At 47.8% G+C, this 255,687-nt stretch overlaps 1 protein-coding gene across 2 annotated transcripts; it reads left to right on the forward strand.

Moving 5' to 3' along the window:
- Nucleotides 1-9,717: 9,717 nt before the first annotated feature.
- Nucleotides 9,718-153,783, forward strand: LOC147717191 (ATP-dependent RNA helicase DHX58-like). Of its 2 annotated transcripts, XM_086924141.1 has the most exons (14): nucleotides 9,754-9,842; nucleotides 18,874-18,928; nucleotides 30,545-30,724; nucleotides 50,075-50,279; nucleotides 58,756-58,946; nucleotides 69,118-69,234; nucleotides 80,851-80,980; nucleotides 96,398-96,589; nucleotides 101,188-101,444; nucleotides 103,283-103,432; nucleotides 103,979-104,140; nucleotides 138,518-138,708; nucleotides 147,495-147,588; nucleotides 149,791-152,713. In XM_086924141.1, exons 3-14 carry the CDS (start codon nucleotides 30,557-30,559, stop codon nucleotides 149,980-149,982), a joined length of 2,049 nt encoding a protein of 682 aa, XP_086780267.1. In that variant the 5' UTR covers nucleotides 9,754-9,842; nucleotides 18,874-18,928; nucleotides 30,545-30,556; the 3' UTR covers nucleotides 149,983-152,713. The 2 variants fall into 2 exon arrangements, with proteins under 2 accessions (XP_086780268.1, XP_086780267.1); XM_086924142.1 differs by lacking the exon at nucleotides 18,874-18,928 and having other exon boundaries at nucleotides 9,718-9,842; nucleotides 149,791-153,783.
- The last annotated feature ends 101,904 nt before the right edge of the window (nucleotides 153,784-255,687 follow it).

Here is a 255,687-nt window from a genome sequence, read left to right on the forward strand (position 1 = left end):
ATGGATGTTCTTATACATACAGGTGGAAGTGGCGACACCCCCAGTGGATGGCTTCTTTTTCTATGTGTCTGTCAGCGACTGACTGGTGAAGGCCACCGGGGCCCAGGCTTCTTCCTCCCGACACCGCTGCAGTAAGAAAGCTCCAGGACCCTTCAGCCCAGCATCAACAGCAACCATGGTCAGCTTCCTCGGGTCAAAGAATGCGAGGGTCGTGTTGGCAGACAGAGCATCCTGGACTGCTTGAAAGGTTATGTTAGGTTATGCTAGATTTATACCGCACACGGATACTCTGGAGTGTCCCGGCGCGAAAAGCCAAAAATAGACGAGACAGTGGGGCGCAAGCCGGGGGTCGGAGGTTACTTGAAAAGCTAAGTTTTTAACTGCTTTTTGAACAGCCTGAGGTCGCAGAAGTTCCGGAGCTCAAAGGTAGGGGTGGGCGGAATCTGCGTAATTGCGTTACGCAAATCTCTGCGAAATGGTAAAAAATCTCCGCAAACACGCAGAAATTCCACGAACACGCAGAATTGCTTATTCGTGAGGCTTTTTTTCCTGTTCGCAATCACTGTTTGCCTGCTCGGGGATAAATATATTGCGAAACACGCATTTTGAGAACGCGAACATGCAAAAAATTCTGAGAAGTTGCGGAACGCAGAATTTTGGGCAATTTCGTGTTCTCTGCGGAACGCGAAATTACCCATATTCTGCAAATTCTGCGAGACGAACGGAATTTACCACCCTGGCCTACTCAAACGGCAAGACATTCCAGGCCTTGGCTGCTCTGACTGAAAGGGAGCAACCTTCCGTTCTAACAAGACAGTACCTGGGAATAACGGCGAAGCATTGCCCCGTGGAGCATAAATGCCTAGGCGGTACATAGAAATCAAAATATCTCCACAAATACAAAGGCCACGCTTTGTAAAGAGCACCGTGGGCAAGCTTAAGAGCCTTGAACAAAACACGCTGATCTACTGGAAGCCAATGCAAATCCCGAAGCATCTATTAGGAGCTGGAGCTGCCAGGAGTACCGAGTAGTGCTCTAGCAGTCACATTCTCAACGATCTGAAGCTTTTTCATCAGGTAGTTAGAAAGTCCGTTATAAAGAGCATTAGCATCATTAGGTCATGATTGTGACTACATGTCCAAGGAACAGAGCCTTTCGTGAGTTCCCGGAGAGGCTGGGTAAGGATGGTAAGATCTTGGATAAAGCAGCCACAGTAGTTAACCATGCAGAGGAAACACCAGACTTCTGTAACACTGGTAAGAGCAGGGGCCATTTTTATGTTGCACACCTTGTCCGTCTCCGGAGTTACACCTGAGGCTGAGAATACGTAACCAAAGAATTGGAGCTGCTGTTTGAGGAATTTGCACTTGTCTCCATGGAGGGTGAGACCAGATTCTTGGATCCTCTGAAGCAAATGTGTCACCCTGGCATTGTGTTCGGCAACTGTTTTGGCATAAATGAGAATGTCATCACTGACGTTCACCACCCTTGGAAGGTCCATCAGCAACCCATGAATCACATTCTGGAATACTTCCACTGTGCTTGATACTCCAACACTCGGGCAGGTGTACCTCCTCAACCCAACTTGGTAGGAAAAAGCTGTGATGTGGCATGACTATTTATCCAGCACCAGCTGATGGTATCCCGACCGAAGATCAAGCTTTGAGAACAAGAACGCCCCACTCAATTCCCCAATGAGATCGTCAATCGTGGGGGTGAGGTGTCTTTCCCTTTTTATTGCGGTGTTGGGTAGCCTTGGGTCAACACAGATCCGCACCTCTCCCGGTTGCTTGGACTTTCGAGTGACCACGATGGTTGATACCCATGGGTTGGGTTCGGTCACCTTCTCAGTGATCCTGGCAGATTCCAGTTTGGCTAGTTCCTTCTCAACTAATGGTCTCAGGTGAGAAGCTAAGCGGATGTGGTGTAGCGCTGTGGGCTGAACAGTGGGGTCGAGGTGTAGGTGTACTTCTTTTCCTCGTAATCTCCCAATCTTGTTAAAGACGTCTGGAAATTCGGCTGAAATGTGTTGTACCATCTCTTGGTGAATCCCAAAAGCGAATGTCACAACTCTGAGGTCTCCGGCAGCCTGGCATCCTAGCAGCGTGCCCAGTCCATCTTACGCCACGTAGATCTTGACCTTATAGAGTGAGCACCATGCGAGATTGTCGCCTTGAATTTTCCACGCCTCAGCAGGGGTTGGCCTTGTCCATACGTGAAGACTTTAATAGCCGTAGTGCCCAACACCGGAGTTGGCTTCTTAGATGTGTAGAGTTCTGCTGACATGATATTAATGGTGGCCCCGTGCCTATAACAGCTGTGATGTCCTGCTCTTCGACTCGGACCTGACATTGTGGAAGCCGGCGAGATGTCTGGGCTGCTGAGCCTATTATGGATGCTGTGTGGACCATGTGTTATTCACCATCATCATTGTCCATATCACTATTTCTGCTTTGTGCTTCCAGGATGAGATTGACTGCGACCTTGGTCTACTGCTTTTCCGCGAGAGGCACACTTGTTCAAAATGGCTAAATTTACCACATCCTGCACACTTCTTTCTTCGTGTTGGACAGTCTGCTGTGCTGTGTGGACTTCCTCCACAGTTTCCGCAGCTTGAGGGATTCCCCGATTCCTTCCGGCTTGATGTGGCTGCTGGGCATTTCCCGGCCTATAGCATTAACCGGTTCTATTTTCACTGGTGTATGTAGGGCCGCTTCAATATGGGCTGCTCTCACCCTCGACATTTCCTTGGTCCTCCCCAGGGTTAGGATGTCGGCTAGGGGCTTTCCTGAATCTTCCAGTATTCACTCTCTGAATTTTGCGGAGGCGCAGCCCTGTATGATTTGACCCCTTATTTCTTCCACCTCATCTTTGACACACAGGTGCTTGCTAAGTCCTTGAGTCAAGCGTGAAATGTGTCGATGGGCTCATTTGCTTGTTGACGTGCCTGACGGAATACAAAACGTTCATAATCTTGATTCGCCATGGGTTCAAAGTGTGCCGACAGGGCTCCCATTAGTGAGAGGTGAGTTTTGGGAGCCGGCTCATGTAGTGACTTGGTAATCCTATAAAGGGGGGCCTAAATGCAGGTGCAAGGCCCTCTTTTGGTCATTATGCTCCCTGGTGGCGTTGAAGTACAGTCTTGCCACCCATTCCTTCCATTTGGGCACCTGAGCAGAAGGTGGGCCCTTCACCAGGAAACGTTCAATAGGGGGAATTGCAGACATTATACTGTCTGTCCTTGTGAGGGAGATAGACCTGTGTCACACTCTCAGTAAAATGTGGGCTAAGCAAGGTGTTATACCTTCTTCTTCCTGATGTGTCCCTCACACTACCCTCCACTGTGCTGCTAGCAGCCTGGGTCTGGCTTCTGTGGGGAGTTTACTTTATACAATGTTTCTGGGCTCTGTGCCCCATGTGCTGGCTCACCTTGGTGCAGGCAGTCAGAACCTGTCACCAGTCCAGTGCCTCACCTTACCCCCACCAAAGTCCCTGGGGTCTCCAGTTGCGTGTGCTGTCTTACCTCTGTGTGTGGGGGGGCGGGTTCAGGAGCAGTCCTTGCAGAGCAGCTGTTACTGGGGCACTGTGCCAAAGCAGTATCCCCAATCAGGCACACACTGGCTATTTGATGTATAGCTCTTGCAAGAAAGCAATGCGCTCATGTGCACTTGCGCTCCGTGGCACGAGCACCGCGTGCGTTCCAACACCACTCCGGCACACCTCGTCGCCAATGTCTTGTTGCTCTTCTCACATGCGACACGCTAATTGAGAAACCGATATTGACCTCGCACCCGTGAAAAAAAAAATCTCTTAAATATATATAGATGTCCTAGTACATCAAGTCACAGCAAAAAACATAATATATCAATAGCTTCCCAGATAGACAAGGTAAACAGTCGCAAAACTTGATTGTAGATAATTTATTCTTCTTACTCAGAGACAATTTGTTCCTTTGAAACATCACAGAATTGCTTGCCACCAACGCGTTTCATCCCTCATGGGACTTCTTCAGGGCTTAATCAGTGTGTTTAGGCGAAGGTTCATGCCATACGTGAAAACAACAGCAATGTTGAAACCATACATTGGTCGTACAGTTATCGCAGTCCGTATTCTTAGCAATGCAATGACTCGATATTAAAACCCGATATTTTCCAAACGTCTAGAAACGGCAACTCGCCAGTGATAAAGCAATCAGATTATTTGCAAAGAAATTAAGCGTCCAGTATTGACACCGTTGTATATTATGCTGGGAATATCCCTCCGGATCGAGTCCTATTACGATCGGAGGTAGATGACTCTGGTGAGGTCTATTAGTTGTAGGCAGAGTGTTTAGTTCTCCGACTTCGAACCGACATCCGATTTCGTGCACGCTGATTGGGGGCCGGCACAAATTACTCGGAGACAGACTGTGTGTAACAACGATCGAGCTCCCGCGTATGCGCGCCTCTGGCGTCACATCCGCGAGGGCTCACCTTTATTATCTCGAACACGTCCCCTGTGACTGTACCATTTGTACACAGGGTCTTAGGGGCGCATGCGAACATTACCCTGGGCCAGGCCAACAATGGCACAATAGGTGGTCACGCCTAATGCCTCATAGGGGCAACACCACAGCGGGTATGGATGCGAAACAAGAGTTTTGGTACATATAAAGATTATCCCTGACTCCTGCACTATTTATTTCCTTGTGTGAGATTTAAGTGTGCCCTTGATCCCCAAATTTAATCCAATGTCCGGTTCACTTCCACTGTTTTATAATGTGAACGTCAGGCTAACACTGAGACCTAGGAAGCGTGGCCGCGCGTCTAACCTTCACAGACCTGCCCTGACTCCGCAGTAATGAACGGAATGCCTATTACGGCAAAATAATGTACCCCCCACCCCTACCTCCTGCGGAAACTGATAAGGGGCACTGCAGCTCCACACCTCACAGCTACTCATTGACTTTGGTCTGATTGAGGACCCCTGCGCTCCAGTGCTTTGTATTACGCCCCTGTGTTAAAATCTATAACATCTGACAAGGTTATTCGGCTACCCTGAATAAAGAAATAAAGGTGAATTGAGGAGAATTGTGTTGATAAACTTCCGTTTTTCAAAGTATAGCAACCCTGCTCCAGTACTCAGCCCGTGAGAGTCGCTCTTTACAGCTGGATTTAGCCGACAGCAGCTACTGCCTTCAGTAACGTATCAAGGATTGGATGGGACCTGTTGCTCGGAAGGAAACTGCCCCTGTACCTGCTGTTGGGGCAGTAAAAGACAGCAATTTTCAGGGTTCAAGGAGTCCCGGCGCCACTGCACCTGCTGCACCAATGAAAGCCACTGGTAAGAGCAGGGGCCATTTTTATGTTGCACACCTTGTCCGTCTCCGGAGTTACACCTGAGGCTGAGAATACGTAACCAAAGAATTGGAGCTGCTGTTTGAGGAATTTGCACTTGTCTCCATGGAGGGTGAGACCAGATTCTTGGATCCTCTGAAGCAAATGTGTCACCCTGGCATTGTGTTCGGCAACTGTTTTGGCATAAATGAGAATGTCATCACTGACGTTCACCACCCTTGGAAGGTCCATCAGCAACCCATGAATCACATTCTGGAATACTTCCACTGTGCTTGATACTCCAACACTCGGGCAGGTGTACCTCCTCAACCCAACTTGGGAGGAAAAAGCTGTGATGTGGCATGACTATTTATCCAGCACCAGCTGATGGTATCCCGACAGAAGATCAAGCTTTGAGAACAAGAACGCCCCACTCAATTCCCCAATGAGATCGTCAATCGTGGGGGTGAGGTGTCTTTCCCTTTTTATTGCGGTGTTGGGTAGCCTTGGGTCAACACAGATCCGCACCTCTCCCGGTTGCTTGGACTTTCGAGTGACCACGATGGTTGATACCCATGGGTTGGGTTCGGTCACCTTCTCAGTGATCCTGGCAGATTCCAGTTTGGCTAGTTCCTTCTCAACTAATGGTCTCAGGTGAGAAGCTAAGCGGATGTGGTGTAGCGCTGTGGGCTGAACAGTGGGGTCGAGGTGTAGGTGTACTTCTTTTCCTCGTAATCTCCCAATCTTGTTAAAGACGTCTGGAAATTCGGCTGAAATGTGTTGTACCATCTCTTGGTGAATCCCAAAAGCGAATGTCACAACTCTGAGGTCTCCGGCAGCCTGGCATCCTAGCAGCGTGCCCAGTCCATCTTACGCCACGTAGATCTTGACCTTATAGAGTGAGCACCATGCGAGATTGTCGCCTTGAATTTTCCACGCTTCAGCAGGTGTTGGCCTTGTCCATACGTGAAGACTTTAATAGCCGTAGTGCCCAACACCGGAGTTGGCTTCTTAGATGTGTAGAGTTCTGCTGACATGATATTAATGGTGGCCCCGTGCCTATAACAGCTGTGATGTCCTGCTCTTCGACTCGGACCTGACATTGTGGAAGCCGGCGAGATGTCTGGGCTGCTGAGCCTATTATGGATGCTGTGTGGACCATGTGTTATTCACCATCATCATTGTCCATATCACTATTTCTGCTTTGTGCTTCCAGGATGAGATTGACTGCGACCTTGGTCTACTGCTTTTCCGCGAGAGGCACACTTGTTCAAAATGGCTAAATTTACCACATCCTGCACACTTCTTTCTTCGTGTTGGACAGTCTGCTGTGCTGTGTGGACTTCCTCCACAGTTTCCGCAGCTTGAGGGATTCCCCGATTCCTTCCGGCTTGATGTGGCTGCTGGGCATTTCCCGGCCTATAGCATTAACCGGTTCTATTTTCACTGGTGTATGTAGGGCCGCTTCAATATGGGCTGCTCTCACCCTCGACATTTCCTTGGTCCTCCCCAGGGTTAGGATGTCGGCTAGGGGCTTTCCTGAATCTTCCAGTATTCACTCTCTGAATTTTGCGGAGGCGCAGCCCTGTATGATTTGACCCCTTATTTCTTCCACCTCATCTTTGACACACAGGTGCTTGCTAAGTCCTTGAGTCAAGCGTGAAATGTGTCGATGGGCTCATTTGCTTGTTGACGTGCCTGACGGAATACAAAACGTTCATAATCTTGATTCGCCATGGGTTCAAAGTGTGCCGACAGGGCTCCCATTAGTGAGAGGTGAGTTTTGGGAGCCGGCTCATGTAGTGACTTGGTAATCCTTAAAAGGGGGGCCTAAAAGCAGGTGCAAGGCCCTCTTTTGGTCATTATGCTCCCTGGTGGCGTTGAAGTACAGTCTTGCCACCCATTCCTTCCATTTGGGCACCTGAGCAGAAGGTGGGCCCTTCACCAGGAAACGTTCAATAGGGGGAATTGCGGACATTATACTGTCTGTCCTTGTGAGGGAGATAGACCTGTGCCACACTCTCAGTAAAATGTGGGCTAAGCAAGGTGTTATACCTTCTTCTTCCTGATGTGTCCCTCACACTACCCTCCACTGTGCTGCTAGCAGCCTGGGTCTGGCTTCTGTGGGGAGTTTACTTTATACAATGTTTCTGGGCTCTGTGCCCCATGTGCTGGCTCACCTTGGTGCAGGCAGTCAGAACCTGTCACCAGTCCAGTGCCTCACCTTACCCCCACCAAAGTCCCTGGGGTCTCCAGTTGCGTGTGCTGTCTTACCTCTGTGTGTGGGGGGGCGGGTTCAGGAGCAGTCCTTGCAGAGCAGCTGTTACTGGGGCACTGTGCCAAAGCAGTATCCCCAATCAGGCACACACTGGCTATTTGATGTATAGCTCTTGCAAGAAAGCAATGCGCTCATGTGCACTTGCGCTCCGTGGCACGAGCACCGCGTGCGTTCCAACACCACTCCGGCCCACCTCGTCGCCAATGTCTTGTTGCTCTTCTCACATGCGACACGCTAATTGAGAAACCGATATTGACCTCGCACCCGTGAAAAAAAAAATCTCTTAAATATATATAGATGTCCTAGTACATCAAGTCACAGCAAAAAACATAATATATCAATAGCTTCCCAGATAGACAAGGTAAACAGTCGCAAAACTTGATTGTAGATAATTTATTCTTCTTACTCAGAGACAATTTGTTCCTTTGAAACATCACAGAATTGCTTGCCACCAACGCGTTTCATCCCTCATGGGACTTCTTCAGGGCTTAATCAGTGTGTTTAGGCGAAGGTTCATGCCATACGTGAAAACAACAGCAATGTTGAAACCATATATTGGTCGCACAGTTATCGTAGTCCGTATTCTTAGCAATGTAATGACTCGATATTAAAACCAGATGTTTTCCAAACGTCTATAAACAGCAACTCGCCAGTGATGAAGCAATCAGATTATTTGCAAAAAATTAAGCGTCCAGTATTGACACCGTTGTATATTATGCTGGGAATATCCCTCCGGATCGAGTCCTATTACGATCGGAGGTAGATGACCCTGGTGAGGTCCATTTGTTGTAGGCAGAGTGTTTAGTTGTCCGACTTCGAACCGACATCTGATTTCGTGCACGCTAATTGGGGGCCGGCACAAATTACTCGGAGACAGACTGTGTGTAACAACTATCGAGCTCCCGCATATGCGCGCCTCTGGCGTCACATCCGCGAGGGCTCACCTTTATTAGCTCGATCACGTCCCCTGCGACTGTACCATTTGTACACAGGGTCTTAGGGGCGCATGCGAACATTACCCTGGGGCCAGGCCAACAATGGCACAATAGGTGCTCGCGCCTATTGCCTCATAGGGGCAACACCACAGCGGGTATGGATGCGAAACAAGTTGCTTTGGTACATTTAAAGATTATCCCTGACTCCTGCACTATTTATTTCCTTGTGTGAGATTTTAAGACGTGTGCCCTTGATCCCCAAAGTTAATCCAATGTCCGGTTCACTTCCACTGTCCCATATTGTGAACGTCAGGCTAACACTGAGACCTAGGAAGCGTGGCCGCGCGTCTAACCTTCACAGACCTGCCCTGACTCCGCAGTAATGAACGGAATGCCTATTACTTCAAAATAATGTAGCCCCCCTCACCCCTACCTCCTGCGGAAACTGATAAGGGGCACTGCAGCTCCATACCGCACAGCTACTCAGTGACTTTGGGCTGATTGAGGGCCCCTGCGCTCCAGTGCTTTGTATTACGCCTCTGTGTTAAAATCTATAACATCTGACAAGGTTATTCGGCTACCCTGAATAAATAAATAAAGGTGAATTGAGGAGAATTGTGTTGATAAACTTCCGTTTTACAAAGTATAGCAACCCTGCTCCAGTACTCAGAGAGTCGCTCTGTACAGGCTGGACTTAGCCGACAGCAGCCACTGCCTGCAGTAACGTAGCAAGGATTGGATGGGACCTGTTGCTCGGAAGGAAACTGCCCCTGTGCCTGCTGTTGGAGCAGTAAAAGACAGCAATTTTCAGGGTTCAATGGGTCCCGGCGCCACTGCACCTGCTGCACCAATGAAAGCCACGCCCCTAATTGCGTAGCATTATTTCTCCTATTAGTGATGAACCTGTGCGGTTTCAGTTTCCCAGGTCCGAACAGCAGATTCCCTTTCGATTTCCGAGTATGATATCAGAAGGGGGTGCTTAGAAGGGGGTTCGGGACTTCAACCACACAGTATATTTTCCAAGTCCTCCAATACTGCACTCATACAAATGCTTTTGTACATATGCCGCTTTGTAACGTATTGCCTTGTCATAGTAGAGGGGCCACGTGCTGCACGTCGAAAACCCCCTTTTCAGGGGAAACTTGGAAATACCCACTGCCTGTTTGGGTGACAAGGAAACTACCTCGTGAAAAAACACCAGAGCGAGCCTTTAAAACCGGGAGACTCCTGCTCACGCCTCAGAGTGCTGGCAGTCTTCTTACAAGAGCCCAAGGAGACTCAGGAAGAGAGACGGCGGCCTGAAGAGGTGACAGGTGAGCTACACGTTCTATAAAGCGCTCGTTTTAGAATGCTCTTCAAATGGAAGGATTCTCTTTAAATGTGACGATGCTAATAAAGTGTTAGGATTCACTTTAAATGTGTCAATGCCCTTTAAATGTGATGATTTGAAATGAGAGGAAGCAGGGTTGGCTTGGGATTGAAAATCGGCCCGGGCACGCCAAAAAAAAATCCGCCCACCTTTGCATAATATCTCCTCAAATCACTGCTTTGGCATAATTTTATTAAAAAAAATCAGGGGGGGGGGGGTGTAAAAAATGCATGCGTTAGTTTACACTGGTGAAACAAGTGAGGCCACTTCTCCTCAGGCCCCCTGCCCCCGCTCAGTATGTGCACACATTAATGGGCCGGCCAGCGAGACAAAGGGAGTGGCCACTCAGACACCCACTGGGCTGCTGGCTGAGCCTGTATTCGAGCAATAGACACAGCGCCCAAAAGGCCCCCCAGACTGCTAAAAAAAACAAGCATTTACAATGCAATGGTCTCGGCAATATTATAGGTAGAGCTATTGGAATTGCTCATTATTTTTTTTATCTTTTTTGTATCCCTAAATAAATGGCATTGTCATTTGTATTGGCATTAGCTTTGTTTTTTGCATATGTGATACCTATTGCATTAGCAGAGAGAGAGTGAGGTAGTGAGATAGAGAGAGCGAGTGAGGTATTGAAATAGAGAGAGAGTGAGGTAGTGAGAGAGAGTGAGGTAGATAGAGATTGAGGTAGTGAGATAGAGAGTGAGGTAGTAAAGAGTGAGGTAGTGAGGGAGAGGGATGTTGTGAGGTAGTGAGATATAAGCATAGAGTGATGTTGTGATGTAGTGAGATAGAGAAAGAGGTAGTGAAAGAGAGTGAAAATAAGTTAGTGAGATAGAAAGAGTGAGGTAGTGAGATTGATTGAGGTAGTGAGTTAGAGAAAGAGAGCGGCGTTGTGAGGTTGTGAGCTAGAGAGTGAGGTAGTGAGAGAGTGAGGTAGTGATGTTTTGAGAGAGAGAAGTTGTGAGATAGTGAGGTAGTGAGAGAGTGGAGTAGTGAGGTAGAGAGTTATGTAGTGAGAGATAGGTAGATAGAGAGTGAGCTCGTGAGAGACAGAGAAAGTGAGGTAGTGAAAGAGTGAGGTAGAGGGATGTTCTGAGGTAGTGAGATAGAAACAGTGAGTGAGTTTGTGAGGTAGTGAGATAGAGAGAGAGTGAGGTAGTGAAAGAGAGTGAAAGTGACTTAGTGAGATAGAAAGAGTGAGGTAGTGAGAGAAAGTGAGGTAGATAGAGTGAGGTAGTGAGACAGAGAGAGTGAGGTAGTGAAAGAGTGAGTTAGTGATGGAGAGTGATTTTTGGTGGTAGGGAGATAGAAACAATGAGTGATGTTGTGACGTAGTGAAATAGAGAAGAATTGAGGTAGTGTAAGAGAGAGTGAAAGTGACTTAGTGAGATAGAAAGAGAGAGAGTTAGTGAGATAGAGAGTGACGTAGTGAGTTGGAGAGAGAGAGTGAACTTGTGAGATAGAGAGTGAGTCAGCGAGAGAGTGTTGTAGTTATTTTTTGAGTGAGTGACTTGTGTTATAGTTAGGTAGTCAGAGTGATATCGAAATAGAGTGATGTTATGGAGAGAGTTAGTGAGAGAGAGTGAGATAGTTTTATAGATATAATTTGAGTAGTGATGTAGTTATTTTTGTTTTGTGGGAGAGTGAAGTAGATATAGAGTGAGGTAGTGAGAGATAGAGAGAGTGAGGTAGTGAAAGAATGAGCTAGTGAGGGTGAGAGTTGTTGTGCTGTATTGAGATAGAAACAGAGCGATGTTGTGAAGTAGTGAGCTAGAGAGAGAGTGAGGTAGTGTATGAGAGAGTGAAAGTGAGTTAGTGTATTTGAGAGAGAGAGAGAGTGCGGTAGTGAGATAGAGAGAGAGTGAAGTAGTGAGTTAGAGAGAGAGTGAAGTTGTGGGGTAGTGAGAGAGTGATGTAGTGAACTTTAGAGAGAGTGTGTCGTGATATAGTGAGAGAGATAGTGAGATAGAAATAGAGTGAGGTAGTATATAGAGAGAGTGTGAGGTAGTGAGATAAGAGAGTGAAGCAGTGAGTTAGAGAGAGAGAGTGAAGTTGTGAGGTAGTGAGAGAGTGTTGTAGTGAATTTTTGAGAGAGCGTGTCGTGATATAGTGAGGCAGTGAGAGTGAGATAGTGAGATAGTAATAGATAGAGTGAGGGACTGAGGTAGAGAGAGTGAGGTAGTGAGATAGAGAGAGTGAAGTTGTGAAGTAGTGAAGTAGTGTGTTAGAGAGATAGTTACTGTGGTAGTGATATTGTGATGCTGTGAGAAAGAGAGAGTTGAGTAGTGAGGTAGAGATTGAGGTAGAGAGAGAGTGAATGAGAGATAGTGTAGTAGTGTGTGAGGTAGTGAGAGAGATAGTGAGTTAGTGAAAGAGAGAGTGAGGTAGTGAGAGAGAGTGAGGTAGTGAGAGAGAGAGTTCGAAGGGACAGTATAGTGGAGCTGAGGAGAGAGTGAAGGGATGGTGCAGTGAGAGGCTGAGGAGAGTGCATCAGTGAAGGGACGGTACCGTAAGAGGCTGAGGAGAGAGTGCAGCAGTGAGTGATGGTGCAGTGGAGGAGTGGGGGCTGAAGCCTGGATGGGGGGCAGGGCTGAGCAGAGAGTGCAGCAATGAAGGGACGATGCAATGGGGGGCTGAGCAGAGAGTGCGTCAGTGAAGGGATGGTGCAGGGAGAGGCTGAGGAGAGTGCAGCAGTGAAGGGACGATGCAATGGGGTGCTGAGCAGAGAGTGCAGCAGTGAAGGGACGGTGCAGTGGGACTTAGGAGAGAGTGTAGCAGTGAAGGGATAATGCAGTGAGAGGCTGAGGAGAGTGCATCAGTGAAGGGACAGTGCAGGTAGAGGCTGTAAAAGGACGGTGCAGTGGGGGGCTGAGCAGAGAGTGCAGCAGTAAAAGGACGGTGCAGTGGGGGGCTGAGCAGAGTGCGCAGCAGTGAAGGGACGGTGCAGTGGGACTGAGGAGAGAGTGTAGCAGTGAAGGGATAATACAGTGAGAGGCTGAGGAGAGTGCAGCAGTGAAGGGACGGTGTAGTGGGGATGAGGAGTGAGTGCAGCAGTGAAGTGACGGTGCAGTGAGAGGCTGAGGAGAGTGCAGCAGTGAAGGGACGGTGCAGGGAGAGGCTGAGGAGAGAGTGCATCAGTGAAGGGCCGGTGCAGGGAGAGGCTGAGGAGAGAGTGCATCAGTGAAGGGATGGTGCAGGGAGAGGCTGGGGAGAGAGTGCAGCAGTGAAGGGATGGTGCAGTGAGAGACTGAGGAGAGTGCACCAGTGAAAGGACGGTGCAGGGAGAGGCTGAGGAGAGTGCACCAGTGAAGGGACGATGCAATGGGGGGCTGAGCAGAGAGTGCATCAGTGAATGGACGGTGCAGGGAGAGGCTGAAGAGAGTGCATCAGTGAAGGGACGGTGCAGGGAGAGGCTGAGGAGAGAGTGCAGCAGTGAAGGGATGGTACAGTGAGAGACTGAAGAGAGTGCAGCAGTGAAGGGAGGGTGCAGAGTGCAATAGTGAAGGGACGGTATAGTGGAGCTGAGGAGAGAGTGAAGGGATGGTGCAGTGAGTGGCTGAGGAGAGTGCATCAGTGAAGGGACGGTACCATAAGAGGCTGAGGAGAGAGTGCAGCAGTGAGTGATGGTTCAGTGGAGGAGTGAGGGCTGCAGCCTGGATGGTAGGAGTTGAGCAGAGAATGCAGCAATGAAGGGACGATGCAATGGGAGGCTGAGCAGAGAGTGCGTCAGTAAAGGGATGGTGCAGGGAGAGGCTGAGGAGAGTGCAGCAGTGAAGGGACGATGCAATGGGGGGCTGAGCAGAGAGTGCATCAGTGAAGGGACGGTGCAAGGAGAGGCTGAGGAGAGTGCATTAGTGAAGGGACAGTGCAGGGACAGTGCAGGGAGAGGCTGAGGAGAGAGTGCATCAGTGAAGGGACAGTGCAGGGAGAGGCTGAGCAGAGTGCAGCAGTGAAGGGACGGTGCAGGGAGAGGCTGAGGAGAGTGCAGCAGTAAAAGGACGGTGCAGTGGGGGGCTGAGCAGAGAGTGCAGCAGTAAAAGGACGGTGCAGTGGGGGGCTGAGCATAGAGTGCAGCAGTGAAGGGACGGTGCAGTGGGACTGAGGAGAGAGTGTAGCAGTAAAAGGACGGTGCAGTGGGGGGCTGAGCATAGAGTGCAGCAGTGAAGGGACGGTGCGTGGGACTGAGGAGAGAGTGTAGCAGTGAAGGGATAATGCAGTGAGAGGCTGAGGAGAGTGCAGCAGTGAAGGGACGGTGCAGTGGGGATGAGGAGTGAGTGCAGCAGTGAAGTGACGGTGCAGTGAGAGGCTGAGGAGAGTGCAGCAGTGAGGGACGGTGCAAGGAGAGGCTAAGGAGAGAGTGCAGCAATAAAGGGACGGTGCAGGGAGAGGCTGAGGAGAGAGTGCAGCAGTGAAGGGATGGTGCAGTGAGAGACTGAGGAGAGTGCACCAGTGAAGGGACGGTGCAGGGAGAGGCTGAGGAGAGTGCACCAGTGAAGGGACGATGCAATGGGGGGCTGAGCAGAGAGTGCATCAGTGAATGGACGGTGCAGGGAGAGGCTGAGGAGAGAGTGCAGCAGTGAAGGGATGGTGCAGTGAGAGACTGAAGAGAGTGCAGCAGTGAAGGGATGGTGCAGTGAGAGGCTGAGGAGAGTGCAGCAGTGAAGGGATAGTACCGTGAGAGGCTGAGAGAGAGTGCAGCAGTGAGTGATGGTGCAGTGGAGGAGTGAGGGCTGCAGCCTGGATGGTGGGCGGGGCTGAGCAGAGAGTGCAGCAATGAAGGGACGATGCAATGGGGGGCTGAGCAGAGAGTGCGTCAGTGAAGGGATGGTGCAGTGAGAGGTTGAGGAGAGTGCAGCAGTGAAGGGACAATGCAATGCGGGGCTGAGCAGAGAGTGTATCAGTGAAGGGACGGTGCAAGGAGAGGCTGAGTAGAGTGCATCAGTGAAGGGACAGTGCAGGGACAGTGCAGGGAGAGGCTGAGGTGAGAGTGCAGCAGTGAAGGGACGGTGCAGGGAGAGGCTGAGGAGAGAGTGCATCAGTGAAGGGACAGTGCAGGGAGAGGCTGAGCAGAGAGTGCAGCAGTGAAGGGACGTGCAGGGAGAGGCTGAGGAGAGTGCATCAGTGAAGGGACAGTGCAGGGAGAGGCTGAGGAGAGAGTGCATCAGTGAAGGGACAGTGCAGGGACAGGCTGAGCAGAGAGTGCAGCAGTGAAGGGACGGTGCAGGGAGAGGCTGAGGAGAGTGCATCAGTGAAGGGACAGTGCAGGGAGAGGCTGAGGAGAGAGTGCAGCAGTGAAGGGACGGTGCAAGGAGAGGCTGAGGAGAGTGCATCTGTGAAGGGACAGTGCAGGGAGAGGCTGAGGAGAGAGTGCATCAGTGAAGGGACAGTGCAGGGAGAGGCTGAGCAGAGAGTGCATCAGTGAAGGGACGGTGCAGGGAGAGACTGAGCAGAGAGTGCAGCAGTGAAGGGACGGTGCAGGGAGAGGCTGAGGAGAGTGCATCAGTGAAGGGACAGTGCAGGGAGAGGCTGAGGAGAGAGTGCAGCAGTGAAGGGACGGTGCAAGGAGAGGCTGAGGAGAGTGCATCAGTGAAGGGACAGTGCAGGGAGAGGCTGAGGAGAGAGTGCATCAGTGAAGGGACAGTGCAGGGAGAGGCTGAGCAGAGAGTGCATCAGTGAAGGGACGGTGCAGGGAGAGGCTGAGCAGAGAGTGCAGCAGTGAAGGGACGGTGCAGGGAGAGGCTGAGGAGAGAGTGCATCAGTGAAAGGATGGTGCAGGGAGAGGCTGAGGAGAGAGTGTAGCAGTAAAAGGATGGTGCAGTGAGAGACTGAGGAGAGTGCAACAGTGAAGAGACGGTATAGTGGAGCTGAGGAGAGAGTGAAGGGATGGTGCAGTAAGAGGCTGAGGAGAGTGCATCAGTGAAGCGATGGTACCGTGAGAGGCTGAGGAGAGAGTGCAGCAGTGAGTGATGGTGCAGTGGAGGAGTGAGGGCTGCAGCCTGGATGGGGGGGGGGCTGAGCAGAGAGTGCAGCAGTGAAGCGATGGCGCAGGGAGAGGCTGAGGAGAGAGTGCAGCAGTAAAAGGACAGTGCAGTGTAAAAATACAAATATGCCTTACCTCTAACATAAACTAAAATCAACATACATACCTGCCTGAACAACTTCGTGCACAGCGGTGCACATCGCTGAAGGGAATCGCCACGGGCCATGTTGAATCTAGATAAGAGAGAATAAACATCTGAGAGTAGCCCCCCACTTACCTCCTCCATCACCAGCTTCGGAGAAGCCACACGGATATCAATCCCCATGTCTGCAAGCTTGTCCAGCACATCCTGGAAGTCTAGGTTACGCCGGGACTTGGCTCGGGACAATGCGCGACCCTGAAAGATCTTTAAATGCCGAGGAGCGGGCGATTACTGCCGGATGTCGTGGCGTCACTCAGGTTAAGAAGTAACCGTCGATTCCAGTCAGCAGTTGTCTTTTGTGAATAAAATGTTCCTAAGCAGAGCTGGTTGGAGATAATGGGGGGCTGACTTCAGGTCAGGGCTTGGGGCCCTGAATATATCCGGACCACGTTCCATAGGCATGCATGCACTACACAAATAGCAATAAAACAACATAACATTTTAAACAATAAAACAAATACTGCAGATAAACCATGAATTACTCGTACAGACTGCACACTTGGATGGATAACAAAGCATAATATGGAAGTTTGCTGACAGCCATTAGCAGCTGCTAGTTCCAAGCTGCCCCCTGATGGCTGGGGCCTCTTAGTTTGATGCTGCCTCTGTGCTTCATTGCTCAATGGGTGCATTTATTCCCCATCCCTAAGAACGTACAATAAGCCACTTCATTCTCGCGCGCAGCGCAAGTGCCGGTGCTGTGTGCTGGTCCTCTGTTTGTTTTCCCTGTGGCAGGCCTAGCTTGACAGTGATTGGTTTTCTACATCCACTTGAAGTGACCCCCTTGCTCCAGGCTCCGCCCATCACATGCCTATGCACTGGGGCTGCTCCGCTCGCTTGCAGCCCGTGAGTCTGTCCGCACCGTGTTCTCTGCTGCAGATTTCGTGGCACCTCTAAGAGCTCTCGTGGTCAGCCTTTGACCGATGGCTGCCTGTGACACAAGGGCTTGGATTGTTTAACTCTGCTCAGTTCAGGGATGCGAGGCTCATGTCGTCTCATTCTGTCTGAAAGACAATCGTCCCTTTTAAAAGCCGGGGATTGACTCCGCTTTGTGAGCTCCAGATACACCTGTAACAACCGGGCATTTGAGACTCTCCGAGGTTCTCCAGTTGCATCCAGACTTGCCAAATGAGGCCCGTGGCGTTTTAAGGTGCCCCAAAGCATATCTTTAATGTGCCTGAGACGGCAGAGTTCAGACATTAGTGTTTTGTGCATGTGCACGATGCAGTAAACGGAAAACAATCCCGTTGGTTAGATAAAGATGCAAAGATGCTGTAGATTTGGGTGGTTTTGTTTTGCCTGATACTGCTCTGCCCACAGAGAGCGGGACGGCTCGAAGTGTGCTCCTGGGCACACAGAGACTGCTAGGTGGAGGAGGCTGGGTGCCAGGGTGCCCTACGCTGCCCAACGAGACTGCTGCAGCACGATGTGTGCTCCTTAGGCTGAAGGACGCGCAGGTCCAGGGCAGCGAGGGTCGGAGTCCATGGAGATCCGGTATCGGACCGAGCATCCAGCGCTGTGTGCTACGGACGCCTGTCTGCCCACTGAAAACGAAACGGCGCGATGTGTACTCTTGGGCACACAGAGACTGCTAGGTGGAGGAGGCTGCGACTTCTTGGGGAGGCTGTCGTTGTGAAATGTCCTAAGGAAAAGCGCCGCCATTTTCAGATTCGGGGGCGTGTTTTTTGCGCCCTGAGTGACAGACGATGTCACAGGGCTAAAGAAAGCAAAAAATCACTCCCCCAAATCCGAAAAAGACGGGGCTTCTTTAGAGGGACGGCTCTCTCCTCCAATGGCTGGCCTCTGTTTAGGAAGCCAGCCAATGGTGGAGAGACAGAGCAGGGAGGCGGGCTCTGAAGCCCTATTAAGTAACATTAATTCTCCGGACCGGAAGCTGCTTTGCAGCTTAACGGTCCCGAGACCTAAAAAGCAGCCCACAGCAGAACTCGGACACCGGCCCCTCGGGCATTGCCCGAATGTCCGTGTTACCAATCCGACGCTGAGAGGAAGATCTTTAAGTGTGAGGGTTCTCTTTAAATGTGACAATGCTCTTTAAATGTGAGGATTCTCTTTAAATGTGAGCGATCATTAAATGTCAGGAGGATCTTTAAATGTGAGGATGGTTTTTAAATGTGACAATGCTTTTTAAATGTTGTCGAGGGTCCTTGATACTTATCCATGTGTACACAGGCAAGGAACTATATCTAAATATGCGCGGTACCCACACACTAGGATAGTTGTGGTTCAAGGCCGTGGCGCCTCATGGAGCAACTCCTCGGGGCCGGACTGGGAACCCATAGCAGCCTTGGCAATTTTCTTAGACCAGCCCCTGGGGAAGCGCTTCCCGGAGGCTGAAAACACCTGCGTGCTGCTTTTGTTTTCTGGGGGCCGATATTTGCAGGACCGCTGCAAAACTGGCCCCCCAGTAACAAAACCCACCCCCATTGCTGCAAACCACTCCCTACCCTTCCAGGCTCCCGAGAAAATGCCCTATGCCCGGTACGGTCAGTCCGGCCCTGTCACCAGTACTCGTGATCTCTTCCGGGAGTTAAGGAAGGCTTGCATATGCTTGTGTGTCGGTACCGCGCATGTTTAGATATTGCCCCTTGCCTGTTTACACTTGGATAAGTATCAAGTCCCCTCATCAACAGGGTAAGGTACATAATAAGCAAAAACATATTTTTTTAGAAAAGAACACTTAACTATATTGAATCTGTTGTCGTTAGCAGGTAACATACAAGTATTTTATACATGAAGTCTTATATGTACCCCATCATATTCTCTCTACAGATTAAAATCAAGACGCATTACAGGAGTTGATATTTGCATCTTTACTAGTGATCAGGTAACAAACCTAAAATTTGTAATTTAATCTAATGTGCCAGTGGTCGTTAACTAAGCTAAATTTCTAAAAATAGATGCCAAACCCACTTGATTTTAAAAGATTGTCTAAAGACATCAACACTGTCTCTCCTTGCGTTAATTTTATTTTTAAAGAAAACAAAAATCTTCTCTAGGGGATTAAGGGCTTTCGTAACCAAATCTAATGTCTTCTTGAGCACGAGCACAACCCTTAAAACAACAGTCCATGAGCACTATGTTTTCTTTTTTAAGAGCACCACATTTCCATAAGAGGTGTGAAATTTGTTGTTAAGAAAGTACAACTTAACAAGGTATGTGTTTATTTTTTGCATTGAAAAAGCTCCCACCTCACAGGCTGTATATATAAGGTGAAACACGTGTTGGCTAACATGTGAAAATGTTTTATGAACTATATATTTGAGAATGATAATCTGCAAATATTAGGTTTGTGATTCACCCATGCGATAAAAGGCCTCTATTTTTTTTAATCTGTGGAATTTACTTAGAACAATGGGCTAGATGTAGGTAAATAGGTTTTACCGATTCTAAAATACCAAATTTTACCGATTCGGTATTTTAGAATCGGTAAATCCTATGTAGGCAATTAATCAGTAAAAAATACTGAATCGTTAAGATTCGGTATTGACCGAATCGGTAATTTCCGAATCGGTATTTGCCATTCATTCCTATGGGCCTGGAGGCCCATAGGAATGAATGTCAATTAACGAATCGGTAATTACCGATTCGGTAAAATTGTGAAAAAGTCAAGGGTGGCAGGGTGTCACTTTGACACCCAGTTGCACCCCTGATTAGTGCTGGTGTGCACATGTGGCATACATACATGCCCTAAGGGCATGTATGTCTGTCACATGGCACAGGTGTAAATGCACATTTATGCATTTACATAGGAATTCCTTATTTACCACCAACTATTAGTTGGTGGTAAATAACGAATTCTTAAAGCCCAGAAGCACTGTTTACAGTGCTTCCTACATCTCATTTACCGATTCGGTAAATACCGAATCTGTAAATGATGATTCGGTAAATACCTAATCGGTAAATACCGATTCGTTATTTACCGAATCAGTAAAAAAGCCTCCTTCATAGGAAAAGGCTTTTACCGGTCGATAACGGCCGATTTCAGCCGTTACCGACCGGTAAAAGCCTACCTACATCTGGCCCAAGGACTCTTGACTTTAAGAAAAATAAGGAATCAGAAATATACGACTGTTTGAAAAGGATACTAGGAAAAGAGACACTCAGCATCCTAACTACTTATGAGGCGGAGTTGTCCCAACCACTATGGGGCGTCACAGAGTTTTCAAAACAAAAAATGAATAGCACTATTGTGAGAAAGTGGCTCTGTATATACTGGATAATAATGAAGTACAGTGTGTATATAGTCCACAAACCCCAAAGGTATAACAGAGGTTAAAGTCAGGACTGACCTTACTCTCAAAAGTGGTAGCTTGGTCGAGCAGTAAGGCAGTACCTTAGGGCAGTGCAAAGCATTTGTTGTACACACTCAGTGGGGATCTGGCAGTGTGTCAGATGGTTCAGCTGACCCCCGGGGCAACACATAGAGCAGGGCACCTCTTAGATCCAATATTGTCAAATCTGGAGATTTTGGAAGTGCTAACTCCCCTCCCTATGATATGGACCGACCACTTCCTTATCTCAACGCGGTTAAAAATAAGTGGCGTCAAATCTCAGCCCAACCAGCTGCCCTCACCTAAACGACCATGGCACAAACTTAAGGAAGCAGATTTGAGTTCAGCCTTAAGAGCAAAACCTCTGCTACAATCCAACAATATGGACGAGGCTGATGCCCTCTTTCAAAAATGGATTATCCAAGCACTAGACATATGCATTCCCACCAAACTCACTTACGCCAAAAGTACTCGCGCCAACACTTGGTTCAATAAAGAACTTACGCTGACGAAAAAAAAAAAGTAAAACTCTGGAAGGATCTTGGAGGAAAACATATGGTACACAAGTGAAATTATTATATAGAACTGCTATTAACTCATACCATAAGCTGGTTCGTAAAACAAGAGCAGCTCACTACTCCAGTTTGATCTCGACCAGCACGAATCTGAGCAAAACCTTATTCTTGCTTATGAAGGACCTGACCTCTCCTCCAGCAGAATCTGGTAAAACATCACCTCTAACTCACACTGTGAAAACTTGGCTACTTTCTTCGTGAAGAAAGTTGAAGATATATACCTAAAACTGTGATATAACATTGCCCCCAATGCTTGGAATTTGAACATGAATCCTGACTCTGAATCTCCTCTTCTACCATCTTTCCTCCCTATGACCCTTAATGAGTTAGAGAAATTAGTTAATAAAATCAAATCCAAATCTGGCTCTCCGGCTGACCCCCTCAAGCCTGAAGTTTTTAGGAAAATCCAATCAGATCTTCTAACTACATGCCTAGAATTACTTAATCACTCCCTCTCCACTGCAACAGTGCCAAAAACATGGAAGCACGCTAAAGTAATACCCCTGCTTAAAAAACCCACACTTGACGTTTCCAAAGCAGAAAACTACCGTCCTATTTCATTGCTCCCGTTTATGTCGAAAATTCTGGAAGCCTATGCGAACACTGCACTTACTCAATTTTTAGACACTGATAAAATCCTTGACAACTCACAGAATGGCTTCCGTTCCTTGTATAGTACCGAGTCGGCCCTTTTAACGGTGGCTGAACACCTCAAATCTGCGCTGGATGCAGGCAGCACATCTGTCCTGGTGCTGCTTTATCTAAGCGCGGCATTTGACACAGTGTCACATGAAATATTACTCCAACGCTTGGTGGAAATTGGAATAGAAAACTCGTCACTTGCTTGGTTTGCCTCTTTCCTTTCGGAACGAACGTTCCAAGTGACAGCTCCCCCTTTTGCCTCCCAGACCCACACACTTCGATGTGGGGTCCTTCAGGGCTCCGCTCTAAGCCCCACGCTCTTTAATATTTATGTGAGCCCTTTGGCCAGATTAGCCAAAGCTAGGGGAATGTCCCTGGTGTCATATGCCGATGACACCCAACTGGTTTTCACTCTCTCCAACAACCCCACCCAAGATAAAGAAAATTTAAAGAGGATATTTCCGCTATCGCAGAATGGATGACTAATAATTGTTTGCAATTGAACTCTTCCAAGCCAGAAATCCTCTTAGTGGGCAAAGATTCCCATCAGTGGACTAATGACTGGTGGCCTCCGACACTTGGTAACCCCGGACCCTAAAACCATGGTAAAAAACTTGGGCATCCTATTAGATAAAGATCTGAACTTTGAAACGCATGCTAAAGCAGTGGCCGGAAAATGTTTTGTGGAAACTCCGTGGTCTGAGACCAGTTGTGGGTCTCTTTGATGCTCAAACACGCCAGCTGATTGTTCAGGCGTCTATCCTGGCCCGTCTGGACTATTGAAACGCTCTCCTCCTCGAGTCTAACAAATCGGTGATGAGGCGCTTGCAACGAGTCCAGAACACGGCAACACGTGCTATCTTTGCTATACCGAAGTTCAGTCACGCCTCCAACCTTCTCCATCGTCTTCACTGGCTACCGATTGAGCAGCGGATAAGCTTTAAGACACTCAGTATCATGCACAAGATACTGATAGGTATAGCCCCAGATATTCTCAACGGCCTGTGCACCTTGTATGCACCAGTCCGAGCACTGCGCTCCGCAAACCAGTGTCTTGCACACACTCCACGTATACGCAAGGCCAGATCTGGTGGTCGGTCTTTCAGATGCCTGGCACCTAAACTATGGCACTCCCTCCCTTTTTACATTCGTGTTGAACCCGATCATAACATCTTCAGACGGGTAGTAAAAACCTGACTCTTTTCTCAGATTTAGTTCCCTCCTAAATTCTCCACTCTGATCTGCTCTTAGCACTGGGACGCCTTTTTGCAGAGGCAGCCATGCGCTCTATAAATACTTTAATCTAATCAGTCAGCAAAGGATTTCATACAATCAAAGACTGAACTCCAGGCCAATGGTTTTTATATCCAAAGATATGGTTGTTTTATTTTTTAGAACCAACAGGCATAAAAATATACTTTGCTAGATATGAGAACTCTCATGTAATTACTTTGCAAGGAAGCAATAACGTTGGTGAACACAATAGGTACAAGCGTTGCTGAAGCATTGAGCTCAATGGTTTGTTACCTTAAAAGTACAGTTGATTATAGTACAGATTACTTTAGTAGTTCCAGGACTAGATCCTAGATTCAGTCCTGGGGTCTAAGCTGAAACCAGATTAGCAAAAACGGTTTAGTTACTGTGGTGAATTTTCATGAATATAAAGCTGTTTTAAAAGTCCACACTTAGAAACTTTTCAATGACAATCTGGCAATGCTATTCAATGGGAGAAAATTCAGGTTGTAGGTTAAGTATGATCGCGTTACTTTTGTAATCCAGTACTTGGGTTCTAGGGCCAGCACTGGGGTCTGAACATAAAACAGGTAGGTAATTGCGTTTCAGTATTTCGTAGGATTTTTAAAGCATATTTCAAGTTTTCAAAAGTAGACACTTAGAAGAAATTTCATAGAAAAGCAGACAATGGGTTCCTATGAAGAAAATACAGATTACTAGTAAACCCGCTCGGGATTACTTTTGCTGTTCAGTCCTGGGCTGCAAGGTACAGTTCTGGCTTCTCGCCTGCTTGCAGGTGAGTACTTCGGAATTCGTAATTCGGCTGATTTTATGTGAATATTTGCAGTTTTCAAAACTTCGCACTTAGAAAATGTTCGAGTTAAAATGGGTCAATGTTATCCAATGGCAGGTAAGTGAGTTACCAGTTTCCAGGTGAGTACTTGGCTGGTGAAGTTAAGGTTCCGGGTATAGACTCATGGGTCCACCAGGGTCAGGTAAGTCCAGTCGGTTCCACCCTAGCAAGCAGGGCCGGCCGGGTGCAGAGGTAGGTATGCCCAATGATATCCAATGGGGGAAAGGGGGCCTTCGGTTGGTGGCTGCTGGCTAGCAGGCCACGCGGCTACGGGAGCTGGGCTCCTGGTCACTTGCTCAGGGCAAGGGGGAAGTAGGGTAGGACAAAGATGGCACAGCCAGCGGCACTCGGGCAGCTGGGGGCAGCGTGCTCTTGAGCCGTCGGGCGCTCAATGTTATCCAATAGGAAAGGTCAACAAGCATTTACAATGCAATGGTTTTGCCTTTGTTAAAGTTAGAGCTATTGGCATTGCTCTTGACATTATTTTTATTTATGGTTTTTTTAACATAAATAAATGGCATTGTCATTTACAATGCCACTAGCTTTATCTCTCGCAAATGACACACACAAACACCCACAGAGAGCCCCCCCAACACACACGGCCCCCCCACACACACACAGCCACACAGAGCCCCACACACACAGCCACACAAAGCCCCCCACACACACAGCCACACAAAGCCCCCCACACACACCCACACAGAGCCCTCCACATACACCCACACTGAGCCCCCCCACACACCTTCTGGCCCGTTATCTTTTCTCCTCATTAAATAACTGCCACGCCCCTTTCTTTGTTCTGAAAATGTACCTACATGTAAGAGTGCAAGAGGCTAAAATGTGAATGCACTTGTGTTTAAGAGACCCATGGAACTTCAGTTCTAATTGATATCCTGATGCCGGTAAGCAGAAATGTCAGCAATAGATGTTGGCATTCTTTACATGCATTTCACTTGTCGCCGTAAAGCTCTACTTTCGCCTCTATTATAATGTTTCACCTTGAAAACACAGTGGCACTCTTCGAGTTGGTGGCACCCAGTAGAACACAGGAGCAAGGACTTCACACTACCTAAAATACATGGACGAGCTACAAATGATCACGTTCGCTGTCCCATGATAGCTACAGCACAACAGCGAAATAAATGGCATTGTCATTTACAATGCCAATAGCTTAATCTCTCGCAAATGCCACCCACATACACCCACACAGAGCCCCTCCACACAGAGCTCCCACCCACAGACACAGGGCCCCCCCACACAGAGCCCCCCACACACAGCTCCCCACACACAGCCACACAGAGCCCCCACACATACCCACACAGAGCCCCCACACACACTGCGAGCCCCCCCACACAGAGCCCTCCACACACCCACACAGAGCCCCCCACACACCCACACAGAGCCCCCCCCACACACCCACACAGAGCCCCTCACACAGCCCTCCACACACCCACACAGAGCCCCCCACACACCCACACAGAGCCCCCCCACACACTGCAAGCCCCCTCCAGGCAAAACCTAAAAAATGCAAGTTCCAAATATTCATGGATTTACCACAAACATAGCACCTTTACGCAGGACCAGAAGCAATTACACCATGAGGCATTTAAAAGTTTCAGTACATTAGTTATTCAGTTGCCATGAAATAATGCTTTAGGCCCTGGAACACCAATGGTAAACACACGTAGCCGCCTGTCTCAGTCCCTGTATTTTTATCTATTTATTTATGCAACTTTATATAGCGCGGACTTTACCCGAAGGTGTCACGCAGGACAAGAAGCAATTACACCATGAGGCATTTAAAAGTTTCAGTACATTATTTATTCAGTTGCCATGAAATAACGCTTTAGGCCCTGGAACACCAATGGTAAACACACGTAGCCGCCTGTCTCAGTCCCTGTGTTTTTATCTATTTATTTATGCAACTTTATATAGCGCTGACTTTACCCGAAGGTGTCGGAGCGCTTCACTGAAGTACCAATAATGAAATGAATGTGTGGTGACTTGTGGTGACATCGAGTTGCATTACTAGCCTGTGACATACGAGAAGGTCGTGTTTTTCAGCTGGCAAATGACGGAAGTAGAGTGCCCCATAGGGTCTGCTTCAGTGTTCATTGTTGGCTTTACCGGGGAATGCCCTGGCACTCTTCAAGCACTGCTCTTCATGCACACTCTCGTCCTTCAATTCCCTCCCCTAGTACTCTTCCCACACGGTCTCCTCCTCTTACACTACACTCTTCTCATCCGTCCCTCGCCCTTCGTCTGTTGTGAAGAAGATTGTCTATTGAGCAAGTGCTAGCGTGCCTCATTCACACACTTACCTCGCTGCCCGCGATGGTCCGGAACCCAGCCGGCATGGCTCCGACCTGGGTGGGACGCTGTTCAGGCCTCGACCAAGGTGAAAGGTCACAGGAGGGTGGACCCGCTGAGCGCTGCTCCTGCAAGAAGTCTCCAGGAAGCCATGGGATGGGGGCACAGGGAGGGACCCTTTAAGGATGATGGGCGCCGTGTGGGCGAGGACGTCTCCTTGGCGCTGCTTTTGGGAGCTCTGAGGAGTGAGTGGGCAAGGAGGGGTGTGGAGGGCGGGGTAGGGCTGGCACGGGTGGGTGCAGAGGGGAGGTGAGTGTGCTCGGCTTCACAGGGGCTGGAACGTCCTTCAGAGCGGAGTTCCTGCCCTCCGCCTGCCCCTCCCCGCCACACCGCCCAGATCCGCGCATCACCGCCGCGACCCCGGACTCATAACCGCTAAGAAAACACACCGCCAGCGGCCCGGGACCCGTGAGCAACATCGGAGGAGCCGCGCTGGGATTGGCTCGCTCAGGGAGGCTCGCCTGAGAAGGACACGCTGCCATTAGTCCACCGCCAGGGTCTACACGAAGGAGCCGCGCTCCTATTGGCCGAGGACCGGGGAGGCGTGCTGCGTCATCAGGGGCTCGTCCCGAGAGCCGCGCACGGATTGGACGCGCGCCTGTGCCCCTCGAGAAGAGGCGCTGCTGCCGGGGAGTCCTCCTGCCAGCCCCTGGGCCCTCGCGTGACTGCTGCCTACCCCGCGTGTGGCGAACTCGTCACCAGAGATCCCCGACTGTTGTGGGGGCATAACGAGGAGCACGGGGAAGGTGACCGGAAGCGCTGAGAGCGCAGGAGAGACGGGGAACTCGCTGTCCACTCTTCCTCCGGATGACGTGGCGGAGGCTCGGCCGGCTGGGCCAATCCCAGCGCGGCCCTGGCTGGAGACACATAGCTGCTTCTTTCGGGCCGGATCTCGCTGCGGGCAGCATCTCCGGTCTCCCTCACAACACGGGAGACCGGCAAGGCAGGAAATGGCTTCCCCAAGGAAGGGGGAAGCGGAAACCACGTCCTCCCGGCCCCGCCCACAACCAGGCGGCGGGCCGGACATCTTCTTCCGGTGTTTCCAATGCCGGCCCAGATTCGGGGGCGTTCCCGAGAACAGGCTTTCGGCTGACGTCGCCAAAAGCCAAAAATTCTCGGGAACGCCCCCGAATCTGGTCCTGCATTGACGGACAAACGTGTCTTCCAATGGCTAGCCTCCATTTATGGAGCTAGCCAATGGAAGACGGGGGCGGATTCCAATCCCTATACTATACTCATTAGGTTTTTCCTAGCACATGCGTACTTCGTACGCATTGGCTAGACAAAACCTAAAAAGGAACAAAGGCTGCAGGCTCGGGGACGGAGACTCTCCAGGGGCGACCAGCATTTCGAGAGGTAAGTTGGGATCTTGGAGCACAGGTAGGTACCCCAAAGGGAGGCACAGTGGGCTGTAGGGCGCCGGTTGCAGGGGTGTCTTTAGGTGTCGGAAAAGCTTACCCTCCGCTGGTCGCGGTTAGGGTGGCCCCTCCTCGACGAACCATCGGCTGGTTCGTCGAGGAGGGTCTTTGGGCACTGGACTTCGGGTCCCAGTCGCCAGGGGGACTTCCTTGTGGTCTTGGTTCGATTGGGCCCGGCCCTGGCTCGGCGGGTGCAGAGTGGACTTGTCCGGAGCTTCTTGGTTGGCACCAGGTGGGTTGTTGCAGCAGAGCCTCTGATGATGGGAGTCTCAGTCTTTAAGAGGGTCAAGGCAGGCAGGTCCTCTGGGTGTCCCAAGGTTGCTGTCCGCAGGAGTCGCTGGGATTAGGCAGGAGCAGGTTCCAGGATCGACAGGCCGGTAGGGTTGGGGACAAGTCAGTTGTTGTCGTCCTGTTGTTAGCAGCTGCACGGCGGGTCTTCTTCTTCTTGATCTTCTTTCTTCTTTTCATATCGGTATCTGAGGAAGGAAGGTTCAGGGAGCCTCGTCTCCCCCACCTGAGGGGTGAGGTTGGCACAGGCTGGCACACCCCCCTTCCTGACATAGTTTTTCCTGACAGTCTTCCCGCCAGAGTGGGGGTTAGAACTGGTGGGGGCTAGTTGCTGGGTACAGCAAATGGTCTGGAGAAGCTCACAGAGGCGGCATGCCTTTGAAGCTTCCCCCTGCCCATCCTGGAGGAGGAGACGTAGCACCTCGCCCAGGATGTGCATTGTTGCAGGCCCTTGGAGAGTGGGGGTCTCTCCACCCAGGAACATGTCTGCTGTGTGGCAGCCTCTGCAGCCACTCAGCCCAGATGTAGATTGTAGGTTAGGTTTTCAGAGGGTATCTCTAAGATGCCCTCTGGTGCATTGTACATTAAATCCCACACTGGCATCAGTGCGGGTTCAATGTGCTGAGAAGTTTGGTACCAATTTTGTCAGTCTTCAGTGTAGGCATTATGGTGCTGTGGAGTTCCTAATGACAACCTCCCAGCACCATATACTCTTAATGGCATCACTGCACTTACAGTGCCTAAGAATGGCCCTGGGTACTGTAGGGGCACAGGGCTCATGCACCTGTGCCCACACCTCTGGCATAGGGCACCCAGCTAAAGGGGTGACTGAAGTAAGCTAGGGCAGTGGGTTCTGTGGGCATGGCACACAGGTATAGTTCTGTACTTAGGCACTCAGCCTGCAAAGGCAGAGTGTGGGTGCCAGGGTACATGACCCCTCAGGGTGGCACAATAAGTGCTGCAGCCCTCAAGGGTCTTCTCTGGTCACCATGCCCTGGGTACCTAGGGTACCATTTACTAGGGGCTGACAGGTGGCCAGAGATGCCAATTGGGTTTTTAGTTTCAGCACAGTTTTAGGGAAGAATCACAGGCCCTGGGTACCTGGTTGGCAGGAACCCAGGGAACACTCATTCAAAGCACATCAGCAGTTCGGAAAAAAGTGGGGGCATACCAAGATCAGAAAGATGGCATTTTCTCACAACTATAACAATAGCACAAATACATTTGGCATACCAGGCTGGGAGAGAAAAGGGTCAGGCCTGCAAAACCTTGCATCAACATTGCTTCCACTTCATGCCTTTGGTATCCAACTCTTGCAGGTTTTTCTTCATCTCTGGTTTCTCCTTTCATCCATGTTATTCCAACTTTCTCTTATTCCGTTCTTCCCCCTTTTCTGCTTTTCTCTCTCCAGAGTCAAAAGTCTGATGATGTTAATCAGTCCTGGTCTCAAAGCTTTGGTAGTGGGCCCCACCCAGTGCTTATTTTGTAAACGAATGAGTGCCAGGGCTCAAAGCTCTGCTCAGAAGCCCTCATCCTGCGATGTTATAGCCTGCTGCCGAAGGCGATGCCCGTTGGTAAAGGCCCTAAATACTAGTCATATGCCCGGGCAAGGGCATATGACTAGAATGTTCTAAATTAAAAAGGGAGAAACCGAAAGACAAACATTGGAATGTTGAAGTAGAATGCTTATACCAGCCATTATAAGCTTGGAGCGACCCCATTGTTTTTAATTGAGCTCTCAACATTCCACTGTTCTTATACCAGGACGCCCAGCTCTTCTCTACTCTTCACATAATAAACTCCCCTTCTCCTGTTTATTTATAATTAAAGTCATGAAATAGACCCCACTCTTCCCACTGCCACAAAACAGTGGTTCAGGCACTGATCTCATCTTGCTTCGACTGCTGCAATGTGCTGCTGAAATGTACTTTTTGTTGGTCTCCCAGACTATTCACTGTCCAGGCCGTAACATATAGAGAATGCCACTGCACGCCTTAATCTCGGCAACAAACTGAGTTCTCCAGTCTTAGGGCATCTGACAAATCTACAGCAGATTCTACAGTATCTTTAAGCCTTTTGCGATAAGGACGTACACTCACACTCCTCCAAATATGTCAAGTCTTGTTTCACAAGCTATTTATTTCACTCCTAGATCTCTCATCTCCATTTCCTGCATTCTCTTGCCCGTTCCTTATTTTATTAACCCCTTCCCTGCTCATGACGAGCTCAGCTCGTCATGAGGCACGGTTGAGCTGTGCTTATGACGAGCTGAGCTCGTCATGTATAATGGGAACTCATTGAGTGCCGCACAGGAGAAAAATCTCCCTAGCAGCCAAGGTGTTAAAACTCAAATGTGAGGCTGTGTCTTGTCCATGGTCAACAGCAAAGCCTCAAACGACTTCCATGCTGACATTCGATCAGCCTCTAGTGCGAACTTAAGGAAAAGACGGAAGACCCACCTCTTCTCTGCCTAACTAAGCTTTTTGTTCACTGCCAGGGCACCCTTTGAGGGCTTAACACATTTCCAATCAATTAATCGAGAAGAAGTGGTCATCTTTATTTTAGTTAAAAAAGTATTGGAACTAGAACAAAAAAACAAATGGTAAATGTCTTCCGAACGATGCCCATATAAAAATAACTACAGAAATCAGGAAATGTAAATTGTTGATCATTTGGGATTGTGCTGCTGTTTAAGGGGTGTGATTACAGAATCCAATTATTCTTTTTGTTCATACAAATTACAATAGTAAGGGCATCTGTGATACAGTTTTTTTTGTAAACCATTTTCAGTCTCTGGTAACGATGGATCTGTACGATTACCAATGGGAGGTGATCCAGCCGGCGCTTGAGGGAAAAAACATCATAATTTGGCTCCCAACAGGATCCGGGAAGACCAGAGCAGCAGTGTATGTGACCAAGCGACACCTGCAGACTAAGCGCAACGCCAAGGTGGCAGTGCTGGTGAACAAGGTATCGTATTTATGGTGCTGTTGACCATGGGAGCAGTGTTTTTGGTGCTATTGTGGGACAGTGAATGGCTGGTGCCATTGACCACTTAAATAGACTGAGGGCCTGCTTATGAGTTTGGTGGTGCGGGAGCAGGGGTAGCACACCACAGCCCCGCTTCCGCACTGCAAACTCGACTGCCGGCCACACACCAGATTATGACAGTTCTTGCTGTCTGGCAAGCGGTCCTTTGGCGTTCCCACTGCGGTGCATTAAAAAAAGGCACAGCAATGGGATCACCAAAGCAAGTTCTTGCAGGGCCTGGTCTGCACCCCAATGGCCTGAGGCAGCCCAATGGCCTGAGGCAACACCTTAGTTTCCTCAACGCCAGCAGTTTCATGGCTTGAACACCGCCTTGAGACCGCTGGCAGTGAGGAAACACATAAAATGCTTGGTATGGCTGCAACTGCCCTGCCAAACATATTACGGCCTCACACCGTTGCGTCACTGACCTGCATCGCGGATCCCTGTCCTCAAAACGGTTTTATTGCCGTACTTGTAATACGGCAGTCGGGCCACTGGTTCGGTGGTCTCCGACCGCCACTGCACCTCCACGACAGGTTCGGCGGTCCAACGGACTGCCAAACTTGTGACCAGGCCCTAAATTCTTGATACATTTTACTGCCAAAGGTAAATTCAGGAAGAAGAGCAGGTAAATCTAGAACCTCATGTGCTTTTTTGCACCAAACTGTTCAGTTCATGCATATGAGTTCCTGGCCCTTAGCGGCTGGCACACACAGTTTAGCCTCCAGATCTGAAGTTCCTTCTGGAGATGTCATGGGGCCGTCAAAGTGAAGAGGGTGTTGAACCAGCCAAACCACCTTTCAGCTGTTAGTTGATACTTCTGGTAATTACTCCACAATACCCTTCCACCTCCCCCCAGGACTCTGCCAATTTGGTGGAAGACCCTGGTGCTAGCTATCTTTTGTGGTCCGTATGCTGCCGTCGTGTGTTTTCTGAGGTCAAAGTTTAGCTGACTTCTCGTTTGCTGCTGTGACTTCTGCTTTCCTGGGACAATATAGGCAGAGGAAAAAGAGATGCACTTCAGTTTTGAGAGAGACCTTGTTTTCTTTACCGGTGAAACACTTGCTGTTGGGTGCTAGAGCAGAAGCAATATCTCTCCATCTCTCTCTCTCTCTCTCTCTCGTTCCTTTTAGTTTACCCATCCTCTTTTCCCCCTTATGCTGTAGGGTTGGCTACGGCTGTTTAAACAGGCAGCGGATTCTGAGCACTAGGGGATCAGGAATGTTATTGTATAGGTGGATTAGGAAGGTTAGTGTCTAGGTGGATTAGGAAGGTTAGTGTCTAGGGAATTAGGAAGGTTAATGGCTAGGTGGATTCGGAAGGGTAGTGCCTAGGGGATTAGGAAGGTTAGGTTCTAGGTGGATTAGGAATTCTAGTGTCTAGGTGGATTAGGAAGGCTAGTGCATAGGGGATTAGGAAGGTTAGTGTCTAGGTGGATTAGGAATGCCAGTGTCTAGGTGGATTAGGAAGGCTAGTGCCTAGGGGTTAGGAAGGCTAGTGTCTAGGCGATTAGGAAGGTTGGTGTCTAGGTGGATTAGGAATGCTAGTGTCTAGGTGGATTAGGAAGGCTAGTGCCTAGGGTATTAGGAAGGCTAGTGTCTAGGGGATTAGGAAGGTTAATGTCTAGGTGGATTAGGAAGGCTAATGTCTAGGGGATTAGGAATGCTAGTGTCTCAGTGGATTAGGAAGGTTAGTGTCTAGGTGGTTTAGGAATGCTAGTGCCTAGAGGATTAGGAAGGCTAGTGCCTAGAGGATTAGGAAGGCTAGTGTCTAGGGGATTAGAAAGGTTAGTGTCGAGGTGGATTAGGAATGCTAGTCTCTAGGTGGATTAGGAAGGCTAGTGCCTAGGGGTTAAGAAGGCTAGTGTCTAGGCGATTAGGAAGGTTAGTGTCTAGGGGATTAGGAATGCTAGTGCCTAGGGGATTAGGCAGGCCAGTGTCTAGGGGATTAGGAAGGCTAGTGTCTAGGTGGATTAGGAATGCTAGTGTCTAGGTGGATTAGGAATGCTAGTGTCTAGGTGGATTAGGAATGCTAGTGTCTAGGTGGATTGGGAAGGCTAGTGCCTAGCGGATTAGGAAGGCCAGTGTCTAGGGGATTGGGAATGCTAGTGTCTAGGGGATTAGGAAGGCTAGTGTCTAGGGAATTAGGAAGGTTAGTGTCTAGAAGATTAGGAAGGCTAGTGTCTAGGTCATTAGGAAACTATGGTCTAGGGCATTAGGAAGAATAGTGGCTAGGGCATTAGGAAGGCTAGTGTCTAGGGGATTAGGTATACTAGTGTCTAGGGGGAGTAGGAAGGCTGGTGTCTAGGGGTTTAGGAAGGCTAGTCTCTAGGTAGGATTTGGAAGCTAGTGTCTAGGGGATTAGGAAGGGAAGTGTCTAGGGGATTAGGAAGACTAGTGACTAGGAGATTAGGAAGGCTAGTGTCTAGAGGATTAGGAAGGCTAGGGTCTACAGGATTAGGAAGGACACTGGTACTGGTCATCCTGTGGTGTCGGGCCCCACGCAAGGAACCCTGGATCAGAGATGGCATGCACATTAGAATTAAAGGCAGTCAGATAGTCTGTCTAGAATATGTCTTTGTTTATTCTTAGCTAAACTGGGGCAGCATAAATGACGCCCCACCGGGACAAAGTCACAGTTCAGTAGACTGCGATGGATCGACGGCCGAATGTAGGGACCAAGTTTGGTCCCATGAAGAAAGTACCTTAAATCCTTGTTGCAGAGTGTTGCAAGATCCTGCGTTGAGGGCGCGTTGTACAGCAGCGGTTCAGAAGGGTTGTGGGTGGCAAAGCAGGGTACTGTGCATGAAATGTATCTTGCGGAAGCAGTCTTGAGGAGCTGCGGGCTGCGATGAGAGGCCTTGTGGCGGAGATGAGTCACATAGCGGCAGTTCCAATGCGAAGTTGAGAGGAGCTGCATTGGTTCTGCCCAAATGACCACTGCTGGGTTTGCAAAGTACCTTCAGGCCCACTTCCAAGGGTCGAGGACTGGGGTGACCCACTTCAAGGGGGAGGGGGGTGCAAGACGCACAGCAGACTGAGTGCTGGTCCTGGGTTTAAGTTGGTTGGAGCCTTTTCCTGCCTTTTAGGCTCCTATAGGAGGCCAGCCAACTAGCCTTTGGAATAACTCTGGTAGTCGACGGTTCAAGCTGCAGGTCCAGCCCTTTTCACTCTTGTAGCATGGCGGCAGTGTAGCATCCTTCCTTGCAGCAGAGGAGCACAGTGGTCCTCCTGAGTCTTCCACAGGTCCAGAGGTGTACTGAAGAGTTAGGTCTGATTTTCAAACTTGGGTCCAGCTTTGAAGTAGGAGAAGGTTCTGGAGGTTTTTCTCAGAGGGGTCCCTGACTCTCTGCTTTGGCTGCAGCTTGTCTGGTGGCACAAGAGACTATTGTGTAAACCCTTTGTGAGTGTGATGAGGCACAGCCTTTGTGATGTGCATGTGCGGTAGGCGACAGCTATCACCTCCCATCAATTCCGAGATGCCGATTCTGTCAGCACTTATTCCCCCTTTGTTTCACTGTCTGCTAGCAACACACAAACACCATCTGCCAGCAACACCTAGTCATGTGACCCAGTATACTGGTCGCAGACACCAAGTGGTTGGGACAAGAAAGTGCCAACTTTCTAAAAGTGGAATTTTTAGAACTGGGACTTAAAATCCAACTTCACAGTTAAAGAGGGTTTTAAATTACCACTCTTTAGAGACCAAACTCAACATTCCTTTTGCTCTCAAATGAAAGTTATCACTTATTACATGTAATAAGATAACACAATGTTATCCTATGGAAGATGTAAGCGCCACTCACAGTAGTGAACAACGATGTAGGACAAGACAAGACAAGACTGTGACAAGAAAGAAGGGTGCAGCCAGGGAATAATTAATACCACTGTGGTGGGCCCTTGCTGGCAATCCTAAAAATACTTTATCACAGGTCTTGTGAGACAGGCAGGCAGCTTCATTGTATCCTTAGTTCCGCCTGTCCACTGGTATTCAAGTTCAAGGATTGGTTCTCTTTGCGTAATACTTTTCCTTGTGTAAATGTCTTTCATGTTGCAATTTGTTTTGTATGTAACATCATGTAATAAGTTGTATTTTGGTGTCGTGAATTTTGAGTATCCACTGTGAACTTCTTTACACTTGTATATATTTTGCACACAATTGTATGTTGTTGATTCAACTGTTTTGACAGGATTTCCTTTGAAGACATATAGATGAATTTATGAAACTCAATTTAAAATGAGAATACATTTTTTGTAATACAAAACGTGTGGTTCACGCAAGCACAAATTGGCTGTGTGTGTCCTAATTCATCGTAAAGCACACATGACTATCCATCTTGTTCTGTTTAACAACTGGGTACAAGTCAGGGGTGTCCACTAGCCCCCTCACTATTTTTACTGGCATTAGAACCCCTGATTTGTGACATCAAACTTAACACAAACATAAAAGGGGTTAATATTAACGGCGTAGAGACTAAGCTTACCGCATACGCTGATGACATTCTAATAGTAACGGAACAGCGGAAGACTTCAATCGACGCCCTGATAGAAACCATAGCAGAATACTCGGGGCACTCGGGATATAAACTTAACAGGGATAAATCAGAATGCAAACCATTAAACATCCACTGCACTTAGGACATTCTAGGGGAGTCAGGCCTAGCCTGGCAAACAGGATATATCAAATATCTAGGGATACACTTTGGGAGTGACTAATCAACACAATAAGCCACAACGAGAAACTACTGCTAGAAAAGATCAAGAAACTCCTGGAATCCTTTTCCCCAAAATTCATAACGTGGTGGGGCAGAGTGGAGACTATCAAAATGATGATCACCCCAATGATTAACTATCTACTCACCATGCTTCCTCTTTCACTAACCGCGGACTTTCACCGCAAAGTAGATATCCTGATCTCAAAATTTCTCTGGCGGGGGAAAAAGCACAGATCAGTATCAAAAAGCTAAGACTAGGGAAAAACCAAGGGGGAGTAAACTTGGTAGACTTCAGAACATTCCAGTTAATTTTTTTGGCGAAGCAAGGGTCTTACTGGATATCACCCCTTAATGGCTAACACCGCCGTGGCTCCAAGTAGAGAGGGCCATCGTTCACAGCCTAAGCCCCCTGACGCTGCTACAGCAAATGAGCACAACCACGCCTCCAAATCCATTTTAAAAAATACAAAAATTGCACTACTAAAGGTAGATGGGAAACTGGAGGTCAGCATCAAGGGCACTAAGATAGAGTCATTCTGGGCCAACAGTAAGATCCGATACAAAGGGAAATGCCTAGCTTTCGACACATGGATTCAGAATGGTATCCACCACGCCTACCAACTAGAAGATGGTGCATATCCCACCACTTTCACAGACCCCATGGCTAGTCATAACCTAGCAGACATCGAATTTTATAACTTCTTGAAAATCAGGACGGCCTTGACCAAAGCCAAACTATCCACAGCAAAGCAAGTCAAGTCAAGTCGGAATTTATATAGCGCACTACATACCCGGAGGGTCTCAAGGCGCTTGAGGAAGGGGGGAGGATTACTTATCGAATATCCAGATTTTAAGCTGTTTTCTGAAGGCAAGGTGGTTCTGAGTAAGGCGGAGGTGGATGGGAAGGGAATTCCAGGTTTTGGCCGCCAAGTAGGAGAAGGATCTCCCTCCCATGGTGGCTTTGTGGATGCGCGGAACAGCGGCGAGGGCTTGGTTGGACGAACGCAACTGGCGGGTGGGGGTGTAAAAGGAGAGGCGCGTGTTGAGACAATCAGGTCCAAGTTCGTAAAGGGCTTTGTGTGCGTGGGTGAGGAGACGGAACCTTATCCTCTTGTTGATGGGGAGCCAGTGAAGGTCTTTCAGGTGAACGGAAATGTGGTCTGTGCGGGGGATGTCTAGTATGAGTCTGTCTGAAGCATTTTGGATGCGTTGGAGTTTTTTCTGTAGTTTTGCGGTGGTACCGGCGTAGAGGGGGTTTCCGTAGTCCAGACGGCTTGTAACCAGTGCGTGGGTGACCGTTTTTCTTGTTTCGGTGGGGATCCAGCGAAATGTTTTTTTGAGCATGCGTAGGGTGTTGAAGCATGATGATGAGACGGCGTTGACTTGTTTGGTCATCGAGAGTGAGGAGTCCAGGATGATGCCCAGGTTCCGTTGGTATGGGGGCTTTTCCTAAGGCTGTTGGCCACCAAGAGTCGTCCCAGGCGGAAGGGGATGCACCTAAGATGAGGACTTCCGTTTTGTCCGAGTTCAGTTTCAGACAGCTGTGCTTCATCCACTCGGCTACTTCTTTCAACCCTTCATGTAGGTTGGTTTTGGCGGTGATTGGGTCTTTGGTGAGTGAGAGAATTAGCTGAGTGTCATCAGCATAGGAGATGATGTTAAGGTTGTGTTGACGTGCGATGGTTGCGAGGGGGCTCATGTAGACGTTGAAGAGGGTGGGGCTGAGTGATGATCCTTGCGGGACGCCGCAGATGACTTCGGTGGCCTCTGACTTAAAAGACACAAGACAAAACACACAAGATATTGGCAAAACATTCAACCCCAGTCACAGATCTGGGTTTAATCCATCATTATTTTGCTCACCAAGCCACCCCAGTTCAGACATGGCCATGTGCAAATCAGTCTTGACCCTGTGCCTCATGGGAACAGTCCAGCCCAAATTGCCAAGCCATGTCTTCCCTGGACCGAAATCAAGCATCCTAGGACCGGTTTCTGACTATCAGCCATCTTCAGCCAGGATAGCTTGACTCCAGTGGCACAGTGAGCACAGGACCCACGTCTGGGCATACCCTTCCCACATAGGGTGAACAGCAAAACACACAAGGTGATGAACGGAATGTTGCACAATGGCAAAACATTCAACCCCAGTCACAGATCTGGGTTTAATCCATCATTATTTTGCTCACCAAGCCACCCCAGTTCAGACATGGCCATATGCAAATCAGTCTTGACCCTGTGCCTCATGGGAACAGTCCAACCCAAACTGCCAAGCAATCTCTTCCCTGGACCGGAATCAAGCATCCTAGGGCCGGTTTCTGAATATCAGCCGTCTTCAGCCAGGATAGCTTGGCTCCAGTGGCGTAGTGAGCACGGGACCCACGTCTGGGCATACCCTTCCCACATAGGGTGAACAGCAAAACACACAAGATGATGGACAGAATGTTGCACAATGGCAAAACATTCACCCCCAGTAACAGATCTGGGTTTAATCCATCATTATTTTGCTCACCAAGCCACCCCAGTTCAGACATGGCCATGTGCAAATCAGTCTTGACCCTGTGCCTCATGGGAACAGTCCAGCCCGAATTGCCAAGCCATGTCTTCCCTGGACCAGAATCAAGCATCCTAGGACCAGTTTCTAGCTATCAGCCGTCTTCAGCCAGGATAGCTTGACTCCAGTGGCGTAGTGAGCATGAGACCCACGTCTGGGCATACCCTTCCCATATAGGGTGAACCGCAATACACACAATATGATGGACGGAATGTAGCACAATGGCAGAACATTCACCCCTAGTCACAGATCCGGGTTTAATCCATCGTTATTTTGCTCACCAAGCCACCCCAGTTCAGACATGGCCATATGCAAATCAGTCTTGACCCTGTGCCTCATAGGAACAGTCCAGCCCGAACTGCCAAGCCATGTCTTCCCTGGACCAGTATCAAACATCCTAGGACCAGTTTCTGGCTATCAGCCGTCTTCAGCCAGGATAGCTTGACTCCAGTGGCGTAGTGAGCACGGGACCCACGTCTGGGCAAACCCTTCCCACATAGGGTGAACAGCAAAACACACAAGATGATGGACGGAATGTTGCACAATGGCAAAACATTCACCCCCAGTCACAAACTATCCACAGCACAACCGCCAATCTCCCGGTACATAGCAAGCATCAATAAGCTACGACACCAGGTTTCACACCTGTACAAACTATTACGCCCAAAAGCTTCCAAACTCAATGACAAGACTGTCACCTAGTGGGAAAATCAAGCCAAAGTCACATTTAACGAACACGAACTGGCCAAACTATGGGCTTCTGCCTCATGCAATAAAATCTCCCCAGTGCTATCACAAAGAAAATTCTGGCTACTCCACAAGGCTTTTTGGACTCCTGCATGCTTATTCTCACTAGGGCTAAGGGAAGATGAACTATACTGGAACCAGGGAAAGGGGGACCTAGCACACCTGATCTACTATTGACCAACACTCAAAACATTCTGGGGGACAATCTTTGGGTTTATAAATAGGGTACTGGGCTGTAAGCTAACAAATGATTTTTCCTCCCTCGCCACCGCATTCAAGACCGCAGACCTAAGATCAGATCACGATAGAGATCTTTCAGACCTCCTTCTAACCGCGGCAGCGACAATGGTTTTGGCCAACTGGAAGGACACAAGCAAGACCTCATACAAAGGCTGGTTCAAGTGAATCACTCACCTTAGAGGGGAAACCAACATTGCACTAAAGAACCCTGGAGACCAGCGCACAGAGGAATGTCGAAATCACTTTACACGTACTTAGATTTAACAAACCCCCATGAAACCAACTCACCCCAGAGATAAACACCCTACTCCCCCTTCTATGTGTGGTAAGTTAAAGGCAACTGAGCGCAATGGCCAGGACCCCTCGGGTCAGTAGGTATTCCAACAGGTATCCCCATCTCTCCACAGAGTCTGTCTTCTTGCACTTTCCTCCCCCTTTTCTCTCCTGATTTCTATGCTTTCATCTTTCTTTCCCTTCTTGTTCTTCGCAAACGATGTCAGTTTGGGGTTGGCTACATATATGTGTCAAACATCTCAATAAGTGATTGTAAAAAGGCGATTGGCCAACCCTGAAACAGAAATGTAATGTCTTTGCTTATAAAAAATGTAATAAAATACTTTGAAATCAGAAGGCTTCCAGATAAATTTCCATATTCGACATATGCTATTAGAAGACATTGTCCTATTGCCTGAGATTGTTGCTGACAAAATGACTTCTTTTTCGCAGCAGTTGAACGCCGAAATGCGGAGCCTCTACATGGTTTTTGCAGGCCATTCGGCGTCCACTAAGCGGCATCATTATGTTAGTAGTCAACAAGGTTGCCAGGTCTAGACTAGTTTGTGGACTAGGGCTGTCGATCTCAAATCTGGGGAACCGTGTTCGAGGCTCGGCAATGGCGCTCAACATCCTATGATTCTGGGCAAATCACTTAATCTCCCCGTGCCTATCAACAATGAAGGAGGCCTTGTATAATGTAACTGGTGCTCATGTAAAGCGCTCTTATACCTTTGGGTCAAGTTCGCGCTATATAAAACTACGGGAAAAAAGAAAACAAAAGCTGTATAGGTCTTTGACAATAAATGTCTGCAGTAGATCATAGCAGTAGGAGCCACTTTTTGTCCAGATGTTTAGGCATGTGTGACTCCAAAGCAGTAGTAGGTGCTGACCTAATTTAGTGACCCTTGTTGTGAAAGCAACTATGCACTTGATAACTGGGTGGGAGATGACAAGGAAGAATGGGGAGTAGTTAGGGGCTGTGGTGGCTCCTCCAAGTGGGCGGAGGAGCGTCGCCCCACTGCTTTCTCGCAGTGCGAGAAGCAGAAACATAAAATGGTATTATGAATACCAATTTATGTTACTGCTTCTCGCACTGCGAGAAAGCAGAAGGCAGGGTTTGGTTGGGGTGGGCTTTCCTGCTCCAGGCAGGGGAGGAGTAGCTTGCAATTACAGCTTTGTGATTGGCTTTGGGGAGGAGAGGGAGGCTGCCTGCTTTATGTGAGGTGCAGGGAGAGGAGACAAGACGCGGGCCCAGAGGCGAAGGTAAGTTTATATGTATTTATTTATTTTTAGTTAACACGCGACCCCCTACCCCCCACCTGCGAGTCATGCCAGCCGGGACTGGTTAGGTGGGCTCTAAATACCACAATTTGCTTGAAGGAATCATATCAGGCCTTAGGCTCTCCCCCATGAGATGCCATCAGCATAGATACCAAGTTTTCCACATGCATATGTGTAACAATTCTATATGTGTAGTGTGTTTATATGTGATTTACGTTAGCTCATATTGTGAGTGACACTTTATCGCAAGTAAAAAGTGGTGCAACATTGTATTGCGTGGCTTTTTTCTAATTACATTCAAGGACATGTCATTCTTGGTTTAAAAGATAAACATCAAAAATGCATGTCCCAGAATGCAAAGGATAAATTCATGACTGTGTGAACTGTTCACACCTGACATGCTTCAATTGGAAGGGCTACACTGTGCTCTCTGGAGTTGTGATATGTCAGGATCCGCCTACTGCTATCTTACTTAGAGACATGTTCTTCAAGCAAAGGTACCGCCTTGTCTTTTTTTTAGAACATGTACAGCCATGAGGATTCTAGTTTCTCCATGTGATGAGTAAATTGTTAATCCAGTCACGTGTTTCCATGCATTCTCCTAGGAAATGCAGAACTGCTAATACCAGAAAACAGAGTAAAAAAACACAACAAAAACACAAGACATATGGTGGCCTCATTCAGACATTGGCAGTAACAGTACATATACCAAAAGCTGGTGGATGTCCTGTTCGCCTACCTCTTCTTCGCTTATTGACCTGATGTTGGCAGAGATGGTGTGATGTGGCTTGTCCTATCTAGGACGGCCCCATCGATGCCATGTCTGCTGGCGTGGTATTGGGTCTGACAATCCCAGACAGAAAAGTCCTTAAATTTTCACCGTGTGCAGGATGACCACTCCCTGCACATGTTAGACATTGATGAAGGTATTTCCAAAGATGGGACCCTGCTTTGAGGGTCTTTCTCCAGAGATGATATAAGTGGCCACAGGTTCGCAGCCCTGCATCAGCATGGCAGGCCTGCCAGATCTGTTTTGCCCTCCAAAGCAGCTCCTGCTATGGAGGTAGGTGAGTTTTCATGGCAAAAAAGGCCAATAGCACTGCAGTAAATGCTGTGAGGCAGCAATGGTGTCGCCTCCCCAGCCATTCGCCACCCCAGCCATTTGGCAGCGGGTCTGGCAAACTTTAAATAGCCGCTTTGTAGTCTACGTACACATAGCAAAGAGGTCTCCATTAATATAATAGAGCAGTGTCTACTTATGTTTGTAAACCTGGTATTTCTGGAAATCCACTGAAAATCTCATTTGTTATTTTAGCATATTAAATGTGCACATTAACACACCGTCCTGTTATTCTTCATTGGTCCATTAAAACATTAGTTAAAATATTATACCTCTTAAATTAAACTGTATCTTATTTTCAAAGAAGTTGTTTAATATGCACTTTAAAACGTTCAAGCTTTAAGTGTCTAAATAGTTTGAGAAGTATACACTGAGGGGTTTTCGGAAAATAAACACTCCCCAAATTTGAATTAAATTCAAAATAACTTTATTTCGGCCACCAGGACCATAAAACTCCAGATGCAAGCACAAATAAATTAACTTTATGTGTAGAAGTTAAAACATTCCAATACAGTACAGTTTGCCATAAACCTTCTCTAATGAAAACTAAAAGATGTAATATAAAACATATAAAAATATATGTTAAAATGGTACAATGCATCAGGTACATTCATTGCGAGATAAAAATCACAAGAGATTAAGTAGAAGCTCCCTACGTAGCATATGCGTAACCCTGAGGAACTTAATCAATCAATCAGAGAATTCTAAGTGCGCTACTCAACCGTGAGGGTCTCAAGGCGCTGAAGGGGGTTGGGGGGTCCGCAGGTCTGATTAGCCGAAGAGCCAGGTCTTGAGGGTCTTCCTGAAGGTGTTCAGGGAGGGGACGCGTCTGATGTCAGCCGGTAGCTCGTTCCAGGTCTTGGCCGCGATGTGAAATAAGCAAGAGGTATGACAAGTGACAGACAACAATCGGATCTCAGTATGCAGAGTGCCACTAAGGGGTTACGCTGGCATAGTTGCCTGCAGATGAGAGCTAGTCAAAACTTGCGTAAGCAGGGCAAACAAAAAACACATGTGGAACACTCTCAATCTAAGACAGACATATAGACATATACAGGACGTGTGTCACTCGCCCCAGCAGACCAGCTCTTTGTAAAAACTCACAGCTGGTGGGTGCCCGCCCTAATTGCAAGTACAACTTCCTTTCGCTAGGTTCGGTCACTTAGTCCCAATAGGGCTCATAGCCAATCCGGGGTTTGAAATCAAGAAATTCTCAGGCCAATGTGGGAAGATCAGCTCTCGATGCAGCTTTTGCCTCAATCGCTGACCAACACAGCTTTTCAAGGCATTTTTCGATAGAAAGGATGTGGTGGCTGCTTGGGCCCAAAGTTGAGGGACCCCAATATGGTATAGCATATTTTTGATAAAGATAAGCCAAGGAATTCTCACTGAGAAGCCTGCTAACATGACGTCCTGGAGGGCTAAGGTGTAATGTTTAAGTTCTGGGGTAGACCATAGCCTCCTCCAGTAAAGCAGAGCAGAAAGTCGAGCTTAATCCTGTAGGCTTCTTAGACCCATGCCTATAAAGAGCAGAACCAAGGGCGTACGGGGAGGGAGGGAGACCAGTTTACGGTTAAATGTATTTTCCGTAACTGTAAGTTTGTCGAGATTTGTGTGTCCCCATAACTCAACCCTGTAAAATGCTGACCATAATGCCCTGGCTTCCTATAGAGGAAGATCAGGCCGCATAGGATTGATGTAAGAGGCGTTGTACTCTTTGTGAATTGCTCCCGTTCTTTGCTTATGTTTTAAAGCATCTTTTATCAGGCGTGTCTCCCAAGACATGTTGTTAGTTACATTTGTTATTAGTTACATTTTAATGCGCACAGCTGCTCCAGCGAAGGAGCGTCCTGGCGCAGGGAAAGGCAAACACAACACAACACTAGGTCCGAAACAAAAGGAAACAATAAAAGCTAGAAAACAATTAAAACAAGAAGGTTTTCAAGGCCCTACGAAAAGACATTAGGTCATTCGAAAGGCGGATTTCCAGGGGGAGCGCATTCCAGAGGGTTGCGGCTTTCACGCGGAAGGAGCGACCCCCCATCCGACTGAGTCTGAAGCGGGGGACGACCACCAAGGACTGTCCAAGGGAACGTAGTGAGCGGGTAGGAACATAGGGAGAGATCAGTGTATTCAGTATTCCGGGTGCCAACTCTCTCAAAATTTTAAAAACCATGCAGAGAGCCTTAAATTGGATACGCTTGCATATCGGGAGCCAGTGCAAGGACCGCAGGGTGTTAGAGGTAGGGCAGGTACGAGGCAGACCAACCACCGCCCTAGCCGCCGCGTTCTGGACTCGTTGTAAGCGGAGAATCTCGGCTTGGTTCGCTCCTAAAAGGAGAGAACTGGCGTAATCCAACCGCGAGATGATCATTGCTTGAACGACCAGCTGTCGAGTAGGAGCATCGAAGAATCGCAGCAGGGGTCTTAGCCCGCGTAGTACTCCAAAACAGCAGGCCGCCACTCTCTTTGTATGAGTCACAAAGCTTAGCGTGTGGTCAAGCCATACTCCGAGATTCCTGAGTTCCAGGACAGGGGCCGGCGCTGATCCCAGCTCTGGAGGCCACCATTCGTCCCCCCAGTGGTCCGCTTCCCTTCCAACGATCATCACCTCTGTTTTTGACGCGTTCAGCTGGAGACAGTTGTTGTTCATCCAGCTGGCCACCTCTCTCAGTCCACTTCGGAACCTGAGGGCATCCTGCTTGGCATCCCCGCTGATCGTAACCGCCAACTGAGTGTCGTCAGCATAGGAGACCATGGTAAGGCCCCATTGCCTGACGACCTCAGCCAGCGGCTGCACGTATAGATTAAAAAGCGTGGGACTCAGCGAGGAGCCCTGAGGGACCCCCAGGTCCAAAGGATGGTACTTGGACTGAAAAGGAGGGGTGGCAACGCAGAAGGAGCGATCACTAAGGAAGGAGCGGAACCACTGCAGAGCTGACCCACAGATGCCAATGTCCTGCAGGCGGTGTAGCAAGATGCGATGGGAAACAGTGTCAAAGGCAGCGCTCAGGTCTAGTAAAATAAGCGCTGCCGTTTGACCTGCATCGAGCACACTTCGCAAATGCTCAACCATTGCCAGAAGGGCCGTCTCAGTGCTGTGGCCAGCACGAAACCCATTCTGCGTGGGATCCAGGACATTCACAAGGGTCATATGCTCCGTGAGGGCCCGATTTACATGGGCCTCCAAAACCTTGGCCGGCCAAGGGAGCAAAGATATAGGGCGGTAGTTTTCAGGTCTCGATGGATCCAAAGATGTTTTTTTTAGGATCGGGGAAACCACCGCTTGCTTCCATTTGGCAGGGACCAGGCCAGAGGTAAGGGAGAGGTTAATCAGGGAGCACACTGCTGTGCGGCCCTGAAAAGCAGCGTCCCTGAAAAGAGCAGATCTTACCGGGTCTGCAGGCGATCCAGACTTGACTCGCAGGGCCCACTTTGCGAACTCCTCATTGGAGATGGTAGGGAGGGAGTGCAGCGATGGACAGCTGCTAGAGCCGCTCCAGGGAATCACAGGAGACAGTGTGCTTGGAAATGCCAGATAGATCTTCCTGACTTTATCCAAAAAAGAAGGTGGCTAGGGCTTCACAGTGGGCAGTGGAACTATCCAACTGTGGGGGAACTCTCTTAGCCATTAAGTCTTTTATGGTTTTAAAGATGGTTTTAGTCGGGTTAAGGCTATTCCGAAATTCGGCTGCGTAAAACGCCGCCCGGGCCCTGCATATAGCTCGATGGTAAAGCTTAACTAAGGCCAGGTAGATGGATTTCTTGTCGGCATCGTACGACTTACGCCACACCCTTTCCGCCCGTCTGCAAGAGGACTTCATTGCACGCAGCGCGCTGTCATACCAAGGGCTAGCCTGCCGGGGACTGGACTTGCTGGAGATAATGGGTACCAGGACGTCCAGCGCCCTGGTAATCCAGTTACAGAACCGGTCATAGCCCGAAGTGGCATTCAGCAGGGGACCTAATGGCTCAGCACCCAAAATGCGGTGAAGGTCCTCTAACCTAAGTTTGTTCCAGTGACGCCGGGGTATCCGCAAAGGAGGCGGTATGGTGGGATTAGCAGGGAGAGGAAGCCAAGCAGACACCAGATAGTGGTCAGACCATATCACAGGATCAACCGCCACAATCCGAACATCCGAGAGAGTGGTAAAAAACGGATCGAGGGTGTGGCCGGCCACGTGTGTAGGCTGAGCAATAAGCTGGGTCAACTGCAAAGCCTCTAAATCGGCCAAAAAACCACTGATGGCCAGAGACTCTAACCTATCAAAGTGGAGATTTAGGTCGCCCAAGATAGAAAAGTTGGCACATCCACTAGCCAAGAGGCTCACAGCCTCCGGAAAGGCACCTCTAAAAGCTACATCGCTGCCTGGAGGGCGATAAACAACCATCCCTGACAGCGAGAACTGAGGGCTGATGGAAGCCTTAAAGAGCGCACTCTCACATCAAGCAATCTGCAGGACCGTCCAGGTACATGTATAGGCGGATCTGATAAATAAGGCGATCCCACCACCTCTAGAATGGCGGTTAGACCTGAAGCATGTATAACCCGGAGGACAGGCAAGATTGACTATGGCGTCATCAGTATCTTGTAGCCAGGTTTCGGTTACAGCCAACAGATCTGGTGTCTTATCCAAAATGAGGTCAGCCACAGACAGATGGTGTTTCACTAGAGATCTGGTGTTCAGATTTAGAAAACGTAGACCAGCTCCCAAGCTACCAGGCAACGGAGAGAGACCAGGAGGAGCTCGTGGGGCGAGAGAAGTGGCGAGCTCGCGAATACCTACAGGCTGGTCCAATGACCATCTGTTGCAAGCACACTGAAGCGGGCCACACAGCGGATGGTGGGGTGTGGTAGAGCAGCGTGGGAGAGTATCTCTGATGTTGCCATTGAGTGTAATGCCCAGGTAAGTAAAACTGTGAATGGTTTCGAGGGGTTCTCCCCCAATTATTAAACCCTTTTTAAAGGATTTATCAGGATTAAACATCATTCACTTTGTTTTGTCCGTGTTGTTCATCAGACCCCTTGCGGTGCAGAACTCTTTAAAGCGTACCAAGAGTTTCTGGAGGCCACTTGGGGTCTTGGAGACCATCAGGGTATCATCTGCGAATAAAAGTATTGCCGTTTTAACATGAGTCAGAGAGTCTTCATCGATTTGAGTTTTAAAAAAAAGGTACAATAATGTTTATATATAGCTAAAACAGAGCACACAACCCTGGCTTACACCTCTGCCGACTAGGACCTTGTCTGCCAGCTCATCCTGACTCCCCCATCTTATTTGTGCAAAATTCTCCTTGTGAACAAGTGACAGTAAATGAATGGCATTTTAATGTCGCTTTGTGTTTGCCAAAGAGTGGGACACAGAACTAAGTCAAATGCCGAGCATAAGTCGATGAAAAAGACATACGAGTTGTCCATACCTACAAGCACTGTGTGCCACTAAATCAAACACCGAAAAGTCTTGTTCTATTGTGGAGACATTAGCTCGATATCACGCCTGAAAAGGGCTAAGTATGAGCATATCTGACATCAAATCTTGGATCTTGGATCTTGGCAAGAACACATCGACAAAAGATGTTCTGAATACAGACGATGAGACTTAACGGCCTATAGTTTGGTGGGACAGACCCGTCCCCTTTCTTGTGCACAGGAATCACAGTGGCACCTTTCGAAGACTCTGGGATAGGACCCCCCACAGCAATAGCATTAGCAATAGACTGAATGTATTGTGCCCTTGCTTCCTTCTCTGATAGGAAAACATCAGTTGGGATGCCATCCAGGCCAGCAACTTTACCCTTAGCAGTGGCCCTTAAAGATTGTGCAACACCAGCAAGGGCGAACAAAGCTTCTGAGTGAAATTGACAGGGCGAAGGGAAATTAAACTGAGAACGCATATTTGGCTGAATATTTAGCCTGGTAGCTGCATATAGGTCCCCAAAGTGCCCAACCCACATTGAGGGAGTTAGTTGTTTACTGGGCTGGGTGCGGCTGGAGCGCCCCTACGAGCAACGAACTCCCAGAATAGGGTAAGATATCTTAATCCGCTTTTCACCTAAAATATGGTGCTGTCAGCGTGAATATTTCCATCTGCGCTCTCACTTTCAAACCAACATGTATTACATTCTTGCATCCAGCAGTGTCTGCCAGCAGTATTATTTGTACCCATCTTAATGGCGAGTTTTAAGCTGAGACCAGTAGCTGTAACTCGATCTTTGAGCCTCTTTGTTTCTACCAACACTTTTAATATTGATTAAAAACAAAAGAAGACTACAATCCCAGGAAGAGCAAATTGGGAACATCACTGTCTAGAAAAACACAGCCCTGTGGTAGAAAAGTTGCTCCCAGCGCACCTCAAGCTGGGACTCTAGGGCAGACAAGGCAGAGTCACCTGCAAAATTCTGTAGTATTACTCGTGATCTATGATACCTGACAAGCCTGCATCACAGAAGATCATTGCAACGTCACCATTCCTCTCAGATCATCGGTTGTCCCATAGGATGGTCATTCAGCAACAGGCGGTCACAGCAGAGCTGGATGCCGGCATCAAACCAGTACGCGTCTGAGATGGCCCGTAGTTCGAGAGAGTGGTCATAGGTGTGGTGATATTTGTAAACCCTACGGTGTTCTTTGAGGTTAAAGTCACCCCCTATTTTTAAAAAATCTCAACGTCCCAACACGTGGGAAACCTAGGGTTAGACAACTTCCTCTACATGTGGACCTCATATTCATGAGTCATTGTGTTTTCATCCATCAGAGCTCCCATCATGGGACTGAATTAGTAGAGAAAGTTTTTTGAGAGGAGAAGTATTATATAGAGAGTTGCGTTACCAGTGAAACTGACTTCTTTTCCGTTCATTCTGATATCACATCCTGCCAAGCAGCAAAGTTGAGCAGCAGCTCTGCCCACTGCTAGGTCAGCCATTTTGAAAGGCGGAGTACTGCCAAAATAGTGGTATATACTGCAAATGTAGCTGCCCGCAGCGCTCGCAGAAGGGCCCCAGTATGAGGGCGGCCACCTAAGCGCTGCATTTAGGCACATCTCTGCGCACCATTAGTTGGGATCCCTTCCCACGGGCATGCCCAATGATGGGTGCCTACACTGCGTCATTTCCGGCATGAATAGGGCTTGGACCAGGTACTTATACCTTCCCCACCCACTGTCCGTCCTCTTTGTTCCCCGCTGGACACATTGTTGGTTGTGTCACGTCGTGTCCCCTGGGTCCAGAGGTACCGCAGGCGTCGGTTTTGTTGGGGTGAGTGCCGGGCTAGGACCCATGAACCCCCATGATGTGCCACATAGCCTGATAGGTACATAGGGGTACCCTCTTCAGGAGCACAGCAGGGGTGACCTATCCCAAACCCTAGGAGTCTTTACGGCAGGACCCTGGATGAAAACGTTGGTGCCCCGCTAGTCCTTCGTCCAGTTGTAAGCCTGAGCAACCGGGGGCTTGCCTTGCAACGCTCCGCCCCTAAAAAGGCTTGAGTAAAGTCATGGACTGATGGACCCCGTTAATTAAGGGTGAAATCCCCTGAAAAGGGTAGCACCGATTGGGTTGGCCAAGGTGCTCTTTGGCTTTGCAGGTGGGCGGGCAGCTTCAGTTACTCACTGCTGCCTGCCCCTGGATCACCCTTTGGCATACTTCATGTATGAAATAAACCTGCAGCAAACTGTTTCCCCAAAAACTGGTGTGGATTGATTTTTTATTGCAGCGCAACCAATTACTTTGCTATGCTGGGGGAGGGTTGCCGATATCGGCACTAAGTGGTAGGACCATCTGTATGTGGAAACACCACATGAAGTACTATGAGACAGTATTTAGCGCACCTGTTGTTGCTACCCAAATGTCACATTTATTTAAATACTGCAGGAGTTTGTGTTTTTAAAATGAATATGCAATAAGATGTATTTTACAACTGGTCTATATTTTAGGTGTGAATTGTTTGTTTTTATACTTGTACATCACAAAGATAAATATCTTGCGATTTATATTTTTATTTACTGCATAGTAAGCCTGTTTGTAAATGTTTGTCCAGAATAATAGTATTTGCGCGAGCGGAGGGAGCGGACTGGATTTAAACTTTTGTATTTTGGTTTAGGGCGATTGATTTAACCAGCTGCACACAGCCCTCCACCGTCTTGTTGTGTAGAACAGTAGTGCACTGATTCGAACTGCAAAAGAACTGAATGAAAAAACAACCCACAAAATATAACAATGTTATTTATTTTGTATGTTTCATGTAGGACTTGCGCTTTCAGTATTTCTGGAAACAAAAATGCAAAATCCTGACTGCCACAATTAACCTATGATTTGCCCCTGAATAAAAAAAAATGAAATGAAGAAAGTTTTTCCTTTTTCCAGGTTCATTTGGTGGACCAGCTCTACACAAAGGAGTTCTATCCGCACCTCAAGGACGACTACCGCCTCATCGCCATTAGTGGGGATAGCGACGAGAAGTGCTTCTTCGCTGAGGCAGTGAAGGCGCATGACGTCGTTGTATGCACTGCACAGATCCTGCAGAATGCTCTGGAAGCCAAGGACGCATTGAAGCATGTGGAGCTAACCGGTGAGCAGGGCCAGGGCCGGTTCTAGGATTTGCGAGGCCCTGGGCTAAAAGGGAATGTGCGAGGCCCCTCTAATTTAGATAAGTGGCCCCTTGCAATGAGACCAATCACAGACAGTGCGGGAGGCCCATTGTCCAGCATTTTTGCGCCCCCACACTTTTAAATTTTAGCCCACAAGCAGTTCTCACACCTTCAGTCCGATAGGTGTGAGAATTGCTTGTGGGCTAAAAGTTGAAACTGTGGGGGCGCAAAAATGCTGGACAATGGGCCTCCCTCAGTGTCTGTGAATGGGTCTCCTTGCAATTGGGCCAATAGGAAGCGTCTCCCTCCCCTAAGAGTCCAGACACCATCCCTGAGAGGCCTGGGGAGGGGGGCCCTCCCATGGCCCTAATTGCAAGGCAACACCTTTCTATAAAATAGATCGCATGGGTAACAACAGGGCACTCCACCAGTGCGGGCCCCATGCTGGTGGGCTGAGTGCGAAGCCCTGGGCAGCTTCCCATACTGCCCATGCCTAGCGCCGGCCCTGAGCAGGGCTTGCTTCTCTGTATTTTGGAGCTCTCCTGTCTGCTGCACATGCATTAATTTGTAGATATTCTCAGTTAATGTAGACGCTGTTCACAGCACAATTTTCACAATAACTGACGTACTGACCTCTTTTGTTTCCGCACGTGTCTGATGAGATTGTTACTTATATGGCCTAGAGATACTGGTCCAACCCAGCCAGGTATAACTGTTTAGTGGGCTGATGCACCCAATAAAGGGATGAGTTTTCAACATCATAGACGCAGATTCACATCCCAGCGGGTCGGCTCAGCCTTTCATCCTTTGGCGGCTGTTAAAATAAGTACCATTGAGCTGGGTAGCAAAAACATCCGTTATCTGTCGATAGTGTCAAGAGACTGCCCAGTAGTGAATGTGCGTTCTACAAACACAGCTGCTATCTTGTGCCCTATCATCTGAGGAGTGACAAAATTGTCAATAGCACATCAGAGTGAAAAGCATTGCACCCAAGAATAGTCTGTTTACACCTTAGTGCTTGTTTACTAAAGGAAACTATGCTGCATTTCATCAGCTGAATTACAGAATAGTGAGCACTCTCTCTCTGCACAACCATGGCAAAAAAAGGGGAGGGGGTGACACATGAACCAGAAGTAGTAGAAATAGTGGTAGAGGGAGTAGTGTCAGGATACCTTTATAAAATGAAGGCAACAGTAAGGAATGGGGAGGGAGCTGGCGTGGTCCGATAGGTATTGTGGACACCCCCCATAAGAAAATATATTGGGAGTTTAAATCCACTCCTCCCTAAAACTAAATCCAATAGTTCATATTGTTGTAGAAAGACTGATGGGAGCACATCATTGTTTTACATGTAATATTTAGAAGTGAAACTAGCTGAGGGCCAGCAGACCTAGCCATGGCTTGTCTCTAGTGCCAGTTGTAGGTAGGCCAGGGAACACTAACAATAACATGCAGCTCTCTGTAATGTTATTGCTAGCTGTTATTTGTATGGTGCACAACTGCCATCAGTTTGGCATCTCAACACTTTTGCCTTATTGTATGGATTGCACAGATGTGCTTAGATCGTGTTGCGGTGAACTTAACAGTAATGTTCTGTGAACCTTCAAAATTTAAGCATGATAACTAATTAAAAGATAGATGAATTTCGGAAGGAACCGAAGAAGGTCATGAAAATATTAGAGGTGAGTAGAAACAGAACAACCAAGTAGAAGTTCGGTATTGAGTTTTGCATCTCATCCATCGTATGAAGGCAATAGACAATACTGTGCCTTGTTGAGCAGGCCAAAAGTCATTAGTATTAATGACAAATGACTGGGCAGGTTTCTTCCCTTGCCCTCCATGCCTGCAGAAGTACTTTCACTTCTCTCCTTGCTAGTGCTTGGGGTCGGTATCTGTTCCAAGAAATTAAATTCAATTCCATACCCGCAGCTACAGACTACATTCTGTGGAATATATTCGTTCGAGGCATATGAGCAGCAGATTGTACACCTTAGCATTAGACCGCCACCTGGTGTTGGGCTCGGATGATTGCAGGTTGTTGTTGTCTTGGAAGAAGTCTTTGTAGTCATGATATAGGTGACTCCTCCCTTGGACAACAGTGTGCATGGGCATCGACTCCATACTTAGATTGTTTTTTTCCACCACTAGGTTCGGATGAAAGTTTCTCCGCTCCGGCCAGAAAAACATTTTTCAGCAACTTCGAAGCGCAGAACTTCCACAAACTTCAACAAACTACCATCGACATCGAAGACAAGGCTTTTCGACAACATAACTTCCATTCCCGTCATCGAAGTGGGCCGTTAGGCCTATCGACGCCGTGCGGCCTACACCACATGGAAAGAACTCCGTTCAAGAAATGCCCGAAATGCCAGGCAAAATTCCCACATAGCGATCACCACGAGGTCTGTAACCTCTGCCCATAGCCGGAACACGACGAGTCGACCTGCACAGCATGTGCGTCCTTCCAATCGAAGAAAACCATCCAGGATTGGAGGGCCCGTCGACACGAGATTAGGAGATCAGCCCTAGCACCGGAGGATATCTTCGACGAAGAGGTTCCCCTCGTTCCCGAAGAAGACTCTCCGGAGCCCCAGATTGTATCGGAGACAGATGACTCAGATGACTCCATTCCATCGGGTCAGCGCGTGAGTACTACTGCCCCTGCACCACATACTCTGCCCAAACCGAAGGCAAAAGTCAGCACTCCGCCCAAGGGGCCCAGTCGAGACCGAAAATCCACTTCGACAGCCCCGCCATTGAGCCCAGCTCAGAAGAAACCAACAAAGCCGTCTAGTGCCTCGACACCGAGTAAACATCTCCTGTCGGCACCGAAACATAAAGACACCTTGGCACCGAAGCCAAAAGACCCTGTGGTACCGAAGCCAAAAATCGTACCGGCACCGAAACATAAAGACGTATCGATACCGAAACCGAAAGAAGCACCGGCTCCAAAGCCGTCCACTTCCACATCTTCGGTGCCGAAGACAAAGAAGCCTGATTCTGAGGTGACCAAACCCTCGAACATGCCTAAGAAGCCGAAAACAACACCTTCGGCACCGTAAACTTTGCCACGGGACGTTACAACACCTCCCAATGCTAAAGAAAAACCTCAACCTCCACCGGAGCCAAAAAAATCGAAGCCCAGGAAGGTTGTAGAAGGGGAGGAACTTTTTACCCCAGATCCTCAACTAAAGAAGATCTATATAGAACCAAAGACAGGTCATGTGGGCACTACACTTCAAAAGAAGAGACCAGCAGATGCACTACCCACTCATGTGGTGCCTGCCAAGAAGAGGGACTGTGCAACATCTCCTATGCACCCTTCCTCTCCTATACCTCTTGTTTCTCCTTCTCCTATACCTCCTAACATATCACCTCATATATCTCCTGCACATTCTCCATTATCATCACATTCCTCAATGCAAAATGATGATGAATATAACTTGGAGGGAGGAGAGGATGAGGAAGAGCCTAGCTCATACCACATAGATGAGGGTAGATGGGATTATTCAAACCCAACAGAGGTACCCATATATGATTTTCCAAATCCACAGAATATGCCTGACATTCCAGAACCGCATTCATACCCATCAAAGCCTTCCCCTCCAGAATACCCAATTACTTTTAGTAATTTGTTAAACAGAGCTGCTGTTTACCATTTAGTGTCTATGCATTCTGACGATATTGAAGAGGATTTTCTCTTAGACACCTTTGAGCACTCTCAGAGGACTGCTCAAATTCTTCCAATGATTAAGGGAGTAGTCAAGCATGCTCCAGACATATTTAAAGATCCTGTACGCACTAGAATTTTAAACCCTAGATTTGAAAAGAAATATAGACCAGCACCTACAGACCCAGTCTATATTAAGGGACACCTTCAACTAGATTCATTAGTGGTGTCCAATGCTAGAAAAAGGGCTAATTCTCAAACATCAGGAGAAGCACCGCACCTGATAAAGAATCGAAGGTAATTGATGCATCAGGGAAAAGAGTAGTTGCACAAGCGGCAAACAATCGGCGTATAGCAAATACACAAGCCCTCCTCTCTCGTTATGATAGGGCTCATTATGATCAACTAGAAAAACGACTTCAACATCTATCAGATCAGTACAAGGATCAAGCAACTGACCTTATGCAAGAAGGCAAGCTAATATCTAATGCCTCAATAAAATGTGCACTAGATGCCGCTGACACAGCATCTAGAGCCATTAACACCAGTGTCATACTTAGGAGACATGCGTGGCTATGCATTTTAGGGTTTAAACAAGAGGTGCAAACTACCATTTTAAACCAGCCTTTCAATCAAAACCAATAATTTGGTCCTGAAGTAGACAACATACTAGAAAAGATGAAAAAAGACACCAACACGGCTAAGTCTATGGGAGCTTTACAGTCTACACCAAATAGAGGTTCCTTTCGTCGCTCCTCCTACAGAGGAGGCTCCAAGCAGACTGGAGCAGACACTGCATCATTTTTTAAATCACAAACCTCCTCCAATAAAGGATACTTTAGAGGAGGATATAGAGGAAACAATAACAAAGGAAGAGGTTGCGGTAACAATAACAATCAATCCTCTTCCAACACCAAGCAATGACTTCCCTCTGCTCCCCCCACAACATACCACTCCTGTAGGGGGCAGATTAACACAGTTCCTACCTGTCTGGAACTCCATTACAACAGACAAGTGGGTAAGACAGATTATCCAACATGGTTACTGCCTAGAACTTACAGCAACACCTCCAAACATACCTCCGAGACAGCGTCCAATGTCTACAGACCATCTAACTCTGCTTTGACAAGAAGTGTTATCACTTCTACAGAAGGGTGCTATTCAAATAGTTCCTTTACAAGAACAGGGAATGGGGGTTTACTCGCTGTATTTTCTAATTCCCATAAAAGACGGGACACTAAGACCAATACTCGACCTTAGGCCCCTCAATCGCTACATACAATCAGATAATTTCCATATGATCACTTCACAACAGGTGCTTCCACTACTACAACAGGGCGACTTCCTTACAACACTAGATCTAAAGGACGCCTACTTCCATATCCCCATACATCCTGCTCACAGAAAGTATCTAAGGTTTGTACTAGAAGGACAACATTATCAATTCAAAGTCCTTCCATTTGGGGTAACCACGGCACCAAGAGTATTCACAAAGTGCCTAGCAGTAGTACCAGCACATCTCAGAAGACAACAGATACATGTCTTCCGTTACCTAGACGACTGGCTAATAAAAGCAAAATCGTTCAATCAGTGTGTCCAGCACACACAGCAAACGATTCAAACATTGCACGACTTAGGATTCACAAGAAACTACACCAAGTTGCTCAGACAGCCTTTGCATGTACATCAGTATCTAGGAGCTACACTAAATACGTCCACAGCTCTAGAGTATCCCAGCACAGCCAGGATACAGAGGATTCAAGCCTTAGTCACCAAGTTTCAACACCAGCAATCTCTGCAAGCCAGGGTGTTCATGAGACTAATAGGCATGATGGCATCTTGCATCTTCATAGTACCACATGCAAGACTGCAGATGCGTCCCCCACAAGAGTGCCTAGCACAACAGTGGAACCATGCTCAAGGTCAACTAAAAGACCTGGTGTTGGTGGACAGCCGCACATATCATTCTCTGCAATGGTGGAACACCAAAAACCTGACAAAGGGGCGGCCGTTCCTAGAGCCTGTTCCACAAGTAGTGCTTACAACAGACGGGCTCCCTCACAGGGTGGGGAGCCCATCTCTTACATCACACAACTCAAGGACAATGGACCATTCAACTGAAAAGGTTCCATATCAACCACCTAGAGCTGCTAGCAATATTCCTAGCACTCAAGACTTTTCAACCTCAAGTACAAAACAAAACTGTCTTAATCCGGACGCACAATATGACAGCCATGTACTATATACAAAAACAGGGGGGACACACTCTCTGCAACTGTCCCAACTTGCACAGAACATTTGGAGATGGGCCATTCCTCAAAACATACATCTGCTAGCGGAGCACCTTCCAGGAGTCCGCAATCAGATAGCAGATCTGTTAAGTCGGCAGGCACAACAAATTCACGAATGGGAACTACATCCACAAGTTCTTCAGCCATTCTTCCAGAGGTGGGGGCCTCCAAACATAGATCTGTTTACCACCCACGAAAATGCAAAATGCCCAGCCTTCGCCTCCAGGTTCCCACACCCACAGTCTGAAGGCAATGCGATATGGATGATCTGGTCAGGCAGATTTGCGTACGCTTTTCTGCCTCTCCCACTCATTCCATTAGTATTGCGCAAGCTCAGACAACAGTCTCTCACAATGATACTGGTAGCTCCCACATGGGCATGCCAACTGTGGTTCACCACACTACTAGAACGGTCTCTAGCTCCGCATCAAAAGCTACGCCTCACACCATCCCTGCTAACACAGAACCATGGAGAAATCAGACACCCAGATCCCAGCCAACTAAATTTGGTGATCTGGCTCCTGAAGTCTTAGAGTTTGGTTATCTAAACCTACCACCAGACTGTATGAATATCATTAAAGATGCTAGAAAACCCACTACTAGAACGTGTTACGCAGCTAAATGGAGAAGATTCGCAATTTATTTAAAAAATAATCACATTGATCCACTGGATGCTTCCATCCAAAATATCATCTGTTACCTTTTACATTTACAAAGGTCTAACTTGGCATATTCTTCCATACGCCTGCACCTTGCAGCAATTGCAGCATTTCTACAAAACAGACAACACCTGTCTCTCTTTAGAGTACCAGCAATAAAAGCATTCATGGAGGGATTGAAAAGAATAATCCCACCAAGGTTACCACCTTCCCCTGTGTGGAACCTAAATTTAGTACTCACAAGGCTCATGGGACCCCCGTTCGAGCCTTTACATAAATGTGAACTGCAATTTCTAACATGGAAAACAGCTTTCCTTGTTGCCATTACCTCTCATAGAAGAGTAAGTGAAATACAAGCTTTAACAATACAAGAACCATTTTTTCAAATACATCCTAACAAAGTGGTTCTTAGATCCAATCCAAAATTTCTTCCAAAGGTCATGACTTCCTTTCACCTAAACCAATCCGTAGAGTTACCTGTGTTTTTCCAAAACCCAGACTCTGTGGCAGAAAGAGCATTACACACATTAGATGTTAAAAGAGCTCTTTTATACTACATAGATAGAACAAAATCCTTTAGGAAGACAAAACAACTGTTTGTAGCTTTCTCTCCTCCTCATAAAGGCAACCCCATCTCCAAAGGTGGGATTGCGAGGTGGACTGTAAAATGTATACAAATATGCGATGCTAAAGCTAAACGTACACTATCAGTCCCTCCTAGAGCGCATTCTACTCGCAAACTAGGAGCCTCTATGGCTTTCTTAGGAAACATACCATTAGAGGATATATGCAAGGCAGCTACATGGTCTACACCACATACCTTCACTAAACACTATTGTGTTGACGTGTAAGCCAAGCAGCAAGCTGCAGTAGGCCAAGCTGTCCTTAAAACTTTATTTCAAATAACTGCAACGGATACAGGTGACCACCGCTAAGGGGAGACACTGCTGCACGATCGATGCTAAGGTGTACAATCCGCAGCTCATATGCCTCGAACGGAAAATGCTACTTACCAGTATGCATCTCTTCTTGGCATGTAGAGCTGCAGAGTTGTACACGCCCTCCCGCCTCCCCGGGACTCGTATCCGTTCCAGTTTTCATCTTATTTAGATGCACACGCATGGACATCCTTTTTTCTTACTATATCTCTACTAACTCCATCATTTCCCATCATGGCGAAAAACAATCTAAGGATGGAGTCGATGCCCATGCGCACTGTTGTCCAAGGGAGGAGTCACCTATATCATGACTACAAAGACTTCTTCCAAGACAACAACAACCTGCAATCATCCGAGCCCAACACCAGGTGGCGGTCTAATGCTAAGGTGTACAACTCTGCAGCTCTACATGCCAAGAACAGATGCATACTGGTAAGTAGCATTTTCCATCTGTGCTGCACCCAGCATTCCAAATCTTGAGTTAGTAAAATATAATGTATTAGCCTAACACTGGGCGATGGACCGTCTGCTAGAGCCAAGATCCATCACATCCAACATAAGGATCCTCGTGCTGTACACAACCCACAAAATCAGTACACACTCAGAAATTCATATTTAAACATACCTGTTTTGTAAGGGATCCTTGCTACCCCCCAGTGGAATTGGGATTTACAACACTACCTAAAAGATAGACAGTTCTGGGCAACACCATTCACCCATTTCCTGAGGCGCTGTCTTATGTGGGTACCGGAAGCATGCAGGCATATACAGTCCAGATAGTCCACTGCGCCGAGAGGGGACACTGACGTCAGGGATGCAGTATACGCATTGCGTCTGTGGCTGAGATCTTAGTACAGTCTTGGTCCTCTAAAGCTGTCTCCCGTTTGACTGGTTTTTAGATTTCACCCTACTGGTAATTGATGAGTGCCACCACACACACAAGGATGGCGTCTACAATAAGCTCATGGAGTCGTACGTACAGAAAAAGCTTCGGCAAGAGGAGAGACTTCCGCAGATTCTGGGACTCACAGCCTCTCCTGGCACCGGCAAAGCCACCAATATTGACAACGCCAAAGCGCATATATTACAGGTGAGCCATTGGTAATTGTGTTCCCTCTATTCCTTGATGAAGGTCCATTTGTATACACTACAGATGGGGACAAGTACATTTGGAATCTGAGCACATATAGCACATCAGTGGTCTCCCATCATCCTACTGCTTCATCCTTTCTGAGAAACAATTTCACAGATGTCAGGTTTGCCCATTGATATAAAAGGAGACCCGGCTGCACCTGGCATATAATGGTGGCACTTTCTCATTTGGTGGCTACGCCTGCGCACTTGATCACTACCTTCGGGTACATGACGGCTATTGCTGGACACAAGATGGTGGCATATAGCAATGCAAGTTTGAAGTGGGAAAGGGTAACTGTGGTTGGCATATATTCAGAAGTACCGGGGCATGAGTGATTACACTGGACATGTAAGGTGGATCAAATAAGGCTGTATTATCCCAAAACTTTTTAAAAATGAAATGAATGCCTGATGTCTCAAGGTATGCAATCACAAATCCACACGACTTGAGGCAGACAAAGCTCCCACTTGTGAGCACACTTAACATACAGATGTGTGTTCTCGTTCAGCGTAGTTCATCATGGACAAAAAGGGTCAGAATCTAAATAGTTTTTGTAGGCGTAAGTGTAAACATTCAGCACCAAAACAAATCATGTTTGCCTAGTAGAAGATAGTTATCTAAAATAAATACAAATATCCTTATTTACGCAGTTGGCATCTGAGTAGTGTCTAGAAATCCTCAAAGTCTCGGTGTTTAGACCGACTATCCCACCTGAGGGTCACATGCAGGAAAAACAGGAAGGACAGAGGTGTGTCAAATGGGTGGGTTATGGAAAATATGTTGAGCACACACCGTGACAACTTTGTGGGAATGGACATACATTTCTAGCCAATCACATCAGATGAGCACTCCTCAGTTTTTAATTTTCCTTTTCAGTAATTTCAATACATATTTGTGCTCATTTGAACTGTCCTCCCGAGTGCAGCAGGCGAGACCTAAAAACTGACATACAATAAAAAAACAACTTAAAACTATGGTACCAAAAACAAAAGCACACTACAAAATAATTAAACATATTTAACATTAAAATATTAACTTATTACACAAAAACGAATAAAACTAACTTTAAAAAGAATATTAAGTACGGTTATACTCTAAAATTATATTCTTACCTTCTATTTTCTTCTGTCTTCTATTTTGTGTCCTTAATATGCTGACATCATAATATTTTTGATACAATAATTGTGTATCACAATATTTTTTAATCCATCTTTTGGCAAAATACCATAAAGTATACACTATGAAAACATGTGCCAGGCATGAATTATGGGGATTGTAATAGGGAAAATGTACAAAACTCACAGATTTCCAGGCTCCTGGCTCGTTTTTGATTAACTGAGAACAAGTTTGAGCTACAAGAAGGAGTAAGCATACACCTGCTCCAGTTTGGATTACGACCCCTTAATAAATCAGTCCCTATATTCACAGGGCTTATGTAATCAGTCACATTCTTGAGTGCCCATCATGGAATTGAAAAGTAAAAGAAATATCTGCTGCCATGCGGTACTTTCTCGCAGACTGGAATTCAGGAATCTGTTGTATTTTCTCTTGCTTTTTCTTTTCTTCTGTCCTATAAATGTTCTTCTTGAATGAATCACATACTTTGCTCGGTTATACTGTTGTTATGATTGTGAGAGCGGTAAAATGCTCACCCGAAATTCTGTGCTCACTGTATACACTGTTCTAAAATCAACATCAAATCAAATCAAATCAAGCTTTATTCGGTTGTATATAAAACATCCATAAAAGCACATATTTAAAACAATTTAAAAGCTACGTTTAAGAACAGTGTGTATTATTTTTAAAAATAATAAAAGAATATCATCAAAGTGACATTTTCATGCAAGACCGTCAATTCCATATATAGACACTAGTTACTCTTTATGTGGGAGTAGCGACCATACAAATGTGAAATACTAAGACGTAAGCATGGAGTGAAACAATACAATCGAAGAATAAAAAGCTTGCAGATTCAGAAAAGTGAAAAACCGTACGTCATATACGTACTAACGGAGGAAGGGGAAAAAAAGAAAAAAAGAAAGATGAGACTAAACCATTTTTAAAAAAAAAGGAGGAACTCAATGCATTTCAATGTTGCTATAGGTTCTGCCTATGTTTAATTGTCAATTTCAGGATGTTTACAATTGACTTGGCAAAAGGTTCAACTTCCAGAAATTGCAGGGCGAGAAATGAAATGCTGGACGACACCTGCGTAAACCCATAGTTTTTAAGACGGGGTGAGCCACAGTTTTCTCAAATCCTGAAAGAATTTACAGAAAAGTACCGTGTGGATTGTGGATTTGGTGGAGCAATCATCACAGGGGCATGGCTGTAGGTTTTTGTCCCAAGTGTTGATATTAGGGAAAGTTACTAAATGGTGGAAAGTATCGAGCCTGAACCTCGTTAGCAACAGCCTTTCATAACCCGAAAGTTCAAAAGTTAAATAAGGCTGGATCGACAATGTAGTCTGAATCTGGAGTGAGTGTTGCACAGTTGTTTTGGGTACCTCACTCGACAAGCGTAAAGATTCCAGATGAGTCAAGCATGCCTTTTTAAACTGTTTCCTTGGTATTACAGCAATGGTAGAAGGTAAGTTAAAAAACTGCTGCATACCAAGGTCACACAGGGATTTCCTGACGTAAGCTAACCAGGGAATATGGAGTCCCTTGTCTAAGGAGATACAGTCCTCGATAATCTCCCTACAAAGGGAGGTTTCCCTAGTGGACCAGATGCGGTGCCACAGGAGCAAGGTTTGGATCTTTATCAGATCTGTTATGAACGTTAGGCCTAACTCCATGTGGCATGCATAATTAGAAGTCCCTTTCGGGACGGCCAGAATAAATTTAAAAAAGCTATTTCCACCCTTTGGAGCTCCTCGACCTTAATGAAGCCCCAAATCCCAGCCCCGTAAATTGCACTTGAGATACATTTGGCGTTGTAAATTTCTAAAAGTTCAACCGGGGGACGCCTGCCTAATTTATTTGCGAAATTGACCAAGGCAGCTGTAGTATTATTAAAAATAAGCTTCCTCGATTCAATGGCAGATTTCCAAGAGCATTTACTGTCAATTAAAACTCCCAGATAGGGATAGGTAGCTTTTGAATCCAGTTTCTGATTTTCAATAAAGATTGGCTTAATATTCTTCAACCTTGGACCTGCAGACATGACGAACGTTTTTTTAATGTTTATCTTTAGGTCCAGATTGGCCATAAAGTCGCGATATTTTACTAGGGCACTGTGAAGCTCTCGCGGAGTACGCGGTAATATAACAGCGTCATCCGCATAGAGTAAAATTGGTATAGGGCGCTTGTTAATGATAGGGAGGTCCTTTGAGCACGCAACCATGACCTTTTCCAGGCCATTGGTATACAGAATAAATAAAAATGGGGCTAGGACACAACCTTGCCTTATGCCACAAACTACTTTAAAAGATTTTGTTAGTTCGCCCCCGACTCAAATCTAACTCTAGCTGTGGCATTGGAATAAAGTTCACGTAAGTAACTTAAGAGGAACATGTCCATTCCCATATCAGCTAGGATGGTCCACAGCTTATTATGAATGACACAATCGAATGCCGATGAGAGGTCTACATATGCCATGTAGATAGCCCCCCCCGTTCGCCTTGACATATTTATTCGGGACAGGTTAAGGGCTTGCTCCACGGTGCCCAATCCCTCACGGAAGCTGAACTGAAGGTCGGACAGAATCTTATTATCCTGGGCCCATTGCTGCAAGCGTTCTAATATAATCCGGGCCAGCGACTTTCCCTAAAGAATCCAACAGGGAAATAGGTCGGTAGCACGAAGGTGCTTGACTAATATAGACTGTGACCATGAATCAATGGGACCCATCTCGCACGTTGGCTGAAGGACCCTAGTTAAAATGGGTAGACATAAATCCGTTTTGAATTTAAAAAGGTCGATGGGAACGCCGTCAGGGTCCGGAGCTTTACCATTTTTACTAGCCATTAAGGCTGCCTCCACCTCCTCGTAGGTTATGGCGATAGGCATTGGAAAAGGGGGGGAGACCTGGCTAGAAATAGTTAAGTCAGTTGCAGATGAGGGTGAGCTGAATATCCGCTCAAAATAATCAACCCACGATTGCTCATCAATAGCAACGTCTATTCTAGGGGTCATCACCGAGCTGGCTAGAAAAGGGGAGTTCAAGATCTTCCAAAACGTGGCACCATCTCTAAGGACACATGACGAATGTAGTTGAGAACAGACCTCCTTTTTCAACGAATTCTTCCTGGATCTTAGGGCCTGTTTGTAAATAGTTCTATAGACGGCTATTTCCTTGGGGCTTCTATCCTTTTTGTGTAGCGCATGTTTTAAGTTCTGATAAGCTTTCAAACAGGCGCTATCAAACCAGCCCTTCTTGATCTTATTCCCAGTAAGCTTTTTTTTTGACAGAAAGAGATTCTCTGATTATTAACCTATCTGGCAAAAATTAAGATATATCATAAGGCGATTTGCTCTGCGCGTGCGGCTTTCTATGTAGAAGAAATAAAAGCCAGCTCGAATCCCACTAAATGCATCTTTAAAATTGTGCAAGAGTTAAAGAACTCCAGATGTAGGATATCTAAGATATCCTCTGCACAGCAATGTGAAGAACTAGCCATCTTTTTTGTCGAAAAGGTGAAAAATATCTATAAGACCTTCTCGCTGCACCCTCCTGGTCTGCATAATTTTGGTGACATCAGGGCTGGTGGTACCACTTTAACATCTATCCCAGAGATCTCTGGAGAAGAGCTAGTCAAACTTTGCAGGAAAGTGAAAGCGGGCTCGCCAGCGGACCCTATGAGGCCGGCGCAATTTATGGAATCCCTGGCGCACCTTCAACAGCCAATCGGTGCAATACTTAACCTGTCCTTCTCTACAGCCATAGTTCCTAGGACCTGGAAACAGGCACAGGTTACCCCCATTATTAAGAAACCTTCACTAGATCCCTCCAAACCTGAAAACTTTAGGCTAATCTCCCTTCTTCTGTGGATGGCCAAGATTGCTGAGGCTCATGTTAATAATGTCCTCTCTCAGTACATGAGCCAAAATGATATTCTGGATCCGTCGCAAAACGGATTCAGGCCTGGCCATAGTACTGCGTCCGCCCTTCTCGCCTCTACTGAACACTTAAGGTTGATCCTCGATGCCGGTCAGAGTGCAGCGCTGATTCTGTTGGATCTCAGCGCTGCCTTTGATACGGTCTTGCATGAGATCCTTTTGCACCGACTGGAGGCGGTAGGGATCTCGGGATCTGCCTTACAGTGGTTTCGATCTTTCCTAGAGGAGAGATCTTTTCAGGTCTTGGCACTGCCATACATCTCTCAGTCCCACTCTATCGGCCAGGGAGTCCCACAAGGCTCTGCACTTAGTCCATCTTTGTTCAATCTGTATGTGCAACCCCTGGCTGTCGTGGCTAAAGAGTGGGACCTTGCGCTGGTATCATATGCGGATAATACCCAGCTTGTTATCACTCTAGCTGAAGGGCCATCTACGACTGCTACAAGGTTTAGAGATGGTATGGCTGCAGTCGGCCAGTGGATGGCTGAGAACTGCTTACAGCTAGCAAAACAGAGGTTCTGCTGGCAGGGAAAATCACCGCCCTCTGGAACGAACATTGGTGGCCGGCATCGCTGGGCACCATACCAACGTCCAAGCCCCTAGTGAAGAACTTGGGAGTATGGATGGATTCCTCGCTCAGCGTTCAGTCCCACACAAAGAGAGTGGCAGCTACTTGTGTGGGCTTGCTGAGAGGTCTAAAACCTAGCCTGAAGTACTTTGAGCCAACAGTTCGACAGCTTATTGTTCAAGCCACGATCCTCTCTCACTTGGACTATGCCAGCGTGCTGCTCCTGGGTGCGAATAAAGCCGAGATCCTGCGACTACAACGGGTCCAAAATCTGGCAGCGAGAACTCTGGTCTGCCTCCCTCGCAGATGCTCTGCCAGAGCAACGATTGGAAGACTACATTGGCTCCCGATTGCTTCTCGGATCAAATTCAAAGCCCTTGTCACGGCATTCAAAATCCTTAAAACCGGGAGACCAGTTCTACTGCGCCCACTGCTGACTTGGTACCTGCCCCCCCGGAGCTTGCGCTCGTTGGGGCAACACCTGGTGAAGGTACCACATACCAAACTATGCCGTATGGGTGGTCGCTGCTTCCAGTTGTTAGCGACCAAATTATGGAACTCTCTACCGGCCCATATTTGTGGAATAGAGAATTTGTTGGCTTTTCGGAAAGCCATTAAAACCATCCTTTTCTCACTTCCATAGGCTTCTGTATTTGCCTGACTGTCCTTGAGTATCTGTTTTCTCTGATCTAGCAACGCCGGGACGCCTCTTTGCTGGGGCAGCTGTTGCGCTTTACCAAATCCCTAACATTAACATTAACGTTAATGACGAAAAACTAGCCAAGATCTCCTCGCTAGTAGGGGTTAAGTCAAAGAATTTCTCAAAGACTGGGGTTAACTTAGAGACCAGTTTTATGGTCATATCCTCAGGGACTACCAATTCCCACTTAAGAGAATATCCATTAAGTCTGTCCAAGAGAAGGTTGTTTTGTGTTAGGATCGACTTAATGGTAAACCCTTCTGTTTTTTTGGCCAGATGAATGGTTATGCTATTTGGGAAGTGGTCACTAAGAATTAAATCATGTGTTTTACAATTGATCAGGTCCCTGGAAGCTTTTGCTGAAATAAATATGAAAGCAATTGTACTCGAACAACCCCTACCATTAAACGTTGGCAGAACAGTGGTGGGTGGATTCGTCAGGTCGTTGGCCAAATCCATTTCTAAGCCACATAAGATTTCGTTCAGACATTGGCCGACAGCAGTATGGGGAAAATGGGTTACAGGGTTCCTGCCTTCATCCACTATCCCACATACCACACCCGTGCTTTGTTTACAAAGGGTCTGATTAAAGTCTCCGCCCCAGATTATAGTCAAATCCCTACATGCCTCCACTGGCAATTCATGGAGAATTTCACTTATCACCTTTAGGGAATGAATTAAATCAGCTGTGGGGAGATTGTTATAGAAGTTGACAACAACAAGGGCTTTAGACTGGGTGGGATATAGGATAAGGATTTGGAAGTTAGAGTCCAGTCTTAGGGGAACTATGCTTTCAAATTGGAAGAGATTAGAAACAAAAATGGACAATCCTCCCTTTGCTCTTACTGATGGAGAAGGTGTAGCTGGAGAAAAGTATGTTCTATACCCCTCCAAATGAATCTCCGCAGGGGCCATGTTTCTTGTAGGCATAGAATACTAAATCTGGTAATGAAGTCCGTCCAAAGACCAATCCCAACCTTTTGGCGAAGCCCCGCAGCGTTCCATAATAAGATGCCAATAGTAGGAACGACTTTGCCTTCTCAGGTGAGCCCTCCAATCCCCCTTGAAGATGCTGGTTGTTAATGGTTACAGCTAAAGTTGAAGTTGAATCCGTACTCTGTTTGAAATTCCCTTCGATATTCCTACTTGCGTTACAAGTATTAACCTCAATGTATACGGGAAATACTACAGGGTTGGATACTAACTGTGAATTCCCTCGATTGTCACTCAGTTGCGTCGGTTCAATTTGTTGGATCTTTTGTCCGCCCTCACTTGTCGTGTCAACAGTGCCATTCAAATGTTTAGCTTGCCTTATAACTCCGACATATGCCCTTACTCTTGCTTTGTGAGCTTAGTCTTGGACTACCCGTACCTAAAGATTGAGGTGGAATTCCTTTATTATCTATAGGCTATGATACTACATATATAGAGTCATTACAAGCAGGGAAGTCCCCCGAAGGCTGACGCTGGAGTCAGTCAACTCCGTCCATTCCCTCAAATATAGAGTAACGATTGTATGTGGGAATGTTAAAGCTCGGGTAATTGACATTATAGGGACGTGAGATAGGCGGGCGAGAGAATCTCTCCAGCAGGGACTGGGGGTAAAAGTAAGTTAAACCCCTTGTTGTTATTCCTTCCCCACCACTGTCATCAAACCATTCCCCGATGTGTTTAGATACTCTTGGGTCCTTAAAATGTATAATGATTATGTCCCCTGTTAAGTCCTTCGGTCTGTTGCCCAGCCATCCTACTCTTCGGACATGTAGAATTTCCCCGTTTATATGTGAGGGTAATGGCCTATTGTTCGCCAACCAGTATATCACCTTATTTTTCAGGGTTCCAAAATCCTCAATTCTACCACCCACTAATTCTGGAACTCCTGTTAAAATCACTACATAAGGTGCGGCCTGTGGGTGGAGATCTACATTCCTTCTATGCTCCCTTCAGGGATTGGGACGGGATTCGATCCTACTATCCTCCATCCCAGATGTTTTTGATTGGACGTTTCCTGGCTTTTGGTTCTGTCCTTCCCCTATCTTCCCCTCGGATCTATTTTGTGCCTTGTCCGTGTTGTTAGTAGGCTTATTTTCCTTAGATAGTGGGGGCTGCACATTCTTTCTTTGGATTTTACCTGGTATGGAGGCGGATACAGGTGGTTTACAGGAGTGGGTTTTAAAGGTGTTTACTATTAGCTCCCTTGTGTGGTCTGTATTTCTCTGTAACGCCGTTTCCAGGTCCCCTATTTTTTCTGAAATTATTCTTACCCTATGCACTATAGGTAATATTAGTGATTTAAGTAGTTGCTCTATGCTCTCCAACAGATATTTTGTGAGGTTAGAGTGTGGGGGTTGTGGCTCCAATCCAGGTTTCTCAATTTGGATACTAGGCTTTGTGAGTGTTCCTGTCACCCTTGGGGAAGGATGTACAGTTTTTAGAGTATTAGCACTTCTACCCTGTATTTTACCCTCCATGCGTTTTCTCTTTTTCTGCCGGGTGTTCTGGGCCTGTCTCTCTTTTGGGGGAGAAGATGTTAGCGGTTCGACCCGGAGTAGCTGCTCGGATGAAATTTCCAGAGGTGAATCTACGTGTAACTGATTTTGTTCAGTTGCCATGTCATTTCATTTTCCCTTAGCTGGAGTGGAATGCGGATATCACACTCCCTAGTTTCCCCCCTGTCCTGGTGTGGTGGAGTGTTAGCTACTTGAATCGTCCCCAAAGAGGAGCGTTTGTTATGCGTGGTGTAAGACAGGGATTGTCTGCTAGGCGGGAGCTGTGTCTCCAAGAGGATACTATGATCGATAGGATCTCTGTCATGCCTAGTTGTGTTTTGATAAATGCCTGGGAGGGATATAAACGATTGGGCAAGAAATGAATCCTGTGAAACATTAGTATTAACCGATGTATTAGTTTGTAACAAAGGGGGAAGAGAGCCTACGGGAAGAGAAAGACGTCTCTCCGTGTGTTCTATAGCATTTACCACCACCCCAATAGTCTTTTGCAGCATGCGATCAATCGCCGTCAAGGTGGGTAGAGTTGATTTCGGCTGCTTCTTAGGGACAGGGGCTGGCATTTTGATCAGCTAGGCTGTGAGCAAAGTATTGCCCTTTATCAAAAAGAAGGGAAAAAAAAGGGTCGATGGAATATGTACACAACAGAATATATAGCCCAAGTTAAGGAAGTTTTAAGGTTAACAATCACAAGTTGATAAAGTGATAGCCAGTTGGAGTCCTTACTTTTCGAGGCGTAAAGTCCCCCGATTGAAGTATTGGAGAAACGTAAACGCAAGAGGGAGGGCCCAGCCCGGCCCCCTTCGGTCTCCTAACGGTCTCAAAACGGTCCCGCCCTTGTCCCGGGCTTCTCCCAGGACGCTCCCGTGCAGCGGGCGCCGGATTTGATGATATAGTAAGAGAGGTGACCATGGGCGGGGCTACCCGCCGAACGCGGGACCAGCTGGACTAGGTCGGGCAGGGACTCCTGGTACTCGGAGTCCCTGCTATCGTTCGGCGAGATTCTCACTAAGCCCACACGCCCACACGCAGGTCCCATGCTGGATGGGGCACTCTCTCCAATGTCTTAGACCGCAAAGCGGCACCCGCTGAGCGGGTGCTGCGAGGTGTGGAGTCCCGAACAAGTGTCCCGAACAAGTGCCACCTTCCGTGAGCAACAAAGAATGGCAGGTAATGGCAGGTAATGGCGAGCCCAACAATCCAAAAGCGATAAAATCAACATAAAAAACAATTGACGTGTGAAAAAAATACTTTGACAGTGGTAGTCAGTGAACATTTCTTACTTTTGCAGATCTGTGCTAACCTCGACACTTGGAAGATTATGTCGCCAAAGGTGCATCGCCTTCAGCTGGAGGAAAAGGCACAGCAACCTCAAAAAGAGTACAACCTGACCGAACAAAGGCCCCAGGTGAGGATGTTCTTACTAATATATATCATTGAAATGCTAGACATGTATCTTGTCTTGGGCCCATGGGGTTTTGGACTGTAGGATGTAGCAGGTCAGCGGTCCTGCTGCCAGAGGAGATCACCTAATGTACATGCACGTCATCCTCTGGGCAGCCATGGCCCGAGGGGTATTATTAAAAGGGGAGTAGATCGCTCGAGGGCTAACTCCGAGACAAGAACACTTGAGTCCGGGTGTCCGTCATTTACTGCTGCAATTTATACAGGCATGTTATCCCCGAAACCCAAGCAAAGACTCACACACACAGCACCACATTGGCGACGAGGGCGGGATGAGTCCTGGGCACCAACGAGACAGCGGAATGCTACATACACTGCTCTCGAGGAGCAGAGCGCATGCCTCTCCTACCAATTGCGTCTCCGCTGTGGGCGTTCCTTGTGCCCTGCAGACCAGCGTCACTGCGAGAACAAGGAGCACGGCACCGGCTGCCGCTGCTCTCGTCCGCTGAGCTGAGGGAACAGACCACAGTGAGTAGTGAGCGGGGACAAGCCCTGCCACACAACGACGAGAGTGCACATGATGTCTCTCTGCCCGCTGAGAAGCCTGCGTTAGGCTCAGAGAGCCGTGGAATGATCCTAGCTGCTGCTCCAGACTCCAGAAGACAGAGGGGGAGGCAGAAAGGAAAAAAATTAAAAATAAATAATTATGAAAGCACAATAAATCAAAATAACAAAAGAAAGGACAGGGGCCCAGAACAAAGCCCAGACAGCCACAAAATGACCCAGGCTGTCACCCCAGGCCCAGAAGCGCCTCCAGAAGACAAAACGGGCAGAAGAGAGGAAAAACAAAATATATATAGATACAATAAAACAATGCAACAGAAGAAAGAAAAGAGCCCCTGGGCAAATGGGAAGGAGAAAAGGAAAAGAAAAAATAAACAAATACCAATACAGGCAACAAAGCAAGGAAAGCAAGTCAAATAACAGACAATCAGTGAAGCCCCAAGATTGAGCGTGAGGACCACCTCAACAACAAGCCTCAATAGCAAGCACCACCATTCAGCAAGCTAGCTGACCCAGAGACCGCCTCCCCACGATGGAAGAATTGGATTGAGCGACTTGAAAATGACTTTGTCACTACAAGAGAGACCGATGGAGCCGTCAAGAGGTCATTGCTCCTCCACTATGCCGGTGAAGAAATATACAAATTATGCAAACACCTGCCAAACACTGGCCCTGCCACAGACTATGATGTAGCCGTGAGGGCACTCAATGCCAATTTGAGCTGCAGCTAAACCCGGACCTCGAGAGTTTCAAACCACGCCAAGCAAGGGGGAGTCCATCAATGCTGTCTATGCCAGGCTATATGAACTAGCAAGTACCTGAACAGCAGATGACCAACCCAAGGAAATCTGGGCACAGGTCACCCAAGGATGCAAAGACCAAATCTGAGAGACCTAATTCTGCACCAACCCAACATCAGCCTTGAAGGCATTCTGATCCTGGTGCGAACACATGACCTATCTGCTGCATGAGCCAACAAAATGGACCAGGCCCTTACATGGGCCCCAGAGAAACTAGAAAACGCCAAAATAGAGCATGCTGATCCTGTCCGGACAAAGAAACGCAATGTCTCTGCCTGGATACCAATATTTCCGACAACCAAGTCAAAGTGTGGGCACTGCGGCAGAGATGAACACCCCATCAATGAGTACCCAGCACAAAGCCGCAACTGCACCAGCTGTAGAATCCCCAACCATTTTGCATCAGTCTGCAGGAAAAAGATCCGAGGCAAAGGAGTCAAAGATAACAGATCACTAATGAAGATGGTGCGCCAACTGTCCCTCACGAACCAGGTACACCAAGATGACTCTGGGGGGGAGGGAACTGACCCGCCATCTTGAAGACTCCTCCCCAGAGGAAGATGAGGAGGAGACCATCCTCATTTACTTCCCTTGGTAACTGAAGCGTCGTGTAAGACTGCAATCGACATGTGTTGTCCAAATTGCTGGATCGGAAGTGAAAGCCATTATCGACATCGGAGCCTCCGTCAACATAATGGGAATCCAACAGTACAACCGCCTTTGGCCCAAGTCCCAACTGAAACCATCTCGCACCAAGATCTTTGCCTACAGGAGCCACTCCTCGCTATCACTCAGAGGGTGGATATCCGTACCCATACAATCCGATGATCAAGAAGTCATGACAAAGATTCACGTCATATACCAGGAGGCTAACTCGCTGATTGGCAGCCACACAGCGGAAGACATTGGCCTGGTGTCCTTCGCCAAGAATGTATGGTCACACCGAATCGATGATCTGCTGGACCAGTTTCCTGAGCTATTCAAAGTATTAGGCTGCCTCAAGTGCTCCCCGATAAGGCTTCACATTGACCCTTTGGTCGCACCAGTGGCGCTCAGACACTGCTGTGTCCCGTTCCACCTCAGGCCGCTGGTTGTGAAAGAACTTGAGAAGCTAGAGCAACAGGGTGTAATCGAAAAGGTATTGAGGCCAACCCCGTGGGTCTTCCAGATGGTGATTGCAGAGACACCTAATTAACCTGGGAAAACTCCCCAACCATGCCAACAAGCAGGAAGGGCATATCACACCCACCATGGATGATATCATAGCAGATGTCAATAGCTCCCAGTGGTTCTCGAAGCTGGACCTCAACAACGGATACCAACAGCTGTCACTAGTGGAAGAAAGCTGATATATTACTACATTTCAGCACTCGCCTGGGGCTGCACCAATACAAATGCTTGAATTTTCCACTACCTCATAGCAGCGGAGCACCACAAGCACCTGAAGGACACTCTTAAATGCCTTAGCGAACACTTAGTGACATTAAATTGTAACAAATGTTCAGTCTTTCAGCTTCCTATTGAATTCTTCGGGTACGTCTTCAACCAAGATGGAATCCAAGTAGACCCCCCGCAAGTCACAGGCAATCATGTGAGCGCCCACACCCAGCACACCTGTGGAAGTGAGGAGTTTCCTCGGGATGGCCATGTATTGCGGGAGTTTCATCCATGACCTTGCAACTCTGGTTGAACCACTCCAGGACCTTACAAAAACTGACACAAAATGGACCTGAGGTCAGCGTGACGAGGGAGCTTTTCAAAAGATCAAAGACTCCCTCCTCGACAAACTATGCTTAACCACTTGGCTGCTAGGCGTTTCCCCCCCCCCTGTGCTGGAAAATGCCATTTTAGTGGCACCATGACGAGCTCAGCTCGTCATCAGCACACGACACCCGTGGGTGATGACGAGCTGAGCTCGTCATCAGCATCGAAGGGGTTAAATACTTCAACCCTAAAAAACACATCGAACTGTTGGTAGACGCCAGCCTAGTAGGTCTAGGAGCCTTACTTGCTCAAGAACAAGTTGCAGGGCGATAGGCAGCTCTAGCATTTGCGAGTAAAGCACTGATGTCAACTGAGGCACGGTATGCACAAATTGAACGGGAAGCCCTGGTGATCAAGTGGGCTTGCAGGCACTTTCAGCTGTACTTGAGCGGCCAGCCCTTTAAGGTAGTCACTGGCCATCTGTCTCTAGTCCCACTCTTCAGAGGGTCAGCTCCCCACTCACCTCCGCTGATTGAGAGATGGGCCATCCAATTGCAACACTATCAAAGGGAGGTAGTCTACAGACCAGGATCTAAAAACCCTGCTGACTTTCTGTTGCGCCACCCCAAACCCTCCGAAAAGCAATATGGCCCGACGAAGTGTAAGACTACATCCAGATAGTCTTGAGTGCTGCTTGCTCCCGAGCCTTAACTTTGGAGGACATTAAAGAAGCGGCCAATAGACCCCATCATTGCCCGAGTGCTTAATGCTGTACAGAGTGGCACATGGAGCGACCTCCTCGGGATGCCAACGATTGGGCGCCTGAGGACAAGGAGAGTCTAACGAAGATGAAGAATATGCAAGATGAATTCAGCAACAGCCAGGCTGGAATTCTATTGCGAGGGTCTCGTATTGTAACCCCAAAGGCTCTAAGACACCATGTCATGCAATTGGTGCACAGAGGACGAAGATGAAATCAAGAATGCTGGAAAATGTGTGGTTCTCTGGGCTAGAAGAAATGGCTGAAGACCACGTGCAAGGGTTCCCAGCATGCTTGATAACAAGCACGCCTGAAAGGCCGGCACCAGTGATCACAGAAGAACTGTGTATCGATCCTTCGGCCAAACTGAGCATGGAATTTGGAAGTTTCCCTGATGGAAAGACCACTCTTGTAGATACTTACTCCAAGTATCCCGTCGTAGAAGTAATTCCCTCCCTGGCGTTTGTCCACATGACTCTTGTTCTGGAGGTATTTGCAATCTTCGATCTCCCGACAGAGATTAGAAGTGGCAATGGACCCCCGTTCCACGGAGCAGAGTTCGCTGATTTTTTCAAACAGCGAGGAATCCATCACCATCATATAACTCCACAGTAATCGCAAGCTAACGGCTACGTGGATAGGTTTATGCGCACGCTAAAGAAAGTGCTTCACAGTCCAACAGGCTGATCCAGAACGACACCTACACTTATTCCTCAGAGTATATCTGAGCACTCCCCACTGCACAACTCAATAAATCCCTTGGGCCCTGATGTTCGATGGTCCACGGAGGGACTTCATCCCCACATGCCTAGGGTGGTCGGCGCCATCCTTATGATGCACAGAGAACACAGACACGCTGCAAGCAAGATCATTTCGATCCGGCGATTCAGTCATCATCATAGACCGCCGACCTGGATAGAAATTCAGGACACCCTATGAGCCTGGGATCTGGATGGTCATTGCCAGTGATGGTACCTTGGTGACAGCCAGGAAAGGGCAGGAACAGATTTCAAGAAGCATTTCATGGTTCAAGGAAGTTATACCATCACCCCTCTCCCCGTTCGTTCAACAGCGAAGACAAAGTTGGCCGGCTGGAATATAAGGATGGAAACACCTGTGAGGACAGTCTTGGAAGTCAAAGCCAAGGGAGGCCCAATGAAGGCCAACATTCGCAGTCAGTCCCATCAATACAGCCTTCAGGCGAATCCTCAACGAGCCGATGGCTTAAAGACTTTGTATGTTGAGCAGACTGAATTTTAATCTTTAAAACCAAGTTGGGGAGGGATGTAGCAGGTCAGCAGTCCTGCTGTCAGAGTGGACCACCGGATGTACATGCACGTCATCCTTTAGCCTGGCTTGGTCAGAGGGGTATTAATAAAAGGGGGCGTATACCGCTCGAGGGCAGACTCCGAGACGAGCACACTTGAGTCATTGGCTGCTGCAGTTTATACAGGCCTGTGATACCCGAAATCCAAGCAAGACCTGACACACACAGCACCACATAGGTAATGAGTGCACCGTAGGACAGGCAAGTAAGGAGATCTCTGAACCGAGACAGAACTAGGTTGAACTTCTGCAGGTTGGAGAAGTTTTGCTGTTCTAAGAGAAAGAGAAAATTCCAAGTATGCTTACAACCTTTTTAAGAACAGCACCAACGAGTGCATTGTTCTCACTATAAGCAAATTAATTAAAACTTGGTTGAGGTCTGTCTTATGATGCTAACCTATCACTGATTTCCCCAAATACCATACTATTTCCCAAAACTGCACTCCAACTCCATCCAAAGCTCTGTTCTGCCTCCACCTTCTGTAAGTGATGGAGGATACATTCAATAGACTCTGTAAAAGGCAAGGGCCTAGTTTTCATTGGCGCCACAGGTGCAGTGTCCATTGCATCCGGGGAACAGCGTTTACGACGCAACCTTTACCATGCAGTACCCTTACCACGCAACTTTTTCAACGCAAGTCGTTACAACGACTTGCGCTGGGGGCGCTGTAGGATAGGGAATAGTTTAATTTACTATCCAAAACCTTCCCTACTATCCACGGGGACTGGAGTTGGAATAGTAAATTAAACTATTCACTATCCAGCGCCCCCCAACGCAAGTCATTGTAACGACTTGCATTGTAAAACTTGCGTGGTAAAGGCATGCGTTGTAAAAGCATGCGTAGTAACGACATACATCCATTGCATCCAAGTTAATGCAGTCTTTTAACCCCTTCACTGCGGTGGCTATTCCGCCGCAGTGATAAGGGGGCGCATGCTGGTGACGGAACCGCTCCGTCATCAGCCGCGGTTGCGCTGTGCTCATGACGGAGCGGTTCCGTCACGGCCCCGCCCGCTCAATAGAGCGTTCAGCGCAGGTGCGGAATCCGCGCTGCGCAGGCGTTCCGAGCGGGCCGTGACGGAACCGCTCCGTCATCAGCAGAGTGCGACCGCGGCTGATGATGGAGGGGTTCCTTCACCAGCAGGGGAGGGGTTAATATCCAGCTTATTGCATTATGAGGCCACTATTACAGTAAAAATGGTGTTCTTGATCCTTTTTTGTTGTGGGACACCGCCCAATCCCTCCAAAGGAGCAATAGCCATACAAGAGACCAGATTTGGAACGTACATTATTCTGAACTGCCATGTTCTTTGAGCCAGCCATTGATACTTTATAAAAACATTTACAAATTCATCTGATTATATAATACATTCTGGGATACATTCAAATGTAGGTATAGAATTGGGGTGAACAAATGTTACCTGACCACCACTGGGAACGGGTATGCTGCAGCGTGTTACTAATACTTGGGCTCTCATAACAAACAGGCCAGTATTCGCGATTCAAACAGTACTAGAGTTTGGGGGGCTGAAAAGCGATTCCAAGTGGTACAGTAATACCACGCTTTTTCCCACCTCAAATTTCATGAGTCCTACATCAGTAGCGGGCCGTGGTGGGAGTGCTGCTGGGCGCTGAAGTGTGGTGGAGGAGGGGCTGAGTATGGGTAGTAAACTACGGATTACGGCCGATTAGAGGTTCAAGTTCAAGTTCTGAAATTTGTATAGCGCACTACTCACCCAGAGGGTCTCAAGGCGCTTGAGGGATGGTGGGTGCGTTATTTATCGAATAGCCAGGTTTTTAGCTGCTTTCTGAAGGAGGGGTGGTTCTGGGTAAGGTAGAGGTGGGTGGGGAGGGAGTTCCAGGTTTTGGCCGCTAAGTAGGAGAAGGATCTTCCTACCATGGTGGCTCTGTGGATGCGCGGAATTGCAGCGAGGGCTTGATTGGATGATCGTAGTTGGCGGGCGGGTTTGTAGAAGGATAGTCGTGTGTTGAGGCATTCGGGTCCTGGGTCGTATAGGGCTTTGTGTGCGTGGGTGAGGAGACGGAACGTTATTCTCTTGTTAACGGGGAGCCAGTGGAGTTCCTTCAGGTGACCGGAAATGTGAGCTTGACGGGGGATGTCCAGTATGAGTCTGGCTGAGGCGTTTTGGATGCGTTGGAGTTTATTCTGTAATTTGGCTGTGGTTCCGGCGTAAAGGGTATTTCCATAGTCCAATCGGCTGGTGACTAGTGCGTGGGTGACTGTCTTTCTTGTTTCGGTGGGGATCCAACGGAAGATTTTTTTGAGCATGCGAAGGATGTTGAAGCATGACGATGAGACGGCATTGACTTGTTTGGTCATTGAGAGGGAGGAGTCTAGGATGAAGCCCAGGTTACGTGCGTGATCTGTAGGTATGGGTGCGTTGCCCAAGAGTCGTCCCAGGCAGAGGGGGATGATCCTAAGATGAGGACTTCCGTTTTGTCTGAGTTTAGTTTTAATCGGCTGTTCTTCATCCATTCGGCTACATCTTTCATTCCTCTCTGTTGATTGGTTTTGGCGATGTTTGGGTCTTTGGTGAGGGAGAGGATCAGCTGGGTGTCGTCTGCGTAGGAGATGATGTTGAGGTTGTGTTGTCGTGCGATGGATGCGAGGGGACTCATGTATACATTGAAGAGGGTGGGACTGAGGGAAGATCCTTGTGGTACGCCGCAGATGACTTCGTGGCCTCTGATTTGAATGGGGGGAGGCGGACTCTCTGGGTTCTTCCGGCGAGGAATGAGATGATCCAGTCCAGAGCTTTTCCTTGTATTCCGACGTTGCTGAGGCATTGTATGAGGGTGCTATGGCAGACTGTGTCGAAGGGGGCGGAGAGGTCAAGTAGGATGAGGGCAACTGTTTCCCCGTTGTCCAGTAGCGTTCGGATTTCGTCTGTAGCTGCGATGAGGGCAGTTTCGGTGCTGTGTTTATCTCGGAAGCCTGACTGTGAGGGGTCGAGGGAGTTGTTGGATTCGAGGAAGGCAGCGAGCTGACTGTTGACGGCTTTCTCAATTACTTTGGCTGGGAATGGGAGGAGTGAGATGGGGCGGTAGTTCTTAAGTTCAGAGGGGTCTGCTGTGGGTTTCTTCAGAACGGCGCTGAGTTCGGCATGTTTCCAACTTTCCGGGAAGGTAGCGGAGTTGAGGGAGCAGTTGATGACGTCTCGGAGATGGGGTGCGATAATGGAGTCTGCTTTGTTGAAAATGTGGTGGGACATGGGTCGGTTGGCGATCCTGAGTGGATGGAGTTCATCAGGCGGATGGTGTCTTCAGTGATGGAAGAATGAGGCTAGGGAGTCGCAGAGGTCTTGGGAGTGAGTGATGTCGTTGGTGCCGGCGGTGGGGTTGGTAAATTCTTTGACGATGTTGAAAAGTTCCTTGCTGTTGTAGGCGTTGTTGTCGAGTCGATCCTTGAATGCTGATTTCTTGGTGGATCGGATCAGTTGGTGGTGTTTGCGGGTGGCGTTCTTGAGGGTGGCCAGGTTGTCAGTGGTTGGGTTTTTTCTCCAGACTTTCTCGAGGGTGCGACAGAACTTCTTGTTGAAGGAGCAGTTGATGACATCGCGGAGATGGGGTGCAATGATGGAGTCTGCTTTGTTGAAGATGTGGTGGGGACATGGGTCGGTTGGAGAGCCTGAGTGGATGGAGTTCATCAGGCGGATGGTGTCTTCAGTGGTGATTGGGTTCCAGGTGCAAAGGTTGTGAGTGCTGTTTTGGTTCGGATGTGGGTGGAGTGGGCTGTTCTTCGGACTGGTTTTCAAAGCTGTTATCTATGTCGGCGATTTTGTTGTGGAAGAAAGAGGATAAAGAGTCGCAGAGGTCTTGGGAGAGAGTAATGTCGTTGTTGCTGGCGGTGGGGTTGGTAAATTCTTTGACGATGTTGAAAAGATCCTTGCTGTTGTGGGCGTTGTTGTCGAGTCGATCCTTGAGAGCTGATTTCTTGGTGGATCGGATCAATTGGTGGTGTTTGCGGGTGGCGTCCTTGAAGGTGGTTAGGTTGTCAGTGGTTCGGTTTTTTCTCCAGGTTTTCTCGAGGGTGCGACACAACTTCTTGGAATTTTTAAGGTCATCGTTGAACCAGGGGGCCTTTTTGTTACCTTGTTTAATCTGGTGGATTTTCAAGGGTGCTAGTTCGTCAGCGCAGAGGGTGATCAATTGTGTGAGTTTGGTGGCGGCTTGGTTTGAGTCCGATGAAATGGCGGGAGGGTTTTGGTTAAGCGATGTGGTGAGTTGGTCGGTGGTGATTTTATTCCAGTTTCTTCGAGGGATAGGTTGTGGGGGTTTGTGAGTCGGGGTTTTCTTGTAGCTGAAGTGGACGCAGCTGTGGTCCGTCCAATGAAGAGCTGAGGTGTGATCGAAGGAGATGTGTTTGCTGGAGGTGAAGATAGGGTCGAGCGTGTGACCGGCTAAGTGGGTGGGGGTGTCAACAAGTTGTTTGAGTCCGAGATTGGCCAGGTTGTCCAGAAGGGTGGTGGTGTTGCTGTCACTTTTCTTTTCCAGGTGGAAGTTGAGGTCTCCCAGTAGGATGTAGTTCTCGGAGGTGAGGGCATGTGGGCTGATGAAGTCAGTGATGTCTTTGTTGAATTGTGTGCGGGTTCCTGGTGGTCTGTAGATGAGGGTGCCTCTAAGTGTGGTCTTGGGGTCGGTGTGAATCTGGAAGTGAAGTTGTTCAGCGGTTGCGAGGTTGTCGTCGGAGCTGGTCGTGATTCGGATGGTGTTCTTATGGACGATGGTGATGCCTCCTGTTTGGACGGTGCAGTCTTTTTGGATGATCTTGTAATTGTCCGGAATGGCTATGGCGATGTTGGGTGCTGATGAGGCGTTCATCCATGTTTCATTAAGGAAGTCGACGTCCGGTGATGTAGTGTCGAGTAGATCCCAGAGTTCAGTGGCGTGTCTGTGCACCGAGCGGGTGTTCAGCAGGATGCACTTCAGGTGGTTAGAGTCGGTGCTGTGTTTGGGGGAAGTGGAATTGGTGTGGGTTCTGATGCATGAGAACTTGCAGGAGTGGCAGGTGAATGGTCCATGGGTGTATCCTGGGGTGGCTATGCAGCATTGTGGTATGCGTCCGGGGTTGAGGGTCAGGAGGGAAGCGGCGTTGTACGTTATGCGGGAGGAGAGTGTACTGCGAGGACCAGGGGGTCTGGAGCTGGGCGCGGTCCAGGCATGGACGGGCGTAGACGGGCTTACCTTTGGCGCACCTTCGACGCGCATGGGGGCGCAACCGCTGCGCGTGAACGCTGCACGCAAAGGCGTCTGTCATATATGGGTAGTGGGAGGGGAGGGGCGAGGGAGGGTGAGCTGGGAGGCGGGAGCGGGGCGGAGACCCGGGCAGAGAGTCACACAACAACAACAACAAAAACAAAATGGCAGGCAGCCTAAAGACGAGATACTAAGCAAATGCGAAGCAAATGGTAGTGGCTCCGGTAAATGACAGGCACCCCTTTAAATTAACAAGCAGGCAAATGAAACGTTATTAACAGCGCACTCTGACAATCTAGCGCTACGAAGTCTCAATGGATACAAGGATAAAGCAGTCAAGGCAGTCTAGCGCTACGATGTCCAAATGAATTAAAATGCAAAACAATTAAGGCAGTCTAGCGCGCTCCTATGTCTAGCAATACAGATGAGTAGATTAATTTCGCAATATCCGCAGCGAAGCGCTACGATACCAGGCTGCAAGGCAGGCAGGGCGGGGGACAGCGTGGGGAGCGACCTCGTCTGCAGGAAGCAGGATCGGTCACAGCTCTAACGCGAGAGTGTGGGCCTAATGGTATCAGTGGGAGGGAGGGTCAGCTGGGAGGCGGGAGCGGGGCGGAGACCCGGGCCGGGAGACACACAACAACAACAACAAAAACAAAATGGCAGGCAGCCTAAAGACGAGATACTAAGCCAATGCGAAGCAAATGGTAGTGGCTCCGGTACAGACAGGCACCCCTTTAAATTAACAAGCAGGCAAATGAAACGTTATTAACAGCGCACTATGACAATCTAGCACTACGAAGTCTCAATGGATACAAGGATAAAACGAATTTCCTTGCGCACGCTGCATCGCCACAAAATTTGTTTTATTTATTTATATTTATGTTCACTTACCTCTAATCGGCCGTAATCCATAGTTTACTACCCCCGACCCTGCCCCTCCCCCGCCGCATGTGAGCACTACCACCATGGGCTGCCACTGCCTTGCATAAAGTATGTGGGCGCGTACCATACATTCTGAGTTTTTGAGCTGGAAATGGGGGAAAGCAAATGGTAATATTACGCTACACCCTACTCTGAGGGGAGGAGCTTTCACTGGTCTCAGTGGTATTGGTACTTACTGGAAGAGGTAATGTTACTCCAGTCCGTGTAATGAAGCCCCTTGTATAGTGTAATTTGAAGAATACGTTACATTCTAGAACGTCTGTACGTGAAATACTTCTAAATATTTTACGCCTTTGCCCACAGGATCCATTTGGTGACCGACTGAAGCGCATCATGAATGCAATACATGTCCATCTGGATGATGACGAACTGCAGGGCACAAAGCTGGGTACCCAGATCTATGAGCAGAGAATTGTGGAGCTAGAAAAAGAAGGTAAGTACAAGTGATGACGTGTAAGGGTAGGTCAAACCTTGGGGTTGGATGTGTTTTTACTACACCTTTATTGCTTACTGTTTGCATAATACATAGCATTTCTGATAACTCCTTACTTCCCTGGAAAATTAAAGCATACTTTGTGCCTGCTAACTTTCTCTTAATACAATGATTTGTTATGTTTCACTTTCTGACTATTGATTAGCAGTAAGAAACACACTTCCGCAGTTACCTTTTGGCCCTATGTGATAAACACAGGTCTGCAGTAACATTTTCTGGTACTAACTTTTAGACATGGAATATGAGCAAATTTTTATGCATTTATTTTTATATAATGATATTAGGTTTGAGGCTTCCGTTTTGTCCGAGTTCAGTTTTAAACGCCTGTTCTTCATCCACTCGGCTACTTCTTTCATCCCTTCGTGTAGGTTGGTTTTGGCGGTGTTTGGGTCTTTGGTGAGGGAGAGGATCAGCTGGGTGTCGTCTGCGTAGGAGATGATGTTGAGGTTGTGTTGGCGTGCGATGGATGCGAGGGGACTAATGTATACGTTGAAGAGGGTGGGACTGAGTGATGATCCTTGTGGTACGCCGCAGATGACTTCGGTGGCCTCAAATCTAAAAGGGTGGAGGCGGACACTCTGGGTTCTACCTGCAAGGAACGAGATGATGCAGTCCAATGCTTTTCCTTGTATTCCGACGTTGTTGAGGCATTGTATAAGGGTGCTATGTCAGACTGTGTCGAAGGCTGCGGAGAGGTCAAGTAGGATGAGGGCAGCTGTTTCTCCGTTGTCCAGTAGTGTTCGAATGTCGTCTGTTGCTGCGATGAGGGCGGTCTCGGTGCTGTGTTTGGCTCTGAAGCCGGACTGTGAAGGGTCGAGGGATTTGTTGGATTCGAGGAAGGCGGCGAGCTGACTGTTGACGGCTTTCTCAATGACTTTGGCAGGGAATGGGAGGAGCGAGATGGGGCGGTAGTTCTTAAGTTCAGTGGGGTCTGCTGTGGGTTTCTTCAGAAGGGTGCTGAGTTCGGCATGTTTCCAGCTTTCCGGGAACGTAGCGGAGTTGAGGGAGCAGTTGATGACGTCTCGGAGATGGGGTGCGATAATGGAGTCTGCTTTGTTGAAAATGTGGTGGGGACATGGGTCGGTTGGCGATCCTGAGTGGATGGAGTTCATCAGGCGGATGGTGTCTTCAGTGATGATTGGGTTCCAGACGCAAAGGTTGTTGGGGGGGGGGGTTTAGTTCGGAGGTGGGTGGGGTGGGCTGGTCTCCGGACTGGTTTTCAAAGCTGTTATGTATGTCAGCGATTTTGTTGTGGAAGAATGAGGCTAGGGAGTCGCAGTGGTCTTGGGAGGGAGTGATGTCGTTGGTGCCGGCGGTGGGGTTGGTAAATTCTTTGACAATGTTGAAAAGTTCCTTGCTGTTGTGGGCGTTGTTGTCGAGTCGATCCTTGAATGCTGATTTCTTGGTGGATCGGATCAGTTGGTGGTGTTTGCGGGTGGCGTTCTTGAGGGTGGCCAGGGTGTCAGTGGTTGGGTTTTTTCTCCAGACTTTCTCGAGGGTGCGACAGAACTTCTTGGATTTCTTAAGGTCATCGTTGAACCAGGGGGCTTTTTTGCTACCTTGCTTAATTTGATGTTTTTTCAAGGGTGCTAGTTCGTTAACGCTGGGGGTGATCCATTGTGTGAGGTTGGTGGCTGCAAGGTTTGGGTCCGATGATTTTGCAGGAGGGTTTTGGTGGAGCGATGTGAAGAGTTGGTCGGTGGTGAATTTGTTCCAGTTTCTGCTGGGAATTGGTTGTGGGTGGTTGTGGGTCGTATATACTAACAGGAGGGGGGAGAGAGAGAGTCAGTGGATTCAGTCTCCCGAGTCATATGCATAAACAAAGTGGAATCCACTTAGGTGATAGTGATCCCTAAAGTGATGGGGAACACACAGTGTTGTTTAAATGCCCCTCACACACCAACAGGCCCCTTGGTGTCATGCTTCATCATCGGGGCCTTCGCACCCCTCTACGGGATGCGGCGTGCTACGACTCGCGAATACGCAGGAGCACTTGACGTGAACTATGTGTGGGGGTGTGTGTCTTATATAAGAATGTGAGTGAGGTGAGGTGAAAAAGTGAGAGGTTAAAAAATACCTGGCACGTGGGAAGAAAAAAACTTTATTAAATCCCCGGCTGGTATTATTAAAATTTAAAGTGCAGGGCGTGGTTATAAAAAGATACGTATTAGGGTATCAAACCACTGTATTAAAAGTCAACATGTTTCGGAGGTCAAAGCCCCCTTCTTCAGGACAAGGGTGTATGCACTTACCCTCCCCTTACTCACATGTAAAATGTAAAAGTGAAAAAAATAAAATTACCACAATGTGTAATGTTCCTCACAATGTTATATATAAGAGTGAGTGTCGTTGCGCCCAGTTGGCGTAATAACCTGTGGAGACAAAACCATATATAAACAAACAATTTATCACAGGTTTAGGGGAGAAGGATAAATCTTCTCTGAAAAAAACATCAGGTGAAACCAAAAAATAATTGGAATCCTGGGAAGAGAAAAAGGAAAAAAGACACTACACACACATACACACGCATACCAACACAAATTGCTGCTCAGTTGGAGCAGAACACAGAGAACAAAAGATCTTACTTAAATTTCACAAATAGAGGACTTCATGAGCCTTTAACGTGTATTGGGGAATCCTTCCTAATCAGAAGCCTAGAAAATCAAAGGTTCAGTAATTCAATGGGAGAACTCAGTCAACTGAGCGCCACAAGAACAAAGTAAAAATGCTACTCTCGAAGGTCTTATAACTCACGGTTACAGCAACAGCAAATCGCCTGCCATCCCTCAACGTGGCTCCGATGAAGTGAGCAGCAGAGGGATTCGGGCCTTTAAATACACTTGTCTGGGGGTAATTAGTGAGGGTTAATTGATTAACGCAAACCGGTATAAGCCCAAATACGGAGAGAAATCTCCAAATGCCCGGTGTTGCGCTAACATCCTACACTGATTCCTCGCGCATGCGCACACGGGAGTCAAGCAGGCGCATGCGCGGTAGACTAATGCGATGCGCATGCGCACAAGTGAACGCTTCGTGCAAGATGCGAAGCTAGCGATGTTTGGAAATGGCAGGTTCTAGAGCGCATGCGCACCTGCAAATGCTTCGTGAAAGGACGCGAAGCTGGTGATATTATGTTGAAATGCTCGGTGATGGCCTAGTTAATCCCAAACGCCACAAAGAAAAATACCCTATTTAAGGGGTGTGCCTACCATTCTTAAAGAGATAGTTTTAAGAAAGACTGTGGTCAGGGGGTGAGGGGTTGAGGCCAGGTCCAGAAAGGGTTCAACATCCATCTAAAAAACGATGGTATCAAGTTGTGCTGATATAATTAACCCTTCTGGTCCACAACAAAAATAATATGCAACCATATGAGTATATTGACCAAAGATCTTTGTAAAGAGTGGGCAGATCTAGTGATTATCTGAGAAGGTTCCATGGAATGGAATCGTTCAGTCCAGTGGTGTCGGTCCCCAACCGAAACACCCACCGTTGTTCTTTTTCCAGCAGACCTGTCTCAGAGGGCAGTTGTTCAATAACTGTCCACTGTAGCTCATTAACACAGTGTTGATTTTCAATAAAGTGGGTTGACATTTTGGTAGTTTGTTTTTTGCACCTGATGTTACTCTTGTGTTCATTCAACCTGACCCTGACCGGTCTGGTGGTCATTCCCACATATTCCTTTCCACAAGGGCAGGTGATTAAGTAAACTACATTTTTGCTGTTACAGTTAGTAAATGCACGCTGTTCCCATGTGGTGCCATTGGAAAAGGTTAGGCTCTGCGATTTTTTTGTGAGGTGGCAGTTATTACAGTTGCCACATGGGTGATGCCCATGTATGCCTTGCAGCCTAGTCTGATCTTGGACAGGGGGGGACGGTCGAGTGTGGACCAGTATGTCCCTCAAGTTCCTACCTCTCCTGTGTGCAAAGAGGGGTTTCTCCAAAGTCAAGCCACCACTCGTTAAAGTGCGCCAATGTTTGTGGACCAGTTTAGTAACTTGGTTGCTGACCGGGCTGTACGTGGTAACACAGACCGTCCTGTTAGCGGCTTCCTCCCTTGGTGGATTGTCCTCCAAAAGGGCATCCCGGTTGTTGTTACGTGCTCTGATACATGCTTTTTGGATTACCCTTTCCGGGTATTTTCTCTGTCTCAATTTAGCACTCAGATCTTTCGCTTGAGTTTTGTATCTGGCCACATCGGTGCAGTTGCGCCGGAGGCGGAGGAACTGCCCATATGGAAGGTTCTCTCTCAGATGACGGGGGTGAAAACTGTCAAATCTGAGGAGACAGTTCTTAGCCGTGGGTTTGAAATGTGTTTCAGTTTTTAACATGCCGGCTTCGTGGTAGATATTCAAATCTAAGAAAACCATGTTGGTATTGGATGCCTGGTAAGTGAATTTTTGACTTTATGTCCACCATTTGGAAACCACCAAAATCCTGCACCAGGACAATCCGCACAGGACAAGGATTCGTTCATGGCGTAGGTATATTGATGATGTCCTGGTAATCTGGGATGGGGATGCAACCATGATAACTGATTTCATCACCTGGCTCAACAATCAGAATGCCTTTTTAAAATTCACTTACCAGGCATCCAATACCAACATGGTTTTCTTAGATTTGAATATCTACCACGAAGCCGGCATGTTAAAAACTGAAACACATTTCAAACCCACGGCTAAGAACTGTCTCCTCAGATTTGACAGTTTTCACCCCCGTCATCTGAGAGAGAACCTTCCATATGGGCAGTTCCTCCGCCTCCGGCGCAACTGCACCGATGTGGCCAGATACAAAACTCAAGCGAAAGATCTGAGTGCTAAATTGAGACAGAGAAAATACCCGGAAAGGGTAATCCAAAAAGCATGTATCAGAGCACGTAACAACAACCGGGATGCCCTTTTGGAGGACAATCCACCAAGGGAGGAAGCCGCTAACAGGACGGTCTGTGTTACCACGTACAGCCCGGTCAGCAACCAAGTTACTAAACTGGTCCACAAACATTGGCGCACTTTAACGAGTGGTGGCTTGACTTTGGAGAAACCCCTCTTTGCACACAGGAGAGGTAGGAACTTGAGGGACATACTGGTCCACACTCGACCGTCCCCCCCTGTCCAAGATCAGACTAGGCTGCAAGGCATACATGGGCATCACCCATGTGGCAACTGTAATAACTGCCACCTCACAAAAAAATCGCAGAGCCTAACCTTTTCCAATGGCACCACATGGGAACAGCGTGCATTTACTAACTGTAACAGCAAAAATGTAGTTTACTTAATCACCTGCCCTTGTGGAAAGGAATATGTGGGAATGACCACCAGACCGGTCAGGGTCAGGTTGAATGAACACAAGAGTAACATCAGGTGCAAAAAACAAACTACCAAAATGTCAACCCACTTTATTGAAAATCAACACTGTGTTAATGAGCTACAGTGGACAGTTATTGAACAACTGCCCTCTGAGACAGGTCTGCTGGAAAAAGAACAACGGTGGGTGTTTCGGTTGGGGACCGACACCACTGGACTGAACGATTCCATTCCATGGAACCTTCTCAGATAATCACTAGATCTGCCCACTCTTTACAAAGATCTTTGGTCAATATACTCATATGGTTGCATATTATTTTTGTTGTGGACCAGAAGGGTTAATTATATCAGCACAACTTGATACCATCGTTTTTTAGATGGATGTTGAACCCTTTCTGGACCTGGCCTCAACCCCTCACCCCCTGACCACAGTCTTTCTTAAAACTATCTCTTTAAGAATGGTAGGCACACCCCTTAAATAGGGTATTTTTCTTTGTGGCGTTTGGGATTAACTAGGCCATCACCGAGCATTTCAACATAATATCACCAGCTTCGCGTCCTTTCACGAAGCATTTGCAGGTGCGCATGCGCTCTAGAACCTGCCATTTCCAAACATCGCTAGCTTCGCATCTTGCACGAAGCGTTCACTTGTGCGCATGCGCATCGCATTAGTCTACCGCGCATGCGCCTGCTTGACTCCCGTGTGCGCATGCGCGAGGAATCAGTGTAGGATGTTAGCGCAACACCGGGCATTTGGAGATTTCTCTCCGTATTTGGGCTTATACCGGTTTGCGTTAATCAATTAACCCTCACTAATTACCCCCAGACAAGTGTATTTAAAGGCCCGAATCCCTCTGCTGCTCACTTCATCGGAGCCGCGTTGAGGGATGGCAGGCGATTTGCTGTTGCTGTAACCGTGAGTTATAAGACCTTCGAGAGTAGCATTTTTACTTTGTTCTTGTGGCGCTCAGTTGACTGAGTTCTCCCATTGAATTACTGAACCTTTGATTTTCTAGGCTTCTGATTAGGAAGGATTCCCCAATACACGTTAAAGGCTCATGAAGTCCTCTATTTGTGAAATTTAAGTAAGATCTTTTGTTCTCTGTGTTCTGCTCCAACTGAGCAGCAATTTGTGTTGGTATGCGTGTGTATGTGTGTGTAGTGTCTTTTTTCCTTTTTCTCTTCCCAGGATTCCAATTATTTTTTGGTTTCACCTGATGTTTTTTTCAGAGAAGATTTATCCTTCTCCCCTAAACCTGTGATAAATTGTTTGTTTATATATGGTTTTGTCTCCACAGGTTATTACGCCAACTGGGCGCAACGACACTCACTCTTATATATAACATTGTGAGGAACATTACACATTGTGGTAATTTTATTTTTTTCACTTTTACATTTTACATGTGAGTAAGGGGAGGGTAAGTGCATACACCCTTGTCCTGAAGAAGGGGGCTTTGACCTCCGAAACATGTTGACTTTTAATACAGTGGTTTGATACCCTAATACGTATCTTTTTATAACCACGCCCTGCACTTTAAATTTTAATAATACCAGCCGGGGATTTAATAAAGTTTTTTTCTTCCCACGTGCCAGGTATTTTTTAACCTCTCACTTTTTCACCTCACCTCACTCACATTCTTATATAAGACACACACCCCCACACATAGTTCACGTCAAGTGCTCCTGCGTATTCGCGAGTCGTAGCACGCCGCATCCCGTAGAGGGGTGCGAAGGCCCCGATGATGAAGCATGACACCAAGGGGCCTGTTGGTGTGTGAGGGGCATTTAAACAACACTGTGTGTTCCCCATCACTTTAGGGATCACTATCACCTAAGCGGTTGTGGGTCGTAGTCTTTTTGTAGTTGAAGTGAACGCAACTGTGGTCTGTCCAACGGAGAGCTGTGGTGTGATTGAAGGAGATGTGCTTGCTGGAGGTGAAGATTGGGTCGAGCGTGTGCCCGGCATAGTGGGTGGGGGTGTTAACAAGTTGTTTGAGTCCGAGATTGGCGAGGTTGTCAAGAAGGGTGGTGGTGTTGCTGTCGTTGTTCTTTTCCAGGTGGAAGTTGAGGTCTCCCAGTAGAATATAGTCCTTGGAGGGGAGGGCGTGTGGGCTAATGAAGTCAGCGATGTCTTCGCTGAATTGTGTGCGGGGTCCTGGTGGCCTGTAAATGAGGGTGCCTCTGAGTGTGGTCTTGGGGTCGGTGTGGATCTGGAAGTGAAGGTGTTCATCGGCTGCGAGGTTATCGTCGGAACTGGTCGTGATGCGGATGGTGTTCATTATGAACGATGGCGATTCATCCTCCTGTTTGGTTGATGCGGTCCTTTCGGATGATCTTGTAACCGTCCGGGATGGCTATGGCGATGTCGAGCGCTGATGAGGCGTTCATCCGGGTTTCTGTAAGAAAGGCGATGTCCGGCGATGTGATGTCGAGTAGGTTCCAAAATTCAATGGTGTGTCTGTGGACCGAGCGGGTGTTGAGCAGGATGCACTTCATGTGTTCAGTGTCGGAGCTCTGTTTAGAGTATGTGGATTTGGTGTGGGTCCTTATGCAGTCGAACTTGCAGGAGTGGCAGATGAAGGAACCATGGGTGTGTCCTGGGGCGACTTGATAGCAGTTTGGGAATCTGCCGGGGTTAAGTGCTGAGAGGGTAGCGGTGTCTTACGTTATGCGGGTGGAGTGGATTTTGCGGGGGCCAGGGGGTTTGGTGCTGGACGCGGTCCAGGCGTGGACGGGCGTAGACGGGCTTACCTTTGGCGCGCATGGGGCGCGTCCGCTGCGCGTGGACGCTGCGCGTCTGTTGCTCTGACATATGTGGATAGTGGAGGGGCGCGGGCGAGGGAGGAGCAGCTGGGAGGCGGGAGTGGGGTGGAGAGACGGGCTATGAGGCACAACAACAACAAAATGGCAGCAAGAAGAGAAAGCGAAACAGGGCGAGACTGGGGCACAATCTGTGGTGACTCCTAGATATGGGCAGAGGCGCAATCGGGCACAAATAAGTTTAAAAGCAATGCGAGCAGTGCAATATAATGTAGGTTCACGCTACCAGGCAGCTACAAATAACAATGCAGGCAATGAGAGCAATGCAAAGGCACTATAGCGCTACGAAATCACAAAGAATAACAATGAAATAGCGCAAATGATAATGGCAGCAAAGCGAGCGAAGCGCAGACCAACTTTCAGCAGCGGTGATCAGAATGAGCTTGAAAGCGCTACGATACCAAAAGCCTTGGGAGCGTGGGGAGCGACCGCTTCTGAGCGAGTCAGGAGGGTCACAGCGCAGGAATAGACGGAACGGTCTACAGCTTTCTGTGGGAGGGAGGAGCAGCTGGGAGGCGGGAGCGGGGTGGAGAGACGGGCTATGAGGCACAACAACAACAAAATGGCAGCAAGAAGAGAAAGCGAAACAGGGCGAGACTGGGGCACAATCTGTGGTGACTCCTAGATATGGGCAGAGGCGCAATCGGGCACAAATAAGTTTAAAAGCAATGCGAGCAGTGCAATATAATGTAGGTTCACGCTACCAGGCAGCTACAAATAACAATGCAGGCAATGAGAGCAATGCAAAGGCACTATAGTGCTACGAAATCACAAACAATAACAATGAAATAGCGCAAATGATAATGGCAGCAAGGCGAGCGAAGCGCAGACCAACTGAAGATTAAAATACAGTGGTGTAGTGTTAGTAGGTACATTTCAGTTAAGCATAAGGTGATCCTACGGTGTATATAGAGTTTGGGCCACTGAAAGTTATATACATACTCTCAACTCGCCTCCTTTGCTCATAATAGTTTGGGAAAAGAAGTTGGTGAGAGGCGGTCGTCCTCCGGTCCCTGTGTGCAGTCTGGAGTAAAAGACGCATATGAAGAGGATACACATTCCCTGCATTTCAGCTTCTCAATCAGGAAGAGGCTTATTTGAGGAGTTTGGTCCTGCTCAAAGAGATTGGCTGTACGTTGTCCAAAATTTGCATCCATGCACTCTTAGTGTGTTTTCAGCTTGTGTATTTGTAACCCATACCAGAGGGTTGGAGCACACTCTAGGCACCATTTAAAGTTTGACGAATAGGATACTCCATCACAAACTTGATGTAGAATCCTGTCCGCTGTATCATAAATACATTATATCCTACGGCATTTATAATACAGTAGATGGGATATCCACCATGGTTGTGACTGTGTATCCAATCCACCAGAATTCTGGTCCTAATTCTGTTTTCTCTTGTCCACATTAGGGGACTGATTGTGAGTTTTCCCCTGCAGTGTCGGGTTACTCTTCCTGGTCCTTCTTCTCTGTTGGTCTCTAGTGTCTCAGCAGAGAAGGGGGGTCTCTGTGGGAGGGCTCAGAGCCATTTGAGCACACCCATGGGGTGATCTTGGGTGTTTTGGGATTTTAACACAGTTATGGGATGTTCTGTGACCTCCATCAGGCCCCCTTTGTCTGGTCCGCTACTATGTTGGTGGATTTGATGAGAGCTGACTATGTTGAGAGTTGACACAAGATGCAGGGATGTTCTAAAGGTAGCACAGTCCTTTATTCTGTCCATGACAAATGTCTTCGAATTTTACTCGCGTTGACTTGATTAAAATTATCATTTGACAGGAATTTCCACCCTGGCATTCAGTGGCAAATGTGCTAAAACCACAAGCTCTCCATATAAGAAGATGAAAACCTCTGGTTTCTGTAGGAAGCAGGAAACACTACGGAGAATCCACTGTTGGAACTACTTAAACCATAATTTCCCTACTTTAGAGGAACTTTCACTGGTGGATTCTCCTCTATATTTAATTCTCCATCCAGAAATGAGAGGATTTTCCTTTACTGCCCACTTCTAAACCTTGCTTGACGTCTATTTTCTGCTGCTGTTTGATCAAAAATACACTTCCGGGTGACAGCAGAGCATGCTGCCTCGTCTTGCTGGCCATGCACATTCTCCACAACCTCTCTGATGCTAGAACTGGAACCAGCCCATCCTAAGCCTTTCATGTACACGGACCAATATGGGGCAATGGTTGGAATTCACTGTGCAGTTTATACGCTTATGTAAGTTAGTGTATAAAGCTTTTTACCGACATATGCTTTTTAAACTGTCAGGGAAGCCCATGTCTAACATTTTATATGTGAAAACAAACGTGAGGAGGGTCAAGAGGGGATATATTTAATGACCTGTCAACTTATGCCCCAATAATAGATCCAAAACACGAAAAGGAGACCAGGTCAATTGATGGTGTACTGTCCTAAATGGTGGATCTGAATCACAAGGACACCCATTTGGATAGATATATTGGGTTACACTAGGCTGAAAAAGTCCCATCAGACCACCCTCTTGGCGGTATATCATCATTTGGGGATGGCAATTATTCCATGACCCGCCTATGTGACAGTGCGGGAAAGGAAATCAACGTATTCTGCCACCATAGTGTCCAAAATGAAATGTGCAAAAGAAAAGAGCAGTGCTATGAAAGAAGTGATACTTAAAAATGACTACCTAGACTAAGGAAATAACTTGACAGCAAAAGTGTAGGTGTCATGGTTAAAAACACGCCTAGTAGCGAGAAAGTAGAGCTACATTATGGCGCTGCGTGGAATGGTCGACTAGTTTCAGCTGTGTAGAGAAGTGCTCCAGCTTTCATTAGGACCTTAAATAGAGTACGCTACTGCAAGATAAACTAAAGGGTGTACAAGTATACGGAAGCACAGATTGCATCAGAATACTATATAAATAGAAAAGTATCACCCAAGACTTGGAACCTCTGTGTCCTCTGCAGACAGGAAAGACATGTTCTACCTGTCGAGTAAGCAAAAGATACCATATATGTATCACCCCACAGGTGACCACATAACTCCACATACACCATCAAGACAAGAATACACCTGCATGAACAATTTGCGTCCTGCATTTCAAATAAGCATCTTAGCTTTATCACAAGGAGGTATTTCCTCACAGTGATACTTACCCAGCTTTGTGTGGGTGATAACCTCACCTTACCCGGCAACTGCTCGGGAAATTGAGGCCCCGCTCTAATGTGTAAAAAAAGGAAAGAGGGGGGACACAATTAGCAACAATCCAGAAGTGTCCAGCCCTCTAGCTATATACACAAACCCAAAATAACGTGTAATCGACTCTTGACTGCCCAAACATTACCAAACCCTGTCAAAGAGCCCGCACCAATTGTTCATTAATGCATAGGAAACTAACCCTCAACAAATGGGGTAGTAGTTATACCAATGGTGACCATATATCACATTTTTAACTCATGGTGTCGATAGCACTATAGTATTGCTGTGAGGGAATGCTGCCAAACCGAAGAGTGTCCAAACCTCAAGTGCAAGACCCAGGTATAATTGCTAGTATACAAATGAACTAACCGTAAAAGCAGTCATTAACATTCATGCATAAGTTGCAGATATTGATTCAACAAAGTAATCAGACCTGTCCACTCCCAGCATAACCTCCGCACATATAGGGTGTTAGAAACTTAACCTAGACCTCTAACAACATAACTATTCAGTCAGTTCTCTCTGAACTCACCTGTCCGTCGGTGCCTCTGCTCAAAGTCGAGCGGAAGTGAAGGCACCGAAGGAACTGCCTGTTAGGTTTTAAAACATTGAGGCTTCCTGTTTGGTCAGCCAATTACGGCCGGTGTAAGGACCAAATTCTAGGTGTGGCTAGAACCGAAGGAAAACCTCTCCCGCGTATATCGGGAAGGGAGCCAGATCTAGCGCGACCAGCACTGATCAAGCCGAGCATGCGCAGAGGTTCTCAACTTCAATTCTGGGAGCGCTATACTCATGCGCATGCGTGGAGCTGTTCCAGAACGGCCGGAGTAACGTAATAAAAGATGGAATGAATTCCAACCAGCGTGTATGCTGTAATATATTGGCTCAATGGACCATTTTTCTTTTTACCTCAGGAAAATATATCCCGACGGATTGGAAATTAGAAGGAGCTCGCTGGTCTCTAGGTAGGCGGTGACAGGTTAGTGTGCTGCACACACCATGTATAGTGAAGCAGGTAGATGGAAATAGCATTTCAAGTGATCCGGGGCAAGGAAAATGCCCGGTTCTTCTACAAAACAAGGTATAGCCAGGGAGGCTGTCCAAGTGTAATCACTGATAAGTTCAAAAACCACGGTTCTGCACAATAATCCAAGTGCCTGGACTGGAGGGTTCCAGCAAGACAGGGGTCAGGCTGAAGACAAGGGTGGCAAAAGGGCAGGACGAGTCACACACAATTTAATTTAGGTGAGCTTAAATGATGCAAACAACGAGTACGTTTACATCTGAAAAAACGACCCGCAACTAAAAGTTGCTCTAGATACTTGAAAACAAACGTGAGGAGGGTCAAGAGGGGATATATTTAATGACCTGTCAACTTATGCCCCAATAATAGATCCAAAACACGAAAAGGAGACCAGGTCAATTGATGGTGTACTGTCCTAAATGGTGGATCTGAATCACAAGGACACCCATTTGGATAGATATATTGGGTTACACTAGGCTGAAAAAGTCCCATCAGACCACCCTCTTGGCGGTATATCATCATTTGGGGATGGCAATTATTCCATGACCCGCCTATGTGACAGTGCGGGAAAGGAAATCAACGTATTCTGCCACCATAGTGTCCAAAATGAAATGTGCAAAAGAAAAGAGCAGTGCTATGAAAGAAGTGATACTTAAAAATGACTACCTAGACTAAGGAAATAACTTGACAGCAAAAGTGTAGGTGTCATGGTTAAAAACACGCCTAGTAGCGAGAAAGTAGAGCTACATTATGGCGCTGCGTGGAATGGTCGACTAGTTTCAGCTGTGTAGAGAAGGGCTCCAGCTTTCATCAGGACCTTAAATAGAGTACGCTACTGCAAGATAAACTAAAGGGTGTACAAGTATACGGAAGCACAGATTGCATCAGAATACTATATAAATAGAAAAGTATCACCCAAGACTTGGAACCTCTGTGTCCTATGCAGACAGGAAAGACATGTTCTACCTGCCGAGTAAGCAAAAGATACCATATATGTATTACCCCACAGGTGACCACATAACTCCACATACACCATCAAGACAAGAATACACCTGCATGAACAATTTGCGTCCTGCATTTCAAATAAGCATATTAGCTTTATCACAAGGAGGTATTTCCTCACAGTGATACTTACCCAGCTTTGTGTGGGTGATAACCTCACCTTACCCGGCAACCGCTCGGGAAATTGAGGCCCCGCTCTAATGTGTAAAAAAAGGAAAGAGGGGGGACACAATTAGCAACAATCCAGAAGTGTCCAGCCCTCTAGCAATATACACAAACCCAAAAAAACGTGTAATCGACTCTTGACTGCCCAAACATTACCAAACCCTGTCAAAGAGCCCGCACCAATTGTTCATTAATGCATAGGAAACTAACCCTCAACAAATGGGGTAGTAGTTATACCAATGGTGACCATATATCACATTTTTAACTCATGGTGTCGATAGCACTATAGTATTGCTGTGAGGGAATGCTGCCAAACCGAAGAGTGTCCAAACCTCAAGTGCAAGACCCAGGTATAATTGCTAGTATACAAATGAACTAACCGTAAAAGCAGTCATTAACATTCATGCATAAGTTGCAGATATTGATTCAACAAAGTAATCAGACCTGTCCACTCCCAGCATAACCTCCGCACATATAGGGTGTTAGAAACTTAACCTAAACCTCTAACAACATAACTATTCAGTCAGTTCTCTCTGAACTCACCTGTCCGTCGGTGCCTCTGCTCAAAGTCGAGCGGAAGTGAAGGCACCGAAGGAACTGCCTGTTAGGTTTTAAAACATTGAGGCTTCCTGTTTGGTCAGCCAATTACGGCCGGTGTAAGGACCAAATTCTAGGTGTGGCTAGAACCGAAGGAAAACCTCTCCCGCGTATATCGGGAAGGGAGCCAGATCTAGCGCGACCGGCACTGATCAAGCCGAGCATGCGCAGAGGTTCTCAACTTCAATTCTGGGAGCGCTATACTCATGCGCATGCGTGGAGCTGTTCCAGAACGGCCGGAGTAACGTAATAAAAGATGGAATGAATTCCAACCAGCGTGTATGCTGTAATATATTGGCTCAATGGACCATTTTTCTTTTAACCTCAGGAAAATATATCTACACGGATTGGAAATTAGAAGGAGCTCGCTGGTATCTAGGTAGGCGGTGACAGGTTAGTGTGCTGCACACACCATGTATAGTGAAGCAGGTAGCTGGAAATAGCATTTCAAGTGATCCAGGGCAAGGAAAATGCCTTCATGGTGTATGTGGAGTTATGTGGTCACCTGTGGGGTAATACATATATGGTATCTTTTGCTTACTCGACAGGTAGAACATGTCTTTCCTGTCTGCAGAGGACACAGAGGTTCCAAGTCTTGGGTGATACTTTTCTATTTATATAGTATTCTGATGCAATCTGTGCTTCCGTATACTTGTACACCCTTTAGTTTATCTTGCAGTAGCGTACTCTATTTAAGGTCCTGATGAAAGCTGGAGCACTTCTCTACACAGCTGAAACTAGTCGACCATTCCACGCAGCGCCATAATGTAGCTCTACTTTCTCGCTACTAGGCGTGTTTTTAACCATGACACCTACACTTTTGCTGTCAAGTTATTTCCTTAGTCTAGGTAGTCATTTTTAAGTATCACTTCTTTCATAGCACTGCTCTTTTCTTTTGCACATTTCATTTTGGACACTATGGTGGCAGAATACGTTGATTTCCTTTCCCGCACTGTCAAATAGGCGGGTCATGGAATAATTGCCATCCCCAAATGATGATATACCGCCAAGAGGGTGGTCTGATGGGACTTTTTCAGCCTAGTGTAACCCAATATATCTATCCAAATGGGTGTCCTTGTGATTCAGATCTAACATTTTATATGTACATATATGGAAATCATGGACCAGCTGTCATGTCAGAGTGGCAGTCCCTTTGAAGACCCTCTGCCATGGTTTGGTGATCTGGAACCTGTTTTTACTCATTCTAAAATGGCCTCCCTGTGTAAATCCATTGTTGTGACGCGTTGCCTTGTACTTTTATTCCCCAGGAGCAGTGGAGGCCTGCAGAAAGAAGAGGGTCTGTGCGTTGCACCTACGAAAATACAACGACGCACTCCTGATCCATGACACCGTCCAAATGATTGATGCTTTTAACGCCCTGGAGACATTCTACATGAGTGAGAAACTCAGAAAAACACAGGATGACCCCACAGAACAGTTCCTGTTCCGGATATTCGACGGTAAAGGAAGTATTTAAACGGGAGACCACAAGTTCTCCTTTCCTAAAACCCCATAATACAGAATCTCTTCCAGCCCTCTATTCAACCCACCAGTCATCTACATTATGTGGAAAACCCCTTTCTAATGATGTCATCTAACTCCTATACTTGAATTTATTGCAAAAAATATATAAAACTGATGTTAATTCATGGAATGTTTTTCCTGACAACATAAGACTAAACCTAATGAAATAAATAAAAAAAAAACACTGGATTTAACCACTGATCCTGGGTTCTGGAGTAACATGCTACTTACAGTCCGTAAAGCATTTCAACGCCTGTAAGTGGTAGGACGCTCTCTATAAATTACATTATAGCACAATCCTTTTGCTGCAACATTATATTCCAGCAGATCTTACAGTAACAAGTAAATGCTGTAGATCTGCTGAACATGCAAGATATTTTTTCCTAGCAGCTGGTGCCCGTTTGCTGGATGCTGCCAGAGTAGACGAACAATTGCCGTAGTGTCCAGATGGAGATCCCACTATTGAAAACACACATATGATACTGCGTAAAGTGCTTAAGTGAAAACGGGAGCACTTTGAAGAATTAAGGGTCTGATTTAGAATTGTAAAATTATCCAATTTCAGGAGTAAATGGTAACACTGGAGGAGGATTGCCAGGGGACATTCTTCTGTTGGTAGGCTAGTATACCACCTGGCATGTGGCATTGTTACCTCTGCCATGTCCTTTTTAGGTCGCGCCTGTCAATGCGCATGCGCATTGAGCTTGCGAGACTATAGGGGCTTAAACAGAGTTTAACTATACTGGCGATTTGATGCAGTGCATGTGCGCTTTTAGCTCAATGCACAAGCACAATGAGTTAAAATGCGCGTGCACAGCATCAAATCGCCAGCCATCTGTTGCCCAGCTTGTTGTGTTGGCAAGCACTGAGGTGAAGACGATACTCTCGTCAGGCTGGTATGAGGACTAAAAAGGAAATTATTTGAAGGCAAACTTTGGTGAATTCTCCTCAGTTTGTATTTCCTTCAGAAATCAAAATGTCTTTCCATTCCCAGCCAACATTAAATCTGGCACTACGTGTTAAAATCGTGGCACAAGAACAGTCATTCTTATTGTTTAACCCGTTTCCCGTGGCAAACATTCCGCGTGGTGCGGGCGTTCTGAATGGTGGGCGGGGCTGGGCCAGCCAACGGTCGTGCGCAGCACCAGGGAGGGAGTGCTCCTCTCGGGAACGGGTTAAACTGCTAAAATCCATAATGTTTTTTCAACTTATTTACAGCAACCTGAGTTTCAGTTGAGGCAATCGCTCACCCATTTGACATCTGTACAATTTCAAATCTTAAAAAAAAACATTTTATTTGTAGGTTTTTCAAATCAACAACAAACTGTTAATTATCTCACTCACACCTGTACGTGCGGCCGCTGGCTGATGTCGCCAGGCAGTGGGGCCTAACCATGATCTCATATGCCGACGACACGCAGCTAGCGGTCACGATCAGCGGGGATGCCGAACAGGATGCCCCCAGGTTCCGATATGGGCTGAGAGAGGTGGCCAGCTGGATGAATAACAACTGTCTCCAGCTGAACGCGAAAAAAACTGAGGTGATGATCTTTGTGAGTGGAGCGGATTGCTGGGGGGACGTTTGGTGGCCTCTGGAGTTAGGGCCGGCCGCTACACCAGTGATGGAACTAAGAAACCTGGGAGTGTGGCTACATCACACCCTTTGCTTCACTACCCACACCAAGAGAGTGGCGGCTTGCTGTTTCGGTGTCCTGCGTGGGCTAAGGCCGGTGCTCAAATTTTTTGACGCCTCGACGAGGCAGTTGATCATCCAAGCGACGATTATCTCCCGGTTGGACTATGCCAGCTCGCTCCTGCTGGGAGTTAATCAATCTGAGATCGTCCGCTTACAGCGAGTACAGAACGCGGCTGCGAGAGCAGTGGTGGGTCTGCCGAGGTCCTGTCCTACTTCTAACACCCTGCGGTCCCTACACTGGTTACCGATTAAAAGTCGGATCCACTTTAAGGCCCTTAGCCTTGCTTTTAAAATTCTAAAAGGATCGGCACCTGAGATCCTCAATAACCTTTTATCCGCCTATGTCCCAAAGTTCTTCTGTTGGTAGGCTAGTATACCACCTGGCATGTGGCATTGTTACCTCTGCCATGTCCTTTTTAGGTCGCGCCTGTCAATGCGCATGCACATTGAGCTTGCGAGACTATAGGGGCTTGAACAGAGTTTAACTATACTGGCGATTTGATGCAGTGCATGTGCGCTTTTAGCTCAATGCACAAGCACAATGAGTTAAAATGCGCGTGCACAGCATCAAATCGCCAGCCATCTGTTGCCCAGCTTGTTGTGTTGGCAAGCACTGAGGTAAAGACGATACTCTCGTCAGGCTGGTATGAGGACTAAAAAGGAAATTATTTGAAGGCAAACTTTGGTGAATTCTCCTCAGTTAGTATTTCCTTCAGAAATCAAAATGTCTTTCCATTCCCAGCCAACATTAAATCTGGCACTACGTGTTAAAATCGTGGCACAAGAACAATCATTCTTATTGTTTAACCCGTTTCCTGCGGCAAACATTCCGCGTGGTGTGGGCGTTCTGAATGGTGGGCGGTGCTGGGCCAGCCAACGGTCGTGCGCAGCACCAGGGAGGGAGTGCTCCTCTCGGGAACGGGTTAAACTGCTAAAATCCATAATGTTTTTTCAACTTATTTACAGCAACCTGAGTTTCAGTTGAGGCAATCGCTTACCCATTTGACATCTGTAGAATTTCAAATCTTAAAAAAAAAACATTTTATTTGTAGGTTTTCCAAATCAACAACAAACTGTTAATTATCTCACTCACACCTGTACGTGCGGCCGCTGGCTGATGTCGCCAAGCAGTGGGGCCTAACCATGATCTCATATGCCGACGACATGCAGCTAGCGGTCACGTTCAGCGGGGATGCCGAACAGGATGCCCCCAGGTTCCGAGATTGGCTGAGAGAGGTGGCCAGCTGGATGAATAACAACTGTCTCCAGCTGAACGCGAAAAAAACTGAGGTGATGATCGTTGGGAGGGGAGCGGATTGCTGCGGGGATGTTTGGTGGCCTCTGGAGTTAGGGCCGGCCCCTACACCAGTGATGGAACTAAGAAACCTGGGAGTGTGGCTACATCACACCCTTTGCTTCACTACCCACACCAAGAGAGTGGCGGCTTGCTGTTTCGGTGTCCTGCGTGGGCTAAGGCCGGTGCTCAAATTTTTTGACTCCCCGACGAGGCAGTTGATCATCCAAGCGACGATTATCTCCCGGTTGGACTATGCCAGCTCGCTCCTGCTGGGAGTTAATCAATCTGAGATCGTCCGCTTACAGCGAGTACAGAACGTGGCTGCGAGAGCAGTGGTGGGTCTGCAGAGGTCCTGTCCTACTTCTAACACCCTGCGGTCCCTACACTGGTTACTGATTAAAAGTCGGATCCACTTTAAGGCCCTTAGCCTTGCTTTTAAAATTCTAAAAGGATCGGCACCTGAGATCCTCAATAACCTTTTATCCGCCTATGTCCCGACGCGCTCTCTTAGATCACTTGGGCAATCTCTTGCGGTTGTTCCACGTTTTAGGCTTAGCCGGATGGGCGGTCGTTCCTTTCGTGTGAGAGCTGCGACTCTCTGGAACTCCCTCCCTTTGGAAATCCGCCTGTTAGAGGATCTATTGGCTTTCCGTAGGGCTGTGAAAACTCACATGTTTTAATTTCCCTCACACTGATCTCTGCACTTTTTGTTTCCTCCTGCGTTGTGTTATGTTCACCTTTTCCATGCGCCAGGACGCTCCTTAGCTGGAGCATCTGTGCGCAAAATAAATGATAATAACATAACATAACATAACATAACAGATAGTGACAGCAAGCACAGGTTATAACATCAAGGTGCCATCCTCAAGGACATATATCCGGTTAGTGTGTATCATGAACAGAACAGCGATAAGCACATCTTCCCCACAGCCAAACGTATACATCTCAGGCAAGAGGCTATGCTTCCAATCATGATGCATGCTAAGATTCTGAACCATTCTGTGCAATAGTTTCCTTTGACCTCTAGTATGCTCTTTTAGGTTCCCAAATGTCTCAGGGTCATGCCTAGGGTGCATCAGGTCACTGTACTCCTCTATAGCCGTGCAGCAGTGGCGACGTTTTTAACTATGCAGCTTCCGTGGGGAGCACGGGTGACATTCAGTGCACTGCCACCTGTCACTTAGGAAGCAGCAGAACAATGTCAGCTTTGAGCAGAGAGCCAGTGCTGAGGACACTGTTGGGGCCTATCAGAAGTGGAAGTATTTCAGCTAAGACTACTCAGAAGAGTCTTCAGGAAAGAAGGCTAAAACAAAAACTGAAACGTGGTGGGGGAGGTGTTTTTTTCTTGATCTTTTTTGGGCAAGTTGAATGTATGTGCCACTTTTAACATCATGCATTTTTTTGCAGGCAGAAAGTATTGTGGAGAGGTCAAATGTGAGCTTCAAAGATGTATCATATAAAACTATAGCTCCAATAAAACCATTGAAATATGTACAAAGTTAACATGCAAATGTATTTAACCCCTTCATCTTATTCCTCAGAAAACAAACAAGAACTGTCACAGTTGGCTAACGACACCAGATACCAGAACCCCAAACTGCAAATGCTGGAGAAAATTCTACTGGAACACTTTGCCTATTCTGCAGAGTCATGCGGCATTATATTCACCAAGACGCGACTGTCCACGCACTCGCTGCACGAGTGGATCCGTACATCTGATGTGCTAGAAGGACTGGCCAAGATCACCGCTGCTTTGACCGGGACAGGATCAAACAGCCAAACCAAGCACATGACACCAGTAAACTGATTTTAATAATGCTTAGCCTTATTTATTAATTTAATTTGTAAATCAATGATTTAAACCAAATTACTGGTTAATAATTCAGAAACAGGAATAGACAATCACCTATGCATTTGTTGCATGTCCACAAAAAGATGTATTCATTCACAGTAGGTGGAGCATTCTTAATACAGCTCACAAATAGCTGTTACTGGTAAATGCCTTTATACATCTTAGTGCGATATTCTTTTTTGGCAATAGAGGTATTCAGCCATCTAAATTAATATATTGCCTATGGCACCCCACGACATTTAGGCTTAAGTTCTTATCCAAAATGGGCACAAACTGTACGTAATCCCTGATTTTGTAGGATTTCCGATAACGTCCTGAGCAATAAATTGCCTTCCCTTGTTTAACTGACTGTCATCACCAGATGTTTGTTGGTGGTTATAACAAGCACAAAACTATTGAAATTCAGGTAATAAAATACACAGAATTGAGCATTATTTGCCCCAGTCAATAAACTGGGTGCAAAAAGAGCAGGAGCACCTGGTGCAAATGTTATTGTATCACGGTCTTTGTCAACCCACTGATTAGTAAGATCCAGTCAGGGGTTAGCATATCCATGCTGAGCATCCTTTGGCAAATTTACCAGTACTGAGTTTCAATGGAGATTGTTGGTAAATGTGTTGTTTAATCAGAATCCCTCGACTAGGTGGAACATGCCAGATCAATAATGCTGGCCCTACTTGAAGCCTGGTGGCGAGAACAGTTTTGTTTCACTTACAGTAGTCTCCTTCCGATGAAAAGTGAGTGGCAGCCATTCTGCCCATAGACAGCAAGAAAACACACACGACATATGTGAAGGGTATGGATTTTGCATGCTTGCTCTAGACTTTCTTACAGGCCAAGGTTTGCTTGGCCTGTATTGACGAATCCTTTTCCATTAAGCAGGTCCAAGGTATATTATAGACCCGTGATGTCCCTTGGATCCCTGAGGTGGACAACTCCTAGATTATCACACCTACTACATATGCAGTATTAATTTTGTATGTGCCCCCCTCTCTCGTGAGCACTTTCCCATGAGCAGCATGTAGATCCTGTGTGGCTCAGATGTGCAAAGAGAAACGATATGCGAGAAGCCATGGACAAGGTTTTCCGCCTGCTCCCCCACTTGCCTCTGGCCTACCTCATCCCATATAAAAACAAAACCTGATGTCCTGCCACCCTCTTTCCTTTTGCTGGCATGCCCTCCTAATTTCCTAAATGATGAACAAAAGAACTGAGTACCCAGCGGTGTTCTAACCTCTCTTGTCTCCAGGCTTCCTGCACCCCTTCTTTTCACTAGGGCCTTCACTCTCAGTAAGAGCGAGGAGTAGTCTGATTTGCTGTCAGCGGCCCTACTGGAGCAGCCGTCACCTTACAGAGAAATCACCAGTCTCACGCAAGCCTCCTTGACTTGCAGGAGGCAAGCTATTTCTTGGAGACACCAGAGTGTCACTAGCATTTCTCCCATCTCCTTACGGCCAAGGAAGACCCACCTCCTACGGGCCTCTGGAGAAGGCGGTGATGGATCAGGGCCATCCATCCACCTCCTGAGAGTTCATGGTTTCACTGCTCTGATGTTGAGTTGAATATCATGTTATTGATAACTGCTTCCAAATTAAGCTGCTCCTATGTACATACTGAACAGGGATCTATATACTGCATTGGTGGGTTATGGAGTCACATCCATTAGTGACTGCACTGTAGGACTCTTTGTAAGGTACTTATAGCTGGATAGATATTGACCCGTCAGTAGTAAATGCTTGAGTGTAAATCAAGACAGTAATTTGTTGTGGTTTGTTCTCTCCTAGTATGAACAGCAAGCAGTCATCCAGAGGTTCCGTGAGGGAAAACTGAAACTCCTGGTCTCTACCAGCGTTGCTGAAGAGGGTCTGGATATACCAGCGTGCAATATTGTCATCCGCTACGGGCTGATGACCAATGAGACTGCCATGATACAGGTGCTTCTCTCGCTACCTCTTTGTCCTCATCACCCTGTATGATTCCCTTACTCACTTCACATTCTGCGTCTGAATAGATGCACGCTGCATTGCGTAACTTTGTAGCTGTTGTACAAGTTGTAGGCCATTCATGGACTCATACGGTGTAGAAGAGTTAAAATAAGAATGCTTTGTTACTCCATTGCATGTTTTTGGTTCTGAAAGGTGGATATCTTCATCTGCCCGCAAAGTTTTGCGCAAAGCATGGTATTCCTTCTAAAAAGCCCCAATTTCTATTTCACAAGAGGAGTGCTCTATGTGTTGGATTATATTGCTCATCTTTAAGGAAAACATAGCGGCAAATCAGGCAATTGAGCTATAGATTACCAGGTACAATCTGGCCATTTATTTTCTTTAATTTATTTTCTTATTATTTCCATAATTTGTAATTATTAGCTATTTCTTCATTATTTTTTACATTACCTTGTCTTTTTATCTTGCCTTTTTCTACAAAGTGCATTATAACATATTTGTTTGAAAGTACTATTTTTTCTCTTCTTGCCATAGGCTCGAGGGCGTGCCCGAGCACCTGACAGCACATACTCCATCCTAGCTGCTAGAGGGGGCAAAGAGGAACGTCGAGAGTGCATCAATGAATGCCTGGAGGAGCTTATGAAGCGTGCCATTGAGGCTGTACAAGCCATGCCAGAGGCTGAGTATCTGCTAGAGGTACAAGTGTAAATGCAAATACCTTCTAAGGCTTCGTTTTTTATTTTTTCTCTTTGGTTATCTGTTAGTGGCCTCAGTGAGACCTTATTGCAGGGTTAGGGATTTGTACACTCCCTCTTTTTAGGTGCATTAACTTTTCATCCCAATCTTTCTTTTTCTTCTTTGTTATATATAGCCATGCACTATGTGGGGCTCTATACCACTGCAGCTGTGGCCCGTCCTTATGGGTGAAGGGGCCATGCGCTCACAAGGTTTTAAGAAAGTAAGAGTTACTGTCAGGCTGAGCAAAAGTCAGCCTGACAGACACTCTTCTTGTTCAGGTCAGACAGCCAGGAGCTAGACATGCACTAAATGCGCAGGCTCCTGGCTGCCTGAGCTCACCTTTGCCAGGCTGACGGTTTTACAGCCCTGTGGGCGTGATCTCCTCAGCCTGGCAAAAGTACACAAGGCCCTCCCTCCTCCCAGAGAGTCCGCCTCCCCCCTTTCAGATCAGAGGCCACCAAAGTCCTCCGCGGCGTACCACAAGGATCATCGCTCAGCCCCACCCTCTTCAACGTCTACATTAGCCCCCTTGCATCCATTGCACGCCAACACACCCTCAACATCATCTCCTACGCTGACGACACACAGCTGATCCTCTCCCTCACGAAAGACCCAAACACCGCCAAAACCAACCTACATGAAGGGATGAAAGACGTAGCTGAATGGATGAAGAACAGCCGTTTAAAACTGAACTCAGACAAGACGGAAGTCCTCATCCTAGGATCATCCCCCTCTGCATGGGACGACTCATGGTGGCCACCGGCCCTAGGAAGCGCGCCCAAACCAACGAACCATGCTCGCAACCTGGGATTCATTCTAGACTCTTCCCTCTCGATGACCAGACAAGTCAACGCCATCTCATCATCATGCTTTAACATCTTACGTTAACATCTTACGTATGCACAATAAGATCTTCTGATGGAAACAAGAAAGACGGTCACCCAAGCACTTGTCACAAGCCGACTGGACTACGGAAACACCCTCTACGCCGGAACCACAGCCAAATTACAGAAAAAACTCCAACGCATTCAGAACGCCTCTGCCAGACTCATCCTAGACTTATCCCGCCACAATCACATATCTGGTCACCTGAGAGACCTTCATTGGCTCCCCGTCAACAAGAGAATAACGTTCCGTCTCCTCACCCACGCGCACAAAGCCCTCTACAACCTAGGACCCAAATACCTCAACACGCGCCTAACCTTTTACACCCCCACCCGCCAACTACGATCGCCCAATCAAGCCCTCGCCGCGATTCCAGGCATCCGAAGAACCATCATGGGAGGAAGATCTTTCTCCTACTTAGTGGCCAAAACCTGGAACTCTCTCCCCACTCACCTCCGCCTTACACAGAACCACCTCTCCTTCAGAAAACAACTAAAAACTTGGCTATTTGATAAGTAACGAACCCCCCCCCCCCCCTCAAGCGCCTTGAGACCCTCCGGGTGAGTAGTGCGCTATACAAATCTTGACTTGACTTGACTTGAGCATCACTGATTGCCTCCAGCCTGGTCGCTTCAGTTTTAAGCCATGAAGTCCCTAGGACCGAGTATCAATCTCTGACACCTTGTCACAGAGTGGGGCAGGGTCAGCAGTCTCATTGACGCCATCCCACTCTGTGACAAGTGAAGGAGTGCTGCTTTCCCTCATTGGCTGTCCAAGGGTTAGTCCAGTGGTTCCCAAACTTTTTCAACCCACGGCTCCCTTGCCTTATTGGCCGTTGGCTGCGGCTCCCTAATATGTTACTTTCTTTTGGCGGTGAGGAGATGTAAACCCAGCCTTCCATTTTTCTCCCTGAAAATAATTGGGATGAAGCCGACAAAGGTATTATAATGATTGATGTGGGGCTCACTCTTGGGAACCAAATGTGGGGAGATGGGCGGGGGATGAAAAAACGTATTCTCATGGGCACCTTTTGCATGATCGCTAGGTGTAGCTCCTGCACGAGAGAGGGGTCCCCAGCACTGTGAATCATTATTTTTCAAGGTGCGTTGTGTGTAAAAGCAGCTTGTCTGCAAATGTTTAGTTTCGCTTTGAGGGCTGCAGGACATTTTATTTCCTTCTTAAGCAGTGCCTAATTTGTGCTACTGGTTTCTGGTGCTCAGCACAGGCACTTAATTTATAGGACCGGAACTATGCATTTTTTCTACTCACTCCAGCAAGCTCAGCATCACCCCGGTGCCAGCTGCTGCATATGTTCCAGTACTGGCTCCCAGTCGGATGACGGTTACCAGGAGCAGGTGGGGGATTCCATCAGACTGGTGGCTGCACTAGACTGCCTGCTCGCACCAAGAGGCCTGTCTGCATGAAAGCGCCAGCGCATGGCCCCCTCGTGCAACTAAAGTGTGCCCCTTCTGCTTCCCATTGTCTGCACAGGGCCTGAGGATATGTGAGGTGCCTCTTATAACCCCACAGACCTCCACTCCGCGGTGTACAGTCGTGATTCCTCCCACGTCCCTGCTAAGAGAAGATTCCTGATACTGAAGCTGTGTCAAACTACATGCTCCTGCTGTCTTGGCACTGCAGTCAGTGATCAAGTTTGACATCATAGTGAACTTATAGTGCAGAGGATGTCCACTCTAGCATGGTCAGTGACTAGCTGCCGCCCCCTCCCTATGACCACACCAACCCCAGAACACATGAACATGAAACATGGTTATCTTTGGAAGGCGGGGGGTCGCAAGACCCACCGGCCGTATTTATTAAGATATAAACCAATACATTTTTATTGCACGATAATCAGTTTATACAAAAAATTAGCAGGACATTATATACAATGTTGTCAACAGGTGTGAGAGACTATCCTTAACAAAACTCTAATACAGATTGTTTCCTAACCGAATCTAACATCCTCATCTGAATTTTTTGTATACTAACATTTCTGGCCATATGGCAAGGTCGCTAACCGGTGTCAGGTCCTACTAGCTGCGCCTCACCTAAAGATGTGCGCATGCGCAGCCGGGCCCGGTAATTACCCGGTCCACGCCGTGAACTTCATTTAGCCACTAAAGGAGGGCCCTTACTCTGCGCCATCCGTTGACGTCATAACTATGCTCGCGCGGGGTGGCTACCAGCCTATGGAAAGCGTGACTACTCCCCAACCCGCGCCCATTTGAAGCACCAGTTACCTTGCCCATGAAGTTCTAGGAGGAGCCAATGGCCCCTCCCCCTGGGCGGGAACCTCCATAGGATGATGCCCGCCCCCTCAGACCTTAAAATAGCTGCTCACCGGTCATGACCTTACCGCCACAGGCCAGCATTGTTAACCGACGATCTGGCCTCCCCCATTCTAGACCTAAACCAGGAGCGTGCTCACATAGCAAATCCCTCCAACCAGGCCCAGAGATTATCAGACCACAGGACGTTCCCTGCCTCAGTCAAGTGTACCCCATCCCCCAGGTAGAACTGCTCGCCCCAGATACACCCATGTGGAATCATCTGCAACCGGGGGGCTCGAAATAGTTTGTCCAACTGTGTGTTGATCCTCTTTACCGAGTGATTCAACGCCCTGACCGAGTCCCCCCCTCGCCACTGCCACCGAGGGATAAGTTGCGACCATACTACTGTGCAGCCCGGGCAAGTCCTGGCCACCCACCCTGCAGTGGAGATGATCTCCTCGATAAGGATGTGCCTCCCTAGTTTGGCCAGATCATTCTCCCCTAGGTGAAGTATCACCACTGACGGGGAGGCGGGCTGCTGAGCTAAGAGTCCCTGGAAGAAGTTCCTAAACTGGCTGAGGCATAAACCCCCTCTCCCAAAGAATGAGATATTCATTTATTTATTTTTAATATTTATAAAGCGCTACATTTACCCGTAGGCGTCTTGGCGCTGATAAACCAGTTATTTGAGACGAACTGTAAGCGTTGAAGTGATCACTGAGTCAACAGCCAAGTTTTCAAAAGTTTACGGAATTGAAGAAGAGTGGGGCTTTGTCTGATGTTGAGTGGCAGGGTGTTCCATAGCTTGGGGGCAGCCACCAAAAAACGCCGATCGCCCCAGGTGACAGTTTTAGAGCGGGGAATGACTAGTTGATTGAGAGTAGCCGATCTTAAGGCTCTGGAGGGTTTGTGTTGTTGTAATTGATCTTTTAAAAAGTGAGGTCCTTGATTGTTAAGTGCTTTGAATACAATACAGAGGGATTTGAAGTGGATTCTTTTTTGCACAGTGAGCCAGTGAAAGTCCTTTATGTTATTGGAGATAGATTCAAACTTAGTTTTGCCAGCGAGCAGACGAGCTGCCGCGTTTTGGATAGTCTGCAGTTTGGTGATAACTCTGGATTGAGCGTTAAGGAAAAGACCATTACAATAATCCAGGGAGGACAGGACAAGAGAGGTGACCAGTGTCTTGATGGCTGAATCAGGAAGAAAAGGGCGTATTTTCCTGATCATTTTTAGTTTCAGGCGTGCTGTGGACACCGTCTTGTTGGCATGGTCCATGAAATTTAGGCCATCGTCAAAGATGATACCAAGGTTCCTGACTTTGGCAGTTGGGGTAGGAGGGGTACCGAAGGTCTCTGGCCACCAGCTTGGGGGCCAGGCTGGAAAGAGTGTTCCAAAAATGAGTACCTCGGTTTTTTCAGAATTCAACTTTAGACAGTTGGTGGACATCCATTCTCCTATGTCTAGGAGCCCTTTCTTGAATTTTTCGGCCACTTGATCTCCATCCCCTTTGATTGCCAACACTAGTTGGGTGTCATCGGCGTAGGAAGTTAGGCTCATCCCGTGTGCTTTGATGGTTTTAGCAAGGTCCGACACATAGATATTAAACAGTGTCGGACTCAGGGATTAGCCTTGAGGTACGTCACTTGGAGCCGAGAGTTGGGCCGATTGAAAGGGTCCTAGGATGACAGCCTGCGTTCTTTTGGCAAGGAAGGACGCAATTAGGTCTTTGGCAGTATGGCAAATGCCAAATCCCTCGACACGGTCGACCAAGATGGTGTGGTCGACCGTGTCGCAAGCTGCTGATAAGTCCAGCAAAACTAGAATGGCTGTGCCTCCTTGGTCCCTAATTACCCTGATGTCATCAGCAGCCTTAATCAAGGCTGTCTCTGTCCCATGGAATTTCCTAAATCCGAATTGCGTGTTGTCCAGGAGATGATGTTTTTCTATGAATTCGGAAATCTGGGTATTCATGGTTTTTTCAATCACCTTCGCCATGAAAGGGAGGCTCGCGATGGGTCGATAGTTTTTTAGCTCGCTTTTATCAAGGGATGGTTTTTTTAACAAGGGTTTTAGTAACGTGTTTTTAAGGGGGTCTGGGTAGTTACCTGATAGGAGAATTGAATTGCAGACCTGGGTGAGTACTGGTATGATAGAGTCCATTACCGGCAGGAGTACTGAGAGTGGGCAAGGGTCCAGAGGTGATCCTGATTTGATGGAGGACAGTGTGGTTTTTATTTGGTCAGGGGTGACTGGTTGGAAGCTGGGGAGCATGTTAGCTGGGGGTAGGGTGGGGGGATTGACTGTACTCAAGAGTGGATTGGCAGCAAAAGCCTGGTAGATATCGTCTACTTTGGTGTAAAAAAAGGAAGCAAGAGAATCACATAAAAGTTGCGATGGAGGGGGGGTAAGGTCAGGCGAGTTGCCTGATAGTACTTTGGTGATTTGGAACAGTTGTCTGCTGGAATTTTTGGCTTTGTCGATTTGATCACTGTAATAGTCTTTTTTTGCTTTCGCTATCATAGCTTTGTAAAGTGCCAGGGCTTCCTTGTAAGTTGTTTTACTGGCTGTGTCATAGTCTTTTCTCCATAGTCTTTCCTTATTACGATTAATTTGTTTTTGTGCCCTTAGTTTCTCATTGTACCAGGGGGCAGTTGGTTTAGATCTATTTCTGGAAAGTTCTTTGGTAGGAGCTGACTGGTTTGTAGCCTGGCCCACCCAGGTGTAAAATTGCTGAAGAGCTAAGTTGGGTTCTGTAGACAGTGTTGGACGGGTGTGTTCCAGTATTAGTTTCAGGTCATCATGGTTAATATTTTTCCAATCTTTGAAGGATTGTTTGGGCGTGGGATGCGGTTTGATACAGCAATGATTGTTGGTGGTTATATTTGCGAAAATCGCGTAGTGGTCTGTCCAAGGCATAGGCAAGATGTTAGTTATTTGCATGCCTTCTAAATTAGAAAAAATGGGGTCCAGGATGTGGCCCGCTTGGTGGGTGGGGGACATGACACTTTGTTTTAGCCCTAGGGTTTCTAGATCAGAAATGAGGGTGGCGGAGTCAGTTAAATGAGTTAGGTCTAAGTGAAAATTTAGGTCGCCTAGAACCGTAAAGGCACTTTCTGTGGCTACCGATTCCATCATGGTATTAATACTGGATAGGAATGCCGCTTTGGATCCCGGGGGTCGGTATATCAGTATTCCCTTGAAGTTAAACAAGGGGGAAGAGTTAATGTCAAATTGCATGGCTTCACATGAGTTTGACGGAATAGGGGTTGTTCTGACGGGATATGAGTCTCTGGCTATTATGATATCAAACCCTCACATAAGAGTGGCCCACAATCCAAGTCACCACTGTCCTGCGTTCTTCATGTCGCTTGTGCTGTGATAATGTAGATCGTTGCCGCCCGGTGGCGAGTTCCTCCCCCGCGTCACAGGTTTGAGAAACTGCAAAAAACCAGAAACACACCAGGCGTGAGCACCATCCTGTCACAACATGTCAATTCGTACATATCGTTTGTAACACTCAGATGACCATCTCCCAATTTTCTTCACGTTCTCAGCTGGGAGGCCCCTTAACGCTGCTTCAGTTGCTGCCCCTATCCTAAAGGAGTGAGTGCCTAATTCCTTGGGATCTAAACCTGCCTGTCTGACCGTCAGCTCCAGGACTCGCCTAAACTGGTACCTGGTCAATGGTGTACCATCGGCGTGACACAACAGTGCCCCCCCGCCGTGCCCTCCCGCTGCCTGTGGAAAACCTCCACGTGAGAGACCGGGCAGCAAGGGTTGGCCCGGGCCCGGTGGAGCACTATGGTGTGACCCCGAGATTCCTGGTCAGTTTTCAATCTCTGAATCGTCACCCACATAGTATCATCTCTGATCTTAACACTAGTCAACTGCAGGCCGCCCAACTTATCTCCTTTTGACCCTGCCACCAATTCACCAATTCTCAGAGCCCCGTAGAAGGCCAGGGAAAATGCAGCTTTGAACAGAAGTACCTCCCATTCTGAGCTACAGACATCGTGAAGTGCCACCAATAAGGCTGCCAGCCACGCCAGTCCTATGGGCCTTCTCGTATCCGCAGAGTGACCCTGTAAACGGCGCCATCCCCTCAAAGCCTTGCGCACCATAAAGGTGTTAGTGGGGTCTCGCATGCCCTTAACCTGCGCAAAGAAGGAGACCGCCACCCTATGCCTGCTTGCGGCTGCCACTGAGCGCCCTTCCCTGTGGATCCATTCTAAATAGGCCGCAAAGCTGTCCTCCTGTGCCCACCTAACCTCCCATTCCTGCCCCAAGAAAGCACGGTAAGACAAAAACGCCCCTTCGTAAGCTGTCTTGGTCCTGGGGGCTAAGCTAGCAACCACGAGGTCCTGGAATCTGGGGCACCAATCTGCCAAAGTACTGCCGGGAAGTGAGCTGACAAGGGGTCTGCTGCAGGAAGATGTTCACTGAAAACCTGCATTTTAAAGCGAGAAAGGGAGTCAGCTGCATTGTTGAGGATGCCTGGAACATGCTTGGCTCTGAAAACCACATTCCATTTCAAGCACTGCAACACAATCTCTTTTATCAGGCGCAATATGAACGGACAGCGTGCCCCCTGTTGGTTTATACATTCCACAACTGTCATGTTATCTGACCAGAACACCACTGATTGATTACATAGGTGTTCCGGCCAGACCTTCAATGCCATCCACACTGGGAAAAGTTCCAGGAAGCCAATGTTAGCGGTCAGACCCCATGCTCTCCATTCTTCCGGCCACCGCTGGGCGACTCACTTAGTCCCTAGGAATGGCGCTAAAGCCTACACTACCAGCAGCGTCTGTCCATAAACCCAACTCTGCTGATGTGGCGGGAGGACCAGACCACACTACCCTGCCATTAAAGTCCTCCAGGAATGCCATCCATATATGCATATCCTGGCGAACCTCAGATGACAGCCTAGTGCGGTGGTGTTTCTCCCGTAGTCCTTTCATAGCCTGGGCAATAGAGCGTGAGAATGGACGTGCCATTGGGATGACCCGCAGTGCAAAGTTCAGTTGCCCCACCACTTCCTGCAGCTGCTGCAAGGAGACCTTGTCTTTACGTAGGCATTGACGCAGAGCTGCCCTAAACCTAGACACTTTGTCTTTGGGCAACCTGAAGCATCCCTCCACTGAGTCAATTTCGATACCAAGGAATTCCAGGCAGGTAGACGGGCCGACCGTCTTCCCCGGCGCCAGCGGGACTCCAAAAGCCCGCATGAGCACGCAAAATTCCTGCAATGCCCAAGCACACTCCTGAGAGCCCGCCGCACCTAAGAAAAGGAAATCGTCCAAGTAATGCATGACCTGCTGGTGGCCCGTCGCCTGTCTCATGGCCCATTCTAGAAATGAGCTAAATGTCTCAAAGTAGGCACATGATATGGAACAGCCCATGAGCATGCATTTGTCCATGTAAAACTTGCCCTCGAAAGTGAAACCTAGAAGGTGGTGGTCCAAAGGATGGACTGGGAGGAGACGGAACGCAGATTCAATATCTGATTTTGCCATCAGTGCTCCTTGCCCCAGGGCACGCAATAAGTCAACAGCCTGGTCGAATGAGGCATACTTTACACTACAAATCCCTTCATCAATTGCATCGTTTAAGGATGCCCCTCTCGGGGCCGACAGGTTGTGGATCAGTCTAAACTCGCCTTTCTCTTTCTTGGGTACTACTCCTAGCGGTGAACACACAAAATTGGGGACAGGCACATTCTGGAAAGGGCCAGCTATCCTGCCTAGTGATAGTTCTTTGCTAATCTTAGCAGCCACCACTGCTGGATTGTGTTTTACAGATAATTGGTTCCCACAATGAGCGCTACCTGTGTACCCCCCCGCCGGGATCCTAAAACCTTGGGAGAAACCTTCCTGAAGTAGAGTGGCCGCTGTGTGGTCCGGGTATCTGTTCAACCATGGAATCATTGCTAGAATGTCTATTGGTGTGGGGACACCCAACTGATGCCCACTACTCTGGCTTCCCTCTCCCCCTCTGACCGTGATTTCCTTTCTTGGACCTGCAGGTTGACTCGGGGTGGGAAGGGTGACCACAGAATGCACAGTCATGTCTAAATCTGCAGGTGCCAGGCGCCCTTGTGCAGGAGCGCTTATTGAAGTCCCAGCATACTCCCTTCCTCTCTGACCCTCCCCCCCCCCCCTATTCTTCCCCGGGACCTCGCTCCCCTGGGCTGACCGAAAGGGCTGTTGGGGTCTAGCAGAGAACACCCTGACTGCACTGGGGGACTGGGAAGGGGCTGTGTTTCCTGAGAACTGCTTATGCCAAGACATAGAGTCAACCTTATCCCATGTCAGTGATGTATCAAACTCCTTGGCTTTCCTGAAATTGACGATGATTCAGAAAAGGGGGTGGTGATGAACAGAGTGTCTGAATTAAGCAGACCACTCTTACCCAGTCCAAGGATCAGGGCTTAATCCATCACCGTTTTTTAGCTCACTGCACCATCCCAGCTCAGAACTTGGCTATATTCCTGAAATTGACATCATATTCCTTCCATGCATCCCCAGAGTACTGTTCGCTCCAACCCACAATCCTGCTCTGGTAGCAAGCCATTGATGCCAGCACATTCGGGGGGCGTTCGGCCGTGATAGCCGTAAGGACGGAAAAGGCCCTGACCCAGTTATTTAATGTCTCCTCTACCCTGAACTTTGAGCACTCTGCCCTCCATTCACTCGGATGCATCCATTCCTTTAGTAGCTTGGCATGCTCCATTTCCCTATTGTCCAGTAACAAGGAAAAAATGTAGACATACTTTCCCGCCCAAATCAACTCTTTCACTGCCTGTGACACGTGTTGTGCTAAATTCTCGCTCTTGGATGGCACTGAGCCGTCCCCCAAGAGAGGCAGCGCTACCTCCTTACCATTTCCGGGCACCTGGGCCGGTAGACCACCATCTCCATTCTGTGGGGCGGGACTGGAACCTGTAAGTGAAGAAGATGAGGGCACTGCCACACTATCGGCTGCCGTAGCAGCTTTAATCTTTTCTATCAACTTTGCCGCTTCTGCAGCATGATCTGATGAAGCCGGTAACACACCCCCCTTTTGCAGCCAAGGCACTAAGGCCGCTATCTGAGACAGCAACTCGACAGGGACCGGGTCCGAGTTACCGACTGGCGTGACAGGCACCCCTGGGGGCCCCGATGGCCCTGGTGTGGTAGGCAGGGGATCGGCCGTCGGCTGCAGACCGGGGACCGGAGTCGGTAGAGTGGGCGGGGGGACAGTTCCTGCAGGAGGGGGTGCCGCCGGCATGGCAGGAGCCGGTGCGGCGGGCGCCGGACCGATAGGCACCGGTGTAACAGGAGGCGGCACCGCAGGTACGGGTGCAAGAGGGACCGAAACTACCGACACAGGGGCAGGGCATTGTACCTGGGCTTTTTGGCCTTAGACCTCTTTGGTGGGGTCGCAAAGTCCCCCCTTGGCAAGGGGGCTGTCCTCTGCCGGGTGGGCCTACCAGATGAGCCTGGAGGGTCCGCAAACCTCTCATTCATGCGGGCCTCTAATTCATCCATCTTCCCCAACCTCTTATTAATGTCGCTCATCTCATGCATCATGGCGCGCATCATAACCTCCATGCTGGACCCTCCTTTACCACCCTTTGGCCCCGGCATGATCACCCACCACTGCCCTACACTCGTAGTGTCACCACGTGCGCTTTGTACCTTCACCAGATGGAGGATGCACAGGGGGCTATAAGCACCATGCGACCGTAACCGCAATGCCCAGGCTTTTCCGGTTTGTCAGGGGTGAGTAAACCTAACGTAGATCCACCAGGCGGCTACCAGAAGCGATGAAATGCAAGCCCCCCGCTCTCCTCTTACCGATCCAATCCTGCGCTGTTCCTCAGCCGGTATCGGGTTTGTGACGACGTCCGCTGTTCACCACTCTGGGCTCACCGTACGCGATATGCTGAGACACTGTATTGTATTGCCTGCAATAGAAAAGGTATTAGTAACTGAGAATGGCAAGCTACAGCAGCTCCAAAAAATTGGAGTTAAAATACCCCTTGATAATGTGCCGAAAAGGAAATACAGTTTCAGATGCTGTGGAGTAGTGGCAACAAAACAACACACAATGCAATTTATTTAAAATTTCTTTCCTCCTCAAACCACCCCAGCCTCTGAAGCCCAGTGCAGCACCCCAAGTAAATTCCCAGCAGCCCAATACAGCACGAATTGCAATTAAAATGAATTGCTCAACATTGTTTTCTGCATCCGGTCTCCCATGCAAGCGCTGCCCTAGTCGACCCTGCTTCACCCCCCCCACACGCAAAACACCGATCCCAATCACTGTCTGGCCAGATCCGATCGTCCGCTCGTTTGCGCGATCCCCCTGAGGCCTGGAAAGTGCCCGATTACTGCCTGAGACCTCCTAGGATGCTGCTGATGTTTTTGGCCTGCCGACTAGTTTTAAAATAACGCGGGCGGCAGTAGCAGGCAAACCACTTCGATGCCGCCGGCACCCGCCCCGACAAATACCTTGTTTCCCGCACTCGCTTTAACAAAATTCCTCTCTCCTGCCACGAATGCTCCACGTGGCGCCGGCTCCAGAGGAGATCGCCGAGAGGGTCGTAAACCGCCGCCACACACCGCTTGCTCCGTGCTTGCTCCTCCCGCCCGTTTTCGCAGCAGCGCCTGTAAAACAAAGACAAAAGTTAAAGAAAACAAGAAGCCCCGAGCGCGGGGCACGACCGGTGTGGGGGAGCGTCCAGGCAACAAGGGGGTCACCTGATTCTTGTCTTCTCCTGTCAGATACCTTCTGATAGTGGTGAGTTTTTGGATACCGAGGCAATAGCCTCATTACTCCATATTCGTTTGGAATTTTGTAGTCGCTGTTTAGGTTGTCTTATTGGTATGTGACGCTTTGTCACAGTTGAGGTTGCATCACATGGTCAGCTCAGTGATGGGCCGCGGGTAGCGGTCAGTATTGTTTGCAGAATTGTCAGCATGTTTCCTTCGAGAGTCTCGTCTTTGTCTGTGTAGATCCTTCTGATAGTGTTGAGGTTTGGGTGCCTGCCGCGGCTATAATGCCATCGGGCAGTGAGCGGGTTTTAGGTGCTTGCCGAGGCTATTATGCCATCAGGGCAGCGGTGAGTTTTGCGTATCTGCCGGCGTTTGCCTTCAGGCAGTAATGAGTTTTTGGATGCTGCGTTGCTGTTTCAGGTTCGCAGGGTTAGCGCTTCAATGGGACGCGGGTAGCGGTCAAATGGGTTTGTAGAGATATCTGCAAGTTTTCTGATCAGTGGGTTTTCTTTTTGATCCAGTCCATTGTAGAATGTTCTGTTGAGTTTGAGGAGATGGTCGTCCAAAATCTCGATGCCTAGGTCTCTGTGGAGGTCTGCTGTTCGTGTGAACATGGGAGCACCTGCTGCAATCCGTAGGGCCTTACTCTGTAGTTTTTGTAGGTCCTTCCGAAGATGTGGGCGGCAGCCACTCCAAACTGGTGAAGCGTATGTCATAGTTGGTCGAATTATTGCAGTGATTACTCGTACCTTGCTCTGCATGGGCATCGACTTAGTCTTCAGGAGTGGGTATAATGCAGCCAGTTTGGATGCTGCTTTCTGGCAGGTCTTCTCTATGTGGTTTCTCCAGCTGAGTTTAGAGTCCAGAGTCACCCCCAGGTAGGAGCTGCTGTTTTCCCATTTGACCGCGTCCCCATTGAGGAGGATCTGTGGGTGGTTCCTGTTCTGCTTCCTGGTAAATAATGTTGCCCCCCACCCAGCCCCTCCTGCAGCCCGCCCCCCCACACCCCATTAACCCGGATGTCATTTAATGCCTTCCGGGTCAGGGAGGGCGCCAGCCAATCGGTGGTAGGGCGCGCCCCAGAGGGCACGCCCCACCACCGAGAGGCACAGGGGAGGGAGCGGTCGCCGCACCGCCATGCGGGCGGGCGGGCCAAGAGCCCCCTCTTTTCATTTTCACAAGTGCACATTCATATTCCACAGGCTTCTCTCGCAGAAGTTAACAAATGTGCATTCCTGTTGCCTGCCTCAGCGATAGAATACAAATGGGCACAAAACAGTAATGGTAGTGCCTGTGAGCTGGGCGCAAATTGTGTCTGCTTTGATATTGCAGCTTTTAGCTTTTAGGTGTTGGTGATCGCTCCCAGTACACTTATAAGGGTAAAATCAAGGGCGCCACTAATGCCGTTTTTGAGCACCGGGACTTAATGTTTTACATATTAAGCACTGTTCTTAAGTAACAACTCTAACCTAATTGCTGACCTTGTGTGCCCCTCGTAGGCCCCGTCCTCCTCCCCAGAAAGGCTCTGCCTGAACTCTTAATCACGCTGCTGCAGTGCTTACACGTTTCCGTCCAGGATTTCTTAACTTTCTCCTGAACTCCAGTTTCCCAGCTCCTGAACTGCATTACTGAAAGAATAAACAAAACTGCCACCGAACACAAATCAGTGTCTCAAGCATCCTGCCCTTTACGCAGGTATTACTTTTATTGTGTCTCAGTTAGTGGTTCCCAAACTGTTTGCGGCGCCCCTGGATACCTTTGATGGCGCACCTGGGTGCCGCGGCGCACAGATTGGGAACCACTGGGTTAGTCAATAAGGGAAGGCAGCAGTCCCAACCCTCCTGGCACCTCTGAGGCTTTTCGCTTCAGGAGCTACAGGACATAATGTTTTGAATGTTTGATGCGTATGTGTATATATCAATGTATACATTTATTGTCAGTGTTGTGAAGGGTACGTGTGTGAATGCATAGGTGTGAGTGAGTGTGTGTAAAGGTATGCGTGGGTGGCTCACCCCATCCCTGCCAAAATTACCTGCCGCCACTGTACTACTGTCTGCTCCTCTGGGCTCCTGTAATTGTAACTGGGGTTTAAAATCCATGCAACACGGAAGTAATCTTAACACTGTAGACGATCAATAAATGTCAGCCAACACTTTTTGAAGAAGGACAAAGTTATAACAAAGATAGAGTCAGATTGTAGATTTTCAGACTTTTCCTGAACTTGATTAGTTTTGGCTCCCTGTGAATAGTAATTGATATGTCATTTGACGATGAATAAAAAGGCTATTCTACTGTGAGTCACCACTAGCCTTTAGAATCCATTACAGACAGTGGTTAGAGAGTCTGCTGTCCAGTGTAGGCTGGTACCAGTAAACCATCTGGTTGGTGGGGACAGCGCTTGAGTGTGGTGCATTGTCAACCAACATGGCGCATTAACCCCTTAAGTGCTGCTGACGGCCAATGGTCGTCAGCAGCGCTACCTCCCCAGTGCTGCGCACGACCATTGAACGTCCATTCAGCACTAGTTCTAATGGACAGCGCAGCACAGGGGAGAAATGTTTACACGCAGCTAAGGTGTTAAATGTAGTCAGTCAGCTAATAAGTAACCAGTCCGTTGGTTTCAATGCTGCAGTGATGTGATCAAGATGAATAAAGTACAATAAAAGCTGACAGATGTAATTTGCATGAGTTGGAGCCTGTCTGTGGTTGCTTCAGGAAGTCTGCTTTGCACTCTTAACTATAGCGTGCATTCAATGATTAACACCGATTCCAAACTCCTTTCAAAGATGCTGGCTAATTGGTTGTGGCACGTAACGGTCTTGTTGGTGCATGAGTATCAGTGTGGTTTTATACCAGAATGCAGCACAATGTTGAATATTCAGAGACTAGCACATGCACTGTTAGAGGGTGTTTTTTACCCACTGGCAGGAACACTAAATGTGTTACCTGAAATAACAAGATACACCTCTGAAAAGCAGGAATCGAGTCAGGAGAGGCACTTAATTTAAACGAGCAAAAAAAAGTGTCAAAGACATATCATTAATCAAAAACAAAACCATGCAATCTAACAACTATTAAATCATGGCAATTCAAAGAGAGAGTGAGAGATAGAGAAATTGAATATCAAAGTACATTGTTCTAGAAAGCACAAGCTGCTCCATAGAGGAAGCAGTTGTAGATAGAGACGTTCTACGCAAGCCCAATAGAAATCCATGGCTGGAGGTGCCATATTGCATGTCCAAATTATTAGAGGGTGCTGTTGCAGCCAGAGTTGCGCCCAAAATGTACCGTGCTATTTTCTAGAAAACAACAGAGAAGAGGTGACTTTAGTTTCAAAGCTTTTTTAGGTTTGGACATTTTCTCCCACCCCAAGTGTACCTCCCACTCTATCCCATCTTCAAAATTTGAGTCTACCCAAAGTGCCCCTAAGGATGCTGCTCTACACCTCAAGTAACCTTGGGCACTCCAGTTGTAAAGGATGCAAATTCTAGCAAATAAGTGTAGAACAGTTCTATTTTGGCATGGCAAGGTAGGGTGTGGGGTATAAACCCATTACAGTCTGCTGAGGATGATCTTACTGTCATAAACCCATTCTTCCTAGTGAAGGCTGCCCTAAGGTCTATATCAGGCACTCCTATCTTGAGCATCTTTGTTACCTTCCCCTCTATTCTGGCATCTTCAGTGATAACCATGTACATTGTTGTAGTATTTACGAAACCTTCAGAGATTTTGGCCTCAATAATCTGAACTTTGCCCCGTATTCTGCAGAATAACAGATGTAGGAGACATTTTACAGTGTGTGGTGGTACCTCTCTAGGGAAAATTAGTCTATCTGCACATACTGAATGGGAAATGCATGAGTACACATAACAGTATTCATTCGTCTTCTGCCTCCCTGCTATTTCCATCTGGCTGTACCACATATTATCCTGGAGATAGTCATGGACCCTATGCTGCCTGGCTAATGGGGCATCCCTAAGATGATGGGACAACTTAGAGGGACACATTGTAACAGTGGTGGTACCATAACAGGCAATGAGGTATTGGAATACATTGCGTTAATAAAGGTTCTACTACTACTGCTACAGGTGTCAGCAGGTGAAGGGGAAAAAAGGATGCACAGTAGTGTGGACATTTCAACCTTTTGAGCAATACAAGTCTTTTGAGCCAATGTAGGAAGCTGGCTCTCTATATACTATACCTAAATGGGGTATAGTGTGCACAGAGTCCAATGAACCCCCAAAGGTAGGCAGAGGTAAGTAGATAGCACCTTACTCTCTATTTGTGGTAGTTTGGGCGAGCAGTAATGCTTTAACAGAGGGTAGTGTTAAGCATTTTTTGAACACCCTCAGGCAGCAAATGATGTCACATGCTCAAAGACTGAACTCAGACCAATTTGTTTGTATCAAAAAATATTATTTAGTTATTTTATTTCTAGAACCAAGCCTGGTGCAGGTAAGTGAAATAAATGCTTTGCAAAATCTATGCAATGTTTTACAGTTAAATGCAGGTTCAAATGCCCTTGATTGAATGACAGGTAAGTCAATGTTTCGAAATTACTTTTCATTTACTTGACAGATTATTTTGGACTTTACTTTTCAGATTACTTTTCAAGTTACTTTTTCTACTGTGATATGCCTAATTTTACACAATTCCTGATTTCTGCCTTTCCGTCCTCCAGAACTATTTCTTAATTTTCCAACTTTCACCCTTATGTTTATTGCCAATTTTTTGCAGTCCTAAAGTTATAGGAACGTTAAATGTCCCGCTGACTTTCATTTTTGGTGACATTTTCTATTTCTACAACGCCGCACACCTGTGTCAGTTACACACTGGCCCTCACTCACGGGTGACCTGCTATCTGTTGGAACTGCGGTAAGAAACTAGCTAGTAGACAGCCCTCGCTTTTGTTTGAATGCCTGTTTACTTGCACTGCTGTTACCTCGTTCTGTCAGAACAGCAATATTAACTACATTTGTCCCACACAGAATGACCGCATTCCTTGCATGCCTATCTACTTTCCCTTCACCGATGTAAGAACTGGGGTCTCCAATCCCACAGGGGGTAGCTTGGTGCGAGCAGGTAGGCACCCTAAAGCTTAGGTGTAAAGTGACCATACAGCACACGGATCCACTGAGCCAGTAAGCGCACACAAGAACTGACACCACACCAGTGAGGTTGATTAAAAATCAATGAGCTTTTATCTAGAATCAAAATCACGGTTGGTAAATCATTCAAGGCAATTTCAATAGTCAAGGTAGCAAGAACTCAGTAGTGCATTTCATCAGGGGAGCAAAAAGAACATTTCAATCATCAATGCAGCATGTTTCAATAACCATTTTATTAAAGGAATAACGTTGCATTGCTCAGCAGTAAACATTTCAATGAGTAACTAAAGGCATTCAGGAAACACTGCATTAGGCTGGAGTATAAAACACTTAACAATGCAGGAGTAAAGCCTTTCATGGAAGATCAGGCAACATCTCCTTATGCAAGAGCAAGAACATCTCATTAGGCAAAGCCAACATTTCATTAAGATAGCAATTCAGGAGGTAACTGTGGGCATATCTTCAACAGGTCAGTAATCAGAATAAACATTTCCATAATTACACTAAGCAGGCATAACCATTTCATTTGCCAGGAGGGACCAGGTCATTATGCAGACTCAATGAGCAGGGATGAATGTTCCAATAATCATGAATAACCCTGCTGTTATACCCAATACTTGGCTTCCTGCGTAAAGTCCGGCTGTGGAAGTCAGTCCCTTTACCAGGGGGGCCTTGCACAAGGGTTGGGGGCCAACGGGGCCCAACGGGGCCCAACTACAGTTTCCCCAGGGGAGGGGCGAACTCGGGGCCTCCTCCGGTCTTCCGCCCTCCTCCCCGGGGGTTTACCTCTTTCTTCGGGCCTCCTCGGCCCCTTGCAGCGGTTCGATTGGCAGGGGGGAGGGCCCGGGCTTCTTTCAGGGCCCTCCGGTGAGTGGCGGGCCGGTCGGGGAAAGGCCCTTGCTGAGGCACTCCCGCAGCCGCCAATGGCAGCGCGGCCTGCGGGGCGCGGCGGCAGGGCCCAATCACAGCGCGGCGGGGGCGGAGTCTCTTCCGACGCCCCGTCACGTGAGGCAGGCAGGGTGACTTCGGGCCTAGCGCGGCCCCCTCTGGAGCAGCGGCGGCCCTCTCCTGGCTCCGAGGGCCGCCGGGGGAATACCGATGCCCGCAGAGATCTCCACAAGCGGCGCTGGGGCCATGGCTGTGAGTGTAGCCCCGCAACCGCGCTTCTCCGCCTCGGCGCTTCTGGGGTGGGGAGGCGCCACGAGGCCGGTCAGCGCAGCTTCTCTCTCTGGGCAAAGCGCGATGCAGCAGGATGGCGCTGGGTGATGTTAGCGCCCCGGGGGCCACAACAGACCAGGGGCACAGCGCAATAGCAGGCAGGGGGTGCTGGAAGCTCACAGAGCCTCGAGGCACAGGAGACACGGGCACAGCGCTAGAATGTGCAACAACAGTTCTTGGGGCCACAGTGCTGGGAAGGGCGAGCGCTTGAAGGGCAGCTCAGTTCACTCCAGCTTTAGGCAGTTTACAGTTCAGGCAAGGCAGGACAACAAAGGGGGTGAGGCCGGACAGCGCAGGGGCCCAGGTTAAGACAAAGGGGGCAGAGATGGCACAGCCCAGTACCTGGTTGATCCCCAGTAGTCCTTGTTAGCTCAGGTAGGTAATTTCACTCGGCGCTAGATGGCTCCTGCGCCCTTGGTAGGTAGTTTCTTCAAAGGGGGGGGGGGGCAGTTGAGTTGGAGGCTGGTGGCAGGATAGTCTCAGCAGGTCACTGCAGGTGGTCCATGGGTTCCCCTCCCACCGGGCCAGATCAGTGGGCTAGATCAGGGTCCCTCACTCAGCTTGGTGGGCAGCGCCTAAGCCCTGTCACCCCAGTGGCATAAGTCCCCCTCTAGGCCCTACCGCCTAAGTCTCCTGCGTAGGTTCCCCCAGGTCAGTGATGCCCCAACTAACTGAAAAGTTTCCCTCCTTCCCTTAAGTATGCCCAGGTCAGGTGACCACTCTCTAAGGCGGCAAAAGCAGACCCCTCCCCTGTTCTGGAAGGTTTCAGGAGCCTCCCTACTCTAGCTATGGGAGAAAAAGGCGGGCTGGTGTTGCAACAATGTTTAATGGCCCCAGCCAGCTCCTGGCAACTAGGGTGCTATTAAAAAGACCACTCTGCAGTAGCAGGGGACTGTGGCAGCCATGTTGGAGGAAAAGAGCACCTGCACCTTAGCATCGATTAGCAATGGGAAGGTGCTCGGAGACCTAAGGCCGATGAAAAAGAGGGTGGAAAAAATAAGGCAAGGGCGGAAAAGACAGGGAAAGACCACCATAGGGCTGACGGGTCTAATATGCGTCCCCCCCAGCCGAAAGTGGGGAGAGCTAACAACCTCTAGGGAGTTCTCGTCACTAAGGCGGAAAAACCGGGAGAGACCGTCAGCATTGGCGTGGTCAACTCCGGGCCGATGTTCCACCCGAAAGTCTATCCCCTGTAGCCACCTTAGCAACTTGGGATTCTCGCCTCTCATTTGCATGAGCCACCGAAGGGGTCGGTGGTCTGTCTGAATAAGGAAGTGAGAGCCAAAAAGGTATGGCACAAATTCTTAAGGGCCCATACCACAGCGAAAGTTTCTCGCTCGATCGTACTCCACCGTTGTTCCCTGGGGAGGTGCCTTTGGAAGATAAAGGCCACAGGTTGGTCTTGGCCGTCATTGTTCAGTTGCGAAAGCACAGCGCCTATGCCGTGCTCAGAGGTGTCCTTCTGCACGATGAATTCCTTCGAGAAGTCAGGTGTTGCAAGCACCGGAGCGCTTTCCTCCTCCTCGCTCCCATCCTTCACCATGAGCAAGCTCAGATCGCTCATGGTGCGGCTTTAGGCGGTTGACGTGGAGCACCCGATGGGGCTGACGAGGGGAGGGGGGTCTTCAAATCAACGACATAGGTGGTCTGGCCTATTCGCTCCACAATTTCATATGGACTAGTCCACCGGTCCTGGAGGGCACTAAGCTCTCCAGGCTCCATGACCCACACCTTCTGTCCAGCGTCCAACTCCACCGTCCGAGCATTGCGGTCATACCACTCCTTCATGACGGCTTGGTTATCCTCCAGGTTGTCTGAGGCTTCCTTCCACAGCTTGGCCAACTGGCTGCGGAATGCCAGTATGTAGCTGATGACATCACGGAGAAGGTTCTTCGAAGTCTTCTCCCACCCCTCCTTCACAAGGCTGAGGGGCCCCCTAACGGGGTGGCCATAGAGCAGCTCAAAGGGGCTGAACCCGACTCCCTTCTGTGGCACCTCGTGGTACAAAAACAGCAGGCAAGGGTGGAGGACGTCCCACTTCCGCCTCAAGTCCTCTGGCAGGCTCTGGATCATCCCCTTCAGAGTCTTGTTAAAACGCTTCACGAGCCCCTTAGTCTGGGGGTGCTAAGGAGTGGAGAACCGGTAGGCCACTCGGCACTCCTTCTACATGGCCTGCATGTAGGCCAACATGAAGTTTGTGCCCCTATCTGACACCACGACCTTGGGGAATCCCACTCGGGTAAAAATCTCCATCAGGGCCCGCGCCACAACAGGTGCAGTAATGGTCCTCAGGAGGAATAGCCTCTGGGTATCGAGTGGCTTGGTCCACTAACACCAAAATGAACCGGTGTCCCGAAGAGGTCGGAGGGTCCAACGGCCCAACAATGTCAATTCCGACCCGCTCAAAAGGGGTCCCAACAACCGGGAGCAGTTCCAAAGGGACCTTCACCTTATTCACAGTCTTGCCACTCGCCTGGCAAGTCTTGCAGGTCTTGCAATAGGTGTCAGAGGCAACTCTCATCCTGGGCCAATAAAAATGCGGGACCAACCGCACACAGGTCTTGTCCTGACCCAGGTGTCCAGCTAATGGTATTTCATGCGCAATTCCAACAGGAAGACCCGGTAGCATTGGGGGACCACTAAGGCCCTCGAGGATCCATGCACCGGAACCTTAGGTTCACTGTAAAGGAGGCCATCCTCCCAGTACACATGATGACTGCCGGTCTCTTGGTTGGTCGCTTGGGCTTTAGTCTGCCGCCGCATGCCTTCAAGTGTGGGGCACTCTCTCTGCACCCGACAGAATTCCTCCCGGGTAGGCCCTCCTTCCACATGCCACTCGGCAAGGGTCGGCAAGTCCCCCACGGGAACAACATCCACCTCCGCGGACTCCGGGGATACCTCCGCAGGCTCCCCATCCATCTCACGGGGCGTGTCCTCCACAACATTCTCCTCTTCACGACCAGCATTGGGTTGGGCCGTAGTTGCAGGCTCCAACCTGGGTTGAGTTCCTTGCCGGGCAGCCATGGACCTCGTGACCACGCAAGTCCATCCTGGTAACTCCAGCATCTCAGTGTGGGCTCGGAACTCACTTCCTTCCAGGCGGTATGTTCCAGGTCGTTCCTGACCAGACACTCCACTGGCAAGGCAGGGCTTACAGTAACTCTCAACTGGCCTTCAACTCCTCCCCACTCAAAGGGAACGTGAGCCACAGGATAGTGACTCAGACTGCCGTCAGCCAACACAGCCGGATGGAATACGTCAAGGATCACTTGCTCGGGGGACACCAGCCGCCTCACTACTGTGGTCATTCTGGCAGCTGAGTCCCTAAGAGCCTCCACCTCCTGTCTGTTAACCTGCACCCTCTGCTGGTATTTAGCAGTGTTTGATGGTAAGGGTGTCACTGGGACCATCTCCCTATCCCCAAGTGAAACCAGGGTCAGGCCTGTCCACTCCCCTTCCCTATCTAGGGGCAACTCCGTCCCAAGCGCTACACTAGCCACCCCGGGACTCTTACCTCCTGTGGGGGCTGGGGGGTCTCTTGCGACACTGAAGATCCCCCTTGTAGTGTCCAACCTCCCCACATTCGTAGCACCGGACAGTTCTTGGCTGCTGACTCTTGTCAGGGTAAGTGGGCTTTGGGGAACTGGACTGAGGTGGGGTACCTACTCCTTTCCCAAACAGTCTATTTTGTGGGCCTCGTGAGAACTCCTTCTTTTTATCTCCCCCCCTCTCTCTTCTGGGGGAAACACTGTCCGCCTTTCGGGCCATCTCCCCCGGGGCTCTTGAGACAACAGGTTGCTAACCCAAGTATCCTCCTCCTCCGCAAGTTCACGGGGATCGATCAGCTTGCGGTCCACCAGATGTTGGCACAGCTCCAGAAAACACTTATCCAAGAGGTGCTCTCTCAAAAATAAGTTGTATAGGCCCTCATAATCATACTCCTCACTGCCACGCACCCAACCATCCAGAGCCTTACGGGCATAATCAAAACAATCCACCCAGTTTTGCGTGGGCAGCTTATGGCTGCCACGGAACCTCTTGCGATACCTTTCGGGGTTGAGGCCAAACTTCTTAAGTAGCGCCCCCTTCATGGGGTGATATCTGACTTGATCTAGGTACAGGAGGGTGTCCCTTACTGTGGGAGGTATGTATCGATACAGGCCACCTCCCCAGTAGCTCTTAGGCACCCCATGGGCTGTCAAGGCCACCTCATACGCCTCCAACCACTTGGCGATGTCATCCCCCATCCCCTCTCCCCTCTGGGTGGGCCCTTACCCGTGCCCTCAAGGCTTTACGGAGCTCCTCTCCTTTGGCTCTCCGCCCAACAGGCACCCCCATCCCCTGACAAAATTCCCTCAGCTGCACCACTGTATACTCTTCCTGGTTGGCCAGCTGGAACTTCATTTTGACAGGTGGGGACCCAGATAACTCGCAGGGAAAGATACTAGGACGTAGGTAACAGTATCAGGTCAAAACAGGACTCTGCACACTCGGTTTAGACAGTGGGGGGGTCAATTGATTAGGCTTGCATACACAATAGGTGTCTAATTGCGGCGCACACTGACTCACAGGAGGGTCTGTATAGCCACAGGTCCTTATCCCACTGCTCCTCATTTCATCAGTTGAGCTGCCATTTTTTACGCGTGTTCACTTCTTAATAGGGTATCACGCTATGCGAGATACCACCATATATCGGTATTAAGATATGGGATACGTCACATCCCCGCCTGCACAGAATGACTGCATTCTTGGCATGTTTGTTTACTTTCCTATCACGGTACCGCAAGTGAGGTATTTATAATTCGGTTCACTTAGTCCCATTTTCTCACACTATCCCTTGCACGCCTGTTCATTATCCCTTCACGTTACGGAAACTTATTTTATCAGTTGATCTGCCATTTCCCACCGTGCTTATTTACTAATAATATGGTATTACTCCATGCAAGATACCTAACATATGTACCACACAGAATGACTGCATTCTGTGCTCGTTCACTTCCTGATTACGGCATTGCATGTGAGCTATTCATTATTCATCATTCTGTTCACTTCAGTCGCATTTCCTCATGCCACAGCCTTTCACCGACGGTCTGCTTGCACAAGACTTAAATTACACTTCTGATTTTCCAATTACCTCACTGGGGTACTCAAGGCTTACTTTGCATTTCTGAGACTATCATGATGTTAGTACTCTTTACGTTCGCCATCTCCGTTTCATTGTTTTTGATGAACCATTGGGTTTAAACCGTATTTCTTCGGAAGGATCTACTGGAAATGTTATATTAATGTGGAACAAAAATTCACTTCCATGTTGATCTGTTCCTTATTCATTATACAGAAGTGGATTAAACTCCTTGTTGGTGACCGGCTGGGGGACGTTACCCAGCTGAGCAACGCTTCTCATTCATTGTACTGTCACGCTGATTGATCAGACAGTGATACCCTGGTCGCACGCAAAACACAGAGTCAATTGTCGAACTTCAAAACTACAGTATGGGTGTGCAAGTACCTCCCATTGATCTGCCTAGATATCACACTGGGACATTTCCTAGAGGAAAGGTAAGTAAATCAGTTTTCATACATTTGCAGTTGTTCAGCGTTTCATACAAACCAACTCCACACACACAACAATTTTCAAGGAAAAACAGTCAATGTATTCTTATGGATAAAAATTAAGTTAACGGTTTGAAGGGAAGTACACGTTTATGGGAGTTGGTATTCTGGGGTTAGAACCAGGGTTCCCCAGGGTTGAGGATGCACTCTCAAAACACCCTCAGCTGCACTGGGGCAGCTAGGTCCAGAGTGCTGAAGCCCAATATTATCCAATGGGGGATAGTGGGCCTCCGGTTGGTGGCTGCTCACGAGCAGGCCACAAGGTTGTGGGAGCAAAGCTCCTGGTGTTGGGCTCAGGGCAAAGGGGAATTCGAGTTAGCACCCAAAGTACACCTGCAGCGGCGCAGGGTGCTGTTTTGGCCTTGGGTGCCCTGTTGTTTTTCAATGGGGATTGACAGTTTTGTTTTTTGGCTGCAGTCTCAGTCCAGGAAGACTTCCGGCAAGAACCAACAGCTGGGCTGGTAAGTTAGAGGGCTCGGGACGTAGAGGCACCTCAGGTTTTTTTTCTCCAGGGTGCAGGGGGCTGGATACAGGGATGTCTTTTGAGTTGGGATTTCACCTTACTGGGCCACTCGCGGTTGGGGGGTCTCCATGCAGAGGTTGCAGGCGACGTTGGGATGGCCCGGAGGGGCAACCCATGGTGGACTCGGACTTCTGGAGCACTAGGGGACCTTGCAGGGACCGGTGGACCACCCAAATTCAGACCGTAGGCGTTTAGTTTCTTGTCCTGAGCAGGCTCAGATCAGAGTCTGCCTTGGGAGTTTCTTTTGAACAGAGCTGCTGTTCACAGGAGATCCGGTCTTTGTTGAAGGCAGTCAGTCCTTCCAGGGGTTCTGGGGGTTTCTGGCTGCAGAACAAGAGGACTTTTGGCTCAGGAACTCTGGAAAAAGCAGACAGGCCTGTAGGGCTGGGGCCAAGTCAGTTCTTCTCTGCAGTCTCTTCTGCTGGGCGTCTTCTTTCGTCCTTCTTCTTCATAGGTTGTGGGAATCTGTCTTCTTGGTTTAGGGCTGCCCCCCTATATACTGTATTTAGGGAGTGTTTTAGAGGTTTCAAGGTCAGGAGCCAATGGGCTTTTGACCATAGACTGACTCCACCCTTGATGTGCTTGCCTCACATGGGGAGTAGGCCCAATCCCTAATCCTGATTGGAAACTGTCTGCCATCTGCAAGATGGTTGGCACTGAAGAGTGGGCTTCACCTTGCTTCCCCATCTGAACAGTGGGGTTAGCAGAGGTGGGCACACCTTTGGGGCTGTACAAATTTTCTCCACCTTTCTTCCTGACGAAAAGGTGGGGAGACAGGGAGGGAGCCTGCTGCTGATAGCAGGAGAGGCTAGGGGATGTGTTCCAAAGGCGGCATGGCCACAGATGACTCTTCCTGGCCTGGGGGAGGTGTAGGCACCTCCACATAGGAAACACAATGTTTCTGGGATCACAGAGCGAAGGCTCCCACCCCAGGGTTCCAGAAACATGTCTTGTGGTGGCAGGCTGGTGTGTACCAGTCAGGAAACCTACCAGAGGCTGGTCCTTTTTCAGGGGGCATCTCTAAGAGTGCTTTTTTCATTAAATCCCACACTGGCAACAATGTGGGTTTAATGTGCTGAGAAGTTAATGGCATTTGCACTTACAATGTCTATGAATTGGTCTAGACACTGTACAGGGCTCCTGCACCTGTACCCTTACCACTGATATAGTGCACCCAGCCAGAGGAGTGGCTGACTTATGTCAGGGCAGTGGGTTGTAGGCATGGCACACAGGGATGTGTGCTATGTCAACTCTTCACTTTGTTCTGCACCATAAGACGCAGCCTGCAATGGCGGTGTGTGTGAGTAAAGGTACAGGACCTTTAAATGTGGTTGCACAATAAGTGCTGCAGCCCTTAAAGCCCATCCCTGGCCACAGTGCCCTTGATACCCATGGTACCTTTTACAAGGGACTGACTTGTGGCCAGAAAGGTACCAATTGGGGGTATAAGGTACAGTTTTGAGAAAGAACACAGGCCCTGGGAACCTGATTGGCAGAGACCCAGGGCACATCAAGTCAAAGTGCATCAGTAGTCAGGCAAAAAGAGTGTGGGTTACTGCAACAGAATTCCAGCTTCCTACATCCAAGCAATAAGAAAGAACAGTGAACCAATAAAACATTGTTAGTGCTACTCCAGCAATCAGATAAAGACATATAATAAAGAAACACATCTTGATATAAGGATTTTTTGCACTGCTTGTGTTACAGCTGTATCTGTAGACTACAAAACATTCACATTCTTCTTCTCGGATAGTAAATGAGAACAAGTTGCCCTCTTCCTGTTCGTTGTCCAGTGCTGAGGTGGCGCGGGGTCGATCCTGATGTTGCTCCAATGTATCCATGTTCTTCAGCTGTTGGCGAGGAGTCTGTGACTTTAAAAGGTCCTCCAAATGTTAGTGTTTTCCGCTGACAGACAGCCTTTCGAACAAAGATCTGTGTTCCGGGAGAATTGATGGGGCTCTTTTCCTTCCGCTTGGATATCTGAGTAGAAATAAACTGCGATGCATGTGTTAACTCATACAGACACTCAAACATTTCAGCTTTCACAATTTAAAAAAAAAGTTTCAGTATCAGTTTTAGGTCTAGTTCCTGGGACTGATACATTTATTGATCGTACCGTGACAAGCTAAACAGGCGTTAGGTGTTAGTCGGAACTTGGAGTATTTATAAATGAACACAGGGCAATCAGTAAGCAATAGAGCAATTCTTTTTTTCCAATTGTGGCATTTATCTTACTTATTTTATTTTTAAGCAGACCGTTTATCGCTTTCTTGGTGGTATGTGGATGTTACTTGTGTTTAAACCCTAACATGACCTCTAGGAGCATGACATTGGCTGTTGCTTTAGCATCATTGTGGCCACATGGTCCAGCTTTGATCCAAACATGTGGGGTAAAATGTTTCTGGTCTAATGGAACTTATTGTCTGGCCTGTGGCATGACAGGTTTTTCTGTTACTGTCTGCGCATAGATAAAATCTGAGGGTTCTAGTTGTGTTCCCCTCTTTTATGTGCACACCTGACCCACCCAGCGTACCAAATGTGTCATCTAGTCCTCACCAAACATTCTCTGTCTATGAACTGTGGCTAGGTGTGAAACAGTAGTTGTGTAATTGTGTGGGCACAATATTCAGAAATATAAAACACATATGCACCAGTGGAACTCCTAACCAGATATGAGGAGGTGAAAATATGATAATTGAGCATATGTATGCAAGCATCCTTCTAGACCTCTCCGCTGCCTTCAACACTGTCTCTCACCGCCAGAATCCTTACCGCCAGCATTCAGGGAACCACCCTCGACTGGCTGTTCACCTTCCTCACCGGCGGAACTCAAAGATTCAGATTCACGCCCTTCCTCTCCAAACTCACAGAGATCAACTGCCGAGTACCCCAAGGATCATCGCTCAGTCTCATGCTCTTCAACATATTCATGGCCCCCCATGCCGCCACCGTCAGACAGCATGGACTCAGCATAATATCCTATGCAGATGACACCCAGCTCATTCACTCCCTCGTGAAGGAACCCAGCACCACCAGACTCAGCTTCCAGGAAGGAATGAAAGACATCTCATCCTGGATGAAGAGCAGCTGTCTGAAGCTCAACTCTGATAAGACTGAAGTCCTCGTCCTCGGACCCACTCCCTCAGCATGGGAGAACACCTAGCTGCCCACCTCCCTCTGCAGCCCCTCTACCCCCACTGACCATGCACGGAACCTCAGCATCATACTCAACTCCTCCCTCACCTTCAGACCCTCAAGGGTGAGTAGCGCGCTTCACAATTCCCTGATTGAACATCTCAAAACAGGAAACCCAGTAGGGAGACGAAGGAAAGAACCCAAAAATAATATATGTCGAAACATAACTTGTATCCTAAAGCAAAAGAAGAACCATACACCGTACCATTATTGCTCCCTACAGCAAGGCACATATCGTAACCTCCTTCACAGTAACACATTTGGGAAATAAAACCTCAAAGTGGTAAAAATTGCTAAATATTTGCAGTCACCCCTAAAGTCTGCACCTGTAGTCCAAAAGGCATTTTTTAGATCTTCACCCATTGTAGCCTCAAAATATTACAATACTGAGCATTGCTACTAATGCATATTAATCTTCTACATTGAAATACACCTTACATTACCACTCATTATCCATCTTTTGTAGTCCATAGTGAATGCCCTACCTCAAAATGCACCCTAGCGCATCCTACTTACAATCCATTTCTCTAAAAAAAAAAATATATATATATATATATATATTATCTGCAAGCCTGATGACCCTAGAAAAGGAAAACATTAATATGCCTACACATAGTTACATACACATCCAAGTCAATATTCCCAGTACTAATCTATATATCCTTTTGTGTGTGTGTGTGTGTGTAATTCTGTAATAAGTGCGCACACTGCCACCCATTGTGATTAAACTTATAAGCAGCCTGCCTTACAGGTCACTGAGTGCGCGCACCCACACCTATGATGTCTGTGATTGAGTGTGCAGCCTGCCATCGCTGGCCTGTGTGTGCGCACTGATTCCCATATTAGTTAAGCTCATGTCCCGTGTGCTGTTGCAGACTTAAGCAGGCGCACGTGCAGCCCTGGGGTTGGGGAGTGTGCGTCCAACCTGCCATTGCAGGTCTGTGTGCTCACTGGAGCATGTGTGCCCAGGTAGTGAGGAATACCTGTATGTGCTTTTACTACCTATGCGGCTTGCTCTTCCCTTAGGTTAACATGGGGAAGTGGTTGACATTGCTTCAGGCTGCAATAGTGGATTGCAGTGGAGCAGCCTCATGATGTTTCTTATCAATAGATTAGCCATGCCAAACCCTTCCCAGTGGTGAAGGTGGTTTTGGCATAACTTGCTTAAAAATGTCATTTCTATGCTCCTTTGTGTGCCATGGTTCATGGCTCTTATGGACAACGGGGGTGGGGGGGAGCACATCTGTGCATTCCCCAGTGACTACTCCACTGCCTTCCTGTGGCCAAGAGGATAGAGTTCAAGGCTCTGACTGTTACCTTCAGAGCCTTAAGGGGCACAGGGCCACGTTATCTCAAGCGGAGGCTCAGCTTATACCAAAAGAACGTACCCTGAGATAACGTTGCCACCATCATGTCATCCCCATCTGAGGCAGTCAAGGAGATTGAATTGGAGGCCAGGGGTTTCGGGGCAATTTCAGGTTACGCGTTCAACAGGGCTGAAACTCAGATAGTTAAGAACACTTCGACACCTTGCAATGACGATAGACTGGTTCCTTCGGCTGTCTATTTAGGGATAAGGATCACATCAGATGTAAATAGCCTGGTAGAACAGAATATGGAGCCACTGATAAAGAAAGTTAAAGGGGACCTTGAAAGGTTACACAATTTACATCTAACACTAGTGGGCCGCACAAACGTTATAAAAATGCTCATACTGCATAAATTCTTCGACTTGTTTAGGGCAATACCGCTGCTATTTGAGCCCAAATGGTTTTGCAGAATAGAACACATACTGAATAGGTTTATTTGGGCCCATGGCAAAACAAGGAGAGCTTATCGCTATATCACTCTGCCTAGGGAGAGAGGGGGCCCCAGATTTCAGAATGTACTACTGGGCGGCGGCACTCCAATATATGCAGGGGTTAATAGGAGGAGCAGGGATAGGAGTAGGGGTCTCGGGAGGCAGGCCCAGGTATACCAATGTATATGCTATTCTATTGGGGAGTGAAGCAGGGAATTGCTTTTTAAATTGCATTGACTTTAGCTACTATAAACATACAAAGTTAAATTAAGACACTACAAGCAGCGTATTAAACCTGGGCAGCTTTCTCCAAAAAGTTTGGCATTGGGAGGTTCAATAGATACACTCGTATGTTAGCAAATGTCTCCCTGCCAGTGAAAATATTTAGGGACTCATTGATGTCGGACTGGGGTATGTGTGGTATCCAGAAAGTAGGAGATCTCTTGGGCCTTAACGGAGTGCTTCAGTTCTCGGAAATACAGTCTAAGTGTGGCATAGATAGCAGGACTTTCTTTAAATACTTACAGGTCAGGAGTTTTATTTCTAGTAAAAATGGTGGACCTTTAGGGTTTGGCCACAACTGTATTTTAGATACTATTGAGGGTAGGGGGGACTGCACGATACACCAGTTTTATTCAGAACTGACGGCAGCTAAATCAGACAACCTTGAGAAATATGCTGCAAAATGGGCAGAGAAATTAGACATCACTCCGGAGGGGTTTCAGTTTTCCTTGGGCTTGAGACGAACCATACTGTGCTCAGCCTCCCTACAAGCACAACACTACAAGACGATATATTGTTTGTATTATACACCTGCAAGGATAGCACAGTGGGGGGGGCACCTCAGGCATTACCTGCCCAGGTTGTGACTCCAGTGAGGCGGACATAATTCATATCTTTGCTACATGCCCACACCTCTATACACTTCTTAGGGCGATTGAAAAATGTATGGACACCTCACTGGGGATCAAGATTACCCTTTTAGCGGATCTAATCATATTGGGGGTTAATGTAGAAGCAGGGGGCCCGCATGCAGAATTTCTCTTCATGGCTATGGTGGTGCTGCTCATATGTATAGCCTAGTATTGGTTAGATAAGGCACCCCCTACCCTTCACATTTACCTAGCCAGGTTGTTGGCCGCTTATAATTTAGAAAATGCAATCTATGCTAGGAAAGGCCGGAGGGGCAGAATATTAGAAGGGAAAATTTGGAACCCCATCGAGCAATGGAAAAAGAGCTTGTACAGCATACCCGTGTCGGGATGCCTGCTTCTCTTTATCCGGGGGATTTGATGTGCAGGTTATTCCGCTGGTGTTAAACCGATCTTATATTTGTTATTTTTTCCCTTTTTTATATATAACTTGCATTGGGTCTCCTTTGTTTTTCTGCGTTTCTGTTTTTCTTCTTTCTGTCTTTTGCTTTACTTGATATGAAATCACAATGCTGTGTCTAAATTGTGCGTAATTTATGTAAAAAGAAGGTTATAACTCGAATGTAAAGTATTCTGCTGTGTGGTGCGCTGTAATACCAGGTGTAATAATTATTTTCAAAAATTCTTTTAAAATACAATTTAAAAAAAAAAAAGAACTTCGTTATTGGGTAAGTACTATTTCAAATAGCAGTTTTGAAGAAAACAGATAAATACGCTTGTATTATCTCTAATGCTGTATTCTTCTCCTATGGGGAAAAACACATACTGCATATGGGTATTTCACAATGACTAACATGACCAATCTTCTGGAGTTAAGGTAAGTTTGGGGCAAGGTTTAAGGCAGCACCTACATGTCATCTCAGTAGGCTCTGGGTCTTGTGGTTGCAGAGGTAATTTTCGGTGTCAGGCGCCCTGTTAGTTCCAATTGGAAGTGTTCCTGAGAAAAAGAGGCTACAAGCAGGGACTGTGGGCCAGTCCAGTTGAACCCACAGGGGGGCTTAGTCTTTGACATGCTCGAGCACGTGGGGATACAGTGGGTCCACTTTTCCTTGGGCTGTAGAGTTCGGGTGCAGTAATGCTTTTAGGCGTTGGGTCTGTGTTGTGGAGGACAATCTCAGTTGAAGGGGCCTGCACAGAGATGTCCAGTATTTGTAAAGCGTGAACAATTACCCGAAGGTGTCAAGGCACTGGGGGCCGTCGGGAAGATTAAGCGACCTATTGCCCAGAGTCACATGGTGCTGGGCAGGCCCCTGCCGCCGGAGCCAGGGATAGAACCGTGATCCCCAGGGTCCAGCATCAGTCGCCCTTGCCGCTGCGCCACGCCTCTCAGAGAGGCTGCAGGCAGTAACTGGAAGTCCAGTCTGGGCAAACCCACGATGGGGTTCGACTCTGGAGGGTCTCAAGACCTCGTTGGGCCACTTTGATTCAGGCTTGGGGGGTACGGCTGCAGTGGCGCTTTCCTGTGTCGGGTTTATGGCAGTCTGGAGTTCTCACGGTTCTTCTTGGGTGCCTGCGGGGAAGTAGCTCCGCTACTCCATGGGAGATGCTGGTTGCTCCTTGATGTGCTGGCAGTCCTCTGAGGCTTTTGCAGGTAGAGAAGCTTCAGGACGAGTAGTCTTTGGTGCGGGCGTTCGGTGCAGCATGCTGGCAGGCAAGGCTGGTGCCAAATCAGTTGCTGCTCCTCAGTTCTTGCACTTCGCGGCTCTTTGGTGTCCTTCTTCTTCTTAGGTTGACAGAATCTGCCTTCCTGGTGCCAGGGGCTCCCCTAAATGGGGAGTGAAGTGTGGTAGCCAATGGGCTACTTACCCTTGGGTCACTACACCGTCTGTACGATCACTTCCTGTGAGAAGTGGGCATAGCCCCATCCCAGACCTCCTAATTCTGCCATCACAAAGACGATGGAGTTATCGTAAGTAGGGCACAATTAAGATTACTGATTTACAGTTTTGCTCACCTCTACTTCTTTCAGCTTCATTTTGAGTGCTGCAGGGAATCTGAATTTGAACGCAGATGTTGTTTGTGCCTGGTTTTAGATTCCAAGTAAGCCAAAATTACAGCACTTCTGTGGTTCCTCTAATACAAATTTCTTCACTTCTAAAAGTGAGGAATTTGAAATGGAGAAGAATGTGTGGATTTTATCTGGTGTAAAACTGCATCCTCATGGTAAATCCCTCATTCCAACATAAAAATCTTCACATTGGATTGAAAAATCATCCCTGAGAAACACTATGAGATGCATGTCAGATATTTAATGAGGCATTTTTGTACTAGTCCTGGGCAAACTTTTAAGCCAGTGAAATTTGCTAAATTCTCAAATGTTCACCTTGTGCTAAAATCACAGCATTTTGTGAAAGTGTACATTACATAATTTTCGGTGACTTTTTTACCCACTTGTGCACCTTGAATAAATAGAATCTCATGAGGTACCAGAAAGAGATAGGTATGCACTGAAAATGTCTCTCAGAGAGACATTTTCTGCTCACACCAGTCTCTTTTAAGTATCTTGCCAGTTGTGGTTTTATGGGAGGGGCACACTCAGGGAAAGAATTGATGTGAGATAAGAACAAACCAAAGTCTGCAAAACCATAATTTTGTAAAATGTTAATGAATTTTGTGAAAGTGCACGTGAGTTTTATCCTGCTAGACCAAGGATGAAGCCCTAAATGTTTGGGTGGATTCAGGGTGAGGTGTTGCTTCTAGTAAAATATGTCAGACTAATTACACTGAAGACAGAAGTCGTCCCTGGCAGTGCAAACGTCTCACATGGCATCTCGTGTGAACTCTCCTACAAGGGTGAATGGGAAGCTGCCCTTTCATTTCGTTTCCCCTACAGAGACTGTCCACAGGTAACCCTGTTTTGGGCAAGCTGCATTGGAGGTTGCTTATGAAGAAGAATGTTGTCATGTGGTCAGACTTAGGCCCGGGCAGTAACAACACCGTTTACATTCTCACGTTTAAACTTGACATCTGTTCTTGAATGTTGACACTTGACAAACTTTTTGCTTGCAGGCTTGTACGGATAATGTTCCATTGAAAACTTTGCTTACATTTGCACCTCTTCGTAGGTACATTATCAGAGCCTTGAACATGAAGTTGTTTATTATTGTTCGCTCTGCGACAGCTTTGTCAGGGTTGGATCAATAATGGCAGCCTGACTTTGGCATGGCAACATAGACGAAGTTTAATATATAGATGGCATCACTCCTTTGCTTAGTTAGAGGAGTTTCGCTTGCACTGTGAGGTCACCCCATGCCAGAATTCTAACCAAGCTAATTTCTGTTTACCTCTTGTGAGGGATGAAGCTCAGCTCTCCACCAAGACGGGCTCATTGATGATACTTGCCACAGGTATCAGGGTAGCTAGATCACCCTACAGGGATTCTGGCAGATCCACGCACCCTAGGCACACTAGGATAGGTAGTGCTAGGTAGGAGCACAACATATAACTAATTATATGCAAGCATATATGATCTGCTACAGCACAATGATTGAATTGTTTTTCTTCTTCACCAGTCTCGTAATGCTGATCATATTATTCCGTTTCCTTCTATTGATTTTTTCAGCACACATATTTTACTCAAGAATCATAATGCTTTGACAAATCTTGAAACACCAATTTGTTTATTTCTTGTGCATCTCTTTGGGTATGCATGAGTAACCAAACAAAAAGGTTCTAGATCTGTTACCACAATTTCCTTGGGGAGTCAGGGTTGTAATTTTCTGAGGTTGCATATTTCACCTCTTACCTTAATTGGAAAGGGGTAAAGATGGTGCACTGTGAGCTAGCAGGACTAAGGCCAACATATGCTGATGGTGTGCATAGGATCAGTCTTGCACAGTTTTGACATTTATGTGGTCCAACAAAGGCACTGTTTTACTGAGGAAGTATAAGCCTTACACCAATGTCTCCTAAGACATGCTCAGCTATCCAGGCTCCTTTCTTTGCACCTTTGTGCATGTATCCTGCTGTGTCATTCATGCTCAATATCTTTAATTTCCTGCATTATCACATTCTCCATTTAGATCCGGAAACTGCAAACGGAATCAATAATTTCCAGGAAAGTGAAAGAACATAAATTGGATGGAAAGAAAAGGACATTCCGACCACAGGATGTTCGCCTTTATTGTAGGAACTGCAACGAAGCAGTTGCCCATGGCAACGACCTGCGCACAATTGAGAACTCACATCATGTTAACATCAACCTTGACTTTAAGTAAGTGTTAAGTTATTTTATTTTTTAAATATAGTTTTTAGTTTAGTAAAGAGCTCTACTCAACATTACCCATATGGTTTCTATGTCCTAGGAATAATAAAGGACAATAACCAGGTTCCTAAAACCAAAGATTATGCCTCTAATTAGCAGAAATAAAGATTATGATTACTTCTCAAGATCAAGGGGACAACATTCCATAAAGAGAGAGCCATTGTAGAAAAAGTATGCCTTTCCGAAAGTGAAATGCTTAACAAAATATAGGAGGATCTTAGAATTCTTACTGGTACATACCATCCTAGACATTAATGGAGGTAGAGTGGGGATTCTGTCATCTTTTTCAGCTACCTTATTACAAGAAGCAAGTAAATCTTTTCCAGAAAGGGAGTGGCTTGACTAAATCTGGGAAAACAATAAGGCATGTTCTTGCACAGCCACTTCAGTTGTAACAAATGAGCTCTAACATCTCTTTGGAACTTTGTGTTCGAGGCATATGAGCTGCAGATTACACACTGTGCATAGATCGCCACCTAGTGTTGGGCCCGGATGTTTGCAGTCGTTTTTATCCCGAAAAGTCTTTGGAAGTCACAAGATAGGTGACTCCTCCTTTGGGTTACACTGCGCATGGGCATCGGCTCCATCCTTAAATTGTTTTTTTCCGCCATTGGGCTCGAATGTGTTTCCTGTGCTCCCGGTTGGACCCGATTCTCCTTCGGTGCGCAATTTTCACCATATTTCGAAGGTATTGTTTCGAACACGTTTCCAATCGACACTACTCTTCAACTTCGAAGTCTTCGATTCCGGTCGTCGACGAAGGCCTTCGGGCCTACCTAGGCCTTATCTTCTGGCTCATGGAAAGGACGCCATTCAAGAAGTGTCCTCGATGTGGGTCGAAGTTTCCCCACACCGATCTCCGTGAGGTGTGCAACCTTTGCCTCTCACCGGAGCACGAGGCCAGAGACTGCTGCGCTTGTGCCTCCTTCCGCTCAAAGAAGACGATTCGGGACCGACGAGCTCGAAGAACAATGGCTCGCTCGTCAGCTTCGATCCCAGACAACATCTTCCAAGAGGGCGTCGAAGTGCCAGAACAGGAGCAAGAACATTGCGTCAACAGCAACTCCGAGGCTGACGACTCGGACGTCGAGGACATCACTCCGGCACAGCGGGTCATAAGTACACACGTCGACCCCGACCCTTCCGCGGAAAGATGCTACCGGTTTGGTGCAGAAAAAGCCTACAGAACCAAAGCCCTCGGCCCGAAGGATCTACCTCCCACAGAGGAACTATTTCATCTAGATCCTACACAAAAGACTCTCGACCATCAGACACGCCTGCACTGGCTCCTCATCCTAAGAAGAAGAACATTGCAACCTCTCCTCTAAGGATACTTTCTCCTCCTCCTCCCCCACCCCTCCACCACCTCCTCCCCTACCACATTACTCCCCTACACCATCTCCTACTCCATTAGAAGATGATGATGATGATGGGGATGACATCTCTGATGACACAGGGGGTGGTGCAGCTAATGAGCCACTAGATAATCCTAGTCCTCCTGGCTGACCTGACCCGTGAGATGATTATAGCAACCCAGATGTCCCTAACATCCTACAAGATGACATATACCCCTCCAGGCCTTCCTCACCAGAGGACACTATGGGATTTAACCAACTTGTCCATAGGGCTTCCCAATACCATGGGGTTGACCTACATACTGAACAGGAGAGGAAGATTTCCTTATGGATACCTTTGACACCACACAAAGGTCCACCTCAATTTTATCCATGCCTAAAGGGGTCATTAAGAATGCATCAGAAATCTTCAAAGATCCAGTTAGGGCTTGAATCATCAACCCCCGAATTGAAAAAAAGTATAAAGCTGCCCCCTCAGATCCATCCTACGGCCTGCACCACTAGACACTCTTGAGGTCTCCAACACACGCAAAAGAGACAATTCACAAACATCAGGTGGGGCTACCCCACCAGATAAAGAGTCTAAGCTCCTTAACGCCTCAAGCAAAAGAACAGTGTCACAGGCAGCAAACATATGGTCTATTGCCAATACTCAGACACTACTAGCAAGATACAACAGGGCACATTATTAGGAGTTAGAATCCATAATGCAGCACCTTCCAGACAAGTACAAAAATAGGGCCAATAAACTTATACAAGAGGGCAAAAACCATCGCCAATACCTCTATTCGTTGTGCCCTAGATGCAGCAAATACTGCTTCAAGGCTGATTAATACCAGTGTCCTTTTGCGTAGGCATGTCTGGCTACGCATTTTAGGTTTCAAACCTGAAGTACAAAGTGCCATCCTCAATACACCCTTTGATGAGCAACACTTATTTGGGCCCAATGTGGACGTATCCCTTGAAAAAATGAAAAAGGATACAGACACAGCTAAATCTATGGGAGCCTTGCATTCGTAAGCCCCCAGACGCTCCTTTTGTCGCTCATCCTACAGAAGCACCGCCAGAGGCTACTCCTCAGATAGTCCCTCTACTTCTTACAAAGCCCCTACCCAATCCACCTACAGTAGGGGCTACCAAAGAGGGGGTTACAGGGGTAACAACAACAAAGGCAGAGGCAAAACTAACAACTCCCGCTCTGCCTCCACCCCTGCCCAATGACTTCCCTCCACTTCCCCCACCACATTCCACTCCAGTTGGGGGAAGACTACAACAATTCCTTCCGGTCTGGACCAACATCACATCAGATAGGTGGGAGCGACAAATAATTCAATCAGGTTACTGTCTCGAACTAACATCTACCCCCCAAACATACCACCCAAACAGCGCCCATTGTCACAAAAACATTTGCTTCTGCTGAGGCAGGAGGTAATATCCCTCCTACAAAAAGAGCGCAATCGAACTAGTTCCACCACATCAACAAAACAAGGGAGTTTACTCCCTCTACTTTCTTATCCCAAAAAAGGACAGCTCTCTAAGGCCTATTCTAGACCCTAGACCACTAAACCCGTACATACAATCAGACCACTTCCATATGGTCACAGTCCAGCAGGTCCTTCCTCTCCTTTTACAAAACGACTTCCTTGCCACTATTGATCTCAAAGACGCCTATTTCCACATTCCCATTCACACAGCTCACAGAAAATATCTCAGATTTGTACTAGATGATCAGCACTATCAATTCAAGGTACTCCCATTCGGGGTCACAACAGCACCAACAGTGTTTACCAAGAGCCTAGCAGTAGTAGCAGCACACTTAAGAAGACAGCACATTCACGTCTTCCCATATCTCGATGACTGGCTCATAAAAGCCAGCTCACACAGTCACTGTGTACAACACACTCACACCACCATCCAATTACTCCACAACTTGGGGTTCACAGTAAACCACACCAAGTCTCATCTGCAACCGTCCCACATACAACAATGTCTCGGTGCAAAATAAACACCTCAACAGCACTAGCTTATCCCTCTTTTGCCAGGATAAATATGCAAGCTCTTCTAACAAAATTCCAACAGCAACACTCACTTCCAGCTCGAGTGTTCATGCAACTCATAGGAATGACGACCTCCTGCATATTCATAGTGCCTCAGGCAAGACTACAGATGCGTCCTCTTCAAGAGTGCTTAGCACGACGATGGAACCAAGGTCAATTAACAGACCTAGTGTTGGTAGACGGTCGGACTCACCGCTCTCTGCAATGGTGGAACACCAAAAACCTTTCCAAGGGCCGACTGTTCCTAGAGCTAGTTCCTCAAACAGTCATGACAGCGGACGCATCACTCTCCGACTGGGGAGCTCACCTACTGGAGCACACCATGCAGGGCAGGTGGACACCGCAACAAAAGTTACTCCACATTAACCACCTGGAGTTACTAGCCATATTTCTAGCCCTAAAAGCATTCCAAAAGCAGATATTTGGCAAAGCTGTCTTAGTCTGCACAGACAACATGACAGCTATGTACTACATAAACAAACAAGGAGGGGCACACACTCTGCAACTCTTTCAGTTAGCGCAGCAGATATGGAGATGGGCTATACCTCTAAACCTCTTCCTCTTAGCCCAGCATGTTCCAGGGGTACAAAACACCATAGCAGATCTGTGAAACCGCCAGACACAACAGATCCACGAGTGGGAACTTCATCCGCAAGTTCTTCAACCATTATTTCAAATGTGGGGACAACCTCAGATAGACCTCTTCGCCACCCACCAAAATGCCAAATGTCCAAGCATCGCCGGCAGATATCCACACCCGCTGTCCAAAGGTAATGCGATATGTATGAACTGGTCCAACAAATTTGCATACGCTTTTCCACCTCTCCCACTGCTTCCACTAGTGGTACGCAAACTACAGCAACATTCCCTGACTCTCATTCTAGTTGCTTCAACTTGGGCCAGACAACCGTGGTACACCACACTGTTGCAACTTTCTGTGGTACCGCACCAAAAGCTATGCCTGTCTCCACGCTTCCTAACCCAGAACCATGGGGAGATCAGACACCCGGACCCAGCTCAGCTCATCCTAGCGATCTGGCTCCTGCGGTCCTAGAGTTTGGTTACCTTAACCTTCCCCTTGACTTTACGAACGTTATTAAAGAAGCTAGACGTTTAGGGCATGTTATGCAGCCGAGTGGAAACGTTTTGTAATATACTGTCATAACAACGACATCAATCCTCTAGATGTGTCTATTCAACACATCATAGGATACTTACTACACCTCCAAAGATGTAACTTAGATTCCACGTCTATCAGACTGCATCTTGCTGCCATTGCAGCATACCTACAAAATAGACATCTATCACTTTTTAGAGTACCTGCCATAAAGGCTTTTATGGAGGGCCTCAAAAGAATAATTCCTCCCAGAGCGCCACCTTCACCTGTGTGGAATTTAAACATTGTTCTCACACGGTTAATGGGACCTCCCTTTGAACCTTTACATAAATGTGAACTGCAATTCTTAACTTCGAAATTTGCTTTCCTATTAGCTATTACTTCTCTCAGAAGAGTTAGTGAGCTACAAGCATTGACGCTTCAAGAACCTTTTCTGCAAATGCATCATAATAAGGTTGTTTTCCGAACCAATCCTAAATTCCCTCCAAAAGTCATTCGCCCTTCCATCTCAATCAATTTGTAGAGCTGCCCGTATTCTTCTCGCAGCCACAAACAGTCGCAGAAGAGCTCTTCATACCTTAGATGTCAAAAGAGCATTGCTTTACTACATTGAAAGAACATAACCTTTTCATAAAACTAAACAACTTTTTATGTCTTTTTCACCACCACACAAAGGCAACCCCATATGAAAATCTGGGATAGCTAGGTGGATTGTCAAATGCATACAGATTTGCTACCACAAAGCTAAACGTACGTTATCTGTCCCTCCTAAAGCCCATTCTACAAGAAAGATAGGGGCTTCAAAGGCATTTTTAGGGAACATTCCCTTAGATGACATCTGCAAAGCAGCTACTTAATCTACACATTCACAAAACACTATTGTGTAGATGTGCAAACTAAACAACAAGCTACTGTGGGCCAGGCTGTACTCAAAACACTGTTTCAAACTACTGCAACAGATATGGGTGGTCGCCGCTAAGTATGGGTACTGCTATACAATCTGCAGCTCATATGCCTCGAACGGAAAATGCTACTTACCAGTATGCATCGGTTCTTGGCATGTAGAGCTGCAGAGTTACACTCGCCCACCCGCATCCCCGGCTACCTTTATCTGTTCCAGTATTATCTTAAATAGATACAGCTTACGTGAGCACCCTTCCTGTTTCTTACAAAACTCCATTATTTCCCTGCTGGCAAAAAACAATCTAAGGATGGAGCCGATACCCATGCGCAGTGTAATCCAAAGGAGGAGTCACCTATCTCGTGACTTCCAAAGACTTTTCAGGACAAAAACAACTGCAAACATCCGGGCCCAACACTTGGTGGCGATCTTTGCACAGTTGTAACTCTGCAGCTCTACATGCCAAGAACAGATGCATACTGGTTAGTAGCATTTTCCTTCTCAGTTGGAGGGCTCCATTAATTTGTATTCCTAGATGGCCTTGTGGCAAACTCCTACTAAGAGGGTTGTTTACAGGACTCTAGAGATCAACGCTTTCACCCACCAACAATACCTCTGTGTTTGGATTAAACCAGCATTTCACCATCCACTCTGTTACCCTCAAAAGACAAATTTGAAAGATCTGTGCTGATGTGCAATTGCTGTCCACCTACTAAACAATTTGCATGTCATTGAACTAAGTATACACATGGAGAACAAGAAAGAGGATGGATGTTGGAAAAGGGCAACCCATTAACATTGGAAAGAGAATGTGAAAGCATGAAGCGGAGGACAACTAAAAATAAATAGTGTCATTGTGTTATAGGTAAAAAGGAATCATGAAGACTCGCTGAGTCTGGTCGGCTAAAGCAAAAAAGGATTTAAGCCAACTGAGAGCTAGACCATCAATTTTGTGTGGTGGTTTTGCTGCCCATGGTCAAGAGTGTCAAGTGCTGCAGGTGTTTGTAAGAAGATTAGGGCACAGATACTCTTAACAACCACCACCAATCAAAGAATATCAATTGCAGCAGGTAATACTATCTGTGTGCTACATCCCGGGTGAAATCCTATTTGGGTATCGTCCAAAATTATTATTATTATTTTTTTCTTTTCCCGCATATTTCTTTTACTGGGTTTAACAGTTAAACAAAAACAGAATTACAATTTAACAACATTTCCCAGTCCTCCCATATCCGGGAGAGTTTGATTTAAAACATGGGTTTCCGGCTTCTGTGGTAATTCCGCCCAACCCTTGCAAACAGCGGCCGCCAGACTAGCATATGCCAAGAAACATCCACCCACAACCTCTCCATCTAGCACAGAAAGCCACATTCCCCACCATCCAGCCGCTTTCATACAAATCCCCAAGGTTCCTTGGGATACAAGGTTCCTTGGGATATCTCCCTCTCCCTTGCACCTTAGGAACAGAGGCAGCCTAAGGCTAATCCCTTAGTACTAAGAGACCAAATGCTGCATGTATATATACTCTTCCCCGTGACTCTTTTATGCTTGTCCCCATAGTTCCAGCAGGGTCTCGACCCGAGCTGGCAAGGCCGCTCTTTTCTGGCGGGGTACTAACAGCAATGCCAGTAACTCCAGTGGTCAGATCAAGCGTGCCAGAATCACCGCCACAGGCTCAGTGCCCCCCCCTGGAACCATGATACTGTATACTGTAAGTAGGCTGCCCAATAATAAATCCCAAAATGTAGTGCCTGCAACCTTTCACTATCCCATGGGAGTTTCAGAACCTCTAGGCTGATTCATGCCCTCCTCGTTCCCCAGTAAGGCAACTTGAGTAGATCATCCAATCTGTTAAAGCAGGTTTTTGGTAAATAATTCTTTTTTTTTCAAGCTTGGCACAGAATTTGTGGAACTATGCCCAGATCCAGTGACCCATTAATAATAATACCTTAGAGACTAGTGTTTCATTGAGATGACTTAGTAGTCTCACTGGGTATGGCTCCAAAGTGATACCGATTTGTGCAAAGAAAGAGCGAGATTGATATCATTTAGATACCTGATAGATATTTCTAACTGTATCTAAAGTCTTTTGGCAGAGCAGAAGAACAACTGAATAGATCATATGTTTAAGAAGTAATGGTATATTTAGTAATTTCCACTTTGGAGACAACGACAGAAGCAAGATTAGCACAACATTTAGCAGAGCCTAAATATTGGTCTTCACTGACTCTGAGTTGTAATTTGTGGTTTTTGCAATATTTTTGTTTAGCCCAGATTTGTGTTTTCAGCTGCTAATTATAGGCTTCTATATCTTTCTGTACAAATCTGCAACACCGTTTGTATTCAATATTTGTAGTTTTAGTTATCAATTATATCAGTGATTTGGAGGAGATTTCAGTGTATTACAAAGTTTCTTGGCTTGCATTTTAAAAGAATGAGTCTAATGCAGAAATCACTCAACCCACAAAACCTAAGTTTCCTAACAAGTCAATTCTATTGCCAATAAGAGCAGCACAAGTCAAAAGTATTTCAGTAACTGACTGAGCTGATAATTCCCAATATTCACACAATATGCAAGACAGAGAAAGAAATATGTCCTTATGGCTTTAAAAGGACAATTTCAAATCAATCAGAGAGTGATCTGACCAGGTGAGGTCTAATATCCAGAGTATGATCACCAACATTTGTAGGTTTATTAAAAATCTATAGCAAACCACATACATTGATGTGTTCTACAAGATCTTCAAGTTTCTTATCCTTCACAGCTTGTAGGAAATAGCAAACATGGGGATTACAATTGTCAAGGATTAATGCATAAAACAGTAGACAATGTATGGCTTTCAAAAAGAGGGGATATATGAGGAGGCTGAGCCAGGAGTGTGCCATACCAAGATAGAGAATATTATGTAGCACAGAGAGAGATATCGTTACTAATACAACTCTGCATTCAACAGTATGCAGTGTGTTGGGAATAGTAGATTCTACAAATTACTCTCGACTGGTCAACGCAAGGACACTTCTTCTATTTATCCTCTGGTGTCTAAGGTAGCAAAAGTAAATCCCGCTGGCGTGGATTGAAAAAGAGCATGTGCAGATCTCCCCTTAAGCCTTGCAACCAAAAAGAGAACAGCAAACTTTCTGTCAAAAATATCATGGAGCTGTAAAAGAGGCATCCTACAGTTTTTAAGGGGGAACATAGGTTATTTTTTAACTAAAGTTGATGCATCCGCATAAGTTAGCTCCTTGAAGTGATATTATACGGCTCTGATACATCCTTCTCACCAGTTCCCTTCTCTCCGTTGCAGAATCTACTATAGTGTCTCTGCCCGTCCACTAAATCTTGGCAGAGAAATGATAGACTGGGTGCCCGGTGGACTGATCAGCTGCAAATGTGGACAGGTGAGTTCTACATGTTTCCATAATATCGAAGAGAGTGTGTGAACTGGCTGTGCCAAAGCAGACTTAGTTGTCTTGTGTCATATCAGACAAGATGAGCAGTCAACAGAAAAGTCCTGCCTCTCGTTTGCCCATCAGAGTGTAGACTAGATAAATAATAATTTGTGACAAATGTATTCTCATTTAGTTGCATAAAAGTAAGGAATGAATGATTTATGAGAGCAGAATGTCCTAGCAGTAGAGAATGTCCTAGCAAGTGTGGATTGAACGTGCTGTTTAGATGTTCCGCTGCTTCTGCTTTGCCTTCCTGGACCAGATACCACACAGCAGGAATTCGCTTTAAACACTGCTGAATTTATGAAAAAGGAGTCACAGAATGCAAAAGTTTTCATTAGCAACTCGTCATGACGTTTCCGAATACCATCACTTGCCTCTTTCTTCATCCACTGCAGACTTCGTGCCTCTTTCTCTCACTCATGGCGGTTCTTTTTAATCTTGCTTCCTATCTTTCTCTTACTCTCCGTGGCTTTTCATCAAAATGCGATCAGGGAAAATAAGTCCCGGCCCCATCACTCACTACAACGGGCACAAACCAAGCACAGTCTTTAACTCCTCCCAATGCCTGCAGTGCATGGTAAGCCAGTGCTTTGCTCTCCCGCTAAGCTGGTCTTGAAACACACCACCCAGCAAAACCCAGAAAACCTAGTGGCTATTAATCCTTCTAGTCTACTTCTTACTATTACAATAATTATACCATTAGTTATAATTAATTACATATGGCACTTGCTACCACAGTCCTGCAGTGTTTTATCAATGCACATTACAGTTGGTCGAGAGGTCAGATTGTTTCCTCTAGGAAATCAGACAAGCTTAGTTTCCTTAAATACATACCTCTGCAACAGATACATCTCCCCACTCAATCCTGCTAGTTTACTCTTCCAAAGGTAAGACAGGATCTTAGAGTTCAGAAAGTGAAGGAAAGTTATCATAACCCAACTAACTGCATCTCTAATGTATGTAAAATTGCCCGTTCACGGTGTGAGTTACTACTACCCTGTGAGGGTTCTCTTTATGACATGAGCACCTACCTGTAGTACAGAGGGCAGTCAGTCATTTCAGTCGTTACTGTCCAAGAGTGAGGAATTTCGTTCCTTGGCAGCTTTATTACATGTCCACTTTGATAGATCATTCAGTCTTCCCATTGTGTTTGCTCGACTGCCCCCCCACCACCGAGCAATGTCTTCTCTAGGGTGCTTTAACCACACTTCAGCCTCCCACATTCCTCTCTCACCCTCCCCACATCCTATGCTACCTTCTACACTCCTCTCGTCTCCACCGTTCACAATTGACCTACGCTCCACTATCCTCCCCTTTCTCTCATTTCAGTATACCTTTTTTTACAAAATGTGCAACTGTCCCACACGTGAAGCTATTTGTTTCCAGCCACAACCGTTCTTTGTTCTGAACTGCCTCTGCCCCATGATGTTCCCTTGTTTGTGGCATTTCTCCATGTCCCTACTGTACCCTGGCACCAGTGATTGATTTGCAAAATAATAAGTACTGATGCCCAAAGTTTTGCTCTTAGTCCTGTGGAAGGCGCTATTGCATGTCAGCGTGCCGAATACTGAGCATGCGTAGTCTTGATTCCACCTTGTCCCCCTAAAAACACCAGCAGACACTCCCTGCATCTTTTATCTTCTGTTGCAGGTTTCTATTTTCTGAAATTGGCACCTCTTTTCCGTCTCTCTCTTCCTCCTTCTTTCCCCCATAAGTGTTTTTCTTTCTCTTGCTCTGGGTCAAAGTCTGATGAAGAAAACTAAATGCCAACTAAATGAGTGTTGGTGATCCATACTTGCAACCTCGGCTCAAATTATGCACTGCCTTGCACCACAGTGCCCATCCCACTGAATCTCTGCCACATCACCACACTGCTCTGCGTCTTATTCATTGCCTTCTGCTACATGCCTGCATCACCCTTTGTCTTCTCTCTCGTTGTCTTCCAGTCTCTGAACCCCTATAAATTGGGGACCTGAGATGTTCTCCCTAAGTTTCGATGGTACACTATTTTTATAATAACGCATGTGGCACCCTAACCCACCAGCAGCATCATTTGATGCTCTTACACAATTTATTAACCAACATGATGACCAATTGTTATTTTGTTAAGATACAGTTTATACACAATACCACTTTCTTGTGACACAGGAATGGGGCATGGAAATGTTCTACAAGGCACTCAACCTTCCTGCCATCTCCATCAAAAACTTTGTTGTGGAAATATTAGATGGTCCAAGGAAGCCGTACAAGAAATGGAAGGACGTGCCCTTTACCGTTGAAGAGATGGACTACGTAGAAGTGTGTGGGCTGCACTATTCCGACCTCACAGATTTTGACTGATGGGGACTTCATCCACTCAGAGGCATTACATGCATTCCGTGTTCTTCACACTCCAAGCCTCTTGAAATCGAAGGACCTGGATAGCCTCACGGGTGACAAGTGGCGCTCTACAAATCTACTGATGGATTGATGTGACTTGAGATCTTCAAGTGAGGAACATAGGGACTTAACAACCTTTACTATCTGCACTGTGATTCTGTTTTTCGTGCACGTTAAACTGTATATAAGTGTTAGCAGAAAATTAGACTCCTTTTATGCACACTGCTGCCAATTCTTTGTTACATGTGTATTTATGTGGTATTTGTATAGCATGTACATTCAATAAGTCTGTGAGCTTATGCTGCACATTACCCTCAAAGGGCCACAAAAACACCATAGATCTGTTACAACAGAGAAAGGTTCATTTTAAAACAGCCGTAGATTTTCCTCATTTTTAAAATTTGAAGTGCAATTGCAGAGCATCGACTGCTCTTAAGGAGTATTTGAAAAATTTTAATTCTTGTAAAGTAAATTGAGCTATTACCGAAATGAGCAAGTGTTCGATTTTATTTGGAAGAAATTGATGTCAAACTTATTCTACAAACCACTTCCAGGAGTACACAACTTCAACTGTTCACTAAGAATGTCACAGCTTTCAATAACATTATGCCTGCTTTTGTGGTGGGCGTCACCTCCGAAGCAGCTGAAGTGCTGTTCTGATCCTAGGGCTGTCTCCAGAAGATGGCTGTTGCTGGACAGACATGTCATCCTACATAGGCCACAGGCGTGCCTCACCTGGATAATTACCTGAATGGACCCTCTGCAGATCATACTGTGGTTTCACAATGTGGTTTTCATTCCAAATCAATGAATCAGCACCTTGCGTTTTTGAGTGGCCTTCATGGGAGGCCTGTAGTTATTCATGTAGTCACTTGCATCTCGATCTGTGGCTGATGATATAATCTCAACTCAACTTAATTCCCATTTAGACAATCAAGACCTCCCGCTACCTTACATTGAATTAGATTATGCCACTCTCATGTGGAACTTGAGGGGAACATTTGCAGTTGCAAATTGGTGCGAGTAACTAAGCGCTCGTTCCCTCGCTAGAAGTTTTTGTTATTCTATATTATGTTCTATGGAACTTCTGTAGCACAACCTACGCACAATGATTTTGGGTGCTATAGAAGAACAGTTGTGAGTACAGCTGGAACTTAGTTCCTTCTTTAAATTTCCATTGATTGCTCTGCTCTGAGAGGATTGGCAATCAGTTATTCTTGGCTACCTGGAGCTTAAGCAGTCAGGAGACCAGAAAGAATAATTTGAATAAGGGGATCACAAATCACAAAAAGATGGCTACCTTTGTCTGGGGGTCCAGGAGACTCAAGCATCCACTGCAGGGATCTGTACCTGACCCTATAGTCCCAGGTTTGAATTCTGGGAGGTCTACCTCGTCTTCCATCCTTCCAAGTTCATAAACTGAGTACTATGGAACTGGGTAACAATAAATGTCTGTCATGTAGCACAAGAAACCCTTAGGTGAACCTGCACTTTACACATACATACGTTATGGTTTGGGAGGTGACGCACAAGCTTCGGTGATTGAAAAGTGAGTCCACAGCAACCAAATGTATACAGAGCAGTATCTAGTTTCTATTTCCATTTGCGTACTAGAAGCCAATGAATATATGATGTCATGTCTAGTGGTACCAGGCTGACCTTCTCAAGGTCATATACACGGTGGGGATTGCATTCTGAACATGATACAGAGAGAACAGTGGACCAAACTGGTGGACTGTGATACATTCAGCTGCCACAATCCAGGGGAGATGTAATTGTTGTGTTAACCATGCCTGCGAGTGCTAGAGGGAAACCTATGGAGTTTGCACCTCCTACATCTAAGTTGGAAGAAGCAACTCTGGACACTAATCAAAGCTGTGCATCCAGGGTCGGTCCTGCCTTGACCAGTGGCCCGAGTTTCCTCATATTGAGTATTGATACATGGGAAAGGGGTCAATGCTGGTGACCAGCATCTTCGCACAATTTGTGAGTAGGATCAATGACTTTGCAGCACCTTTTTAGGCCAACATCTTCTGACATATAGCAGTCCTATACGTAGCTACCTTCTCTTGTCATGTCCTAGATTTGGAGCTTCCTGCGGAATCCCTGGACAAGCCTTGATTAGTTCTCAGTCAACACAGAATACTGGTAAGTGGTGATGGAGTCAAGTCATGGACTAATACCCTAGTAGGCTTCACTTTCGGGAATCGGGCCTGTCCTTGTAGTTGGGAATGACTGCCACAACTTAGAGATGGAACATAAGCATGGCACATCAAGCATGCAGTCACATTTGAGAGCAATTTGGGAAGCTTCAGGTTGGTGACAACTCCTCAAAAGGGGTTTGAAGGCTCTGGCAGGTGGAGGGACATATAACAGAGGTATGAATTCTGAAATATCTAAAAGTATAAACATGCCTTTGGGATTTGGAGCAATCTCTTCCTCAGTAGTTCTAAATGCTTCTAAAGCCTTTCAGTGGGTAAAGAGTGAGGGGGGGGAGGGGAAGGGGGGCTGGAAGTACACATTATGTGAAATGCCTAGGAAAGGTATGAACTGTGCAGCTGAACAGGATGTGTAACTAATACATAAGTAGGGTGCTGAGCAGACCACATGAGTCTGATAGTTATTTGTCTCGATGTAGTGTTTTTGGAAGGAGCTTCAGGGTACTGTGACTGTTTAATTGTATACACATGTCAGGCTACATTAGTGGAATTTGTAGTAAATCCCATCAGTTTCTTCCATCAGAGTGGAAGCTAAGGGGGGTATTTCTGGTCATCTGGCTCTCCCATGAAAATGACAGACATGTTGGTCTGGCATCTCTCCAAATTATACAGTTGTATCCGGGTAGATACATAAATAACATGTACCTCCTTTTAATTTAGTACTGTATTGAAAGTACTGATCTTAATAACATATTTTTAAAAAGTGTACATTTGCATTTTTCTTGTTTACATATTGTTTACTGAGGCACAGAAATCCGACCTATGTTTTGATTTGATTTGCATTTCTGTAGCCTGGGATTCCTTTTATGCATTATACAGGACAGGTTACTGCATGCACTTGTTTTCAATATAGGCACAATATATGCATTTATTTTGGTTCAGTAGCTGAAATAACTATTTAAAGACCTTAATTATTAGAGGAAATATGTTGTGAGCTAAAGGAACTAAATCCTGCTTTGTGATGTCAATGTTTACTCTTCGTTACTGCATGTGCGGCTTTCGTTATATATGGTGGATGCATTATAGAATGAACCCTTAACCACAGAACTTTCCCTTTCTATTTCTCTCTCTATTTACACATGCATGAAGGTATATGTTTGTAAGTAAGCGGTCTTGCTTTAAGGACTTATAAATCCCCAAGGTCTTATGGTGACATGAGAATAGGGCGCTATGTCTTTAGCCACTAGAACCCCAAGATGGCATTTTGGAACCACACATATTTAAAGCACTTTTTGGTTTTGTCTTCTAGTTAGTTTGTATATATAATGTAAACAATTGTGCATAATTCTTCTGCTTTATGAGTTTTGAAACAACTGCTGTATTTTGAAAATAATAATGTGTAAACATTATAGACATTATTCCTGTATACTCTGTATTCAAATAGTGCTTCCTAATTTTAATAGTTCCTTTAAATTGATCGGTTTTTGCAATTGAATTGGCAAAACTGAATAAGCGAGAACGTAAAAAGAAAAACCAGAATGAATTGTCATAAAAATATTTTTATATTTTCTTGAGAATGTACAAATAAAGGGTTGCACCTTAATGTGAGTTTTTCTTCCATGTGCATTCACTCATAGCTTTTATTTGCAGGTGCATGCTTTCTTGATGGTTTCTCTTTTCCTTTATAAAGTGTTTCTTTCTTCCTTCCCATTGGATACCCCTGATATCCGTCATGATGTTACAATGTCGGATGGGCGGTGGGTAGCACAGGAATATATGCTGACGCATTGTAAGTTAACCAGAAGATTCATTCCGCTTCATGCAGGCACAAACAGAAGCTATTCAAATGGACCCCATCTTGAGCAGATGGTTTCAGGAGCTCATCCCAGGTTAACCGCCTAGTGACAAGCGCCATGAAACTTGCATTCCACACATCTGCATGGATTTATTCTACTTTTTGTTAATATAATCACCGTGCCCTTTTCTGTTCTGCCCTTTCATTTCTTGGGTGCTCCATCTGCACATGCGCAGTGCCGGTGGAACAGCAAGTGGCACCTATGTAGAGGACAGAGAGATTGGCCAGCAATTCTTCGAAAATTGTGAAGGTTTGGGCTTAAACCACAGTAGAGTCTGCATCTGTTTCATGTTCTACCTGCTAACCAGGCTCGTTCTAGAGGGTGGGCCAGGCCCCCCAAGATAGCCCCGTGCCCCACCCAAAGCCCTTTCACAAGCAGAAAGCATGTTTTGTTCTTTTTCTTGATGAAACAATCATACATGTCTGCAGCCGAGCTATCAAAGGTTAATTGTGTATATTCCATGTACAACGCCAATTCCTTGGGCTATTGTGAGTGCCTGGGGGAAGGGGCGAGGGCACAGGGGATTGAGGCTATTCTTGAGAATGTGTAAACGGAAGGGGCACTTGAGACACCCCCACTATATCCAGACTGCAAGCTCCACTCACACAGTAACTAAGAGGTGTGAGAAAGTGGCTCCATATATACTGGACTAGAATGTAGTACAGTGTGTATAGAGTCCACCAACCCCAGAGGTATAACAGAGGTTAAAGTCAGAACTGACCTTACTCTCCAAAGTGGTAGCTTGGTCGAGCAGTAAGGCAGTACCAGAGGACAGTGTAAAGCATTTGTTGTACACACTCAGTCAGCAAAAGGTTTCACACATTCAAGGACTGAACTCCAGGCCAAATGTTTTTATATCCACAGATATAGTTGTTTTATTTTTAGAACCAAGTTATAAAAATATACTTTTCTGGTTATGAGTACTCTCATGTAAATACTTTGCAAAGGGGCAATAAAAGTTGTGCACACAATGATTACAATATTGATAGTAAGCAACACAGCCCTGAAACACACTGGTCGAGGCATATGAACTGCAGATCGTACACTTAGCATTAGATCGCCACCTGGTGTTGGGCTCGGATGATTGCAGGTTGTTGTCTTCTTGGAGAAGTCTTTGTAATCACGATGTAGGTGACTCCTCCCTTGGGCAATACTGCGCATGGGCATCGGCTCCATCCTTAGATTGTTTTTTTCCGCCACTGGGTTCAGATGAAAGTTTCTCCGCTCCGGCTAGAAAAACATTTCCAGCAACTTCAAGAAACTACCTTCGACATTGAAGACAAGGCTTTTCGATGACATAACTTCCATTCCGGTCATCGAAGCGGGCCGTAAGGCCTATCGACGCCGTGCGGCCTACACCACATGGAAAGAACTCCGTTCAAGAAATGCCCGAAATGCCAGGCAAAATTCCCTCATAGCGATCATCACGAGGTTTGCAACCTCTGTCTATCACCGGATCACAACGAGTCGACCTGCACAGCTTGTGCGCCCTTCCGTTCGAAGAAGACCATCCGGGATCGGAGGGCCCGTCGACACAAAATGAGGAGATCAGCCCCAGCGCCGGACAATATCTTCAACGACAAGGTTCCGCTCGTTCCAGAAGAAGATGATTCGCCGGATCTCCAAATCATATCAGATGCAGATGACTCGGACGACTCGATTCCATCACTTCAAGCCGTGAGTACCTCTGCCTCTGCCCCTCATACACTGCCCAAGCCAAAGGCGAAGGTCAGCACTCCGCCCAATGGGCCCAGCCGAGACCAAGCACCTCCTCTTAAAGCCCAGACTTCGAGCTCGGCTCCGAGGAAGACAACTACGCCTTCAGGTGCTTCGGCACCGAGCAAACCACACGTGCCGATCCCACCACTTCCAACGGCACAGACGCCAAAAGACTCTTCGGCACCGAAACTAAAAGACTCTTCGGTACCGAAACCGAAAGACTCTTCGGCACCGAAACCGAAAGACTCTTCGGCACCGAAACCGAAAGATTCTTCGACTCCGAAAGCGAAAGGCCCTTCGGTACAAAAGTCAAAAGATGCTTCGGCTCCAAAGCCGTCGACTTCCAAAGATAAAGAGGGAAAGTTAGCTTCCACTCCGAAGACTGCCGTTCCGGTGACAACGCCCGCAAGGCCGGATCCCGAGGTTCCAAACCCCTCGGACACACCTGTCAAACCGAAAGTAACACCTTCGGCACCAAGAACTTTGCCACAGGACACTGTAACACCTCCCAAGGCAAAACGGCAAAAACAACCTCTGTTGGAACCGAAAAAATCGACGCCGAAGAAGGTTGTAGAGGATGAAGAGGAAGAATTGTTTAGGCCAGACCCTAAACAAAAGAAAATCTACATAAACCCAAAGACTGGACATGTGGGTGCTATACCTCATAAGAAGAGACCAGCAGAATCACCACCTACACCTGTGGTTCCTGCCAAAAAGAAGGACTGTGCAACTTCCCCTATGCACCCTCCCTCTCCTGTATCTCCTTCCTCTCCTATCCCTCCTTACATTTCACCTCAAATCTCTCCTGTAGCCTCTCCTGCATCCTCACATTCACCACAAATTGATGAGGAGTATGACCTAGGTGGTGGGGAGGATCTGAATACAGACCCAAATACATATCCTTCAGATGATGATGTCTATACTTTTCCACCTCATAATGTGCCTGATATCCCGGATCCATAGTTATATCCATCAGCCCTCTCCTCCAGAGGACAGCATTGGCTTTAATCACCTCTTACACAGAGCTGCCATCTACCACAATGTTACAATGCACCCTGATGACCTTGAGGAGGATTTTCTGTTAGATACTTTTGAGCCATCACACAGATCCACTCACATTCTTCCCATGATCAAAGGAGTCATTAAGCACGCTCCAGAAATATTCAAAGATCCTGTGCGTGCTAGGGTACTGAATCCAAGGATAGAAAAGAAATATAGGCCTGCACCCTCTGACCCAACCTATATTAAGGGACACCCTCCTCTAGACTCATTGGTGGTGTCCAATGCAAGAAAAAGAGCGAATTCACAGACTTCTGGTGAAACGCCCCCACCTAACAAGGAATCCAAAGTCATTGATGCGTCAGGTAAAAGGATTGCTGCACAAGCTATAAATATATGGCGCATTGCCAATACACAAGCCCTTCTCTCACGTTATGACAGGGCTCATTACGACCAATTAGAAACAATAATGCAGCACCTCCCAGAAGTTGAAGTTGAAGTTGAAAGTTCTTGATAGAGCGCACTGTGACCAAGCGGCTTCCTGGCGCTAGAGTTTAGACTGAGAATCACAGAAGTCTGCCAGGATAAAATCAGCAGGAGTACGCTTGGGAGAACAGGAGGGTCTTGAGCGCCTTACGGAAGTGAGAGTAGACAGGGATGGATCTAATGGACAGCGGGAGACTGTTCCAGAAGCGAGGTGCTAGTACAGAGAATCTAGTGCCACCGGTTTTGGATCTGCGGAACCGAGGGACATTAAGGAGAGCCTGATTGGAGGAACGGAGGGTATAACTGGGGGTATAGGGGCTAATGAGGGAGTTAATGAAAACCGGGGCAGTACGGGCACGGGCCATGAAGGCCAGACATCCCACCTTGAAGAGGGATCTCTGGCAAATGGGGAGCCAGTGAAGGGATTTCAAAAAAGGCGTGATGTGATGGGACTTAGGAAGATGGTGAATAAGACGGGCGGCCTTATTCTGAATAGCCTGAAGACTGCGAAGTTCGTAGGCTGGGATACCCACATACAGGCTGTTCCCGTAGTCAAGACGGGAAAGAATCATGGCCAAAATAATAGGTTTAAGAGCATCAGGGGAAACAAAACAGGAAACTTTCCGAATGATCCGAAGGGATAGGAAGCAGGAGGAGACAACAGAACTAATCAGGGCATGCATGGCTAGGTCCTGACTGACTTTAATGCCCAAGGTCTTTACTGAGGCCGCTGGGACTGGAGGAGGGCCAAAGATGGAGGGCCAAAATGCGGCAGACCAGGGGGAGGTGGTAGCGCCTGTCAGGACCAACTCCGTCTTGTCCGGATTTAGTTTGAGGTGGTTATGGTTCATCCATTCAGAGATGAAAACAAGGGTAGAATGTAATTTCGTCAGGGAGTCAGAGGGAGGGGAGAGATCAAATACAAGCTGGAGGTCATCCGCATAGTTGTACACGGAGACCCCCATATCTAGAAGGGAAAGAATCAGAGGGAGGATATAGAGGTTAAAAAGGAGGGGGGACAGGGAAGAACCTTGGGGGACCCCACAAGAAACCAGGCGGGTGGGGGCAGAAAAGCCAGAAAGATGAACCGCCTGGGTCCGACTTTTAAGAAAGGAGGCGAGCCAAGAAAGAGCATTGCCCCGAACGCCCGCTGCGCTGACACGGCCGAGAAGGATGGAATGATCGACCGTGTCAAACGCAGCGGACAGATCAAGGAGCACCAAGGCCTGAGGGAGATTGGAATCGGCCTTGCTCTTAAGCTCGTCTAGGACGGACAAGACCACTGACTCGGTAGAGTGGACCGGGCGGAATCCCGCTTGGTGGGAGGCCAAAAGATAGTTGTCCTCAATGAAGGTGGAGAGACTGGTTGTAATGTGGCTCTCCAAGATCTTCCCTGAGTATGGAAGAAGGGAAATGGGTCTAAAGTTAGACGGGAGGGAAGGATCTAGACCAGACTTTTTTTTAAATGGGGAGAACTATGGCCAATTTAAAGGATTTAGGAACTAGACCTTGAGAAATAGAGGCGTTAAGAAGGGAAAGAGGGGGGTCAGGACAGTTGATGAAAAGCTCTCTCAGAATGCGAGTCGGGGCACAATCAGCCGGGGAGCCTGACTTCACTTTCTGGAGTAAAACAAGAAAGGAATCCATAGTAATAGGGGAAAAGTGGTCAAGAGGAAAAGAGGGCAAAGGGAGAACAGGAGAAGGGAGTGGCGAAGATGCTGATGGAATATTAGATTTAATTTTTGCAATCTTCTCTATAAAAAAAATCGTTAAGGGATGAGCAGAGAGCTTGGGAGGGGACAAGGTTGGGATTGACCCTATCAGAAGCAACTAACTTGCGGACTATGGAGAAAATCTCTTTGGATTTGTTGGCTGATAGTGCGATTTTCTCCGAAAAGTATGAAGTTTTGGCTGTAAGGACGGCCCTCTTGTAGTTAGTTAAGAGAGACTTATATTTGGCCCGTAAAAGGGGGCAACAATTGCGCCTCCAATGGCGTTCAGAGCGCCTGAGGTCCAATTTAAGGCTTTTCAGCTCGCCAGTGAACCACTTATGCGCATCATGGGGGCGGCAAGCCTTAACTTTCCTGAGAGGGGCCACCAAATCACAAGATAAAGACAGCCAAGAATTCACGGCGTCTACTTGGAGGTCAAGAGGAAGCTCGGAGAGATCAGGAAAGGAAGAGGTGAGGGAAGCACAAAGAGAGTTGAAATCAACCCGATTCCAATTTCGGGCAGAAATATTCTTGGGTAGAAGAAGTTTCTCTAATGCACCAAGGTCAAGGGAGAAGGAGATCAATGAGTGATCAGACCAAGAGCAAGGGAGAATACTAGAAGAGAGAATAGTGCGATTGGCTGACCATATTTGATCTAAAATGTGGCCATGGACATGGGTAGGGGTATGAATGTGGGGGAGAAAGTTAAGGCAATGGAGAGTGGCCGTAAAATCTTTAGAGACCTGGTCTTCCCTAGGGTCGCCCGGCCAATAGTTAAAGTCTCCCAAAAGGAGAACAGACGAATTTTTGACCACAAGTGTAGCTAAAAGTTCCTGGAGGGTGGACACAAAATGGGGCATATTTTGGGGAGGGCGGTACATAAGAACTATGGTGAGGGGGGCCAGAAGATTCACTGAACGGGCTACTAAAAAATCAACACTAGGTATAGGAGGATGTGGAAGAATTTGGAACTGAAGATGGGAGCGGGCGATCATGGCCACACCCCCGCCGACTTTGCCATCAGGGCGGTCCGCCCGAAGGGCGTAGTAGGAGTCGGGGAGGGTGGAAAATACATCAGGCAGGGAATCAGTATAAGGATCAGGCAACTGAGCTTATTCAAGAAGGCAAATTAATATCAAATGCCTCAATAAAATGTGCACTAGATGTCGCAGACACAGCTGCTAGGGCTGTAAATACTAGCGTGATACTCAGGAGACATGCATGGCTGCGCATTTCTGGGTTCAAACAAGAGATGCAAACCACAATTTTGAACCAGCCCTTTAACCAAAACCAGTTATTCGTTCTAGAAGTAGACACTTCACTGGAGAAAATGAAAAAAGACACAGATACGGCAAAATCAATGGGAGCTCTACAATCCACACAAACTAGAGGTTCTTTTTGTCGCACCTTTTATAGAGGAGGCTCCAAGCAGATTGGAGCAGACACTGCACCATCTTTTAAAACCCAAACACAAACATCCTCTAACAAAGGATATTTTAGAGGAGGATACAGGGGCAATAATAACAAAGGAAGAGGACGCAGTAACAACAGCAATCGCTCCTCCTCCACAACTAAACAGTGACTTCCCTCTGCTCCCCCAACAGCATTCCACTCCTGTGGGGGGCAGATTAACAAGGTTCCTGCCTGTTTGGAACTCCATCACAACGGACAGGTGGGTAAGACATATTATCCAACATGGCTACTGCCTAGAACTTACAGCAACCCCCACAAACATACCACCCAGACAGCGTCCTACGTCTAAAGATCACCTGACTCTGCTTCAACAAGAAGTCCTAGCACTTCTACAAAAAGATGCTATTCAACTAGTCCCATTAGAGGAACAGGGAACGGGGGTTTACTCGCTGTATTTTCTAATTCCCAAAAAGGACGAGACACTGAGACCAATTCTTGACCTCAGGCCCCTCAACCATTACATACTATCAGATCATTTTCATATGATCACTCTGCAACAAGTGCTCCCACTGTTGCAACAAGGCGATTTCCTTTCAACACTAGACTTAAAGGATGCTTATTTTCGCATCCCAATACATCCTGCTCACCGGAAGTACCTACGGTTTGTAATACAAGGACAGCACTAAGAGTTCAAAGTCCTTCCATTTGGTGTCACAACAGCTCCACGAGTGTTCACGAAGTGCTTAGCAGTAGTAGCAGCACATCTCAGAAGACAACAAATACACATCTTCCCTTACCTGGACGATTGGCTCATAAAAGCCAAATCATTCCACCAATGTGTACAACACACTCAGCTGAAAATTCAACTGTTGCACGACTTAGGGTTTATGATCAACTACACAAAGTCGCACCTAGAGCCTTCGCACGTGCATCAGTATCTAGGAGCTACCATAAACACATCTACAGCTGTAGCCTATCCCAGTCCAGCCAGGATACAGAGCATTCAAGCCTTAGTCTCAACCTTTCAACACCATCAGTCTCTCCAAGCAAGAGTGTTCATGAGATTAATAGGCATGATGGCATCTTGCATCTTCATAGTGCCACATGCAAGACTGCAATTGCGTCCTATTCAAGAGTGTCTAGCACAACGGTGGAATCAGGCTCAAGGTCAGCTCACAGACCTGGTGTTGGTAGACCGCCGTACGCATCGCTCTCTGCAATGGTGGAACACCAAAAACTTGACAAGAGGAGTTCCTCGAGCCTGTTCCACAAATAGTGCTCACAACAGACGCATCCTTCACAGGATGGGGAGCCCATCTCTTACACCACACGACTCAAGGTCGATGGAACAACTAACAAAAGCTGGTGCATATCAATCATCTAGAGTTGCTAGCAATATTCTTAGCACTCAAAACCTTTCAACTTCAAGTACAGAACAAAGCTGTCTTAATCCGGACGGACAATATGACAGTAATGTACTATATACAAAAACAGGGGGGACACACTCTCTGCAACTGTCCCAGCTCGCACAGAACATTTGGAGATGGGCCGTTCCTCAAAACATATATCTGTTAGCAGAACACCTTCCAGGAGTTCACAATCAGATAGCGGATCTGTTAAGTCGGCAGTCACAACAGATTTGCGAATGGGAACTACATCCACAAGTTCTTCAACCATTCTTCCAACAGTGGGGGCACCCACACATAGATCTGTTAGCCACCCACGAAAATGCAAAATGCCCAAGCTTCGCCGCCAGGTTCCCACACCCAAGGTCAGAGGGCAATGCAATATGGATGAACTGGTCAGGCAGATTTGCGTACGTTTTTCCGCCTCTCCCCCTCATTCCACTAGTGGTGCGCAAGCTCAAACAACAGTCTCTCAAGCTCATTCTAGTAGCTCCCACATGGGCACGCCAGTCGTGGTTCACCACGCTACTAGATCTCTCTCTGGTTCCACATCAAAAGTTACAACTCACACCCTCAATGTTAACACAGAACCATAAAGAAATCAGACACCCAGACCGAACCAACTGAATTTGGCGATCTGGCTCCTGAAGTCTTGGAGTTTGGTTATCTTAACCTACCACCAAACTGCATGAATATCATTAAAGAGGCGAGAAAGCCCACTACTAGAGCGTGTTATGCCGCCAAATGGAAAAGATTTGCAATATATTGCAAACATAATCCCATTGATCCATTAGATGCTTCCATCCAAAATATCATTTGTTACCTGTTACATCTACAAAGGTCTAATTTGGCATACTCTTCCATACGCCTACATCTTGCAGCAATTGCAGCCTATTTACAAAACAGACAACACTTGTCTCTTTTTAGGGTACCTGCAATCAAAGCATTTATGGAAGGATTAAAAAGAATAATCCCTCCCAGGCTGCCACCTCCTCCAGTATGGAACCTAAATTTGGTCCTTACGAGACTCATGGGACCCCCTTTTGAGCCTCTGCATAAATGTGAACTGCAATTTCTCACATGGAAAACTGCTTTCCTGGTTGCCATCACCTCTCTCAGAAGAGTAAGTGAAATACAATCGTTCACTATACAAGAACCATTTTTTCAAATACATACTAATAAAGTGGTTCTCAGATCTAATCCAAAATTTCTTCCAAAGGTTATCACACCTTTTTATTTAAACCAATCTGTAGAGTTACCTGTGTTTTTCCAAAACCCAGACTCGGTAGCACAAAGGACCTTACACACGTTAGATGTTAAAAGAGCTCTGCTATACTACATAGATGGAACCAAATCCTTCAGAAAGACAAAACAATTGTTTGTATCTTTCTCTCCTCCACACAAAGGCAACCCTATCTCTAAGTGTGGGATTGCCAGGTGGATTGTTAAGTGCATACAGATATGCTATCAGAAAGCTAAACGCACGCTAACAGTTCCTCCTAGAGCATACTCCACAGGACATATGCAAGGCAGCAACATGGTCTACACCACACACCTTCAATAAACACTATTGTGTTGATGTGCAAGCCAAGCAGCAAGCTGCAGTAGGCCAGGCTGTCCTTAGAACATTATTTCAGACTACTGCAATGGATACAGGCGACCACCGCTAGGGGAGACACTGCTGTACAACGATGCTAAGTGTACGATCTGCAGCTCATATACCTCGAACGGAAAATGCTACTTACCAGTATGCATCTGTTCTTGGCATGTAGAGCTGCAGATTCGTACACGCCCTCCCGCCTCCCCGGACCTGTATCCATTCCAGTTCTCTTCTTACTTAGATGCACACACATGGACATCCTTTTTTTCTTACTGTATCTTTACTAACTCAATCATTTCCCATCATGGCGGAAAACAATCTAAGGATGGAGCCGATGCCCATGCGCAGTATTGTCCAAGGGAGGAGTCACCTATATCGTCACTACAAAGACTTCTCCAAGAAGACAACAACCTGCAATCATCCGAGCCCAACACCAGGTGGCAATCTAATGCTAAGTGTACGAATCTGCAGCTCTGCATGCCAAGAACAGATGCATACTGGTAAGTAGCATTTACCTTAGCATTAAGCTCAATGGAGTTTCTACATATAGGTACAGTTGATTACTTTATCGATTACTTTGGGAGTTCCAGGACTAGGTCTTAGATTCATCCTGGGGTCTAAGCTAAAACTTTATTATCAAAAACTTGTTAGTTACTGTAGTGAATTTTCATGAATATAAAGCTGTTTTAAAAGTTCACACTTAGAAACGTTTCTTTTTAAAAAATGTAAAAATATTTTTATTAGGTTTTTTTTTCCGTTGACAAAGTACAAAAATACATATAACAGTTGACAGCATTCGCTGGCGACACGCTTGTGCTTTCTTCCTTTGTATCACGGTAGCTGTTTCATTGTCCCGGTGAGCTTGCGGCCATTTTAGCTTGGTTGTGTTGGACAATTGTCTTTCGGCCCTATATCTAGTTTTAACATATAGCATAAACATATAACATAAACGCGTTTGGTAGATGTTTGTAGATTGACTGTTTCATTGTCCCGGTAAGCTTGTGGCTATTTTGACTTGGTTGTGTTGGACAATTGTCTTTCGGCCCGGTCACTAGTTTTAACATATAACATAAACATATAACATAAAAGCGTTACTTTTGTAACCCAGCACTGGTCTCCTTGGGCCAGTGCTGGGGTCTTAACTCAAAACAGGTAGGTAAATGCGTTTCAGTATTTAGTATGATTTTTAAAGAATATTTGCAGTTTTCAAAAGTAGACACTTAGAAGAAATGTCATAGAAAAGCAGACAATGGGTTCCTATGGAGAAAATACAGATTACTAGTAACCCCGCTAGGGATTACTTTTGCGGTTCAGTACTGGGCTGAAAGGTACAGTACTGGCTTCTCCCCTGAACCCAGGTGAGTACTTTGGAATTCGGGCTTTGGCTGATTTTATAGGAATATTTTCAGTTTTCAAAACTTCACACTTAAAAAATTTTCGAGTCAAAATGAGTCAATGTTATCCAATGGCAGGTACGTGAATTACCGGTTTCCAGGTGAGTACTTGGTAGTTGACGGTAAGGTTCTGGACACAGACTCAGGGGTCCCCCAGGTTCAGGTAAGTACAGTTAGATCCGTCCCAGCGGCATAGTAGCAGCCGGGTGCAGAGGTAGGTAGGCCAAATGAGGGAAAGAGGGCCTTCGGTTGGTGGACGCTTTTTGGCCGCCATTGGTGTGGCAGGGTATGCTCAGACGTGAGTCCCTTGCTCACTTTGCCACTGGATTCAAGCAAGCCGGGCTGAAGACGACTGGAATGCCAGAAACCGGTCCTCGGAAGCTTGTTTCCGGTCCAGGGAAGGCATGGCTTGGCAGTTCGGGCTGGACTGTTCCCATGAGGCACAGGGTCAGACTGATTTGCATATAGCCATGTCTGAACTGGGGTGGCAGAGTGGGCTAAAGAACGCTGATGGATTAAACCCAGATCTTTTGACTGGGTGTGAGTGTTTGATTGATTCAGATGCTCCCTCCATCACCACCCCCTTTTGTACCGCTTTTGGCCGCCATAAGTGTGGCAGGGTATGCTCAGACGTGAGTCCCTTGCTCACTCTGCCACTGGATTCAAGCAAGCCGGGCTGAAGACGGCTAGAATGCCAGAAACCGGTCCTCGGAAGCTTGTTTCCGGTCCAGGGAAGGCATGGCTTGGCAGCTCGGGCTGGACTGTTCCCATGAGGCACAGGGTCAGACTGATTTGCATATAGCCATGTCTGAACTGGGGTGGCAGAGTGGGCTAAAGAACGGTGATGGATTAAACCCAGATCTTTTGACTGGGTGCGAGTGTTTGATTGATTCAGATGCTCCGTCCATCACCACCCCCTTTTGTACCGCTTTTGGCCGCCATAAGTGTGGCAGGGTATGCTCAGACGTGAGTTCCTTGTTATGTTATGTTATGTTATGTTATACTTTATTTTTATAGCGCACGGCTACTCCAACGGAGTGTCCCGGCGCTTTGTTTTGGCAGCTCAGACAAAGGGAAACATAACAGAAGAAAGCTTTTCCAGACCAACACAGAGATATAACTAAAGAGTAAAAAGCCAGGTTTTTAGGTTTTTTCTAAAAGACAACAAATTCGAAGTGCTTCGTAGAGCCAGTGGCAAGGTATTCCAAAGCTGGGGCGCCCTCACACTAAAGGAGCGCCCCCCCACACGGGCCTTCCCGACCCGGGGGACCACCGCGAGAGACAGAGACTCCGAACGGAGAGCTCTAGTAGGACGATAAAAGGTAAGCCTGCGCTGAATGTATTTTGCTCCCGAGCCGAAGAGCGCCTTGTGGGCCAGCGTCAGTGCCTTAAAAACTATCTGCTTCCGGATAGGCAGCCAATGAAGTGACTGTAGCAGGCCGGACACTCTGTCTCGCCTGCGGAGGCCAAAAATGGCGCGCGCCGCCGAGTTCTGCACAACCTGAAGCCGCTACACAAGATAATCTGGGAGACCTAAGTAGGGAGCGTTGGCATAATCTAATCTTGAGCCAATTAGAGCTTGCACTGTGATCTTCCTATGTCCTTCAGTGAGCAAAGGGAGGAACTTCCGCAGCATCTTTAAGATTCCGAAACAAGTGCCCGAGAGGCCCAGAATCTGAGATTTCATTGTCAGATTGTTATCGATCTTAACACCCAGGTTTTTTGCCACCTGGGATTCCTGAGCTGGAGGAAAGATATCGCTCGGCCACCATGCCTGCCAATCCGGGTCTGAGGTACAGCCAAAGAACAGCAGCTCCGACTTGTCGGAGTTGCATTTAAGGCTGTTCTGCCGAAACCAATTAAAGACCGCGCCGAGACAGTCCCGAATGCTCTCTCCATCGAAGTCCTCCCCTTTCCTACACGTGAAGAGAAGCTGGGTGTCATCGGCATAGGAAACGATCTGGGCCCCAAAAGACTCCGCCAATGCCGCCAGAGGGGTCATAAAGATGTTAAAAAGAGTCGGGCTCAACACAGAGCCCTGCGGAACTCCGACTCCCAAAGGCGGCATCTCAGCGGAGCTGGGGGGGACCCAGACCGTTTGTCGACGGCCCGCTAGAAAAGATGTAAACCAGCTGAGCACCGTCCCCCTCAGACCGATGTTATAAAGTCTGGCGAGGAGCCCCTCATGGGGGACGGTGTCGAAAGCCGCCGACAGATCGAGCATGACAAGCATGGCTCTACCTCCAGAATCCAGTACCTCTCTGATGGCCTCAGACACTTCTAAGAGTGCAGTCTCGGTGCTCACATTGGGCCGAAAGCCAGATTGTGAAGGGTGCAGCAAACCATTCGCCTCCAGAAAAGCAGAGAGTACAATGTGTACATGCTTTTCCGTGATTTTAGCTAACGCAGGCAGAAGCGAGATAGGCCTATAATTAGCCAACACCTCGGAGTCAGAGCCCGGCTTTTTGAGGAGGGGGATCACCATGGCCTGCTTCCATGCCTGTGGGACCAACCCCTCCCTCAAGGAGCGGTTCAAGAGTGGATTGACCAACGGGTTGACCACCTCCACCATCCTTGCCAAGAATTTGGCTGGACAAGGGTCTAGCGGTGACCCAGATTTAAGGTTGGTCAAGAGTGCCAAAGAAGAGGCAAGAGAGATGGGCGGGAAGACACACAAAGCCGGATCCAATATGGGAGATGCAACTATCCAGTCGCCACTGCTGAGCTGAACTTCCACTGACCTCCCCTGAAAAGAATCCTGGATCAGCCTAATCTTATCAGTAAAAAATGTTGCGAGGTCACAGGCCCATGACTCAGAGGGAGCACTTTGAGAAGGGTTAGATCTAGGTGTTATGAACTCCCTCACAACAGTGAAAATCTCCTTACAGGAGTTAGAGGCTGCCTCAATTCTCCTAGATAAATACTCCTTTTTCTCGCGGAGAATATCACAATGATAGGACTTAATAGCAGTCCTGTACGCAAGTTTGGCCATCGGATCATACTGGAAACGCCAGGCCCTCTCCGCCACCTTACACTGGCGGCGGGAGGCAAGCAATGCATCCGTAAACCACGGGCCGAGATCCTCTTAGAGGTGGCCCTAGACGCCAACACAGGGGCGAGGTCATTCAGCCTATCAGTCAACCACAACTGTAAGGAGTCTACGTCCTGCTCCAGGTCACCTGAAAGGGGACATGGATGGTCCAGAAAGGCCTGAGCTAGCAACTCAGGAGTCACACGATGGAGTGCTCTAGAAACAGGTCCCTGTATGCTAGGCTCAATGTTGGACAGTTTCTCCCTGCCCCGTATGCAGAACCTGGCAAGCCTGTGATCGGACCAGAGCACCGGGACAAGCTCTATGTCCTCAAGTGTGACAGTGGAAAAGACCTGATCCAGAGTGTGACCCTTGTCGTGTGTGGGACCGAAAAGAAAAGGCACCAGACCAAGGGGGGCCGTGATGTCAAATAGCTTATTCACATCTGGATCCATGGCCTCATCCATATAAAAGTTAAAATCTCCCGCCAACACACAGTGCTCAACTCTCAGCGCCAGGCCTGCCACAACTGCATGAAGATCCTCAAAGAAAGATCCTGTTGGACCAGGGGGTCTATATACCAGCAACCCTGTAAGGGCTTGATGGGAAGCCAGAGTGATAGAGAAAGCCAAAGACTCAGAACCAATAATGGGTTCGGTCGGTATGATAGAGCACGCAGCCTGTTTATTCACAACAAGAGCCACCGACCCCTCCTCTCCCCTTCAGTCTATCGTTACGAAAGATGTTGTAGTCAGGTGGAATAGCTGCCAAGATGTCCGGATTGGAAGAATCACCCAACCACGTTTCTGTTAACATTAAACAAAATGGTTGTTCCGTAGCAAGGAGGTCATAGATCTCCAGGGAGTGTTTGCCGACAGACCTGGTGTTAAGAAGTAGGCATCGATATTTCGTTCTAACCTCTTCTTTCTGTAATGAAAGAACCGGAGCATAGGTAGGTGTCCAGCCACAGCCCAGACATCGCCTCTTACCTCTACAACGAGCGGGAAAAACACTACCACAGGCGGCTGATACCTTATGCAAGGAGCGAAGTTCCAATGAGGAATAGTGAATCATCTTCCAGCCAGCTGCGGAGGACCCAGAGAAAGCTGACCCGGCCGCCGCTCCGTCGCCTCCGGGACGCTGACGGGCGCAGACGGGCAGGACTCTGGCAAGACTCAGGCAAAGCGAGGGCGACCCCGCTACGCGATCCCGCTACGCTGTGAGGACAGGTGTAAATAGGGCCTTTTAGGTGAAGAAGATACCGCCCCACGAGGACGCTCAATATGGCGCTACCAAAGCGTCAGTGACCTTCCCAAGATGGCGCCCACGAAGTATGCGTGCTCACTTGCTCACTTTGCCACTGGATTCAAGCAAGCCGGGCTGAAGACGGCTGGAATGCCAGAAACCGGGCCTCGGAAGCTTGCTTCCGGTCCAGGGAAGGCATGGCTTGGCAGTTCGGGCCGGACTGTTCCCATGAGGCACAGGGTCAGACTGATTTGCATATAGCCATGTCTGAACTGGGGTGGCAGAGTGGGCTAAATAACGGTGATGGATTAAACCCAGATCTTTTGACTGGGTGTGAGTGTTTGATTGATTCAGATGCTCCGTCCATCACCACCCCCTTTTGTACCGCTTTTGGCCGCCATAAGTGTGGCAGGGTATGCTCAGACGTGAGTCCCTTGCTCACTTTGCCACTGGATTCAAGCAAGCCGGGCTGAAGACGGCTGGAATGCCAGAAACCGGTCCTCTGAAGCTTGTTTCCGGTCCAGGGAAGGCATGGCTTGGCAGTTCGGGCTGGACTGTTCCCATGAGGCACAGAATCAGACTGATTTGCATATAGCCATGTCTAAACTGGGGTGGCAGAGTGGGCTAAAGAACGGTGATGGATTAAACCCAGATCTTTTGACTGGGTGTGAGAGTTTGATTGATTCAGATGCTCCGTCCATCACCACCCCCTTTTGTACCGCATAGCAGGCCACGCGGCACTGGGAGTTGGGCTCCTGGTCACTTGCTCAGGGCAAGGGGGAAGTAGGATAGGACGAAGAGGTCACAGCCAGCGGTACTCCGGTGGCTGGGTGCAGGGTGCTTTTGAGCCGTCGGGCGTTTAATGTTATCCAATGAGGATCTTGAAAAGGGAACAAAGGCTGCAAGCTTGGGGACGGAGACTCTCCAGGTGCGACCAGCACTTCGAGAGGTAAGTTGGGATCTTGGAGCACAGGTAGGTACCCCATGGGTTTTATGGATCTGACTGCGGCCTTTGAACTGCTTGGAGTAGTCTGGGGCTTTTAGAATGGGTGCTGAGGAGGGGGCGTGGCTAGCAGGCCATGATGGCGGACGGAGTCTGCTAGAGATCCAGTGCCGGCGGGAAGAGATGATCCTGTAGGAAGCCTCTGGGGGACTGGGTGACACCTCAGAGGAGCTACCCCAACTGCGTAGGGCCCCCCGCAGACTCGGTGAAACCCCGGCGATCCTGGAGGCCGAGATTGTCGAGCGGCCGAGATCGAGGAGCCTGAGGCCTACCTCCGTGCCAGAAGCCGGGACCTCGAGTGGAGGGCGCGCCCCGGACTGCAGAGCACCAGCTGCCGGAAAGAACCGGGACTGCTCCTGATTGACCGCTCGAGGCCCTGACCTACATAGCGGCTGGAACGGACACAGACTGGGCCGATCAACACCCGCTGGAGAACTGGGCTGGTCCGGGAGTACGCCACCACGTACGAGTCGGATTGCCGAAACGGGACCCGGCCAGGAGGGCCTGATTGGCGCATCGACTCGGCGGCCCTGAGCAACTGCCTGGAGGTAGGGGGGGCGCAGAAGTGCTGCAAGGGGGACAAAGCTGCTCCTTTCCTCCTCCTCCCCCTTCTCCCCCCCTGTTACGGCCTGAGAACGAAGCTGCTGCCGGCCACTGGGACCAATGATGGAGGACCGCGTGGTGGGCCCTAGGAAACTATAGGTCGTTACAGCCACCCTGTACCGTGTGGCGGCCGCCTGGACCCCTGCTGTGCGCCCTCGAGGGGGGGAAAGAGAGACTGCCGGGGAGCCTACTCTACTGCGGGTGGCCCCCTCCCTGCTCCTTGGGATGGTGGCCTACAGGTACCAGCAACTGCCCGCCAAGGAGTGACCGAGGTAGACCCTATACGACGCGGCGAATCTCCACCGACAACGCTCGGAGACACGAAGATAGGGCTGTGCCTGGCAAGAGAGGAAACTACTATTAGGAGGCGCCCTAAAACATACCCCACTTCCAGACACTGATCACACCCGGAGGCGGCAGCCATGGACCGGAAAGGGGCAAAAACGTTGGACAGCAAAGACGGCCCATTGACGGCGGGACACACCCCAGAGACCGGAACAGAGGGGTCCACGCATGACACCAACTAACCAGCCCCTTACTGGGGACCAACAGGCGGACAAACTAGACCTGATACGACAAGAAATCAGGGACTCCAGAGTTGCAATGGAAGCACAAATGGGAGCCCTTACCACTAATCTCTCTTTATTGAAAGGCGACCTCTGCAAACTAACGGACAGGGTTAAAGACCAAGGTGTGACACTGACGGACCTCACCCCGATGGTGGCTGAACATACCACCTCCATCCAACAACTACAACAAGTGACGTCCCTAATGAAGCGCGTGGAGAATGCGGAAGGCCGCAACCGACGCAACAACATCCGCGTCATTGGGCTTCCGGAACGGAGTGAGGGGACCCACGCAACGGAATTCATGGAACAATGGTTCAGAGATTATGTGACCACGGAAGGCCTGTCACCACTCTTCTGTGTGGAGAGAGCCCACCGAATCCCTACCGGATGGCCAAGACCGGGACAACCGCCACGACCGCTGATTGTTAAGATCCTTAACTACCGGGATAGAGACATGCTGCTTCAAAAGGCCCGGGAGAAATCCCTCATTGAATACGAAAACCGACGCATCTCGCTATATCCGGACTACACTAACCTGGTGCAAAAACAACGGTCCTCCTACTTTGAGATCAAAAAGAGACTCCAGAAACACTTCTTTCAATCGAGCCCTTGGTGTCTGGAGGGCCACACCTTGCTTTGACCTGAATCCCATTGCCATAATCTTCCCCTTGCCGCCGCCGCACTTGGGACCTGTGCGTGGCCGCCGAGCAGGGGAAAACTACGTTTCCCAGCGTTCCCGGCACCAGGAAGCTGGAAGAGACTACGCTCACAACACACCTGGTGGTGCTAAAAGTGCAAGAGATTTCCCGCTCGCGGGACGCGCGCGGGCGGCGCCGGGCTGAGCCCGGGCAAAGGGCGGGCCATCTGTGGCCATCAGGGGCCAGAGGAGGCCGGGCTGGGCCACCCCCTTTGACTCTTTTAAAGGTACTTTACATCGAGCATTTCCTCTTGGTACGATAACATGACGCCTATAGATTGTTGAATTGCTTGTTTAGGACGGCATAAACAGCGGACTACAGACCATTGTGTATTTGTGGGAAGAGGAGGAGATAATTTAATTTTATATTGTGAACCACAATAGGGAGAACTTATTTACTAGCTTCTTGAGGAAGTACAGCGTTAGGCGATAGTGTAAGCTCTAGCATCCTCCTCCCAGTTTCGCTATATCTAACCAAGCGAAAACGCGCTTGGCCACAAGCACAGCACACTTATCCTGCACACCAAACCGCTTTAGGTCCAGAGCCAAATGGAGTGTTGTCCCACAAAGTAAAACCCACCGCGATTGACCTGATGTTGAGAAAAGTTATAGGGGAGATTGAGCGTAAGGAGAGGAGCTTGTCTATTTCACCCATACCTATCCCAGTCACACCCATACAACCTAGGGATTTAAATATATCAGCAACTTCTCATATTGACATACTGGAAAATTCAACTGAAGGTATCCACTGCACGCAGCTGGTAGTAGAGGCAGCAGACACTACTAGGGACAGTAACATAGTCACAAGCAAAAAATCTAAACAACGGGGCTGCAGGAAGGGCCAACCTCGAAAAAACAAATCAAGCACAATGGTACATGGACCGAAAGACAGAGATGAGGTGGTCACAGAAGTAGTAGCGTCATGCCACCCAGGCCCACCAGGATGGATGGACGATGTAATAGGAGACCTACAAAAACGCCTGGAGGTCTTTATCACAAGCCAGCTAAAACCAATAATTAGCAGGCTAGACAAAATAGCAAATGAACTGACTAAACAGGGAAAGTCAAAGGGCCCCACAAGTAGTAACTTTACTTTAGACCCTATCCAAGCAACTATTACGCCAATCGGGCAAATAGCGGGTAATAACAACTGTGTTAGTAACGTGCAATGTACCATCGCACAGATACATGATTCACCCAAACCTACAGCCCAGGTAGAGAGGGGAAACATCCAGAAGCGGGGAAATAAGAATACAGATAAGGTTCAACAGCGAACAAATACGCCAATGGGGCAAATAGGGAATCCCACAACCCATGGTCCGACTCAAATAAATCAAACAGACCATGTGCTGAATAACAGAGTAGACAACTCTCCACCACATATAAACTTGCCCCCGAAGCATGCCCTTACGTCATTGTTTTTGCTGGGGCACCCGAACTTAGGGCAGCGGAGAAAGAATCACATACAGAACTGAAAACCAAGATAATAAAGTGGCTGAATATACATAGGCCCCTGAAAGGTGGGGAATGTGGGGAGATCCTTCACGTAAGACGAGTAAATTGGTTAGTTGGCAGGAGGAAAGATATCACAGGGGACTGTATTGTGGTGAATTTTAGGGACACCAATATAGTGGAATATATACTAGGTAACCCTAATAGAAACCAGACCAGTACTATATGTACCATTAGGATATTTTTACCCGAGGAGACGGGTTACTTACACTCCGACCTATTCCAACTGTAGTACAGGAAGGGCACCAGCTAGACATTGGGCCAGAATGCACGAACAAATAGGCCAGTTTATACCAAAGCAGGCTACCCCCAGTGGGCAAACAGATTCAGTCCGCTTCTGTCCCTTGATGAAAAAGATTGACTACCCCAAATAGGGAATCAGCCAGAGAAGTTGGGCACAATGGTGGGCAATGAACATAGTGAAAAGGGGGCCAGGGAAAGTTATGAAGTAAAGAGGGTGGAAGAACCCCTAACAATGGGAGGAGAGGGAGATCAAGGGGTTAAGTTGCTTAGGAAGGATGAGCCCAGGTCAAATAACCAGTAACCAAAGGGTTGAAAAGTAACTAGGGAAGGACTGGTTCTATTGTCCTGGAATATAGCAGGCGTGGGGGAAAAATTTAAAAAAGAGGATTGGAGGAAGTATATTCGTGGCTCCCACATAATAGCGCTTCAGGAGACGTGGGCGGTTGAATCCTCTCCTACCAGTTAGATGGTTATAAATGTTTCTTTGTGCCAGCCCAAGAAGGCAGATCGGGCAGGGCAAAGGGAGGGCTAGCCCTGTACGTTGACCTAGATTTAAAAGGCACATGGACACAACCTTCTTGGACATCACATACTCTCCAGGCAGCTGTATTCCAAGGGCAAGGGCTGAGGTTACTGATATTTAATTTCTATAACTCTGGGCCTGTAGATGGGAATAACGCAGTAATTCAGGAACTAGATAGTAGACTTAATCAAGAAACCGAGCAAAGGAAAGGGAGTGGGGAGCCAATTGTCCTGGTTATGGGTGATTTTAATTGTCACCTATGCCCAAAGCTGTTCCCTGTAAGTCCAATTGGTCATCCTGCCCAATAGAAAGCGGGCCACATTTTGAGCATAAAATGGAGGGAACATCACTAATGAAGCTATTAGACACTTATGCTCTCACACATGCAATAGATCTGGCGGTCCCAGGAAAAGAGGGTACTCTTATACCAACATTCAAAGGCAGAGGATGTTCCTCCATTATAGATTATATGATGATATCTATTTTTGCTAAAGATCAGGTCAAAGAGGTGAGAACGGACTGGAGTCCCTTTAGTGACCACAATCCCCTAATTATGGAATTTATATATAACGGTCTCTCAATAAGGAGTGATCTGGCAGACATTGAGGTGCAGCCAACGGATCAGGGGAGACGACTAAGGTGGTCAAAAATAAATGCCCAGGAATTCTATAGAACCCTAATAGAAATAGGTAAAAAACAGATACAAGATTGTTTAGAACCCATAGTAGAGGGTAGTGAGTTGGTCACAGCGTTCGAGTCCTTAACCAATTTGGTTGATGGACTATTGAAAACAAAAGGTCCTAAAAAGAATATAACACAACCACGATGGTTTGACACTAATTGCTCTCGGGCACTGAGAGATTTAAAATCCTGTCTCAAAACTTTCCAGAGGGACAAGCAGAAAGTAGCCCTCTGTAGACATATATACAAAACCAAGGTCAAACAGAGGAAGATTACGCTGCAAACGGAAGTCTGGGCCGACCTGAGGGAGGCAGGTGAAAATAGGGATTATAATGAATTTTGGAAAATTATCAACAGGCCGTGTTTCCAAGACAGTAGTGCCCCGGTGATTAGTACTAATATACTCCCCGAACAGTGGGTGACTCATTTCAAGGGCCTTTACAATCACCCCTGCGATACAGTCTCGGTAAAGGGTTGGGAGGGGCCCGGCCTATGGAACTAGAATTCTCACTACAAGAAATTACTGAAGCCATCCAAGGTCTGACTCGAAATAAGGCACCAGGGCCCGACGGCGGGCCACCAGACCTTTACCTAAGCAATATCGACCTCTGGGCTTCTATTATGACAAGGGTGCTGAATGCAGCTATAAAATCTGGGCTCCCGCGATCTTGTTCTACCGCATTAATTGTCCCTATCTTCAAGAAGGGGAGTAGGGACAATCCTCAATGCTATAGACCAATATCGCTGATAGACGTGTCAGCTAAATTACTGGGCCGGGCAGTTTTAAATCGCCTCACAGCCTGGACAGAAGAGCACCACACCTTAGCAGACACCCAATATGGATTTAGACCGGGCAAATCAACCAGAGATCAATGTCTTAACCTCTATCTATTAGTTGCTAAATACACAAAAGCTAGCAACGGAACAGTCTACATGGGTTTTATGGATCTGACTGCGGCCTTTGATAATGTAAATAGGAATAAACTCTGGGCTTTGATGAGTTTTTTTTTTTAAATTTGTTTATTAGCAAGTGAAAGAGAGCAGTAGCATTTATCAAAGTACAAACAGAAAAATCGCTCAGTGCGGTGCTCTTCAAGGTGCAATATCATTGAATACATCATACATTTTCCATTTTCTTCAGTTCCATCTTAACTAATTAGATCCCTGGAAAACCTCCCACCTCCCCAACTTTCCCTCCCTTTGCACTCCTGCGCTGTTGTTCCACATCTATCGGTATTTGGCTATTCCCAAAACATCTTGTTTCCTACGTAATCTGCTATGCAGTCCTGGGTGGCATAAATAATATCTGTACATGTTTACCCATTGGTGCACCCAGGTTCATTAAGTATCTCGATGAGACATAGCTAAGTTATGTAAACAATCCATATTTCAGTCAGCAGATGACGAGGGACAGACTCGTCGCCCCCCCCTGGTTCAAAAGATCCCAGGATGGTATACCAGTCTAGTGAGATCAGTGTTTTTCTGAGGCCTCTACGTTCTTCGTGCTGCAATGCCTTTCCTTCCGCCCTACCCCAACATATGACCTCCGCCCTCCACAATTCCGGGTCAGGTGGTTTGGCCGATTTCCATCTCATGGTGATTGCACGTTTTGCGAGTATTAGAGCCATACCAGCGAAACGGGTTGCTACGCTTCTTTTGCGCTCCACTGGTCCTAGCCCTAATATAGTATTTTCTATGGTAGGTGTCTGTAGGGGGTACCTGCCCCGGAGAGTGCCTCATATATGATGTTCCAGTAATATCCCAGTTTCGGGCAGTCCCACAGCATATGAGACAATCTCGCGATATCTGCCTTGCATCGGGGGCAGGTGTCTACTGCATCAGGGAACATAGCGTGTATACGGTGGGGCGTGAGATACGCCCGGTGTAGAACCATCAGCTGTATAAACTTGAACTTCGGGTTCCTAGCTACTTTTTTCGGAAACTTGAGTATGCGCTCCCATTCCTTGTCCCGGAGTAGTCTCCCTATGTCGCCCTCCCATTTGGCTCTTAGGGGTAGTAGCGTTGTCGCCTTCCCTGCCCTGATACCAGCCGTGATCCATTTCGTCAGGTGACTGCCTGTCCCCATAAGGTACTGCATTGTTAGCAATGGGTTTGTGGATGGTTCGACTCCGTTCTGCGTCCATATTCTCGACATGTAATGCCGTATACCGGCGTGTATGAGGAACGTTCCCCCCGGGATATTATGTGTGGCCCTGAAGTCTTCAAAGGACAGCATGTGTCCATCCGCGAAGAGATCCCCGATTTGTGTGACTCCCATGTCGTGCCATGCCACTAGTTTGTGGGTGGATAGCAGCCCCGACCCCAGTGGGATACCCAGCAGCGGGACTGTGGGGGCATATGAAGTCGCCGGGCTTGTGTATTTCACCGCTTTCCACCAGTATTGTATGGCCAGTCGGAGAAGAGAGGGGGTGTCCCTCGGTAACTCCGATCGGGGTAAAAGTAGTGTGTGCAGTTTCCCCCTAGATTTGTCCTCTTCTGACATGCCGATTTCATGCAGGTTCCGACCCGCCAGCCAGTAGGCCAGCCATTGCAGTTGGCAGGCAAAGTTGTAAGCTCGGAAATCCGGTACTCCCATGCCACTGGTCTCCGAAGTGAGCTGTAACTTGGCGAGTCCTATGCGCCTCCGTCCCGAGCCCCAGACGAGCTCCGTTAGGAGCGTATCCAGTGCACGGAACATTGTGGCTGGGATCAGGAATGGTATGCTAGTGAAGTAGTATATGAGGCGGGGGAGTACCACCATCTTGGAAATTGCCACTCTACCCGCTACAGACAGTGGTAATGTTGTCCAGAAACGTACTTGCGATTTAAGTGCCAGCAGTGCTCTGCCCGGGTTTCCATCTATCATTTCGGCTGCCCCCCTATATATCTGTATCCCCAGGTAGCGGAAAGTCGTGTCCGCCATTTGGAAGGTATGTGGCGCAAAGGGCAGCGGTGCTGACGAACCGGATGCGCCAAAACCATACCCATGTGACTTAGGTTCACTGATAGTGAGGCCTGATAATACGCGAAAATCTTCGAACAACTGGGGTATTGGGTCCAAGTCACCTCTCAGATCTCGGAGATATAGGATGATATCGTCGGCATAAGCGGACACCACACGTGTTATCCCGTTTCTTGTCATGCCACGATGGGGGGCCTCTGTCCGAAGCTTGCAGAGCAACGGTTCAAGCGCTAAGATGAATAGTAGCGGAGACAGAGGGCATCCTTGCCTGGTGCCTCTCTCAATGTTTAAGGACCCCGATATGCATCTGGACTTACGTACTCGCGCCGTGGGGCGGGTGTAGAGTAGTCTGACCCAGGCAATATATTCGAATTTTGCAAATGTTGCAAACATGAAATCCCATTTGAGGGAGTCGAAGGCCTGTTTTAGGTCCAAGGAAACGCAGCCCTCATTGTTAACATCAGTATGGTCCGGCAGCATGAGTTGGGCCAGCCTCCGGAGGTTCATGGCTGTGCTCCTGCCAGGCACAAAGCTGCATTGATCAGGGTGGATCAGTTGGGGAATGTATTGGGCTAGTCTTGTTGCCAGTACCTTGCTCAGAATTGTATAGTCTGGGTTTAAGAGAGACAAAGACCGGTAGTTGGCTAGCTGCATCCCATCCCTGCCCGGTTTTAGGAGGGAGACTATCAGAGCCTGTAGGGAAGACTGCGGTAAGGAGTTGGTCCGCAATGCTTCTCGGTAAACAACTTGCAGGCGCGGGGCCAGCAGGTCAATAAATGTCTCGTAAAATTCAGCCGGGAGGCCGTCTGTCCCAGGGGTTTTGTTCCTCGGGAGAGCACGAATGGCCTGCCTGATTTCCGCAACTGTGATGGTGCGCTTCAGGTCGTCACGTTGTCTGTCAGTCAGCTGGGGCAGATGTAAGTGCCCCATAAAGTCCTCTAGTGCCGTGTGTGAGAGGTGCCTGTGCGGGCTGTATAGCGTGGCGTAATAGTCTTTGAAGGCAGTGTTAACCCCCACCTGCGTCGAGGCCTTCACACCCTCTTGATCTATAATTTCCAAGATGGGGAGGTGTATTGGGGCGTCCTGTATAATGCGGGCTAACAGGGGCCCTGATCTGTCGGCCTGCGTGTGTTGCCTGCAAGTGTATTCCTTATAGTCTAGTAACCGCAGGTCTTCTAATAGCTCAGCATGTCGGATATGCGCTTCTTGTAGCGGTGTAAAGGGTAGGTTCGTGCCTGCAGCTTCACTTTCCAGCATTGCCTGCTTGCCCTCCACTTCCTTAAGGTTATCAGTGACCTCCCGTTTCCTGCCCACCCGAGCGGCCATTGCCTCCCCTCTAATTAGGACTTTGAACGCGTCCCACTCCATCCGTCTGGAGCTAGCAGTATCTGCGTTTATGGCAAAGTAATTGGTGATAGTGTCTGCTAGTGACGACTTAAAGACAGTATCCTCTAGCAGTTCCGCGTGGGCAATCTCCATGTTGGTATCGGTGTTAAGAGCCTGCCCCACTGGAGTGTCAATTCTACTGGGTTGTGGTGTGAGAGTGTCTTGCCCATATGTTGTGCCGTGAGCACTGTCTCTAATAAGGTTTTTGAGCAGAAAACACGGTCTATTCTGGTATGTAACTGGTGAGGTGGGGAGTAAAAAGTGTATTCCTTGTCAAATAAGTGTTTACTACGCCATGCGTCTGTCAGGCCCCAGCCCTCCGCCCATTGTGCTATTGCATCTGCCTGTCTCCTGCTCTCAGTGGCATGTAATGGTAGATGTGACCTGTCGAGTGAGGTATCCAACATAGCATTAAAATCCCCACCAACAATCCATTGATAATCTGCCCAGTCCGCCAAGATCCCACTGACTTTGATTAAAAAGTCCGACTGGCCTGAGTTTGGTGCGTACACACTTGCAAGCACAACAGTGGCACCATCCAGCAGACCCAGCACAAATACATATCTACCCTCTTTGTCCACTCTCTGTTCCACTGGCCTGAAGGGCACCGAGTTCCGGATCCAGATAGCAGCCCCCCTTGAAAAGACAGAGTAAGATGTAGCGAACAGCTGCCCCTTCCATTTCTTAAGCAGCTTTGAGCTTTCGACATTGGTCAAATGTGTCTCTTGGAGGTAGGCTATCACGATCCCCCTTCTGTTAAGCTGCGCTAGTATTCTGTGTCTCTTGTGAATAGATCCCATTCCCCACACATTCCAGGTGCATAGGTTATAGATATTAAGAGGCCCATGACCAATCGTGAAATGTCGTGAAGTCGAGCATCTGGGCAGGGATGCCAGATATACCTTGTGGAAGGAGATGAGTGCCACCCAAACAAAGAACCCCTTAACAGAGAGGTCCCCAGTCAAAAGGACTTGGGGTCCAAACCAAGTTGCCCAACGTGGGCAAATGTCAAATAGAAACATGTCTATATGGCGGGGGGAGTAGTCCACGGGTTCCTGGCTCTCGGCGGTCTGAGATGGTACAGCGAGCCCTTAGCCAATGTGTTCCCCCTGCCACCCACCCCATATGTGTCTACCTCTGAGGTTCATACATTACCGCCCTGGTACTGTGGAGGGTGCCGTTAAAAGTCCTCCGCCATTTGCGCCGTGATCTTGGGGAAGAGCTGCAAACTGTCCGCCGATCCTGACACCTCTGTGTGGGTGCCCGAGGTGCTGGCCGATGCATTCGCCGTGCCCGCATCGTGTGCAGTCAGTGTCTCCTCCGTAAGCTGGACCACTGTTGTCCGCTCCCCAGAGCGGCTCTTTGTTGACTGCCCCTTCGCTGGTGTCCGCGCTAGGGGCCTCCACTAGTGTTGGATTGAGGGTGTCGTCGGCCTGTCCGGTTCGAGGGTCCACCGCTCCTGATGTCCGCGAATGGGTCTTGTGAGGTCTGCGGTGTTAGTGTCACCTCCATCCATTCCTCTGCTTCTTCTGGAGAGTCAAAAAAGTATGATCTATTTCCATATAGTATTTTGAGGCGAGCAGGGAACATGAGGGCGTATTTCAATTCTCTTTCACGTAGTTTACGTTTCACTCCCATGAAGGTGGATCTGGCCCGTTGCACCGTCGGTGTAAAGTCCGGATACACAGATATAGTTTTGTCCTCGTACCGCAGCAGTGCCTTCTCTTGGGCCACACGCAGTACTGTGTCACGGTCTTTATAATGTAGAAGGCGCGCAATCAATGGACGCGGCGGAGCTCCTGGTTGCGGCGGCCGCGAAAGCATTCTATGTGCACGTTCCACGCTGTACAGGGGGGTCAGGTCCTCTGGGCCCACTACCTGTTTGAGCCAGTCCTCCACAAATTGAGTAGGATTCCTCCCCTCATTGCGCTCCGGAATGCCCAAAATGCGGACGTTATTGAGGCGGGTCCGCCCCTCTGCATCGTCCATCTTGTCCCACAGCAATTTGATCTGTTTTTCCATACCTTCTATTTTCGTGGAGTGTTCCGTTTGCTGGGGTATCAGATCGTTTAACGCAATTTTCTGCTACGAGACCCTCTCAGCCAGTTTGTTGTGATCTGCCCTGAGCAGAGTTAGGCCAGTTGCCATTGTATCCATGCGTGATTCTAGTGCTTCTATTGTGGCCCTTATTTCGTTCAGGATGAGATCTAACTTGGCATCTTGTGTGCCCTTCCCAGTCGGCGGTATGACGTCCACATTGGAGGAGGCAAGCGGGTCTTCCCAACCGGTGGACTGTATCTCCGCAGTCGCGCCCTGATCTTGGGCTTTGTCCCGGTGTCTCCCCATGAATCTGGTGTGCAGGGTGTCTATGTTCAATCTCTCAGCATGCACTCGGGCTCTACGTTACGCGTTTTTCTGCCTTCTGTGCGCGGTGCTCCTTCGGGGGTCTATCCGACAGTAGGGTGGCCGCTAGCGGCGCAGTCACGGGCGGGGTAGAGGATCTCGCTGGCGCCGCAGGCGCTGTGGCCCTGTCGCTCCGGTGTAGTGGCGCAGTGTTGGTGTCCCCCACTCACAGTTGCAGCAAAGTCTTTAGTGGCAGCGGTATTGGTTGCTCACTGCATTTCGTGAGGGGTCTGCCAGGTTGAGACAGGGGGCACCATGTGTCGCATTTCTGTGTTGGTCCACTGGGAGAGGGCTATGCTGCACACAATTCGTGTCCCCGTCCGTGTCCCGCGCCGCCCCGCAGGGACCCCCCTGTGAGTGCAGTTGTCGGAGCACCACAGGAGGTGCGGTCTGCTCCCGTGGCCGTGCTTGTATCCTCGGATCCCCTGGTTGTTACCTCGTGGTCCCGCTGGATCTCCGGTTTCTGAAACCCGGGCAGTCGCAAAATGGCACCAATGACCTTCGCCGGGGTGTTAATCCGCCTTAGGCAGTCTGCAATGCCTCCCCGGTGTTCTGCAGGGGTCTTGCCGGTTGCCTCTATCTGGGTCCCGTATCTTGTGGTGCAGAGGGAATAAGCATTGGTGCGTGCCCGGCCTCTATATGGTTCCGGGGTTTGGCCCGACCCGCGTCTTCTGCCTGTTGAGTTGGGTCGGGGAAGGCGGGTGTCCCAGAGGGTCTCAGGTGAGGCTTGTGAAAGCAGGGGGGAGCCGAGGAAAGTCTCCGGGCACCGCAATAGGTCTCGGTGCCAGCGCTCACCTCAGGCGTCTCTCCGGTGCTCCGCTGCCCGCATGTAGTCGTTCCGGCCTCCGCTCAAATCGAGGCCGCGGCTTCACTCAGGGGGTCAGGCCTCAGTAGTCTCCGCGGCTCAGCACGGCTCCGGATGATGTCAGAGGACGGCGTCTCAGCGTCGCTGGGTCCCTCACTTCCGTCGCTTCTCCAGGAGGCTGAATTGGGTGGGTGGTGTGTTGGGGAAGCAGGATAATTAGCTGGTGTCGTGGGCTATCGGCGGAGCTCGAGCGTTACACGTCCACCATGTTCAGCTCGTAGCCACGCCCCTGGGCTTTGATGAGTAATCTGGGAGTTGATCCTGGACTTATAAATATCCTAAAAGAACTACATTGGAACACCACTGCTAATGTCCGCTATAGCACGGGGCGGAGTACTGATCCCTTCCCGTGCACTAGCGGAGTGAGGCAGGGGTGTATCCTCGCTCCCTTTTTATTCTCATTGTATATAAATGACCTAGAAAGAACATTGGTTGCTCTGAAAATGTATTGCCCCAAAGCAGGAATGCGTCACATTCCGGTACTGCTGTACGTGGATGACGAGGTCCTGCTGCACGAACAGCACTGAGTCTGCAACACCTTGTTGATGGATTTGTGAAGTTCATGGACAATTTAGACCTGTCCGTGAACTTGAGCAAATCCTTTGTGATGGTGGCGGGCAAAAAAACCCTTAGGATATTTGCATTTAAAATAGGGGCCCACACACTAGAAGCCGTAAGCACCTTCTCCTACTTGGGTCTTTTATTCGATTGGGACATTAAGTTCGATTCCTTAATCGAGGAATGGTGCAGAAAACTGGTTTCTGCAAACGGTGCGATATTAAACTTCGCCCATAGGTTGGGCCGCTGGTCACCAGAGCAAGTAATTAATTTATATGGAGCTGTAAGCACCGCAAAGGCTCTGTACGGTGCAGAGGTCTGGGGTTTTAGGGAAGTAAGACAATTACAACTAGAGGAAGACAAATTCCTATGCAGGATCTTGAAGATACCGCAGAGTACCCCAGCAGAAATTGCACACACTGAGCTTGGGATCCCATATATTACTCACCAGGCAAAGGGTGAGACCCATTATGACATGGCTCCGATTCTGGGTAAACACGGAAGCGGAATTAAGCAGGATAATAGTTGGAGATTGTTTACAAAAAGATAAGTGCCTCCAAATCCCATGGTTAAACTATGTTAAGGATACACTAGGGATCATGAATCAGCAGATACTTGTTAGGGACTCGACTTTGATTGCCACCTCTTGTAAATACCGTATCAAAACATTGCTATTAGAAAAATTTGAACTGGCTAGAACAAATCCTGACTTACCAAAAAGATCAGTTGTGGCACATTGCTTAGTAAGTAATGGAGAGGGTATGGAACCTTATTTATTCCTGATGCACAATCAGCAGGATAGATTTTTAATGTGCCGTTTTAGGCTCAATTTGTTACCCAATATTTTAGCTTATCCTTCAGGTTTTACCTTAACAATTGAGCAGAAGGGTGCCTGCGGCTGCGGCAATAGATCTCCGCAGGACACCCTTCATTTTGTACTTTTGTGTTCTTTTTATCGAATTCCTCGTCGAAGATTTCTTGTGGATATTTTAAAAGAGGCAAAATTCCGTCATGCTCAAACTGCATTACTTTTTCTGCAAAGAGCAAATGATATGCGTACCCTATGCTCTATTATGAGTTTTCAAAAAGTTGCAGTAAGATTAAGAAATACGAGAGGCTGAGCAATGATGTACATAATACCACATGTTTTAATTGTATAAAGTTTGTTTTTAATGTAACACGGTTCAGAAATTAAATTAATGAATTTTGTATAATGTATTTTTATGATGGTTTTTAATCATCGAAATAAAGATTTACTGAACTGAACTGAACTGACTCCAGAAAGCCAACCTCCGCTATGCCTTACTGTTCCCGGCCCGCTTTAAGGTAATACATGACAATAAGACCCACTTTTTCGAGAGCCCTACTGATGACGAGGAATGGTTAGAGGTAATGGACATCGAGGAGAATCCAGGACCGACTCAAGGATCATCATCCAACAGCTCCAAGAACGACTCGGAACGCGCAGAAGGAGCTTCCACCGTGCAGACCGAGACAACGCAAGCCCTCTAATACCCAGCAGAAAGAGGACGAGATGGACGCCGTCGCAATGGTGGGCTCCTTCCGAGAGGAGCGAGAGATAATCAACACGGACACTGAAGACAGTACATTGCACTCGGACTCGGAACACAGCATGGTCTTGTTCCCGACTGTGACGCCGAGAGCAGCGGATGAACTTTTGGACAATGGACAGGAGTAACTGCCCAAAACGATGGGGCCTGTAGCCCTAGGACCTACTGATATCCTTTATCTCTTGTCTAGTGGTTGATATGCTGAGTGGGGGGTGGGGGGGGCGAGGGCCTCGGGAGGGAAGAGTTGATTTTGTTACAATATCTGGATGCTGGGGTTAGGTTTACGTGTGATTTGCCTATTACATGACAGTTGCGATGCGTAGACCTCACAACCTACATTCCTGCAGAGAGTTGTGGCCCGGTGGTACGAAGGTGGAAACACCCCCCTAGAGGCTACAAGAAATAGATACTTACAAAAAGACTTCCCTGGCGGCACCGTTGAGCCGGCAGCGCAGAAATGTATGAATACGTGGACCTGGTAAATGCTTAGTCGACCCCCCAAAGGCGTATGCACCAATGATCGGTTTGTTATGTTTTGCATTTTCTTGTTCGGCACAGCAATGTTCCTAAGCTGCGCCTATAGAGTTCAAGTTTGGGGTGGGATGAAATATGTCTCCTGGCTATCACTGATAATACATGCATTACAGTACAAGGCACTGTCTATTGTGGCGCCTGCATCCAAGTATGGCTGACACGAAGGGAAAATATAGGCTGGCTACCTGGAATGTAAGGGCACTTGGAGCAATACAAAAAAGACATAGAATACATGCTTTTTTACTCCGTCAACAGGCTCAAATAGTGTTCCTACAGGAGTCCCACTTAACACTGTCTGAGGCACACACACTACGAAGGAAATGGAGGGGAACTATATTTTCTACGTCATACTCTGCCTTTTCCAGGGGGGCTACCATATGGGTACGACACGGTACTCCCTTTGTGGAAATAGAGAGGAAGGTAGACGACCAAGGACGATATATATTGGTGAAAGGCACACTGGACGGTACACTACTGGTTCTGGGCAGCATCTATACCCCGAACTTCGACCAAGATAGGTTCCTTGCAAAAGTAGGCCGGGCTTTAGCTGACTCGATGGACATCCCCTGGATTTTGGGTGGGGACTGGAACTTGGTTCTGGATGTTGATTTGGATAGATCGCATCCCCCCCTCCAGATGACAGGTGTACACAGGATGACGGAATCTTTTAGAACCTGGCTCCAGGGATGGGGACTGACAGATGTATGGCGCACCCTGCAACCGACACATAAGGAATACTCTTATTATGTATGTATGTATGTATGTATGTGTGTTCTTATATAGCGCTCGACTTACCCTAGGGCATCTCAGCGCTTGCCTTGGGAACCCGTCCTGGCTTTTTCCCCTGTGAGATAACCCGTACTGGGCCTCCCCAAGGTGAAAGCCAGGCATCCCGCCGCGGGGGGCCGTTGTGGAGATTAAGCAAGCTAATGCCCAGAGTTGCAGAGTGTGAACCCGTGATTAGAGTGGGCACCAAAGCGAGAATTATCGAGTCCGTGGACAATTGGGCTCAAGACCCTGCCGCGTCGGGAATTGAACCCTGGTCCTGGGCCTGACCTCTGCTTCAGGGTATGCCTCCTCTAACCAGTGAGCCACACTTCTCCACGGTACATTCCCCAGTACATGACCTACATACTCGCCTGGACAGATTCTTGTGTACCAGCTCTCTGCTGTCCAAATGTGCGTCCTCAGAATACCTAGCTAAAACCTTCTCTGACCACAGACCACTGACACTTGATCTGCATTGGGGGAGGGTGCCGTCACCGGTACCCACCTGGAGACTTAACCCATTACTACTAGAGGACCCTCCCTTCCGCACATCCCTATCGGATACACTAGACAACTACTTCCGGGAGAACTGAGACTCTGCGACCTCGAACCTGATGGTGTGGGACGCCATGAAGGCTGTGATAAGAGGGGCTGCCATTGGTCAGTTAGTGGGCGCCAGACAGGAAATTCACAGGAAACTCTGTGAGGTTGAAGACCGCCTGAAGGATCTAGAGACGGCGGCGTGAGTAGACCCTGGGCGTAAAGGGGACTTGCAATAATGCAACATAGAGCATACGGAACTCCTGGAAACATTAAAAATCATTGATCACAAGGACTACTTGAGACGCCAGCAGGCAGAATCAGACAGGTCAGGGGCTCTGCTGGCTTGCCTAGTACGAGACAGCCCCGAAGTTCCAGTGATTACGCAAATTAGGGATGGAGCGCAAAGGGCCACACAGTCGGATATTAATGCTGCATTTAGGGTTCACCTGGAGATGCTATATGCCCCTCCCCCACGCGAGTGACGGAGACGAAATGGTAGAATTTCTGAGGGACCTACCATTCCCAACCCTAACCCGGGATGAACAGACCGGGATGGACAGACCCATCACACAGCAAGAAATCAAAATAGCCGTTCGCTCACTTAATCGAGGTAAAACTCCCGGCATGGACGGGCTACATGTAGAATTTTACCGGACTTAGGGCCCGATGTAGGTAGGCAAATACAGGTCGGTAACGGCCGAAATTCGGTAATTTCGTCCGTTACCGACTTGTATTTGGAAAATGAGATGTAGGTGGGCATTTTAATGATTCGGAAATTTACTGAATCCTTATTTTAAGGCATCGGTAAATTAACGATGCCTTAAAATACCGATTCGGTAAATTACCGATTTTGCTATGTAGGGAGCACTCAAATGAGTGCTTTTCCCCTTTTAGGATTCGTTATTTACCACCAACTACAAGTTGGTGGTAAATAATGAAAACCTTGGAAAAAGTATTTTTTTTGCTTTTCCAACAGTGCCATGTTGCAGACATACATGCCCTTAGGGCATGTATGTAGGAAACATGTGCACCCATACACAATTGAGGGGTGCAACAGGGTGTCAAAGTGACACCTTGCCACCCTTCAATGTTTCCCCTTTTTACCGAATCGGTAAATACCGATTCGGTAATTGGCATTCGTTCCTATGGGCCTCCAGGCCCATAGGAATGAATGACAATTACCGAATCGGTATTTACTGATTCGGTAATTTCCGAAACTTACCGATTCGGTAATTTTTTCGGTAAAAATACCTACATCCCATTTGCCTGTTCTTAAATACCGAATCGGTATGATTCGGTATGTAAGAATCGGTAATCTGGGATTACCTACATCGGGCCCTAATTCTGCAACTCTAGTACCCATCTTGGAGAATATTTATAAGAAATCCTATGAGGTCGGTCACCTGCCCGCCTCGACAATCCAAGCCTCAGTTATATCCATACCAAAGCCTGTTAGGGATACCCTTGACTTGACTAACTATAGACCCCTCTCAATGCTCCCCACAGAGTATAAAATACTTAGGAAAGCTATCGCCCTACGAATACAGGCCCACCTCCCTACCCTAATACACCGGACCAATGCGGCTTCCTCCCAGGGAGGAGCACTTCCCAGAACACGAGGAGGCTCCACGCCCTCATGTCTGCTACGCTAATATACCTTCCTCAGGCCGGTTGTATCGCCTTGGACCTCCGGCAGGCATTTGACTCCCTATCATGGAAGTTTATGTTTGAGATCCTACGGCGTTTCCGCTTCCCTGACTCCCTAATCAAATGGATTCGTCTACTGTATACGAGCCCGACGGCCAGAGCACGCACTGGTAGGTACATCTCGGATAGTTATGAATCTACAGAGGCACCCGGCAGGGTTGCCCGTTATCGCCCGTGCTGTTTGTTCTGACACTCGAACCTCTGGCAATAGCCCCCCGGACCCGCGCGGGCGGGGTGGGCATCTCCATTGGGGGAACGCATAATCTGATATCAATCTATGCCGATTATGTCTTATTGTACTTCCAAGATTTGGATGGGAACCACTCGACTCTAGCAACCATTTTTGACTGTTTTGAGGCCGTGTCTGGCCTGGCTATTAACCCGACGAAATCGTTGGGCTTCTATTTCCGTGAAGGGCAACGACCCTCCCACATACAATTCGGTGATTACCAGATCCAGATAGCACCGACCACATTCAAATACCTGGGCATTAACGTTTATAGACGACCCGAAGACCAGATTGAAGGTAATGTTCGGAGGGCCATCAATAGCATCCGGAGTAGCGTAAACTTTTGGACGTCCTTGCCACTATCCGTCATGGGTAGGATAGCAGTTTCTAAAATGGTCATGCTCCCTGTATACTGTATTATTTCATAAACCTGCTGGTTCTCCTCCCACAACACATATTTGCTACACTAAACACGATCCTGATTACCCTCATATGGGGCCCTGGGCGACGGCGAATAAGTCTCAGGAAACTACAACTGAGCACCAGACAGGGAGGCCTTGGAGTACCAGACCTGCGAGGTTATTACTACGCAAGTCAATTGCAATGGCTGTCATGAAGGTGGCGGGTAGGAACCTACACGAAATTGACATCAGACAGGATCGATTAGCACGTGGAGAGCTGCACTCCCTTCTATTGCCCGGAGCCAAGATCCCTCAAGACTGCCACCCCCTTTTACATACAGCTCTACTGTGTTGGCGTAAGGCATTTGCGTTCACAGCGGGAACCACACCTTATGCAGATAACATCCCCCTGTTAGGGCTACCAACACCACAGGGACGTCTGACGCAACGCAGGTTACAACCATGGATAGAGGCGGGAGTTGATAGAGTAGGCGACCTGTTTGGGGACGACACATTGCTGGATCACACCTCCTTCGTACAGTCAACGGGGGCCCCACCGCGATTGTACTTCCTACATTCCACAGTGACACACTATGTACGGCGCTCGTGGGCCCCACAGCGTAGCAAACCTGAGCAACATGAACTAGTACATCGCCTTCATTATATGGGGATTGGGGCACACTTAGTGCGATGGCTCTACACAGGGATTAGAGACACTCTGCTCTGCCTCTTACCACACTCAGAGACACCTGGACTCTAGACACAGGAGAGGCTATGACAGACGGGGCCTGGAAGATGGTCCTCGAACACCACAGAAGGGTGTCCAGAAATGTCAAGTTCAAATTCATACAGGCTATGGTGTTGCATAGGGCATATCTCAACCCCCGAGGCTCCATAGGATGTTCCCTGCTTCCTCTCATAGTTTCCCCCGATGTCAGATGGATGAGGCCAGTCTCCTCCACATGCTGTGGACATGCCCACGATTTCACAGCTACTGGGGGAGAGTCTGCCATACACTAAATACTGTCACAACCCTGCAGATACCGGAGGGGGCACTGCCTTGTCTGATAGGGCACAGGAAAAGACCCAAGAACCAAAAAGCCCAGCTGAAACTCTTAGACCTGGCACTATTGTTGGCAGTTCGAGTCATAACTATGAGGTGGAAATCAGCCAGGCCCCCGGTTGTGGAGGTGTGACGATCTGAATTGCTGAAATGGGGCAGGGCGGAGGGTGTAGTCCTGCGTAGAGAAGAGGAGAAGGGGCTCCGGAAACACCCAATTGCGCAGGATTGGGAGCGGATGCTGTTGGAGATAGAGGACGTAGACCTGATGCCCTCACAGGCGGATACCCCATAACTAGAACTACAGGGTGGAGAATAGGGGAAATACAGAGGGAAGATATGTCCACCAAGTACACAGGTTGGTCAGCACCACGCGAACACAGCTTTCTGGATAGGACTGGGCCTCTATGCCGATGATCACAGTGCCTAACCAATAGAGGAGTCAGGAGACGTAAGGGGTGGGGTGGGAGTTGGATGGGACGGGGACAAGTTACGAGGCGACAATGTGATACTAACGCAACATTACCGCTGATGTAATAAATGGTAGTCATATTTATTTGACTTAATGAAGAACTGAGTAAGATCACATGTCAATTGACCGAAAGTTAATGGGAGAAAACGAGAAAAGACTGTATGATGATAAAGTGTATAATTGTAAAATGTGATACCTGACGCAGTCACGAATAAAGAGTTTTAAAAAGAAAATAGAATGGGTGCTGAGCACATTGCTTCTTTCAGGGTGCCAAAAGCCTTTTGGCAGCTAACAGTCCAGTTCACTTTCTTGGGCATTTTATTGGAGGTGAGTTCTGTGAGGGGAGTCACAATAGACCCATATCTCTTCACAAACTTTCTGTAATATCCAGTCAAGCCAAGGAATGCCCTGACTTGAGTCTGGGTGGTTGGAGCTGCCCAGTCCAGGATGCTCTGGATCTTGGGCTGTAAGGGTTGGGCCTGGCCTCCACCAACAAGGTGGCCCAAGTACACCACAGTGCCCTGCTCTATCTGGAATTTGGATGCCTTGATAGTCAGTCCTGCAGATTGCAGGGCTTGTAGAACCTTCCCAAGGTGGATCAGGTGATCCTGCCAGGTGGAGCTAAAGACAGCAATATCATCAAGATAGGCTGCACTGAAGGATTCTAACCCAGTCAGGACTTGGTTCACTAACCTCTGGAGGGTGGCAGGGGCATTCTTTAACCCAAAAGGCATCACAGTAAACTGATAGTGCCCATTAGGGGTGGAGAATGCAGTTTTCTCTTTGGCTCCTGTGGCCATGCCAATTTGCCAGTACCCTGCAAGCAAGTCAAAGGTGCTTAGGAATTTGGCTGCCCCTGGTTTGTCTATCAACTCATCTGCTCTTGGAATGGGGTGAGCAACTGTCTTGGTGACAGAGTTGAGCCCTCTATAGTCCACACAGAACCTCATCTCTCTCTTTCCACCCTGTTGATGAGGTTTGGGGACTAGAACCACTGGGCTAGCCCAGGGGGTCTCAGAGTGTTCAATCACCCCTAGCTCCAGCATCTTGCTGAGTTCGGCTTTGATGCTTTCCTTGACTTGGTCTGATTGTCGATAGATTCTGTTTTTGACAGGGTTACTGTCACCAGTGCCCACATCATGGGTACACCAGCTGGTCAGACCAGGGGTCAAGGAAAAGATGCTAGCAAACTGCTGCAAGACTTGCTTGCAGTCAGCCTGCTGTTGGGGAGTGAGGGTGTCTGAAAAGACTACTCCATCCACTGACCCATCTTTTGGGCTGGCATAGAGGAGATCAGGGAGAGGTTCACTCTCTGCTTCCTGTTCCTCGTCAGTCACAATCAGCATGGCGAGGTCAGCCCTGTCATTGTAGAGTTTGAGGCGGTTCACATGGATAACCCTTTTGGGTGTCCTGCTGGTACCCAGGTCCACTAAGTAAGTGACCTCACTCTTTTTCTCCATGATAGGGTAAGGGCCACTCCATCTGTCTTAGAGAGCACTTGGTGCCACTGGCTCCAAAATCCACACCTGTTGCAGAGGTTGAAATTCAACCATGGCATCTTTTTGGTCATATCAGTGCTTCTGCAGCTCCTGGCTGGCCTCAAGATTTTTGGATGCCTTGTCCATGTACTCAGCCATTCTTGACCTTAGGCTAAGCACATAGTCCACAATGTCCTGTTTGGGTTCTTGGAGAGGCCTCCCCCAACCCTCCTTTACAAGAGAAAGTGGTCCCCTTACAGGATGGCCAAACAGAAGTTCAAAGGGTAAAAACCCCACTCCCTTCTGTGGCACTTCCCTATAAGCGAAAAGCAGGCATGGCTGCAGGACATCCCATCTCCTTTGGAGTTTTTCAGGGAGCCCCATGGTCATACCCTTCAATGTCTTGTTGAACCTTTCTACAAGACCATTGGTTTGTTGGTGGTATGGGGTAGTGACCTTGTACTGCACCCCACATTCCTTCCACATGTGTTTCAGGTAAGCAGACATGAAGTTGGTACCTCTTTCTGAAACCACCTCCTTAGGAAACCCTACCCTGGTGAAGACACCTAGGAGGGCCTTTGCTACTGCAGGAGCTGTTGTAACCCTAAGGGGAATTGCTTCAGGATACCTAGTAGCATGATCCACTACTACTAGAATTAATTTGTTCCCTGAGGCTGTGGGAGGTTCAAGTGGACCCACAATGTCCACACCTGCCCTTTCAAAGGGCACCCCCACCACTGGCAGTGGTATCAGGGGGGGCTTTGGCTTGCCACCTGTCTTGCCACTGGCCTGACAGGTAACACAGGAGCTCACAAACTCCTTCACTTTTTGGTTTATCTGGGGCCAGTAAAAGTGCTAACCAACCTTTCCCAGGTTTTGGTTTTCCCCAGGTGCCCAGCTAGAGGGATGTCATGAGCTAAAGTTAGGAGGAATTCCCTATACTTCTGTGGCACTACCACTCTCCTGGTAGCTCCAGGATTGGGGTTTCTTGCCTCAGCATACAGTAATCCCTCTTCCCAATAAGCTTTGTGGGTACCACTGACATCTCCCTTTGCTTCTGCTGCTGCTTGCTGCCTCAGGCTTTCAAGAGTGGGCAGTCTCGCTGACCCTGGAACAGCTCTTCCCTAGTGGGTCCCCCTGGGCCCAGGAGTCCAGCCTGGTAAGGCTCAAGCTCCATAGGCTCAGTTGCCTCTAGGGTTTCCAAGTTCTCTCCCTGAGGAGAGGGGTCATGAGAGGTTGGCTGTGTAGAAGCTGGTCCCCCAGTCTCCTTGCTTTTTCTCTTGGTTGGTTGGGCCATACTTTTAGGCTCCAAACCCACTTGTTCACCCTTAGTTTTGCTCTGTGCTCTGGTTTGGACACACACCAGTCTAGGGATACCCAGCATGGCTGCATGGGTCACTTGCTCAACTTCAGCCCAGGCTGAGGTCTCCAGGTCATTTCCAAGCAGGCAGTCAGCTGGCATTTGTGGTGAGACCACTACCAGTTTCAGGCCAGTAACCTCCCCCATCCTAATGTCACCATAGCTAGAGGGCGTTGGGTGGTAATGCTGTCAGCATTGGTGACTCTGTAAGTTTTCCCAACCAGATAGTGCTCTGGGGAAACCAGCTTTTCCCTTACCATAGTGATGCTGGCACCTGTATCCCTCGGGCTTCTACTCTAGTTCCATTAATGGAGGGGTATTGCAGATGTTTGTTACAGTTGGGTGGCCACCCAGCCACACTGGCAACCTCCATATTTCCCAAGGAGACTAGACTAGCTTGAGTGTATTATCAAACTTGCTCTGGGCACTCCTCTGATCCCATCTGAAGATTTACTGTCCCTGGTGTAGCTGGAATGGGTGCCCTAGGGGCTTTGTTGTAGGGGCAGTTCTTGTCTACAGTTAAATGTCCCAACTTCTTACAGTTGTTACAAAAGGCCTTGTTAGGATCAAAGTTTCTTCCCCTATAGGGCTGAGGCACATAGGGAGTGGATTGGGACCCACCCACCTCAACATGTTTTTGGGGCCCTTTGGAAGACTCAGACTTTTTATCTTGGGGATTCTCACCACCTTTCCCCTGGGGGGGTTTTGGGACCAACTTCTTTTGGTCACCCCCAGTGGCTGTCCTTGTCACCCTAGTCTTGACCCAGTGGTCTGCCTTCTTTCCCAATTCTTGGGGAGAAATTAGACCTAGGTCTATCAAATGCTAATGTAAATTTTCATTTGTGCAATTACTCAAAATGTGTTCCTTCATAAACAAATTATACAGTCCAGTAAAGTCATGCACATTATGTCTAGTTAAAAAACAATCCAGTGTCTTTACTGAGTAGTCTACAAAATCTATCCAGGAATTGGTCTGGGTTTTGTGAGCCCCCTGAACCTAATTCTGTACTCCTCAGTAGTGAGTCCAAATCCCTCAATCAGAGTCTTCTTCATGAGGTCATAGGACCCTGCCTCTGGCCCAGAGAGGGTCAGAAGTCTGTCTCTGCAGTTACCAGAGAACAGTTCCCACAGGAGTGCCCCCAAGAGAGGTTTCCTTAGTTGTCTGATATCACAAGCCCTCTCAAAGGCAGTGAGCCACTTGGTGATGTTATCACCTTCCTCAAATTTAGGGACAATCCCTTTGGGGATTTTAGGATCATATGATTGCTCTCCAACCTTGTTATTGGTATTGCTGCCACCAGAGATGGGGGCTAGGCCCATCTCTTTTCTTTCTTTAGAGCCAGGAGCCTGGTCTCTAGGTCTAATCTCTTAGCCAACTTTGCTAAAAAGTTGTCCTCTTCATTGGGGCTCTCCCCAATGTGTTCTCTGGGGCCCAGTCCACCTGTGTGGTTCCCAGGCTCCCAAAGGCTGACTCTTGGAATTAGGGGGAACAGGGACCCCTTCTTCCCTAAGGATGGGGGGCCATTATCCACCACATCTTCCCTCTCTTCTTCCTTTGTGTGCGTGTCGCCCTGCTCAGAGGGGTGTTCTTTTGCATACTCCGACAGGAGCTCCTTGAGCCCTTGTTTTGTTGGATGCAGACCTACAGTTCATTTTTTTTACTTTGCATAGGGCCCTCAATTCCTTGAAGTCCAAATGCAAGTAAGGTGTGAGGTTGAGTTCCTCCACCAGGTCTGTATTATCTTCCCTAACAGCTGGGTTCTTTTGAGACATTATAACCTGATAGTTCTAACCCTCTACACCAGCTCGTAGTGACTTTTATTTTTTTTAAATCCTACTGGGGACTTAAGCAAGGCCCTATCAGACTTTTAGTATTTTTGGAAGAGACCAATTTCAGAATTCTAAAGGCAATTTATGAGTTCTGTCGTGTGATCAGATGGTAACCAAGTAGTCCAACAAATGCAAGTTTGTATCCCACCGCTGATCCATCAATGAGAGAAAGTGGCTCTATATATACTGGACTAGAATGTAGTACAGTGTGTATAGAGTCCACCAACGCCAGAGGTATAACAGAGGTTAAAGTCAGAACTGACCTTACTCTCCAAAGTGGTAGCTTGGTCGAGCAGTAAGGCAGTACCAGAGGACAGTATAAAGCAGTTGTTGTACACACTCAGTCAACAAAAGGTTTCACACACTCAAGGACTGAACTCCTAGCCAATTGTTTTTATATCCACAGATATAGTTGTTTTATTTTTAGAACCAACAGTTATAAAAATATACTTTTCTGGTTATGAGTACTCTCATGTAAATACTTTGCAAAGGGGCAATAAAGGTTGTGCACACATGATTACAGTATTGATAGTAAGCAACACAGTCCTGAAACACACTTTAGCATTGAGCTTAATGGGTTTTCTACATATAAGTACAGTTGATTACTTTATCGATTACTTTGGGAGTTCCAGGACTAGGTCTTAGATTCAGTCCTGGAGTCTAAGCTAAAACCAGATTAGCAAAAACGTGTTAGTTACTACGATCGCGTTACTTTTGTAACCCAGCACTGGTCTCCTAGGGCCAGCGCTGGGGTCTTATCCTCAAAACTGGTAGGTAATTGCGTTTCAGTATTTCGTATGATTTTTAAAAAGAATATTTGCAGCTTTCAAAAGTAGACACTTATAAGAAATTTCATAGAAAAGCAGACAATGGGTTCCTACGGAGAAAATACAGATTACTAGTAAACCCGCTAGGGATTAATTTTGCGGTTCAGTACTGGGCTGAAAGGTACAGTACTGGCTTCTCCCCTGAACCCAGGTGCGTACTTCGGAATTCGGACTTTGGCTGATTTTTATAGGAATATTTTCAGTTTTCAAAACTTCACACTTAGAAAATGTTTGAGTCAATGTTATCCAATGGCAAGTAAGTGAATTACCGGTTTCCAGGTGAGTACTTGGTAGTTGATGTTAAGGTTCTGAGCACAGTCTCAGGAGTCCCCCAGGGTCAGGTAAGTACAGTTAGATCCGTCCCAGTTGCACAGGGGCGGCCGCAGGGCCGGCCCTAGGCATGTGCAAACTGTGCACCTGCACAGGGCCGCCAAACCCCAGGGGCCGCCACGACGAGGATCTGTTCGTGGCACTGGCGGCCCGCTGGCAGGATTTGGCAGCCTCCCGGCTTCTATTATTTTTTAGGATATCTCGCGCTTCCCCTGTCTCTCTCTCCATCTCTCAGCACGTGTTGTTGTTTTGGGGGGGGGTGAGGGGGGGGCAGTCTCCAGTAGATGAAGGGGGCCCCTCAGCTGAGCTCTACGGTAGAGAGCTGTCTCTCTCCCTCTCTCTCTAAAGCAGCTGCTGCTGTCTGCAGCCTGCTCCTCGCTCCTCGCGCTGCTGACCTTTGACTGAAGAGAAACAAAGTATCAACTTCCATTGTTTCTCTTCAGTCAAAGCCACGAGCCAGGCCCGGAAAGAGGAGGGGGTGGGGGCCCTAGGATGGTGCATTCTCCTCAGGGCACTATTCCTTTGAGAAGGGAGGAGGCCAGGGCTGTGAGGGTTGGGGGAGTGGGGGTTGTCAGGGTTTGGGGGCCTACATGGGCTGGGGACCTCTTAATGTGATTGTGGCACCCTTAAAAAAACTGCTTCCCTGCCTCCCCTACAAGTTATCTAAAGACACAATTACAATGTTGAAGCTGGCTCAGTGTTTCCACATCAGCATTTTAAAAGCATGCTTACATTTTCTGGATGATTTCAGCCGGCTCGACTACGCATGTCTAACTTGCGAAAGTGAAAGCGATTTGCACACCCCTCTTGAGTGGGCCTTGGTAAATGTGGAGAGCTGGCATGTGGCGAAGACGCAGTGTTCTGCTATGTGATTGTGCACAGGTTGGCCAGGTAGGCCCATGGTGAATTATAATTATTAGAAAGAACGCTCCAGATGCAGAAGCACTTCCTCAGCCACCAAGTTTGGGACAAAGAACGAGACAGTGAGTAAGTTTATTTTTATTGTTGAAAGGTGAAACAGAGGTCTCGGTGGAATGGGATAACGGGCCTGCAAGTAAGGGAAGATTATCTGATCTCTGTTCAGACAGCCTGTAGGTCCTTTCTCCAACATACGTGCCTGTGTAATATACTTTGTAATCACTGTGACATTTTTAGGAACTTTTATACATAATAGAAACTGTGTTTTCCGACAAGTCATGGTTCTTTTAAACAAAATACAATTTTAATTGCTTGCTTTATCGTAGTCCGTTTCACGCTCACCCTGAAATCTGTTTAAGTCCTCCAAGTCATTTGTGTTATTCTCTCGGTGTACCAAGTCAACCTTCCCTCTGAGTTTGGTAAGCTGAGTTACAGTGACAATCGTTATGCACAGCACATAGAGGTGTCAAAATGGCATTTGTACAAACATTAATTTTATTGTGAGAGAAAAGCATCCTCATTAAAACATGAATGCATGTGAGGGTGATGTGCTCTCTGCCCACCCTTGTTTGGCCGATATATTGTTGGTAGTTCTTAGTATTTAGTGTGTATCCTTGGCTTGGGATGGTGGCACTTTCCTTGTATAGCCAGAGTACATATGGATACTGGATGAAAACTGCAAACTGATAGTAGAGCACCTGCCATGCATTTACTAAAAATAAAAAGCTTGTCTATTAGGTCAAAATTATTTTGTTTGAAGAAAGTGATCAGCTTACGTTTTGGAGTCCAGGCGGAGGGGGAGAAGGGTGCAAGGCAGTGGGGAGAAGGGCGGAAGGCAGAGAGGAGAAGGGCGCAAGGCAGAGAGGAGGAGGGTGCACGCCAGAGAGGAGAAGGGTGCAAGGCAGAGGGGAGAAAGGTGGAAGGCAGAAAGGAGAAGGGTGCAAGGTAGAGAAGGGTGCAAAGTAGAGAAGGGCGCAAGGCGGAGGGGAGAAGGGTGCAAGGCAGAGGGGAGAAGGGTGCAAGGCAGAGAGTAGAAAGGGTGCACGGTAGAGAAGGGTGCAAGGCAGAGGGGAGAAGGTTGCAAGGCAGAGGGTAGAAGGTTGCAAGGCAGAGAGGAGAAGGGTGCAAGGCAGAGAGGAGAAGGGTGCAAGGCAGAGGGGAGTAGGATGCAAGGCAGAGAGGAGAAGGGTGCAAGGCGGAGGGGAGAAGGGTGCAAGGCAGAGGGGAGAAGGGTGCAAGGCAGAGAGGAGAAGGGTGCAAGGCAGAGAGGAGAAGGGTGCAAGGCAGAGGGGAGAAGGTGCAAGGCAGAGGGGAGAAGGGTGCAAGGCAGAGAGGAGAAGGGTGCAAGGCAGAGGGGAGAAGGGTGCAAGGAAGAGGGGAGAATGGTGCAACGGGGAGGGGGAGAAGGGTGCAAGGCGGAGGGGAGAAGGGTGCAAGGTGGAGGGGAGAAGGGTGCAAGGCGGAGGGGAGAAGGGTGCAAGGCAGAGGGGAGAAGGGTGCAAGGCAGAGAGGAGAAGGGTGCAAGGCAGAGGGGAGAAGGGTGCAAGGCAGAGAGGAGAAGGGTGCAAGGCAGAGGGGAGAAGGGTGCAAGGCAGAGAGGAGAAGGGTGCAAGGCAGAGAGGAGAAGGGTGCAAGGCAGAGGGGAGAAGGGTGCAAGGCAGAGAGGAGAAGGGTGCAAGGCAGAGAGGAGAAGGGTGCAAGGCAGAGGGGAGAAGGGTGCAAGGCAGAGGGGAGAAGGGTGCAAGGTGGAGAGGAGAAGGGTGCAAGGAAGAGGGGAGAATGGTGCAACGGGGAGGGGGAGAAGGGTGCAAGGCGGAGGGGAGAAGGGTGCAAGGTGGAGAGGAGAAGGGTGCCACGGGGAGGGGAGAAGGGTGCAAGGCAGAGAGGAGAAGGGTGCAAGGCAGAGAGGAGAAGGGTGCACAGTAGAGAAGGCTGCAAGGCAGAGAGGAGAAGGGTGCAAGGCAGAGGGGAGAAGGGTGCAAGGCAGAGGGGAGAAGGGTGCAAGGCAGAGAGGAGAAGGGTGCAAGGCAGAAGGGAGAAGGGTGCAAGGCAGAGGGGAGAAGGGTGCAAGGCAGAGGGGAGAAGGGTGCAAGGCAGATGGGAGAAGGGTGCAAGGCAGAGGGGAGAAGGGTGCAAGGCAGAGAGGAGAAGGCTGCAAGGCAGAGGGTAGAAGGGTGCAAGGCAGAGGGGAGAATGGTGCAAGGTAGAACAGGGTGCAAGGCGGAGGTGGAGAAGGGTGCAAGGGGGAGGGGGAGAAGGGTGCAAGGGGGAGGGGGAGAAGGGTGCTGCAAGGCAGAGGGGAGAAGGGTGCAAGGCAGAGGGGAGAAGGGTGCAAGGCAGAGAGGAGAAGGGTGCAAGGCAGAGGGGAGAAGGGTGCAAGGCAGAGGGGAGAATGGTGCAAGGTAGAAAAGGGTGCAAGGCGGAGGTGGAGAAGGGTGCAAGGGGGAGGGGGAGAAGGGTGCAAGGGGGAGGGCGAGAAGGGTGCAAGGCAGAGGGGAGAAGGGGGCAAGGGGGATGGTGATGAAGTTAAAAATGTGCCCCCCCCCCCGGAAACATTTCTGCGGATGCCCATGGAACGCACACTACTTTGTGAGAGAGAGTGGGAGAGAGTGGAGAGAGAGAGAGTGGAGAGAGAGTGTGGAGAGAGAGAGTAGAGAGCGAGAGTAGAGAGCGAGAGTAGAGAGCGAGAGTGGAGAGAGAGTGAGGGTGGAGAGAGAGGGTGGAGAGAGAGAGTGGAGAGAGAGTGGAGAAAGAGTGGAGTGAGGCAGTGGAGAGAGAGTATAGAGAGAGTGGAGAGAGAGAGTAGCGAGAGAGTAGAGAGAGAGAGAGAGAGAGTCAGTGGAGAGAGAGTGGAGAGAGTGGAGAGAAAGACAGTGGAGAGAGAGAGTGGAGAGAGAGAGTGGAGAGAGAGTAGAGAGAGAGAGTGGAGGGAGAGAGGGTGGAGAGAGAGAGTGGAGAGAGAGCGTGGAGAGAGAGTAGAGAGAGAGAGAGTGGAGAGAGAGTAGAGAGAGAGAGAGTGGAGAGGGAGTGGAGCAAGACAGTGGAGAGAGAGAGTGGAGAGAGCATGGAGACAGTGGAGAGAGTGAGCAAGAGAGTGGAGAGAGAGAGAGTGGAGGGAGACAGTGGAGAGAGAGTGGAGAGAGAGTGGAGAGAAGGACAGTAGAGAGAGAGTAGAGAGAGAGAGTGGAGGGAGAGAGAGTGGAGGGAGAGAGAGTGGAGGGAGAGAGAGTGGAGGGAGAGAGAGTGGAGGGAGAGAGAGTGGAGAGAGAGAGTGGAGAGAGAGTAGAGAGAGAGAGTGGAGAAAGAGTAGAGAGAGAAAGTGGAGCTAGACAGTGGATAGAGAGTGGAGAGAGAAAGTGGTGAGAGAGACAGTGAAGAGAGAGAGAGTGGAGAGAGAGAGAGAGAGAGAGAGAGAGAGAGAGAGAGAGAGAGAGTGAGAGAGAGAGAGAGAGAGAGAGTGGAGGGAGTGGAGCTAGACAGTGGAGAGAGAGAGAGAAAGTGGAGAGAGAGACAGTGGAGAGAGAGAGAGTGGAGAGTGGAGAGAGAAAGTGGAGAGAGGGAGTGGAGAGAGAGAGTGGAGAGAGAGAGAGAGAGTGGAGAGAGAGAGAGAGGAGAGAGAGAGAGTGGAGAGAGAGAGAGTGGAGAGAGAGAGAGGAGAGAGAGAGAGGAGATAGAGAGTGGAGAGACAGTGGAGAGAGAGTGGAGAGAGAATGGAGGGAGACAGTGGAGGAGACAGTGGAGAGAGAGATAGAAGAGAGAGAGAGAGTGGAGAGAGAGAGTGGAGAGTGAAGAGAGAGAGAAGAGAGAGAGGAGAGAGAGTGCATAGAGAGTGGAGAGAGAGTGGAGAGAGAGTGAAGAGAGAGTGGAGGGAGAGTGGAGGGAGAGAGTGGAGGGAGACAGTGGAGGAGACAGCGCAGAGAGAGAGTGTGGAGAGAGTGGAGAGAGAGTGGAGAGGGAGTGGAGAGAGAGTAGAAAGAGGGTGGAGAGAGTAGATAGATGGTGGAAAGAGAGTGAGACGGAGAGTGAGAGAGAGAGAGAGGGGGAGAGAGAGAGCGGAGAGAAAGAGAGAGTGGAGAGAAAGTAGAGAGAGAGTGTGAAGGGAGAGAGGGTGGAGAGAGTGGAGAGAGAGAGTGGGGAGAGAGTGGGGGGAGAGTGGGGGGAGAGTGGAGAGAGAGTAGGGAGAGTGGAGGGAGACAGTGGAGGGAGATAGTGGAGAGAGAGTGGAGAGAGAGTAGAGAGAGAGAAAGTGGAGAGAGAGACAGTGGAGAGAGAGTGGAGAGACAGTGGAGATGGAGTGGACAGAGTTGAGAGAGAGAATGGAGAGAGAGAGAGAGTTGAGAGAGAGAGAGACTGACTGACTGACTGACTCAGAGACTGAATACTGACTGACTGAGAGACTGACTGGCTAGGAAACTGACAGAGGGAGAGAGCAAGATTGGCTGACTAAGAGAGTGACTGACTGACTAACAGAGAGAGAGAGACTGATTGAGAGTGAGACTGACTGGCAGAGAGAGAGACTGACTGAGGTAGAGAGATACTGACTGACTGGGGGTAGAGAGATACTGACTGACAGAGAGAGAGACAGAGAGAGAGGCAGAGACTGACTGACTGAGAGAGATAGACTGATTGACTGCGAGAGAGACTGACTGACTGAGAGAGACTGACTGACTGAGAGAGACTGACAGAGAGAGAGAGACTGACTGAGAGGGGGACTGACAGGGAGAGAGAGAGAGAGACTGACTGAGGTAGAGAGAGAATGACTGACTGAGAGAGACTGACTGACTGGGAGAGAGAGAGACTGACTGGGAGAGAGCGAGACTGGCTGACAGAGAGAGAGACTAAGAGAGAGAGAGAGAGACTGGGAGACTTACTGGCTGAGAGAGAGACTGTCAGAGAGAGATAGACTGACAGAGAGAGAGAGACTGACAGAGAGAGAGACTGACTGAGAGAGAGATTGACTGACAGAGACTGACAGAGAGAGAGACTGACTGACAGAGAGAACAGAAACTAAAGAGGGCCCATGGAGCTTTGTTTACTTTTCTGTTGTCTCCATTTCTTGCTCTTTCCATAACACCTCAAGCAGTAAATAAGAGGCCGTCGAAAGTCCAAGGTTAGACACGCCTGTGATGTCACTGGGTGTGAAAGGGAGTGACATGTCGCTTTTGTCACCCATAACATTTTGGCGAATCGATGTCCATGAGGGTCCGGACCCCCTCTTCCGGGGCCCCCACCTACGCTCCCTGCACAGGGCCACCATGAGCCTAGAGCCGGCCCTGGCGGCCGGGTGCAGAGGTTGGTAGGCCCAATGAGGGAAAGGAGGCCTTCGGTTGGTGGCTGCTGGCTAGCAGGCCACGCGGCTCTGGGAGCTGGGCTCCTGGTCAGTTGCTCAGAGCAAGGTGGGAAGTAGGATAGGATGAAGAGGTCACAGCCAGCGGTACTCGGGCGGCTGGGTGCAGGGTGCTTTTGAGCCGTCGGGCGCTCAATGTTATCCAATGAGGATCTTGAAAAGGGAACAAAGGCTGCAGGCTCGGGGACGGAAACTCTCCAGGGGCGACCAGCACTTCGAGAGGTAAGTTGGGATCTTGGAGCACAGGTAGGTAACCCAAAAGGAAGGCACAGGGGGCTGTAGGGCGCAGGGGTGTCTTTGGGTGTCGGAAAAGCTTACCCTCAGTGGTCGTGGTTGGGGGGCCCCTGGTTCTGAGTCTGCAGGCGTCGGCTGGTTCGTCGAGGAGGGTCTTTGGGCACTGGACTTCGGGTCCCAGTCGCCGGGGGGACGTCCTCGTGGTCGTGGTTCGGGTTGGCCCGGCCCGGGCTCGGCTGGTGCAGAGTGGGCTGGTCCGGAGCTTCCTGGTGGGCACCAGGTGGGTTATTGCAGCAGAGCCTCTGCTGATGGGAGTCCCAATCTTTGAGAGGGTCAAGGCAGGCAGGTCCTCTGGGTGACCCAAGGTTGCTGTCCGCGGAGGTCACCGGGATTTAGGCAGGAGCAAATTCTAGGATCAACAGGCCGGTAGGGCTGGGGCTAAGTCAATTGTTGCTGTTGGTTCAGATGCTCTGTCCATCACCACCCCCTTTTGTACCGCTTTGTTCGCCATAAGTTGGCAGGGTATGCTCAGACGTGACTCCCTTGCTCACTTTGCCACTGGATTCAAGCAATCCTGGCTGAAGATGGCTGTAATGCCAGAAACAGGTCCTAGGAAGCTTGTTTCCGGTCCAGGGAAGGCATGGCTTGGCAGTTCGGACTGGACTGTTCCCATGAGGCACAGGGTCGACTGATTTGCATATGGCCATGTCTGAACTGGGGTGTCAGAGTGGGCTAAAGAACAGTGATGATTAAACCCAGATCTGTTGACTGGTCGTGAGTGTTTGATTGGTTCAGATGCTCCGTCCATCACCACCCCTTTTTGTACCTCTTTCCTAAACTACAGCTGCCGGCCAGAAGAGTTGACTCCAGTGACTATCTGTGTTTGTAACTTTGCCACCGCGCCGAAAGGCACCGGGGTCCCTTGAGGAGCTGTCCATCATACTGGGGAAAGGGTGGGAAGACGTTGCATTTTGGCGCTAGTGTGTGTGGGGCGGGGCTTCTATTCGAGTTCACATGCCTCTTGTTTATAAAGGGTCAGAGACCGATCAGAACAGCAGATGAGGAGAAAGAACCTCCTGGTCACAGGAACTGACGAAGATGTGATACAAACCGAAATACGTTCGCAACAGAACACAGGACACAACTGGTGCCCCATTTATTTATAATTTATTCATAAAAACATTTGTAAAGCGCGAAACGAAGGCCCGTGGGCATCTCGGCGCTGAGTAGCTGCAATGTTTAGCCAACAAGGGGACTGAGAGTTCACTGATTAAAAAGTCAGGTTTTAAGGTTTTTGCGGAAAGACCAAAGGGATGTGCTGGTCTTGATTGAATGAGGCAATGTGTTCCATAATTTTGGAGCGGCCACAAGGAATCTTCTGTCACCCCATTTGACAGATTTAGTTCGGGGGATTACCAGTTCCAAGGAACTGGAGGAGCGCAGTGTTTTAGACGGGCAGTAGGGAGTTAGGTTCTGAGTGAAGAACACTGGTCCGGCATTGTGTAAAGCCTTGTACACCAAGCACAGGGATTTGAACTTAATCCTCTTCTTCACCGGGAGCCAATGAAGCTGTCTTATGGTGGGTGTATGTAGAAACTGGCCAATCGCATTTGGCATTGCAAGGAAATGTGAGTTGATAATGTACAAGTACAAACACATTTCCGTGATGTTGTCAAAATGTCCACTGTCCTGCATCAAATAGGCAGCTCCTCCCAAACAGTCACAATGTACCATGTCATGCAGTCTGTATGTAAACATGTACAATGCGACAATATACATGTAAATACAATGTTAAACTGCATTGCCCCTTCACATTGCAGAGGTAAGTCCAATACCTCCTGCAGAGCAGCCTGAACCTCTCTTCTCAGATGATGAAGAGGACCACCACACCTTCGACTCCAATGCCCTACAACAGATTGTGGAGAGCCTCCGCAGCCCACCTCCAAGAGCAGGGCAGCCCAGCTGCTATGAGGAGACCCCATACCCTGCACAGACCTCACAGCAGGCAGCACCCACCACCAATTCTGCCACCCACGATCCCCACAAAGAACACATGGCCTTCCAACGCTGTGTGTTGGGGTGCCAGGATAATCTGGCTGAACAGGTGCGGGTAGAGTTCAACCACATTGGCAGCCAAACTAGATGCCACACGTGGGTGTCTAAGTCCCATCAGGGACCACTCACAGTCGCTAACGGACACCCACAGTCCACTCCATGCTCTCCGATGATCCATGGCTGACATCGCTGGAGCCCTGACTCGGAGACTAGAACAACTGTCCAGTCAGAGTGACTCTAGCGATGTCACACAGGAGTTGGGACACAAGCGGAGGTAATGGAGACCATGGAGCGGGTGGAAAGAGCGTCTGCCATGGCTGCACAGCAGCGAGAGGTAGCTAGGTTTCTCGATGACCTCAAGACTTGCCACAAGGCCTGGCGCTGATGCATGCTGCTGCTACCACTACATCCACATTTCCGCCCCCTGAAGTGTCAGTGCTACACAGTGCAGCAGACATTCCACCTCCGGACACTGATGCATCACTGCCACACCGTGCTGGAGACAGAACACCACCACCCACATGTGAGGCACATGAACAGCAGAGGACGGATGATGTGGATAAATCTATCTTTGTGGTACAAAGGACGCAGTAGCATCCTTCTCCGCCATATGGCCGGTTTCTGCTTGGGTCTGCCCTCTGCATCATCACCTTCTACTGTCCCTTGTTACACTCTGCAACACTCACCTTGGACCTCGAAATTGACTGCCATATCCTGTTTGATCGACAATGACACAGCAATCAGACTGTGAACTCTTCCTCTTCCTTTGGACTAGTTGTTCCATGAAGGATTCTGGCTGGCCCTCCACGGGCCAACATTGTAAAAAGGGGTTTGCATGGCCCTGTACTGCTCCAGCTGCAACACTCCACTGAATGTGCATTAAACATTCATAATCAAACAAATGTGTCATGTCTATGGTTTTTCAAGTGTGGAAGTATGGATGAATGTAGGGTCATTGATTCCCCCTTACGTTCATGTTGCTCATGTCATTGGACTTGGGTCACAGGGTGACACATTGCAGAATGTGGTCTGGGTGGCGCCGACACAACAACAGGGACACACGCATTAGTTACTTCCTTGTTCAGCCCAGGACGGAACCACGCCCAGAGCCCTGGGGGCATTGTTCAAACCTGTATGCTGGACTGGCATACGCCAGGCCAGCCCACTCCACTTACGCTCACAAAGGGGGACAACAACGGTACATGTCCCATGTCTTCCCTGAAGTGATCTGCTGATCACAGGTCTAGTTGTCAGCATGCCACAGCCACTCCCTCATGGCTGGTTTACAGGCACACCACACCCATCCAGCACACGCGTCACAGGAATGTGATCCTGCCAATGAAAAGGGCCGAGCGCACGTGCTCGACGCCATTTCCACTGTCTCTCTGGGTGTATCAGTGTGGTTATTATTTCTGCATGAGGGCCTAGGGCCCTGCAACATCACATTCCCCAGGCCTGGAGGTGACATGATGGAGTCCGCACTACAATACTCAATCATAGGGAGTCCAAGACTTTCTGGGCACAGGCTTGGTGGCACCGGATACACTTCGGCCGCACAGGCACACCGCCACGGGACGGTGACGTTCGGTGCACTGAGGTAGGGGGCACCTTAAGTGTTGAGCGGGTGTGCAGCCTGTGATGATGCCCTGTCCTGGCGGTCTGGACTGGTGTCGATTGTTGTGAGCCCTGCTAGACCGCAGTGTAGGCCTGAGCCAGCGGGCAGTGTAGGCCTACAGCCATGTGGTGTTGCCTCACGGGTCAAGGAGTTAGTCGCACCTCAAGGGCTAAGCAGGAGTGCAGCCTGTGATGATGCCGTGTGCACTGATATGTCCTCTGCCATAACAAAATCAAGACCCAGAATCAAGTGTGAGACCTGGTGGACCATGGAGCGGGGCTGCATGATATGGAGGGTGCCATGTTCGCGGGACCCGGGCTTGGGGCTTGCACCGGCACGTGGTGGTCCCTCTTGGAGACACGCCGGTGGCGGAAGGTGAGCAGTGAGGCCTGGGTGCGCAGGGGCGGGCATGCACCGCTGGGCTGCGGGAGGGGCTGGAGGGCAGCTGCCTGGGAACGCAGGGGTGGACAGGTGATGATGGCGTGTGCAATTGTATGTACTCTGCCATTCATGTATCTGGACTGTGTTTCAGAGGAGGGATCTGTTTCAGATAAGGGACCTGGTGAACTGCAGTGTATACTGGCACGAGGTTGGAGGCACAACGGTGCCAGCAGGTGAGCAGTGAGGCCTGGGCGCGCAGTGTCGGCACTCTCTCTCCCTAGCCCTCTCTACTTTTCACTGTGTTTCTCTCTCCTTCTCTTTCCGTCTTTCTCTCTCTCCCTCTCTTTCCATCTCTCTCTCTCCCTCTCTTTCCATCTTTCTCTATCTCCCTCTATTTCCGTCTTTCTCTCTCCCTCTCTCTCTCTATCTCTCTTTCTGTATCTCTCTCTCTCTTTTGGTCTCTCTCTGTCCCTTGATGTGCGCATGACACACCTTCTTATCTTATTTTGTCTTACAGGCTGTGACCTACAGATTGTACCGAGGAGACCTGCCATGAGTCTTCAAAATTGTTGTTTTGAGTTTTTTTAAATAAAATGTTTGGTAATTCAAAGGTGAATGTATGATGCTTATTTTCGTGATGACAAAGCATGTTACCTGTTGTGATTGTGCGACTTCAGGTAAAATATTTTTACATGATTTCGTGAAGTTGATGTGACATGCCTTTGCCTGAGGGGGGGAGTCGTGGCGGTGGGTGTTTTGGCCCTGTTGGGGCTCCAGGCTGCATGATCTGTGGCTCCATGGTATCTGTTGCCCTTCAGTTGTGGCTCTGGCCTCGGCTCCCTGTTCTGGTGCAGGTTGTCGTCTGACTTTACACCAGATCAGAGCATGTGTTAATTTCCTGCTGCTAACACGCCTTATCGCTTGTTTTGGGTTTTCATTGCCGATCTGGCTGGTCGTTGAGAATGTTGTGGAGTGGTGTTGTCGCAGCTTTTTGCACGGAACCGCCTTCTCTACATCTCATTAGCGATAGTTGCTGGGGTCATCTGTGGCGATGTTTTTTAACTCAGCGATACATCCTTGAGAATATCCACCATTATCTTTTTTTTTTTTTTTTAAACATAGTTTTTATTGCAGATACATACATTGCATAATCACAGCAAACCACATTCCTGCTTTGAGTTAAACAAGGCATAAGATGTGAAATAAAACATTACCAAGCTCTCAAGCCCGCATCTTGAAGGATGGGCAACATTGTCCATAAAAGCGCTATATGCATTGCGGAAGAACACGAATATCTCTTTTCATGAGGAAGTCTTTGCATCTGCTTTTCTATTTTTCTCCCCCTACCCCCACTCCACCCATACCCCAACTTGTTGCCTGAAACATTTTTACTAGTTTGTATAGAACTGAACTCTATAGTCACGTATGCAGCTGCGCCCCTCCATCTAAGACCATTCCCTCCCTCCCAGAGAAAACACACTGTGCACATGCGGTAAATTGCAGAATTGTAGAAAATGACCATATATCAAAATTCCAATTTCCCTTTCCCCCCTCCATCTCCAGCCGCCCTCCCGTACATGCACTAAGAACACCCCGGTAAGCTCAATCATTCCCCAGTCCCCCATCCAGACCATGGTATTGTCTCCACTTAGTCCAAATTCTGTTGAACTTCTTAGGGCACCCTCTGGATTTGTAAGTCACCCTTTCAGCCGCCATGTAGAGATCTAGCCCTTGCCTCCATTCCTCCAGGTCAGGGGGAGTAGGGGACCCCCACCGCTTCGCGATGTCCCTTTTGGCCACCACCAATGCTAGGACCAGAAAAATTAACAGTGGGCGTGGTAAATCCACATCATTGGACATTCCTAATAGAGCCAGCTTCGGCTCCTCTGGCACCGGGACTCCCAGTACATCCTGCAGTTCTGAGAAAACATGGCACCAGTATATTTGGATCACTGTGCAGTCCCATAATGTATGATAAAAGCCTCCTCCATCCCCTTGACATCGGAGACATTTGTCGTTCTCTATCTTCCCCATTTTATACAACCGTACCCTATCATAGTACGTCCTGTGCAGTATATTATACTGAATGAGGCGGAGCCTCGATTTTATTGCTACCTCACGGGGGTGCAACAGTACTTACTCCCAGTCTAAATCTTCCAGTGGTCCTACTTCACTTTCCCAGGTATCCCTAAGCTTTGCCAGGTCTCCCAGCATATTTTTGGTTAGTGTTTTGTACGTAAGTGAGACTGCTTTCCCCTGAATCCTCTCCTGCAGGAGCCGCCCCTCTAGCGGAGCGTACTCTGGCAACTCTAACAGTTGTATCTGTTGCGCTTTCCACGCATGTCTGAACTGGGTGTACTTAAACAACTGCGAGCTTTGTAGGCCATAATCAGCTTTCATTTTCTGGAAGGACTTCAGTTCTCCCCTGGCTATAACATCGCCGATGGTGGAGATACCAATGTCATCCCATCGTTTGAAGCCTTTTAATTTGTGTAGCTCACGCAGCCACGTACAGTGCCAGAGGGGCGTCTGACGAGTGGGGGTCTTGTCCCAACCCGTGCGTTTCATAACTTTGTTCCAAGCTTGTAGTGTCGTACGTGTAGCCGGGAGTAGTTTACACTGTGTCGACCCTCCGTACAAGTAGTGCAATAGGTTGTGTGTGGATAGTGTGTGTCGCTCTAGGGCATAGGTGAGATGGTCTACTGGCAAGTGTAACCATTCATTAATCGGGGTCATGTGTTCTGCCCAATAATAGGCTTCCAGGTTTGGGAGTGAGATACCACCACTATATTGGTGCCTCTGAAGCGTGGTCAGCGCTATCCTAGGTTGCTTTCCTAGCCATAGAAATGCCCGGAGATCCGAGTGTAGTCTATGGAGCAGTGTGTCTGGGAGGGAATAATATTCATTTTGTAGGGCGTACAGGTATTTGGGAAGTATGATCATTTTATAAAGGGCTGCTTGTCCTAAAAGTGTGAGTGGCAGGCGTCGCCATCTTTCCATGTCTGCGGTCGAGTTCTGTGAAACCCTATCTATATTCCTCTGAAGTGAGAGTGTCTTATCAAGGGTGATAAAAATCCTTAGGTATTGGAAGCCCTCCGTAGTAGTTATTAGTTGTTGGGGCAGTGTCGTCCAACAACCACCTCCCCCTGGGTCATATAAGATCGATTTATGCCAGTTAATTTTATAACCAGATCGGGCACCATAATTTTCCAACTCCCTGAATAGCTCCGGGATGGTCGTTTCCGGGTCCGTGATGTATAGGAGGACGTTGTCCGCATAGAGGAACAACTTTTCCTGGGCTGTGTCCGCGTCCGTCAGTCTGAAACCGCTAATTGCAGTGTTCTGTCGGACCCTAGCCGCCAGGATTTCAATGGTAAGCGTGAAGAGAAGGGGCGACAGGGGGCACCCCTGGCGGGTCCCTCTCTGGATCTGAAATTCTCGGGATATGCTCCCGTTCACTCTTACCCTTGCTCGCGGTGCCGTGTAGAGGAGACGAACCCAGGCTCGGAATTTTGGGCCGAAGCCGAATCTCTCTAGTACCCCTGTCAGGAACGGCCAGTGAACCGCATCAAAGGCCTTTTCCGCATCAAGGGAGAGGAACCAATGTGGTGTCTCTCTGTCGCTCCCCTCTTGAAGCCAATTGTGCGTTCGTCGGAGATTGAACTTTGTGGCTCTGTCAGGGAGGAAGCCGGTTTGGTCAAGGTGAATCAGATCCAGTATCACCGTCCGTAGCCAGAGCGCCAGGATAGTCGCGAGAAGCTTCACCTCAGTGTTGAGGAGGGATATAGGTCTGTAGGATGAGCATTCCTCTCTCGGTTTACCCTCTTTATAGATGGGGACGATTATTGCCGTAGAGAGGTCAGCGGGGAGCCTCTCATCCTGGTAGGAACCCGCAAAGAGGTTTCTCAAGTGCGGAGCAAGGATGTACGTCGTGCACTTAAAAAATTCTGCCGGGAATCCATTGGGCCCCAGTGCCTTTCCAGGCCTCAATTTACCGATTGCTGATGCGATCTTGTCCACCGTAATGTCATCGTCCAGGGCTTTAGCTGAGTCCGGTTCTCGGGATAGGACTTCCACCTGACTCATATAACGGAGTTCTTCATCGCTCGAACCGAAGTCCCTTGCTATATAGAAAGTCTCGTAGTGGACAGCGAAGGCCTCTGCGATGTGTGCGTCTTGACATGCAAGGCCCCCGTTCGCATCCCTAACCTGTTCTATCCACCGCGCCGCCCGTTCTTTCCTACTAAGCCATGCTAGGAGTCTGCCCGACTTGTCCCCCACGTCATAGAGACGGTGAAGGGTAGCCAGGTTTTGTGTCTTAGCCTCATCTGTCACTAGGTCCCTGTATAGCCGTTGTGCATCTACCAAATTCCTCAATGCAATAGGGGATTTGGTGGACAGGTGTTCTCTCTCAAGATCCACGATAGTCTTTTCGGCCTCCGCCACCATTTCCTGAAGTTTTTTCTTCTCCTCTCTAGTTCTGCACATTATCCTGTCTCTCATAACTGGTTTCAGGGCTTCCCAGAGGGTTACTCCTGGGTCCACCCTTCCCTCGTTGTCAGCTAGATAAACCCGCACGTCGGTCCGCATCCCCTTCAGGAATACTGGGTTTTTGAGGTCCCAGGCGTCCAGACGCCAGGTGGTCCCCGGTGTGTAGTGTATGTGACCTATTTTGATCATTAAAGGCGAGTGATCCGAGATTCCCCTCGCCCTGTATTCAGCGGTAGAGTTTGTGGTTAAGTCTTGTCTGGACATAAAGATATAGTCTAGCCTTGAGAACACCTTATGTGGGGCCGAAAAAAAGGAGTATGTAAGTTGCCCCGGGTGTAGCCACCTCCAAACGTCAATGAGACCAATCGTAGAAATCATTTGAGCCAGTGGTGTCTGAGTGTTCTTAGCCTGCGTCAACCCTGTGCGATCTAGTTTCCTGTCCATGACATCATTGATGTCCCCGCCCACCAATTGGATGGTGTCGGCCGATTCTAGAAGTATGTTTGCCAGCGTCTTGAGTGCATTGGCCTGTAATTTGGGGGTGGCATATACTGACACTAGTGTGTATGTGCGCCTACGCCATCTCCCCTGTACTCCAACACAGGTGCCCTGTGGGTCTACCCACGTGCGTGTGATGCTGAATGGAAAGGTAGTCTTAAGGATAATGGCCACTCCCCTGGAATCCGAAGTGTACCCCGCATGGGCCAACACTGTGTATCTTCCTCTGGCAATGAAGGAGCAATTAGACCCCTTGAGGTGTGTCTCCTGTAGGAATATGATATCAGGTCCTAACCATTTAATGTATGCATTTACAAGCCCCCTCTTAATCTTATTACCGAGGCCGTTCACATTCCAGGTCAGGGCACTGAGTTTGGAGGGGTCACTCATTTGTGTGTCTAGTGTACTTGCCATTCTGATGTTGTAGCGTGGCCATTTGTGTGTTTCCTAGTGCAGGAGCAGAGAACAGTGCAGCAGTAAACATGACTAAGTACAATCAACCGTGGTCCCCCCACCCCTCCCCAGTGTTCCCCCCAACAAACTGTCCAAACTTCCCCCGTCTCCCCCACCCCCACCCCACCTTTTCCTCCCACCCATCCCATACTTGTAACCAAAAGCACTAGACTCTCAGGCGGTAAAGGTCTATCGCCCTCCCACAAACCATCCCAACTTAAGAGAACGCTAGGGCTCCAGTCTAGGCCTCTACCAGAGAGATTGTCAAACCAGGGACCGGGCTTGCCCCGCCGCCCTGCGGGCCCCCGATAGAGGTACCTAGTCAATCAAAGAGCACCAATGTCAAAAATATAGCTCAAAAAGTGGTATTTGTAACTTGCGTGTCTCCGGCAGTGGCTCTCCTGCTGTTCCGGATACCAGTTCCATACTTCCTTACGAGTGGGAATCCTGCGAGACCAGGCCACCATCCTCCGCGCCTCCAGTGGCCCCCTGTTCCATCTCTCGGATCGCCGCGACCAGAGGATGTAGAGAGTCATCTTGTGGTTCCTCGGATTCTGATGAACGTGCACTAGCCACGTCTTCCATCTCCTCGACGGTGTCATGTCTCCTGCTGCTAGCTCTGTTACCCGTCACGGGTCCCCCTCCGTGGTGTCAATTCGATCTCGGTCTCCTCCGGCTGACGTGGGGTGTTTTGAATTCAGTGGGGAGGGAGAGTGGTGTTGCATCCTCGGGATGTGGGACCTCTGGGACCTGGGCGGGTTTCTCCGGAAGTTGGCCGCCGCCATTTCAGAGCGAATCCTACGACCCTCCTCCTCTGCCTCCCGGAGCAAGGGTGGCTCCTCCAACCACTGCCAGGCCTCCTCCGGGCGGGTGAAGAAATGTGATCTTCCCTTATACAGTACCTTCAGCTTAGCCGGGAAGAGCAGCATGTAGGATATTTGCATGTCGCGCAGTTTTGCCTTAACTGAGTCGTATGAACATCTCTGTTTCTGCACCTCCTGGCTACAGTCCGGGAAAATCATAATGTTAGCATTTTCCAGTCTAAGTTCTGCTTTTTTCCTTGCCTCCCTCAAGATGAGGTCTCTATCCGCAAAGTTGAGGAAACGGGCAATGATCGGTCGCGGTCTCGCTCCTTCCGGGGGTTTCATAAGCAGTGCCCTGTGTGCCCGTTCTATGATGAAGCAGTTTGAGAATGTGGCCTGTGGGAACGTCGTCGTCAACCAGTCACGGAGGAACGCCGCTACGTCGGTCTTCTCAATACCTTCCCTAAAACCCACGAAGCGGAGGTTGTTGCGTCGTGCCCGGTTTTCTGCGTCATCCACTCTCCACAGCAGCTGTCTGTGGGATGCCTGCAGCTCCGCCATATCTTTCTTCAGTGTATTTAGGGAGTCCTCCGTCTCACTGATTCTGGACTCAGTAACGGTCACTCTCTCCGTAAGGTTCCTGAAGTCCTGGCACAGTAGTTGGACCTCTGCTCCCACCTCACCTATTTTTGTCTCTAGAGCCTTTCTGGAGTTCTGTATATCTGCCCTTGAGGCCTGTATAGCCTCCATGATGATAGTAGTATCCGCGTTGGTGCCAGACGGCGCCGGGGTCATCTCCCTCCTGGAGCGCGCCGTCGCATAGCTGTCTATGGTTTCCTGTCTGGCAGTCATCTCGGCCAGGTCCCTTTTCCCCACGTTGATCACGGGCCGCAGCCACTCCGTGTGCGCAAAACGTCTGTATAGGCTGTGAGGGGAGGATGGGGAGAAAGAGTGTCCAAGTGAGTGCCTCCCAATGCCAGCCGGGTTCACCGTCCGCTATTATCCGGTATTGGTGGTCAGCCGCTCATGGACAATCACTAGTGGTCAGAGGCGGGGACAGGGCCTCCCAAGACTTCCCACACGTCCGTCTGTCGAGGCGGGTGCCGTTTTCTTCTCCCTAACAGAGCCACTTTTAGTATCAAGCTCTACCTTCGGTGTGCTTCCAATTCTGGCCCTTCCCCCGTAGGGTCTCCCTAGGGCACAACCGCGATGGCCGCCCATGTCTGTCTCCTCCGTCTCGCCAGGATGAGGGGGGGGGGAAGGAGGGTTCACCCGTTCGGCTCAGTGCCGGCCCGAGCGGGACCCGCCCGCAGTGTTGCTCAGCGCTCTCCTGACTCACTCCCCCTTGGCGTCCACACTGGTCAGAGGCCCCCGGCGGCCTCCGCAGGCCGACCGCGGCGGCGGGAAGCAGTCTCCGGCCAGGCCAGCCTCACACCACCAGGACAGCAGGCCCGTCCGCCACAACCCCAATTGCACGGGTCACAGTTACGGACGGCAGGGGTGGGGGGTGGGGGGCGTTGGAAGTCCCAGGTCCCGCGGCCTCTTGAGCGGGGCACCCCCGGTCCTTACCCGGATCTCCGGCAGCAGACAGCCCCGGCGCCTTGTCACTCTGTTCCGCGGCCGGCCTCCGCTGTCCCCGGGTCTTGGCTCGCGGCGACTCCTCCCCTCAGGTCTCTCTTCGGCCCGACGGGGCCCCTCTGCTCAGGACCACCGCTCCACCTGCCAGTCCGCTACTCCCGACCCCGCCAAAAGAAAGGGGGGGTCCACCGTCCGCGCGACCTCAGAGCCGGGCAGAGCTCCTCTCAGTGCTTCGGATGGGTCCGGCCGCCATCTTGTCGCGGGTTCGCCTGGCCTCTCGCGTTCCCTGTTCAGCTCCAAATGTGGACTCTTCTGGCCCCCAATTTTGGCAAATCGGGCGTCTGGGACAGTATAGGCGCTCCGGTGTCAGTTAGGCGGGATTCTGGAAGTTTTGAAGACAGGTTCAAGACGGATTTGTGCAGTAAGCCGGGAGCCGATCAGAGGCACGTCTTACTCCACCATACTGCTGGCCACGCCCCCCCCACCATTATCTTTTTGATTCCTCCGAGCTATGACCTTCGATAGTACAGAAAGGGTGTGGATGATATTGGATAATGCCACTTACCCCATTAGCCTGTTCAAGTAGCGTGCTAATGTTTTTTCACAGAAGCGCTGTTTTGCAGCAGAGTGTTCCTTAATTCTGTTCTACAATATATGATCTTTCTGGAACTACCATATGAAGCCTAAGGAGGACAGAAACAGCAAACCATAACTGGTTTCAGCCATTGAACGTAAACCGAAATGGAGTGCAAGTAATGCTCTACTTGCAGGCGCCACAGTGTGCGGGTCAGTATTGTACACATTCTGTGATCCTGTAATTAAATGATCTCAGTACTATAATAATAGTTATATTTACTATTCATGTGGACCACATGCATTCATATTTTTCTATTTTAACACTTTTGCTAAAATAGCTTGCTTTTTATGGAAACTAAATTAACACATTTGTATTGTTTGACATGTGCACAAAAACTTAGTGAAACGGGTTTGATCAGAAGCTGGAGGAAGTCGCATGCTGGCTCCATAGTAGCTTAATTTGCAGTAGCGAGGATGCAGGATTTTTGCAATGACCTGCCCTCAGTAGATGTGGATTCCTTTTGGAACAGGGTCAAAATGAACTGGCTGGTCTCAGATATATTTCTTTTGTTAAATTGTGTTCTTGAGTCTATTTCGTTGTGTATGTGCCTTGTGCATTACTTTCTGGATTCCTGCCTATTTAATATGTGAAATTGTTTATGGCTTGTTTTACTTGTGCTTGTCATATATTTATCGTATTTTGTTCCCAACTTCTGGTACAAAGTGAATGAACAGGTTTTTCACAAGAATAGTTTTGGGTCCCAATTGCCGTTTTTTTGTGCTGTTTGTCTGTAGCGTTGCCCAGGCTGCTTCTTCTGCTTTGCTGCTGTTACCGATGTGACTCCAGTGGACCCCATTGAGTCACCACTGGAAGCAAGGGGCCCCCCAAGGAATTTGTAGGATTTCAATTTCAAACATTATAACAGTAATTAGAAAAAAATAAACACGTGTGCACACAAAACGTAGGGCCCGATTCACAGAATGAATTTAAGACTCAATCCTAAACTTACTACTATTTTGGTATTCACAGAATGCACTTACTACTTTTGGTATTCACAGAAGTTAGGATTTTGTCTTAAGTTGGTCTTAAGACAGACTTAAGACAGACTTAAGACAGATTTAAGACAAAATCCTAACTTCTGTGAATACCAAAAGTAGTAAGTTCATTCTGTGAATGCCAAAAGTAATAAGTGTATTCTGTGAATACCAAAATAGTAGTAAGCTTAGGATTGAGTCTTAAGTTCATTCTGTGAATTGGGCCCAAAGACCCGAATTACTAAGGATTTTAAGGAATGTTTACAAGCCCCAATCCCCAAGGGAACGTCACTTTTTGCGACGTTCCCTTGGCGATAGGGGCTTCACCTTGTTTACATGGCAGCGTTAAACCACATAAAGTGGCTTAATGCTGCCTTGTAAATAATGCCCCCTTTCACGCAATGCTTAGCATGAAAGGGGTGGGCAGTGGGTGTTGCGGTGGGCATTCCACTGCAACACCCATTGATTGTGACGCTGCCTCCTATATACAAGGGCAGCGTAAATAGGAGGCTGCTCCAAAGTTAAGACCAGGAAAAATCTGGTCTTAACTTGGCGAAACGAGGAGAAATGCTTTATTTCTCCTCGTTATTGCTGTTTCCATGTGTGTTGCCTTGTGCAGCACACATGGAAAAAGCAAAACGCCTTGGATTGTTTATGTTCATGAAGGTGACCCTTCCTGCACATAAACAATCTTTTAAAACATGACATTTTGTAGCTTCCATACGTGCTGCATTAGGCAGCACACATAGAAGTGGCAAAACAGCATTTCAAAATTGTTTATGTGTAGGAAGGAGGACCTTCCTGTACATAAACAATCTACCCTTGCACTATAGTGCAAGGGTGCCTGCATTGGCCCTACACTGCTAAGTGTAGCTCCAGCGCAGGGTGGAACGCAGGGCTGCACCATGTTCTTATAAATATGGTGCAGCACTGCATTTCCGAAGTGGTAGAGCGTGTCGTTAAGCCAAGGAGGCTAACAACACGCTCCACCACTTCTGTTGTAAATATCCCTCTTAATATTTTATATTGTAAGAATTTGCAAAAAACAAAATAAATTAATGGGAAGGTTGATGCTGCATCTCCATGACTAACAGTTGGTTTTATTTGGCAGTACGAGGCTCCTGCTCCAGCCAGGGACAGATTGGAAACGCAAAGAAGCCCTGGCAAATGTTTTCAGACTAGTCCCCATACAGTGCACACCAAGTGCAGTGAGTGAGCCTGACCACTGCAAAGGGGGCTTTGGGAGGCTCTCCCCCAAATTAGGAAACAATGGTGCAATCTACAACACATTTATCATTATATATTGAATTGTATTAGCTTTTAAAGAATAATAAATGAAGACCTTACTAAGCACCAGTATACGACAATCTTTGTTGAGGTTCTTCAATGATTCCCTTATTATCACCCTCCAACAGTGCCTCTCATCTCTCCCTAGCCCCTCTGTCACATGTATTTCATTTGTTTTATAGCATCTCTCATACCATTGTAGAATGTCAGAGCACTTTACATCACACACATATAGAACAATGAATCATACGTGCAAACCAGTGTATAGAAAATGGTACATAAGGCAAAGGGACTACAAGGTGTAGGATTCACGTGTCATTCATACTGGTAGGCATTTTTAAAGAGTGCTTGGTCTGGAGAAGCACAAACTGAGGATTCAGAACATAACACAGTGGTTAGCATTGACTTTAACAATACAAATTTATTTCCACCCAAATAAACCTTTTTAGCAGCATCAGGAATCAGGATAATGAAAGACTAGGGAAAGTTACTAACTTGTACCGTGCAGTTTGCAAGCAGCTCTTTGATAAACTGCACAATAACAAAAGAATCTCTGTGACAAAAGCAGTAACCCACTGACCTATGCACATAAAATACTGTTTTTTAAAATGCATGGTACATGTTCCTTGCAGTAGGCATATTAATCCTCTGTGCTACATTAAATAAGTCAAAGCTGCCCCAGGACAAAACTCTCATCTCTCTCCAGCAGGTTCATTAATCACTGGTGTTATCTTGACACTTTTATTGTTGCTGGAACTCTGCTAATCATACAAGGAACTTTGCAGTGTTTTTAGGGCTCTCTCCCTGCATTGCACTGCGCAGCAGTGCTCGTGCAGCGCGAGTCCTTGGTTTGGAAGCTGCGCAAGGATTCGCACACGCTCATGCGTGTGCTTTTCCTTTTTTGGGGCACTATTGGCCTTTGCGTGCATCTTTTAATGAAAGACTGCAAAATATAGGTCACAGGCGGGCGCATTGCTCCGCCCATGGGCTATTGGTGTATATTACATGCTTGGTGCACGTAATAGACACCAATAGGCCATGGCTCGCAGTGGCACAAGTGCGCGCACCACTCGTTGGCTTTTTCTTTTTTTCAATCAGAAGTGAAAGCGAACGCTTTCCCTGCCACTTGTTTGTCTTTCTGAGGTAGACTTAACGTTCGGGAGCTTTCGGGTGATAAGGTGTGCATTCTGTTGTTTTTATAGCATACAGCATGCTGCTCAACTTTATTTCAGGCTCCGTCCAGTCTGTTGCTCAGACTGAGACCTGTCACCAGATTGTGCAGTAAGCATACCCCACTCCGTCTCTTGGGTGTCACTATAAAGCTGGGTTTCAGTGTGAATGCCATGGCTCTTGGTATGAAGTAGGTCTGTAGAAACCCACCTTGGCTGGTGCCGCTAAAAGAATATGTGTGCAGAGACAGGCGCGCGTGAAATGGGGCTGATCTTGCCTGACCGACCTGTCTTTCCCGACTTACTTTCATAGGCAACGGCTCATTGGCCGTTTCTCAAACTCTATCACTGTCTCCTAATGGTGAGTGAGGCTCCTTGCGGGGAGAGACATTCCGCTTACTTGTGCTTGTCATATATTTATCGTATTTTGTTGCCAACTTCTGTTGGTACAAAGTGAATGAACAGAATTTTCACAAGAATAGTTTTGGGTCTCAATTGCTGTTTTTTTGTGCTGTTTGTCTGTAGCGTTGCCCATGCTGCTTCTTCTGCTTTGCTGCTGTTACCGATGTATATAAAAGTCACTACAACAAATACATTGACATCACCTGTCCATGCATAATAAAATTACTTAGATCCACAATTTATTTGCGGAACTATTGAGAAACCTTCATGCGAGAACAAGTCACTGCGTACTTAGGCACTTTAGTAGCGGGGAACAAACAACAATAGTGTCCAATATCATTGACAGTCAATAATTCATTGATCATACGTACACTCTGAAGAATGACTGTCTTGAAAAGTCAGCGATGACTCTATCATAGGCTAACACTTAAAAAAAATACCTTGAAGCATAATACATGATCACAGGGTAATTGCCATAGTACAGTTGTTCCTAAACTTTTGAGTCCTGTGGACCCCATTGAGTCACCACTGGAATCCGGGGACCCCCAAGCAATTTGTAAGATTTCAATTTCAAACATTAAAACAGTAATTAGAAAAAAATAAACACATGTGTGCACACAAAACAAAGACTCGAATTACTAAGGATTTTAGGGAATGTTTACAAGCCCCAATCGCCAAGGGAACGTCACTTTTTGCGACATTCCCTTGGCGAAAGGGGCTTCACCTTGTTTACATGGCAGCGTTAAACCACATAAAGTGGCTTAATGCTGCCTTGTAAATAATGCCCCCTTTCACGCAATGCTTAGCATGAAAGGGGTGGGCAGTGGGTGTTGCGGTGGGTGTTCCACTGCAACACCCATTGATTTTGACGCTGCTCCCTATTTACAAGGGCAACGTAAATAGGAGGCTGCTCCAAAGTTAAGACCAGGAAAAATCTGGTCTTAACTTGGCGAAACGAGGAGAAATGCTTTATTTCTCCTCGTTACTGCTGTTTCCATGTGTGCTCCCTTGTGCAGCACACATGGAAAAAGCAAAACGCCTTGGATTGTTTATGTTCAGGAAGGTGACCCTTACTGCACATAAACAATCTTTTAAAACATGACATTTTGTAACTTCCATGTGTGCTGCATTAGGCAGCACACATAGAAGTGGCAAAACAGCATTTCAAAATTGTTTATGTGTAGGAAGGAGGACCTTCCTGTACATAAACAATCTACCCTTGCACTATAGTGCAAGGGTGCCTGCATTGGCCCTACACTGCTAAGTGTAGCTCCAGCGCAGGGTGGAACGCAGGGCTGCACCATGTTCTTATAAATATGGTGCAGCACTGCGTTTCCGAAGTGGTAGAGCGTGTCGTTAAGCCAAGGAGGCTAACATCACGCTCCACCACTTCTGTTGTAAATATCCCTCTTAATATTTTATATTGTAAGAATTTGCAAAAAACAAAATAAATTAATGGGAAGGTTGATGCTGCATCTCCATGACTAACAGTTGGTTTTATTTGGCAGTACGAGGCTCCTGCTCCAGCCAGGGACAGATTGGAAACGCAAAGAAGCCCTGGCAAATGTTTTCAGACTAGTCCCCATACAGTGCACACCAAGTGCAGTGAGTGAGCCTGACCACTGCAAAGGGGGCTTTGGGAGGCTCTCCCCAAAATTAGGAAACAATGATGCAATCTACAACACATTTATCATTATATATTGAATTGTATTAGCTTTTAAAGAATAATAAATGAAGGCCTTACTATGCATCAGGATACAACAATCTTTGTTGGGGTTCTTCAATGATTCCCTTATTATCACCCTCCAACAGTGCCTCTCATCTCTCCATAGCCCCTCTGTCACATGTATTTCATTTGTTTTATAGCATCTCTCCTACCATTGTAGAATGTCAGAGCACTTTACATCACACACATATAGAGACAATGAATCATACGTGCAAACCAGTGTATAGAAAATGGTACATAAGGTAAAGGGGACTACAAGGTGTAGGATTCACGTGTCATTCATACTGGTAGGAATTTTTAAAGAGTGCTTGGTCTGGAGAAGCACAAACTGACGATTCAGAACATAACACAGTGGTTAGCATTGACTTTAACAATACAAATTTATTTCCACCCAAATAAACCTTTTTAGCAGCATCAGGAATCAGGATAATGAAAGACTAGGAAAAAATATAAGTTACTAACTTGTACCGTGCAGTTTGCAAGCAGCTCTTTGATGAACTGCACAATAACAAAAGAATCTCTGTGACAAAAGCAGTAACCCACTGACCTATGCACATAAAATACTGTTTTTTAAAATGCATGGTACATGTTCTTTGCAGTAGGCATATTAACCCTCTGTGCTACATTAAATAAGTCAAAGCTGCCCCAGGACAAAACTCTCATCTCTCTCCAGCAGGTTCATTAATCACTGGTGTTATCTTGACACTTTTATTGTTGCTGGAACTCTGCTAATCATACAAGGAACTTTGCAGTGTTTTTAGGGCTCTCTCCCTGCGTTGCACTGCGCAGCAGTGCTCGTGCAGCGCGAGTCCTTGGTTTGGAAGCTGCGCAAGGATTCGCACACGCTCATGCGTGTGCTTTTCCTTTTTTGGGGCACTATTGGCCTTTGCGTGCATCTTTTAATGAAAGACTGCAAAATATAGGTCACAGGCGGGCGCATTGCTCCGCCCATGGGCTATTGGTGTATATTACATGCTTGGTGCGCGTAATAGACACCAATAGGCCATGGCTCGCAGTGGCACAAGCGCGCGCACCACTCGCTGGCTTTTTCTTTTTTTCAATCAGAAGTGAAAGCGAACGCTTTCCCTGCCACTTGTTTGTCTTTCTGAGGTAGACTTAACGTTCTGGAGCTTTCGGGTGATAAGGTGTGCATTCTGTTGTTTTCATAGCATACAGCATGCTGCGCAACTTTATTTCAGGCTCCGTCCAGTCTATTGCTCAGACTGAGACCTGTCACCAGATTGTGCAGTAAGCATACCCCACTCCGTCTCTTGGGTGTCACTATAAAGCTGGGTTTCAGTGTGAATGCCATGGCTGTTGGTATGAAGTAGGTCTGTAGAAACCCACCTGGGATGGTGCTGCTAAAAGAATATGTGTGCAGAGACAGGCGTGCTTGAAATGGCGCTGATCTTGCCTGACCGACCTGTTTCTCCTGACTTACTTTCATAGGCAACGGCTCATTGGCCGTTTCTCAAACTCTATCACTGTCTCCTAATGGCGAGTGAGGCTCCTTGCGGGGAGAGACATTCCGCTCCGCAGAGGGGGTCTCGTCTTCTGCCCTGCTGGTGGAATGCCAGCTGTCGAGGGCGCCAGGTGCGCAGTGGCGGGCCTCTATTCTGAGCCCACTGCTGGCACAAGGGCTTCAGAGACAAGCAAGGCTGCTCTGCACCTGTGAATTTCCAGGGGTCAGGGGGTCGTGAATGCCACCTCAGTGTGGCGTGAAGAGCCAGCCTGACGGACTTCGCGGATGAAGGTACGAGCTGTCAGTCAGGCTTCGAGAGGGTGGGGCACAACATTAGGCAGCAGCACGAATACTTCATGGCCAGGACAAGAGGGGCATAAACAGAGGTTAAACCAGCTGTGTGAACTGGAGGTGCCAGGCTCCTCTGTGCACATGGCTGTTGTATGTATTACGGATTGTAGGGCGACGGGCGCACAGGCTTTTTGCTGCACTGGGCGGTCGGTGCTAGCAGCGGGTACAGTGTGTACGGTTTCACATGGGAGCCCTATGAGCCACAGGTAGTGTTAGCAGTCTATGCATCCTTCAGACCAGTCGTGACGGTGATAGCAGTGCACACGTGGGGTGTGTTCAGGTCTGGAGCGCCAACTATGCTGGTCAGGAAGTGCGATGTTAACTGTGCTGTGCGTGCCTGGTCAGGGTGACAGTGTTAACTGTGGGCTATACAGGCTTGCAGGACCTGGAAGTGTTAAGTGTCTCAATAAAATGGAATCCAACAAGCTGATGGTACATCACTTCCCGTCTCGATAAAATGGAATCTATAAACCTGTGATAATACTTCTGGCCTTAACACCTTGGACTCCAATGAAATGAGCATTGACAACGAATGTTTTCTTTCTCGGCAGAAAGGCGTTTTCAAAAGTACTGAAGTGATATCACTTCTGGTCTGAGTCAGTGCTTTAAATGAGAAAAACGAAGTGCAGGTACTCTTACAATGAGCTATGAGTGTAGCAAGTGGGCGGGGCTAGGGGCGGGGATAAGGACAAGACATATAAGACACTTCTACTATGTGGCTGATTACATATATATTCTTGAGTGCGCAATCACAGAAACAAGGAGCAATGCTCACACAAGCATTCCCAGAATGTCCTTTAAAATACCTCCCTTGTGTCTGGATTCTCTCCCTTTTTCACTTGCTTTTCACACACACACACACACACAAACATGCGCAAACAAGCAGGCAAACACCCAGACACATGTAGGCCATTTTCCACTCCTTATCTCTTGCGGCTTTCTTAATTGCTGTTATTGCTGCTGTCAGAGGGATGCCTGGATTTGAGTGTGTGCACAAATACACACCATGGTGTGAAAGTGACTGACAGCTCAGGGCCTGAATGGACCCTGCCCTGTCAAACACAGGGTGGTGGGGAACACCGGACATTATGCGAATGAGCCCTGCCGGATAGTTTAGAGGTGGCTCTGCTTGAGTTACAGAGGTTTCTTTGGCTGTCAGACAGCCTCGTTCGTGCTCGTTAGCCAAAGCAACAATAAGCCTACCTTTGATGAGTACCAGTTCCCTCCTAGGCAGCAGAGAAGTGCCTGTATTCAGTACCGGTGAGTACCGGCCCATTTAAAGCACTGGTCTGAGTATAAGGGACGATAAGGAGCCATGTTTCCACCCAAGTCCCATTACTCCCCGTCTTAACAAAATGCACTCGAAAAAGTGATACACTTACAGTCTTAATTAAATGCCTTACCTCCGAATTATGAGCACAGATTGACACCAGTTCCTGTCTCAACAAAACCCACAATTTTACCTGACCAGTGGACTTGCAGGCGGATTTTTCTTTTTGATTACCAAATGCAAAACAGGCCACTGGCCACCTAATTGTCAAAGGTGCAAGAGACATGTTCCCATCCCAGAAGATGCCACTCCGGTTCACCTCCTGCAAACGTCTTCTACCAGTTCGCATCTCAGTACTCGCCATCATTCTAGGCCTTCCGGTTACCTGCTCTGAAAGGTGCTGCTTAGTATGTGCAACTTAAAAGGCACGTCTTTTCACAGAGCATCAGATAGTTATTGTTAACCATGAGGGCAATCAGATTCCCGCAGTGGATGCATTCTTACTACACACTACGGGCTCCATCTACTGGTAGCTTTGGAGTACTGCAACGACACATACAAATATATTTTTCTCAACAACCTTTGCCACTCCAGTCTCTGTGATTATAGTAAACACGTAAGCACATGCATAAACATATACCCAGTGGGTCTTTAAGTGGGATGAAGTAACGGGGTCTCTCAGAGGGGCAGGGCCTATGTAATTAGGGCGTTGCTTAAAACACATAAGCTAAAAATCTGTGCTTAGCACAGTGTGCCGCACGAGTCCAACTTGTATTTTGTTGTTTGTGTCATTGCATGCAGATATGATACAACAAGTAACATCACACCTACAACAAGCCAGGACTATTGGCTTTGTCAATGGTTTTTGGTTGTATAAGATAAATAAGCAGCAACTATGGCTAGTATATAATACTGAAAAAGCTTCCACTTAAAGCCCTGGTGACACCACGACAATGTTGCTGCTCCTGCGTATCAAAAAGAGAAGGGAAATCCAGAGAGAAAATGACTCTTTAAATGATTTCCCTTCCCCTACAACACTCATCTGGCATGACGTCATGCCCTAACTTCTCCACCAGTGAGAAGTGAGCAGTGTGAGCACACACCCATGATGTTCTGCCAGGGCCAGGGCACAAAACAGAGTCCGATAGAGACCCATTGACAGACCTCCTTTAAGAAACTGCCGGGACTCAGGACCGGTGAGGGCCCAGTTAAAGCCCTGCATATAGCTATTTTCACTGGAAGAGTACAGTCTGTACACAACTGTGATATGCCTCGGCAAATGAACTCCGAAGGAGCAGTCCAGTTCCACGTTTAAATGATGCGGCTTAACGGCCAGAGCGGCCTACTTTGGAACTGGGGAACCATGCGTGGGCCGGCTCATCCTGCGATTCTGGGCAAATCACTTAATCCACTAAATGCATAAGAGCACAAAAAAGGAATGTGCCCCTATGTAATATAATGGGTGCTTATGTAAAGCACCCCAATGCCCTCTGGTTTGCGTCATATAAAATTGAAAACAAGGGAAAATAATTATAGCTTGCCTAGTGATATCGCCTACCGTCTACATGAAATGTATTTCATTGCAATAATTACCCCAATGCCATAGCGCCGTAATTAACACAATTGACTACAATGAAAAGGTCATTATGGTTACCTCATTTCAAGGAAATGACTATTGCATGACATCACTTCCTGTCTCAAAACCTGACCCCCAAAAGACGAGCAGCCAGATCACGTCATACCTGGGTTCCAGAAATTGTACCTACTAGCCTGGGAGGTCCAGCTTCGCAAACCATGAGAGGAAAGGTACAGTGGCATAACGAAACTTGAGGGGGCCCCCGTGCAAACTACATGGAGGGGGCCCCCCTCCCATCCTCCGTGCCAGTCTAGAGCTCTCAAGCCAGCGACCGGCCATACTGCAGGGGATGCGGAGCTATTGTTACGCCACTGTCACCAATCCAGCCGTTATAAGTAACACTGGATGGTGGAGTTAAAGGTTGGGCTTAGTCTGCCAGCAGGCTATCATAGGTGGTGGTCCATTCATTACAGGGTCCCTGCCATCAGTACGCCAGGGAAGTTTGCCCAATTTTAGGTGGGTTTCCTGATGCAGACTCCTGTCATGATATACAACGTCGGGCCCACTCAGTTTTGACAAAAGTGCATCCACTGCGCTTTGTCGTTTCCGTTTTAAAACATTAGACAAAGCAACAATGCAGTATTTCAAAAGCAGATGTAACTACAAAGAGCACATTTTGATAATACATTTTTATTAGTAGACAATAGCAATCTTAAGAGGCATTGCATAGCTTCATACACACTTTGAACCAAATTCCATCACAGTCTCTCTCTCTCTTTCTCTCTGTCAGTCAGTCTATCTCTCTCTCTGTCAGTCAGTCTATCTCTCTCTGTCATTCAGTCTCTCTTAGTCAGTCAGTCTCTCTCTGTCAGTCAGTCAGTCTCTCTCTGTCAGTCTCTCTCTGTTTTTTAGTCTCTCTCTTTCTCTCTCTCAGTCAGTCAGTCTCTCTCTGTCAGTCTCTGTCTTTCTGTCAGTCAGTCTCTCCCTTTCTGTCAGTCAGTCTCTCAGACAGTTTCTCTCTGCCAGTCTCTCTCAGTCAGTCAGTCTCTCTCTCTCAGTCAGCTAGTCTCTCTCTCACAGTCTGTCTCTCTCTCTCTGTCAGTCAGTCTCCCTCTCTCTGTCAGTCAGTCTCCCTTTCTCTGTCTGTGTCTCTCTCTCAGTCAGTAAGTCTCTCTCTGTCAGTCCCTATCTCTGTCAGTCTCTCTCTCTCTCTCAGTCTCTCTCTCTCTGTCAGCCTCTCTCTCAGCCAGTCTCTCTCCCTGTCAGTCCCTCTCTCTGTCAGTCTCTCTCTCTCTCAGTTTCTCTCTCTGTCTCTCTCTCTCTGTCAGTGTTCGAGACAGTCTCTCTCTCTCTCCTCTGTCAGTCTCTCTCAGTCAGTCATTCTCTCTCTCTCACAGTCATCCAGTCTCTCTCAGTGAGTCTCTCTCTCTCTCTCTCTCTCCTAGTCAGTGACTCTCTCTGTCAGTCAGTCTCTCTCTGTCAGTCTCTCTTTTTCTCAGTCAGTCTCTCTCTCTGTCGGTCAGTCTCTCTCTCTCTCTGTCGGTCAGTCTCTCTTTCTCTGTCAGTCTCCCAGTCTCTCTGTGAGTCAGTCTCTCTCTGTCAGTCTCTCTCTCTCTGTCAGTCTCTCTCTCTGTCAGTCTCTCTCTCAGTTAGTCAGTCTCTCAGTCTCTCTCTCTCCTAGTCTCTCTCTCTGAGTCAGTCAGTCTTCCTCAGTCAGTCATTCCCTCTCTCTCAGTCAGTCTTCCAGACAGTCTCTCTCTCTCTCTCTCTCTCTCTCTCTCTCTCTCTCTCTCCCTCTGTCAGTCTCTCTCAATGAGTCTCTCTCTCTCTCTCTCTCTCTCTCTCTCTCTCTCAGTCAGTGACTCTCTCTGTCAGTCTCTCTCTCTCTGGCAGTCAGTCTCTCTCTCTCTCAGTCAGTCTCTCTCTGTCGGTCAGTCTCTCTTTCTCTGTCAGTCTCCCAGTCTCTCTGTCAGTCAGTCTCTCAGTCTCTCTCTCTCTTTCAGTCAGTCTCTGTCAGTCAGCCAGTATCTCTCAGTCAGTCAGTCTCTCTCTCTCTCTGTCAGTCTCTCTTTATCAGTCTCTCTTAGTCAGTCTCTCTCTGTCAGCCTCTCTCTCTCTCTCTCAGTCTCACTTTCTCCACTCTCTCTATCCAAGCTGTCCACTCTCTGTCTCCACTCTCTCTCTCTTTCCATTCACTTTTTCCACTCTCTCTCTCCAAGCTGTCCACTCTCTCTCTCCACTGTCTGTTGGGACAGCAAACAAGGTGTATTGCTCTACCATGGCACATTACTTTTAATAAGTCCACATAAGACAATCAAGACCCAAGACGTCGTCAACAAATATAGCGATTTTTGCCATAAGACTCACTCAACCCTCTTTGCAGCGCAGCTCCCTTTCCTTGTTATCGGTCCTTGTTGAGAGTTACTTGTGTCAACAAATATATAAGAAGGTGGGAACAAGCGCCCGACCCCAGGCATCCAGAACAGTCAGCCACCTTCACACTATAATGTCCCCGCCTCTCATCTGCAACCAGAGCAACACAAACACAACTTTACACACTGAGCTCAATTACTAAACACGCCTGACTGAGGGCAGACACAAAGTAGTGTGCCTTCTAACAAGTGTGCTCTTACCTGAGGGCACCATGTTGCTGCCTCGTCCCTTCTCCCTTCTCACATGAGCATTGCCCTGGAGAATGCGGTCTCTGCCCCTGCCCCCCCCCCCCTCCCTCCGTGCCCCCACCCCCATCCTCTTTCCAGCTCGTGGCTCTGACTCTGACTGAAGAGGAACAATGTAAGTTGAAACATTGTTTCTCTTCAGTCTTGGGTCACAGCGGAGGGGCTCAGAGCAGGCTGCAGACAGCCTGCTTCAGAGCCTCTCACTCACAGATCTGATCTCCACCGAGGAGCTGAGGGGCCCCCTTCACCTACTCAAGGCTGAGGGGCCCCGTTCACCTACTCAGGGCTGTGTGCCCCCCCCCCCCCCCGCACTGGGGGGGCTGCAGGGGTGTTCTTTACGCCAGTGGAAAGAAAGGCTCGCGTGTACAGGTGAGGACTGCTAGATTTTCACAGAGGCTCGCAGGTGTACACACACTTCCGGTGGGGGGTGCCTGCTTCCTCAACCCCTCACAATGCGGGAGGGGGGCCCTCCTGCCTGTACATGATATCTCACAGGGTAACTACCAGGCGAGGCAGCACAGGCCGGCACAGCGGGGAAACTGCTAGTCTACTCTTGTGCAGGCGGTGCTCTCCCTCACCTCCAGTGCTGTCTATTCCCCTTCCGGGCCCGTCATAACTGTACCTGTCTGTCGCCCACCCCCTCCCTCTGTCCCCTGGCAGCTTCTTTCTATTTCTGCCCTGCCTGCTGCCTTTTCCTCTTAGGTTCCATCTATCTCGCCCATGAGCGCCCTGTACGCATCTCCACCCCCCATATCAAGCTCACCCATCGATCCACCATTCCTCACAGCTGTGCGTTTGCTGTCCCTCACACGACCCCCACCCCTCTCCGCCTCCTTCCTTTCGTGGTCTCCCTGTTGCTGTTCTCTCTTTTTACCTGCCTCCTATTCAGTCCTTAAGTATGTGCAATGCAATAAGTGTCACATTAGTAAAAGTTTGAGCAATTGGCGTTCTAATTAATGCAATGTCTTCTCGCTTTCCGTAAAAAACTGAAAACTCTTCTGTTTTAAATCTTTTGGTCTTGTGTCTCCCCTCTTTGCAGTTGCCTGTTTTCTTCTCTAGTCTGTCCCTGGCGCCGGGAAACCCATTGCGGGTAGCTGTGCGCAATACAAATGCAATAAAATAAAATAAATAATGTAACTAGCTCAAACTTTAAGTAATGCGAGACCTATTGCATTGCAAATGCTTGTTAAAACTACTGCCTGCGGACCCCTGGTGGTCACCGGACCACAGTTTGGGAAACACTGCCATAGTAGACAATTGTCAATGTCTTTGCACTGTTGCTTATAATTGGCCTTAAAGTAGTGTGTTGCCATTACAGGGCTCGAGTCGGGGTACCACGCGGGTGGACGGCGTCCCCCCACTTATTTTACCGGTGGGACGCCATCCCCCTTGCCAAACAGCTGGACTTCACTCTTTGGCCCCTCTGGGACGAGGAGCTCAGCACCTTTCGTGACCACCTTCCTGTCATGACGTCACTTCCGGGGACAGCGTCCCCCCCCACTTCTTTTTTCAGGACTTGTGCCTGGTTGCCAAGATGACGACCGTCTGAGACGTCTCTCCTCGTCTCTCCGACGCCACAGCCCAAGTTTGACATCATCCCGCTTTCGCAGCCGGTGAAGAACACGCCCAGCTGGAGGCTATTTTCTGGCGGCAGAACCGGGACTAGGCTGGGGGCTGCTGTGCTTACATTTACAGCAGCTCAGCCAGTATGCATGTGTGTATGTGTGGAACCTTAGAATGCCTGATGACAGTGTGGAATGTTGGTATGCCTTGTGGACTGGAAGAGTGACTGTTGGAGTGATTGGGCTGAGCTGTGAAGAGGCAGCTCCTGGTGGGGTCTTGAATAACACTGTATGAATGACATGGTGCACACCTTTCCTTTACATGCAAAGGAAAGGTGTGCACCATGTCATTCATACAGTGCAATTAAAGACTTTCGGCCCAAGTGGACAAGGAGCACCCGTTGGACTATTTTTGAAACTTGAAGAGAAAAAAAACGTCACAAGAGAGACAATGGAATAACATTGGTTTACATCATGTTTTCAAAATATGAGGAACACATACTTGGAGAATGTTTTAGTTGTTAAACAATAATCTTTTAGTACACTTACTGTGGGGCATAGTTTTTTGAATATCGTGGGATGTTGAATCAACGTTTGAAGTGACATCTAAGGGTGGGCGGAGCAATAATGGTTGGTACTGAAGTAGGAAACCAGCGTAGAACTAACAGTGCGGTTAACGTGTAAGATAATAGGTACTTAGGAATGAGGGAATGGTGCATTGTGGGCCAGGTAGTCAGGTACTGAGGTGGGAGGGAGAGAGAGAACGGAGTGTGACGTGACGAGTGAACGTTTAATTGTTAACAGGTGAGAGAGAAGGGCGGGCGGAGTACAACAAGGTAGATGCAACACATTTTAACGGTTAGTCAAACTAGGTTGGAGGCAAGAGGCACAGGGCAGATGACGGCGCGAATAGTGTGAAAGGTATGACACTAATAGAAATAGCGATCTAGTTTTCTAACGTTGGAATTTTTGAAATATGTGATAATAGAGGTAACATAGGATAAGGTACTGCCCAGAGGGATCAGGGGAGAGGTTCACGTCATGAATGCCAGGGACAACATTAGAAGAGATGCATAAGGGAAAAATTGCTTTGAAGGCACTGGCACTTACACATAGGAGTAGCATTGTTTATGCTTAATAGCGGGAAAACGTTGATTTGGGGAGGACGGGGAGCACAGATGTGTAAATAACATGATGAAAGATATTGAGTAAAACGAGCTTCTAAAATGATGTGTTTTTAATTTTAGATAATCAAACCCCTGACGAAGGGTCGAAAAATGACCCGAAATGCATTGGGTAAATGAAACTGATGATTGTGGATCAAATTTACGCACGCCCTCGGGGTGCAGGATAAAGCTATGATAAGCAATGCTGTACCTTTTAGAATTGTGGTGAAGTCGTAAGCGCCTCTCTTGTGATTTGCGCAGAAAGCAGAAAGGAATGATTCATTTTTGATTACGTTGATAAAATAAACGAACTTGGAAGAAAAATACATCTGTTCATTGGCATTTGTGTAATGCTAGTAAAACATAGCTGTGCGTCTGGTGAGGGGCGGTATGCCGCTCCTATATGGGGTCTTGAATAAGTCATGAATTGATCTTGAACCAACCATCATCCTGCTTGTATCCAACAACTATGATCTAGTAACTTATAAATAAACCTCTACTTGGATTTACCTCGTGACTACAATTATACTTTGTTACATTGGCGACGAGGATGGTTATGTGCATGACATTAAACTTAAGAAAAATTCTTCTCCTTTGAGACATACTCTTAGGAGAATTCCTATTGCTATTCGGAATGAAGTCAAAGAAATGCTTGATGATATGCAGAAACAAGATATAATAGAGCCTGTTGAAGCCTCCGAATGGCTTTCCCCTGTTGTTGTCACTCAAAAAAAAATGGCAAACTTTGTTTTTGTGTGGACCTTAGGTCCCTCAACCAAAATATTATCGTAGATAAGTTCCCTCTCCCAAACATTTCAGAAATGGTACTTTTGATGGACAAGGCAAAGTTTTTTAGTAAGCTTGATCTTAGATCTGCCTACCATCATGTTGTTTTACATCCTAACTCCAACTGTTGAGGGAGTCTTTCAATTTAAAAGGTTACCGTTTGGGCTGGCCTCAGCGGCCAGCGTGTTCCAATGCATGATGCATTCTTTGCTAAAAGACATAAGGCATGTTAATTTTTTCCAAGATGATGTATTAATTACTGGTATTGATGAGTCGGAGCATAATGCTAATTTAGCTAAAGTGTTGCATGTTTTTTCAAATGCAGGCCGTACTCTTAGAAAGGATAAGTGTCTATTTCTATTAACTGAGATTGATTATTTAGGGTACACCATTTCTCAGTCTGGTGTGAAGCCAAAGGAAGACTCGTTGAAAGCCATTAGGTGTGCTCCTATTTCCTCAAATAAGGATCCGTTGAAATCCTTTTTAGGATTAGTTGAGTATTACTCTAAGTTTGTTTCAAATTTTGCTCATAAGACTGAAGCTTTGAGATTGTTACTTAGAAAAGGGGTACAATTTGTTTGGGGTTCTCAGCAATCTGATGCCTTTGAGAAAATTAAACTTGAGATTGTCAGTGCAGGCATTCTTACCACTTTTGAACCAGGTAAAGACACTTTTGTGACTGTTGATGCTAGTGCCCATGGTATTGGTGCCATTTTGTCACAAAGGAAAAATGGATTAGAGAAAACTGTTGCCTTCGCTTCATGAACTCTTAGTGCTTCAGAACGCAATTATGCAGTGATTTAGCGTGAAGCGTTGGCTGCTGTTTGGGGAGTTTCTCATTTTTGCACCTACGTATGGGGCACTCATTTTTCTTTAAGAACTGATCATAAGCCGCTCATTAGAATCTTGTCACCTGGAGGAGCCAATAACGGTTCTCCTCGTCTAATGAGATTTGCTGCCAAATTGCAAGAATATACATATATGTTGCAACATATTTCTGGCTGGAAAAATGAACAAGCGGATTGCTTATCCCGTCTACCTATTCAATCTGAAGAGTTTGTTGATTTCAATGATGAGAATGTGTGTTTGGTTGCTGGCTTTGATGATGTTTGTTCAGGTGGTTTCAATTTGATTTCTAAAGATGAGTGGCATTGAGCAGTTGTTGAAGATCTTGATTTTGGGGAATTAATTAGTGCCATACGCCTTGGTTGGAAACGGGAGGGTGATGTGAAGCCTTCGCTACGTAATTTTGTTAAGTTGCAAGAAGAGCTTAGTTTGGGTAGTTCTGATGATTTGGTGATGATTCGTACCTCTTAATTCCCTTAGGAAAATACTTTTTATTCTGGAGCATGAAGGTCATCTTGGTCAGAGTATGACTAGCAAACAGCTGAAAGTTAATTTCTGGTGGCCTGGAATGGATGATGACGTTAGAAGGTGGGTTGAAAACTGTTCTCTATGCAGAGAGAGTGAGAAGAGGTTAAAAATTGATGCACGTGTTCAAGGTTCCATTGCTTGTGATAAAGATTTGCCTTGGAGCAAGATCTGTTTGTATTTTATTGGTCCAATGGACTATTTGTCTGGAGATTGTCGTTTTGCTATGGTTTTGGTGGATGTGTGTTCACGTTGGATGTGTGTTGAGTTCATGAAAAATATTACTACTAAGTGTTATTAGGCAACTCAAGTCAATTTTCTTGAAGGAAACTTTTCCTTGTATTTTACTAACGGATAATGGTACCCAATTGACCTCATCATCGATGCGTTTATTTTTATCTAATCATGGAATCAAGCATATGTGTACTTCTTTGTACAATCCACAAGGTAACGGTATTGTGGAGCATATGAATAGGATGGTGAAAGGTACCATTCAACTGTCTGTGCAAGGTCAACGTGATGTTCGCAGTGCTGTAGAGGAGGTAGTTTGGTCATATAATACCACTGTTCATAGTGCCACCAATGCCATTCCTTTTGAGCTTATGCGTGGCAGGGTTCCAAAGTCCAAGATGGTGCCTCAGTGGTTATTTGAGGAGAAGTTTTGTGATGTTAGCAGTTGTAGTGGTAAGTTTGGGAAGTCTTCCAGTTGTTCCAGTGGTAAGGTGAGAAGAGCTGATGTTGGCGATTTTGTCAAAATTAAGTTGGGTAGAAAGGAACATGGGGTAAACAAGTTTTCAGAACCTTTTAGGGTCAAAGAAGTGCTAAAGTGGCATGTTGTGTTGGAAAATGGGCAAAGTTGGAACTTTAGAAGAATTGCTTTGTATTCTAAAGGAGGTAGTGGTAGTGATTCTGGTTCTGTTGCTCGTAGTGATTCTGGTTCTGTTACTCCTAAGGAAGACCTTCTTAGTAAGACAGTTCAGGAGAGCAAACACTCTAATGTTTCAAGTTCTGTTAATATTGCTCCGAAGAAAGACCTTCTTAGTAAAACTGTCCAGGAGAGCAAACGCTCTGCACGGCAGCGCTGTGTACCCAGGAAATATGAAGATTTTGTCTACCAAGTCACAGGGCACTCAATGACAACTTTTCTTTCCGCTTTTACTCTCAAGGGACATTTTACATCGGATTGTGCCTCAAATGCTTGTGGTGAATTTGGTGTGCCAAGTTTCCCTCTTGATCGTCTGGGACTGATGCCTTCTATGCAGTGTTTGAATGTGCTTCAAACCATCTTTTGGCAGTGTAACATTTGCGAACTGGAAAAGGAATAGTTCTATCTCTTCAGGGGAAAACGAGTTATTAAAAAAAAAAAAACGTGAACAGTTTTATGATGCACCAAACATGGTCATACTGCCATCTACTGGATTACGTTGGTATTCAATTTGTATTTGTCCTTCAACTTCAATGTTCACTCTTAATGTTTCCTGGAGCTCTACTTTTTTAAATAAGGCTGAAGACTGATTTATTTATAGTGATATAAGCAGCAATTTAAGTAAGACTGTTATGTTGGTAATGATGTATACAGCTATTTGAGTAAGACTGTTATACCTTATATTGATTAATGCAGCAATTTCAGTAAGACTGATTTATTTATAGTGATATATGCAGCAATTTAAGTAAGACTGTTATGTTAGTACTGTTTTATACAGCTATTTGAGTAAGACTGTTATACCTTATAATGATTTAAGCAGCAATTTAAGTAAGGCTGATATGTTCATATTCATTTAAGCAGCAATTTTAGTAAGACTGTTATATTTGTACTGCTGCAATTCAAGTAAGACTGTAGTGCGTGTAGTGATTTCTCCAACAATTTACATAAGACTGTGATACTGGTTATGATTTATGCAGCCATTTAAATACGTCTGTAATGCTTGTGTGATTTTTGCAGCACTTGTTTTGGTTATTCACACTTCACTTGTGTGTTTTACGTGGTACAAATTTTGGGTGAGTTGCATTTGCTCCACTTTGAGACCATCTTGGTATTAGTATTGGTATTGCTGGTGCATTAGTTTATATGGTTGTTTTTTTCTGATGTAAGGTGGTTGTATTTGGAGCTGGACTCTATACTCTCGAACTAGTATGCAGTGTGGGTTGTGCGCACATCCTTTTCACTGTTTTCACCCTACGTGCCTATGTAAACTTTGCATCTACATTACTTTTTACTCACCTGTACCCGTTTTTATTGTGCTATGCCTACTCTACACTTGATTATTTCACTTGTTCTAGAGTATTTTCTTGGTGTGTGGTGCGTTTAATTTATATCTCCACACCTTATTTTATTATTACTTTCTGAGCATGTTACTTATTGCATGTTACCTTCCTGATATTTTCATGATGTTCCCTAGGGAAGGGGTGGTGTGTCTCGCTACGTCTTCCTGTTAACATCTATTCACCTATATCTTGTTGCTCGTCTGTGCTTAGTCTGCCTTTCTTTATCTTTGGTTTCCTGCTCTTTTCTTCATAATTCGTCGTAACTATTTGTTTATTTGTTCTCTTTGTTTCCTTAAGGAAAGAGGATATGTTGTGCTTACATTTACAGCAGCTCGGCCAGTATGCATGTGTGTTTGTATGGAACCTTAGAATGCCTGATGACAGTGTGGAATGTTGGTATGCCTGGTGGACTGGAAGAGAGACTGTTGGAGTGAGTGGGCTGAACTGTGAAGATGCAGCTCCTGGTGGGGTCTTGAATAAGTCATGACGCCTTCGGGTATACGCTGCGCTCTATAAATGGCAATAAATAAATAAATAAATTGATCTTGAACCAACCATCATCCTGCTTGTATCCAACAACTATGATCTTGTAACTTATAAATAAACCTCTACTTGGATTTACCTTGTGACTACAATTATACTTTGTTACAGAGGCCTAGTGTGGCATGACGTGTATCCCGGGCCACGCGCACCTGAGCCTCCTAGATCTGAGCAAAGGCTGGGGACCGACCCGAGCGTCCTACCACCGCGGGGCCAAGCCGTGGTGAGTGACATAGCGGCAAGCCCCAACTCTCACTCGACCACCTCAGGACAAGCCACAGAATCGGACACGCGGAAATGCCGGAAGGCCCGGAGTTCCCGGGAGAGACAAAATGGACTCCGCAAAATACCAGGCGTGCACTTGGGGCCAGCAGGAGAGCAGCAGAGCCCTCTCTGACACTGGGGACGGACTTCCACACAGACTGCCTGAGAAAGGGTGCGAACAGAACGGAGAATCGTGGCCGCGAGTGAGCTAAACGGCCCGCAGCACCAGAAGGGACACTGGGTGGCAAGCACTGGGGGCCTGCAGAGGAGCAGCGGAGACCTCGTTGGTCCCAAGGACGGGGTCCCACCCAGACCATCAGCAGGGGGGGTGCAATAAGAGCACCACATCAGGAGAGAGTGAGCAGATAGCCTGCAGCACCGCAAGGTGGAGACCACGGCGAAAACACCTCCCAATAGGTGGAGAGTCGAGACGCCGCGGGCGACGTCAGTTGGGCCCCAGTCTTCCACAGGCGGCCCTACTGAAACATACTGTCCCCTTCCCTACAAAGCAGCACCTGAGGCTTGTCAAAGCAGCACTGGCCTTGGTATTGGTATAAAATGCCCCCTCCTCCTCACCCACAGGTAACCCCCACATCACGAGAAAGAATTAGATAGCAAGCCAGGCCGGGGGGACGGAGTGGAGCATACGCTCAAGAGCAGAGAGGACTCTCACAGTTGAGCTTCGTACACATATGCCGCAGATTTTAGACTTCCAGGACCATACAAACAGCAGCCTAGCACCTCACAGGCCCAGCGCGGGAGATGACTCTGACCCCCCACTGCTGCAGCGCTTCACATCCCACGCAGCCTCCTGCAAGATGGCGGCAGTCGGACCCAAAAATGTCTGCACACTCCAAGAAATGCTTGTGAAACCCCCAGGGGGCCCAGCAGGTGAGTGTTCAACTTCGAATCCAAGGAGGAGGAAGGAGCAGGGGATCCTGTCACCCTTGCCTTTCTGGAGTCCTTGTTTTCTGCTCTCCGGGAGGACCTACAGGAAGTAAAGAAAGATCTCTCCAACGACATCAGGGAACTCAGAAGAGACATAGATGAGCTGGGAGACAGTCTCCACCGTGGAATATCAAGGTAACAACATGTTGAAGACCTCAAGGCATTGCAGCAAGAAATCCTAAGGGTCAGGGACTAACAGCTAGCTCTCCAGGTTCACACCGAAGACCTCGAAAATTGATCCAGACGCAACAGCAATTAAATCAGAGGAAAGCAACCCAAAGCAGAAGGCTTGAATCTTAGGGGCTTCCTTGCAGAACTCTTCCGCTGCCTTTTGGATGCCACACCATCCCTGGAGGTCAAAATGGACCACATGTATAGAGTAGGCTTTCCACAATCACAGAATGCTCCCACGGCGGACATCTTAGCCTGCCTCAATGACTTTCAGTTAAAAGTAGATATTCTGTGTAAGGCTAGAGAGAAACACCCCATCACCTTTCAGGACCAATCTCTTTCACTATATCAAGACCTGGCGCCATCCTCATTGTAAAAAAGACGCACTTTCTGACCACTGACCACACACCTGCGAAGCAAGGGGGTGGCCTACTCATGGGGGCATCCCTTCTGCCTCATCTTCTGCTGGGAGGGTCATCTCCTCCAACTGAACCTTTGAAGAGACTTTCAAGGTACTGGGCATAGACCCGGCAGTGCACAGCCCTAATGAGCAGCTGTCGCCACACCGATCGGAATCGGGACGCCCCATCTGGCGGATCCGGGGCACAAACAGAAAGATCACCCAACTGGACCCGGTCACTATCGCTATGGGTCAGCAGGCAGCAGTCGAGGTGGTGCCTGTGCACTAACCAAACCAGAATCCCCTTAAGAGGGAGGAGTTTATAGCCTACTGAGATACTTGGGCAGCAGCAGAGCGGGGGAGCGGGGAGTAAGGCAACGCTCATACCTCACTTTGGACTTTCTAACTACAGACTGTACGTTTTCTGCCCTCTTTTAATTCAAGTATTATGCGTATGCATGTTTGTTTAATGTTGTGGGATTTGGTTTTAGGGGGAACACTCTAATCTTCTGCGCCCACAATTGTACACACTAATGGGGACGCCTATGATAAAAGGGGACCGTATACCCTATAGAGGGAGGTCCATGAGCACATCTAAAGGGAAGCAACTCATCCGTACTAACTCAAATAGGTAACCCAATGAAAGTCATAACTCTAAATGTTAAAGACCTTAATAACCCTATCAAACGCAGAGCATATTTAGAAAGCGCAAGAGTGGAGATGTGCCTCCTCCAAGAGACACACCTCTTACCACAGGATTATCACAGACTTCGGTCACATGCATTTCTGCACCAATACTTTTCTTCCTCCTGCACCAAAACAGCAGGGGTGGCGCTTCTAGTTTAACACAACTTTAAAGGCTCTACCGGCACCAAAGTAGCTGAGATGAAAGTGCGTCTTCTTGCCTATCAAGTCTCCGTCGGTCCTTAGTCCTGCGTGTTGGCATCCATCTATGCTCCAAATGAAGGACAGGAGACATTCCCATAAACAGCTTTTGCAGACGCAATGTCAACACAAGACAGGCGGGTCCTCATAAGTGGGGATTTCAATCTGGTACTCTACAATGACTTAGATCCACGTCTAGATTTGGGCAGGCTGGGCTCTGTCATGGGAGAGTCATTTTTAGCTTAGGTCTATGGGTCTACGTGATATCTGGAGGACCTTGCCCCTCCCAGGTTCACGAGTAGTCTGACATCTCACACACAACGTATGTCAGATTAGACCTCTTCCTCGGAACGAAAGATATCCTGAACCTTACAGCAGATATTGAAATCCTCCCGGCAGCCCCCTTGGACCACTCTGCAAACCTGCTCACAATCAATGACCCCCTCCACCCCAAATATAGCACTGCACACGATCCTGCACAACACACTACTGCACCGTCCTGAGGTGGTGACACAGATTGAGCAGTCCATCACTGAGTATTTAGCACTGAACGGCACCTCTGAGATATCTGTTACCACTCTATGGGAAGCACTGAAAGCAGTTATCAGGGGAGAACTCATTACACTATCAGCTGCAGATAACAAGGCGCATAAAGAGAAAAGGGACCACCGGACAGGACGAGTTAAAGAGCTAGAGGGCATATACCAACGTGCAGGGGCCTCAAGTGTATGGAGGCATCTGACTGCCGCGTGAGCTCAATTAGCCAGCATTGATCTGGATAGAGCTGAGCACGCAACGCTCCATCTGAGGCAAACCTACAATGTGTGGGGGAGACAAGGGAGGTCGCCTATTAGCAAACAAACTCAGGGCATGATAACAAAACACAGGGGTGCAGTCAATCCAGGACCAGACTGGAGCGAACATCACCGACGATGCCGCAATTTTAGACTCATTCAGAGACTCTTACGAGTGTTATACTCCAATCAGCAGTTAGATCTCGAGGCTAGCTCTGTATACTTAAATGAGTCCCACACTACATCCCTCACAGCAGAACAGGCAAATGGGTTAGAAGGTGATATTAGAATAGAGGAGGTAATCACCGCAATCTCCACATAAAAGACAGCCAAGTCCCCGGGGACGACAGTTTCACACCCCTCTTCTACAAGACGTTCTGCACAAAATTGGCACCCATTCTGACATGATTAATTAATCACTTTGTGGCCCCTGGAGAGATTCCCCCTTCTGATGCTCACTGCCACACTATCAGTCATTCCCAAACTAGGTAAAGACAAACAACATTGCAGCTCGTACCGTCCCATTTCTCTTTGAATCACAGACTTTAAACTCTTCACCAGCATATTGGCTGCCAGATTAGGCCGACTGCTGCCCTACATCATAGACTCCGATCAAACAGGATTCATCCCCCATCGCCAAAATAGTGATAATACAAAGCGGGTGTTACACATTATAGAAACATCTAACAATACACCAAATGAATACATGCTCTTTGCAATAGATGCTAAAAAAAACCTTCGACAGTGTGCATTGGCCTTTCATAGAACAAGTATTTATTCACTTTGGACGTACTGAAGAGGTTTCACACCTGGGTGCTAAACTGCTATCGCCTCCCCACTGCATCAATGAGGGTGAATGTATATTCATCTATCCCATCTATCCCATCTCTTATCCACAGAGGGACCTGTCAGGGATGCCCAATGTCTCCACTGTTGTTCGCTCTATCCATGGAGCCATTCGCCCATAGAGTGCAAGACAATGTTGATATTGCGGGCACCTTTTTGAGGGGAAAACAGCATATGGTCAGCCTGTACGCTGATGATATGCTTGCCCACTAGGCTAACGGACTACATCACTACCAAGTTTTCTTTCAGAGATCGAGACTTTCAGATCCGTATCGAGTTTCCGAATAAATGTCGCCAAATCACAAGCACTTAGCCTCACCTTGCCCCCAGACGAGGTAACTAAACTAGCAACACAATTTCCCATACACTGGGTCAAAGACTCAGTGCCATACCTGGGGATACGTCTGGCACCATCAATGCGTAAGACATCCAGTATCAATGACAAATCGCTATACAGACAAATTAGATCGGAACTGGGGCAATGGGGGCATTCCACTATCTCATGACTCGGTAGAGTCGCAGCCTTTAAAATGACAAGCCTGCCTAGGATCCTTTATATATTTAAAAAAACTCCCCTTGACAACCCCGGCAGGGATGATTAATAAGCTGCAAACTGAGCTACACCGCTTTGTGTGGGCTGGGAAACAGTTCCGCATGCGAAAGGAACTGAGCTACCTGCCCACAAATATGGGAGGCCTTGGCGGCCTGAACCTCCAACTTTATTTCCATGCTTTCCAGATACGATACCTTGCAGAATGGAATAAGGAGGAGTCCGAGCAACACTGGCTTTTCCAGGACAGGGTGGTAGCCAGAACCTCACTACAGAAGATCCCTTTCCTAAAGAAAAAACACAGGCCACAGAGCCTATACCTCTCGCCTATCACCTAAACAACCATGGAAGCCTGGGATCGATGTAGCTCCTGTAGCAGACTCACCTCCTTTCCTTCTCCGCTAACATCATTGTTTACCAGCCCCAACTTTACACCTGGGAAGCATCCTGGAGCATTCCCTGAATGGTGCCAAACTGGATGCCGTTCTATGGAATATAGCACATTGCAACGCGATGTATTACATCGTGTGCTTTTACAACGTGGTTGTTACAACGAATGCGTTGTCAGTACACGATGCATTTACATCGCTAGTCATTACAACGACTTGCAGTAGGGGGCGTGCTGGACTTAGAATAGTATTATTTACTATTCCTACTCCAGTTTGCGCAACAGTAGGGAAGGTGTTGGAATTCATTTCCAATACCTCAGCGCCCCCTACAGCAAGTCGTTGTAATGCTTGCGAAGTAAATGCATCGCATATTTACATTATATATATATATATATATATTTGTGTGTGTGTATATATATATATATATATATATTCACACGCACGGCAATTTCAGTGGCGTGTATAGGAGAGCACTTGTAGGTCCTTATTAAAAAGTTATTTATTGGTGCACAGCCCCCCCCCCCCCCCGCACTGACAGGCGCGTTTCGGCAATCTACCTTTTTTCGATGTGAGTGGCTCCAAGTGTATGACACATATATAAAGTGCTAAACGTGATTACGTAAATAACAAGCATTTACAATGCAATGGTTTTGCCTTTGTTAAAGTTAGAGCTATTGGCATTGCTCTTGACATTATTTTTATTTATGTTTTTTTTTAACATAAATGGCATTGTCATTTACAATAGCAAATTCAACCACTCATATAACCCATCTGAACACCCAGCCACTGATCCACCCGCTCATCTATCTACGCATGCGCTTGCCAATCTCTTCATTCACCCACCCAGCTGCCCACTTGTCCGTTCCGGTACCCACTCATCTATCAAAGCAGGCGCCCGCCGACCTCATCATACATCCGCTCCCTCGTCCCTCCCTCCAGCTGCCCACCTACTCATCCATCCACTCATCCTTCCACCTATTCATCCATCCGCTCACATATCCATCCGCCCACTCATCAATCTGCTCATCCTTCCACCCGCTCATCCATCCTCTCACTCATCCATCTGCTCATCCTTCCACCCACCCATCCGCCCGCTCATCCTTCCACCTACTCATCCATCCACTCATCCTTCCACCTACTCATCCATCCATCCACCCACTCATCCATCCGCTCATCCTTCCACCTACTCATCCATCCGCCCACTCATCCATCCGCCCACTCATCCATCCGCCCACTCATCCATCCGCCCACTCATCCATCCGCCCACTCATCCATTCGCCCACTTCTAGGATGGTCAAACAGTTTGGAAAATGTTTGCAAAAACTCACACACTCCTGAGCTTGTATTTTCTCACTGCATGTTGCACGGACGGCCCTCGCAATGCTCCTTTCCTGCGGTGGTAAATGCGCCATTCTGGCAGATTTTCCACTATTGTAAGAGCAATTTATGATCGAGTTTTCTATTGCAATTGCATTTTTTTGGGTGCCCACGGTCGGCTTGTTTGACTCTGGCCTTCTAGGTGCCTTCATAACCTGGTCACAACAGCATCTCTGGGTCTCAGCAGCCCTTTAATACTCTAGTGCGCAATGTATCGATGCAGCGCCTGCTCACGCCCTGTGCACTGACGATGATTCAATGCAGTGCCTGCCCACGTTGCTGTGCACATGCAGGGCCTGTCTAGCCCCTGACCTTACATGCCATTGTGTACAGCTTTACAATGTATCAATGCATTGCCTGCCCACACCCCTGTGCACTACCTTCGCATGCTATTGTGCTCTGCCTGACAATGTATCATTGCAGTGCCTCCTCACGGCCCTGTGCACTGCCTTTCCATGCCAATGCAGTGCCTGACATGTATCAATGCAGTGCCTGTCTATCCCCCTGTACCCTGCCTTTACATGCCACTGTGCACTGCCTGATAATGAATCCATCCAGCGCCTGCCTACGCCCCTGTGCACTGTCTTTCTATGCCCCATGCTCTGCCAGTCCGTGCCTCCGTGCCGTACCTGGCCATGCCCCATGCTGTGCAAGTCTGTGCCCCCATGCTGTGTGTGTCCCGTGTTGTGCCAGTACGTGGCCGAATGCTGTGTCAGTCCGTCCCCCGTGCAGTATCCGGCCATGCCCCCATGCTGTGCCTGTCTGTGCTCCCATGCTGTACCGGTCTGTGCCCCATGCAGTATCCGGTCATGCCCCTTGCTGTGCCTGTCCGTGCCCCCTGCGTGCCCCCATGCTGTACCGGTCCGTGTTCCCATGCTGTACCGGTCCGTGCCCCCTGCGGTGTGCCAGTCCGTGCCCCCATGCTGACAGTTCGTGCCCCGTGCAGTATCCGGTCATGCCCCCATGCCGTGCCTGTCTGTGCCCCCTGCGGTGCTCGGGCAGCAGGGCACAGTGTGAGGGGCAGGCACCGAGAACTAGGAAGAGAGTGAGGGACAGTGAGAAGGAGGTCGGTTGGGGCGAAGGAGGGGAGAGTGTACAGAGCGCCAGGGGGTTAAAAAGTAAATTTTTAAAAAATAAGAAAACTTACCTGACTGCCCGTGTCCGCGTCAGAGCAGAGGAAGCAGCTCTAGTGATGACGCGGCGGAGGCTCGGCCGGCTGGGCCAATCCCAGCGCGGCCCTGGCTGGGCTCTGAGTTGTGCTTCACAGCGCCTATTGCTGGCACAGGGCTTCGGGTTGTTCTTTAGCCCTGTGGGTCGGCATCCCAGAGATGCAGGTGTACAGAGGCAGCCCAGCCATCGGGTCCTCGTTCTCTCGGGATGCCCTGCATGATGCCTGATGGTTGAGCCCTCCCTCACCCACGCGTGCCCAGACCCAGCCTCGAGGCGCTGGGCCATCTTCGCGCGCACTAGGAACCAGCAGCGGAGGGAAGCACTAGGCGGGAGGCCGAACGCTGCGGCGTGGGATGTGCGCCGTTTTACACTTTACACACACAGCAGGCAGAATCCGCCAAGGAGCCAGGCACAGGAGAGAGAGGTCTCTGGGTCCGGTGAACGATCACAAACTTTACCCATTGGCCGGCCCGCAAATGGCAGCCGAGAAATAAATCCGGCATAATGGTGCGGGGAATGAGATTTTAATATCTTTTATGATCAATTTGATAACTTATCTCATTCGCTAATTTTGGATCGGTTGTTTTCTGTCATTGAGTAAAAGACAAACCCCGCATAGGTTAGATAAACCCCATAAACTGACGCAACTCTGAAGAACCACTTACAACTGATGAAGTTTAAAAGTTTAATATAAAATTAAGAAAAGTTGCAAATACAATCCTCTCAGGATAAATTCAACAAATATACAGGAACTAAAAGGAACATAAATTCCCTAAAGAACCTCAGTCTACAAACGAATACAATTAAAGTCAGTTCCAGAATCAACAAACTAAAAGCATAGATATGATGTGGTTCCGTTGCGTCATCTAAAAGAAAAGAATACAAGTTAAATCTGTCCCTACTCTATACTAAGTGACATCCCTACTTCGCAAGTTCCTAGTACCCTAAAAAGGTGTCAGCAGTTTGACTCCCTAAGAAGTTCAAACTCTCTTAGCCTCTAAAGGTAACTTAAGTTTAAGAAGCAGTACCCTCTCTGCCTACCCATCCGCTCTCTAAGGGTCCTCGGCCTACTGCTCTCTTGCGCTCTGATCTCTCTCTCTGGACATCTGCTCATGCCATCTGCGCTCTTCGCCTTCGCCTTCGCTTCGCTATCTTCTCCCCGGGGTGCTGTCCCTAAAATACACAATCACAGTGTGGGTGAAACGCCCCTTGACGCCCACCACGGACTTTCCCCCATGATGTCATTTTCTAGCTCTTTCCATGGCTTCGTCTCTTCGCGTCGTCCGTTAAGTTGACCTTTCTTCTTAGACGCCATCTTCGTCTTCTTGCTGATGACTTCATTAACATTACATTTGACACTTTCGGAGCAAAAGTCTATCACCTCATCAGAACTTTACTCTTTACGACTATATATGTAACCTTTCTTGGTCCTGTGAATGGTCATTCCAAAACAAGACTCAAATTCCAAGCGTCTCCTCTCATGTTTAGGCAATAAACTTCGTCCGACATTGTCACCTTAAATCTAACAAGAACTAGACTCCTTGGCTCGCACGTTCACATCAAGGCTATTCACGACTCCTGTGAGCCCACTAAATTACCAACAGCGGACTACACTCCTGCGAACCCTTGGTCAGTCAGGTTAAAATCACAAATGACCTAAACTCTACAAAACTTCTTCTACACAGTATAACCTTTAACACACATTTATATATGATCGCATTTAGCAAACTCCTTTGCTTAAAGGTGAATACATTTTACATAGAATATAAATTACGTAGAAGATAACTTTATATTCTCATCGGTTACATCGTTATGTATGTTCTCTGCACATTTCTCCATTTACATTTCTCGCCGTTTCTGCATTTAAAGTTACACACGTACATGAATTCTACTTTGCACGTTCTTCCATTCGTAAGCATTTCTACATTAGCCCACTATGAATACGGGCCTTCTAAATCTAATGCACGTTCAAAAGTGAGTACAATTACATTTCCTATATTACTTTGGTTACGTCTGTTAACTTTATACTTATAAGTGTCAACTCCACTTTACGATATACATTCATTCCTATGTTATACGATATGCTTGTAAATATGACTCGGATATACGTTTTATTCAAATTGCGCTCTCTCAGTTCCCCCCTTTGATGACCCTTAGGAGTCATCACTAAATGCAATTTGAATAGCACCTTTAAACAGAACTAGTTACATCATTCCCTCTTTTTATCCTTTCGAGTGCTCTTAAACTGTTATACTGTTGATCTTGTAAAGCAGCTAATCTCCTTTCTTGCTCTCTCATGGTTCTTTGTAACCGGTTCGTCCTATACCATTTATACAATTTGACTAACCCTAACAATGTGATTATACAAATTAGTACTATTAATACAGGTTTTAATATATACCATATAATACTTTTACCAAGATTGGCAACCCAACTTCCAACCTTTCCTACTCCATGACCTACTTTTTCCCAAACATTTATTTTTGTCAAATCTTCGATTTCTTGATGAATCTGTGTAATGTTTCTTATGACCTTCTCAAGTGGTTTTGAATTATCAGGAATATAAATACAACATTCCTGAACCTTCAAAGCCTTGCAAACTCCGCCTTCTTTTGCTAATAGTACATCAAGAGCAAGTTGATTCTGAAGAACCATTGCTCTAATCGATTGCATCTCGCCTTCTACTAGCATTAATGACCTTGCAGTACTTGCAGACAATCTATCTACGACTGTAGCTAGTCTCCTGATCTTAACATCGTTAAGTATTAAACCTAACATAGGAAACATCGCTCCAAATACGTCTCCTACTACTTCTGCATCTCCTACTTCCCTTTTCGTTCTTGTCGAAGCCTTTCCTTCTATGATCGCTAAATCCTTTGCATGATATATTTTGGGGAAGACAATTGCCAAGTAACATGAACCATACCAATTGTCAGGCAGTTTTACATAGGCATTTCTTCCGCATACAAAATATACATTAGGAATCACTTGCATCTCCTTCATGAAATCTTTCGTATAGTACTCTAATCGAAAAGCATGTTCGCAATTAACTTCACCTACAAATACGTTCTCATAATATGTCTTGCTTCGAGTTAAACATAACTTTCCTTTCTGCGTTCTATCCAAGGCTATTGGACCATTGCTCCCTTTCTTTTTGTGTGCTTTCTCTTCTTCGGTCCAATCTGTTTTCCACTGTCCTGACATTTTTAGAATCTTCTGCCTTCTGTATCGGTCATCTACTTGTCCTATGAACTTTTTCTCTATCTCTGACACTTTGCAAGTCAGATTATTTCTGCGTGCGTATGATGTATCTAGGGTATCCCAAGGAAGAAAGAATTTGGCTAGTCTATCCTCCTTTTTGTAATAGTCCCACTTATTCATTTGTTTATAATTCGGAACTTCAGGCAGTACCGAATCATAATTTGAAAAGTAGTACTCAAACCCTTCTCTACCATAAAATATACTAAGCAGTAAACTACATGTTATCCCATAAGTCAGTGGGAGATGATGATATCGGATGCCCTCATCTACAGAAGCCGGCAATTGCATACATACATAGCAATCTTTGGCCTCCATGGCATCGATATACTCATACAATAGTTTGGCATATGCATTTGACCTAAAGTTTCCCTGTGACTCGTCTACATGTAATCTACGAGCTTCATCTACCAGTAACGCTTTTTCACGAATAACATTGCTCTCCTCCTTCTTCCCAACAAGAGCAGGTTTCAAAGTCGTTACAGGCTTTACATCTGCTGTTTCTTTATCACTTTCATGTCCTACTATGTATGATATGGTCACTACTGTAATTATGAGAAAAATTACTACTGCTATTAGTGTACCTATTATGCATTTGGCTTTTCGGTTTGGGTGGCCGTTCTCCATGTTATCAAAACAGCGTAGCTCTTTCTTTTGCGAAGAAAGTTTTCTTTCTCAGTCTGTAAAGTGCTCCTTATCAACAAAAGTCTCTTTTTCGCAACAATGTCTCTTTATCTTTAGCAACAGACAACCCTAACCCTTCTCCGTCCTCTAAATGTAATCCCTAATTTTATTCTTCTTTCCACTCGGCGCTAGGTTATCTTCTTCTTTATAGCTTTAAACACAAAAGTCTTTATGCATCTTCAATTATTCTCGTACCTGCAGCTTTAATAACAAGTTCCAATAGTTCAAAACTAATAACTTTTTCTTCTTCTTCTGGTATTTGATGACCAAAAGTCGGAAACTCTAATCGATTTAGCACTAGTTCTTTGATCCGACTTAGGTATGGGGGTATGGGAAGTGTGAAAGTCAGTAACCCCTCAGTCTCGAGTCCAGGCGTCAACATCCATATCTCCACGGCCACAAATGGATCGAGATCGATTACTTTCACTTCTCTCACTCTCCCAGATTTCTGTCCCCAAGACATCTGCTAGATAAATCCACTCTGGGGTGGCGTACCTTCTGCAGGGCACACGTACCCTTCTCGATCTTCTTGGACTCTCAGTGCCTGAGTCTGTAGTTTCCTCTTCTTGGTCCGATTCTTCAGAGATTGGGACAAGGGTACTTTCTTGTGGTGCTCTTAAACTTAGCCTTCTTCTTCGTTCTGACCAACTAGATTCATCACTCCTTGTCCTCCTGCTTCTTGTTCTTGGACCCGTCTCTTGGTCACTTACATCTTGTTCGGTCTCTGACTCGAATTCCCAGCTACTTCCTTCTTCCGATACAGCTTCGGTTTCACTGGTGTCCTGACCGTCGTCGACTCGTTCCGACACAGGTTCAGCCTCTTCGATCACCTCTACAGCTTGGCTTTCCCCCTCTGTGGCTTCTCCGCTTTCCGCTGGATTCTCATCCGAGAGAGGAGCTGTTTCTTCTAGAGGTGCTGGCACTCTTCGGGTGTGTGAGGCATGTATCCAGTTGGGCAGGCCTCCACACTTCACTGCAGTGTTCGTAACAAGTATGACTTGAAACGGTCCTCACCAGCGCACGTCTAAGCAGTTCTTCCTGACATGCTTTTTCACCAAAACCCAGTCCCCCGGACTCAGGTCATGGCACAAGTCCTGTGCTGATGGAACCTCTGCAGCCTGGACCTGGAGGGACACAGAATTAATGGCATCAGATAGTCCCTTGCAGTAGTCCAAGATCAAGTCGTCTGTGATGTTCAATAGCGCTGCAGTCGGAACCGATGGCAATCTCATAGCTCTCCCCATTAGCACTTCATGTGGAGAGAGACCTGTTTTTCTATCTGGTGTGCTACGTATGCTCATAAGAACCACTGGAAGTGCGTCTGGCCAACTCAGAGATGTTGATGAACAAACTTTGGCAAGTCTGGATTTTATTGTGCTGTTAATTTGTTCTACAATCCCTGAAGCTTCTGGTCGATAACTGCAATGGAGCTTCTGATCGATACCCAAAGGTGAGCACAACATCTTCACTACTTCGCTGTTAAAATGAGTTCCTCTGTCCGATTCCAAAGAGGATGGCACCCCAAACCTCGGTATTAACTCCCTAAGTAACAGTTTTGCTACTGTAAGTGTATCGCATCTACGTGTAGGGTAAGCTTCAACCCATCTAGAAAATATACAGACAATCACTAACACGTATCTGAGTCGATTGCATTTAGGCATTTCGATAAAATCAAGCTGCATCCTATTGAAAGGCCCCCCAGACCTCCCAATGTGACTCAATGTGACTGGTGTTCTCTTTCCTACGTTTAGTTGCTGACAGATCGCACATCGCTGACATACTGCTTCTGCCGCTACTCTAAACTTAGGGTTAAACCACGTTTGTCTGAATACTCTCACCATAGCATCTCTACCTATGTGTGCTGATCCATGCAATTTCCTTGCCATTGGACTAACAAGTTCATTCGGTAAAACTGCTCTCCCATCTGCAGAAATCCAAAAGTTCATCTCGCTTTTTATACACCCAGCTGTTTCCCAGCCCTTTTTCTCCTCTTCTGGTGCGTTTTCTTGAACACATTTCAGTTCATCCCACGTATCTACAGTGTCTAACAACATAGTTAAATCAGTTCTCTCTTGTATTCCTCCCACTTCTACATTGGTGTGAGAATAACCTTGTTCTGCGCAGTAACGCGCTACTTCATCAGCATAGCGATTGCCCTGCGACACAAAATCTACGTTTTTCGTGTGCGCAGCACATTTGACAACTGCGATAGCTGATGGTCCTTGCAATGCATCTAACAATAGTCTCACGAATTCTCCATTCCTAATGGGAGAACCCGAGGAGGTCATGTAACCTCTTTGAGACCATAACTGCCCGTAATCATGAACTACCCCGAAACCATACTGGCTATCGGTGTATATGGTGACTCGAAGTCTGTTAGCTGCTAAACAGGCACGGGTCAAAGCAACAATTTCAGCTACCTGAGCGGAGTGTACTCCTTCCAGGCAAGCGGCTTCTACAACTCTGGTAATTGTACAAAGTGCATAAGCTGCTCTCAGCTGACCAATATCGTCTCTTACGCATGAACCATCAACAAAGAAAATTTCATCGGGGTCAGTCAATGGCTCATCTACGATATCTGGTCTCGGTTTGGTGCATAGTTCAGTCACATCAAGGCAGTCATGATCTGTACAAATTTCATCATCCACATCATTTGGAAGTGGCATCAAAGTTGCAGGATTCAAGACGGAGCATCTTTTTAGGGTCACATTCTCGGCAGCCAATATGACCTGCTCGTAGCGTGTGAGCCTGCTATTCGTCAGATGCTGAGTCTTAGTCCTGGTCATTAACAATTCCACAGAATGCGGTACGTACACCACTAACTGATGTCCCATTACCACGCTTTCAGAACGTTCAATGCTGACACCCGTTGCAGCAACGGATTTGAGACATCCGGGCAACGCTGCGGCTACTGGATCTAATGTAGCCGAAAAATACGCAACTGGCCTACGCGCCTCTCCATGTATCTGGGCCAAAACTGCTAAAGCGCAACCCTCTCTCTCGCAGCAGTAAAGCAAGAATGATTTTGTGTAATCAGGCATTCCTAAAGCCGGGGTGCGACACAAGTCCTCCCTCAGCTGCAAAAACGCCATCAAACAGTCTTTGTCCCATGGTACCGGATCACTCACCCCTTTGTGCGTCAGTTGTAATAACGGCTTTGCCTTCAGTGAGAAGTTGGCTATCCACTGTCGACAATAACCGACCATGCCTAGAAACATCCTGACTTCTCTTTGTGTTTTAGGCGCGTTCATTTTCATGATCACCTCTATTCTGTCTGGAGACACCTTCCGTTTCCCCTTTTCAATCCTGTGGCCCAAGTATTGCACTTCGGTAAGACAATATTGCAATTTACTTGGAGACACCTTATGCCCGTTCTCGGCCAAGTGATTTAGTAAGGTGATGGTGTCTACTCTGCAAGCTTCCTCTGTTTCTGACGCAACTAGGAGGTCGTCTATGTACTGGACCAGAACTGAGTTCTTGGGCAGCACTAGACTTTCAAGATTTTTCTTCAGTAGCTGATTAAAAATCGATGGGCTTTCTGTATACCCCTGAGGGATACGACACCATGTTAAAACGCGATCTTCCAGCTTAAAAGCGAAAAGATACTGGCTATCTTCATCTAAAGGAATCGAAAAGAAAGCCTGGCACAAATCTATCACGGTGAACCATTCAGCTTGGAACGGTATCTGAAATAATATCACTGATGGATTCGGTACCACTGGACAACATGAGACAACAATATTATTAATCTTTCGAAGATCCTGCACTATTCTGTATTTTCCACTAGGCTTCTGCAAACCCATAATCGGTGAGTTACATGGACTACCCACGATTTCCTTCAGTATTCCCTGTTTAATCATGGATTCGATCACAGGCTTTATTCCTGCAATCGTCTCCGGTGTCAACTTGTATTGTGGTGTTCTTGGATACTCGGCATTGGGTCTTACCATGATCTTTACTGGTTCTACCCCTTTGATCAGTCCTATCTCTTCTGCAGTAAAATCCCACACCTCAGCTGACACTTTCTCCCTCAAGTCTTGTGGAAGCTCCCCCACTGTTAAGGTAGGATATAGTTCCACGCATTCCTGCGAGTTTACAACCTTGAAATCGGCATCCTCATCATTGGTCTGCACTTCTACTCCTTCAGGTGTGCAATGTATTGTGCAATTCAGTTTACACAACAGATCTCTTCCTAATAAACACACCGGGCTAGAATCACAGATCACAAACTGATGTTCGTCACTGTAATTCCCTATCTTCACTGACACTGGTTCCGTCAGAGGATTCGTCATCCTCTTGTTTGCAACTCCTACCACCTGAATCATCTCTCCTGATATCGGCAGACCTGGGACTACCGCTGATCTCAACGTGGATCTAGTGGCCCCCGTATCCACCAAAAAGGTCGTAGGACATCCAGCTACTTCGGCTTCTACGTATGGTCCTCTCTGATCTACTTCCAGGGCTGCTCCTAGAGTACAGTCCTCTTCCCTATTCACTCGTTGCCCTGTAAAAGGATCAACGTAGTAGCATTTTTCTCCTCCTACGAACAATGGCATTTGTCTATAGGTTTTCCCTCCATTTGTAATGCGAGGCGGTTGAGGAAACGGGGCTCGAGGAGTCTGAGTCCCCCCTTTGACAAACTTTCCCTTCGGGACTGCAGCTCCCTTAACCACGTTGTTCTGAACCTCTTCCTCCTCCTGTTCTAATTCGCCTGTCTCGACATTGTAAGGACACTCGCGTCTCCAATGTCCCACCTCGTTACACTGATGACACCTTGTTGTCTTTTTCAGTGTCGCGATATCTATTCTCGGTCTCGGTCTTTCTTCCTCATCTCTGCTCTGATTATTCTGTTTCCTTGCTGGCGTTCCTGTTCCTTGTTGCCGCTGTCCACCCTTTCCAGCTGCTTGCATCTGTACCAACATCAGCTTTTCCTTAAGCTTCTTTGCCTTCGAATCTATCTCATCGCTACAGTACCTTGCATATCTCAGAATCTCATCTAAAGGTTTGTTTTGCCAACAGATCAAATGCTGTTGAATCATCAGGCTTATGTCTGGTCTCAATCCGAGAACAAACTTCGACACAAACTGTCCTATGTCTTTAGGATCCATTACGTCCAACCCACTATACTGTTTAAATGCTTTCAGTAACCTCTCATAGAACTCGTGAACGGTCTCTTTAGGCTCCTGAGTTGTTCGATCTATCTTAACCCAGTCTATGTCTTGCACCGGCACTTTCTCCTTTAGCCATGTTATTACTCTCTCGTATTTTTCCATGACTCTGTCTGATGGACCGCCTGTCTGGGCATCCCTCGGAGGCTCACAAGCGGGCCATTCAATACTAAGTTTACATGCCGTCCACAAATCTCCGGGTACCACGATATCGAACAAAGTGTTCAAATCGATCCACAGTACCTTAGAGATCTTCACGAATCTCTCTACCTGCTTGTACCACTCCACAGGATTCTCTCTAAGCTTTGGGAAAGAATTAGTGAATGCCGCTAAATCCCCCCTACTCCAGGGTACATGAACGTAGTTTCCGTTCGCGATTTCTCGCAAAGGGAAAGCTTCCATTCGCATTAGGTCTGTATCCTGGGACTTCACAAGTGTACTCCTTCTGACAGATCCCCTCTTGGACCATTTTTCCTCCCATCTATCCAGATCTCTCCATATTCTGATACACATGATTAGTTCCCTTATGTGTACTCTTAGCCCAATCGTTCTACGCTCATCTAGATCCCGATCCGTGCAATTCAGCCTATGGTTGGCCTGTAAGGCTTTAGTTCGTGACATGTCTATCATATACGTTTCTGCTAATTCGGACAACTTTTCATGAGCTGCCCTTGCTTTTCGAGTAACATCCTTAGATAAAAACAGTATTTCATCTGGTTCGTACAGCTCTAATCTTTCTATTGCTACTGTGCCGTCAATTATTTCGTCCAAGTCTGATTTCAAGCTCATTACATCTATCCGTCTTGCTTTTATTTCAGCTCTCAGTACGTCGGTCCTAGGTTGTTCTCTTACATCCCTCTCACCTCCACTATGGGCCCTACGCCTAAGCACAGGTGAGTTATGAGGAGTTTTCCTTCTATCTCTTTGTTCCCACCTCTCTAGATCCCAAGCTTTTCCATCTTCCCTTGGGGTGTGGTGGAACATTGCTCCATTCCCCATCACTACATTCCGTCTGTTAGGCTCCGTTTCTCCAGATACGATATAGGATCCTCCGTGCTGTTCTAAACCACTGTAACTCGCTTGCTGTCTAGTGTCACTCAACAAACGGTAAGGTCCGTCACGGTCCTCCATGTTCCCGCGATCTCGTTCGTGATCACCGGATGCATGGCGAGACGTTTCGCGACTCCCTATGTTCTCATGACTTCGTTCTTGATCACCGGACGCATGGCGAGACCCTTCGCGACTCTCCATGTTCCCGTGATTCCGTCCGTAATCACCGGAGGCATGTCGAGACGTTTCACGACTCTCCATGTTCCCGTGATTCCAATGTTGCACATTTTCATCCGGGGTATGGTGAGTGCATCTGAAAGTATTTCGGTATTCCTGCGTCCTTCGTTCTCCCTCACTAAAGGTGACGTGAGGCACTTCCCCACACCCTGCACTCCTGTCGTTGCACATTTGCCTATTGCCACTAGTAGTAGGGCAAGTATCTCCCCTGCTTCCTTGACTCCCTCTCTCCCACTCCGGGCTGCTTTCACCAGCTCCACAATGAGAGAGGATCTTGTTATCCTGGTCTCTCCACTCTGCTCCTGTTTCTAAACTTTTATTCCGAGTCTCTTCGGCAGTATCCCATTCTCTCAGGTATTCCCTTAATTCCTTATAGGATTTTGGTTTCGGTCCCCTCAAATCCATTGATCCTCTTCGACCCCCCTGTTCTATCCAGGGACCCGTTGCGGAATCTAATGGGGTACTCCGACTCACTGGTGCTAGTATCTGCCTCTGAGGATTTATCGCGTTGTTCCTATCCTCCATCTCTGCCCTTTCCCTGTCCCATCGTGCCTGTTCCTCCTGCTGGACCCCTCTGGGTTGTAGATTGACACTATAGGGCCTATGGTAACAGGTACTTGTAAAGCATCTGGCATTTGATACGATCTTGCATGCTGTGTTTCTGGCACCTTCTGGACCACGAATCTTCCCACTACTCTCTGTTCGGAACTAGCTTGAGGTACTTCCTCATCTTTCTTGGGATCCCACTCTGATGTGGGGAGCGATTTATATTCCCCCCCACCTAGCTCCGTCCCCTTGCTGTAATACGGGACTTACAACTTCGCTGTTGTACGGAGGTGGTCTATCTGTTAATAGCCTCTCTATCAGATCGTCATCTGGTTCACTATCCTCATCTTCTTCTAGAGGTTTCTTTTCTCCCGTAGTCTCTATCATGGTGAACAGTTTGTATGCTTCTATCTTTTGCACTCTCCACTTCTTAGCTTCGTCATCCCATTTTGCATCCTGCACTGCTTTTACCGATCGTCTCACCCTTTCTTGGCGTCTCTTTAAGCTTTTCTCGTGTGCTGCTCTAAACCATGCACTAAGTGCTTCGAACTGTGTTGGCCTCGGTAGAGGTCTCGTTGCAAGCATTACTGCTTTCAGTTGGTTCAACACTTCTAGCTTAAACGTTCTGTATCTCGTAAACGTCAGTTCCTTATTCCCTTCTGTTAGCCTATTCCACTCGGAGATCCATATTATCGAGTGTAAGCCTACATTCACTGCCATATGATAAGCTGGTGTGCCTTCTGGTGGAGCTTCTTCTCCTGTATATAAGTTTCTTCTATTTCTCTTAAAGATTGCCCTTAAACTCTTAAAGCACTTCATTTTCAGTAATCTACGATTTTCCTTTATTAATTCTCTGCCTTATTTACGTCCCGATGACAAAACCACCAATCCCTGTGCGACTCTCGCTAGTCAGCCTATCCCAACGCGGTTCTACGCTAACCGACCAATCTCAGCGCAACTCTACGCTGACGTCACTCGTCCCCTCTGCAGCAGTTCCCCTCCTTTCTCAGCTTGCCTCGCGGTCTTGCATACGTCTCATTCATACGCCGAAAAATGACTACTTCCGTCCAAGCGATCACTTTTCTCTGACTGTACGGCCACAGTCTAACTGTAATTGTCACCTCAACTGGCGAAACGTCTTCCCTCTGACGGTCAGACGCTTGCCTCAACTGATAGGTTACTTACACACAGTACACATA

The sequence above is a fragment of the Lissotriton vulgaris genome, chromosome 5 (assembly GCF_964263255.1).
Source record: "Lissotriton vulgaris chromosome 5, aLisVul1.2, whole genome shotgun sequence".
Lineage (NCBI taxonomy): Eukaryota > Metazoa > Chordata > Amphibia > Caudata > Salamandridae > Lissotriton > Lissotriton vulgaris.

Coding starts and splice junctions, on each gene's coding strand:
- LOC147717191 (XM_086924142.1), top strand. CDS start 30,557: ATGGATCTGTACGATTACCAATGGGAGGTGATCCAGCCGGCGCTTGAG. Junction 104,141..138,517: donor AGGCTGAGTATCTGCTAGAG/GTACAAGTGTAA, acceptor TTCTCCATTTAG/ATCCGGAAACTGCAAACGGA. Junction 147,589..149,790: donor TCAGCTGCAAATGTGGACAG/GTGAGTTCTACA, acceptor CTTGTGACACAG/GAATGGGGCATGGAAATGTT.